The following is a 288,358-nucleotide window of genomic DNA, read 5'->3' as shown; positions in this document are numbered from 1 at the left end:
AACTTAGAGTCACTGTGCCATGCTCACCTTCGTGAGGAGTTACGACGTTGACAAAAGCCCTAGCTGACCATTTGCTGCATAGAGACCAAGTTGTGCCAAACCATATGTAAAGTCAGCGCACGTTGTATAAACCTGTTGCCTTCACGGTCATACTTCAGACACCTCCAAATTAGCGCTAAACAGCTGTCCAAGTGAATCTTGACGTTAGCTGCGCCAATGTAGCATGTAGACCAATAGAAAATCATTTTCAAGACGTAAACTTTACATGCAGGTGCAGTACATGTGGGTGTACACACAACCAGACGGTACAGCACTCTGTTGTTGGGGCTGTCCGATGTACAGGACACTGGTGGGGTTGCGAAGAGTGCTGTGCCACTTTCTTCTGTTGCTAGTGACATCTTGAGTTACTTCTTTTAGTTGCGCTGTTAGAAAATTCTGCTTCTTTCTTCTTCATGTTACTGTACCATCTCCCAGGGCAGTGAGTACGTTTCCAACTCTCGCTCGTCGCCAAAAATATGTTGTACTTTCACATGAAGTAGACACTGTCAGCCATGTAAGATCTTCAGTACCTTTATTCCAGTTGTACAGCAAGTTGGTTCACAGGTACATCAAACAGGTAGAACAAGTAACTGGATAAGGTAAGTAGGGTAGCCCAGTGATCAGTCCTTGGTACAATGTCACAGCAAACACCTTTGATGTATCAAACCCCCTTGGTAGTATCTAACCCCACCAGGAGCAGCCTGCCTGCTGCTCAGCCCATCTGTAACTGTCATCAGTCACCCAGTCAGACTCCCAACGTTCTATGCATCACAGCATTCTCAACATTCTACTCCAAACACTCGCTGTGGCTGAACAGCAGGAGAACTGGGAAACTGCAAGATATTAAAATACTATGCAGGGCATAACAAGGTGTCTGTGAAACAAGTCCTGTCACCATGTACATTGAATAGTGGTGAAAACATGTCAGAAGATTTTCCACATACCAACAAAATACATAGCTGCAAGGTGTCCCATTGTATTTTGATACCTTCAGTTAATCCTGGCTTTTTACCCTACCGTATTTTACTGCTGAGGTTATTGAGTCTACAGCTAAAGTATTAATAGTTACATTTCAAGTACCCAGAATACAATGAAACGTCTATTAGAAGTTCAAAACTGACTTTGAGTGAGACATTTGCCTTGTGGACACTTGGCAGCCATGACTCTCCACGCAACAGCAGCACCATCTTAATGTAGCCAGGCAAAGTGCAGAAAAGCACTTTGCTTTTGCACTTTGCATCACGCAATATGGTGAATATGTTGACCACCCCTATAAAACATTCAGTAAGGGGTAGGTGAATGACCCCCCAACTGTGTCCAGGAATTGTTATTAAAACATTTAAATATAGTACTCTTACTTTTTTAATCCATTAATAGCCCTATAAAAAGAGTACGGACATAGTTTGAGAGGTAAGGTAATGAGATGTGAGAGAGGGTCATGAGATGTGAGAGTGAGGGAGAGTGCAATACACATAATTTCCATGCTTACCTAACATAAGTCCACTGTACACACTGCCAAAGGAAAGACACTACATACCCTGCATTACCTCTCCTTTAAATTCATTATGTGCGTTATAAAAATCAATCCAAAAAACATGCTTTATAAACGCTGGAAAAACACAGTCTTTGTTTATTTTGGGGGTAGCCAGCTGAATAAACAAATACATTGATATGAAAAGATTTGGAAAACACAGAAAAAAACAGCACTGAAATCCAGAAAAATAAACACTGAAAACCGGACAGCCTACACATCTGTACTTCAGTATGCAGATGATGTGATTATTCTGGTAACAGCCTTTACAACGCGGGATGAGCTACGCATGTAGTATCCCCGCAAGTAGAGCCACGCTTGTATGCCTTAATAACGTATATGCGTGGTTAAGGCAGTGTGTGGTCTAGATGTGAGGATTGGGGGGCACATCTAGAAGAAGGATCGAGAGAGGACGTGGTCTGGTAAGTGGGGCTGGGGCTGAATTTTGGGGAGGAGGGTCATTTTTACGGAAGATGTAGTTTTTGGGGCTCAGGGGAGTTTGGTTTGTAGGGCAGGTGGCTGGATTTTAGGGCGCAGGGCAGGAGGGGTTGGGTAGATTTCAGGAGTGGGGGTCAGTTTTTAGGTCTCAGGGCTGGACGGGGAAAAAGGCAGTTTTCAGGGCTGGGGGTAGTTTTACAGCTGCTGGGATGGAGGGCTGGGTCAGGGAAGTTTTTAGGACGTGGGGGTGAGTTTTAGGTCTCAGAGCGAGGGAGGGACAGTTTTCAGTTCTGGGGCAGTTTTAGGGCTCAAGGGTGGGTCTGGGTAGATTTTAGTACATGGGGACTGGTTTAAGGGCTCAGGGCAGGGGAGGACTAGGGTGCGATCTTTACCATGCATATCCCCTTACCAATCATGCGTTTACCATGAAATTGCATGGTAAAGGCATACATTGTTAAGACACATTCGTTGTTGGGGCAGTGTGGTAGAGGCACGCATGCTTTAGCCATGCGTGCTTCTATCATGCAACCTGGTGTGGAATCCAGCAAAATAAGCAGTCAGCTAAACCTTCATTACAAAAACAACATACTTACTGTTAATGTCAAGGAGGCAAAGGTTATGGTTTTTGAAAAATCTAAAAATAAATCCCATCGGTCCTGGATGGTTGGGCAGTTAGAAATTGGACACACGTTTAAATATAATTACCTAGGAGTATTGTTTACCGCAAACGTAAAGGTCAGCTCGCAATTGCAGCATCTGATGAGGACAGCCACAGTCATCATATTTGCACTCAATAAACTTAATAACAATCTACACAGCCCCATGGCTGAAACAACTATAAAAGCAGTGCAAGTAAAGTTATTGTCAACCATCTCCTATGGTCACCAAGCCTATCCCTGGAAATATTCCATTGCTCTGGATCAGCTTCAGTGCAAAGCCTATAAAATAATTTTTAATCTACCAAACTACACTTTACAATCATTGCTGTGACTCAAGTTTGGCTTGAGTAGGCAAGACCTAGAGTGCAAGGCGTTATTTAATAAGTATTACAACTCACTTGCTGCAGCCAACTCCAGAACCTTAAAGAAAGCCCTGCAGGAGTGTTTTAGTGCGCCAACCAACCCCATGGCAACTAATTTAATAAGCGGTCAATTTCTTAAATATCATCCTGGGACAGTAACTCCAATGTCTGTTTCACATCAAGCCATTAAATTGATCCTTAAAAAGCATGTGCTGCCCTTGTCAAGAAAAGCTGACTTGGTGAAGATTCACAGTGCATCCTATGGACATCTAAATGCTCATTCTTATGATATGACAAAGATGCAGCCCTACTTAAAACAGGAATTAAGTAGAAACTGCATACTAGATTAATGGTCCTGCCGAGGTCTGAGAATAGGTCTAACTGGTTAAACCGCCACAGCCCACTGATCTGCAGGTCCTGCGACTGGAGGAAAGAGACTGCGCTCCATCTCCTCTGTTGTTGTCCAGGATTTCTAACTGCACGCCGCACTTTGCTGAAGCCAATGTTTTTAACTCAGGGGATTTTAACCTGCCAAGAAGCCTGGGCTATTGTCTAAGTACCAACAGGCCGACGGACAGGGGACCCGATTTAGATATTGGCGGACAGGTTACTCCGTCTCAACGGTGACGGATATCCCGTCCGCCGCAATCTAAATCCCATAGGACATTATAGGATTTATATTTCGGTGGATGGGATATCCGTCCCCGTTTTGACGGAGTAACCCGTCTGCCGTAATCTAAATCCCATAGGATATTATACGATTTATATTTCGGTGGATGGGATATCCGTCTCCGTTGTGACGGAGTAACCCGTCCGCCATTATCTAATCAGGCCCTTGGTGCAGTTTTGCAGGTTTGTAAATATTTTGTATACCCCCAAAAATAAACTGGAAAATAGGGTGTAATAATGAGCTACTTGTATACATTTTCATGCTATGATCTTTACTAAGATCCCTTTTTCCCTTCTGATTTTAAACATACTTGGCTTTTAAATGTATCTTTTAATGTCGACATTTAAAAAAATATATGGTTTGCACTGTATATAACTGTGTTTTTACCCTGTTACTATTGTGCCGACATTTTGTAATTGACATAGTAAAGATGAGCACTAGGCTAGTCTACACTTTCTAAAGCAACGAATATGCACATATATAAGTAGAGAAGAGGTATAATGGCGCAATGGGAATGTTTGCCTGGAGATTCATAAAAGACACACGTGCAGTTTTACGTTGATAGCCGGATGCATCCACTTCTTCTTACCATGACAACCAGTGACGTGGTGCAGCGCTGTGTTACCAGGGTGATGACATCAAATGATGCACATACAATGATAAATAGATCTGGGGGGTTAAGAGTCCCTCCATTACGCACTTACAATAAGAGAGCGTGGATGTTTCTGCAGTGCACTCTGCAGAACACAGATATCACTCCCATGACCCGAGTGCGCCGTTGTGTTCCTAAATGTCACTGGCTCTGCCCTGAAGATCGAAAAGCAGGCGGCAGCAGGAACGAATCCGTCATATCTTATTCTAGAGTTTAACCCGTTCATCGTGTCAAACATCAACACTCTTATTTCTACTGGAAAGTGCATCCTAACACGCATCAAAAACACGCAGTGTCCTCTCAGAATCCGACCTCTGGACCATCAGTGAGACCGACCGCATTTTATCCAGATCTGCACCTCACTTGGAAGTGTCCTGAGAAGACACTACTAGAGGCGGCTTTGGGCCAATGCCGAAGCAATGGCTCCTGGTGGCGGCTTGTTGTCAGGGGAGGGAGTGATCTGCACATGTAATGTTCCATTTGTTTCAGCAGAAGGGAGGGAGCAGTTGGAAGGAAAGCTATGCTTTAATAGCCAAGTAAGCAGGATAGACATCTTCATAAGGCGAGGCAAGTCAGAGGCCTACACGCACAACCATTAGGTGGCACCAAATCACAAGGCAACAGCTTCTTTTCACTAGTGGATGGGGAGCGCTTAGCAGCACAATAACATTTGAAAGCCTGGAACAGTGAAAATCCTTGCATACCATTACTTCCCTTTTTTGAGATGCCTCACAAAAGATATACTTGTTCACCTTAAGGATTAAGAGGATTCAAGGCAGCTCGCACCCTCGAGGGTGAAATGAATTTCTCTCGGTGTTTGTTTGTTTGTGAAGTATTGATGTCTATGCATTCTGAGGATGTTTTGGTATGGTTGGCTGTATGGCCCTTGATGTGTACACTGATATAATTACAACCTGAGGTAAGGAACAGGAGAATGACGACTGAACTTTTGGTAGGCAGTGTTCAGAACCTTGAATAGTTCTGCAAGCATGTCTCTGAGATAGATTTATATGTCTGGGTGTTTCCCTTCAAGCCACCTTCTCTAGTCTATTTTATATTTTCACAGTTGCTGCCTCACATTTTCTCATTGCTTAGACGTGTATCCATTTCAGTCCAAGCAGACACATCAGTGACTAGTGAATAGAGAAATATTCCGTCCACCCTACAACTTCTTTGGCAAGGAGGTGACAAGTGAGGAGCAGACATTTATTGCCATTGTTCATTATTTTTTTTCTTTTTGGGGGAACCCACCCAAACCCCAGCCCTGAACCCTAAAATTAACTTTACCTCCCTTTACTACTGCCCACCCCAAACCCTAATATTACCCTTACTTCCCTTTTACCACTGCACACCCTAAAACCCTAAAATTACCCTTATCCATCTTTAATACTACCCCACCCTAAAACCCCAAAATGTCCCTTACCTCCCTTTACCACTACCCAACCTCAAAAACTAAATTTACCCTTACATCCCTTTACCACTGCCCAACCTCAAAAATTAAATTTACCCTTACCTCCCTTTTTCACTACCCACCCCATAACTCTAAAATTACCCTTACCTCCCTTTATCACTTCCTCCCGCGAAACCCTAAAATTACCTTTACTTCCCTTTACCACTGACCATCCCTAAACCTTAAAACGATCCCTACCTCCGTTTACCACGACTCACAACTCTTAAAACCAGCTCTATCCTACAACTTCTTCGACAAGCAGGTGGAAGGAAAGGAGCAGGATTTTATTGACATTGCTTCGCTTGCACTAAAGAGAAATTCAAGTTCCTGTTTTTGAATGCTATGTGTAGCACATTGAAACGAGTTTACAGTGGAGACCCAGCTGCAGATGTCATTGTATTGCCACAAAGGATGGCGGGAGTGGACGACTGAACGCGGAATCTTCCATTTGAGTATGAGGTTGAGAGCTGAAGGACAACACAAAGCCTTGCAGGCTTCTTGACTGAGTACCAACATTCTGTGACCAAAAAATTCCACAAGACTATTGTGCCGACAATAACATCACAAGAAGTCACATGACATCAAACCGGATCCAGATCAGAGAGAGTGAGCACGTGGCTTCTGACCAAGATGACATCACTAAACAGAAATCACATGCCGCAAGAGAGCTTTGATGAGTGTGGCCAGCTTTAGTGTTCGCGCCGCTGGTTCAACTCCTGAATTGTTAGACGGCGACCTCAGAGGAGCCCGGAAAGGGGTCCTGACTACCCTGAGACCCACCCTCGAAGTATCGTAGCCGGGCACTGGCGGGAGATTCCCCAGGGGGAGGAATCTCGCAACTAGGATCGTACTTCTGGCACCACACGACACAGAGTGACCACACTGGGTATTCTCAGAAAACAAGCTTTATCAAATAGGTATCACTGCAAATATGTACAAGGTGAGCACGGGCTCAAGAGTCTCGGAAAGGTAGGGGGTAGCGGGACAGTCTCTGGTAACGGTTCAAAGCAGGGACGTATCCGGCGCACAGCTCACAATCCTCGAGCTGGGGGATACGTGGTCGGAGTCGGGGTCCGGCGGGACCGTGAGAGTCTGGGGGAGCCGCGAGTCACTCAGCGGGCTCAGGTACTGGTTCGGAGGTCTTACGATCTTCAAGGAGCCGCGAGTCACTCAGCAGGGCTCAGGTACAAGTTCGGAGGTGTTACGATCTTCAGGGAGCCGCGAGTCACTCAGCAGGGCTCAGGTACAAGTTCGGAGGTCTTACGATCTTCAGGGAGCCGCGAGTCACTCAGCAGGGCTCAGGTACAAGTTCGGAGGTCTTACGATCTTCAGGGAGCCGCGAGTCACTCAGCAGGGCTCAGGTAGGTTCAAGTTCCAGGAGCCGCGACCACGTCGGCAGGCTCTCGTTGTTCCAGCGTCGAATCTCCCGGACAGTCTCAGAGCACCCCTTGTTATAGGTCGACCCCTCTTTGATGTCCGGAGTCTGTGCAGGCAGGGGTCTTGTCACCTGGGGGCCGCTTGTCGGGGTTTCCTGCTATTGTCCTTTGATCCTTTCAGGGCCGGGTCGGGAGGAGTCCCAGACACCCAGCAGGCACGGAGCCAGCCCGCAGGGAGGCCGGAGGGCCGATCGAAACCCATCGTCCCAGGGGAGTTCAGAGGTGCGATAGAAACTGCTCCTCCCTCTCTCATCCCCTGGAAGCATGGTGTCCTCCAGCCGGAGTGGCGCCTCGAGGCCCGGGTCTCGCTGGGGCCGGGCGGCCATCTTGTTGCATGGAGTGGGCACGCGGGCCCGGGGTGGCCGAAAGGAGAGAGGCCATGGACGGGGATGTCCGGGGTTGGTGCGGGTGTCCTGGTGGGAAGGGTCGGCTGGGCCGTGTGCTTGGGCTGCAGGTACCAGGTTTCGGTGGTGCGGGGGCACGGAGGGCCATTCTACGAGGCCGGGTCCAACACGCGTCCCCCCCAGCTGAAAGCTGGAGAGAACTGCCCATCACCTTGGGGGGTTCTCTTCGCTGAGGCGGAAGAACCGGGAGAGGCCGTCAGCGTTGGCGTGGTCCGTCCCAGGGCGGTGTTCGACGGTGAAGTCCATTCCCTGGAGGGAGATTGACCACCGCAGTAGCTTGGGGTTTTCTCCTCGCATCTGCATGAGCCATCGCAAGGGCCGATGGTCAGTTTGGACTCTGAAATGAGTGCCGAACAGGTAGGGTCGTAGTTTTTTGAGTGCCCAGACCACGGCAAAGGCTTCGCGCTCAATGGTGCTCCACCTCTGTTCTCGGGGCAGCAGCCGCCGACTGAGGAAGGCGACGGGCTGGTCTAGGCCTTGATCATTCACTTGGGACAGGACGGCCCCAATGCCATGCTCGGAGGCATCGGTCTGGACTATGAACGCCTTGGTGTAGTCGGGAGCCTGGAGGACGGGGGCAGTGCACATGGCCTTTTTTAGAGCATCGAAAGCTTCCTGGCAGGCAGCCGTCCACTGCACCTTCTTTGGCTGTGTTTTAGACGTGAGTTCAGTGAGAGGGCCGACCAGGCTGCCATACCCCCGAATGAATCGGCGGTAGTAGCCCGTGAGTCCCAGAAAGGCTCGGACCTCCGTTTGGGTGATGGGTGGTTCCCATGCCAGGATGGCGTCGATCTTTGGCTGTAGAGGGGCGACCTGGCCACTCCCGACTTGGTGCCCCAGGTAGACTACGGATCCTTGCCCGATCTGGCACTTGCTGGCTTTTACGGTGAGGCCTGCCTGGCGCAGGGCGGTTAGCACTCTCCGGAGGTGCTGGAGGTGCTCACTCCACTCTGAACTGAAGACAGCGATGTCGTCCAGATAGGCCGCGCTGAACTGTTCTAGCCCGGCCAGGACCCTATTCACCAGTCTCTGGAAAGTGGCCGGGGCATTTTTCATCCCGAAGGGCATCACGCGGAAGCGGTAGTGCCCATCGGGGGTGGAGAAAGCAGACCGCTCCTTGGCCCCTTCGGTGAGCGCAATCTGCCAGTATCCGCAGGTGAGGTCGAAAGTGCTGAGGAACCGGGCGGCCCCTAGTCGGTCAATGAGTTCGTCGGCTCGTGGAATGGGGTGGGCATCGGCTCGGGTAATGTCATTGAGCCCCCGGTAATCCACGCAGAACCGGAGCTCGGGGGCGACACCGGGGGCCGCTGCCTTCGGAACCAGGACCACGGGGCTGGCCCAGGGACTGTCAGAGGGCTCGATCACCCCCAGGGTCAACATCTTCGAGACTTCAGCTTGAATGCAGGACCGGACCCGGTCAGGAACCCGGTAGGCTCGGTGTCTCACCGGCGGGCTGTCCCCGGTGTCCACATCGTGAACACACCAGTTGGTGACCCGGGGGGTCAGGGAGAAGAGGTCGGAAAATTGTCTGAGGAGCTGGCGGCAGTCCGCTTGTTGCGGGGCAGTGAGGGCTGGGGAGAGGTTCACTCCCTCCACGGAGCCATCCTGCTCCTTGACACACAGGAGGTCCGGGAGGGGATCCGACTCATCTTCGGCCCCGTCATCGGTGGCCAGCAGGAGGCTCAGTTCTGTCCGCACGAAGTGAACTTGAGGCGGTTCACGTGCAGGACCCGGAGGGGATCCCGAGGCGACTGGACGTCCACCAAGTAGGTGACTTGACTCTTCCTCTCAACCACTTTGTAGGGCCCAGTCCATCGGTCCTGGAGGGCGCCAGGCTTCACGGGGGCCATGACCCACACCTGCTGGCCCGGCTGGAACTCGACCAGAGTAGCATTCTGGTCGTACCAGCGCTTCATTTCTTCTTGACTCGCCTCCAGGTTGGCCTCGGCCAGTTCTCGGAACCTCCTGGTCTGGTTCCGGAGGGCCAGGACATATTGGAACACATCTCGGGGGGTGGTCTGGGGTGCTGCCTCCCACCCTTCCTTAACCAAACTGAGGGGACCTCGGACGGGGTGTCCATAGAGTAATTCAAACGGGCTGAACCCTAAGGACTTCTGGGGGACCTCCCGGTAAGCGAACAAGAGGCAGGGGAGCAGGACGTCCCACTTACGCCGGAGGGGCTCTTCTAGGCCAGCGATCATCCCTTTCAAAGTCCTATTAAACCTCTCGACTAGGCCGTTCCCTTGGGGATGGTACGGGGTGGTGAACTTATAGGACACCCCACATTGTTGCCACAGGGACGTCATATACCTTGATATAAAATTAGTGCAGCGATCGCTCACGACCTCGCGGGGGAAACCCACCCTGGAAAAGATCCCCATCAGGGCCCGGCCCACCACGGGGGCCGTAATGGTGCGTAGGGGAATAGCCTCCGGATAGCGGGTGGCGTGGTCTACTAGGACCAAGATGAAACGGTGACCTTGGGAGGTGGGGGGGTCCAGTGGCCCCACGATGTCGATTCCGACTCGTTCGAAGGGGGTACTGACGACCGTGAAGGGTTGGAGGGGAGCCTTGCGCTTCCCCCCACTCTTCCCACTGGCCTGGCACGTGGGGCAGGACTTGCAGTGTGCCTCTACCGCTGCTTTCATCTTAGGCCAATAAAAATGGGTCACGAGACGGCTGTAGGTCTTGTCCTGACCCAGGTGGCCGGCGAGGGGGACGTCGTGGGCTAAGCCCAGGAGGAAATCTCGGAAGCGGAGGGGTACCACCAGTACCCGTCCGGATCCCAGCTCCACCGACTTCTGCTCACTATACAGGATGTTATTCTCCCAATAGATTCGGTGCGTTCCGGTCTGGTCACCTGCGGCTTGGCCCTCGGCCTGGCGCCGCAGCCCGACCAGGGAAGGACAGGTGGCTTGCTCCCGGCAAAATTCTTCCCGGGTGGGCCCGCCCTCGTGGCGCCAATGGGCCATCTCGGGTAGATCCCCCAACTCAGGGACCGGGGCGGGGTCGGATGGTGCAGGTTCGTCGCTGGCGACGGACCCTTCTGATGGGGGAACGGGAGGACCCTCGGCGGGGACGGTACTGGTTTCTTCGACCGGGGTGCTCTCGACTTCTCTCCGGGGAGTGAGTCGGGCTGTCATAGATCGGGTGGTGGCACACACCCACTCGGGGAGTCCCATCATTCCTAGGTGGGCCTTGCGCTCTACGTGCTTCCAGGGAGAACTCTCCAGGTCGTTCCCTAGGAGGCAGTCGACCGGCTGGGAGGTTCTTACGGCCACCTTGAGTTTACCTATCACCCCTCCCCACTCAAATGGCACCAGGGCTACTTGACACATACTTTCCCTATTGTCTGCGGATATTACGGGGCAAAAGACATTGGGGAGGAACTGCTACTCGGGGACTAGGTGCCTGAGGACACCGGTGATACTGGCCCCGGTGTCCCGCAGGGCCTCTACCTGGTGGCCATTGATCTTGACGAGCTGCCCATATTTCTGTGTGTTGGAGGGTAGGAGGCTACCAGGGATCATTTCCCTATCTCCCAGGGATACTAGGGCCATCGCGGCGGGTTCCCACTCCTCTGCTTCCTCAACCTCCTCCCCCAGGGCTACGTTGGCTATCTGTCTCGCAGGGGGGACTTGGGTGGCCATGGGACACTCTGGGTCATTGGCGTAGTGCCCGGGTTTCTGGCAACGGAAGCATGTGACGGTCACCCGGTGTCCCCGTCTCCCAGGGGGCCCGGTCACTGGTGGGGGGGGCGCCGGGAAAGGTGGAGGTGGTGTCTTCGGGGGGCTAGGCTGGGACTCTCTCGGCCCTCCCTGGTTCCCTCCCCCTCTCTGGCGGGGTGGTCCCTGACTGGTTCGGGGGTACTCTCCTACCATGCCCCGGGAGACCCGGGTGTTGGTCCAGCGGTCGGCCTCCACAGCCAGCTTCCGGGGATCTGTGAGCTTGCTATCCAGCAGATGTTGACGTAGCTCTATGAAGCAGTTCGCAGCCAGATGTTCCCATAACATGAGATCAGTGAGTTCGGCAAGGGTGGTGACTTTGCTGCCCTTGACCCACCCATCGAAGGCCCGACTAAAAAAGTTTACATACTCCACCCAGGTGGTGCCCGGGATCTTCCTGCAGTCCCGGAACCGTTGGCGGTACATTTCTGGGGTGAGGCCGTATCTTGTGAGGAGAGCCTCTTTCATGTGGCTGTAGGAGGTCTGCAGGGAGAGGGGTAGGTCGAGCAGGGTGTCCCTTCCTTCGCTCAGAAACCGCCCCCACAACCCCGCCCCCCAGTCCTTCTGTGGGATCCGATGGGAGGTCATGGCGACCTCGTAGGCCCGAAACCATTGCTGAATGTCATCGTTTTTATAATATTCCTTGACCACATCCTTGGGGATGTGGACCTTCTGTTCCGCTGGGGGGGCCGTCTCTCAGTTTCCCGAGGCCCTCCCGTCCTCATTTCGGGCCTTGAGCTCGAGTTCCTTTAAGCTGCGTTCGTGCTCCAGTTGGAGCTTCCTTCCTTCGTGCTCCCGTTGGAGCTTCTTTTCTTCCAGTTCGCCTTGTACGCGCATTTGCTCTACCGCTAGCTTTTTCTCCGCTAACTTCAATTCGCCCTCGATTTTGAGCTTGGCTAACTCGAGTTCATGACTGCGGCTTCTCTCTCTGTCCGCGAGTTCTTCCGGGGATAGGCCCCCGTCTGGTACGATGCCTCGCACCTGATTGTCGCTGCTTTCACTTGGAGGGGGTTCGGCTTCGTCGGGGCGCTCCCCCGTGCCTTCCGGGCGGGAGGCCCCGGTCTCCACCCAAGTTTTCAGTGCTTTCTGCAAGTCTTCCTTAGTGTTGAGGCCAGTGGTAGCGATTTTAAGTTCTTTGCAAAATTGCTTTAGCTCTTTGTGTGTGTATTCTTCTAGATGCTCCACCTGGAACACTCTGTTGGCGTTGGTTTCTGCGGAGCTCATGGCGCTTCCTTCTGCCATCTTTGTTGGTCGTGCGTCCGTTGTTCACTGTACGATCTCTAGGTGATGGGCCCGAATCCCGTCGCTTGCCACCAATGTTAGACGGCGACCTCAGAGGAGCCCGGAAAGGGGTCCTGACTACCCTGAGACCCACCCTCGAAGTATCGTAGCCGGGCACTGGCGGGAGATTCCCCAGGGGGAGGAATCTCGCAACTAGGATCGTACTTCTGGCACCACACGACACAGAGTGACCACACTGGGTATTCTCAGAAAACAAGCTTTATCAAATAGGTATCACTGCAAATATGTACAAGGTGAGCACGGGCTCAAGAGTCTCGGAAAGGTAGGGGGTAGCGGGACAGTCTCTGGTAACGGTTCAAAGCAGTGACGTATCCGGTGCACAGCTCACAATCCTCGAGCTGGGGGATACGTGGTCGGAGTCGGGGTCCGGCGGGACCGTGAGAGTCTGGGGGAGCCGCGAGTCACTCAGCGGGCTCAGGTACTGGTTCGGAGGTCTTACGATCTTCAAGGAGCCGCGAGTCACTCAGCAGGGCTCAGGTACAAGTTCGGAGGTGTTACGATCTTCAGGGAGCCGCGAGTCACTCAGCAGGGCTCAGGTACAAGTTCGGAGGTCTTACGATCTTCAGGGAGCCGCGAGTCACTCAGCAGGGCTCAGGTACAAGTTCGGAGGTCTTACGATCTTCAGGGAGCCGCGAGTCACTCAGCAGGGCTCAGGTAGGTTCAAGTTCCAGGAGCCGCGACCACGTCGGCAGGCTCTCGTTGTTCCAGCGTCGAATCTCCCGGACAGTCTCAGAGCACCCCTTGTTATAGGTCGACCCCTCTTTGATGTCCGGAGTCTGTGCAGGCAGGGGTCTTGTCACCTTGGGGCCGCTTGTCGGGGTTTCCTGCTATTGTCTTTTGATCCTTTCAGGGCCGGGTCGGGAGGAGTCCCAGACACCCAGCAGGCACGGAGCCAGCCCGCAGGGAGGCCGGAGGGCCGATCGAAACCCATCGTCCCAGGGGAGTTCAGAGGTGCGATAGAAACTGCTCCTCCCTCTCTCATCCCCTGGAAGCGTGGTGTCCTCCAGCCGGAGTGGCGCCTCGAGGCCCGGGTCGCGCTGGGGCCGGGCGGCCATCTTGTTGCATGGAGTGGGCACGCGGGCCCGGGGTGGCCGAAAGGAGAGAGGCCATGGACGGGGATGTCCGGGGTTGGTGCGGGTGTCCTGGTGGGAAGGGTCGGCTGGGCCGTGTGCTTGGGCTGCAGGTACCAGGTTTCGGTGGTGCGGGGGCACGGAGGGCCATTCTACGAGGCCGGGTCCAACATGAATCAACTGCAAGATTGGGAAATCTGTCTTTGTATTGAAAACATCTTGGGGAAAAAATCTGCAAAGGGTTGGATTTGAAATCCAAAATATTTTTCCGTCTGTATTTTTCAAAGGCTGGTCACGGGAACATTCTAAAATAACAAAATAAAATCCTAGTCTTTACACCAGGGCTCGAGTCGGGGTACCACGCGGGTGGACGGCGTCCCCCCACTTATTTTACCAGGTTTTTCCGGGTGGACGCCGTCCCCCCTGCCCAAAAGCTGGACAGCATTGTGTGAGCAGAGAGCCCGGGTGGGAGGGAAGTTTCCCGTAAATTACCAAAGATATGCTAATATTTGTAATTGGAGACTTTAAGAGGCACCGGTGGTGTGTGCAGGCTGGAGTGATTGGGAGGCGGAGCGAGCAGGCGTTGGCGGTTAACGCTTGGAATGTGTGTCCTTCTGTATCTTGTGCACTTTTGAGCACTTCGTTGTGCAACTGGGGCACCCCCTCGGGGGAGTGGGGGGGAGGGGGGGTTGCAAAGGACATCGAGGAACAGACCAGGGGTAGCAGTGCTGTGAAATGCCCCGTCATCTAAAGGCATATGAATACTCATGAGATTCCTGTTGTGACGTCACTTCCGGTGACAGCGTCCCCCCACTTCTTTTCATGAGATTGCTGTTGTGACGTCACTTCCGGTGACAGCGTCCCCCCACTTCTTTTCATGAGATTGCTGTTGTTACGTCACTTCCGGTGACAGCGTCCCCCCACTTCTTTTCATGAGATTCCTGTTGTGACGTCACTTCCGGTGACAGCGTCCCCCCACTTCTTTTTTTAGGACTTGTGCCCTGCTTTACACGGCATAGAAAAACTGGTTTAAAGAAAAAACAGTCTTTGCTTGCAGCTGAAAAGAGCTCACGGTACAGACTCAGAAGACAACAGTATCTGATCTAATCACAGGAGCAGCAATTAACAAGCTGTAGAAACGTGTTGCAAAATCAACAGGTGGTAGAATATTTAAAAACACAGTAGCCTAAATCCTAAATTCTTAAATCCGTAGGGATGGCAAATATATTTTAAAATAATAAACTCTACAGGGCAGTTCACAAACATGCACCTGGGCATTTGAGAAAGTCAGAAAGTCTGTGACCAAGGTGCAGAGTTCCTGGCCTTGCACATCTGAATTCACTCTCAGGACTTGTGAGCCAGCGAGAAGGCCATGCTGCAACCTCATAGCTGCCAAGGTTTCAGATTGGTTATGCGTCACATTTTCATAATTTCAATCTAAATATGAGTGACATTCAACAACGATGAGTGACACTTTCTCGCAAGCAGAGTCAAGCAATGAAGACAAGGGAAACATATAAATATCAGAAATTACACCCATCTGAGCAACGACAAATGCAAAGCACCAGAAATGGAAGGGCACTCACCGACATGACACACAGGGAGTCTGTCCAGGCTCTCCACGTGGGACCAGACTGTAACCAAGCTGAAACAGAATGTGAGTGAGGCCAAAGGCACATGGATCTCAGCTGTCTCAGCCTCCTAATAAATTATGATAATTACTAGCCACGATATACTAACTCGGTCTGGGGACTAGGAGCGTGGCTGCCGCACTGGGCAAGGCTCAGGAGACTGCGAGGCTGCACATTCACCTCGGGACTGACTCAGTATACCTGCCTCTTCTGCCCTTGCCAAGGCAGGCTGATGTGCACCTCTCCTTTAATGGGTGGGGTACAGAAGAGCCGTCGGGGGTGTCCAATAGGGCAGAGTTCCCAAGCTAATCAAAGTTCCTACACTTTTTAAAAATTCATTTTGACCTCCAAAAGTTACCTAATGGTACTCTGCACATTGAAGCATAACATCTAGCCTTTTCTTGGGATGACACATTTCAAAACGATGGGAATGGGGGCGTGGCTGATGCGCCGCCCAAGATGGCCGCACAGAGAGTTCTCTCCGACGCACCGAGACGCACGTCGGAACATTTCCAGCGCTTCCCATGAAGTTTACCGCCTACAAATACTCGCATCATGCGTCGGAATATTCATTGCCTCTGGTGAGCTCTCTTCCGACTCCCAACGCGTCGCATTTGATGACTTTCCAGCGCTTTATGTATAGCCTCACAACGGCTGCCATTTTGTATGCCCGCGAGTCAATTCAATGTCTGGAATTTAATGCCTCATAGGAATGCCTTTCACACGCTGGCTCCTCTACTGTTTCCTTGGACTTCCTGCTGTATTTTTATTATTAATTGCCACATAATAAAAGGGAAATCGTTTCACTGTTCTGCTTTCAGCCTGATGTATATGTAAGGCTCTATTTGTTTCCTCATAATGGCTGCCACCACAGTTGCTGGATTCCCTGAAGTCCTATATATGGGCACATTCTCTATGCTGGTATTACCATTTGTGCCTCTGCCCTTACATTACTAATGTTTTCAGGGCTCTCTGTGTCACTGTTGCTGTGCGCTCATTTTTTCATTGTGCTGGATGCTTTTTTATTGCGATAGATGCTTTGACTGCCTGTTACATTGTATTTTTCCGCTTCTATCACTTATTTACCTGCTCCACACGGACAATTGTGACCGTTCTTGAGAGGATTATTTTTGGTACCAATTGCCTCATTCATCATAAAGGTCCTTGCTTATCCTACTAACTGAAGATCTTATTCTCTATGGTCAAATTGCGTCATCCGAAGTTCGTTTTTATACCATCGACGAGTGCTCCTACGTCAACATCTTCTCTCTCCTCTACTTCAGGTTCTCCTCCTAATACAAGCCAAATGGCGGGAGCTGCTCCTAATCGTTCTTCCTCCACGCAGCCCACTTCAAGCAAACCTTCTCCACCTACTGCGTCAACTAAACGCCTGAAACATGACCCGCCATCTCCAGACAAAACACCATCTCCCATCTCCATGGAACTACTTTTAGAGGAGATTCGTGCTTTACGCCCGTTTGTAGAGGAGACCAATAACAAAATGCAGTTTCTTGAGGAGAAATGGTCATCAATGGATAGCAGAGTGACGTCTGTAGAGCAGCAAGTTTCAGACCTACCAGTTAATTCTCAACTCATCTCCTCTTTGGAAAAATCGGTCCTTGCTCTTCAGCAGCACACTGAGGACTTAGATAACAGGAATAGGAGGAATAATCTACGCATTTATGGTCTACCGGAGTCTCTGGAAGGTGACGACCCTGTGACGTTCTTTTCCTCTTTTCTACCGAAACTTCTAGACAGGCCAGCTACCACTTCTCTCAACATCCAAAGGGCGCACCGTTCATCTACCTCAACTAAACCACGTGGTGTCATCATTCTCTTCCTGAGGTTCACAGATCTTCTTTCAGTTCTCTCCGCAGCTAGATCTAAGCATCAAGTTTCTTGGTTGGGTCAGAGAGTGTTTCTGTCTCAAGATGTTTCCAATGCTACAAGAAAATAATTCCTAAATCTCCGTGCTCCTTTACGTTCTATTGGTGCTAGATATGGTTTATTTCACCCATGTATTTTCAAAGTTACTCATCAGAACCAAACATGGACTTTTCTAGATCCAGCAGAACTTAAGAACTTTATTCATATTCAAACTAACAGTAGCATGGATACTTCCACTTCTCCTTGTGGTTGGTTGCTTAATTTTCTTCTTCCTTACAGGTCTTTTTTAAGGACTATTTTGCATCTATTTTTATCTGTTATGTACCTGTTATATTGTGCTTCTTGCCTTTTGTTGTTCCTTTAAACAGATTTACTATGGTTCTTTTCATTGTATACTTCTTCTTTTATGTTTGTTCTCCCTGACATCTTAGTCTTTTCCAGACCTTGTGTATTTCTTTAAGTTGCTTGTTGGTTGATTTGTTTTATATATCCTTATATATTTCCCTGTTGTTAACTGTTTTTTGTATTGATTTATACAGATCGGTCGATTTACTTACCTTCTACCCATGTGCCTCCCCTTCTGCGTCTTCGTCCTGGTGCGGTTGGACTCCCAACTCTCGGGAGGCTCGTCTTGTTGAGTGTCGCCATTGTCCCATTATCCTCCCTTATGTCCCTCTCAGGTATGTTATATTCAGTCGTCCTTTTTGGATATGTACTGTCTTTTCTTCTATTTCTTTCCTCTTTTCCTTCCCCTCTTTTCCTTTTCTTTCCTCTTTACTTATTGGTCAAATTCATCTTTCCTTGGTTTGTCTTTCTCTCCTATTTTTCTCTCCTCCTTCTCTTTTTCTAATTTTTCGGCTTTAAAGTACATATAAGCATTTTTGTACTTTTTATCTCTATTGATTTTATATTATTTGTAAATTCAAAGTTGTTTCTTGGAATGTAAAAGGTTTTATTAATCTCATTAAACGGCAGAGAGTTCTTTCCCATTTAGCCTCCTATAATACTGATATAGTTCTTTTGCAAGAAACCCACCTTACTAAAATGTAATCCCTTAAGTTAAAGAGGAGTTGGGTAGGTACAGTCTTATTTTCACCTTCCAACAACAAAAAGAATGGAGTTGCCATTTTATGTCACAAAAAATTAAAATGTAATGTTTTGTCACAAGAAAAGGACACTGATGGTCGATGTATACTAACTAAATTGCTAATTAATTCTATTCCTTTAACTGTTTTTAATGTGTATGGTCCTACGCAACCGGATTGCTCTTTCTTGCCTTTAATCACAAAAAATGTATTCAACATAAAGATGAATTCTTTATTTTAGGAGGAGACTGTAACCAGATTGTTGATCCATTCCTTGATCGTAAATCCACAGTTCGCTTCATACCTCACAAATCTCACAAACAATTTCTTGACACTATATTGCAATCACGTTTTATTGACTCTTGGCGACTCTCCCATCCTGATACTTTGGACTACTCTTTTTTCTCTCCTCCTCACTCATCTTTTTCTCGTCTTGACTAAATGTTTCTTTCTCAACCACTAGCTCAAAACTTATTGTCTTCTTCTATCGAACCCATAGTTATTTCATACCATGCTCCTATCGTAAAGGATCTTGACTTGCTTCCACCATACCCCAAGCCCTCCCGTTGGCGCTTCAATAGCGAACTTCTTACCGATCCCAATTTCTCTTCCTCTTTTCGTTCCTTTACTAGGGAATTCTTTCTATTTAATTGCGACCATATTACCCCTCCTTATATCCTCGGGGATTCCTTTAAGGCCACTGCAAGAGGAATCATTATTGATTTTGTCTCTAGGAAAAAGAAGCAATATCTTCAAAAACGGAAAACCTCCCTAGCACATATAAAATCTTTGGAGCATAAATTTTATACCTCTTCAGATAAATTTATGTTACCAGATCTTTTGCGAGCAAAATTAGAATTTATTACATTTACTACTGATAATGCATCTTCAATTCTTCTTCGTAGCAGTGCTCGTTATTATGGAGGCCGCAATAAATCAGGGAAACTCTTAGCTAATTATCTTAAATCTCGTAAAGAACGTACTCTTATAGAATCTATTTACTCTTCTGAAAACACTCCTACATAAGGATAAGGAAATACTTGACCAATTTCAATTGTTTTATCAACAACTCTATACCCCAGAATCTCCTCCTACTCCTTCTCTTATTCAGAATTATTTTGAGAAACTTCCTAAACCTCCTAATTCTCATCTCGATTTTCTGGACCTTGAACTTGACCTCTCATTACACAAACTTTCCATAGCTTTGACATCCCTTACTAAATGTAAAACGCCCAGTCCTGATGGTTTCCCTGTTGAATTTTATTTACACTTTTCTGATCTTTTATTGCCCAAACTTTTGACCCTTTTTCAGTCATTTTATTCATCTGGTAAGGCGGAAGGCACTTTTCAGGATCTCTTGGATGTCTGGGAAGTCTTATCCCGAAAGATGGTCGTGACCCCCCGTTATGTAAAAATTATCGTCCGATCTCTTTAGTTAACGTGGACTATAAATTATTTGCTAAATTATTTGCGTTGCGCTTAGATCCCTTTATGCCCCATCTCATTGGCAAGGAGCAATGTGGCTTTGTTAAAGGTAGGCTTACATCTGATAACTCTCACCTTTTTCTTAATGTTTTAAATAAAGCTTCATCTCTTTCAATTCCTTTAGCCGCTATCTCTGTTGATGCGGAAAAGGCTTTTGACAGGGTTGATTGGCCTTTTTTGTTTGCTTCATTACGTTGGCATGGCTTTGGTCACAAATTCATATCCCTTATCTCTCTGTTATATTCTGCACCCAAGGCCTCGGTGCTTGTAAACGGTCAGCTATCTTCGCTCTTTGCTCTTCGGCGGGGCGTTCGTCAGGGCTGTCCTTTATCCCCACTTCTTTTTGTCCTGGCTCTTGAACCATTTTTATCCTCAATTCGTAGCAATACTTTTATTTCTGTTTTTCCTTATAGTAATAATCAACTGAAACTTTCTGCATATACAGACGATATTCTCTTGTTTATTTCTGATCCAGAAGTATCTGTTCCCCCTTTATTATCTGAATTCAATTCATTCTCCCTGGTCTCAGGATATAAGATTAATTCAGATAAGACTGAAATCCTTCCTCTCACCAAAACCTGTCTTCCTCATCTTTTCTCCTCTACTGGCTTTGCTTGGAATAGCTCAAAGATTTAATATCTAGGTATTTGGTTCTCTAACTCTGTTTCTTCTTCAATTAAATTAAATATGTCCGCAGTTTTATCCAGAATTGAACAATTGTTCTCCGCCTGGAATCCTCTTTTTCTTTCCTGGTGGGGTCGATTAGACTCAATTAATTCTAATTTATATCTATTCCATGTTACCTGTTCATGTTCCTGCACTCTATTTTAAACGTATCGATTCATCCCTTTTGAAATTTCTCTGGAAAAATAAAAAATCTAGAGACTCTTGCAACTCTTGCAACTCTTCGTAAACCCAAACCTAATGGTGGAGTTAACTTTCCGGATTTCCATCTCTACCATAAGTCCTTTTCTTTACGTCAAGCCTCGAGATGGCTCTCATCAAGTCCTTTCCCCTTTTACTCCTCTTTGGCTCCTCATTGAACAAACATTATTATTGCCGTTTTTCTTCGGTGCAGTGGTACGCTTCTCTGCCAAGACTCCCAATTCCTCATTTCCCTTATTCAAACATACTTCTTCTCTTTTAAGACCCTTGTTTCACCCTACTTCCATTACACATGACTCCTTTTTGAATACCCCCATTTGGTATAATTCACTTATCCTTTTAAACAATAGGCCCATCTTTTGGAACTCTTGGAGATTAAGGGGTGTCATGTGGGTTAACCAACTCTTTGATGGATCATTACCTTACTCCTTTCCCCAATTTCAACTCTTATTTCACTGTCCCCGATCTTTTTTGCAGAAATGTACTACTCTCATGGCAATAATTCTTGACCGTTATTATTCTCTTCCCTCTTTATCATCATTAGTACCTCCATCTCCTCGTCTTAGAATTCTCACTACCCTCCCTAAAGCATCTCCTATCTATAAATATTTCGCCTCTCCTAATCCAGATCGCACCAAAACTAAAGTGGAGCTTTCCTGGGAAGCGGATTTTGGTTGTACTTGGTCTGCAGCAGCAGTCCCCACGCCCCATAAGGAATTCAAACGTGACCTTACATCTGCAGGGCCAGTGAAATTATGACCCCGCAAGGCTGTCAAATTATAGTTAAGCACTCCCAAGGCCGGAACATTTGTTATACAGCCTGGGAGTGCATTGACCTTCAGCGGTTGGTCCCATGGTAGCATGTTTTCTGGCCTAAAGTGGTTAAAGAAAAACACAGACCTATGTTATATTGTTTATTATGCTCTAATGCTTTATTTACATGCATATTGCTAACTGATATGTCAAAAAGATGGTACTTGGTCTTTATATGTGGTAACTTTTATAAAGCCAATAGGCCTGCCCTATTTAAAGTGGCACCCACCTGTAGTCTGATGTGCTAACTGGTATAGGTTGTGGGTACTGTGATTTTTAGAGGTCAAATGTGATGACATCAAAGGTATTTGCACCAACCTTACGTTTATTTGTAAAGTGTGCGTAATAAATGTACTTTTCCTTTTCTAAAGAAAAAGCACAGACTGAGAAATCATTTATAGAGTATTATTATTGATGTGACAGCGCATGAGGATTACTAGTCCACACCACCTCCTCTGAGAAGGTCTTGCACTGCTCTGCTTTGATACCCTGAGGGAAAAATTGTGGACCTATTATTTACGGAGGTCTCACTTACTGCACAAATAATAGCCTGGCTTCCTTACAATCACATTATGTGAAAGACAAGCATTGATGCAGGATGATTTCACTCAAACAATGCATAATCAAGTGTAGCTTGCCAAACCCTCCCATTCATAACAATATGCTGAATCATTTATTTGTTAATACTCTTTAGTGCAAGCGTGTGGGGTCTCTATGTCTCTGCCTTCTCCATTGAAGTGATACACAATATAGGTCAGTTTTTAAATCTTTACTGACAGCTCAGCAAAGGAATGAAAGAAAGGATAGGGATGGGAGACATCTTGTTCTTTCACAAAGAACAGCTGTGCATCATTAAAAATCAAATGCTCTTGAGACACATTGCTCCACGTGGTAGTGCCATAATACTCTGCAGTTCTCTTCCTTCGATGATGATGTACCAAAGTCGTAGGACGACACATGAAGTGTTCATGTAGAGTTGATATATTAATTCCAAGAATTTCCAAAACAGGGCATGCAAGGTAATGCCTAGGCAGAAGCCTCCCCAGTTCAGTGGCATCTGGGCTTACAGTAGTTCTTCACACTGCCAATAATAGTCTATGAGGCTAGTGGTGACCCCCTGCATGTCAGCATTATCTATTGTGGCCCTACAATTGGTATTGCATCCTACATTAATGGTGTCATTTCTTTTGAAACACAAAGAAACAGATGCTAGTCTCATGACTGTCTGATGACTCACTGTACTATCTATGCAAGTGTAACGCGCAACGTTGTTGTCCCATATTTGAGTACACTTTTTCCCTGCATCCTGACTAACATCAGTACCATTCCATAAAGACATGACCCTACAGGAGAATTCAATACTAAAATGCCATTGATAATGGGCAAAAACTGATCCAGTGACTCTAAATCCGGGCCTATGAACACAATCTGGGTGTAAAGGATTTACTAAGTAACTATCACACTCCGTGGGCGGGCATGTTACTCCTAAAAACCCTAAATCTAAAATCACCTGAATCCAATCTACAGTGGTACGACGACCTGCCTTCTTCATGCGTCATATCTCATCCTTAATGTCCTGTCTATCTGTAAGAATATATAAAACTTCTGCTGAAGAGTCATATTTTTGGGGAATTGACTAGAAAACTTGCTACTTTAACATGTGTTAATTGCATTTGGCCCTTAAGAGCTGTGCTTGGGGGTACTTCTTTAGTTGAATGTAGCCTATCTGATCCTGTAGCAAGAGGAATTAGTGGGCAGACAAAACATGATTCATTGGTACGTTCTTAACCTATGTCTGACATATGGTAAAACCACACATCATCTGATAATCTAGTTTGAACATTATGGGACACATTAGCATGAATAGATTAAGCGCGGTGGATTCTGTTAGTAGGTTGTGAGGTTAGAGCTAGAAGATATGTTGCTATAAAAGAGCAACAATAGAAAAGATAGTATTAAGAAAAAAAACGAGAAAGGAAAACAAAAATACGTACTTTTGTGCCGTTCATCCCAAAAATTTCACAAGGGCAAAGGTAGGGGTGGGCATTTTTACAATGACAATCTTCTTCCCCCATCTTGTTACAAATGCATTGTCTATGATGCTTGATGTGATGTTGGATTCAGATGAATATCGGTGAGGTGGAATCAGTGTTACCCACAATCTACCTTGAGGGTAGTGAGGGTCACCATGGTCACCGTGAATGGTCTGTCGAATCTGGGCTCTCTCCATTTATGGACAAAATTGCATACAAAAACCTCTTTACCTTTGTGCACAATAGGAAAGTCAACCTCAGTGGTGGCACACTTCTCCTTCCCTTTGGTTACCTTTTTAGAAATGAAATTTGCAACCTTCATTAATTCATAAAGATAAACTCGTATTTCATCATTTAGGATTTCTGCTGAACTTTCTCCCTGTACATTACTTCTAGCGTCAGGCACTTTCACATTCATTGGTCTCTCTGTCACTATCTGATGTGGTGTCAGGTGATGATCAAAACCAGGCGTGTTTCTAAGGGAAAAGAGTGCCAGTGGTAGGCAATACAAAACAACCACTTCATGTGCAATGTGGCACATAGCTTGCTGATCTTATTCTTTAGCAGTCCATTCAGGCACTCAACAATGTCATTGCTTTGGGAATGGTAAACCGAGGATACTATGGGGCCGATTCCAATCATGGAAAAAGGCTGTACGAATAGTTGTATGGAGCGTTTTCTCCGTACGACTCGTACCAGGTAAACTCATTCTACAACCTAGGAAGTACAATTCGTACAGAAAGCCTTTTTCTGTACGAATCGTACAAAAGACCATACAGCAAAAAAATACCCACGATTCCGATCCGGAAATGCTTGTACGCGACGTCCGCACGTATTTCAGCAGCGTTTTCCGGCCCAGCAAGTACGATTCCTACCGACGTCACTACGTACCTCGCTGTGACTACGGGAGCGAAAAACTAACGGGAAAGCAGAACCCAACGCCACGGAGCCCCGGTACGTGACGTACAGCCATGAAGCCCATCGTACGTGTCATCCCGGTCCTCTTGGCCTACGACCTGGTGCACCGCACCCGCCGCACAGGCCGCACAAGGTGAGAACAACATGCGTGGGTACGGTGCGTACCACACGTACCCCTAGGTCGCCATGACAACAGTGGTAGGGACTGTACCCATGCATGAATACGTGGGTACTGTGCGCACCCCTACGGCCCCATGAGTCCTCAGGTACGGTGCGTACCATATGTACCCCTACGGCACCATGCCAACAGTGGTACGGACCGTACCCATGCATGAATACGTGGTTACGGTGCATACCCCTACGGCCCCATGAGTACTCAGGTACGGACCGTACCCATGCATGAATGCGTGGGTACGGTGCATACCCCTATGGCCCATGAGTCCTCAGGTACGGACCGTACCCACGCATGAATGCTTGGGTACGATGCGTACCCCTACGGCCCCATGAGTACTCAGGTACGGACGGTACCCACGCATGAATACGTGGGTACGGTGCGCACCCCCACGGCCCCATGAGTCCTCAGGTACGGACCGTGCCCACGCATGAATGTGTGGGTACGGTGCGTACCCCTACGGCCCCATGAGTACTCAGGTACGGACCGTACCCAAGCATGAATGCGTGGGTACGGTGCGTTCCCCCACGGCCACATGATTAATCAGGTACGGACCCTACCCACCCATACCACACGTACCCCGTTACGGCAGCAGGAAATGTTGGATACGAGGCGTACACACGCAAGGAATGTGGCCATAGAGGACTGGGCCAGCATGTCACCTACAAATTGTTGTGTGTGTAGGTCCTGGCCAGCAGTGTACAGCTCCAAGGGGGTGCGTGGGTGTGTGCAGAGGCCTCCCAGCAGTGCCCAGACACATGAGGGGTGGGTGCAGTGGCCTCCCAGCAGTGCCCAGACATATGAGGGGTGGGTGCATATCACTCCCAGCAGTGCCCAGACAAATGAGGGGTGGGTGCAGAGGACTCCCAGCAGTGCCCAGGCATATGAGGGGTGGGTGCATATCACTACCATCAGTGCCCAGAGAGGGGTGGGTGCAGTGGCCTCCCAGCAGTGCCCAGACATATGAGGGGTGGGTGCAGAGGACTCCCAGCAGTGCCCAGACACATGAGGGGTGGGTGCAGAGGACCCCCAGCAGTGCCCAGACACATGAGGGGTGGATGCAGAGGACTTCCAGCAGTGCACAGACATATGAGGAGTGGGTGCATATCACTACCAGCAGTGCCCAGACACATGAGGGGTGGGTGCAGAGGACTCCCAGCAGTGCCCAGACACATGAGGGGTGGGTGAAGAGGACTCCCAGCAGTGCTCAGACATATGAGGGGTGGGTGCATATCACTACCATCAGTGCCCAGACACATGAGGGGTGGGTGCAGAGGACTCCCAGCAGTGCCCAGACACATGAGGGGTGGGTGCAGAGGACTCCCAGCAGTGCCCAGACATATGCGGGTGGGTGCATATCACTACCAGCAGTGCCCAGACACATGAGGGGTGGGTGCAGAGGACTCCCAGCAGTGTCCAGACATATGAGGGGTGGGTGCATATCACTACCATCAGTGCCCAGACATATGATGGTTGGGTGCAGTGGCCTCCCAGCAGTGCCCAGACATATGAGGGGTGGGTGCAGAGGACTCCCAGCAGTGCCCAGACAAATGAGGGGTGGGTGCAGAGGACTCCCAGCAGTGCCTAGACAAATGAGGGGTGGGTGCAGAGGACTCCCAGCAGTGCCCAGACACATGAGGGGCGGGTGCAGAGGACTCCCAGCAGTGCCAAGACAAATGAGGGGTGGGTTCAGAGGACTCCCAGCAGTGCAGAGACAAATGAGGGGTGGGTGCAGAGGACTCCCAGCAGTGCCCAGACACATGAGGGGTGGGTGCAGAGGACTCCCAGCAGTGCCCAGACAAATGAGGGGTGGGTGCAGAGCATTCCCAGCAGTGCATAGACATATGAGGGGTGGGTGCATATCACTACCAGCAGTGCCCAGACATATGAGGGGTGGGTGCAGAGGACTCCCAGCAGTGCCCAGACACATGAGGGGTGGGTGCAGAGGACTCCCAGCAGTGCCCAGACACATGAGGGGTGGGTGCAGAGGACTTCCAGCAGTGCACAGACATATGAGGGGTGGGTGCATATCACTACCAGCAGTGCCCAGACACATGAGGGGTGGGTGCAGAGGAATCCCAGCAGTGCCCAGACACATGAGGGGTGGGTGCAGAGGACTCCCAGCAGTGCCCAGACATATGAGGGGTGGGTGCATATCACTACCAGCAGTGCCCAGACAAATGAGGGGTGGGTGCAGAGGACTCCCAGCAGTGCCCAGACATATGAGGGCTGGGTGCATATCACTACCATCAGTGCCCAGACATATGAGGGGTGGGTGCAGTGGCCTCCCAGCAGTGCCCAGACATATGAGGGGTGGGTGCAGAGGACTCCCAGCAGTGCCCAGACACACGAGGGGTGGGTGCAGAGGACTCCCAGCAGTGCCCAGACACATGAGGGGTGGGTGCAGAGAACTTCTAGCAGTGCACAGACATATGAGGGGTGGGTGCATATCACTACCAGCAGTGCCCAAACACATGAGGGGTGGGTGCAGTGGACTCACAGCAGTGCCCAGACACATGAGGGGTGGGTGCAGAGGACTCCCAGCAGTGCCCAGACACATGAGGGGTGGGTGCAGAGGACTCCCAGCAGTGCTTAGACACATGAGGGGTGGGTGCAGAGGACTTCCAGCAGTGCACAGACATATGAGGGGAGGGTGCATATCACTACCAGCAGTGCCCAGACACATGAGGGGTGGGTGCAGAGGACTCCCAGCAGTGCCCAGACACATGAGGGGTGGGTGCAGAGGACTCCCAGCAGTGCCCAGACATATGAGCGGTGGGTGCATATCACTACCAGCAGTGCCCAGACACATGAGGGGTGGGTGCAGAGGACTCCCAGCAGTGCCCAGACACATGAGGGGTGGGTGCAGTGGCCTCCCAGCAGTGCCCAGACATATGAGGGGTGGGTGCATATCACTCCCAGCAGTGCCCAGACATATGATGGGTGGGTGCAGTGACCTCCCAGCAGTGCCCAGACATATGAGGGGTGGGTGCAGAGGACTCCCAGCAGTGCCCAGACAAATGAGGGGTGGGTGCAGAGGACTCCCAGCAGTGCCCATACACATGAGGGGTGGGTGCAGAGGACTCCCAGCAGTGCCCAGACAAATGAGGGGTGGGTGCAGAGGACACCCAGCAGTGCACAGACAAATGAGGGGTGGGTGCAGAGGACTCCCAGCAGTGCCCAGACAAATGAGGGATGGGTGCAGAGGATTCCCAGCAGTGCATAGTCATATGAGGGGTGGGTGCATATCACTACCAGCAGTGCCCAGACATATGAGGGGTGGGTGCAGAGGACTCCCAGCAGTGCCCAGACACATGAGGGGTGGGTGCAGAGGACTCCCAGCAGTGCCCAGACACATGAGGGGTGGGTGCAGAGGACTTCCAGCAGTGCACAGACATATGAGGGGTGGGTGCATATCACTACCAGCAGTGCCCAGACACATGAGGGGTGGGTGCAGAGGACTCCCAGCAGTGCCCAGACACATGAGGGGTGGGTTCAGAGGACTCCCAGCAGTGCCCAGACATATGAGGGGTGGGTGCATATCACTACCAGCAGTGCCCAGACACATGAGGGGTGGGTGCAGAGGACTCCCAGCAGTGCCCAGACACATAAGGGGTGGGTGCAGAGGACTCCCAGCAGTGCCCAGACATATGAGGAGTGGGTGCATATCACTACCAGCAGTGCCCAGACACATGAGGGGTGGGTGCAGAGGACTCCCAGCAGTGCCCAGACACATGAGGGGTGGGTGCAGTGGCCTCCCAGCAGTGCCCAGACATATGAGGGGTGGGTGAATATCACTCCCAGCAGTGCCCAGACAAATGAGGGGTGGGTGCAGAGGACTCCCAGCAGTGCCCAGACATATGAGGGCTGGGTGCATATCACTACCATCAGTGCCCAGACATATGAGGGGTGGGTGCAGTGGCCTCCCAGCAGTGCCCAGACATAAGAGGGGTGGGTGCAGAGGACTCCCAGCAGTGCCCAGACACATGAGGGGTGGGTGCAGAGGACTCTCAGCAGCGCCCAGACACATGAGGGGTGGGTGCAGAGAACTTCTAGCAGTGCACAGACATATGAGGAGTGGGTGCATATCGCTACCAGCAGTGCCCAGACACATGAGGGGTGGGTGCAGAGGACTTCCAGCAGTGCCCAGACACATGAGGGGTGGGTGCAGAGGACTCCCAGCAGTGCCCAGACACATGAGGGGTGGGTGCAGAGGACTCCCAGCAGTGCTTAGACACATGAGGGGTGGGTGCAGAGGACTCCCAGCAGTGCTTAGACACATGAGGGGTGGGTGCAGAGGACTTCCAGCAGTGCACAGACATATGAGGGGAGGGTGCATATCATTACCAGCAGTGCCCAGACACATGAGGGGTGGGTGAAGAGGACTCCCAGCAGTGCCCAGACAGATGAGGGGTGGGTGCAGAGGACTCCCAGCAGTGCCCAGACATATGAGGGGTGGGTGCAAATCACTACCAGCAGTGCCCAGACACATGAGGGGTGGGTGCAGAGGACTCCCAGCAGTACCCAGACACATGAGGGGTGGGTGCAGAGGACTCCCAGCAGTGCCCAGACATATGAGCGGTGGGTGCATATCACTACCAGCAGTGCCCAGACACATGAGGGGTGGGTGCAGAGGGCTCCCAGCAGTGCCCAGACACATGAGGGTTGGGTGCATATCACTACCATCAGTGCCCAGACATATGAGGGGTGGGTGCAGTGGCCTCCCAGCAGTGCCCAGACATATGAGGGGTGGGTGCAGAGGACTCCCAGCAGTGCCCAGACACATGAGGGGTGGGTGCAGAGGACTCCCAGCAGTGCCCAGACACATGAGGGGTGGGTGCAGAGGACTTCCAGCAGTGCACAGACATATGAGGGGTGGGTGCAAATCACTACCAGCAGTGCCCAGACACATGAGGGGTGGGTGCAGAGGACTCCCAGCAGTGCCCAGACACATGGGGGGTGGGTGCAGAGGACTCCCAGCAGTGCCCAGACATATGAGGGGTGGGTGCATATCACTGCCAGCAGTGCCCAGACAAATGAGGGGTGGGTGCAGAGGACTCCCAGCAGTGCCCAGACATATGAGGGGTGGGTGCATATCACTACCAGCAGTGCCCAGACACATGAGGGGTGGGTGCAGAGGACACCCAGCAGTGCCCAGACATATGAGGGGTGGCTGCATATCACTACCATCAGTGCCCAGACATATGAGGGGTGGGTGCAGAGGACTCCCAGCAGTGCCCAGACATATGAGGGGTGGGTGCAAGGACTCCCAGCAGTGCCCAGACAAATGAGGGGTGGGTGCAGAGGACTCCCACCAGTGCCCAGACATATGAGGGGTGGGTGCATATCACTACCATCAGTGCCCAGACATATGAGGGGTGGGTGCAGAGGACTCCCAGCAGTGCCCAGACATATGAGGGGTGGGTGCATATCACTACCATCAGTGCCCAGACATATGAGGGGTGGGTGCAGAGGACTCCCAGCAGTGTCCCACTCCCAGGAGGATGGATGTAATTCACACAGTGCATGACACACCACATGTGGGTGTGAGGACATACAACACATGTATACCCACCCCTGGCGGATGCCCCACAATACACACCCGGATTTAATGCCAACAGAATGTATAGTCATGGAAATGCATACTAAAATAAGTTAGCCAAGGGGAACACACACTGTCACGCACATCACAGGAGTGATAGGAATGTCCAGGTGCTGGTCCAGCCACCCAGATGATGTCTCTCATGTAAGCAATAGGGTTCACTGCGACTAGACACAATGCCCACAATTGTGAGTCAGGTTGGCAAATACCCTGCATCACACGTGCTATTTGTGTGTTAGGCCGTGATTACATACATGCATAGTGCTGAAAAGGGGTAATTGGTCCCTGATGCCATTCCTACATACACAAAACACAAGTACAGTGACTGGCAAGGATGGCACAGACGAGTTAGCAGGAGACATTGGTGAGCATGCATGGCCATTGTTGAAGGGATCCGTCACCAACAAAGGATATGTTGACATAGGTCAGCACAACAATTGTGCAATTGTTTGCAGTGAACATGTCAGGTGCCACAGAGGAAGGATCACTTCCTGGAACAATGTCTCACAATCCAAAGGAACACACACTACCAATTAATATTTTCACAGACATTGAGATGGCACACAGATACCATGGTCCACCTCATGACCATCATACTAAAACATTTCTCAGAACCCTAACACATTACCAGAACACCAACTTCATGGGCCTCATCACCAACATCAAGTACCTGAAATGCAATAGTGTGGAAACTAAAAGAAAAGGCTTTATTCAGCACACAAAAAAAATAACTTGTAATAAAACACTATTTACAAAGGCCAGTGGCCAGTCCATAGTTCGAGTCCAAGGGTGGACGTATGCCAGTCTGTCCACCCCTACCTTGCCTGCAAAAAGTCACCTCAAAGGTTGTCGACCGGGGGGGGGGCATCATCACTGGGAGTACCAGGCACCGCAGGGACAGGAGTGGGTTGGGTAGGTGTGGTGGGTGCAGGGCTGGACGTATCCACCACAGGGGGTGGTGCAGCGCCAAAGGATGGTGGTGAGCAGCTCGCTGCACACTGCAGCCAGGGCGTCCAGAGGAACCCCTGCACCGGAACGAACACCAGGGCCAACGGAGGGGGGGGGTGTCCGAGGAATCTCGGGGGAGGTGGTGGACATGGGGGGGGACTCAACTTCCCTGGCCGGAGACTTCCTCAACCGCTAGCGGGGTGGTGTCACAGTGAGGCTGAGGGACAGACAAGCCATGAAGGTCTCTTTGGGTGACCTTTTGCCAGGGGAGCTAAGGGGAGTGGATTTGGAGGAAGTGGGTCCTGAGGACTGGTGTGCCTGCATGCTAGATGTTGCACAGGGCAGTGCACACAAAAGTACATTGACACTGTCATTGAAGAAGCTGGCACCTTTTCGGAGGAGCCACTGTTAGAAATAGATTGTGTTGCAGAAAGTACATATACATGGGCCCACGGAGGTCTGGACGTCTTGACACTCGTTAGTTTGTATCACCGACAACTAATGAGTCTCACAAAATCTAGACCACCGTGGGCACATGTATATGGAGAATCTGTGACAACATTTATTTATAACAGTGGCTTCATAGAAAATGTGCCAGCTCATTCCATGACAGTGTCAATGTAGTTTTGTGTGCACTGCCATGTGTGACATATTGCATGCAGGCACATTAGTGTTCTTAACACAAATCAACTAATTTCCACATGTGTAACATGAACAACTGTTGACAAGTGCTGTGAGTGCCAAGGTAAAAATCATGAAGAGTAACAACTTGAATCATGTCAGTTGTCACCAGGCCATCCGTCACCTGATTACACAGTTGGCTACACATACCTGTCATCTGGAGTGGCACCCATGTCCACACCCAGGACAATGTATAAGCTAATGGGTCTGCAATTGGGTGGTAAAAAGGGCCAGATGTACTGTGGGGACACCCTCATGGCAAGCCTGAATGTACACACAGATGTCAGCACACACAGTCCAAACTGCGTTGCATCTGAACCACACAAGTGCCAAAAATGTATGAGCAGGATTCTTGTTGGTAAAAAAATGACATAGGCTGCAAAGCAGGTACATTGAGCACTGGCCAGCGTCACAGGGGCACTGCCCAGTGTATTTTAGTACAGGCAATTCTCCCACACAAGTCAGACCTGCCACGGAAAAATCAGAGTTGCACATGTATGCCTCTCCCGCACCCCCCTCCCCCAATACTTGAGTCTATGTGATTTATACAGATCAAGAAGTGACACCTCTTATTCAGGGTTACAACAACTGTGCTTGCAAAATTGCTTCTTTGACACCACATCACCTCGTGGGGCTGACAACACATATTTGTGTCTAACAACCATCAACAGATTGTTGTGAATAGCCACACAGGCACTGCCCAGTGTGAGTATGCACAAGCAAAATGTTGTATCCCTGTCCAGTGGACACATGTAGCACACATTAACCAAATCAAAGTAGGGCAGGGAACAATGCACACACAGAGAATGTGCACAGTGTTGGATGACACACATCATTAGGAGGCCAGGGTGTCTCAGGGGACTGTAGTGGGCACACTGCTCCATGGTTCTGGACTGAGATGACTCTACCATGTACAACCGTCATGGCACTATGCATATCTCACACTCATGCACATCATGTCTGAGGCCACAACATTGCACATGCATGCTGCAAGCGTGTCCAGTTGAAAGCTCACACTCCTATGTTGATAATCTGCATCAGTGACAACAGCAATGGACCCCCTACATAGTGAACAGGTCATGGCACAGGCAAGGCACCGACACAAGTCACAGACCACCCTCCCACATGATGCAGAAAGCAATGTGCTGGCACCCTAGATGACCATGTGCAAATGTGATTACACACACACCAGGGGACACATGTAAAGGAGAGGAAGGGATGAAAAATATCCCCAGGTGACATTTTGAAAGATAAAATGCACTGCACATATGAACTCTGGGAGTGTATTCATGCAAAATAGCACTTCCTAAAGCTGGCAAAACATAACACAACAAAAAGCCATGTACCTACCCCCTCCTTGCTGCAGCTCCTCCTGTAACTGCCTATTGAGGTCAGGGAAGACCACTGCCAGGACACGTTTCATGAGGTGGGTCAGGTGTCGGCGCACGCCGTGGCGGCGAGGTGGAGAGAGCTTGAGCTGGACCCGGACGATCTGCCGGGTCCAGCACCGGATGTCCTGCCACCTCTTGCGGATCTGGGCCAGCTGCCGATCACGCCCCCCGCAGTCCTCACGGCCCTGACGACGTTGGTCCAGATGACCCCCTTCTCGTAGGCAGTTACCTGTCAGGATGACAAAGTGACACAACATCAATACACCTGCTCCATGTCCCAGAAACACACATCAGAACATCTTTGAAATGTTGAATAGGGCATAGGATTCAGACAGGAATAGCCTCAATCACAACATGCAAGTGGCCTGTGTGCAAGCGCCAATGCCGTACATGGCATTGAAAGTCTACAGGTGGCATGAGGGGTGCAAAACACTCAATGAACATGCCACACACTGTGCAGCACATGCAACAGCAGACTGATGGCCAGCACGTGCAATGCAGTCACATGTCCCACTCCACTGACGCACCCTCAGCAGACTAGACAGACACACACAGCCACTGATCACTGGCCTCTCATTGACTACAGCGGATACAACCCTCACTCTGCACATGTGCCATTTGACAGGGGGGAGTCACAGGTGTCTTGCCAGCTCTGTAAGTCAGACACAAAGCACGGCTCACTTGTCACATCAGATGGTTAGATCAATAGCCTTCAACATGCAGCTGTGGTGCAACACTTCACATAGACACTCACCCACATGACAAGGAACATTCACACACGTCAATGTCCATGAGGTCGTACACGTCATTTGGACACTCTCACCACAGGTGCACCCAACTCATACACATGTGTGGGTACAGTCACCTGTCACACCGGGGGGACCACTGAATCACCTCAGGACAACATGAATAAAAGCCCCCAAGGATTAGCCAGGCTGAATGTCTCATGCACAATGCAGTGAAAGTCACTGTAAGCACCATGCAAGCGAGGAGTGCACACAGGAACTACATGATGCACTGCATGAGTGACATAAGCATGGCCCCCCCGGGACACACTCTGAACAACATTGCATGTCAGTCCCACCTGGACACAATATTGACTGTCACACAACAGGTGCATAGGCAAAGGTAGTGGACTCAGAACTCACCTGCTCCCCTGGTCTCCCAAACAGGCTGGTGTACTGTGGGAGGAGGACGTCCAGCAGGGCCTCATTCTCCTCCAGGGTGAATGGCTGGGCCCTCTCCACAGCACGAGACATGGTCCAGGGAACCACAGACAGCAGCAATATTGTCGACAGGAAAGTTGTGCAGGCAAGTGCCCTCTCATGGCTTCTGGCTGCCTTATATCTGTCTTGCTGAGGGGCATTCATTTTGAGGAGTACATAGTGATTGATCTGAATCATTCGCATCTTACGTTTACTCCAATCCCTTTAAACATACACCAGTGACAGCATTAGCATCGTTCAAATTTAGAGCATCATGTCAAGTCAACAACCACTTTGCAACAATGTATTTAGTGGCCAACTGACTTTTCCAGGACACCTGCTGGAAAAATTTGAAGAGAAAACTCGGTATCCATGGCAACCTGCATGCATTTAGGGCCTAATACCTGTCCATTATGTGTCCCCTATGTAAAATTGAAAGCCACACACAGGTACGGTGTGTTTCACGCGTACCCCTACGGCACCAGTTGCACAGTGCGTTTGACACGTACGTGTAGGCACTTTTAGTACACGTACGTGTACGCAACAGTTGTACACGTACGTGTACTACCAGTGCCTACACGTACGTATACTACCAGTGCCTACACTTTCGAGTACAACTAGTACGTACACGTACTTGTACAGGTACGTGTATGCCATGGTAGTACACGTACGTGTAGGCACTGGTAGTACACGTACGCGTACGCAACAGTTGTACACGTACATGTACTAGCAGTGCCTACACGTACGTATAATACCAGTGCCTACACTTTCGAGTACAACTAGTACGTACATGTACTTGTACAGGTACGTGTACGCCATGGTAGTACACGTACGTGTAGGCACTGGTAGTACATGTATGTGTATGCAACAGTTGTACACGTACGTGTACTACCATTGCCTACACGTACGTATACTACCAGTGCCTACACTTTCGAGTACAACTAGTACGTACACGTACTTGCACAGGTACGTGTACGCCATGGTAGTACACGTACGTGTAGGCACTGGTAGTACACGTACGTGTACGCAACAGTTGTACATGTACGTGTACTACCAGTGCCAACACGTACGAGTACTACCAGTGCCTACACGTACGTGTACTACCATGGCGTACACGTACGTGTACAAGTATGTGTACGCACTAGTTGTACTCGTACGTGTAGGCACTGGTAGTACACATACGTGTACAACTGTTGCGTACACATATGTATACTACCAGTGCCTATATGTACGTGTACTACCAGTGCCTACACGTACGTGTACTACCATGGTGTACACGTACGTGTACAAGTACGTGTATGCACTAGTTGTATTCGTACGTGTAGGCTCTGGTAGTACACGTATGTGTAAAACTGTTGCGTACACGTACCTATACTACCAGTACCTACACGTACGTGTACTACCATGGTGTACACGTACCTGTACAAGTACGTGTATGCACTAGTTGTACTCATACGTGTAGGCACTGGTAGTATACGTACGTGTACGCAACAGTTGTACACGTATGTGTACTACCAGTGCCTACACATACGTGTACTACCAAGGCCTACATGTACGAGTGCAACTAGTGCATACACGTACTTGTACAGGTACGTGTACGGCATGGTAGTACACGTACGTGTAGGCACTGGTAGTACACGTACGTATAGGCACTGGTAGTATACGTACGTGTACACAACAGTTGTACACATACGTGTACTACCAGTGCCTACATGTACGAGTACAACTAGTGTGTACATGTACTTGTACAGGTACGTGTACGCCATGGTAGTACACGTACGTGTAGGCACTGGTAGTACACGTACATGTAGGCACTGGTACTATACGTACGTGTACGCAACAGTTGTACACGTACTACCAGTGCCAACACGTACATGTTCTACCAGTGCCTACACGTACGAGTGCAACTAGTGCGTACACGTAATTGTACAGGTACGTGTACGCATAGTAGTACACGTACATGTAGGCACTGGTAGTACACGTAAGTGTAGGCACTGGTAGTACATGTACATGTACAACTGTAGTGTACACGTACGTGTACGCTACAGTTGTACACATACGTTTACTACCATGGTGTACACGTACTTGTACACGTACGTGTACAAGTACGTGTACGCCATGGTAGTACACGTATGTGTAGGCACTGGTAGTAGACGTATGTGTAGGCACTGGTAGTACACATACATGTAGGCACTGGTAGTACACGTACGTGTACAACTGTAGCGTACACGTACGTGTACTACCAGTGCCTACACGTACGAGTACAACTAGTGCGTACACGTACGTGTACAAGTACGTCTACTACCATGGTGTACACGTACGGGTACGCATTTCACACGCTTACAATGGTGATACAGCCGTACACATTCCAGGAATGGAGGTCTACGAGTTGCACATGGATTTCCATCAAGTACTTGTCATTGCATACTTTCTGGTGCAGGCCCTAGGTGTGTTAGCCAGTGATCTTGCACAGGTCCTTCCATCTCGTAGCACAATTGATGTGTTCTGACCTGTGGATACATGTCATGTGTGATGGGGCACGATGTGCCACACATCACCTTGACACGTGCCACATGTGTGTCTGTAGTCCAACTGTGTCATGCATAGCAACGGTGGGTGGCACAGTCATCAACACCCGCACCTGTCTCCTGATGCCAGGGACAGGGACACTTTATGAACTGACCTGTCACGATCTGCGTGCCCCTTTGGGACTATGTCGGCTGTGTGTCTTGTGTTCACATGAGCTTCATGTCAGTGTCCCGTCAACGGCATCTGCTGTTGGTGCATCCAACAGGGGTCTGTGTGGAGATGGGCATGTAACACATCTACGCACACCATGCCACATGTGGATTCCCAAGGCTGTAGGGTCTGTGTGCATGGGACATCATATTTTTGCTGTCATACATGTGTTGGTTGTCTCAATGGCTGTGTCTTTGTGTTGTCACGTGTACCCCTTCATCGCACTGTGTTTGACATGTACATTTGACATTCCATGTGACCTATGCGTGTGCCTTGCAGTCAGCTATCTGGATGAGATGACATCCTTCAAATGCAGCTATGTGGTTGTGTGTCACTCCGGTGATATCTGTGGCTCTTCACTCAGACTGGCCCCCAAATCTTTTCAGGGCATGTCATGTAGACTTGACAATCAACAGGTGTATCATGCATTTTGTAGGAGTGCCAGCAAGCTGCCATCTGTGTCCTGGATGTATTGCACCCACCCGACTCCATAGTTAGCTGATGTGTATTAGCAGTGTAGCATGTGCTATGTTCATTGACATTGATGTTTGCCGACTCTCAATCTTCATTCCTCAAAACTATGTTTTGCAGGGCACCACCTGTCCCAAGAATAATGCCAGACTTGGGTGCCAAGATGGAACGTGCCTGCATCCGCCGTTACAGATTCACTCAACAGTTGATTGAGGACCTGACAAACAGGCTGGCACCACACCTCCAAACGCAACACAGGTATCCTACTGCGCTGACCCCCAAGATGAAGGTGATGGCAGCCTTACATTTTTTTGCAACAGGTACATTTCAATTGACCATAGCTGATGTGGGTGGGATGTCCCAGACTATGTTCAGCCGTGTCCTGCGTGATGTTCTAGCAGCCATGTTGGAGCACCTTGATTAATTCATCAAATTTCCGACTCCAGAGGGGTTGAGGGATGTCAAGGGGGATTTCTATGCCCTGGGTGGGATGCCCCATGTCATTGGGTCCATTGATGGTACACATGTGGCTTTTGTACCACCACAGGCACAGGAACAAGCCTATCGCAACCGCAAACATTACCACTCGATAAATGCCCTTGTGGTGTGTCTTGCTAACATGCTGATTTCCCATGTCTCTGCACATTTTCCAGGATCAGCACACGATGCCTACATCATGAGGCGTAGCAGGGTGCCACAAATGATGCTGCGGCTGCACAACGAACGAGCATGTCTTGTTGGTGGGTATAGTCTTTTTGTCCTATGTGTTGCGGTATCTTTGTCTCTTACGGCATCTCGTGACCCACTTATTTACATGATGCTTCCATGTAGGGGACTCTGGCTATCCCAAAATGCCATAGCAGATGACACCTCTCCGCAACCCAAGAACAGCTGCAGATCACCGGTACAACGATGCACACGGCCAGACCAGGCGAGTGATTGAGAGGACGTTTGGACTCCTGAAGAGCTGATTCCGGTGCCTGGACAAGATAGGCGGGTCCCTCCCTTATGCCCCGGAGAAGGTCTGCAAAATCTTCATTGTGTGCTGCATGCTGCACAACATGGCAGTTGAGAAGGCAGTTCCACTCATCCTTGATCCGAATGAGCAGGAACATCCACCCGTGGAGGATCAAGGGCTTGGTCACGAGGCTAGTGATGATGAGGAGGAGGGGGATGATATCCGGAGTCAGCTCATACGCAACTTCTTCTCATAATGGTGAGTCACTGGCTATGAGTGTGCAAGCTTGTAGCGTTGAGTGGCATGTGTTGCAATGTGTGTGTCCAGCTGACTGAATGCACAGTGACTTGGATGTGTGCTCTGATGTGTCACTCGAGTGATGATGTCATGCAACACAGTTTTGCAGAGAGACTTGATTGGCAATTTACATGTGTCCAACATTGTTGCTGTTTTGTACACTTCCATGTGTGCGTTGAGAATCTATTTTTGGTGACTTCTCGTGTGTCCATCATTCCCAGGTATTTGGCACTTGTTGTCTGGTCGTGTCATCGTTGTCCTCCTGCTATTCCTCGTGAGGATTGCAACGTGGGCTGAATCAGCGTTCCATGCACGGACATGTGGAAATGTCAGTTTGGGTAAGTATTGCAGCAAGGCTTTTTTGTGTGATACAGGTTGGGAATGTGTGGTGACTGCTTCTGTGCATGTTGTGGTACCATGCATACATGTCTTCTCACCATGGAGCATATGACATGTAGCATCACTCCCATGACGTGATAGTCAGCCTTCTTGACAGTCATCTGTTGTGGAATATGGCGTCTGATGAAGGCTTCAATGTGTGTGTACCTTGGCTCTGAAACATTGCAGATGCTACGGGTGGACTTAGTGGGGGACATCACAACAACATGCTCTATGGGGAATTGCAGCCTCTCAGTGTGCAGCAGGATGTGTTTGGCTCATCCCCTCACCTTGTGTGCCAGTTCATTGGGATTGACATCATCCGTGTTGTGAAGGGGGTGTCCAGCGTATGTCCCACATGTTCTATCAACTGACCTGTGAGTATGTTAATATGGAGGCATTTCCCTTTGTGTGTGTATGTGGAATAAAGATGTTCAGCACAATCCAAAGTGCCTCATCTCGGTCACTGCAGATCTCTTACCAGTTTGCATGCGTCATCTTTGGGTGAATTGACAAAGATTGAGCATATGAGTGTATGTGTACTTTGGCAACATGCATGCAGTGCTTCATGGCTAATGATCTCTATTGTGCATGACGTGCCTGGTTGTGTATGTATTTGTGCAGGTTGCTGCCCACAACAGGACGTGAATGCCTGCTGATGGTGTGTCTCCTTTGCGCATCTCCGCATTTTGTTGCCTGACACAGTGGCTGTCATTTATGGTGATTGATCATACACTTTCTGGGAGTGACCTATGAGTGAGCTGACACTCCTTCCTTGACAGACACCTGTTGCACTGTGCCTTGCAGACCTCCTTGTCTTTGTGTGTTGCTTTTTGCATGATTTCGAACCCCTTCCGCCTGCTGCTGCCTCACCTGCGGCCCGCCACTCCGAGTGCCCTGATTCTGCAACCTCCACGCCTCAGAAATGCTCAGCCCTTCCACCTCCACCCATTTGTAATGCAGCCAGCAGCTTGTCTGTGCCACTGTAGCCCCAGCGCCGTGCCAAAGGCCGGACCGTCTGCGCCTGCAACATGCACAGTGCACAACCTTCTAGTCTTTGCATGACCCACATCACACAACAGGCTCATGCTGCAGCCAATCTCCAGGCAATTTCCTTGTAACAATCATCCTCCTGCCATCAGGCAACCCCTAGGCACAGACACAACACCTTTGCATGCTGAGTGTGCTACTCCAACTGCCTACACAGCGCTGCCCAGCCTACCAGACCCTGTCATTCCAACCAGGTTATGTGCCTCCTACTCCACACCCGCTCCATCCACCAGCACGACATTGGACTCTGTTACCTCCTAAACACTACAGCCCCACACATCACCTTCATGACAGTAACCTGGACAAAAGCATCCTCAGCACATGACGTCTTCATTGCCATCTCAGACGGATCCAAGATCACCCGCAGGGACGCCAACACCACTCCCAGGGGCTGAATTGGTAATTATTGACAAGTACACCCTCAGAGTCACAAGTCCGGGTTCGCAGCAACTCCCTAGCAACCCTCGGAGTATCACTCATCTACAGATCTGCAGGCCTACTTCCACAATTCCGCTAAGCCATCACCACGTACATCTGCACGCAGGCACTCAACTCCACAGGCTACATGTGGCTGGGTGCCAGTAACTTCTTGCTGGAGGGGACACACACCACCATCCATCATTGGTCCAACAACATTCTCCAACAAGCAACACAGTGCCACTCACCCTGCTACCGATCCCTCAAAGATGCCGGATGTAAGTCGCCACAGACAAGCTGTGTGGGACACTCAAAACAACACCACCGCCACACCCTGCAAACTCACACACTGGATCAGCAACAGATCCATCAATCTTGCCACATTGATGGACTTTCTTGTGAAGCACAACAACAGTTAAGGCACCTGGGACAAGGCAGACCTACTGGACTCCTACAGACCAAGCCGGACTCTTGTGCAAACCTTGCAACACAAAGAGACATAATTTTCCTTACAGCCCTGTAAAACACCACACACAGCCATCACCATATCATCAGCAAGGCCAAGTGGAGATCCTTCAGATAGTGCCGAGACACCCAAGCACACAACATCAAGGAGCTCATCAGCATTGTGAGTGAACTGACAGCAGATCTCCATCCAGGACACCCCACCCTTGCAAGGCAGATCACATCCCTTGCTACTTTGTACCACTGCAAGCTCATGGCCATGGACAACTGCCTTGGCACACAGAGGCAGACAGCACTATTTTCCGCTGGACAAACCCCCCTCAGGTCATGGACTCCCGTCAGCAGCAAGTACACAACCAGGATCATGTGCACCATCCACTCTGGCTCTCCATCACGCCCCTTCCCACACAACATCTCAACCACATCATTCGCCATCATTGAAGCCCACGTCCTGCGCGTCATGAATGTCTCCTTTGAGTTAGCCACATTCCATGGGTGCAGGGGGCATGCAGAGCCCCAGGCCCTTCTTAAACAACGGACGGCAGTACCGCAGGATCTCCTGGTACATCAGCCTACTTCCCTACCCAGCAAATGTCACCAGGAAGACACTCAACTAGCAACTGACCAATTTCCTACATGCAACCAGCTCCAGCCAACTGGCACCAGACAGTTTTACACAGTAATCACACCACTGCAACCGTCATCATTGCCAACACCAACGACTACTTTGCCCTGCTCAACAATGGTGAGGCCACCACTCTTGACCTCTCAACGCCATTCTACACCATGTGCTACCACACTGTCAGTTCACACATCTCCAACACTGGTATCCAGAGGAGGGCTCAGGATTCACTCAGGAAGTAGCTCACCAGCAAGGCCCAGGGAGTCTGCCTCCACCCTGCAACATGTAGTACACTGGGGTCATCTGGCGCAAGCCACAGGGCTCTTCTCTCAGTGTGATGATCTTCAATGTCTCCATGACCCCCCTCTCCACCATCACATGCACACACAGCCTCATCATCATCTTGTATGCCATTGACACCCAGCTGCTCCTCAAACTCACCAAAGAGTCAGCCATTGCCAAATCCAAACTTCAAGAAGGCATGAGATCCGTTGATGAACCAGCCATCTGAGGCTGGACTTTGACGGGACAGAGGTCATCATCTGAGGATTGTCCCCTTACGTCTGGGTCAACTCCTTGTGCCCCACAGGTCTGTGCACCGCACCAGCACCCAGTGGCCATGCAGGCAAGCTGGTGCTCATCATGGACCCATCGCTCACAATTAACATGCAACTCACCAACATCTTTACCTCATGCTGCAACACCCTCCACATGCTGCTGATGGCCGCCAGATAAATCCACTCCAAGACAAGACAGACCGTCCCCCTGGTCCAGGACACCAGCCGGCTCAAATACAGCACCAGCCTCTTCAGAGGACAACAGCAAACATTCAGGAGAACTTATCCACATCCAGGGTGCATCCGCACACCTCATCCGCAACATCCCCTGCCCCAGCCACATCACTGTCCACCTGAGAGAGGTACAATGGCTCACTGTGTGCTGCAGGATCACCTTCAGACTCCTCAACCACACACAGGAGGCACTCCCAGACCCGAACCCACCTTGGACGTGTGTCATCCAACACCCCGTTGGCCCTACTCCATGCAGCTCACCTTGCCCTGGCCACCATTCATCACATCCACATAACCTCTGCATGCAGGAGATGGTTCTCTCACCTCGCAAAACAGACCTGGTACTCCCTTCCCGGGCACATCAACATGACCCATGACCTCTACACCTTCATGTAACTCTACCAAATTGGTCTGTCAGAGCAATATAGCAAGCCCCCCCTCAGCAGCTTGAGGCCATCACGGGTGAGTGTTAGGCTCCATGTCTGCATTTTGTGATACATTGTGAGCCATGTGTGTCCTCGACCAGACTCAGATCCAAGTGTAATATATCCCCACACGTAGGTTGTGGACTCATGCTAAATGACTGCAATATGAAAATTCAAGTATTAAATATTTAATTTCGAGCTCTGGGGCGGGATTTGTGCACAGAAAATTGGGGAAATGCAGGGACCATAGAATCCAAAGTTCCCAGGGGGCGATGGGATCCTGGGCATTTGAAGTCATCAGAGTCAAGCCAACAGTGTTTGACATCATTGGTCAGACTGTGACCAGCAAGTCCATGTGGCAGATGATGTCAGTCAATGGGGTGATGCTGTCGCACATGAAGGCGAAGGTGACCTGGGAGATGTGGATGGCCCGCTGCCTCTCACGGTCTTTTCCGTGGACGACCAACCTTCCGCCGGGGACCCTCAGATGCAGGCCTTGACGATGTTTGGGATGCTCCGTCGGACGAATCCTCCTCCTCCTCCCTCCCTGTGGCTGGTGCTGATCTGCGCCTGGTGTCACAGGGAGGGTTGCCCATGTTGTCGGCGATCCGACGGAGTGAATGGCTTATGTCCCTTTGCAACGCCAGGAGCTCAGCCAGTCTTGCCTCCATCCGTCCTTGGTGTTGTTGTTGACAGGCGTGTTGCTCGGCATGCTGATTTTTGATCTCTGTGAGGGTCCCCACTACCTGGCTGATCTCCCTGGTGTCACGCCGGTATGCCTCCATGATGTTGCGGATATGTGACATACCGGTCCCTTCAGCTGGCTGGTCAGGTTCTCGCCTCCGCCTGCCCCCACTCCCGCCACCCCTGCCCACACGAGTCGGGACTGCTGTTGTGGGCACATCGGGTCGACGGGACCCCTGAGGGATGGCAGTGGCGGTGTTGTCTGCCTCCTCCTGGGTGCCTGCCGCACCTTGTCCCTCCTGGTCAGACTGGCTTCTGGGTGTCTCCTGTGATGTGGCAGGAATGGGGGTGGTGGTTGGCACAGATGTTCCTGAAGCAGGTGCTGCATGGGCTTGTACACCAGAGGGTCCAGGTCGGTCGGGGTCATCCGCGGAGTGTTGAGAGGCGTCGCTGCTGGTGGGATCTGGTTCCTCCCAAGCCTGTGACTGTGATTCTTCCCCCCCATTGTTGGGGGATGTTCATCACATTGCCCTGTGTGTCATAGAGAGACAATTTTAAAGATGTTTGTGTTACATGTCCATTGTGGCAGTGGGTAAATCCATTGCCTGTCCTGGTGGTGTGTGCTTGTGTAAGGGGTGTGTGTGACAGGGCCTGCTGGTGGGTGTAGTGTGATTTGGCCCTGGGGCTCCCAGGTGATGTATCTGTCCCCCCATGGAGCATGCTGCCATGACAGTGAGTGTGAGTTCCTGTCCTAGATATCTGACCTTGTTGTGTTGGTGTTTGTGTTTGCACTGGTCACAGGAGGCCCTTGTGCTGCCTACACCAGGGCCAAGTGTGAGCTATCTTGTCAGTACTTTCCCAATCCCTGTGCATTGCGCATGGTGCATGGGTATGTACCTGAGCCATATGGGATGAGAGCAATTGTGTCTGATTTGGAATTCAAACATGCGTTTTGGTGCACCCACCCTCCCAGCATACGGGACATCCATTCTTGAGTTGGTGCTTCGTGTAGCATGGGACATGGCATGGCCTTGCTTTCTCCATGGGGCATACATATGTTATTGGCATTCGCGTTGTTTGTGACTGTGGTGCTGGCGGGTGAGGGTTTGGGTGTAGTTGCGTGCATTAGGTGTAGTTGGGGTGTGGATGCCATTACCCCCATGTTACATAAGTGGTTTGTGTACTCACCAGGCTCTGGAGGTCCTTGGAGTCCATGTACTCCCACCGGCGGAAGCATGGCCATCAACTTCTCCTCCCAGGGATGGTAATGTACTGGTCTGCAGGGCGCGCCACCTCCAGTGATGTTGGTCTGGGTGTGCTCTTCATTCATTTTTCTCTTGACCGCCCTCTGCAGATGTCCAGCTCCTCCCTTGTGAACTTTGGATTCTTGTCGGTGGGCATGGTGTGGGGTGAGGGTGTGGATGGTTGTGGGTGTGTGGGTCTGAATGTGACGGTGTGGGTGTGAATGTGGAGAGGGGGTATGTGTGAAGGGGTGTGTGTGTAGGTGTATATGTTAAGGTGGATGGGTGCAGTGGTTTGTGTGTGCTCTGTAGCAGTGGTGAGTCTATTGCAAAGGCTCATGGTTTGTGTGTGTGGTCCCTTTTTATTGGTCCATTTGTGGGTGGGGCTCATTTTGAATTTTTGGTGGGTGTGTTATAAGGGGTGGTTGTGAGGTTGCCCCTCTGTTTGCCTGTTTGGATGTGTCCAGGTCAGTCCTTTTCATTTCTTCTGCAGTGTAGACGTGTTTTGTGGTGTTGTGCGAGTCGAATAGGCCATCCTTGTGCTGTTTTACAGTGTCCCTGTTTCAGTACGCTACAGGGGTACGAGTCGTACGGCCACACACCCCCATGCGTTGTGTATGTACGGCGCGTACATGGACATTGCCATGTACGGTGCGTACACCCCATTGCTTCTGTACGGTGCGGGTTCGTAGACCACCATCGCGTATGTACAGTGTGTACCCGCAACATTGTGTACCCGCAACATCCACCGTACATACGTAATGTTGGGGGTACGCACCGTACATTCGCAATGGGGGTACGGTGCGTACCTACGAGGGGGGGTACGGTGCGTACCTACGCGGGGGGGTACACACCGTACATTCGCACTGGGGTACGGTGTGTACCTACGCGGGGGGTATGCACCGTACATTCGCACTGGGGATACGGTGCGTACCTACGTGCGGGGGGTATGCACCGTACATTCGCACTGGGGGTACGGTGCGTACCTACGCGCGGGGGGTACGCACCGTACATTCACGCTGGGGGTACGGTGCGTACAAACTTCGCTTCATAGCGGCCAAAGTCATTCCCCGTGTACGGGATGTTTTCCGTACGAATCGTAAATTGTAACGCCGGTCCGAATCGTACTAGTTCGGTCGGACTTCATTTTTACGATTTGTACGGAGAAGTGTCTGGGTCCTTCTCGTACTAATTTTCCAGGTACGATTCGTACGGATTGGGCCAATCCGTATGTACTTTTTCGCGTACGGATCGTACTTCACGGGTCGGACGTGACTTGTGCGATTCGTACGGAAAAATATACGGATACGAGTCGTACGGGAAAAAAAAATACAGGATCGGAATCGACCCCTTTATGTTAAGTCCAAGTTCAAAAACTTTATTCAAATACCAATGGCATCCATAAAAGTGCAAAAGTACATACAGTAAAATACATGTTATAAATGCATACATAATAAAACAAATCTTAAAATGATCAACTAAAATTCTGTCTCTCATCAATGAAATAACAGGCAGTACGTTAAACATTACAGCAAATCTACTCAGTGTTCATAGACCTGTGAGCATGTAATGCTGCTCTCAGAAATGCTCCCACATTGATAATCACTTCATAATCCATGAGTTGGAAGAGTATATCTAGGGCTTCTCGGAGATTACTAATATGGTGCTTTTTTATGAGGGGGAGCAAAAAGTGTCTTGAGTACATAGCATAATATCCACAAAAAAAGGTAAAATGAAACATTGTTTGACCAGAGTTACCATCACAGATGCATGGTAAGGATTCATGGTTGGTGTTAAAGCCCAATAGGAAGCATAACATATATTTCAGTGTGAGTGCCCTGTACCGGAACAGTAAACTCAGTTCACAGAGCTCTGTTGGTCTGGTCATGTATCCCGCAATCTGGCCTATGGGTGCAGAGTTCATATAAGCTGTCACACTCATCTTCTGCCTCTCTATGAGCGTTCTTTCAGTGTCAGCTAAGTCATATAGGGCTTGGCGTAATTTGTTTTATTTACATTATGGTGCATCTCCGCATCCATAAACACCTCTTGAAAAGTAACTGAGCGCAGGATAGATTCCACACTCACAATCCAGGGGATCTCAGAGCCTTTGTCACAGATAAGACAGTCCTTAATAATATCTCTGGTGAGGATCGCCTCCTCCTTGTTTTTCCATACAGCCAGCCTTAATAAGAGTGGTCGGTCTCTAATGTAATCTTCTAGGTATGGGATGCCCAGTTCTCTATGAAAAAATTAAGTGGGAGTAAGACATGGATGCCATTAAAACCCTTCTGCATAACGTATCCTCTTCAGATTGGATGATATTACATTTATGGATACCATAAACTTTGGCCCCGTACGTTGCAGTGGGTATGCATTGTGCTTTATAAATTTGCAGTAGGAGTAGAAGGGAGTCCCCTCCTCTGGGCTGGGGAAGGCTAAATAGCATACCAATAGCCTTTGTGAGTTTTGTCCTGCAATGAGTTATGTATGCTGTCCAAGATCCAGTGGCAGCAAATGTTAAACCCAGGTAATAGAAAGTGCTAGTGAAATTTGAGGTATTGCCTATCAAAAAGGTAGACAAACGCCATTTCTTAGGGCTGCAGGCCATGATGTAAGATTTCGTAAAATTGGTCTGCAGGACAAGTGTTGCCATAAAATCTACAAATACATGAATTGAAAGGTCCATGTACAAAAGTGAAGGTAGTGTGGAGCCATTCATTTTAGGGACATCTAGGGGGCCGATTCCGATCCTGGAGAAACCGTGTACGAACCGTCGGACGGAGCATTTTCTCCGTCCGACTCGTACCCGGTTAAAAAACATTACAAAAATGCAAGTACGATTCGTATGGAAACACTATTTCCGTACGACTTGTACAAAACACCGACCGACGAAAATATACATACAAATGTGATCCGGGAAAGCGCCGACGTGACGTCGGGACGCATTCAGGCTGCGTTTCATGAACCAGGAAGTACGATCCGTACCGACGTCACCCCGCACGGATTATATTTTCCGGCTGCCAAAAACTGCCGGGAAATCAGGACGACGCGCACAAGGAGCACCTGTACGCGACGGACAGCCATGGACCCGAACGTGTCATCCCAGCCCTCATAGCAGTCCACCTGCTCTACAGGAACCGCCGCAGACGCCGCAGAAGGTCAGAACAACACCCAGGGGCAAAGGGGGGTGCAGGGGCAGGACACATAACCCCCACCCAAGTCACAAATCATACATGCCCTGGATATACCTGACCTTCAGGGCCTGGTCACTTCGAGGGGGTGGGGGCGTGTCCAGCAACGCATGCGTCCGCCACAACGGAAGTGGATGTTGACGCGAACCGGCAACACAACAATTCTGGTATGTACCGTACCCACGCCTTAAGAGCGTGGGTACGGGTCATACCACGCCCACCCCTACGTCACCCCAACAATGGCGGTACGGCCCGTACCCACGCTCTGAAGGCCTGGGTACGGTGCGTACCCCTACGGCACCCCATTGGGGGTCCGCACCGTACCCAGGCCTTAAGAGCGTGGGTACGGGCCGTACCGCCATTGTTGGAGTGACATAGGGGTACGCATGGTACGACCCGTACCCATGCTCTGAAGGCCTGGGTATGGTGCGTACCCCTACGGCACCCCATAGGGGGTCCGCACCGTACCCAGGCCTTAAGAGCGTGGGTACGGGCCGTACCGCCATTCTTGGAGTGACATAGGGGTACGCGTGGTACGACCCATACCCATGCTCAGAAGGCCTGGGTACGATGCGGACCCCTACGGCACCCCAACAATGGGGGTACGCACCGTACCCACGTTCCAAAGGCATGGGTACGGGCCGTACCCAGGCCTGCAGAGCATGGGTACGGGTATGTACGGAGCGTACCCCCACCCGTGTATGTATGGAGCGTACCCACACCCCACCAGTGTATGTTCGGAGCGTACCCCCACCCGTGTATGTCCCGAGCGTACATGGCCAGACATAGGAGGGGTGGGTGCAGAGTCCTCCCAGCAGTGCCCAGACACAGGAGGGGTGGGTGCAGAGTCCTCCCAGCAGTGCCGAGACATAGGAGGGGTGGGTGCAGAGTCCTCCCAGCAGTGCCCAGACACAGGAGGGGTGGGTGCCTATCACTCCCAGCAGTGCCCAGACATTGGAGGGGTGGGTGCAGAGTCCCCCCAGCAGTGCCCAGACATAGGAGGGGTGGGTGCAGAGTCTCCCCAGCAGTGCCCAGACATAGGAGGGGTGGGTGCCTATCACTCCCAGCAGTGCCCAGACATAAGAGGGGTGGGTGCCTATCACTCCCAGCAGTGCCGAGACACAGGAGGGGTGGGTGCCTATCACTCCCAGCAGTGCCCAGACATAGGAGGGGTGGGTGCAGAGTCCCCCCAGCAGTGCCCAGACATAGGAGGGGTGGGTGCAGAGTCCCCCCAGCAGTGCCCAGACATAGGAGGGGTGGGTGCCTATCACTCCCAGCAGTGCCCAGACACAGCAGGGGTGGGTGCCTATCACTCCCAGCAGTGCCCAGACACAGGAGGGGTGGGTGCCTATCACTCCCAGCAGTGCCCAGACACAGGAGGGGTGGGTGCAGAGTCCTCCCAGCAGTGCCCAGACATAGGAGGGGTGGGTGCAGAGTCCACCCAGCAGTGCCCAGACATAGGAGGGGTGGGTGCAGAGTCCTCCCAGCAGTGCCCAGACACAGGAGGGGTGGGTGCCTATCACTCCCAGCAGTGCCCAGACATAAGATGGGTGGGTGCAGAGTCCCCCCAGCAGTGCCCAGACATAGGAGGGGTGGGTGCAGAGTCCCCCCAGCAGTGCTCAGACATAGGAGGGGTGGGTGCCTATCACTCCCAGCAGTGCCCAGACATAGGAGGGGTGGGTGCAGAGTCCCCCCAGCAGTGCCCAGACATAGGAGGGGTGGGTGCAGAGTCCCCCCAGCAGTGCCCAGACATAGGAGGGGTGGGCACAGAGTCCCCCCAGCAGTGCCCAGACACAGGAGGGGTGGGTGCCTATCACTCCCAGCAGTGCCCAGACACAGGAGGGGTGGGTGCCTATCACTCCCAGCAGTGCCCAGACACAAGAGGGGTGGGTGCAGAGTCCTCCCAGCAGTGCCCAGACATAGGAGGGGTGGGTGCAGAGTCCCCCAGCAGTGCCCAGACATAGGAGGGGTGGTGCAGAGTCCTCCCAGCAGTGCGCAGACACAGGAGGGGTGGGTGCCTATCACTCCCGGCAGTGCCCAGACATAGGAGGGGTGGGTGCAGAGTCCCCCCAGCAGTGCCGAGACACAGGAGGGGTGGGTGCCTATCACTCCCAGCAGTGCCCAGACATAGGAGGTGTGGGTGCAGAGTCCCCCCAGCAGTGCCCTGATATAGAAGGGGGGGGTGCAGAGTCCCCCCCAGCAGTGCCCAGACATAGGAGGGGTGGGTGCCTATCACTCCCAGCAGTGCCCAGACATAGGATGGGTGGGTGCAGACTCTCCCCAGCAGTGCCCAGACATAGGAGGGGTGGGTGCAGAGTCCCCCCAGCAGTGCCCAGACATAGGAGGGGTGGGTGCCTATCACTCCCAGCAGTGCCCAGACACAGGAGGGGTGGGTGCCTATCACTCCCAGCAGTGCCCAGACACAGGAGGGGTGGGTGCCTATCACTCCCAGCAGTGCCCAGAGACAGGAGGGGTGGGTGCAGAGTCCTCCCAGCAGTGCCCAGACGTAGGAGGGGTGGGTGCAGAGTCCACCCAGCAGTGCCCAGACATAGGAGGGGTGGGTGTAGAGTCCTCCCAGCAGTGCCCAGACACAGGAGGGGTGGGTGCCTATCACTCCCAGCAGTGCCCAGACATAGGAGGGGTGGGTGCAGAGTCCCCCCAGCAGTGCCCATGGAAAGAAAAGGGTGCAGTACCCACAGATACAATGCCCACAATTGTCAGTCAGGTGCTCACAGACCCTGCAGAACACGTAACACATGTGTGCGAGGCTGGGGGTACACACATGCATAGTGTGTAAAAGGGAACATGTCCACATGAAGTCATGTCAATATACTCCATACACAAGTACAGTGACCACCAAGGATGCCACTAATGATGCAGGTGGAGACATTGCCCAGCATGCATGGGCAAAGTTGAACGGATCCGTCACACATCAAGGAAATGTAGACACAGCTCAGCACAACATTTAGGAAACACCCTGCAGGGAAGATGTCAGGGTCCACAGAGGAAGGAACACACCTTGGGACAATGTCACCATGCAGTAAGAGCTTACATGAACAAAGATATTTCGCAAATACCTTGTGATGGCACACAGATACCAGGGTCCACCCCATGAGCAGCACACCACTACATTTGCCAGACACCTAACACATTATCCCCACCCCAAACATGGAGCAGCACCACCAACAGCAATACCAGAAAAGCAGTAGTGTTCAAAGGAAAAAAAACATTGCTTTATTCAGCTTGAAAAAAAATTGGTTAATTAAAGTTCAATATTTACAAGGCCCATAGGGCAGTCCATAGTCCAATTCCTGGTGGGGGACACATAGGGACGCGTGTCCCCTAGCTTGCCTGCACAGTTCATTCCTCCTTTGCTTCTACAGGGAGGGGGCATCAAGTGGGGGGAAGGACCAGGCACCGCAGGGACAGAAGGGGCAATGGTAGGTGTTGTGGGTGCAGGGACGGAGGACTCCACCACAGGGGGTGGGGCAGCGCCAAAGGTGGTGGTGAGAATGGCGCTGCACATGGTTGCAAGGTCCCCCAGCGTCTCCCCTGCACCCGAAGGAACCACAGGCCCCAAGGAGGGGGGGGGGGGGGTCGGAGGGATGGGTTGCAGCGCTACTGGGGGAGGGTGTGGACATGGGGGGGGGACTCAACTACCCTGACCGGGGACTCCTTTGACCGCTTGCGGGGTGGTGTCACACTGGGGCTCAGGGACAGAGCGGCCATGAAGGAATCTTTGTGGGAATCTTGGCCAGGAGAGCTGAGGGGAGTGGATTTGGAGGGAGTGGGTTGTGAGGAATGTGGACTCCCACTGTGGCTGCGTGTCTTCTGTTTGCCCCCCGACCCAGTGGGTGTGCCTACTTCACCCTGTGTGTGCGTGACAGGAGGTGTGCGCTTGGCCTTCCCTGGTGGTGTGGTGCCTGTGTCTGGTGGGGTGCGTGCATGGGTACATCTGAATGTGCTTGGGACAGGCATGGGAGTGGGAAGTGTGGATGGTGCAGACCTACTGCTGCAGTCAGTGTCGAGCCTATGGACCTCAGCAACTGGCGTTGGTCAGACTGCGCAGCTGAGATGCCCTCCATGTATGCCTCCATCTGGGTGAGAACTCGGGTGTGGCCATGGAGGACATTAAGCATCGCAGTCTGACTAACCTGCAACTGGCGCAGGATGTCCACAGACTCGGCATTCACGGCAGCAGTGGAGACAGGGGCAGGGAGTGCGGTGCCTGGCAAGAAGGAGACACCTGGTGACCTAGCACGCCGGGAAGGGACCCGAGCAAGTGGGAGGCCGGTGATGGGAATGGAGGGGGCGGGTAGAGATGGAGTGCTGCTTTCAGCTGTGGAAGCAGCCTCCGCCCCCTCTGGGAGCTCAGCCTCGGACCCGTCAGCATCATAGTCGGTGGTGGGACTGGACAGGTCCTCCGCCTTACTCCCCTCGGCCTCCGTGCCACTCGATGCGCCAGACAAGACAGCACAGCTGGCACTGGTGCTCGCTTCCTCCTCACGGTCCGTGCCAGTGTCTCCCTCGGAGTCCCCCGACGATGCTGTGGGCAAGGTGAAGAGACAGGAAATAATCAGACACCTGTATACATATGTCACATGAGTGAAATCTACATAGGTCACAGTGCATAGCCTGAAAAGCAACATGAGTAACATCTACAATACAAGGTACATATGTAGGCCCTGCAACACACAGTTGGTTGACCCACCATGCCACTGAGAAACAATGGAGAGCATGACACAACAGCAAATTACTTGATATCAAATTGGACAGAGGAGCCAGGCTCTGGGGACAATCGTGCACAGCATCTGCACCACACAGCGTTGCCAAAAAAGGGATGAGCAGGAACCATGTCTATTAACTTTTTGCACATGCTGCAAAGCTAATACATTAAAACATGCCCAACATGACTGGGTCACTGCACCTTGAGTGTATGTCCAGACAAACATCACACACAGGCCAGACCTAGCAAGGAGACTTCAGATTTTGACATGTAGGCCTTGCCCGCACAAACCACCCCCTACCTGAGACAATGTGATTGAGACAAAGGAAGTACTTACACCTCTTACTCTGGGATAAAAACACATGGCCTGCACTAAATCCTGATTGTACACAAACTACCCCTGGTGCGCCTGTCCACATATATCATTGACAATCAACCATCATCAGATTGTCGTACCAAGACACACAGGCACTGCCCACTGTGAGTATGCACAAGCAAAATTGGGTCACACTGTACAGTGGACACATGTAGCACAGTTTACGTAAATACAGATGAGGCCAGGGTACAATGCCACAGAGCCCAACCTATGCCGAAGACACAGAGAATGTCCACATTGTTGGATGACACACATGATACCTAGGAAAAGGTGCCCCAGGGCACGGTAGTGGCCACACTTCTCCATGGTCCTGGATGGATATGACTGCAACTGAAGCAACCGTCCCTGCACTATGCATTACTCCCACTCATGCACATCATGTCAGAGGGCACAACATTGGACATGCATGCTGTAAGGCAGTACACTTTTAAGACACACTCCTATGTCGGGACTCACCATCAGTGCCAACTGACATGGACCCCACAATGACTGAACTGGCCAGGGCACAGGCAAGGTCCCAAAACCTGTTACACACCACCCCCACACATGATGCTGCAAGCATTGGGCACTTGGATTAACTGCCAGCCTAGATAATCTTGTGCAAGAGTGACTACACACAGACCAGGGAACACATGGCAAGGAGGGGAAGGGAGGAAGAACAGCACCGGTTTACTTTGAGGAACAGGTTATGCACTGCACATTTAAACCCTGGCAGTGTATCCATGCAACTGCGCACTTCCAAAAGCTAGTGACACACAACAAACACACATGTACCTACCCCCTTCCTGCTGCTGCTTCTCCCGTAAGCGCCTATCCAAGTCGGGGAAGACCACCGCCAGCACACGCTTATGGATGTGGGTCAGACGCTGGCGCCCACGGTTCTTGTGGCTCTCAGGTGAGTCCCCCAGCCGGACCCGTGTGATCCTCCTCGTTCAGCACCCGATATCCTGCTAGCGTTTCCTCACCTGGGCTAGGCGCCGCTTCTGACCCTCCGTCTTCCTCACGACACTGACGGCTTGCTTCCATATCTCCCCCTTGGCATGGACGCCTACCTGTGAGGATGCAAAAGTGAGAATACTTTAATACACCTGAACAATGACACAGAGACACACATATTAATAATTTGTCTTGTTTGAACAGGCCATGGTATGTAGGCAACTCATTGCACATTTGTCATAGGGACATTATCCTCTGGGGAAGGCCAAATGCACTATGTGGCATTGAAAGTACACAGGTGGCATGAGGGGTGCCACACAATCAATGATCCTGGATCTCACTGTGCATCACAAGCTACACCAGGATTATGTACAGCACCTCAAAGCAGTCACATGCCCCAGCCCACTGACGCAACCTCAGCAGAGCACACAGACACACACAGGCACAGGACAATCACCTACCATTGACAACTGCGGGTACAAACCTCACTTTGCCCATGTGCCACTAGACTAGGGGGTGTCACAGGTGTGGGGCTGGCTCAGCACGGCAGTCACACAGCACTGCTCCCTGCTCACATCAGATGGGCAGGGTATATCCATCCCTCATGCAGCTGGTGTGCAACACTCCCCATATGCACTCACCCACATGACAGGGGACTTACACACACACACCAATGTCCAGGGGATGAACACATCATTTGGACACTCACAGCACAGATACACTAAACAAACACACATCTATGGGTACTGTCACCTGTCACACTGGGGGGACCACAGAATCACATCAGGAATGTAGAAACAACATTCCCAGGAGGAGTAGCCAGGCAGAATGTGGCATGCACCATGCATTGATTGTCACAGTAAGCACTATGCAAGTGAGGAGTGCACACAGGAACTACAGCATGCTCTGCATGGGAGACATGAGGCCTTCCCCACCCTGGGACCCACTCTAAACAACATTGCATGTCTGTCACACATGGACACAATGCCAGAAGTCACAGTCACAAAAAAGGGGCACAGTCTAAGCTAGTGGAGTCAGCACTCACCTGCTCCCCTGGTCGACCATACAGCATGGTGTACTTTGGGAGGATCACATCCACCAACGCCATATTCTCCTCCATGGTGAATGGCTGGGCCCTCTCCACAGACCTGGACATGGTGCCAGAGGAATCATGAGCAGTAGCAGTGTTGTGGAATGAAAGGATGTGCAGGCAAGTGCTCTCTCATGGCACCTGGCTGCCTTATATCTGCCTTGCTGGCCTGTTTCATTTACAGGAGTACAGAGTGATTGGTCAGTCACATTAGCATCCTACGTTTCCTCCAATCCCTTTAAACCTACCCCAGTGAGTGGCTTTGCATGGTTTAAAAATTGAGTATGATGTCAAGTCAACAACCACTTTGCAACAAAGTATATTGTTTGCAACCGACTTCTGCTGGCCACCTGATGCAAAAATTCAAACTTTAAACTCGGTCTCCATGACAACCAGCATGCATTTAGGCCCTTATACTTGTCCCTCATGTGTCCCCTATGTTATTTCAATATTTACACACAGGTACGGTGCGTTCCACGGCCCTAGGGCACCCCAAATGCTGTGTACGGTCCCTATCACTATGGGAGTGCTCGCGTATGCATACGCCAGCACTCCCATAGTGATAGGGACCCTACACACGCGTGTACGGTCCGTATTACTATGGCGTACGCATACGCCAGCACTCCCATAGTGATAGGGAGCCTACACACGCGTTTACGGTCTGTATTACTATGGCGTACGCATACGCCAGCACTCCCATAGTGATAGGGAGCCTACACACGCGTGTACGGTCCGTATTACTATGGCGTACGCATACGCCAGCACTCCCATAGTGATAGGGACCGTACACACGCGTGTACGGTCTGTATTACTATGGCGTACGCATACGCCAGCACTCCCATAGTGATAGGGAGCCTACACACACGTGTACGGTCCGTATTACTATGGCGTACACATATGCCAGCACTCCCATAGTGATAGGGACCCTACACACGCGTGTATGGTCCGTATTACTATGGCGTACGCATACGCCAGCCCTCCCATATTGATAGGGACCCTACACACGCGTTTACGGTCCGTATCACTATGGCATACGCATACGCCAGCACTCCCATTGTGATAGGGACCCTACACATGCCCTCAGAGCGTATGTACGGTGCGTTTCACACCTGACAGTGGTGACAGGCGGCACACAGACAGGAATAGAGCTGTCATACTTGGCCAAGGCTGGACATCAAGGCATTGTCTGTGCAGTACTACATGTATCGGGCACAGGTGTGTCAGGCTGTGCTGTGGCACATTACTCCTGAGGTGTGAAGCAAATAAATGTATGATGTGCTGTGTACACATGTCATGTGTGATGGTGCACTATGTGCCACACATCCCCTTCACTCCTTTGACATGTGTCCATGTAGTACAGACTTGTTGAGCCATGCGTCACTGGCATGGCACAGTCACCGACACCCGCAACTGTCCCCTGATGCCAGGTACACGGAATATTACACCTGACATGTGAATGCCCGCGTTGCACGCTGTAACTATGTCATGTGTGTGTCATGTGTTCCCATAGGTTTGCTGCAGGTGTTTGGTCAAATGCATCTGCAGTTCCTGCAACCAACATGTGTCTGTGTGTAGATGGGCATGGCACACTGTTACGCACACCAGCCCACATGTGTAATCCGACGTAAGGTGTGTATGTATGCATCGACACGGAGTTTCAAAACAAGGACATATCTGCATACTCTCAATGTATGTGTGATCAGTCTTGACATGTACTCCTTCATGGCAAGGTGTGTGGTCTGTCCTTTTTCTATGACATGTGATCTGTGCATCTAGTGTTCCACAACCTGTCTGTACGATAAACATTCTTCTTCTGCACATATGTGGATGTCTGTAACTCCTGTGATGCGTCTGCCTGTTCACTTACACTGGCCCACAGCTAGTTTCATGGCATGGCATATTGAGGTTGAGAATCGACGTTTGTAGCTGGCTCTTGGTAGGAGTGTCACCTGCCTGGCATGCGTGTCCAGGGCATATTGCACAGACCTGACTCTGTATGTAGCATATGTGTATTGCCTGTTGAACATGTGCTCAGTACATTGACATTGGTGGTGTACTGTACTCACTCTTCATTGTCCCTTCAAATTTACTGCAGGGCTCCGCCTCTCCCTCGACCAATTCCGGACTTGGCTGACCTGAGGGAACATGACTGTATACGCCACTACCGCTTCCCCGGACAGTTGATTGAGACCTTGACGACATGGCTGGCACCACACCTTCAACCGCTACACAGGTATCCTACTGCACTGACACCCAAGATGAAGGTGATGGCAGCTCTACATTTCTTTGCCACGGGTACCTTTCAATATACCATTGCTCATGTTGGTGGCATGTCCCAAACCATGTTCAGCCGTGTTCTGCATGATTTTTTAGAGGCCATGTTGGATCACCTGGATGAGTTCATTAAATTCCCAACTCCTGAGCAGTTGACAGGTGTCAAGCATGAGTTCTATGCCCTGGGAGGGATGCCCCATGTCATTGGGTCCATAGATGGAACACATGTGGCTTTGGTACCACCACAGGCACAGGAGGTAGCGTATAGGAACCGCAAGCATTACCACTCCATTAATGCCCTTGTGGTGTGTCTTGCCAACATGGTGATTTCACATGTCTGTGCTCGTTTTCCAGGATCAGCACACGATGCCTACATCATGAGGCGTAGCAGGGTGCCTGAAATGATGCTGCAGCTGCGCAACGAACGAGCATGTATTGTTGGTGGGTATACTCTGGCAGTCCTGTATTTAGCGTCATCTTCCTGTCTTACTGCTTCTCCTGACCCACTCTTGTCCATGATGTTTCCATGTAGGGGACGCTGGCTATCCCAACATGCCATGGCTGATCACGCCTCTCCGCAACCCCAGCACAGCTGCCGAGCACCGCTACAATGTTTGGCCTCCTAAAGAGCCGATTCCGTTGCCTCCACAAGACCGGCGGCGCACTCCCATATGCACCGGTGAAGGTCTGCAAGATCTTCCTCGTGTGCTGCATGCTGCACAACATGGCAGTGGAGAAAGCTGTGCCACTCATCCTGGATCCGGTAGAGCAGGACCATCCACCCGTGGAGGATGAAGGGCTTGGTGACGAGGCAAGTGATGTGGAGGAGGAGGGGGCAGTAGAGGACATCCGGAGTCGGCTCATACGTGACTTCTTTGCTTAGTGGTGAGTTCCAGTGTCTGAGTGTGCATGCATTGGGCCGTGTGTGGCATGTGTTGCAATGTGTGTGTCCATCTGCATGTCTGCCAAGTGAGTCAGAGGTGTGTTTGGATGTGTCATTCGAGTGATGGTGCAATAGAAGAATGTTTTTCCAGAGTCATCATTGTCACCTAGCATGTTGACAACCTTATACGTGTCGAGTACATGCACATGCATGCGGATGTGCTTCTTTTGGCTGACTTCTGGTGTGTCTCTCATCCACAGGTACTTGCGCATGCTGTCTGCTGGTGGCATTGTTGTGCTCCTGCTATTCCTCATGAACACAGCAACATGTGCTGAATCAGCGTTACATGCACGGACAAGTTGGAAAATCTCCTTAGGGTAAGGGATGCAGCACGGCTTTTTGGGTGTGGTATTTGTTTTGAATGTGTGTGCACTGCTCCTGTTCATGTTTGGTTACTTTGCATACATGTAGAATCACCATGGGCACATGACATGGAGCTGAATTCACCTGAATTGATGGTCAGACTTGGTGACAGTCATCTGTAATGGGATTGTGGATTGTGATGAAGCCATCCATGTGTGTAACACTGCCCTCGGAAACATACGGGTTGCACCGGGTTGACATGGTGTGTGAATTCCCCATTAGAGGCTCAATGGTGTATAGCAGCCTCTCCATGAGCAGCAGGGGGTGTTTAGCTGTAACTCGTCACTTGTGTGCCAGTTCTATGGATTTCCAGCATCTGTGGTGCAAAGGGGGGTGCCAGTGTCGGTCCCACATGTTCATCCACATGACCTGTGTATGTGTTGACAGAGTTGCATTAGCATTCTGACACACATGACTAATAAAGGTGTCCCTCTGCCTCCAAGGTGCCTCATCTCTGTCAATGGTGGTCTGTTGCCACTGTGCATGCGGCATGTCTGGCATAGTTATCAGAGATAGTGCATATGAGTCTATGTGTAGAGTAGCAAGATGCAAGCTGTTTGTCAGGGATTAGAATCTGTATTGTGCATGATGTCCATGGCTGTGTAGGTATTGTGGCATGTCAGTCTCCACGACGGCCACTGTGCTGCATGTGCATCCATTGTGTGTGTGTGTGCCATGTTGAACCAGACATTCCTTCCTTGACATACACCTTTTGCATAGTTCCTTCCTGAGATCCTTGTCTTTGTGTGCAACTTGTGGCATTGTTTTCTTGACATGGCGCTTGCTGCTGCAGGCCCTGCAGCAAGGGCACCCAGTGTCCACGCAAACAAGCTGGTGTTCATCATGGATTGCTTGCTGACATGTGCTATGCTGATCAGCAGCATCTGTGCCTCATGCTGCAGCACACTCTGCATTATGCACAAGATCCCCAGTTCCATACACCTCAAGGCAAGAGAGACCATCCCCCAGGTCAACTACAACATCCGTGTCTAATCCTACCCTGCACTCTACGGACATGTGCGTTACAACTCCCATGATACTTGTCCACATCCAGGGTGCATCTGCACAGCTCTGCTTCTACATCCGGCGACCAAGCCACATCAACGTCCAACAGAGATGGGGGGAATGGATCACTGCCAGCTGCAGGATGACCTTCTCAATCCACGCACACACTCAGGATGCAGCCCACAACCCCAACACAACCTTGTGGCACTGTGATCCAAGACCCCATTGTGCCATCTCCATGCATCCAACCTTGGCCGGCCCACCATTCTCCACATCCACCTGACTCAAGCATGCAGGACATGGTTCTGCCACCTGTCTACACATACCTGGGAGTAGCACCCCAGGACACTCCACATGATCCCTGACCTCTGTGCATGACTGTTGCTCTTCTAAATAGGTCTGTAGGCACAGTTGTGCGGGCACCCCCTCAGCTGGTTGGGCCCATCACGGGTGAGTATGGTGCTCCATGTCTGTATTGGATGATACATTGTGACCCATGTGTGTCCTGTGCCAGACTCAGACCCCAGGGTATGGATGGTTGGAGTTACTTCTCAAATCAGGCATGGTTTGACTTTACAACACACACATGTAGTGGAATAATGCAAAATGACGGCATCATCTCGTGATTGTGATGATTTTTATTTGTGGTGGGGTACGTGTTTGGGGGAATGACAAGAGGTGCTTGGCGGGAGTGTAGAATCCAAAGTTCACTGGGGGAGTTGGTATCCTTGCCATTGGAAGTCATCAGAGTCTATGCCACAGTCTTTGTCAACATTGGTCAGACGGTGACCAGCAAGTCCATGTGCCAGAGAATGTCATGTGATGATGTGCTGCTGTTGGGCCAGAGGGCCAGGTGCCAGGCCAGGTGACCTGGGAGATGGTGATGTTCCGCTGACTCTCACGGTCTTTTGCGTGGACGACCCACCTTCCTGCGGGGACCCTCAGAAGCAGGCCGTGACGATGCTTGTGATGCTCCGTCGGATGAATCCTCCTCCTCCTGATCCCTCCCTGTGGCTGGTGATGTTCTTCGCCTGGTGGCACAGGGAGGGTTGCCCATGTTTTCGGCAATCCGACGGAGTACACGGGTCATGTCCGTTTGCACCGCTACGAGCTCAGCCTGTCTTGCCTCCATCCGTCCTTGGTGTCGCTGTTGACAGGCATATTGCTCGGCCTGCAGGGTCTTCATCTCCTCGAGGGTCCCCTTGATGTCTGTGAGGGTAGACGCAACCTGGCCCATGCCCCTGGTGTCACGCCGGTATGTGCCCAGGATGTTGCTGACGTGTGACATTACCGGTTCCTAAGCCAACTGGTCAGGTTCGCGCCTCCGCCGTCCTCCACTCCCACCACCCCTGCCCACTTGCGCCTGGCCTGCCATTGTGGGCACATCGGGTCTCCGGGACCCCTGAGGGATGGCATTTGCGGTGTCGCCTGCCTCCTCCTGGGTGCCCGGCGAACCTTGTCCCTCCTGGTGAGCCTGGCTGTGTTGTCGTGTGCGGGCAGGGCTCCTGGGTGTCTCCTGGGATGTGGCAGGAATGGGGGTGGTGGTTGGCACAGTTGTACCTGACGCAGGTGCTGCAGGTGGTTGGACACGAGAGGGGCCAGGTTGGTCTGGGTCATCCACGGAGTGGTGAGAGTCGTCGCTGCCGGTGGGGTCCTCTTCACGCAGAGCCTGGTCCTGTGAGTCTTCCCCCCCAGTGTTGGGGGGAGATCGACGTCGTTGACCTGTGTGTGAGAGAGACAATGTTAATTGTGTTACGTGCGACATCCATGTTTCATTCATTTTTGAGTTGGCACAGTTCCTCTGGGTAGTTGGATATGTCTTGCATTCCTCTCACAGTGCACTTGTGCATGGGTATGTCCCTTGGCCACAGCTTTCGACACTTTACCTATGTGTGACACAATCTTAGTTGATGCATCTTTTTGGAACGTAGTCAGCAGTGTAGTGAGCGGGCGTAGCGAGCCATGCAGAGCCGCCTTACGTGTTGCACTGTACGTGGCCAAATGGTGTTTTTTCCATGCTATTTGAGAATGCAGGTAGGTAACTTAAGCATTTGTGACAGTGGGTGGGTATACTGGGTGTAAGGTTAGGTTTGTGCCTGCAGCACGGATGTACTCGTGCACAGATTGACACATGGCCCAGTGTTTATCAAAGGAAAAAGGGGGAGTCAAGGCACTGCCAAACCTTGTCTACATGCACACAGTCTACCTGCTGACGAGCTGACATGGCCACACCACCCAAGGGTGATTTGGTCTCCCTCTGTCTCCCTTTCTCTCTCCCTCTGTCAGCCTCCTCCCTCTGTCCGTCTCCCTCTGTCTCCCTTTCTCCCTCCCTCTGTCACCCTCCTCCCTCTGTCCGTCTCCCTCTGTCTCCCTTTCTCCCTCCCTCTGTCACCCTCCTCCCTCTGTCCGTCTCCCTCTGTCTCCCTTTCTCCCTCCCTCTGTCACCCTCCTCCCTCCCTCTGTCTGTCTCCCTGTGTCCCCCTCTGTCTCCCTCCCTCTCTCTCCCCCTCTCCCTCCCTCTCTCCCTCCCTCTGTGTGTCACCCTCTGTCACCTCAGCCCAGCTTCCTGGGCACACACAGTTTGCAGGTCTTTCAAAGGCCATTGGCTTGTTCATGTGGGTTTGTTTCTAATCTCCGGGCACCCATTGGGCGGAGTGTCTGAGTCTGTGCTGCTGCTGTGGCGGTGTGTGCTGACACTCTTTCAGAGTGATGCGTCTTCATTAGCTGCTGTTATGTGCAAATTGTGCCTTCATACCCATGTCATCCTGCTACGCGGCCACCATTTGCAGGCAACATAGTACTGTGTGGGGATTCACTGTTTGTATGGCTGTGCCCTAGGCCATATGGGCTGAGGGCATTGTTGTGTGCTTCTGAGTTGCTCAATGTTAGTTTTGAGGCCCACCCTCCCGGCATCGGGGACATCCTGTCTTGTGTTGGTGTTTTGTGTGGCCTGTGACTTGGCATGGCCTTGCTTGGTGCATGGGGCATGGAGGCGCTAGTGGCATGTGTGTGTTTTTGGAGTGTGGTTGTGTCCGGTGCTGGCATTGGGGGGGTTGCGTGCATGATTGGGATTTTGGTTGTGTATGGCGTTCCCCCCATGTGAGGTGAGTTGTTTGTGTACTCACCAGGGTCTTGGACTCCTTCTAGTCCGTGTACTCCCACCGGCGGCAGCGTAGCCATCACCTTCTCCTCCCAGGGATGGTATTGTACCCGTCTGCGGGGCGGCCCTCCTCTAGTGATGTTCCCCTGGTAGTGATCGTCCGTCATTTTGCGGCGGACCGTCCTCCGCAGATTGTACCACCTGGCTTGGCACTCATGCCTGGTCCTTCTGGTGGCCCCAACAGCATTCACAGAATTGACAATCCTCTGCCACATGGCTGATTTTTCGGATATGCTGGTCTGTCTGACCAATGTTCCAAAGAGCTGTGGCTCGACTCTGATGATTTCGTCGACAAGGATCTCCAGCTCATCCTTTGTGAACTTTGGATTCTTGTTAGTGGGCATGGTGTGGGGTGTGGGTGTGGATGGTTGTGGGGGTGTGGGTGTGGATGGTTGTGGGTGTGTGAGTGTGGTTGTGAAGGTGTGTGTGAATGTGATGAGGGGGTGTTTGTGATGGTGATTGTGTGAAGGAGTGCAAGTGTAAGGTCTATTGATGGATGTAGTATGGTGCAGTGCGTTGTCTCTGTGGTCTGGCAGTAGTGGATCTGTTGCAAAGGATCATGGTTTGTGTGTGTTGGGCCTTTTTATTGGTCCATTTGTGGGTGTGTCTGTGTTTGAACTTTGGGTGGGTGTGTTATAAGGAGTGGTTGTGTTTTGGGCCTCTGTTTAGCTGTTTGGCAGTTGCAGGTCAGTGTATAGGATGTATTTGGGCTTGTTGGACATGTTTTGTGGTGTTGTGTGAATCGAATTGACTCTCCTTGTGTTGTTTTGCTTTGTCCTGGTTTAGTACGAGTGTTTTTGGCGTCTGTACGGTGCGTACATGGGCCATGTTGTTGTACAGTGCTGACCTTTGCTATGGCTTAGTACGACTCGTACATGTGTGATGTTGGGTGAGGGTGCTGGTGTAGGGGCCTGGGGTAGGGTGCGTACAGACACGGGCAGGGTGTTGGTCCGCACTGTCCATAGGTGGTGGTGTTTCGCACCGTACATACAGGGGGGCTGGGTGTACGCTCCATACATACATCGGTGGGGGTACGCTCCGTACATACACGGGTGGGGGTACGCTCTGTACATACACGGGTGGGGGTATGCTCCATACATACACGGGTGGGGGTACGCTCCGTACATACACGGGTGGGGGTACGCTCCGTACATACACTGGTGGGGTGTGGGTACGCTCCATTCATACACGGGTGGGGGTACGCTCCGTACATACACGGGTGGGGGTACGCTTCGTACATACATGGGTGGGGGTACGCTCCGTACATACACGGGTAGGGGTACGCTCCGTACATACACTGGTGGGGTGTTGGTACGCTCCATACATACACAGGTGGGGGTACGCTCCGTACACACACTGGTGGGGGTTTGGCACGTACATCCGCGGCCGGGGGGGCGTTTGGCGCGTACTTACGAGGGGCGTTCGGCGCGTACATTCGAGGGCTGGGGGTGTTCTGCGTGTACATACGGGGTCTGGGGTGGGGTGTTCGGCGCGTATGCGGGCACATGTCTCCATGGTTGCTATAGGAGTTCGGTCCGTATGGTGTTTTTTCCATACGGTTGTAAAATCGGAAGGACGGGACGGATCGTACTTGCGCGGTCGGACTTCATTTTTCCGATTCGTACGTTAAATCGTCCGGGGATGTGTCGGACACATTTTGCGACCCGAGGACATGTGGGGAAATTTTCCCAATGCGATTCGTATGGACTTTTTCCCATACAAATCATACTTGGCAGTTTGTACGCTACTTGTACGATTCGTACGGACAAAAATCCGGATACGATTCATACGGGGAAACTTTTTCCAGGATCGGAATCGGCACCCTGGTGTGATGTTTGTTAAAAAAAGATGAAGGTTATTGATATATAGGATAAATAAAAGTGGTGCCAAAATACATCCTTGTCTAACTCCACGAAAGACACCTATGTCTGAGGTAACCTTCCCATCTGTGTGTTTTCCGACCCTGTCCCTCATATACATGTGCAAATTTGCGATAAAGTGCACTAGTGTCTCGTCCATCCCCTGCAGAAGAAGAGTTCACTACAGCTTTGTGCGATTAATCCAATCAAACACTGAGGTAAAATCCATAAAAGCGAATATTGGGGAGATTGTTTCGCAATGGTGTATTTTCCAATAATGAGGAGCAGGTTTAGGCATTATTCAATCGTTCTAACTCGGTTCCTAAAACCATTTTGGCACGGATACCGAATGGACTTCTCCACACTCCACTTTCTTATTCTGTTATAGAGAACCCTCCCAAGTATCTGTATCGTGGTGTCAATCAAAGAGATGGGTCTATAGCAGCTAGGCTGTGAGCAGCCCCCCCTTTTTTTAAAATGGCACAATGATAGAGGTGGTCAAAGAACTGGGTAATGGAGAGTGAGTCAGACTATTAAAAACATTCACCAATAAAGGTGCCCAAAACTCACGGCTATACTTAATACGATCAGTTGGGATGCCACCCGGGCTGGGGGCCTTGCCACCCAAACTCTACCTGATAGCGTCTTCCACCTCGCTCAAGGTTACTTAGAATCACAACAGGGTGTGCTCTGTAAAAGGGGTACTCGCGGCCTGCGTTGCAGAATATCTTTGAGTGAAATAGGCTTCCTAGGCATCACTTGCAATATGGCAAGTTATTGGAGTAGCTGTATTACTCACACACTTCATTTCAGACACTGCCCTCCAATATGAGAGTCCATTCCTTGTGGCTGCTGACAGCACTAGGGAATCCCATTAATGTAGAAGTACTTCCCTCTTTCTTCTAAGAGTAGCCTCTTTATGCTGTTTTCGTCTGCTGCCACTTCTAGGGGTTCCTAGGGGTGGCTATGAGTGCTTTGCGCAATTGACGATTGGCCGCAGAGCATTCAAGGTTAAACCAACTGAGCTTAATGACAGGTCTTGCTGATGGGCATAATAGCTGTTGGACTTGGCCCTTCTGGCCGGTTCACCCCGAAACTTTTTGCTTAATATTGTGACTTGGTTTAGTGATTTTATTGACTTCGGCGCACTTTACCGCTGTGTCCCAGGGTAAAGTGCGTGCGTGTTGTGAGGTTGGCCTGCCCTCCCATAGGAATGCATGGGGGAATGTATGTGTCCCGGTAGTTCCTGATGCGTGGGGTGTGCAGGCCCGTGTTTGGTATGTGCGGACTCGTGTGAGTGAATGCTGCGCGTTGATGTGTGCGGCGTGCATGTACCTGGTGTGGAAGTGCCACTTCTAGAAGTGGGCACTTCAGTGTGCAGTCTGAAATGTGTGGCTTGTCTGGCGATTGGCTGGTGAGGTCAGGTGACGGACTAGGGAATTCCCCAGAGTCAGGAGGAGTCACCCAGTGGTGAATGGGGAGTTAGCATGTTGATGGCTGGGGAGGAGTGTACCTGGGTCCTGAATAGGACAGGGCTTCCCCCACACAATGCTGGCGCCGGCCCCTGTGGTGCGTCTAATGACCCTAGCCCTGCCAGTGAATAGGGAGAGGGGCTGAGCAAAACAAAGTGCTCAGGAACCTGCTGGAACTGGTTCGCCCCTTCCCTGCACCTTAGACAAAGCCTTGTACTGTATAAAAAGGGGCTGTGTCCCCTTACATGGTGTTCTCTTCCAGGATCCACTTGAGGGGGGGCCTGCTGCTGCTGGGCGCCAGGAGAGACCGCCACTGGGGACTGCCTCCCTGCTGGCTGGCTCTGGGCCCAGCCTTTGCCCCCTGCTCTCTGAAGGACCTTTTTTGTTGCTGAACACTGCTTGTAGCGCCTGGGAGCGCTTTCTGGACTTTATAGCGCTGGGCGCGCTGTTTTCCTGGACTGGCTGTCTCTCAGAGCCTGGGAGCGCTTTTAGGATCCTTGGTAGCGCTGCGAGCGCTGGCTCACCTTGTAGCGCTGTGAAGCGCTTTGATTCAGCTTGCGGGTGCCCACCCCGCTTATTTGCTTATGATTGCGGCGGGTGCCTACCCCGCCGAGGATTGCATTCACGGAGGGAGCCCACCCCTCTAATCACCGAGATCACTGCTGCAGCCCGGTTCGTGACCGGAAGTCAGGCAAGCCTGGGGGCGTGCCGCGGGACGGAAGCCTCGTTTTGAAGACAGGAAGCGGACGGGAGCCTACCCCGCGCTCCTGTGCAGCGAAGATCCAGGCGGGAGCCTACCCCGCGCTGGACGGAGGAAAGGAGTGCGAGAGGAGCTGGTGCGGAGGGGGCGCGAGGCACATTGTCGGTGCCTGCCCCTCCGCGTGACTAGAAGCCCCGGCGTGGAGAGCGGAGACGACGCGGGAGTCCCCGAGCAGCCCGGTGAGTGTGTAGCAGGGCTGGGGGACTCCGCGCATGTGCTGGGGGTGCGGGGGCAGTGATCGAGCCCCGGGAGGCTCCAAAAGTTGCCACAGCATGTCTCGAGCCCCGTGAGGCTCTAGGGGGGCATTGTGTGTAAAGAGTCCCCCGGGGGGGACTCCAACGAACGGAGGCATTGTGGTGACTCGAGTCCCTGAGAGGGACTCCAACGAAGAGCGCAGTGAACGCTCCGACCTCGGGGGCATGTTGGTTCAGAGCCGTGAAGGCTCCCGGGGCATTGTTGTTTGAGCCCAGTGAGGCTCCAACGTTGTGCAGAGCTACGAGGGCTCTAGAGGGCATATCTTTAATGAACAGAGCCCAGAGAGGGTTCCAGAGGCACGCAGAGTGCCTGAAGTTCGTTTTCCAGCTGCCCAGCACTTAGTGGGCAGCTGCCACGTTTAGGTGGGGGACCATTCTTGTTTTAGTCTGCGCAGCTGGCGCAGCTTGACTGAACGCAGGGCGTCCTAGCCCCTTCCAGGCCAGTCGGCCCAGGGACTGCCACAGGTGGTGGCTCATGTGGAGTCTTGCGCAATTGTTCCTACTTGCACCTCTGAATGTGTGTTGATGCATCATGTGCCATTGCTTTTACACCTCTGAATGTTTTATGCATCATGTGTGTTCCTTCCGTGCACCTCTGAATGTGTTTTGATGCGTCATGTGCCATTGCTCTACACCTCTGAATGTTTTAGGCATCATGTGTAACGTTCTATTACCCCTACAGGTATTGTGATACGTAGGTGGTTGTTGCTTTCTCCTAGTACAGGTGGTGCTAGTGAGGTTCTAGTTCCCTGCGTGACAGTCTCCTAAAGTAGTTAGGGTTACGTAGGTGGTACTTCCCCGATACCAGTAAGTACTGGTTGTGTGCTATACATATTATTTTTGTGCTACAGTGATTTTATATATTTTATGTGCTAAATATCTAAAAAGTGCTAATTCCTGACAGTGGTCCAGGTGGCCCTGTCTTGTACATAATCCCTTGTAAATTCTGCCCGTGCCTGTTGGCACCTTGTAAAGTGTGTGTTTTTATCTAATGTGTTGTGTATAATACAAAGGTTATTTTTATAGAATACCTTGTGTGGAGTTTCCTTTGTGGTGGGCCTTGGGTGTTGTTGCTGGGTGCGCGCGCAAACGCCTTACACATCGCCTCAGAGATAAGCCTGACTGCTCGTGCCAAGCTACCAAGGGGGTGAGCAGGGGTTATCTTTGGCGTGTAACTTCCTTGCCCTGACTAGAGTGGTGGTTTCTGCCTGACTTTGGCGCAAGCCTTAGCCAACCAGAAATCCCCAGGTCTAACATTGGTGTTCAGCGGCGGGATTTGGACTTGCGTTTGCGCTGTACCGCAGCAGCGACTGGCTACACCACAAAACTCTGCATTAGATAAATCACATTTTAGGGATTATTGTTTTTGAAGTTCCTTTATTTCCCCTGAAGGTATCATTGTGTAATTGTGTCCAGTACATTTGTCCCCCGCCCTGCGCCCAGAGTTTGGTACCTGTGTCACGTGGTGGTCAGGTTGAGGGATCAGGGGTGGTAGAAACTGCCTTACCAGTCCGAGGGGAGGGTTGTGTGTGGATGGTGTGGGGGGCACTAGACAGTGAGTGTGAGTTCTCCAGGATAGAGAGCTCACTGAAACCTTTTGTGAATTGTGTACTCCTGTGTAGCTCCGACCCCCAGGTTCCTTGTGTTGAACTCTTCTCAGGAACGTCCGCCAAAATGGAGCCTGCTTTTAACTTCTGTAGTCTGTTTAGGTACAGTAGGTTGGAGCTGGTAAGGTTCTGTGAGGAGAGGGACATAGAGGTGGGTGAGTCAGATACCCAGTCCAAACTGAGGGACAACCTGATCCTATGGCAAAAGGATGAGTGGGAGCGAGAGCGCAGTGAGGAAGATAGGGCCCGGGCCGCATGCCGAGAGGGTGGTGGGTCTGAGGGGAGCCCTGAGGAATCTGAAGAGGAGGAAGGTTACCTGACAGGGACGCCAGTAGAGAGTGAAGACCCCATAGATAGGGAGTCCCTTGCTGGGTCCAGTGTCAGGAGCAGCACCCCATCCCTTTCCCTGTCCCCAGAGGAGTGGGTAGATAGGAGGGAAGAGAGGGAGCATCAGCTGGCCATGGAGAAGCTCAGGTTAGAGCATGCCTGGGGGATGGCGCAGCTGACTATGGCAGAGAAAAAGCTGGAGACCGAGAGGGTCTTAGCGGAGGAGAGGATGGCGGAGGCTGAGAGGGCCTTCGCCAGGGAGAGATTAGCTCTAGAGGGTAAGTTGTCCCCAGAGCGCAGTGGTAGTTTTCTGGGCTCCCCAGGGAGGGTTGAGTCCAGTGGTGGCAGCAATAGAGAGACCAGTGCAGAGAGTCCCATTCCCAGTTCCCCCAGTATGGTACCTAGTTCCCGGGAGGAGGAATGTAGGTTGAAGTTCAGGGGCAGGAAAAAGCTGCCTCACCAGTCTTGGGAGAAGTTTGTGGAGGAATGCGAGGATGCACTGTTTGATTGGGTATGGGGTAGCACGAAGGAGGATTTTGAAAAACTGTATGATCTGCTCGTCAGAGAGCAGCTATCCAGTAGTTTTTATCCCGAGTTGCGCCAACACCTGTTAGCATGGGGGCACACTGATCCATGGGAGCTGGCAGCGGAAGCAGACCGATGGGAACAGGCCCCCAGTTATGATGAGGAATGGGATAGTTCTTCCCACACTAGTGACTCAAGTTGTGGTTCAGGTACCTTCCAGCCCAGCGTGGTGGAAGAGGCTCCGTGTAGCCCAGCTAGGTCCCAGGGTAGCGAGGAGGGTGTAGGGGCTTACGGCCTGGCTCAGTGGAGCGGGAGTAAGTGGGTGACCGAGGGTCCCCAGACGTACGAAACCCTGCCTCAGGACTTGGGTGGTTTCAGGAGGGAACACCAAGTTGGGGACCTAGGCTGTCCTGTTAGCCCATTTGAGGAGGATCACCTAGTGAGTAGAGGACCTGGAGCGCCTGTAAGCAGGGCTCCTGTGGTTCTAGAGTCTGGCAGTACCGCTCCAGTAGGGAGGGTACAGGAGTCCAGCGTGAGGAGTGGTTGGGGGATGAGTTTCCCAGTGGATGCACCAGTGGACCAGGGACTAGCCAGTTGGGCTAGAGCTCCTTGGGGGGACCCGGGTGGCGCCACTTCTGTTCTGGGGGATCTTCGCGCACTGTCAGGTGGACAGGGGACGGGAGATCTGCGCCAGGCAGACAGTCACACGACACATGGGTCATGTGTCAGCCTCAGGGGGATGGCGTGTAAGTCCCCAGAAGTCCTGGAGTGCCAGGCAATTATTCCACCGAAGGTTTTAGACCGGAGGTTGGAAGGCCAGGTTCAGGAGCAGCCTGACCTGAAGGGTCTGACTACTGTAACCAGTGTCCTGACCGGTTCTTCTTCCAGAGGGACCGCCCCAGTTGGTAGGGAGCAGGACTCTGGAAGGGGGTGCAGAGGGTGGGAGAGCCCACCTCTGACCCCGGTGCAACCTGAGAGGTTAAACCCTAGGTTGGTAGACCAGTTCTCAGGGAGGGGTCCTGAGCTGGTTGGTGAGGTATGTTACGAGGGTGCCTCTCAGAGGAGGAGAGGGCGGAACCCTAGGAGAAGAGGTAGGGGGAGGAGAGCCTCACCCGTGACGTTTGGTCAGCCTGAGGGTACGGACCCTAGGCTGGAGGATCAGTGGCAGTTTAGAACTGCCCTGATGAGGGGTAGAGTGGAGAATGGCTGCTATGTGCCAGGGGTTACTACCCCCCACTCTGTGGTTAGGCAAGGACCAGTGGCACCTGGGTGGCCTAGGGCCTGGTCTTGGCCGCGGACAGCTTGGGAGTACCAGTGGGGTAGCCCAGTTGGTCCGGAGAGTGGTTGGAGAAGAAACCCCATGGGTTCACCGTGGCGTAGAACAGGAGGGTGTCCCGGCAGTGGCGGGCCCGCGTCCGTGTTCTATCGCCCCAAGCAGGGAAGTCCATCACGGTGGTGATTGGTCTACCCTGCGTTTTGGCTGGAAGGGGGTTGTGTTGGACTTGGCCCTTCTGGCCGGTTCACCCCGAAACTTTTTGCTTAATATTGTGACTTGGTTTAGTGATTTTATTGCTTCGGCGCACTTTACCGCTGTGTCCCAGGGTAAAGTGCGTGCGTGTTGTGAGGTTGGCCTGCCCTCCCATAGGAATGCATGGGGGAATGTATGTGTCCCGGTAGTTCCTGATGCGTGGGGTGTGCAGGCCCGTGTTTGGTATGTGCGGACTCGTGTGAGTGAATGCTGCGCGTTGATGTGTGCGGCGTGCATGTACCTGGTGTGGAAGTGCCACTTCTAGAAGTGGGCACTTCAGTGTGCAGTCTGAAATGTGTGGCTTGTCTGGCGATTGGCTGGTGAGGTCAGGTGACGGACTAGGGAATTCCCCAGAGTCAGGAGGAGTCACCCAGTGGTGAATGGGGAGTTAGCATGTTGATGGCTGGGGAGGAGTGTACCTGGGTCCTGAATAGGACAGGGCTTCCCCCACACAATGCTGGCGCCGGCCCCTGTGGTGCGTCTAATGACCCTAGCCCTGCCAGTGAATAGGGAGAGGGGCTGAGCAAAACAAAGTGCTCAGGAACCTGCTGGAACTGGTTCGCCCCTTCCCTGCACCTTAGACAAAGCCTTGTACTGTATAAAAAGGGGCTGTGTCCCCTTACATGGTGTTCTCTTCCAGGATCCACTTGAGGGGGGGCCTGCTGCTGCTGGGCGCCAGGAGAGACCGCCACTGGGGACTGCCTCCCTGCTGGAGGGCCCTGTGAGCTGGCTCTGGGCCCAGCCTTTGCCCCCTGCTCTCTGAAGGACCTTATTTGTTGCTGAACACTGCTTGTAGCGCCTGGGAGCGCTTTCTGGACTTTATAGCGCTGGGCGCGCTGTTTTCCTGGACTGGCTGTCTCTCAGAGCCTGGGAGCGCTTTTAGGATCCTTGGTAGCGCTGCGAGCGCTGGCTCACCTTGTAGCGCTGTGAAGCGCTTTGATTCAGCTTGCGGGTGCCCACCCCGCTTATTTGCTTATGATTGCGGCGGGTGCCTACCCCGCCGAGGATTGCATTCACGGAGGGAGCCCACCCCTCTAATCACCGAGATCACCGCTGCAGCCCGGTTCGTGACCGGAAGTCAGGCAAGCCTGGGGGCGTGCCGCGGGACGGAAGCCTCGTTTTAAAGACAGGAAGCGGACGGGAGCCTACCCCGCGCTCCTGTGCAGCGAAGATCCAGGCGGGAGCCTACCCCGCGCTGGACGGAGGAAAGGAGTGCGAGAGGAGCTGGTGCGGAGGGGGCGCGAGGCACATTGTCGGTGCCTGCCCCTCCGCGTGACTAGAAGCCCCGGCGTGGAGAGCGGAGACGACGCGGGAGTCCCCGAGCAGCCCGGTGAGTGTGTAGCAGGGCTGGGGGACTCCGCGCATGTGCTGGGGGTGCGGGGGCAGTGATCGAGCCCCGGGAGGCTCCAAAAGTTGCCACAGCATGTCTCGAGCCCCGTGAGGCTCTAGGGGGGCATTGTGTGTAAAGAGTCCCCCGGGGGGGACTCCAACGAACGGAGGCATTGTGGTGACTCGAGTCCCTGAGAGGGACTCCAACGAAGAGCGCAGTGAACGCTCCGACCTCGGGGGCATGTTGGTTCAGAGCCGTGAAGGCTCCTGGGGCATTGTTGTTTGAGCCCAGTGAGGCTCCAATGTTGTGCAGAGCTACGAGGGCTCTAGAGGGCATATCTTTAATGAACAGAGCCCAGAGAGGGTTCCAGAGGCACGCAGAGTGCCTGAAGTTCGTTTTCCAGCTGCCCAGCACTTAGTGGGCAGCTGCCACGTTTAGGTGGGGGACCATTCTTGTTTTAGTCTGCGCAGCTGGCGCAGCTTGACTGAACGCAGGGCGTCCTAGCCCCTTCCAGGCCAGTCGGCCCAGGGACTGCCACAGGTGGTGGCTCATGTGGAGTCTTGCGCAATTGTTCCTACTTGCACCTCTGAATGTGTGTTGATGCATCATGTGCCATTGCTTTTACACCTCTGAATGTTTTATGCATCATGTGTGTTCCTTCCGTGCACCTCTGAATGTGTTTTGATGCGTCATGTGCCATTGCTCTACACCTCTGAATGTTTTAGGCATCATGTGTAACGTTCTATTACCCCTACAGGTATTGTGATACGTAGGTGGTTGTTGCTTTCTCCTAGTACAGGTGGTGCTAGTGAGGTTCTAGTTCCCTGCGTGACAGTCTCCTAAAGTAGTTAGGGTTACGTAGGTGGTACTTCCCCGATACCAGTAAGTACTGGTTGTGTGCTATACATATTATTTTTGTGCTACAGTGATTTTATATATTTTATGTGCTAAATATCTAAAAAGTGCTAATTCCTGACAGTGGTCCAGGTGGCCCTGTCTTGTACATAATCCCTTGTAAATTCTGCCCGTGCCTGTTGGCACCTTGTAAAGTGTGTGTTTTTATCTAATGTGTTGTGTATAATACAAAGGTTATTTTTATAGAATACCTTGTGTGGAGTTTCCTTTGTGGTGGGCCTTGGGTGTTGTTGCTGGGTGCGCGCGCAAACGCCTTACACATCGCCTCAGAGATAAGCCTGACTGCTCGTGCCAAGCTACCAAGGGGGTGAGCAGGGGTTATCTTTGGCGTGTAACTTCCTTGCCCTGACTAGAGTGGTGGTTTCTGCCTGACTTTGGCGCAAGCCTTAGCCAACCAGAAATCCCCAGGTCTAACAATAGCTAATTTCTAACATTCGTAAAAACAGGGTAAAAGCTTGGACCTCTTCGGATTCTGAACCATTATCTGTGAAACAGGTTGCAACCAAGTTAGGGTTCTGATTAATGACAATAGGTTCCCTTATTAAATATCGATGTCATAAATATAGACATACACAAATATCGATACAAAAATATAGAATACAAACATATAGACTCCCTATACTTAAACAGGTAAGTACAATAATAGTGCATCAAAAACATCGAAGTAAAAAAAAGTAGATGTAAAAAATATCAACTTAAAAATATTTATAACTTAAATAAAATATATTAAATAATCTTAATATTTTTAACAAAATAAATTACATTTAATATATATTTTAACTAAATATAACAAATAAGCTTAATTTAAAAAATATAAACACACAAATATAAAAATGTATACATATACATATATTTACTTAAATATATTTTATCTTTATTTAATTTATAAACTTTTAAATTATATACAAATTAAATATATACATATATCAATCATTAAAAATAAAATAAAACATTCTATAATTAATTAAAACAAACTATTAAAAGAAAAAGAAAACATACATTTTGCAAAACAATAAATACAACAGTAGGGAAAATGTTGGATTGTGGAGGGGTAAAAATTTGTATTTCCACTCCAGTGAGTGCAACAGCAGGGAAAGTGTTGGGTAGTGGAGGGGTAAAAATTAGTATTCCCACTCCAGTGAGTGCAACAGCAGGGAAAGTGTTGGATAGCGGAGGGGAAACAATTACTATTCCCACTCCAGTGAGTGCAACAGCAGGGAACGTGTTGGATAGCGGAGGGGTAAAAATTACTATTCTCACTCCAGTGAGTGCAACAGCAGGGAAAGTGTTGGATAGCGGAGGAGTAAAAATTACTATTTCGACTCCAGTGAGTGCAACAGCAGGGAAAGTGTTGGATAGCGGAGGGGTACAAATTACTATTCCCACTCTAGTGAGTGCAACAGCAGGGAAAGTGTTGGATAGTGGAGGGGTACAAATTACTATTCCCACTCCAGTGAGTGCAACAGCAGGGAAAGTGTTGGATAGTGGAGGGGTAAAAATTACTATTCCAACTCCAGAGAGTGCAACAGTAGAGAAAGTGTTGGATAGCGTAGGGGTAAAAATTACTATTCCCACTCCAGAGACTGCAACATTAAGGAAAGTGTTGGATAGCGTAGGGGTAAAAATTACTATTCCAACTCCAGAGAGTGCAACAGTAGGGAAAGTGTTGGATAGCGTAGGGGTAAAAATTACTATTCCCACTCCAGAGACTGCAACAGTAGGGAAAGTGTTGGATAGCGTAGGGGTAAAAATTACTATTCCAACTCCAGAGAGTGCAACAGTAGGGAAAGTGTTGGATAGCGAAGGGGTAAAAATTACTATTCCCACTCCAGAGAGTGCAACAGTAGAGAAAGGGTTAAATAGCGTAGGGGTAAAAATTACTATTCCAACTCCAGAGAGTGCAACAGTAGGGAAAGTGTTGGCTAGCGTAAGGGTCAAAATTACTATTCCAACTCCAAAGAGTGCAACAGTAGGGAAAGTGTTGGATAGCGTAGGGGTAAATATTACTATTCCAACTCCAGAGAGTGCAACTGTAGAGAAAGTGTTGGATAGCCTAGGGAAAGAAATTACCATTCCCACTCCAGAGAGCGCAACAGTAGGGAATGTGTTGGATAGCGTAGGGGTAAACATTACTATTCCAACGCTAGAGAGTGCAACAGTAGGGAAAGTGTTGGATAGCGTAGGGGTAAAAATTACTATTCCCACTCCAGAGAGTGCAACAGTAGGGAAAGTGTTGGATAGCGTACGGGTAAAAAGTACTATTCCAACTCCACAGAGTGCAACAGTAGGGAAAGTGTTGGATAACGTAAGGGTCAAAATTGTTATTCCAACTCCAGAGAGTGCAACAGTATGGAAAGTGTTGGATAGCGTAGGGATAAAAATTACTATTCCAACTCCAGAGAGTGCAACAGTAGGGAAAGTGTTGGATAGCGTAAAAGTTAAAAATAACATACTTATAAATAAAATAATTATTTAAAATAATTAGTGATTTAATTATTAAATAACTCAAAATTATTTACAAATACCAATAAATAATTATTACAAACATAACTACCAATGAATAATTAATTAACAATAAATTAATAATAAATACCAATAAAAAATAATTAATCAATATTAATTAACAAATAATAAATATTAAACAATAAAATATTTTTCATAACCAAAAACATATGAATTATTAAAAAGTAATTACCAATTAAAACATATTGAACAATTAAAAATAAATTATACCAGAAAATAATAATTATGAAACATTAATTACCAATTAGAAAATATTGAACTATTAAATATTTTTTATACCCCAAAATAATAATTATAAAACATTAATTACCAATTAATAATTACTTATCATTATATTAATTAGAAATATCAATACATAATATTTAATCATATTTAATTCACAATTAATTATTAATCGACAACAAATTATTTTTCATAACCAAAATATTATAATTTAAAATATTTACCAATTAATAATTAATGTCCAATTAATTAAGCATCAATACCCAACAACAAATTCAATAATTACTTAATTAGATTTCAATTACTTCCAACACTATTCCCCTATAAACGCACGACACACTCCAATAATAAAATAATACACTTAACATAATTATCAATTAATCAATTAAGAAAAATTAATTACCAATTAATACTTAATTAACAATAATATAATTATCAATACCAATACATGAAAATAAATTATTACTTAATTACAATTAAATTACTTCCCACCCTATTCCCCTATAAACCCACAACCCGCTACAGAACTTAAACGCAAAAATTAATTAAAATTAATTTATAATTCCTAAAAATGTATAATTAATTTCATATAATTAAATTACTTCCCACCCTATTCCCCTATAAACCCACAACCTGCTACAGTACTAAAACACAAAATTGACTTAAAAAACCATTATTAACATATAAAAATTGTATACATATATTTTAAAACCAGTAGAACACTTAACAAAAAACATATAACACATGCAAATTAAATACATAATAAAATACATAACAATGATATAAATATCGATATTAGTAACATCAATATTAGTAACATCAATATAAAAATACTTACCTTAGGGTCGATATTCTGTCCATAGATATTATTGACATCGATATTCTGTCCCTTCAATATTTAAAACTCGATTAGTGTAGGTAGATATTTTATTTTTGATATTTTGACTGCTCACCGCACCCTGGATGTGGACAAGTTCTCCTGCAGTTTTGTTGTTGTCCCTCCGTACAGGGCGTTGCTCTAGTTGACCCGGCTGGTGTCGTGGACCTGGGGGATGGTCTGTCTTGCCTTGGAGTGGATCTATCTGTGGATCATTTGCAGCATGCGGAGGGTGTTGCAGCATGAGGTACAGATGGTGTTGAGTTGCATGGTAATTGTGAGCGATGAGTCCATGATGAACACCAGCTTGCGTGCGTGGCCACTGGGTGCTGGTGCGGTGCCCAGGCCGGTGGGACACAAGGAGTTGACCCAGCCGTAAAGGGACAATCCTCAGATGATGACCTCAGTCCTGTCCAAGTCCAGCCTCAGGTGGCTGATGTTCAGCCATTCGTCAACGGATCTCATGCCTTCTTGAAGGTTGGATCTGGCAATGGCTGGGTTTTTGGTGAGGGTGAGGAGCAGCTGGGTGTCAATGGCATACGGGATGAGGATGAGGACGTGTGCGCATGTGATGGTGGAGAGGGGGGTCATGGAGACATTGAAGATCGTCAAGCTGAGAGATGAGCCCTGGGGCATGGGCCAGATGACCCCAGTGTACCACATGCGGAAGGGTGGAGGCCGACTCCCTGGGCCTTGCTGGTGAGCTACTTGTTGATTTAATCCTGGGCCCTCCTCTGGATACCAGTGTTGGAGATGTGTGAGCTGACAGTGTGGTAGCACATGGTGTACAATGCCGTTGAGAAGTCAAGGGGGGTGGTCTCACCATTGTTGAGCAGGGCAAAGTTGTCGTTGGTGGTGGCAATTATGACGGTTGCAGTGGTGTGATTACTGTGGAAGATGGTCTGGTGCCGGTTGCCTGGAGCTGTTTGCGTGGAGGAAGTTTGTCAGTTTCTCGTTGAGTGTCTTCCTGATGACATTTGCTGGGTAGGGACGCAGGGTGATGTTCCAGGAGTTCCTGCGGTACTGCCGTCCGTTGTTTAAGAAGGGCCTGGGACTCTGCATGCCTCCAGCTCCCATGGAATGTTGCAAACTCAAAGGAGACATCAAGGATGGGGAATGATGTGGTTGAGATGTTGTGTGGGAAGGGGCCCAATGGAGAGCCAGAGTGGATGGGGCACATGAGCCAGGTGGTGTATTTGCTGCTGACAGGAGTCCAGAACCTGAGGAGGGTTTGTCCCGCGGATAATAGTGCTGTCTTCTTCTGTGTGCCAAGGCTGTCCTGTATGTCCATGAGCTTGCAGTGGTAGAAATTTGCAAGGGATTTGATCTGTCTTGCAATGGTGGGGTGTCTTTTGGATGGAGAGCTGCTGTCAGTCCACTCACAATGCTGATGAGCTCCTTTATGTCGTGTGTTGTGGTGCCTCGGCCCTATCTGAACGATATCCACTTGTCCTTGCTGATGATATGGTGATGGCTGTGTGTGGCCTTTTCCAGGGCTGTAAGGTAACTGATGGTTCTTTGTGTTGCAAGGTTTGCACAAGAGTCCGGCTAGATTTGTATGAGTCCAGTAGGTCTGCCTTGTACCAGGTGGCTTAACTGTTGTTGTGCTTCACAGGAAAGTCTGTCAATGTGGCAAGATTGTTGGATCAGTTGCTGATCCAATGTGTGAGGTTGCAGGGTGTGGCGGGGGTGTTGGTTCGAGTGTCCCACACAGCTTGTCTGTGGTGACTTACATCAATCATCTTTGGGGGATCGGTAGTGGGGTGTGGGGCAGTGTGTTGCTTGTCGGAGACGTGGATGCAAATGTTGATGGACCAATGCCAATGATGGATGGTGGTGTGGTTCTCCTCCAGCAAGAAGTTACTGGCCCCCAGCCACATGTAGCCTGTGGAGGTGAGGGCATGCGTGCAGATGTACGTGTTGATGGCTTTGGGGATTTGTGGATGTGGGCCTGGAGATCTGTAGATGAGAGTTACTCTGAGGGTTGCCAGGGGGTTGGTGCAAAACCGGATTTGTGACTCTGAGGGTGTACTTGTGAATAAATTTCAAGTTGTCCGCCGGGATTGTTGGTGCCGTCCTTGCGGGTGATCTTGTATCCGTCAGAGATGGCAATGAAGAAGTTGTGTGCTGAGGATGCTTTTATCCAGGTTACTGTCATGAAGGTGATGTGTGGGGCTGTTGTGTTGAGGAGGTAACAGAGTCCAATGGCGTGCTGGTGGACGGAGCGGGTGTGGAGGCACATGACCTGGTTGTCCTGACAGGGTCTGGTAGGTGGGGCAGCACTGTGTAGGCAGTTGGAGTTGCACACTCAGCATGCAAAGGTGTCGTGTGTGCGCTTAGGGGTTGCCTGATAGCAGGCGGTTGCTTGTCTGGTGGACATTGCTTGGAGGGATGGCTGCAGCATGAGCCTGTTGTGTGACGTGGGTCATGCAAGGACCAGAGGGTCGTGCACTGTGCACGTTGCAGGCGCAGACGGTCCTGCCTTTGGAACGGCTTTGGCGCAACAGTGGCACAGACAAGATGCTGGCTGCATTGAGAATGGGTGGAGGGGGAAGGGAGGAGCATTTTGGAGGCGTGTGGGTTGCAGAATCAGGGCACTCGGTGGGGCAGTGCTGCAGGTGAGGCAGCAGCAGGCGGAAGGGGTAAGAAACTAGGCAAAAAGTAGCACACAAAGACAAGGAGGTCAGAAAGGCACAGTGCAACAGGTGTATGTAAAGGAAGGAGTGTCAGGTTACTCATGGGTCACACCGAGAAAATATATGAACAATCAACAAAAATGACGGCCACAGGATCAGGCAACAAAATGCGGAGCTGCGCACAGGAGACACACCGTCAGCAGGCGTTGACGTCCCGTTGTGGGGAGCAACCTGCAAAAATACATACACAACCAGGTACTTCATGCACAATAGAGATTATTAGCCATGAAGAAATGCATGCATGTTGCCAAAGTACACATACACTCATATGCTCAATCTTTGACAATTATGCCATAGATGACGCATGCAAACTGGCAAGAGATCTGCAGTGACAGAGATGAGGCACTTTGGATTGTGCTGAACACCTTATTGCACAAACTCACACAAAGGGAAGTGCATCCATATGAACAGACTCACAGGTCAGTTGACAGAACATGTGGGACATACGCTGGACCCCCCCTTCACATCACGGATGTTGCGAATCCCAATGAACTGGCACACAAGTTAAGGGGATGAGCCAAACACATCCTGCTGCACACGGAGAGGCTGCAAATCACCATAGAGCCTGTTGTTGTGATGTCTCACACTATGTCCACCCGTAGCATCAGCAATGTTTCAGAGGCAAGGTTTACGCACATTGATGCCTTCAGCAGACTCCACACTCCACTACAGATGACTGTCAAGAAGGGTGACTGTCATGTCATGGGAGTGATGCTACATGTTATATGCTCCATGGTGAGAAGACATGTATGTATGGTACCACAACATGCACAGAGGCAGTCCCCACACATTCCCACCACCAAAAAGCCTTGCTGCAATCCTTACCCAAACTGACATTTCCACATGTCCGTGCATGGAACGCTGATTCAGCACACGTTGCAATCCTCATGAGGAATAGCAGGAGGATAAAGATGACACGAGCAGACAACAGGCGCAAAAACCTGGGAATGACAGACACACAAGAAGTCACCTAAAACAAATCTCGCCGCACACATGGTCAGTTACGAAACATGAACAATGTTGAACACATGCAAATTTCAGAGAAAGTCTCTCCGCAAAACTGTGTGGCATGACATCATCACTCGAGTGACACATCAGTACACACATCAAAGTCACTTTGCATTCAGTCAGCTGGACACACACATTGCAACACATGCCACTCACTGCTACAAGCTTGCACACTCATACCCAGTGACTCACCATTATGAGAAGAAGTTGCGTATGAGCTGACTCCGGATATCATCCTCCTCCTCCTCATCACTTGCCTCGTGACCAAGCCCTGGATCCTCCACGGGTGGATGTTGCTGCTCATCAGGATCAAGGATGAGTGGCACTGCCTTCTCAACTGCCAAGTTGTGCAGCATGCAGCACACAATGAAGATTTTGCACATCTTCTCCGGTGCATATGGGAGGGACCCGCCTGTCTTGTCAAGACACCGGAATCGGCTCTTCAGGAGGCCAAACGTCCTCTCAATCACTCGCCTAGTCTGCCCATGTGCATTGTTGTACCTGTGATCTGCAGCTGTTCTTGGGTTGCGGAGAGGTGTCATTAGCCATGGCATGTTGGGATATCCAGAGTCCCCTACATGGAAACATCATGTAAATAATTGGGTCAGGAGATGCCGTAAGAGCCAAAGATACCGCAACACAAAGGACCAACAGAGTATACCCACCAACAAGACATGCTCGTTCATTGTGCAGCCGCAGCATCATTTGTGGCACCCTGCTACGCCTCATGATGTAGGCATCTTGTGCTGATCCTGGAAAACGTGCACAGACATGGGAAATCAGCATGTTAGCAAGACAAACCACAAGGGCATTTATTGAGTGGTAATGTTTACGGTTGCGATAGGCCTGCTCCTGTGCCTGTGGTGGTACCAAAGCCACATGTGTCCCATCAATGGACCCAATGACATGGGGCATCCCTCCCAGGGCATAGAAATCACCCTTCACATCTGTCAACTCCTCAGGAGTAGGAAATTTGATGAATACATCAAGGTGCTCCAACATGGCTGCCAAAACATCACGCAGGACACGGCCGAACATTGTCTGTGACATCCCACCAACATCAGCTATGGTCAATTGAAACGTACCTGTGGCAAAAAAATGTAGGGCTGCCATCACCTTCATCTTTGGGGTCAGCGCAGTAGGATACCTGTGTCGGGGTTGGAGGTGTGGTGCCAGCTTGTCGGTCAAGTCCTCAATCAACTGTTGAATGAATCTGTAATGTCGGATGCAGGCACGTTCCCTCATGGCAGCCAAGTCTGGCATTGTTCTTGGGACAGGCGGTGCCCTGCACGACATTGTTAGGAATAATGAAGATTGAGAGTCTGCCAACATCAATGTCAATGAACATAGCACATGCTAAACTGCTACTAAACATCAGGTAACTATGGAGTCTGGCGTGTGCAATACATCGAGGACACATATGCCAGCTTGCTGGCACTCCTGCGAACAGCCAGATACACCTGTTGATTGTCAAGTCTACATGACATGCCCTGAAATGATCTGGGGGCAAGTCTGAGTGAACAGCCTGTGATATCACCGGAGTGACACACATCCACATAGCAGCATTGGAAGGATGTCATCTCATCCAGACAGTTGACTGCAAGGCACACACACAGGTCACATGGAATGTCAAATGTACATATGAAACACATTGCGATGAAGGGGTACACGTGTCAACAATTAAACACAGCCATTGAGATGACGCAGACATGTATGCCTGGGAAAATATGATGTCCAATGCACACAGACCCTACAGCCGTGGGAATCCACATGTGGCATGGTGTGCGTAGATGTGTGCCATGCACATCTCCACACAGACCCATGTTGGATGCACCAACAGCAGATGCAGTTGACGGAACACTAACAGCAAGCTCATGGGAACACATGACACACACCTGACATAGTCACATAGGGGCACGCTGATCGTGACATGTCAGTTGATAGAGTGTCCCTGTCCCTGGCATTAGGAGACAGGTGCGGGTGGTGATGACTGTGCCATTCCACTCCTGCTGTGCATGACACAGCTGGACTACAGACACACATGTGGCAAGTGTCATGGTGATGTGTGCCACATAGTGCCCCATCACACATGACATGTGTCCACAGGTCATCACACATCAATTGTGCAACTAGATGAGTGGACCTGTGCAACATCACTGGCTGACACACCTAGGGCCTGCACATGAAAGTATGCAATGACAAGTACTTGATGGACATCCTTGTGCGACTCGTAGCCCTCCATTCCTGCCGTGTGTACGCCTCGTATCACTATTGTACTGGTGCCGTACGGGTACGTGTGAAACGCACCATACCCACACATTCATTGCGTGTGTACGGTCCATATCACTATTGTAGTGGTGCCGTAGGGGTACGTGTGAAACGCACCGTACCCACGCATTTATTGCGTGTGTATGGTCCGTATCACTATTGTAGTGGTGCCGTAGGGGTACGTGTGAAAAACACCATACCCACACATTCATTGCGTGTGTACGGTCCGTATCACTGTTGTAGTGGTGCCGTATGGGTACGTGTGAATCGCACCGTACACCCGCATTCATTGCGAGTGTACTGTTCGTATCACTGTTCTACTGGTGCCATAGGGGTACGTGTGAAACGCACCGTACACCCGCAGTCATTGTGTGTGTACGGTCCGTATCACTATTGTAGTGGTGCCGTAGTGGTACGTGTGAAATGCACCGTACCCACGCGTTCATTGCGTGTGTACGGTCCGTATCACTATTGTAGTGGTGCCGTACGGGTACGTGTGGAACACACCGTACACCTGCATTCATTTCATGTGTACGGTCCGTATCACTGTTCTACTGGTGCCATAGGGGTACGTGTGAAACGCACCGTACCCACATATTGATTGCATGTGTACTATCTGTATCACTATTGTAGTGGTGCCGTACGGGTAAGTGTGAAACGCACCGTACACCCGCATTCATTGCGTGTGTACGGTCCGTATCACTGTTGTACTGGTGCCGTAGGGGTACCTGTGAAACACATCGTACACCCGCATTCATTGCGTGTGTACGGTCCGTATCACTGTTCCAGTGGTGCCGTGTGAAACGCACCGTACATGTGTGTGGATTTCAAAATTACATAGGGGACACATAGGGGACAAGTATTAGGCCCAAAATGCATGCTGGTTGTCATGGATACAGAGTTTTCATTTGCAATGTGTCCATCGGGTGTCCTGGAACAGTCAGTTGGCCAAATAATACAATGTTGCAAAGTGGTTGTTGACTTGACATGATGCTCAAAATTTGAACGATGCGAATGCGTGTCATTGGTGTATGTTTAAAGTGATTGGAGTAAACGTATAATGCGAATGAGTCTGACCAATCACTCTGTACTCCTCTAAATGAATGCCCATCAGCAAGACAGATATAAGGCAGCCAGAACCCATGAGAGGGCACGTGCCTGCCCAACTTTCCAGTCGACCACACTGCTGCTGTCTCTGCTTTCTCTGGACCATGTCGCGTACTGTGGAGAAGGCCCAGCCATTCACCCTAGAGGAGAATGAGGCATTGCTGGACGTCCTCCTCCCACAGTACCCCAAGCTGTATGGGAGACCAGGGGAGCAGGTGAGTGCTGACTCCACTACCTTTCCCTATGCACCTGTTGTGTGACTGTCACTTCTGGCATTGTGTCCAGGTGTGACAGACATGCACAGTTGTTTAGAGTGGGTCCTGGGGGGGAAATGCTTATGTCTCTCATGCAGAGCATGAGGTAGTTCCTGTGTGCACTCCTCACTTGCATTGTGCTTACTGTGACATTCACAGCATGGGGCATGACACATTCAGCCTAGCAAATCCTTGGTGGCTTTTTTTCCTATTGTCAGTGGTCCCCCCCGGTGTGACAGGTGACTGTACCCACAGATGTGTATGAGTTGAGTGAACCTGTGGTGAGAGTGTCCAAATGATGTGTACGACCTCATGGACATTGATGTGTGTGAATGTTCCTTGTCATGTGGGTGAGTGTCTATGTGAAGTGTTGCACCACAGCTGCATGGAGGAGGAAACAGCTCTACCCATCTGATGTGAAAAGTAAGCCGTGCTGTGTGTCTGACTTGCAGAGCTAGCACGACACCTCGGCGCCTACCACAGGTCCGAAAACGGTGGCAGGAAATCCGGTGCCGGACCCGGCGGATCGCCCGGGTCCAGCTGGGGCTCGACACTCCTCGCCCCCACGGCGGGCGCTGACGCCTGACCTCCCACATGACCCATGTCCTGGCGGTGGTCTTCCCTGACCTCGATAGGCAGTTACAGGAGAGACTGCAGCAACGAGGGGGTAGGTACATGGCTGTATGTTGTGTTATGTGTCACCAGCTTTTGGAAGTGCTCTGTAGCCTGGATACACTCCCAGAGTTTATATGTGCAGTGCATGTTCTGTTCCCCAATGTCACCTGGTGCTCTTTTTCATCCCTTCCCCTCCCTGACATGGTCTGTGTGTAATCATATTTGCACATGGTCATCTAGGGTGCCAGAAAATCAAAGTGCACATTGCTTTCCGCATCATGTGGGATGGTAGTCTGTGACATGTGTTGGTACCTTGCCTGTGCCATGACCTGTTCACTATGTTGGGGGTCCATATTTGTTGCCACTGATGATGAGTCTCAACATAGGAGTGTGAGGTTTCAACTGAACACCCTTGCAGCATGCATGACCAATGTTGTGGCCTCAGACATGATGTGCATGAGTGGGAGATATGCATAGTGCCATGACGGTTGCTCATGGTACAGTCAGCTCATTCCAGGAACACGGAGCAGTGTGCCCACTACAATCCCCTGAGACACCCTGGCCTCCTAATCATGTGTGTCATCCAACACTGTGCACATTCTCTGTGGGTTCAGCATAGGTCTGCCTCTGTGGCATTGTTCCATGGCCTAGTTAGTATATTTCCAATGTGTGCTACATGTGTCCCCTAGGCAGGGATACACGATTTGGCTTGTGCATACTCACACTGGGCAGTGCCTGTGTGGCTATTCACAACAATCTGTTGATGGTTGTTTGTGACAAATATGTGTTGCCAGCCCCATGAGGTGATGTTGTGTCAATTTAGCAATTGTTGCTGCACAGTTTTTGAAACCCTGATTAAGAGGTGTCACTTCTTGATCTGTATCAATCACATTGACTCAGGTATGGGGGGGTTGTGCGGAAGAGGCCTACATGGGCACCCCTGATTTCTCCTTGCCAGGTCTGACCTGTGTGTGAGAATTGGCTGTAGAAAGAATCACCGTGCAGTGCCCCTGTGATGGTGACCTGTGCTTAATGTTCGTGCTTTGCAGTCTGTGTAATTTTTTTTAACAACATGAATACTGCTCATAAATTATTGGCACATGTGTGTGGTTTAGATGCAACGCAGTTTGGTCTTTGTGTGCTGACATCTTTGTGGTCATTCTGGCTTGCCATGAGGGTGTCTCCACAGTACAGCTATGTTTTTTTACAATACAGTTGCAGGCCCATTAGCTTATGCATTGTCCTGGGTTTGGACATGTGTGCCACTCTACATGACAGGCAGTGGGTCATATGTGTAGCCAACTGTGTCATCAGGTAACGGATGTGACAACTGACATAATTCAAGTTGTTAGTCAAAAATGTTTGTACCTTGGCACTCACAGCACTTGTCGACAGTTCTTCATGTTTTAAATGTGGTAATTTGATGATTTGTGTTAAGAACACTAATGTGCCTACATGAAAGATGTCTCCCAAGGAAGTGCACACCAAACAACATTTCCACTTTCATGGAACACGCTGGCACCTTTTCAAAGAAGCCACTGTTAGAATTAAATGGTGTTGCAGATTCTCCGTATACATGTTCCCACAGTGGTCTTGATTTTGTGAAACTCCTTTGTTGTTGGTGATACAAACTAACGTGTGTCAAGATATCAAGACCTTCGTGGGCCCATGTATATGTACTTTCTGCAACACCATTTATTTCTAACAGTGGCTTCTTTGAAAAAGGTGCCAGCTTCTTCAATGACAGTGTAAATGTAGTTTTGTGTGAACTTCCTTGGGAGACATCGTTTATGCAGGCACATGAGTGTTCTTTTCACGAAATGGCGAATTGCCACATTCAATACATGTCGATTGTGTAAAGTATTGTGAGTCCCAAGGTAACAACATTTTTCCGTTTTGTGTTCCACAGTACTTACAGGTCTCTGAGTGTGGTGACACCTTGAGTAGTGAGGTGTGTTAGTTTACGTTGTGTGCACCACTACTGTTTCTTTCAGGGTAAACAAGAGGTGGCATGACTTCATTGTATTGCTGTGCTCACCTGTTCACAGACACTAGCTTCTCAGTGTATTTCTCATTCAAGTTGTGGCCTGGTGTGTTCTTTTATTCCTTGTGTCCAAGTGGCATAGTGGGTCTACCAACTGGGCAGTACAGGGCTTAAAAATGTGCGGAGTAATCTAGCTGTTACTCATGATGCATTGCCTGATATGCACTGTGACCTATTGTTTTTGTGCTCATGTGTCAGATGTATACAGGTGACTGATGCATTTCTGTTTCTTCTCCTTGCCCACAGCATCATCATCGGAAACCGAAGGAGACACCTGCACGGACCTGGAGGAGGGACCCAGCGACAGTGCCACCAGTGCTGTAGAGTCAGAAGGAGGCAGTGGCACGTAGGGCGAGGGGAGTCAGTCCGAGGATCTGTCTGGCGGCGATACCAGCTACGACGCTGACGGGTCCGACGCTGACCTCCTCGAGGAGGCGGAGGATGCAACACCACCTGGCAGCATCCCCACATCTGTCCCCGCCTCCTCCGTTACCATCTCCGCCCTCCCAGTTGCTCCCGTCCCTTCTGTCCGTGCAGAGGCCCACCATGTCTCCTTCGGACGAGGCACCGCACCCCCTGCCCCTGTCACCCCTGCTGCCCTCAGTGAAGAGTCTGTGGACATACTGCGGCAGTTGCAGGTTGGGCAGTCATCGGTGCTGAATGTCCTCTATGGCCACACTAAACCGCTGACACAGATGGTGTCGTTCATGGAGGGCATGTCAGCAACAATGTCTGACCAACGCAGGATTCTGCGGTCCATGGACTCTTCCCTGATGGCAGCAGTTAGTCTCCTGCAGCGCTCTGTCCCCCCCTACCCCGGACCCATCCACACTTCCCTCTCCCATACCTGTCCAACGCACACCCAGACACTCACGATCACGCACCCCACCAGACACAGGTAGCACACCCCCAAGTAAGGCAAAGCGCACACCTCCTGGCACGCACACTCATGGGGATGTAGGCACACCCACAGGGTCTGGGGACAGACGACATACACGCAGCCACAGTCACAGTCCGCAGTCCTCACAACCCTGTCCCTCTAAAACCCCTCCCCTTGGCTCCCCTGAGAAACGGTCACCCAAGGAGCTCTTTCTGAGTGTGCTGGACCTCGCCCCCGCTGAGCCACCACCCCACAAGCGGGCGAGGAAGACCACGGACATAGGAGTTGAGTCCCCCACCACATCAACCCCCTCCCCCAGGAGCGCTGCACCCCATCCCTCGCCCACCACACCCTCCCTTGACCTAGGGGAATCCTCAGGTGCAGGGGTTCGGATGGAGTTACTGGCAGCGGTGTGCAGCGCCGAGCTCGCCTCCACCTTCGGCGCTGCCCCACCCCCTGTGGTGGAGATGTCCACCCCTGCACCCACCACACCTACCCTTCCCCCTCCTGTCCCTGCGGTGCCTGGTACTGCCACAGATGATGCCCCCCCGTCCGACGAACCTGGAGGTCCATTTGTGCAAGCAAGCTAGGGGTAGACGCGGTCCCCTACGTCCCCCCTTGGACTTTCCGTATGGACTGGCCATTTGCCTCTGTAAATAGTCTATTTTTGGTAATTATTTTTTTGTGCTGAATAAAGCCTTTATTTTTACTTTCAACACTATTGCATTTCAGATACTTGATGTTGGTGCTGAGGCTCCTGGAGTTGGTGTTCTGGTAATGTGTTAGGGTTCTGAGAAATGTTTTTGTATGATGGTCATGAGGTGGACCATGGTATCTGTGTGCCATCACATTGTCTCTGCAAAGAATCATTGGTAGTGTGTGTTCATTTTGTTTTGAGACATTGTCCCAAGGAGTGTTCCTTCCTCTGTGGCACCTGACATCTTCCCTGCAAACAGTTGCACTATTGTTGTGCTGACGTGTGTCAACATTTCCTTTGTTGGTGACGGATCCCTTCAACAATGGCCATCCCTGCTTACCGATGTCTCCTGCTGAATCGTCTGTGCCATCCTTGCTAGTCACTGTACTTGTGTTTTGAGTATGTCGAAATGCCTTCAGGGACATATTCACCCTTTTCAGCACTATGCATGTATGTAATCACAGCCTACCACACAAATGGTACTTGTTATTTGGGCACCTGACTCACAATTGTGGGCATTGTATCTAGGGGACTTCCACCCTATTCCTTCCATGAGAGACAACATCTTGGGGGCTGGACCAGCACCTGGACATTCCTATCAGTCCTGGGATGTGCGTGACAGTGTGTGTTCCCTTTGGCTATCTTAGTTTTGTAGGCAATTACTTGACTATACAGTCTTGTGGCATGATATCAGGGTGTGTATTGTGCTGCATCTGCCATGGGTGGGTATGCATGTGTTACTTGTCCTCACACCCACATGTGGTGTGTCATGCAGTGGGTAAAAGACATCCATCCTCCTGGGAGTGGGACACTGCTGTCAGTGATGTGTTGTTATGGCACTGTCATCATAGTCCAAAGTTAGGGATGAGTACATACCACCATGTAGGTGTGGTCATCTGATAATGATGTACACCCCCCCCCATATCTATGTCCACTGCTGGGAGTCCTCTGCACCCACCCCCATGTCTCTGTCCACTTGTGGGAGTAATCTGCACCCACACCTCATATTGCATGCCACTGCTGGTTGTCATATGCACCCACCCCATGTCTCTGTCCACTGCTGGGAGTCCTCTGCACCCACCCCCATGTCTCTGTCCACTGCTGGGAGTTCTCTGCACCCACCCCTCATATTGCATGCTACTGCTGGTAGTCATATGCACCCACCACATGTCACTGTCCACTGCTGGTAGTCATATGCACCCACCCCCATGTCTCTGTCCACTGCTGAGAGTCCTCTGAACCCACCCGTATCTCTGTCCACTGCTGGGAGTCCTCTGCACCCACCCACATGTCTCTGTCCACTGCTGGGAGTCCTCTGAACCCACCCCCATGTCTCTGTCCACTGCTGGGAGTCCTCTGCACCCACCCCTCATATTGCATGCCACTGCTGGTAGTCATATGCACCCACCCCATGTCTCTGTCCACTGCTGGTAGTACTATGCACCCACCCCCATGACTCTGTCCACTGCTGGGAGTCATATGCACCCACCCCCATGTCTCTGTCCACTGCAGGGAGTCATATGCACCCACCCCCATGTCTCTGTCCACTGCTGGGAGTCCTCTGCACCCACCCCCATGTCTCTGTCCACTGCCGGGAGTCCTCTGCACCCACCCCCATGTCTCTGTCCACTGCTGGTAGTTCTCTGTACCCATCCCCATGTCTCTGTCCACTGCTGGGAGTACTCTGCACCCACCCCTCATATTGCATGCCACTGCTGGTAGTCATATGCACCCACCCCCATGTTTCTGTCCACTGCTGGTTGTCATATGCACCCACCCCCATGTCTCTTCCCACTGCTGGGAGTCCTCTGCACCCACCCCCATGTCTCTGTCCACTGCTGGTAGTCATATGCACCCACCCCATGTCTCTGTCCACTGCTGGTTGTCATATGCACCCACCCCCATGTCTCTGTCCACTGCTGGGAGTCATATGCACCCACCCCCATGTCTCTGTCCACTGCTGGGAGTCCTCTGCACCCACCCCCATGTCTCTGTCCACTGCTGGGAGTCCTCTGTACCCATCCCCATGTCTCTGTCCACTGCTGGGAGTACTCTGCACCCACCCCTCATATTGCATGCCTCTGCTGGTAGTCATATGCACCCACCCCCATGTTTCTGTCCACTGCTGGTTGTCATATGCACCCACCCCATTGTCTCTGTCCACTGCTGGGAGTCCTCTGCACCCACCCCCATGTCTCTGTCCACTGCTGGTAGTCATATGCACCCACCCCATGTCTCTGTCCACTGCTGGTTGTCATATGCACCCACCCCCATGTCTCTGCCCACTGCTGGGAGTCATATGCACCCACCCCCACGTCTCTGTCCACTGCTGGGAGTACTCTGCACCCACCCCTCATATTGCATGCCACTGCTGGTAGTCATATGCACCCACCCCCATGTCTCTGTCCACTGCTGGTTGTCATATGCACCCACCCGCATGTCTCTGTCCACTGCTGGTTGTCATATGCACCCACCCCCATGTCTCTGTCCACTGCTGGTAGTCATATGCACCCACCCCCATGTCTCTGTCCACTGCTGGGAGTCCTCTGCACCCACCCCCATGTCTCTGTCCACTGCTGGGAGTCATATGCACCCACCCCCATGTCTCTGTCCACTGCTGGGAGTCATATGCACCCACCCCCATGTGTCTGTCCACTGCTGGGAGTACTCTGCACCCTCCCCTCATATTGCATGCCACTGCTGGTAGTCATATGCACCCACCCACATGTCTCTGTCCACTGCTGGTAGTCCTCTGCACCCACCCCCATGTCTCTGTCCACTGCTGGGAGTCATATGCACCCACCCCCATGTCTCTGTCCACTGCTGGGAGTCATATGCACCCACCCCCATGTCTCTGTCCACTGCTGGGAGTCATATGCACCCACCCCCATGTATCTGCCCACTGCTGGGAGTCCTCTGCACCCACCCCATGTCTCTGTCCACTGCTGGTTGTCATATGCACCCACCCCCATGTCTCTGTCCACTGCTGGGAGTCCTCTGCACCCACCCCCATGTCTCTGTCCACTGCTGGTAGTCATATGCACCCACCCCCATGTCTCTATCCACTGCTGGTTGTCATATGCACCCACCCCCATGTCTCTGTCCACTGCTGGGAGTCCTCTGCACCCACCCCCATGTCTCTGTCCACTGCTGGGAGTCCTCTGTACCCACCCCATGCCTCTGTCCACTGCTGGGAGTTATATGCACCCACCCCCATGTCTCTGTCCACTGCTGGGAGTCATATGCACCCACCCCGCATATTGCATGCCACTGCTGGTAGTCATATGCACCCACACTCATGTCTATGTCCACTGCTGGTAGTCATATGCACCCACCCCCATGTCTCTGTCCACTGCTGGGAGTCCTCTGCACCCCCCCATGTCTCTGTCCACTGCTGGTAGTCATATGCACCCACCCCCATGTCTCTGTCCACTGCTGGGAGTCCTCTGCACCCACCCCCATGTCTCTGTCCACTGCTGGGAATCATATGCACCCACCCCCATGTATCTGTCCACTGCTGGGAGTACTCTGCACCCACCCCTCATATTGCATGCCATTGCTGGTAGTCATATGCACCCACCCCCATGTCTCTGTCCACTGCTGGTTGTCATATGCACCCACCCCCATGTCTCTGTCCACTGCTGGAAGTCCTCTGCACCCACCCCCATGTCTCTGTCCACTGCTGGGAGTCCTCTGCACCCACCCCTCATATTGCATGCCACTGCTGGTAGTCATATGCACCCACCCCCTTTTCTCTGTCCACTGCTGGTAGTCATATGCACCCACCCCCATGTCTCTGTCCACTGCTGGTAGTCCTCTGCACCCACCCCCATGTCTCTGTCCACTGCTAGGAGTCCTCTGCACCCACCCCCATGTGTCTGTCCACTGCTGGGAGTCCTCTGCACCCACCCCTCATATTGCATGCCACTGCTGGTTGTCATATGCACCCACCCCCATGTCTCTGTCCACTGCTGGTTGTCATATGCACCCACCCCCATGTCTCTGTCCACTGCTGGTTGTCATATGCACCCACCCCCATGTCTCTGTCCACTGCTGGGAGTCATATGCACCCACCCCCATGTCTCTGTCCACTGCTGGGAGTCCTTTGCACCCACCCCCATGTCTCTGTCCACTGCTGGGAGTCATATGCACCCACCCCCATGTCTCTGTCCACTGCTGGGAGTCATATGCACCCACCCCCATCTATCTGTCCACTGCTGGGAGTCCTCTGCACCCACCCCCATGTCTCTGTCCACTGCTGGGAGTACTCTGCACCCACCCCCATGTCTCTGTCCACTGCTGGGAGTCATATGCACCCACCCCCATGTCTCTGTCCACTGCTGGGAGTCATATGCACCCACCCCCATGTATCTGTCCACTGCTGGGAGACCTCTGCACCCACCCCCATGTCTCTGTCCACTGCTGGGAGTCCTCTGCACCCACCCCCATGTCTCTGTCCACTGCTGGTAGTCATATGCACCCACCCCATGTCTCTGTCCACTGCTGGTTGTCATATGCACCCGCCCCCATGTCTCTGTCCACTGCTGGGAGTCCTCTGCACCCACCCCCATGTCTCTGTCCACTGCTGGCAGTCATATGCACCCACCCCCATGTCTCTATCCACTGCTGGTTGTCATATGCACCCACCCCCATGTCTCTGTCCACTGCTGGGAGTCATATGCACCCACCCCCATGTCTCTGTCCACTGCTGGGAGTCCTCTGCACCCACCCCATGCCTCTGTCCACTGCTGGGAGTCATATGCACCCACCCCCATGTCTCTGTCCACTGCTGGGAGTCATATGCACCCACCCGCATATTGCATGCCACTGCTGGTAGTCATATGCACCCACCCCCATGTCTATGTCCAATGCTGGTTGTCATATGCACCCACCCCCATGTCTCTGTCCACTGCTGGGAGTCCTCTGCACCCCCCCCATGTCTCTGTCCACTGCTGGTAGTCATATGCACCCACCCCCATGTCTCTGTCCACTGCTGGGAGTCCTCTGCACCCACCCCCATGTCTCTGTCCACTGCTGGGAATCATATGCACCCACCCCCATGTATCTGTCCACTGCTGGGAGTACTCTGCACCCACCCCTCATATTGCATGCCACTGCTGGTAGTCATATGCACCCACCCCCATGTCTCGGTCCACTGCTGGTTGTCATATGCACCCACCCCCATGTCGCTGTCCACTGCTGGGAGTCCTCTGCACCCACCCCCATGTTTCTGTCCACTGCTGGGAGTCCTCTGCACCCACCCCTCATATTGCATGCCACTGCTGGTAGTCATATGCACCCACCCCCTTTTCTCTGTCCACTGCTGGTAGTCATATGCACCCACCCCCATGTCTCTGTCCACTGCTGGTAGTCCTCTGCACCCACCCCCATGTCTCTGTCCACTGCTAGGAGTCCTCTGCACCCACCCCCATGTCTCTGTCCACTGCTGGGAGTCCTCTGCACCCACCCCTCATATTGCATGCCACTGCTGGTTGTCATATGGCATATGGGCGTAACTCCTGAGGCTTGAGCCGGGAGTCTATCGCTTTTGCGCTAGCTGAATAACTTGAGCATTGGAGGGGGTGTAAAGTGTTTGTTACTGTATTTTTATGTGCTCTTAACCATTTTTATAATTGTGTTGTGTGATCTCATTGTGCTCCTTTAGAAATACCTGTTTTGATCGCTCACCAAGCGGCTACATTGCTCTGAGCTTACTTGCATTTCTTTAGTGGTTGGCTCTTCCCCCGCTCCCGCTCCCCGGTGCCTTCTCCATCCACCCGACCGCCATCTTGGGGGTAGCGCAGGGAGCAGTCTAGTGTCTGCTTCCCTGACGCTACTAAAGTGGGGCATGGTGCGAACGCGCAGCGGCGTAACTCCTGAGGCTTGAGCCGGGAGTCTATCGCTTTTGCGCTAGCTGAATAACTTGAGCATTGGAGGGGGTGTAAAGTGTTTGTTACTGTATTTTTATGTGCTCTTAACCATTTTTATAATTGTGTTGTGTGATCTCATTGTGCTCCTTTAGAAATACCTGTTTTGATCGCTCACCAAGCGGCTACATTGCTCTGAGCTAACTTGCATTTCTTTAGTGGTTGGCTCTTCCCCCGCTCCCGCTCCCCGGTGCCTTCTCCATCCACCCGACCGCCATCTTGGGGGTAGCGCAGGGAGCAGTCTAGTGTCTGCTTCCCTTACGCTACTAAAGTGGGGCATGGTGCGAACGCGCAGCGGCGTAACTCCTGAGGCTTGAGCCGGGAGTCTATCGCTTTTGCGCTAGCTGAATAACTTGAGCATTGGAGGGGGTGTAAAGTGTTTGTTACTGTATTTTTATGTGCTCTTAACCATTTTTATAATTGTGTTGTGTGATCTCATTGTGCTCCTTTAGAAATACCTGTTTTGATCGCTCACCAAGCGGCTACATTGCTCTGAGCTTACTTGCATTTCTTTAGTGGTTGGCTCTTCCCCCGCTCCCGCTCCCCGGTGCCTTCTCCATCCACCCGACCGCCATCTTGGGGGTAGCGCAGGGAGCAGTCTAGTGTCTGCTTCCCTGACGCTACTAAAGTGGGGCATGGTGCGAACACGCAGCGGACGCGCGCAGCGGGCGCGCCGGCGGCGCGCCGAAGGCGCGCCAAAGGCAAGCCCGTCTGCGCCCTGACGGGACCCAGGGCCACCCCACTTTCCTCTGGTTCTTCGACCCCTAAACTCACGTACTCATGTTCTGCTTTGTATAGCCTCCAAGTGCCTCTAGGGCCTCATTGCTCTCGTTTATGCTGTAACGATGTCCCTCTGGTCTGCTCCGCCTGCACCCTAGCTCTCACATCACTCCCCTCGGAGTGGTGCATCGCCTCTGCCTCCTTTCGGAAAGCTACTCCCTCTTCAGTGACATCACACTCCGATCCGGCTTCCGATCTTAGTTTTCTTAACCTAAATTGTCGATCCTTGCCCAAACACAAAAGGGACATATTTGATCTTCTTACATTATCTAGTCCGTCAGCTCTGTTTCTAACTGAGACCTGGCTTAATGACAGCTCCGGCCCTGATATCGCTACTGCTCTCCCCGATGAATACACGTTTGTGGGACGTAATCGAACATCTGGGGTAGGTGGCGGCATCGCTATCATTAACAAGAGGTGTTATTCCTGTAAATGGGAAGATCTGGACATCCCCAATTGTGAAGCTGGCAGTTTTAAACTGTCACTATCCCCTAATTTCACTCTGTCTGGCGTCCTCGTGTATCGTCCACCTGGTGCGGCCGCCACTTGGGCAGCCTCCCTTCCTGAGCTCATTGCTCCCTTTCTGTTGGAAGCTACCAATTTTATGTTGTTAGGTGACCTTAATATCCATTTTAATGATACTGTTGGACAGGCCACACGAAGGGCTTGCTCCCTCCCCGCACGACAGGGCCCGAGCTCTGGCCCACCAGGCATAATCCACGAAAAGCACCTGTACCCCGTCTCCCGACGGATCTTCTGCCCTCGGACCTCTACTCATCACGGGGCCCAGCCCCACCGGCTCCCCCGGCCGGTTCAAGCCGCCATCTTGGGCCCTGCACCACGAGGCCGCGTGGCCTCGCCCCGACCCTAACCCCGGGCCTGGCCGGCCCCGACATCCCGGCACCACCATCCACCCGGGAGGTGAGCGGACCACTTGGCAGGTCAATGGGAGGACGAAGTGTCAAGAGCTCTTCCCCCGCCAGGTGCCGATCGCCCCCAGCTCCCCCAGGCGCTGGCTCCAACCCCCTGCTGGGTGTCTGGACACCTTCATCCCGGGCCCTCCGACCTCCAAGTGCGAGGGTCCGGACATCAAAGGGCGCCTGCCCTATAACTGGGGCAACTCCGGAGCAGGAAGGCAGTTGTATCCTGGAGTCGAGAGACACCGAGAGAACTCAGCCTTGACGGACTACTGGCGCTGCCGTAGCCCGCTCTTGTGAACCATCGTCCCGCCTGCTGGCGCTGCCGCGGCCTTCTACAACATCCATCCTCGTCGGGACCTGCTGGCGCTGCCGCGGCCCGTTGTAACGACCATCCTCACCGGGACCTGCTGGCGCTGCCGCGGACCGTACATCGACCATCTTTCCGGGACCTGCTGGCGCTGCCGCGGCCCGTTGTAACGACCATCCTTACCGGGACCTGCTGGCGCTGCCGCGGACCGTACATCGACCATCTTTCCGGGACCTGCTGGCGCTGCCGCGGCCCGTACCAACTGAGCTCGAGGATTGTGAGCTAATCATCATCTCATCCAAACTACCTGACTGGTAGACAGACTGTCCCGCTACCCCTTACCCTGCTTTGAGAGACTTGAATCGAGGGGACCCCTGAGTCCAGACCTCCTTGTACCATTCAGCCGTACCTTAAGAAGTGCTTATAAAGAACACTGAACCTTATCCGTGTGTGGTATCGGTCTGTGGGGGGGAAGTTACTTGTCTGTACGATCGCTGGAGACGGCTCTCCCCGGAGACCTCTCCTCCTGACCCCGGCCGACCCTCCCGGTCCGTCTATCCTTTCTAACATTGGTGGCCAGCGGTGCGATCCGAATCAACGCGTAATCGTACAGAGAGTAGCTCACCCCACGACAACAACACGATGTCAGCCAAAGATAGCAACTCCACCGAGAAATTCCAAATGGATAAATTAGAAGAATACAACCACCGCGAACTGAGACAATTCTGCATAGAACTTGGCATTGCTACCACCGGCCTGAGTACCAAAGATGATCTAAAGCACGCCCTAGAGTCGTGGACAGAAACTGGGGTCGCCGGACCCTCCGACCAAAGCAGCATCACACCAGAGGGGAACGCCACGACTCCCGAGGAGCGGGGAACGGGCCTCTCGCAGGAGGAGATCCGAGAAAGAGAAAGAACCAGATTGCACGAGTTGGAAATGGCACGACTCAAGATGGATGGGGAACTCAAGTTAGCTGAACAGAAACTCAACCTCGAGCACATGCGGCTCCGAGATGAACGAGAAGAGAAGCAGAGACAGAGAGAGCTGGAGGAGAAAAAAATAACGCTCGAGCACGAGCGCAAACTGGCGGAAATAGAACTTCGGAAACAGAATAAAGAACTGGGGGTGCCTGAGCGACCACACACCCCGGGGCCAATCGAGAAAAAAGTCCACATCCCCAAGGATGTTGTCCGCGAGTATGTCCGAGAAGACGACATACAACAGTGGTTTAAAGCCTACGAGATCGCCATGACCTCCCACCGGATCGACCGGAGTGATTGGGGAGCCGGACTCTGGGGGAGGTTTATCAACGAGGGGCGCGATGCCCTACTGCAGCTCCCAGATCACCAAATGTCGTCCTACGACCACATGAAGGCTGCCCTCCTCACCCGCTACGGCCTCACACCCGAGATGTACCGCCAGAGGTTCAGAGATTGCACCCGGATCCCAGGTACAACTTGGGTAGAATACGTGAACTATTTCAGCCGTGCCTTCGAGGGTTGGATAAAGGGGAGCCAGGTCACCACCTACGAACAACTCTTTAACCTGATGGTATGGGAGCACCTGTCGAACAACTGCTTCGTCGAGCTCAGGCAGCACCTCCTCGACAGCAAGCTGACTGACCCCCGGCAGCTCGCCGCTGAAGCTGACCGATGGGAAAGCACCCGAGTGGGCCGGAGGGGGCCACACGAACAGAACAGAAACAACCAAGGCCAGCACCGTCCTCGGGGAGGAGGAGGGGGCCAGGGGCGAGGGAGAGACGCCTTGCCCGCAACACCCGTGGCCAGCACCCCGGCTCCGGCCGGTCGGGGCAACCCCCCGTGGCGTCCTGGGGTCCGAGCCAACGTCACGTGCCACCGATGCCAGCGAGTCGGCCACTACGCCAATGACCCGAGCTGCCCGCAGAACCAAACACCCAAGCCCCGCCAGGTAGCTGCCGCCGCCCTGGGGGAAGAGCGATCATTGGAGGAACCAGAGGAGTATGAGCCGGCCCAGCAAGAGTGGGAACCGGCCGCCATGGTCCTGGCGTGCGTAGGGGGAAGAGACATGGTCCCGCGGGCTCCCCTACCCGCTAACACCAGGAAATACGGTCAGTGGGTGACCATTAATGGACAGCGAGCCGAGGCCTTGCGTGACACAGGCGCCAGTGTGACGGCTGTCCGCTGTCACCTGGTGAAGCCCGAGCAGATCCTGCCGAACATTCTCTGCCCCGTCCGCTCGGCAGACAACTCTGAAAGTATGTGTCAAATGGCCTGCGTTCCATTCGAATGGGGAGGGGTCTCCGGCCTGTTGAAGGTGACGGTCCGGGACGATGCCCCCGTGGACTGCCTCCTGGGGAATGACCTCGAGAGTTCCCCGTGGGCCACCGTTGAGAGAAGAGAGCACCTGGGGATGCTGGGCCTCCCGGACTGGGCCTGCATAACCACCCGGTCCATGGCCGCCCGTGCCGTCCCTCGTTCAGAAGAACCAGAATGGCCAGCACCTCCGCCCCCAGTCGCCCCAGTAGAAGACAACGACGAGGCCAGCCTCCCAGACCCGACGGCCGAAGGGGACGCGCAACCCCAGGACCTTCCTGAACTGGCTCAGTGGCGTCAAGAGGGGGGGCCCACCCAAGCACAGTTCCGCCAGGAACAAAAGACCTGTCCCTCCCTCGAGGGACTCCGCCAACAAGCCAGCGCCCAGAACACAGGGGACTCCACCGGAACTCACTGGGTCTACTGGGATAACGACCTGCTATACAGCGAGCAAAGAATCGCCGAGCTGGGGGCCGGTCGAGTACTGGTGGTACCTCTCCGCTTCAGAGACTTTCTGCTCAACCTGGCCCACGATGTCCCCCTGGCTGGACACCTGGGCCAAGATAAAACGTACAGCCGCCTAGTGACCCACTTTTTCTGGCCGAAGATGAGGAACGACGTCCTGAACCACTGCCGATCTTGCCCCACATGCCAAGCCAGCGGGAAGAGTGGTCGGAAGCTGAAAGCCCCTCTGCAACCCTTCCCTGTGGTCACCACCCCGTTCGAGAGGGTGGGGATAGACATCGTGGGGCCTCTGGACCCCCGCACGGCACAAGGACACAGGTTCATCTTAGTACTGGTGGACCATGCCACCCGCTACCCCGAGGCGGTGCCCCTACGGACCGTGACAGCTCCGGTGGTTGGCCGGGCCCTAATGGGGATCTTCTCCCGGGTAGGCTTCCCCCGAGAAGTCGTCAGCGACCGAGGCACGAACTTTATATCCAAATACATGAAGTCCCTCTGGCAACAATGCGGGGTCACCTACAGATTCACGACCCCCTATCACCCCCAAGGGAACGGACTAGTGGAGCGTTTTAACCGCACCCTCAAGGGGATGATTGGGGGATTGGAAGAGCCCCTCCGTCGCCAGTGGGATGTACTACTCCCGTGCCTCCTCTTCGCCTACCGCGAAGTTCCCCAGAAGTCCCTCGGTTTTAGCCCTTTCAAACTCCTGTACGGGCACCCTGTGCGAGGGCCCCTCAGCCTAATAAAAGAAGGTTGGGAGATGGCCCCCCTAAAGACCCCTCCGGACGTCTTCAAATACCTCCTGGCCCTACGCAATCAGACCCGGCGCTTCAGAGAGATGGCCAAGGCGAACCTCGAGGCCAGCCAGGAGGACATGAAGAAGTGGTATGATCACAATGCCTCCTCCGTTGAGTTCGAGCCTGGACAACAAGTATGGGTGATGTCCCCCACCGAACCATGTGCCTTGCAAGATAAGTGGACGGGGCCCTTCAAAGTGGTCGAGCGCAAAAGCCCCGTCACTTACCTCATCGACCTGGGGACCTCCCGGAACCCCCTTCGGGTCCTCCACACCAACCGACTCAAACCACACTTTGTGCGCTCAGAACTCAGCCTCCTGATGGCTACGGACAGTGGGGCAGAGGAAGACTCCGAACCCCTCCCGGATCTTCTGAAGACTCAGGAGAATGACGGCTCCGTGGACGGGGTCCGGCTCTCTGACGCCCTCACTTCGGAGCAACGCCAGGGCTGCCGGAACCACCTGCTGCAGTTCGCTACCCTGTTCTCCCTCACCCCCGGGGTCACCCCTTGGTGTTTGCACGACGTAGACACCGGGGACAGTCCCCCTGTCCGACACCGGGCCTACCGCGTACCAGATCGGGTACGGGCCTGCATACAGGAGGAGGTGGCCAAGATGCTCACAATCGGGGTCATCGAGCCCTCGGACAGTCCCTGGGCCAGTCCGGTTGTATTGGTTCCCAAAGCCGCTGCCCCCGGCACCGCACCTGAACTGAGATTCTGCGTCGACTACCGGGGCTTGAACGCTGTCACCCGGACCGACGCTCATCCGATCCCCCGAGCAGACGAGCTGATCGACCGGCTGGGGGCCGCCCGCTACCTCAGTATCTTCGACCTAACAGCGGGCTACTGGCAGATCGGCCTCACACCCAGGGCTCAGGAACGGTCAGCCTTCTCTACCCCCGATGGCCACTACCAATTCAAGGTCATGCCCTTCGGCATGAAGAATGCCCCCGCCACGTTTCAACGCCTCGTGAACCAGGTCTTGGCGGGGCTCGAAGAGTTCAGCGCTGCCTACCTGGACGATATCGCTGTATACAGCCGCCACTGGCCCGACCACCTCCGTCACCTCCAAGAGGTCCTAAAGGCCCTCCAGCGGGCCGGCCTCACGATTAAGGCCGGCAAGTGCCAAATTGGCCAAGGGTCTGTGACCTACCTTGGGCACCAAGTGGGAAGCGGGCTGGTGGCCCCGCTACAACTTAAGATTGCTGCCATCCAGTCCTGGCAGCCCCCCGTCACCCAGACCGAGGTCCGAGCCTTCTTGGGGCTCACCGGCTACTACCGGCGGTTCGTGAAGGACTACGGCAGCATCGTGGGGCCCCTCACGGGTCTCACGTCCAAGAACCAACCGAAGCGGATTAACTGGACCCCCGATTGTCAAGCGGCCTTCGAGAAGCTGAAGGCCGCCCTGTGCACCGCCCCTGTGCTCCAGGCCCCCGATTACGGTCGGGAATTCGTGGTACAGACCGACGCCTCCGACCACGGCATCGGAGCCGTCCTTTCTCAGTTAAACCCCGAAGGTCATGACCAGCCGGTGGCCTTCATCAGTCGACGTCTCCTGGCCCGAGAACAGCGCTGGAGCACCATCGAGAGGGAGGCCTTCGCAGTGGTGTGGGCCCTCAAAAAGCTCCGGCCCTATCTCTTCGGTACCCACTTCCGGGTACAAACCGACCATCGACCCCTGCAGTGGCTGATGCAGATGCGGGGGGAGAACCCAAAACTCTTGCGCTGGTCCATTTCCCTGCAGGGAATGGACTTCACTGTGGAGCACCGACCAGGCCAAGACCACGCCAACGCGGATGGCCTGTCCCGCTTTTTCCGCCTCGACGAAGAGAGTCCCCAAGGAGATGGGTGACTCTCCCCGCCTTCAGCTGGGGGGGACGCATGTTGGACAGGCCACACGAAGGGCTTGCTCCCTCCCCGCACGACAGGGCCCGAGCTCCGGCCCACCAGGCATAATCCACGAAAAGCACCTGTACCCCGTCTCCCGACGGATCTTCTGCCCTCGGACCTCTACTCATCACGGGGCCCAGCCCCACCGGCTCCCCCGGCCGGTTCAAGCCGCCATCTTGGGCCCTGCACCACGAGGCCGCGTGGCCTCGCCCCGACCCTAACCCCGGGCCTGGCCGGCCCCGACATCCCGGCACCACCATCCACCCGGGAGGTGAGCGGACCACTTGGCAGGTCAATGGGAGGACGAAGTGTCAAGAGCTCTTCCCCCGCCAGGTGCCGATCGCCCCCAGCTCCCCCAGGCGCTGGCTCCAACCCCCTGCTGGGTGTCTGGACACCTTCATCCCGGGCCCTCCGACCTCCAAGTGCGAGGGTCCGGACATCAAAGGGCGCCTGCCCTATAACTGGGGCAACTCCGGAGCAGGAAGGCAGTTGTATCCTGGAGTCGAGAGACACCGAGAGAACTCAGCCTTGACGGACTACTGGCGCTGCCGTAGCCTGCTCTTGTGAACCATCGTCCCGCCTGCTGGCGCTGCCGCGGCCTTCTACAACATCCATCCTCGTCGGGACCTGCTGGCGCTGCCGCGGCCCGTTGTAACGACCATCCTCACCGGGACCTGCTGGCGCTGCCGCGGACCGTACATCGACCATCTTTCCGGGACCTGCTGGCGCTGCCGCGGCCCGTTGTAACGACCATCCTTACCGGGACCTGCTGGCGCTGCCGCGGACCGTACATCGACCATCTTTCCGGGACCTGCTGGCGCTGCCGCGGCCCGTACCAACTGAGCTCGAGGATTGTGAGCTAATCATCATCTCATCCAAACTACCTGACTGGTAGACAGACTGTCCCGCTACCCCTTACCCTGCTTTGAGAGACTTGAATCGAGGGGACCCCTGAGTCCAGACCTCCTTGTACCATTCAACCGTACCTTAAGAAGTGCTTATAAAGAACACTGAACCTTATCCGTGTGTGGTATCGGTCTGTGGGGGGGAAGTTACTTGTCTGTACGATCGCTGGAGACGGCTCTCCCCGGAGACCTCTCCTCCTGACCCCGGCCGACCCTCCCGGTCCGTCTATCCTTTCTAACAGATACCCTATGTTCTATTAGCACACACCTGATACAGGACCTTGCGGCTATTAACTTAAGTCTGCTTAACACTGGCCCAACTCACAAAGGTGGTAATCTCCTTGATCCAATTTTCACCAATTTGGACACTGTAAACTGTTTACCCTCTAGGCCTATTATTTGGTCAGACCATTTTATTGTAGAGTTTTGTATTAAAATAGCGGGTGCTACTTGCCTTCCCAACAATACTCATCCCTCTAGAATCCGTAGGAACTGGCAAAAACTTAATTTGGAGCACCTTAATAACTCCCTCTTAAAGACCATGCCTCAACTTCTTAACATCCCCACAGATGATGTTATGACAATTAGCACCTGGCTTACGTCTGCGCTCGACCTCTGCCTCCCAGCACGCAAATGTAAGCAACATTTTTTGCACCCCCCTGCCCCCTGGTTTAACGACCAATTAAAAATGGAAAAGTCCCGCTGCAAAAGACTGGAGCGCATTTGGAGATCTAACTACTCTCCTGCAGATAAAGAAAATTATAAAACTGCACTCCACAAATATCACGCCCTTTGTAAATCTACTAGGGCTGATCATGTCAACAACACTATATTGAAAGCCCAGAACCGCCCTAAAGCTCTTTTTAGGGCAGTCCAGGAACTATCAGGTATGGCCTGCGCTCCTAAAGCTCCCTGTTTGGATAGCACTCAATGCAATTCCTTGGCCGACTTTTTTATGCAGAAAATTGATAACATCTACGCGGGTTTTGGAGCCCCACGATCTGCCCCACCTGCATCCAGCCCGCCCTCACAGAACTATGACCAACCTCTTCTTCTGGATGATCCGGTTCAGTCATCAATCCCCCTCCTAGATAAGTGGGACCCCATTTCTATGCCCGTTTTCCAGAATTTGCTGGCGGAGATCAAATCTGGTTCTCCTCTAGATCCCATGCCCCCACAGATCTTCTGTTCTCTAGCCCCTGCTTCATTTGACTGTATTTTGACTCTTCTGAATGCTTCTCTCACCAAAGCTATTGTCCCTAACGTCTGGAAACATGCGATGGTCGCTCCTCTTTTGAAAAAAGCTAACGCAGACCCCAATAATCCTACCTAACTTCCGACCGATCTCCTTACTTCCCGGCCTCTCGAAGGTGCTAGAGAAGCACGTTAATCGTCAGCTAACTACCCATATTGAGTCGGCGAACGTTCTCCACTTCTCCCAATCTGGTTTTCGGACGGGCTTTTCCACTGAGTCCACCCTCCTGGGAGTTACGGAAACAATCAGACGTCAGGTGGATGGAGGAGAGACGGTGGCACTCATCCTCTTGGATTTGAGTGCCGCTTTTGACACCGTCTCTCATACCATCCTCCTTTCTGCCCTGAGGTCTGTTGGAATTTCTGGCTCCGCACTTGCGTGGATCTCTAATTTTCTCTCGGACCGCACTTTTCAGGTTTTTTCTCCTTCCTCGGTGTCTTCTGTTCATAATATTCCGCACGGTGTCCCCCAGGGCTCTATTCTTAGTCCTCTGTTTTTCAATCTTTACATTAGACCTCTTGCTTTTCTTGCTGTACAGTCTGGACTATCTATTTTTTCGTATGCAGATGATACTCAAATCATCTTCTCTCTCTCTGCCAACCAACACTCCCCCTGTTCCTCTCTTAGTTTAGGGCTCACGAACATTGCCAATTGGATGACGACCAACAAATTGAAGCTGAATGGAGATAAAACGGAGCTGCTCCTGTTTGGGCCTGACTCCGCTCTCTGGGGCCCTCAACATTGGCCTCAGCAAATGGGTCCTTTGCCGGTCCCGGTAACCACAGCTCGCAATCTCGGGGTCCTCTTTGATAATCAGCTATCCATGAGACAACACGTGATTAAAGTCGCAGCCACCTGTACTACTATTATCAGGTGGCTGAGGAAGATCACGTGGATGCTTCCTCAAGACACCCAGAAGCTTGTGGTCCAGGCCTTAGATACATCTCGGCTGGACTACGGTAATGTCTTACTTCTGGGTGCCTGCAAAGAGGTCTCCCGGAAACTCCAATTGGTACAAAACATGGCTGCCCGACTACTGTGCAATTTACCCAGATCTGCATCTGTTTCCTCTGCTCTGCGCAGCCTGCATTGGCTACGCATAGAATCTAGATCTAAATTTAAAGCTCTATGCTTTATGCATCGCATTAAAGCAGGTAAATCTCCTCATTACCTATCCACTTTAGTTCACCAATACTGTCCCTCGCGTACTCTCAGATCTTCCTCTCAGTGCAGATTCGCTGTTCCTGGTTTTAAACGCACCAGAATTGGTGGGCGCTCTTTTTCGTATCTGGCGCCCTCACTCTGGAATTCGCTTCCTATCCCTTTGCGTTCTGAAATGTGCTATCTTAAGTTCCGCAAAGGAGTGAAAACTTGGTTGTTCTCCTTATAACTCTCTCTTTGTATCCTCGCCTGCTCTTCATTGCTATGCTCCAGCGCCGGGAAACCTACGGGTAGCTGTGCGCTTAATAAATCTATATATAATAATAATAATAATAATAATAATAATAATATGCACCCACCCCCATGTCTCTGTCCACTGCAGGTTGTCATATGCACCCACCCCCATGTCTCTGTCCACTGCTGGTTGTCATATGCACCCACCCCCATGTCTCTGTCCACTGCTGGGAGTCATATGCACCCACCCCCATGTCTCTGTCCACTGCTGGGAGTCCTTTGCACCCACCCCCATGTCTCTGTCCACTGCTGGTAATCATATGCACCCACCCCCATGTCTCTGTCCACTGCTGGTTGTCATATGCACCCACCCCCATGTCTCTGTACACTGCTGGTTGTCATATGCACCCACCCCCATGTCTCTGTCCACTGCTGGGAGTCCTCTGCACCCACCCCCATGTCTCTGTCCACTGCCAGGAGACCTCTGCACCCACCCCCATGTGTCTGTCCACTGCTGGGAGTCCTCTGCACCCACCCCTCATATTGCATGCCACTGCTGGTTGTCATATGCACCCACCCCCATGTCTCTGTCCACTGCTGGTTGTCATATGCACCCACCCCCATGTCTCTGTCCACTGCTGGTTGTCATATGCACCCACCCCCATGTCTCTGTCCACTGCTGGGAGTCATATGCACCCACCCCCATGTCTCTGTCCACTGCTGGGAGTCCTTTGCACCCACCCCCATGTCTCTGTCCACTGCTGGGAGTCATATGCACCCACCCCCATGTCTCTGTCCACTGCTGGGAGTCATATGCACCCACCCCCATGTCTCTGTCCACTGCTGGGAGTCATATGCACGCACCCCCATGTATCTGTCCACTGCTGGGAGTCCTCTGCACCCACCCCCATGTCACTGTCCACTGCTGGGAGTACTCTGCACCCACCCCTCATATTGCATGCCACTGCTGGTAGTCATATGCACCCACCCACATGTCTCTGTCCACTGCTGGTAGTCCTCTGCACCCACCCCCATGTCTCTGTCCACTGCTGGGAGTCATATGCACCCACCCCCATGTCTCTGTCCACTGCTGGGAGTCATGTGCACCCACCCCCATGTATCTGTCCACTGCTGGGAGTCCTCTGCACCCACCCCCATGTCTCTGTCCACTGCTGGGAGTCCTCTGCACCCACCCCCATGTCTCTGTCCACTGCTGGTTGTCATATGCACCCACCCCATGTCTCTGTCCACTGCTGGTTGTCATATGCACCCACCCCCATGTCTCTGTCCACTGCTGGGAGTCCTCTGCACCCACCCCCATGTCTCTGTCCACTGCTGGTAGTCATATGCACCCACCCCCATGTCTCTATCCACTGCTGGTTGTCATATGCACCCACCCCCATGTCTCTGTCCACTGCTGGGAGTCATATGCACCCACCCCCATGTCTCTGTCCACTGCTGGGAGTCCTCTGCACCCACCCCATGCCTCTGTCCACTGCTGGGAGTCATATGTACCCACCCCCATGTCTCTGTCCACTGCTGGGAGTCATATGCACCCACCCCGCATATTGCATGCCACTGCTGGTAGTCATATGCACCCACCCCCATGTCTATGTCCACTGCTGGTTGTCATATGCACCCACCCCCATGTCTCTGTACACTGCTGGGAGTCCTCTGCACCCCCCCATGTCTCTGTCTACTGCTGGTAGTCATATGCACCCACCCCCATGTCTCTGTCCACTGCTGGGAGTCCTCTGCACCCACCCCCATGTCTCTGTCCACTGCTGGGAATCATATGCACCCACCCCCATGTATCTGTCCACTGCTGGGAGTACTCTGCACCCACCCCTCATATTGCATGCCACTGCTGGTAGTCATATGCACCCACCCCCATGTCTCTGTCCACTGCTGGTTGTCATATGCACCCACCCCCATGTCTCTGTCCACTGCTGGTAGTCCTCTGCACCCACCCCCATGTCTCTGTCCACTGCTGGGAGTCCTCTGCACCCACCCCTCATATTGCATGCCACTGCTGGTAGTCATATGCACCCACCCCCTTTTCTCTGTCCACTGCTGGTAGTCATATGCACCCACCCCATGTCTCTGTCCACTGCTGGTAGTCCTCTGCACCCACCCCCATGTCTCTGTCCACTGCTAGGAGTGCTCTGCACCCACCCCCATGTCTCTGTCCACTGCTGGGAGTCCTCTGCACCCACCCCTCATATTGCATGCCACTGCTGGTTGTCATATGCACCCACCCCCATGTCTCTGTCCATTGCTGGTTGTCATATGCACCCACCCCCATGTCTCTGTCCACTGCTGGGAGTCATATGCACCCACCCCCATGTCTATGTCCACTGCTGGGAGTCATATGCACCCACCCCCATGTCTCTGTCCACTGCTGGGAGTCATATGCACGCACCCCCATGTATCTGTCCACTGCTGGGAGTCCTCTGCACCCACCCCCATGTCTCTGTCCACTGCTGGGAGTACTCTGCACCCACCCCTCATATTGCATGCCACTGCTGGTAGTCATATGCACCCACCCACATGTCTCTGTCCACTGCTGGTAGTCCTCTGCACCCACCCCCATGTCTCTGTCCACTGCTGGGAGTCATATGCACCCACCCCCATGTCTCTGTCCACTGCTGGGAGTCATATGCACCCACCCCCATGTCTCTGTCCACTGCTGGGAGTCATATGCACCCACCCCCATGTATCTGTCCACTGCTGGGAGTCCTCTGCACCCACCCCCATGTCTCTGTCCACTGCTGGGAGTCCTCTGCACCCACCCCCATGTCTCTGTCCACTGCTGGTTGTCATATGCACCCACCCCATGTCTCTGTCCACTGCTGGTTGTCATATGCACCCACCCCCATGTCTCTGTCCACTGCTGGGAGTCCTCTGCACCCACCCCCATGTCTCTGTCCACTGCTGGTAGTCATATGCACCCACCCCCATGTCTCTATCCACTGCTGGTTGTCATATGCACCCACCCCCATGTCTCTGTCCACTGCTGGGAGTCATATGCACCCACCCCCATGTTTCTGTCCACTGCTGGGAGTCCTCTGCACCCACCCCATGCCTCTGTCCACTGCTGGGAGTCATATGTACCCACCCCCATGTCTCTGTCCACTGCTGGGAGTCATATGCACCCACCCCGCATATTGCATGCCACTGCTGGTAGTCATATGCACCCACCCCCATGTCTATGTCCACTGCTGGTTGTCATATGCACCCACCCCCATGTCTCTGTACACTGCTGGGAGTCCTCTGCACCCCCCCCATGTCTCTGTCTACTGCTGGTAGTCATATGCACCCACCCCCATGTCTCTGTCCACTGCTGGGAGTCCTCTGCACCCACCCCCATGTCTCTGTCCACTGCTGGGAATCATATGCACCCACCCCCATGTATCTGTCCACTGCTGGGAGTACTCTGCACCCTCCCCTCATATTGCATGCCACTGCTGGTAGTCATATGCACCCACCCCCATGTCTCTGTCCACTGCTGGTTGTCATATGCACCCACCCCCATGTCTCTGTCCACTGCTGGTAGTCCTCTGCACCCACCCCCATGTCTCTGTCCACTGCTGGGAGTCCTCTGCACCCACCCCTCATATTGCATGCCACTGCTGGTAGTCATATGCACCCACCCCCTTTTCTCTGTCCACTGCTGGTAGTCATATGCACCCACCCCATGTCTCTGTCCACTGCTGGTAGTCCTCTGCACCCACCCCCATGTCTCTGTCCACTGCTAGGAGTCCTCTGCACCCACCCCCATGTCTCTGTCCACTGCTGGGAGTCCTCTGCACCCACCCCTCATATTGCATGCCACTGCTGGTTGTCATATGCACCCACCCCCATGTCTCTGTCCACTGCTGGGAGTCATATGCACCCACCCCCATGTCTCTGTCCACTGCTGGGAGTCCTTTGCACCCACCCCCATGTCTCTGTCCACTGCTGGTAATCATATGCACCCACCCCCATGTCTCTGTCCACTGCTGGTTGTCATATGCACCCACCCCCATGTCTCTGTCCACTGCTGGTTGTCATATGCACCCACCCCCATGTCTCTGTCCACTGCTGGTTGTCATATGCACCCACCTTCATGTCTCTGTCCACTGCTGGGAGTCATATGCACCCACCCCCATGTCTCTGTCCACTGCTGGGAGTCCTTTGCACCCACCCCCATGTCCCTGTCCACTGCTGGTAATCATATGCACCCACCCCCATGTCTCTGTCCACTGCTGGTTGTCATATGCACCCACCCCCATGTCTCTGTCCACTGCTGGTAGTCCTCTGCACCCACCCCCATGTCTCTGTCCACTGCTGGGAGTCCTCTGCACCCACCCCTCATATTGCATGCCACTGCTGGTAGTCATATGCACCCACCCCCTTTTCTCTGTCCACTGCTGGTAGTCATATGCACCCACCCCATGTCTCTGTCCACTGCTGGTAGTCCTCTGCACCCACCCCCATGTCTCTGTCCACTGCTAGGAGTCCTCTGCACCCACCCCCATGTCTCTGTCCACTGCTGGGAGTCCTCTGCACCCACCCCTCATATTGCATGCCACTGCTGGTTGTCATATGCACCCACCCCCATGTCTCTGTCCACTGCTGGGAGTCATATGCACCCACCCCCATGTCTCTGTCCACTGCTGGGAGTCCTTTGCACCCACCCCCATGTCTCTGTCCACTGCTGGTAATCATATGCACCCACCCCCATGTCTCTGTCCACTGCTGGTTGTCATATGCACCCACCCCCATGTCTCTGTCCACTGCTGGTTGTCATATGCACCCACCCCCATGTCTCTGTCCACTGCTGGTTGTCATATGCACCCACCTTCATGTCTCTGTCCACTGCTGGGAGTCATATGCACCCACCCCCATGTCTCTGTCCACTGCTGGGAGTCCTTTGCACCCACCCCCATGTCCCTGTCCACTGCTGGTAATCATATGCACCCACCCCCATGTCTCTGTCCACTGCTGGTTGTTATATGCACCCACCCCCATGTCTCTGTCCACTGCTGGGAGTCCTCTGCACCCACCCCCATATGTCTGGACACTGCTGGTATTCATCTGCACGCACCCCCATATGTTTGTACACTGCTGGTATTCATCTGCAGCCACCCCCATATGGCTGGACACTGCAGGTATTCATCTACAGCCACCCCATATGGCTGGCCACTGCTGGGAATCCTCTGCACCCACCCCCACCCCCTTGGAGCAGTACACTGCTGGCCTGGACCTACACACACACCAATATGATGGTAACATGCAGGGCCAGACCGTAACCCCACATTCGTGGCGTGTGTACACCTTGTATCACTATTGTACTGGTGCCGTAGGGGTACATGTGAAACGCACCGTACCCACGCATTCATTGCGTGTGTACGGTCCGTATCACTATTGTACTGGTGCCGTAGGGGTACGTGTGAAACGCACCGTACCCACGCATTCATTGCGTGTGTACGGTCCGTATCACTATTGTACTGGTGCCGTAGGGGTACATGTGAAACGCACCGTACCCACGCATTCATTGTGTGTGTACGGTCTGTATCACTATTGTACTGGTGCTGTAGGGGTACGTGTGAAACGCACCGTACCCACGCATTCATTGCATGTGTACGGTTCGTATCACTATTGTACTGGTGCCGTAGGGGTACGTGTGCAATGCACCGCACACGTCTACTTCCGTTGTTGCGGTACGCAGGGGTTGCTGACCACGCCCACCAAGTGACCAGACCCTGGTGGTAATGTATGGGCTCCATATTATAGGTTTGGCTTTGGGTATGGGGTATGTTTCCTGCCCCTCACCCCCACCCTGGCCCCTGGGTGTTGTTCTCACCTTCTGCGGCGTGTGCGTCGGGTCGTAGGCTAGGAGGACTGGGATGACACGTACGATGGGGTTCATGGCATGTACGTTGCGTACTGGGGCTCCGTTGTGTAGCAGTTCGCGTAGGACTCTGCTTTTCCGGCTGTGTTTGGCTCCCGTAAAAAAAGAGCCGTACGGAGTGACGTAGGGACGAATTGTACTTGCTGGGCCGGAAACCGCTGCCTGAATACGTCCGGACGTCGCGTACAAGCTGTTCCGGATAAGAGTTGTAGTTTTTTTTGACCCGTACGGGCTTTTGTACGAAACATACGGAAATAGGCTTTCTGTACGAATTGTACTTCCTAGGTTGTACGGAAAGTTTACCGGGTACGAGTCGTACGGAGAAAAAGCTCCGTACAACCATTCGTACAGCCTTTTTCCAGGATTGGAATCGGCCCCTCTGTGTGCCTCTGCCTTCTTGTTGATTGACTGTCTGGTTTTGGAGTGACAGAGGCTGGGCATGTGTATTCAATGTATACAGCCACTGGGGGGTTGCCTGGCCCTTTCTGGATGACTCAGAGCTGAGCTGAATAGACCTTGGCTACATTTAAAGTAGTAGAGGAGTTTTCCTTGCACCTGAATAGGGCCTGTCTCCACCTCATGTGGTCATACTGCACCAGTGAGGACAGAACTGGTTTGGACTGGGCTCAGAGACAGTTGCACAAAATAAAACAAAGACAAAATGGGGTATAAGTAGTGGACCTTAAACCCCAGATCTTTAGGTCACTTCTGGACTCAAGAGGAACCTTTGCCAAGGAGAAGAGCGGGGGAACTATGAGGAGGAGTACTGCCCCTTTGCAGTGTGCTGTGTGGGGTTGGCTTGCAGTTGCTGATTCAGACAAGAAAAGGACAAAGACTGGACCTTTGCTGAGAAACCTGCTTGAAGAAGAATCTCCAAGAGCTTGTGTGTGCTGGCCCCCTGTTCTGAAGTCTCAGGGACACAAAGACTTCACCCGCCAGATCCCCTGAAATCTACTGCTGAGAGTTCTGACTTGCCAGGAGGTGCCTTTTCCAGTTTTGGGCCTCTGGAGGTTGTTACTGCTGTTGGGAGCTGGAAGAAACTGAAGAAACTAAGAAAACTGGCGCATCACCCTTCTCGCAACTGTTTTTCTGATGCAGCACTGCCGTGCGGGAAGAAACTCCAAGCACCACCGCCGTGCCGCTGCAGGGATGACACAGCTCCTGCCCGCAACTGCAAGAGCCGATGCTCGTGGGATTGCAGCTGGAGAAACCCACGCAGCACCGTCATCATATGGATCACTAACGCATCCCAGATTTCCACACATCGCACCTGTGCGGCAAGTTTTTCCTGATGTATCACCCGCAGACCAGAACCGTCTTGGAATTGACACATCACTTCCCCCTACAGTCCGGATTTGACGCATCACTTATCCTGCGTGCAGCAGAATAGTCGCATCGCCTCCAAAAGGACTCAGGAACTGACCCAACCCTTTGTTTCTCAACGCTTCCGTTCTCTGAAGATGTTTGGCCTTGTGAATTTTGACGTATCTACAGGTACTTTGTGTAAAATCATGCATCCACAGTTTCCTATGGACCAAGGTGCCTGAAACCTTTTAAAAGTCATATTCTTATTAAAAGTGTGTAGAATTTTTGTCGATTTGGTCTTGTGTTGGTTTAGGTAAAGATATCTTATTTTTCTAAACTGCTGTGGTGTCCATTTGTGGTGTTACCCCTGTATTACTGTGTGTTTTGAGTACAAATACTTTACACATTGCCTTTGGGATAAGCCTGTCTGCTTTTGCCAAGCTACAAAGTGGGTGAGTAGAGGCTATCTAATGTGTGTATCCCCCTTACCCTGACTAGAAGCGAGGGTTCCTATTTGGACAAAGGTACCCACCTCTGCTAATTAGAGACCCCCAGTTCTAATACTATGTTATCCAGGTTTCCTGTAACATAAGGACATCCTACTGCCTTATAAAGGTTAGCCATTTGGGTATCATGATTTTAGACTGGAGGCCAGCCATGTTCGGCTCAAAATTCTCTGAGCTGAACCTTCCACACATGAAATATTACCAGGAAGTGTAACAATGGGACATTGTGACAATTTCACAGGTAGGGGAGTTTAATTACTTTGCTGTCTGCAGATATGTAACCCAGGCAGTCTAACCCTTCAAGGTCGCTTAAAGGAGAAAACATATTAAGTGCAGGGTTGGAGCCAGGCTTGATGTAATTTGAGAATTTGCATGGAGCCCCTGATGCGATAGGTTTATAAAAATAGCCCAGCGGGAGTGAACAGATTTTATTATCAATATTACCGATTACTTCCTGAATTCCAAACAAATTTCTGGGGTCTCTGAAAGTGCACAACAATGCAGTGCCCTTCGATGTCCTTCGGCGGCGAGCGAGCCACCCAGCTCACCCTATGCACCATTGTTATCTCGTTAAGATGCAGACAAGCCAATCTGCACTCTTGTTGCATAACTCTGTCAACAATTGTGTTTGGGATTCCTTGAGTGTGGGACTGCCAAGACCAGAACATAGGGTAAAGTTGCAGGGGGAAAATCCAGTTGAATTTTATTAGCAGAAAGATGGGTGCTCGATTGATTACCGACAGTAGTGCCATTCCCCAGTAACTTGGATTCGCTCATGGCCATAGAACCCTCTCGAGGGGGGTGGCGCAATACCCCAGATGTGCCCAGTCTGTTAATGTCCTTTGGTTTCTCCTGGTTGCCTTTAGTTCATGTGGTGCTACTATTTTCCAGGTGTTGGCTTGAAACAGTCACCCTGTTATTCGCCGTAGAGTTGGCAAAGGGTGTAGGCACAGGCTGGTCATTCTCAAAAGTAGTTAATTTTTTAATGATATTAGTCATAGTACTTTCAATGTGACTTAGTTGGACCTTGATTGGTTTCAACTTATCCTGTAGGAGGACACTGAAGTGGGTGCAGTTATTATACTCGGGCCCTCGGCTAGGATCAGAGTCGGGAGGCTAGTGTCACGAGCTTTCGATTGCAACGCGGCACTAGACAGGGTTACCCCCTGCCTGCACTTCTTTTTGGTATGGCAGTGGGACCCCTAGTGGTAAGCCTGTAAACGGAGATGGAGGCCTTTGGGATCACGCTGAGGGAGACTACTCATGTGGTGTCCATGTATGTGGACGACACATTGGTGTACCTCCGAAACCCGGTTCGGGCGATACCGAAGCTCCTCGATGTTCTTGTAAGATTTGGACACATGTCAGGACTGCGGATTAACTCAGGGAAGTCGAAATTGATTCCGATGGGTAGACTGGCTTCGCTTCCAGATGAGGGATTGCCGGAGGTGGGACTCCCATGGGCACGATCCACGCCGAGATATTTAGGAGTTAGACTAGCGGATAAGGCAAAGAAATACCTAGCGCTCAACATAGGGAAAATCATTGAGGGGCTGCGTGGTTTGGTTCGCTTTTGGCGTGAGCTTTCTATGTCCCTTATGGGGAGAATAGCCCTGTCTAAAATGGTTGTCTTACCCAGATGCCTCTATGCAATGCAGCACTCTTTTTTTAAGATCACCAACACTTTTTTGTAACGATGGACAGGCTCCTAACTGACTTACTGTGGAGGCCTAAGCGTAGATGGGTAAGCCTGGACACCCTTCAGAGAACCTGGAAAATCGGGGGACTGGAAGTTCCTTGTTTGGAATTTTATTATGTGGCTTCGCAGTTACAGCATGTGGTACATTGGCTAGACGACGATGAGAACTGGGAAAAGGCCCTGCTGGCGGGGCCCTTCAGGAGTGTAACACTTCCTCCCTTATTAATGATGGGAGCACAGATTCCACCAACGAGTTCATATATCATTCGGCATGTGGCGGAGATCTGGGAGCTTGTTGTCCGGAGGGTGCTAAAAAGGGCCCCCTATGCCCCGGACATGCGCCTGTGTGCGGTCCGACCCTTTCACCAGATATCTGCTTCCATGTCTGTGCACAGATGGCGGGAGGGGGATTCCTGACCATGGGGGACCTATATAGCAATAAACAGTACATCTCACGTGAGCAGGTGGTACAGGCCTTTACGCTGGGACCAGGACAGTTCCTGCAGTATGGGAAAATCGCCTAGGTGGCTAGGGAATTGTGGCCAATGTTCCTTGAAGAACCCCCTGTTTCTAATGTGTTACGGACTATGATATTGATGGCTAAAGGGCGCAGATTGATGTCGCACCTATACCGAGCATTCTGAGACGACAGGGTAGCCCAGACGCTGCCAATCCAGGCAAAATGCGAGACAATGACAGAGGACCCCATAACAGAGAGAGATTGGACAAAAATCCATTAAAGGGTTAAGCAGGTGAGCTCAAATGTCAGGTTCAAGCTGATTCAGTTTAACTATGTACACCAGATGTATCTTATCCCCAAGATGTTACACAGAATATACCCGGAGCGATCGAGGCAATGTCCCAGATGTGGGGGGCCGGAGGCTATATTTATTCATATGGTCCTGCCCAGAGCTTCAATTATACTGGACAGATGTCTTGACTGCGCTACGAGGAACTACGGGGTAGGACATATTATGAGAGATTCGGGTGGTGCTGCTTGGGTTGCTTCCCCGACCTAAAAACAAAAATCTTAGTAGGAAGTTCATCCTTTTGGTACTGGTGTTAGCGAAGCATCAGATAGCTATTTCCTGGCTAAGTTACATACCACCCAACATGACGCAATGAGTACGGGACATGAAGGAGTGGGTGACGGCTGAGTTGATCCGGTTGCAACAGATAAGACACAATGAAAAACTAGAAGATGATGTTAGGACGTGGAGGGGAATGCTGAATAAGATAAAAAAAGGGGGATGGACGATGAGCCACGGGTGGAGGTCACCGGGAATGTACAGCCGGGTAATGAACTAGGGGGCAACTAAATGAAAGGGGATTCACTCATTGTGGGCATAATGGATAGCGCATTGGTATGAATAATTGGCTAGGAGACACATGCCAGACATGGGGGGGGTATGGTTTAGTTGTGGGTGGGGGGAGAAAGATGTTTGGTTTATTTGATATAGGAATGTTTTCGAACACAATGAAAACTTGACCTCAAGAAGTAAGGTCTGAGGAAACAAGGACTGCTGCGATAGAGAACGCAAGGATAGGACTAAATTCCTAACTGTTGACCTAACACATACGCATGGATTGTATCTAATGCAGTTAATCTTTTGGTTATGGATATGTAACAAGTCTTATCGTATAATCTCTGAGACTTTCAAAGTTGGTTTGTCATAATTGTTGCAAATGCCAATTAAGATATATTAAAAAAAAAAATCCTTTAGGAAGGCACATATTTATTCACACAAGGTATCATGGTAGGGTGGAGTCATCTTAGCGAGGGAAGATGTCTGCTTGGACTGAGTGTGTGGTTGTTTAAGACGCCATGAGGAGAGTTGGCCCTGCCATGTGGAATTAGGTCTTCTGGCCCCAGCGTATGAGTTTGCAACAACCTTTTTTCTTTTAACCATGGGATTGGGTAATAATGGAGTACTGGCAGAACCCTGAGAGGCTAATTACCCTTCCATTCCATTGTCAGCCAAGTCCTGTTGGACGGGGGGAATCGGTAGACCCCACAATACCAGAACTTGTTGCAGCGTTGCTCAGAAAAGGGTTACCCACACACACCCCATCATCAGGGCTACAGTCTAAAGACAGTCTGAGCTCTGGCAGTGTGATCTCCTGTGAGATTATGTCCATGGCCCTTTCGAACATACTGTCAATAGTTGTGGTAGAGCAGGGAAAGTCAGTCGTGCCCGCTGAAGCCCGCCAGGCTTGCATTTGCCAATGGTGGTAACAAATAGCACTTACCAAAAAGACAGTCAATGGTGACTCAAGGTCAAAAGAAAGTGAGCCCAGGCCACGTCCTGTGCATGTCCTGCACTGCGGGACTTGGCAACGCGCTTTGTAGTGCTGCAGCTGGTGGAACACAGGTAAGCCCATTCAACAGTACCGCCTCCTGGGGCCCTGTGCACTCTGGATGGTGAAGTGCAGAGCAGTGTGGCAAGAATCAGGAATCTAAAGCAGCCGGCATTGCGGGACCGGGAGATGTGCTTTGTAACGCTGCAGCTGGTGGAACATAGGTGAGCCCACTCAAAAGGACCGCCTCCTAGGGCCCTGTGCACTCTGGAAGGTGAAGTGCAGAGAAATGCAGCAAGAATCAGGAATCCAGAGCAGACCGCTTTGGGGATGGTAAATAGAGGATAGTTTATATTTAGGGCTCCCGGTTTTCCGTATTTACGGATTTCTACATATAAATACAGACGGAAATCTATATTTCCTTTGTCTGTATTTATATTTAGAAACGGCAAAATACTAGAAAATGTTGCCACACTGCTGTGCTCGAATCCAGCCATGCCCCCTTCCTGCTGCTGGAATTTCCATCCCAGGCACACAGCCGCACCCGAGTACTTCACAGGTCTTTTTAAAGACCATTTGCTTGTTAACGAGGCTTTATTGTTCTTTCACCCCAGGATTTCACACGGCAGCGTGAGTGCTTCGGACCGACATAGCTGTGCATGCAATTCACGCTCAGAACCAGGCGTCTAAAGAGAGGAGGAGGAGACAGAAGAAAGGTGCCACTTTAATGATTGTCCAGATCACCATGGTTTCATTGTATAGCCGGGAGTTTGGTAGAAGGGGCATAGCTGCAGGGTGCTTGGTTTCACGGCCAGGTGTGAGGCGATAAGAAGGCCAGCGGTACAATCTGAAACCTCGGCAGCTATTAGCAGAGAAGGAGCTGACGCTCCCCTCCCGGGTTTTGAAAACAGGTTTTGGCAGCAGAGAGCTCCCAAGCGACATGCCACGTCCTTAAATGATATATATAAGTCTTTTGCAGGCATATTTGCGATTGTCCAGATGCATTATAGGAGGGGTAGTTCTGACACGGACACATACATTTGTTAGGTAACTGGCTTCCATGAAAGTAGAATGCTTATTGGGGTTCGAATTAGTGTTTGCTGCACTTTCATCTGGCTTTGTAAGTCATTATAGCTGCATCGGCAGAGCGCTTTTCATTTCAGAAATGCATTCCAGGTCTGAGGGGAGACAGAGGTGCTTTTCACTTTTATGACGATATAACTGCAGCGTGTTTTAAATGTCAAATAGTTTGTTAAAGACTTTATATTTTTATAAATGTTAAATATACAGGCGACATATTTAGAGTGTTTGGCGTCTCATGTGTAATTTATGAGGTTTCTCAATTAGGCTGGCAACATATAGATGTTTTGGTTTTTTCATGTTTAAACTCTTCACCCACACAACATTTATTCATGTGTCTATGTATATTTTGTATGTGCATTGCGCAGCATTTAATCCATTACCATAGCACTTGTGAAATGTAGAGGGTTTGAAGTGAGACACGTAGTAGGTTGTTTATGTTTACTAATGCCTTAAGTGGGAGTGACTATTTAATGTGACAATGACGTGGCGTGTAGCTTGGGATCTATCTATCTGTCTGTCTATCTACACACAAACACACCACCACCAATATAGGTAACCTTACGTACTTTCTGTGTGAAAACCGTAGACACTTGAAGGCAGATTTCTACCTAGTTTTAGATGGAAATACAGAAGAGCTGGCACATGTTTGCTCCTGATAAGTGCTTGTACTCTATCCTAAAGTGTTTTTATAGCAAAACTGAGAAGCACAGGTACTCTCCTTTTGAAATTACTCAGTACCGGACCATTTATAGCACTGCTAAAGCCACAACAAATCACTAGTTTAAGTGAGCGCATGTGTGCATTGTTAATTTAAATAAATGTGGGAAAATACTAGCTGTAGCGTCGTTTTTTACTTACGGCAAAAATAAATGTGGATAAATACAGAAAAAATGCCCAAAAAATAAATATGGATAAATACAGACGGAAATGGCAAAAGAATAAATACCATAAAACCGGGAGCCCTATTTATATTGTATCCCTAACATTATCGTAGATATGTAAAGATCGCATTAACAAAGTGTGTGCCGTTGTCAAATCTTAACCCTTCTGGAATTCCCCAGCCTGGAATCACCACCTCATGAATCAGAAAGGTAGCAGCTGACTTAGCATCACAATGGACACATGGTCCTGCTTTAATCCATCGGGAAAAAGGACAAACTACAACTATAAGATACTGAAAGTTTTTACACTTATCTAGCATGTCTACAAAAACAATAAGGAGAGCTTTAAAAGGACCTTTTGGTCATGGAATAGTATAATTTATGACTTTCAATGTGGGGTTGGGAGAAAATTGTTGGCAGACTGAACAATTGTGAAGGCACATGGTAAGCATGTCATGCAAATTGGGAACAAACCAGTCTTGTTGTATTTACATAGACAAATTATCCCTTGAGACGTGAGCTGGTAAATGCAACTGATCAAGAGCTATCATAAGTAAATCTTGAGGTATCACTGGCCTACCTGTGGAAATTCTTCTTTATATTAGGTGATCCCCTGATTTGGAGCATTCTCTATCCTCCTATCTCTGTTTCCTGTGGGGTGGAGCAGCGTCTTACAATTCTCAAAGATGTAAACACCCTGTCTCAGCATAATGAGGTATGACTTTGTTTGTGGTGGGATTAGATTCAGATTCAGTCGGTGAGGCAGTCTGAGCTACCAGAACAGGGACATATTGTGAAGCTGATGACACAGGCGCGGGTGTGCACCCAGCTGCATCTTTAGCTGCCCAATCTGCTAATGCATTACCCAGAGACATAAAATCATGTTCATCGGTATGTGCTGCGCATTGCACAACTGCAACTGCCTGTGGGAATGATAGTGCCTCTATTAGAGCCTTAGGAGATTCCTATGCATAACAGGACTTCCGTCCGATTTGAGGAAACCTCCCCTACTCCATCTCATAATGCTGGAATGTACAGAGGTAGTCACATAAGCTGAATCTGAATAAATTGTGATGACTTTTCCTGCTCCATGCTTAATAGCCACTGTCAAGGCTATTAATTCTGCTGCTTGCACAGTATAGTGTGCTGGTAGTGTTAACTGGTCTACTATGTAGAGTGTATCTAAACAATCACGCTTTTGTGCTCTAACTACTGCTGCACCTTTGTGTCTTTCTCCTGTATCCTGGTCAATAGTGGGAGAACCATAAAAACAAATATACAATGCTACCTGGTATAGGATCATCTGTTGCTTGACTAGATTTATTAGGAATGTAATTTGCAGAGTCTTATATAGAATGAGCAAAGAATGTTGTAGGATTCACTGTATGACACTTCACAACCTTCAAAGATGGTAGTGACAGTATTACCTTTGTGTAGTCAGAGTAGTCTTAGCCTTCTGATGATAGCAAACACTGCATGCACTGCATAGAGCGTTAAAGGTGCCCCCATAACAATATAGGTGCTCTTTTGTACTGCGAAAGTTGCAGTGGCCAGAGCTTGCTCACAAGGATAATGTCTTCTCATCACTGAATCCAACAGACCACTAAAATATGCAATGGGTTTCTGTCCCAAAGGATATTTATGTGTAAGGATGTCTGTCATCACTTGACCTTTGCAATGGCAAAATGGATAAAACCTCTTGGTATAATCAGGAGTTCCCAAAACTGGAGCATTTGTAATTTCAGTGTTCAATTTCTGAAAAGTCTCCCTCATATCTGGTGTCCATGTTATCTTGTGAAACCTGTAAGACTACAACTGTGTTTTTTTGAATCGTCATCAAACACTTGACCATCCAGTATTTCTCTAACCATTTTACCTGGCTCAATGAATATAACACATGCCAATAAAACATAGTTATGGTCACTGGATATCAGAGAGCCATAGGTTGGTGTTACCTTTAAGGCCTCTATTTGCAATATTAACTCAGTTTCAGGCATCCAAGAATCTTGCCCTTGTTGCCGGAAAAGGAATTCTTTATGTAACTGCACCTCCTTTCCCAGTAACTCTGGTGTCTCTACTATGATTGTATACACTGCTGTGGTAAATGCCACCACATCAGCAGCAGGTCATGCTCTGATTTGATCTCCAGTAGAGGAATATACTGTTATTTCCATAATCATGGAAGGTGAAATTCTAGGGGTAGAACAAACCATGGTACCATCAGACTCAAAATGAATGGTCATATTTAACTTGGCATAAGATCTCTCCCTAACACCTTAGCTGGGACAGCTGGAGAAAACAAAAACCAGCCATCAATGTATCTCCCACCTACTTCTATCACTACTGGTTTAGTAAATGGAACCCTCATTACTTCGCCAGAGAATCATCCTTGTGTGACCATTGATTTGTTAGAAATTGGAAGGCCTCCCTCTCTAATACAAGATTGAGTTGCACCTGTAGCTATGAGTAATGCATATCTTTTGTTATTGATAGTTACCGTCACTGTGAGCTCCTTATCTTGCCTGTGCATCACTGACAATACTAGACACATGGAAATACTTTGTGGGCACCCTCATTGTGTACATCCTCCCACATAATTTGTCTGGAAAGAATTTACTCCTCTCACAATTACTCTTCCCTGTCCACTTTGAGGTGAAGTCACCATTGGGGGTGCCTGATAACTTTGCTGTGGCAGCATTTGTTGTGCATAAGGCATTACTGACTGCTGCACATTTTGTGGTGGTGTTTGCGGCACATATACTATTTGTGGGTTTGACTGTGACTATACTGCTGTATTCCCTGGGTGATTGTACACTCCATTTCATTCATCTCTTAGTTCTGCAATCTCTGATAAAATGTCCAGATCTGAGATAGTAATGACATACTGTATCCATCCTTTGGGGACCTATCCTGCCTCTTTCTATTCCTCCTCGTCCTCCTCTTCAACTTCCTTGTGCCCTTGCATTATCCTGCTGTTGTGGGTACTGTTGTTGAGTAGTCCCTAGGACCGATTGACAGACATGGCTGTCATCTGAGTGGTGGCTGCTACTACAGCTCCTTCTGTTGCTCATTTGTTAGCCAACCTTTGCTGCACTAACATTGCTGCTGCTTTCTGTGTCACTTCCTGCTTGTTTCTCTCTTTCTCCTGCTTTTTCTTACAAACATGAATTATATGTGCCTGCATCTCTGTCCACCGCTTGGCTTCCAATGCCACTATGTTATCAAGATTATCCTGTACATCAGAGGGTAACCCTTTCTTTACTACGTTGTAAAATAACACTGTATTTCCTCCTGTTATTTCCAAACCTAACCTACTTCTTGGGTCCATTTTTGTTTCATTCTACTGAGAAACTAAGCTGGGTCCTCATTTGGCTGCATTGCTTGAGCCATGAGGGACCCAATACTGGCCTGTCAGGATAAAGTTTCCTCAGCTGATCCCAAACTACTGTCCTAACTCAGTTAAATGGAGATACATCATGTCTACTTCCAGTGAGGGTAACATTTCCCACTCCAGCTTTCTGAAAAGCAGTGCCCGTTTAGTCTCCTCTACGAGAGCTAAGCAAACTCTTTATGTCTCCTACTGCCAAGGAGATGCCTGCAGTTTGCTTTTCAAAAGCTCTAATCCATTTCCCTGCTCCCTCTGTAAGCAGTGGTAACAATTTCTTATGAGTCTCTTTGTCTATCCGTGGCCAAGGAACATAATGGGGTGCCCCAGGTCCTTTGCATATCAGGGGCATCTGACATACTGGACTGGCAGAATGTTGGGTATTGTGCTACTTGGCATATGTTTGCTACATGCGCAAATATTTCCACATGTAGGGATAACTCCAGACTAGATCTCCCTCACCATAAAGAGTGCAATACTCAGCATTTGCCATGTTACATGGATCAAAGGACCCTTCTTTTGGCCATGGACTCGTCTGTGGAGCTAACCCTTTAGTCCATTCTGCCAAATGATCCACATATTGCACAACACTGTGCCAACTATTCTCTCCTTCAGCAACTATCCTGCTAGGGGAAAGATTTGTGTTGTGCAAAACTGATTGAACATCATTGGCCTATCATGTAGTGTCAATCCTCCTATAGCCTCACAAGATCCCATCTTGAGGTCTGGCTGGCCATGTGTTCCTTGAAACTGCAACTGCCCAAGCGCTGTTGCTCATGGTTTCTCAGCTTTAGAGAGCATATCCTGCTCTCCTTCTCTAGTGTCAATGTGATTAGGCAATCTCCTTGCACCCTTTGTGTGATCTAAATCGATAAGGGGTCTTTCTTGAGTTCTAATATCATAGGTGGAGTGCCTAGCCTTTGGGCAGTTAAGTATTTCACCCATGTTATCTGAACGCCTATATATGGACTCTACTCTATTTGACATCCTCCCCAAACTTCACTGAGCTTGTCCTGAAAGGTTATCACAATATCCTTCTCTCCTCACATCTCTCCCATTTTTCCTACCCTCGCTTTGTAACAACCCTTCCTGAACACCCTTTGGTGGAACCTTTATGTTCCCTTTCTCCTTTTGCCATGGTGATAGATTATGTTCAGTCCTATCTGTTTCTTGGGATACTGGCCATCGCCCCATATTAGCAGCCCTATCCACATAGTCACTCCATCTAGAATCATCTGCATCCCTTCGCTGTGGGGTAGACATTCGTTCTCTAACTACCCTTCCTGTTTTGTCTCTTTTCTGTAATAAATGTGATGTGACTGGCCATCACTGTCTCCTGGACTCTGTTCTCCATTTCTATCCTCCTGAGAGAGGCTGAATCTAAATGCAGGGTGAACTGCACTTTTAGTTGACCTGAAAACTGAGAGTCACAAACCTTTACTTGCCGTCTGGGAGTGCTCGTATGTCTTGGCTTTGATATTTGTGGGGCGACATTAGGGAGTTCTTTTGGGGATTGTGAAGGGGTCTCAGCATCAGGGTTCTCATATCCCACTGCGGCTTCTTGTCCCTTGGGAGAAGTACTCATAGGGTCATATGGAGGTGGGGGAGTGAACGTGGTACTAGGGGTATCAACTTAGGGGTATCAACTTAGGCTTCTCACAAAAGACTCACCATAAAGCTAAGGTGACTTCTCAGTTCTTTAGTTTGGCTCCTGCACATTTACTTTTAAGATGCATAACAATATGTTCTAATATTTTATCATCAAATGTCCCTTCCTTTGGCCAGGGATATGCATATTTCTGAGTGGTTTTAAACCATTCTAAACAATAAATTTGCAATTTCATCTGGCCATTTGGAAAGGTAATTTGCATATGCGCTTGGGGAGTTTCCATATTGTCTCGCATTTCTAACAACTCTTCCAATTTACATTTTTATCCGTCTGGTCAATATTAATTTTTCTTTAAAAATGTCACACTAGTCCCGATAAACAAGATAGTCTGTCAATGTGTTCCAAACAATCATATATAAAACATTATGCATCACAATTACATTATGCAACAGCAACATAACTCTGTGGCCACACTGTCATTCACTCACATGCATTCACCATCAACATTTTAAAAACACTTCAACTACTTTTAAATGTGAATCACTATTGTTCTACTCTATATGGTAAATGCAGTCAGAAAACATTGGCCACTTCCCTCAGTGCTACAAACCATGTGCCTCAAAGACCATGGAATGAATTCTGGACATTAGGTCCACATGGCAATTCAAGTGTTCAGATAGTACCTGGAGGTAAAGTTTAGCAACATCAGCTTTTCAGCTGTCCCCTATGTCAAATATTGGAACACATATTGGCAAGCCAACTTCAAATCACCCACATTAACCACTTCCAACTTTATAGTTGGATAGACACGTTAACTGACTATATAGTGCCTTCAACCTATCTCTCTTATATCCTTATATCTACAGCTGTATTTACCATGGCCAAAAGAGACATGTCATACAATATATACAAAAACATGGAATATAGTCCACATTTTCCCCACCTTAAAGAATCCTATCTGTTCCCCGTTAATAGGCAGAACTTTTGAGAACACAGTGTTTGCTCACCTCATCAAAGGCAGTGCTCCATTGGCAGCAGTCAGTTGAGGTCAAAAGGAACCCCTAGGATGGCTTGCCAAATGATGCAGGGAAACTTTTAAAAGAAGAAGAGACAGACTCCTCTTGGCAATATAAAAACATTTATTTACTGTATTGACAGGGGAAGCAACCATCTTCACACCAGTAAACAGCCAGTCTTAATTTGCTGCTTCACAGGCAACTATTTTTATACACAGTTAAACAATGCTAGTTACGAAAGTTCAAACAATGAATTACAAGGCAGTTACACATTGGTACACATTACTTATGGAAAATCATCAGGTCACCTATTACCCTAGACTTTACCCTAATTCTTTACACATCCTTTATTACAGTTCTAACAATGCTAAACAAACTAAGTATTCTTCTACTTTTAAATGCATGTGTATTTGGGTTGAATGCATTATTATTTGTGGGTGTGCTCTATCTTTGTGCTCTTATCAGATTCCATGTGTTCTTGGCTAATTCAATCTCCTGCTCCCATTGTCTAATCATCTTCCAATCTATTGAAAACACAGAACACATGCCGGTGTGCCTGTGTGCTAAGGCCATACTTTCCTTCCAGTTTGTCAACATGGGTTTCCTTTAACTATGACCTTACAGGTCATGCACTCTGTTCTCTAGTAAACTTTTCACCTCTTTTTTCATCAGCGTAAGTTTTTGGCCTGCACTGCTCTATCACCATGTATAGCTGTGTAACAGTCGATGCTGTTGTCTGCTGTTGCACCATGTTTTTATATTTGCATAAAATGAATAAAACCAATAAACAGAGGTTTGTTGTGAACTTGAAGGAGTTGTAGCTGGGGGGTTTGGGGTAGCTGGCAATGGTGCTGGCTGCTGCTGCTGAGACTGCGATCCAACAGCCCTCTGTAGAGGTTGAAGGCTTCACTTCAGAATACCTGCCCGGGCTTCAAATTTGCTGTTCTTCTTTTATACCAGTTGTTTTACTGATGATCCAAGTCTCGTAAAGTAAGACATTCATTTCAGTAAAGGGAGTGAAAGTGGCCAGTTCTTTGTTTTGTCATGGATGCAGTATTGTGGCACAGATGTAATCATTGGAGCCTTTGATTAGTGTTCAATCTAAGGATTACGCTATCCGCCAAAGAAGTTGCTTCTTCATTGACACTAGTCAATGTTTGTTCCACCTTTTTCAGCTATAGCAGATGCAACAATTATAGTGCTTGGCTCATGGTACTGTCTCCCTTGCTGACTTCCCATGTCATAATCTCAAAAGCATAGCAACATTTGTATCAAGCACTCCCCTAACCCCCATTTGTCCACCACCATTGTCATGGCTTTGGTCGTTGCATCCCCTCTCCTATGAATAACATATTCGTGGATAGACTTGTAGTGCTCAAACAAGCGTTCCAGCATGTAGTAGGTTGAGTTCCCATGTGTTGGCACGTCTTCTACAAGGGCTTTTCCAGGTGCTTTATTAGCACACTGAAGGATCCTCAACTGCCTCTGGCATTTAAATGAATAATGGAAATGAGTGCATATTCTTTGGCAGTTGACCAGTATGTTGCTGCCTACCTCTTCTTTTTGAGAAAGTTCTGCACAATTAGATTGATGCATTGCACTAACCACAGGACTTTGAAATATCCCCTATCAGCCATGGCATTTAGTATGTTACTGCTTATTGTCAGTGACAACAAATCCAATTGTGTCATTTGTAGATCTTTGTATTAAACGTGTGAAAGATGTTGGTAGCAGTATGGGATTTCTCAATAGTGAACATCACAACGGTTGCATACTGCCAAATCTGATAAAAAAACATCCTTCACAGTGAGACCAGCAGCTACCCTTTACCTAACCTCCTATAAAGCGACCCAGTGTGCAGTGATGCACATGTAATCAATTGCTTGACAACTGGTCTGCATGACCATTGTGAGGCGGATGGACTAAACAGTGCTCTGCTTCATAGCATTTCCAACCAATGGCAGCACTTCATGATGCAGCACTGGCACAGTCACTCTGGCAAAATAGCTGCAGCTTGGAACCTCCCATTTTGGGCAGAGAGCCTCCACAAATTCCAGGAAGCCCACTTCTTCCACAAAAGTAAAAGGAAGGAGGTCAAGCGCTAACATTTTAGCCAGCTTCCCATTGGAGAAAGTGGCTTTTTCGTAATTCTGGTGGTACAGTGACTCCTTGGTTAACATAGCATTATAGCAGGCTGTTTTTCTTGTGATACTACTGCCACAAGTAAACAACGGGTACTAGCAGAAGGTTGGGGTACTTTGGCGTGGAAGTTGCTGCATCCCGTTGTGCCTTGTGCCATGTAGATGTTCCTGCAGATGAGGACTGTATATTTTGGAGGCTATAACGGCTGCTTTGCATGATGCTGCTGCTGGCATCCTCTTCTTCTTCTTCCTCCTCACCACCTTCTTTTATCACTTCAGCTGATGGTTCTACCTCTCAATTATCAGCTATGTTTTTAATGTGCACTTGGCACATAATTGTATGATGTTTTATCAAATGGGACAGTTGGTCTCCGGTACCAAAATGCCAACCTGGCTTACTAGGCAACCTTTCTTGTGGCAAACGGAGCATATTGCAGTGTCATACTCATGTGGGTTAAGCGTATAGAAGTCCTAAACTGGGGAGGAGAGCTTTCTTATTGTACCTAAGGCTGAAGAACTGGAGGTAAAGCTAGTTGGTTGTGTTGCTGCTTTGATTTCTGTAGGGTGTGCTGTGACTGCGGGAGAGGTAGAGGTGTTAGCGGCTGCAGGTTTCTGGGGTCTTGCAAATATGGGAGCTGGCAGTGTTAGTGAAAATACATGCCTCTGAGCAGGTTGAATAGAGGTGATTTGTAGCTCCTGTGAACCACTCTCCACATTGATGATCACTGTCTCATTGTCATCATCACCACCACCTTCCTCACTTGCAAGGCTTTTAGGAACTTTCCTTTTCGCTTATCTCTTGGACTTGCCTGGGGTCCAATCTATGTCCAGATCATCAGAAGCCCCCAACTTGGAGATTATGAGGGAGTATTCTTTCTTTTCCTTTCTGGAGATTGTAAAGTTGACAAAGCTGCCACGATTTCAAATTGCTATGTGTGACGGTTTCATAATTTCAGTCCAATTATGAGTGACATTTCAACGACTGTGAATGACTCTCGCAATCACAGTCAAGCAATGAAGACAGGGAAAAACATAAATATCTGAAATTACACCCATTTGAAAAACTCTAAGATCTTAAAACAGCTGCAAAGCACCAGAAATTGAAGGGCACTTACGTGTGAATGTGTGAGGCGACCTGCTTCTAAGCACCTCATGCTACTGACCCCTAGGACTTCCAGTCATCCCTGAGTTCTGGGGCACTCCATGCACCCTACTATTCCTCTCACACTCCTAAGGGGACAACCAGGCTGCAGGCACAGAGAGCAGGTGCAGCCTCGTGCTACAAGTGTAAATGTGTGAGGCACTTTACTTCTAGGCACCTTACACAACTGACCCCTGGTACCACAGCCCTCCTGAGTTCTGAGGTGCTCTCTCTGCCCTACCATGCCTCTCACAACTCTAAGTGGTCACCCAGGCTGCAGACACACTTGTAGAACTTATGTAGGGTCATGCTACATGTGTGCAGCGCTCTACTTCTTAAACACACCCGGGACCTCCAGCCCTCTTAGGGATTTGGGGCGCTATCTCTGCCCTAACATGCCTCTCACACTTGAAAGGGGACATCCAGGCTGCAGTCACAGAGAGCAAGTGACAGATGAGCTGCCTAAGTTAACAATTAAGAGAGTCAACACAGCTGGACGCCGCCGCAGAGAGGCGTCCAAGTGGCACTAAGCAGCTGAGGCACACAGGTCACTCACAGCTTGCAGCATTATTAAAATAATTACCCCATGATCTAGTGACACCAAAAATAATTGCACAGATCACACCACAGCACGGCTCCTACAGAGACCTACACAATACTCTTCTGATGACGCTACTAGGTGCTCAAAGTAATTTGATGTAACACTGTCGACCGGTCAGTCACCATTGACCTGAGCCACCAGCGCCACCTAATTAAAACACAATGCTGTGCGACTTAAACCTATGTCACGGAGGCTGAGGGCTCGGGACTCCTGAAGAGTATTGTGTAACTAACACTGCAGGAGCCAGAGAGATTTGTATAGAATATGCAAAGCGAGGGGCACTGGTTGAGACTGCTGTAAATGCAGAGTTCAATTAAACTCATTTCTGTGCTACTGTTCTCAGTGATGGCTTGACAGTGGGGCCATGTTGGGACGCAGGGCTAAGACCATTACAAAGTGTTCTCTGAAGATCCCTGGCCATGGCACGAGAAGAGCCTTATACCCTGTCGCCTGAGGGGAGCAGCACATTCTGTGAACACAGTGTACCATGGCTACCGGGCGGGGACGGAGATGCGTGAGTACTCAGACTCTGAGACCCTGTGTCTTCTCAAGGTACAAGAGGTGAGAGGGGCAAGCGGTGAGTATGTGTGAGACCAGGAGATGTAAGGGCAGGGAGGTTGCAGCGTGACTCGGAGTCTCTCTGCAGCACTGCTGCCAGGCTGAGGCTAGGATTCACCCCTGCGGCAATCATTTCTGTACGCAATGTAGCCCGCCTTAGTCCAGGCTGTCTGTCCCTGCTATGAGTCCTGTCTGACAGTCCAAGGCAGCCGCTGCATAAACCTTACCGGTCAGTGTGTGAGGGATGATTCTGATGATGTCCACTGTACTGTCCCTCAGCCGGGCTCTGCAACATTGAATTCATCGCAGGCTGCGGCAATCATAAGCCAGCATGGGTGGCTCGGCTGCTGCAAGTAGACAGCAACGCTGAGAGAGCCGAGTACTGGTGAGCCCCCACAGCGCCGGCCTTCCTCTCAAACTTCCTGCTGTGCTCTAGCAGCAGGACGTTACATCCCCCCGGCGCCACCACCAGCTGCACAGCGCTGCATAATCATCACATAAAGATACATTGTAGCACTTGAGCCTGCCAGCAGCACCTTAGCTCAGCTGGGAGCACGTGCACGCTGCAGCCACAGGTGGCGCGCTGCCACCTGCCACACACTCGGCTCCTTCCACAGCGCTTCACAGTGACAGCTGACAGACATATGAAAATATTCGTGGCAATGCATTTCAGTGCGGTGATGCGGAGCACCACACTGAAATGTGTTAGTCCAGCGCCTGATGCGTGGTACTTGACAGGACTGAATTGATAGGGGAACAGCAGTATTCTCAACAATAACTTGTTCAGCAAGAACCTCACCCTCCTGTTCTGCTCCTACGTTGAGAAAATCTGTTGCTGACTGCGGCTCCTGCAGTCCACTTTCCTGCAATCATTCAGTTATTCAGTTTGTGGCTGAGACAATTCCATTTCAGATTCATTGCTCTCTAGTTCTGAAGTCACTGCAGTGCTAAGAGACAGGGCCTTAGGTTTTGGTGGAGGTGGAGGTGGTGCAGTTGATTCAGGTATCTCCGCCTCTTTCTGCCCAAAGGAGGGTACAGCAGGTTCATCACGTTTTCTAAAAAAAGATGAGGGCTTAATGTCAGTGGTGGCAACCAGCTTTTTCTCCTCTCTGCTGGCCACTTTCATGGCAGGAACCATTCTTTGGGGCCATCTTCTTAGCACTAGCAGTTAGCACCAAGCAGTAGGAGCAGAATCATTTAGAAGTGGAGAACTCAGGTGTCACTATCAGCTGATTCCTTCACACACTTCTCTTCATATCAGTAAAATGTCTGACATTTTCTGCAGCATGTGCAAGAAAAGCAACAAAAAAAAGTCCGTTAAACATTGGCAATCAGAAGAATCTAGCCAATGTATCACAAGCGAAGTCATCATCATCCTCATCATCTCAAATGCTTAATAATAGAGTTCTTAAATTATGCATAAACTATTCTTTTCACATATAAACTTTACACAGAAAAGGAGCGTTTATGTCCCTCCTGAGCCTTGGGGCCCCTATAGGAGGCCGGGGGTTAAGGGACTGTTAAATAATGGTATTTCTGGTTGGCTAGGGCATGCGCCTAAGCCAGGCAGAAACCTCCACTCTAGTCAGGGCAACCGAGTTACACGCTGAAGATCACCCCTGCTCACCCCCTTGGTAGCTTGGCAGAGCATTCAGGCTTATCCCAGAGGCAATGTATAAAGCGTTTGCCCAACACACACACACGCACCAACATTACACTAGGCACAGCACAATGAAAACTCCACACTAAGGTATGTAAAAAATATATAGCCTTTGTATTATTCAGAAAATGCAGTAGTATCAATGAGTCACAGATTTTATATATTGTGTTCCAAAAATGCATTAGGCTCCATTAATCACATAGGTAAAAGCACGTGCCTTTTGTATCATAAAAAGTGCCCCGATCTGCCACTGATCACATCGGCAAAAACACGTGTCCTTTGTATCATGAAAGGTGTCCCCTGCTGCCACTGATCACATCGGTAAAAACAACTTATTTCTACAAGGGCGTCGTGGCTCAGTCCACAGAACTGAGCGTTACCTGGGCAGTAGTCCTTTGTTCCTGTGCACCTCTGGGCTCTCCAATGCTTGTTGAAGCCCCGGCTAGGAATGTGAACCGCCACCACCTGCGGGGGCTGCTCTGACCTTCTGCGTCACTCCCTCACGCACCTGCCCCTGCCTCGGGCGGCACCATGGCAGCAGGAGGAAGCTTTGAGCGACCCAGAGGAAATAGGAGACACAGGCTCGAGGCTCCTCCGATCCCCGGGATGGAAGGAGTAAAATACTTGTGAGTCGGCGATGCTGAGCGTCGCAGCCGGCTGTGCTGCAGTGCTGCTGTTTCCTCGGCAATGAACTTTGGCCTCGGACTCGGGCCGGAGGCGTTGATCGGGGCAAATTCTTCGGACGGCATCTTCCTCTGAGAGAGTGCATCGATTCTTCAGGGGATATCACACAGGAAGCAAGGCCTGTGGGCAATGAGCTGCAGGCAGGCCCTCAGAGTCCTCCTCCTGCTTAAAGCTTTCGGGCTTCACAGAGGTCAAGGTATACAGAGCGCTGTAGGAGTGCACACACACACAGTGCGATTGGAAGCAAAAGTACTTGGAAACTTTGATGTCCCTGAGTTTCCTATAAAAGGAGGCCAGCACACACAGGCCCTTGGAGACTCCTCCCAAGCAGGGGGGAACACAGCACACAGCAAAGTCCTTTCACTTCCCTTGGCAGAATCAGCTACTACAGGCCAACCCCAGACAGCACACAGCAAAAGGGCAGTACTCCTCCTCCAGTTTCTCCAGCTTTTCTCCTTGGCAAAGGTTCCTCTTGGTTCAGGAAGTAGTCTAAAATTCAGGGGTCAGGGCCCCACCTTTTATTTATTTTTTTAACAAACTTTATTAAGTTTTTCCAGATTTACATACAATCTTCTATAATCACATTAAACCCAATAATCTCATAGTAGCACATCGTCGTGCGCACTGCTAGTACATACATGGTCGAGTCGCCAGTACAACATTAAAAGGTGCATAGCACTTTAACATTAACACATTACTGTGTATACAGTTTCCAACATTAGGTATTCCAGTCCGCATCTTTAACTCACATTGTGAGGTTCCAAATAATCCTAAAACAACTACCCTGGATCCCTCCCTCCACCCCCCACCCACAGTTATCTAACTGGGAGCATCATAGATATCCGCCTACCAGTCAAAGTAATGCAGTGCCATTTTGCAAAAGCGACCTGCACGAGACCCAGGACATGCACCACAATACAACACAACCAGACATGCTCAGGTATATTTTATGATCAGCATCTACCTCCCCCACACAGTTCTCCAGCCACAACCGCAAACATGCCACTTCTACCGGCGTTGATTCTTCCCAGCTTTTAAACGCCTCACACAGCACATCCACCGCCATCGCTCTTGGGGGCATATTCACAAGGACTTATCTCTGATTTATCTCCACCTAAATACATCAAAAGTGGAGATAGAGTTAACACCCCATTCACAAGCTGGTGCAAACTGTAGACATCGCCAGTATACCCGCGATAACTACCCAAAATTTATCTCCACGGTGGACATGCCCAACTAACCCTAATGAGATGCAGAGTAGGCGTTCCCGTGCAAAAACACACGAAAAAAACACAACACCACTTTCACAACGAACTGCCAGATCCGCGATGCGAGTCAAACTACGTGATAAGCCGCAGTAGCCGCAGGTATTTAACACCTTCCTTTTGCCGGTGTTAAGCAGGACGACTACCTGCAGCACGAAAGGGAGCCCAGCCAAGAGCCACACCGGAAGACCCACAGATGCCATGGAGACAATGATCATGCAACGCGGATACCCATGAGGGCCACAACACCCACCGCAACCATCCCAGGACCGCCACCACCCCCAGGACCCATCCCGCCCCCCCCGGGAACACTGCAGAGGCAGCATACACAAGTGTGGGGGCTCGTGGGAGGGAGGAGCAGCTGTGTGGCAACATAACACACAGTGAGGCCGCTCATGTGCCCCGTGCTGGGCATATCATCCATGATTCCCAAGCTCGCAGACATCCCACCACACACACGACCGGCCTCTGTCCATCTCCTGTATGCCTGCATATGGTGAAGTCACTGTAGAGATGAAAGGTCCTTTGTCTGAACTATCAGGCGGTAGCACATCTGCAGCTCCGAGCAGGAACTTGCATGTGGGCAGCACCCCCTGACAGATATGACTGCATTTGTTTGTGACTCCCACACTACCCACTGCCTGACGTGAGACCAATTTGAACACATCCCACACGCAGACGTCCTTGGTCGTAGTTACTGTGCATGAAATGGCCTTCACACGTACGCCCATTCCACCACAGGCCTGCACCCGTTGCACACAGACACTGCTCGTTGCACTGAGCTGTGCCATTTCATCCACAGGACTGGTGCTGGGCAAGCCTGTGCCACTTCAAGCAGAGCCACCGATGCAATGGCAGACCATCCCGGACACATGCTCGACTCCAGTCACGTGGACCTGTACCGTGCACGTCTGCTGCTTGTACTGGGGGCACTGCCGTTGGCAGTGCTGCGGATCAGTTACCGGCTGAGCTTCCGCCTTGCGGACGTCACCTGTGTTCAGCCTTTGTTGCATTGTCGCTCGTGCACATTCGAGTGGTCCATGGATGTCTGCCTCTCCAACGTGAAGGTAGCTGACCTGGATTACTACGTGTGTGTGCGCCCCCTGTTGGTCCACGACCAGGAGTGTCACCGTGATGCCCGTTTATGGCATGCATGGATGTTTGGCATGCAGGTTGGAAACTGGACCTGGGAGATTGCACGAGTCGTCATGTACAGTGAGCACATTGAGCCACTACCCGATTGGGCTTTGGTGCACATTGGGTCCAGTGGTTGGAGTCAGCCCATCTGTCCGGGTCAGCTGATGGATTACGTCGACGATTGCCAGATGTGGTGGACAACGATCGCTCATTGGATATGTTGGCCTACGCAGCTGCACTCGCGTTCATGGATGAGTGACAAGGTACCTGCACCCACAACTGGATGTGACCCATTGCACGTGTCCTGACGCCTGGTTGCGTGAATCTGGTCACATGTCCCAAGACGACAGTGGACAAGGCTGCATTGGCCTGGACTCATGTTCCCACCGCGGACAATCAACGCGGGTTGGCACTGACTTGTGTTGATGATGGACTCCCCCGACGTGGACATGGGCGCTTTCCTACGTTCCTCATTCAGACATGCTGCTGCATTGGTCTGCATTTCGTGGCACTTCTCTTGGCCATACTGACACGCACTTGTTTCCTCACTTTCACTTGTCTCTAACTGTGTTGTGTCTTGATTTGTATGCGAATGTGTGTATCACGGACTCTCTGGCTCCCTGCCATACGTGCATTGCTACCCCATCAGGACTGTGGGTTTGGACTTGTGCGTTATCATGTCCCTGCTTTGTGCTTAGCCAGATGCGTATGGCCGTTACCGGCCACAGGCGGGTGTACTTGTGTCCTGTGTTAGGTTGTGCAGATGGTGGTTGTACCACATTGTGTTCGATGTTGGGGTGCTCTGCTTCTTATGTGTGTGTGAGATGTCCCTTCAGCTCTGATTTGGCTCACCCTTCGCCCTTTCAGGAAGTGGGGTTTTCACTTCTGTGCTTGTTCAGTGGTGTGATTTTGCCGGGTTGTGTGACTTGTGCTCCTGGTTGGTGTTGTTACTCTTGAGCATGGTTTGTCTGCAGTTGTGCTGTGCTTACTTGTGCAAGTGTGCCATTGTGCCCATCTTCCCCCATCCCCCCAGTCCCTGCTTGTTCCTCTTCCTGTTGCTGTTGTGTCTGTTGTTTTGGGCAGTTTGCGGTCCCCGAGTCCTGCCACCATCTCCAGACTGATGTGATGGAAACCATTTCCTCCATGTCATCCAACTCCTGGTGTGGCGCTGGACTCCCACCTCCGGTGTGCATTGCTACCTTCTTGTTGTTGGCGTGTTTCTGCTTGTTTGTGCCTTTCACATAATTCCGGATGTTCTGGGTTTCTTCCATTATCCTTCTCCGCTCTCAGGCTGCATTCACCTTGTCCAAGATGGCCTGCCATGTGCAATGTTTTGTTGCCAATGGGGCTTGTGGGGTTGTCTGCTGGCTCGGGTTGCCTCCATTGTGCTTGACTATTGTTTTCTTTGTGGTTTGTCTTTTTTTTCAGGCTTTAGTTGTGTTTATTCCCACCTTCCGTGTTTATCGCGGGCCTGGCGGTGCTTATCCCCGCCTTCCTCATCGCGAATGGGCCCATTGCATATCTCCGTCGAGGTGGTTGTATCGCCGACATTATCCGCCGTTTGGGCAGACTATCGCATGGTACCGCCTTGTTGTGAATTCCACGTTGACACTGGATTATTTTCCCGCAATAGGCTGCGATGTGTAAAGTTGCGTTAACATTGTTTGTGATGTTTAGCACACGTTCTTGTGAATATACCCCTTAGCATTTTCCTTAATCCCCTCTGCTCATCCCTACGTATCGCAGCACTTTCAGCAAGACTCCACTTAATCATTTCTTCCCTCCAGGACTCTAGGTTAGGCGGCCTGGCTGCCTTCCACCGACTGGTAATATACCTCTTTGTCAGTGTGAGCGCAAGATTGGCAAAGCACGGTTGTACCTCATATCCCTTGGGTTGGCGGTATAACCTCAGCAAACAGCTCTTTGCTGTATTCCAAGTATTCTCCCCTACAGTGTTAGTAAGTGTGTGCGCAATCTGTGCCCGATAGTGTGTGAGCGCTGGGCATGACCACAGCATATGCACCCACCTCCACACATCTCGGGCAATTTGAGGGGGCGGCAGGAAACATCTTGTGGAGTTTATGCAGAGTAAGGTACGCTCTCTGTATGATCAAAAATTGGATAAATGTGAACCATGCATTGCGGGACACTATCTCATTCCAGTATCCTTGTCCATTCTTTGCCCGTCAGATCCTCTATTACATCTGCCTCCCATTAACCCGCAACGCCCCTGGTGGAGATACTACTGGCCCTCTTATGTCTGCATAAAGCCATTTCTTTAGATGCCTACCATTTCCCACTAAATGAAGCATGTGCACTAGTTCATTCACAGGCGGGTCCTGTCCATGTGGGGCCCAGAGTTGTTTCACCCAGTGAGATAATCCCGCATGCAAGGGGAATAGAGTGTCCGTCAGGCCATTAGCATTTATAAAGTCAGTGTGCGACAACAATGTGCCCTCTTGAAATAGCGTTCCCACCGTTGCTGTCCCCTCCACCACCCATTCTGCTATCTGTCCCTGCATGACTACTCCTGATGGGATAGGCAGTCCTACAAAAGGGATATTTGGTGCATAGGGTATGCATGGACGAATTTATTTTTGGGCATAATTCCAATATTTCAATTCTATTTGCATTATCTATTGGGTGCACGCTATATAATTTCGCATGCAATTTGCCTTGCGATAAGATTCTGGGCGTGTATCAAATTTCCTGTAGGTTGCGACCCGCAAGCCAGAAGGAAAGCCATTGCAACTGGCTCGCCATACAATAGGCCGTGAAATCAGGGGCTCCCAACCCTCCAGCAGTGGTCGGTGGTTGTAATTTCTTGAGCGACACACTCCTTCTACCCATGCTGCACACTAGTTCTATCAGTAGGGAATCCAGAAGCTTGAATATATTTGCAGGGAGAAATATCAGGATTGTCGTGAAATAGTACAGCACTCTAGGCAGCACTCTTTGCAGGGCCCCACCTTTTAAGCAGCAAAATCCTTTGTTCTCTGATGGCAGAGAAGCCCTGTGCCCAGCCAGAACCAATTCTGTTCCCTCAGTATAGCTGCCCGGCAGGTGGCGGAGGAAGCATTGTCCTTGACAGACCAGGCTCATTCAGGTGCCAAAGGAATCTCCTCCCCCTACTCTAAATGCAGCCTAGGTCTATTCAGCCCAGCCCTGACTCATCAGACTCTCTGAAGCCACGGCCTATCCCCAGCCCCTGCCACTTCAAAACCAAACAGTCAATACACATCCTAGCAGAGGCACACTGGATGGCTAAGCAAGAAAATACCTACTTTCTAAAAGTGGTAGATTCAAACACAGAATATAAAAATCATCTTTACTAAAAGACGCATCTTTAGATTCTGAGTTCCGGCATACTAAACTTTATTTTCCTATCTGGTCCCAATGGGAAGTTATATTTATAAGATTTTATAAATTAACTCCCAGGCTTTTCTATAGGCCAGATAACGAAATTGGCAGTATTTCACTATCAGGACATGCCACACACATCAGGGCATGTCCTACTTTTCACATACACTGCTCCCTGCCCACAGGGGTACCTTGGGCCTACCCTAGGGGTGCCTCACATGTAAGAAAAGGGAAGGGTAGGGCCTGGCAAGGGGGTGCACTTGGCCAGGTCAATATGGCAGTTAACAAACTGTGCACAGGCACTGCAGTGGCAGGCCTGAGGCATCTTTCCAGGGCTACTCATGTGGGTGGCACGATCAGTGCTGCAGCCCCACTAGTAGCATTTGATTTACCAGCCCTAGCACACTTAGTTCACTTTACTAGGGACCTACTAGTAAACCAAATATGCCAATCATGGATAACCAATCATAATAACAATTAACACAGGGAGCACGTGCACTTTGAAACTGATCAGCAGTGCCAAAGTGCCCAAAGCATCTAAGCCAGCAAAAACAAAATCCAGCACAGCATCAAAAATACATGAGGTAGAGGCAAAAAGTCAGGATACACCATGCCTAGGATGCCCGGTCTAACAGGGACAAAATATAATAATTACATTAAATAATTGCTCGTGCCTCACCAGGGCTCATGTGTACTCTATGGGAAGCAGGAGGAGGCAGCTGAAAAATGAATGAAAATAACAACACTGTATTATATTCAGTCACAAGCACAAATAAATATTTCAGGAAAAAAGAAAAAAAAAGGAACAAAAATGTCATAGGCCTCTTCTATCATTGTTCCTAGAATATGGCTTTTAAAAGTGGGATAAAGGGATTGAAACACACAAGAGCTGCACAAAATGGTGGAAGCTAGCTCATTTACCACATGTCCACTGAAGAAGGAGACATGGAAGACAAAAACAAACTGGTCACTGAACACACACACACACACACTGACTGGCTCCATAAAGTAGTGGCCACCACATGACCAGCAAAGAATGAAGCATAGAGAACAAAGACAAAATGGCCATCGTGACCACACACACACAGGTACACACACTGGCTACACAAAATGACAACTGCTGCATGGCCAGCAAAGAAGAGGCATGGATATCAAAGAACACTTGGTAGCCTAAGGCATTACACGCACATTGGCTACACAAAATGGGCACCTCCTCGTGGTCAGCAAAGAAAGAGGCATGGAGAACAAAGAAGAAAGTTGCCCTGTCCTGCCTACACCACCTTTCACTCCTCAGAAGAAAATCATCATGTAGCATTGCAGGGAAAGGATTTCAAAGATATTATCAGCAACAGGCCCATGCAGACAAAAAATAAAATAACCTAATATTTGCATTTAATCAACAGACATCCACAACCCCCTAAATGTTTTTAAAAGCATAAAGCACAGCAGCAGTGAGAATGTGAAACATACATCAAAAATACACCCAAGGCCTTGTTCAGGGCAGAGACTAGGCCCCAAATAGTAAAACAACATCACAGTAAAATGGCAAATAAACCAGTATAACATTCAAACAACCCACACAAGAAAATGGAGAAAAAGTATATTTAACCCCAGGCCTCCACCATCAAAAAAGTGCAAACATTTCCCTTTAAAAAAGTTAATCCGCCATGCCCCCCCTTTTCCAGCCCCAACCCCAGTCCATCCACCAACAAAGATACAAAATGAAAAAAATCTCCAAAAGAACCAAGAAATTAAAGTGCATGCTCTTCTTCAAACAACAAACTTTTTCCAAAGTGATCATTGAACATGCTTGATTTCTCCCTAAACGTTAAAATTGGAATGGCGTGGGTACAGCAGGGATTGCAGACAAAGAGAGAGAGTGATGCTTTACCTCCATAATCCAAATCCGAATCCAGAGTGACAAGGGGCTGGACAAAGCAGAGGGAGGAGTCTTCAGGACTTGAAGTTGCTACTGTATGTACAGTCACCTCCCAGTCTATATACCACTTCTTTCCTGTTTGAAAAGAAAGTGCATTTCATTCTAAAAAAATACCCTAACAGGCTGTTCAGGTAAAATATCAACTAGAAAACGCATTTCGAGTGGATTTTCTGGCCGCTCGTGTAATATATCTACTTGAAATGCCGACCGGCAACCACAAGTGTTAAAGCACTGCTGTTCATATTCAGAACTACTACTGAATGTTTTGATCAGGTTCACCAAAAAAGGTACACGAGTGTTCACACTCTTGCGTTGTTTCAGTACTTCTTGAGGTTGTGGCAACATGGCATTACAAACAGTAATTCTGCATCACAAGAGTCACACTGAATTACTAAATTCTTTACATTTCTCTGAAGTAATTACAATTAGCACCAGGCCTTACTTGTTTCTCCTATATTCTTTGTGCATTTCCCTACAGCTGCTGTACCCAAATTCTTCACAGGAGTTGTGCCAGGGGCGACTCTCGTTATTTGAGGGATTCACTGAGACCTGCGCATGCCACTTCACTAGCATTACCACAAACACTGATTTTGTGTAAATGAACATGCAAGTGCACAAGATAATTTGTGCTCACACAGTGCATTTTGCGTATCCTCCCATTTGCTTTATGAATTACTGCATATGCAAAATGTGATTTCCGCAGGCTCAGAAAATAAATTATTAATAAATGCTGCACGCTTTTTTCAATTCTTTGCTTTGGTCAATTCCTCTTTTGAGAAATATAGCCATAGCTAATCTTTTTAATCTAACGTCTAAAATAAAAAATGTACTGTAAGCATTTGATCTAATGCAAACATGAAAGAATGGGCTTCTAACAGAGAGTCATATATTACTTAAGGATTGTTATTAATGTATATCATAGGAAATTGTTTTGAAGCACATTTTTCAGTATAAATGGGCCTCGGTTAAAATTGCCTTATTGAGGCTCCAGTCACATGAAATGTTTAGTGCCCCTCTGCTCTCCTCTATTGTAACTGAGGGCCATTTTCTTCTTATATGCACTCTAAGCCGGCACATCAGTGAATCATTCTAAGCCTTGGAAAAGAAATATCTGCCATTAAATAATATAAGCGCAATAGAGTCTTTCCTGGGAGTGAGGAATTGTTGAACAATAATGGCTTTCTCAATCATGCTCTGAAAGTTAAATAAAATATTGTTCACACTCGAGAAATCCGACAACAAATAGTGACATTATATAATCAAAATATATATTTTTGAAACATACAACTGAAAAAAGTGCATTTATGCACTAATGTGCATTGTATTTGTTGCAGGTACTACCAGAAATGGTGACATATATTCCTTAATTGGTGGATTTGCATGTCATGATACATTGTGGATGAAAAACTGTAAACCTACCCTTTGTGAACGGTATGTACTTTTCACATGGCACGGTTCTCTGTTCAGATGTTGGCCTGTTTCTGTCCTGTCCTTTTGTGCCTAGAGGCATGAGGACCTATTCACCAAAGCTTTAAGGGTATGTAAACTAGTATTATTGTATGCTCTCACAAATGCTTTTCACTCACCTCTGGCCAGAGATCTACTCACGTCTGCCTTATCTCTTATGTGCGGAGACTCTGCATATGAATGCCTACATTCTTCGGGTGAATGTAGGAGGGGCAAGGGAGGGTGGCTGAAAAAAGGGAAATATGAACCACTAAAAGAGTGAAGTAAAGGAAAATCAGGGGTGTGTGGGGCAGACCGGGGCAGAGGCAAAAACTAAAACACTCAGAAAAGAGTAAGGCACTTGCTGGTGATCAAAGTTACACTCACATCTACTCCATTAGAACTATTAACCAGGCTCAAATCTACAACAGCAAGTCATGGAGTAAATTACACAGCACACATGACCCCTTGCAGGTACTGTAAGGCACTCTCATAAATAAAAATCAGTGGAGGCAGGCAATTACAGCACCGCCACAACGGGAAATCGGGGGAAATCGGAAAATAAAGGGAAAATATTTTGTGTGTCTAAAAGGTGTTACTTCTTTAAAAATGTAAAATATTTTCTTGAAAAAAATTAAACAGACACACAACAGTGAACATAGCTACAGTTGGAGGAGAACACATATTCATTCACATACAACACACCTTCTACTGTAAGAAGGGAGAGTGAGCAATCAGGACTGCACAACACCCATCAGCAGGTGAAACTCATTACAGCATCACTGACTGGCCACATAAGAATGCTAGCCAGAGCGCAAACCATTTTCCATGATGTCTGTAAATACCTGTGCTGCCTTGGCCCTCATTTTGAGGAACAATTACTTGAGGAGTAGAGAGAGGATTTACAGATGAAGGTTTTTGGGATGTACACAGAAGCAGTAATTGCTAGATACAACTTCTCTCCAGTTTTCATCCTTGACATGATTGCAGACTGGGTGCAGGAACTCATTTCACCCACAGCCCACTCCCAGGCCATCCCTACACATGTTAAAATACTGGCTTCACTCCATTCCCTGGCCGCTGGCTGGGTCTTTACAGGATGTCACTGGGGACACTACCGGCGTCTCACAGGCAGGCCAATCAGTATGCTTATGACAGGCACTCAGATGCATCACCAACCAAGTGTACACCCATTTACTCTCATGCCATAGTCAGTGACAGAAAAGCAATGGATGACAAAATAATTCTATGTCATTGCCACGTCTCGAATATTAGGCGCCATTGATTGCACCTATAAGACATGTCAGTAACCCTGCCAGGGAAAACACAATTTTTAAAACAGACACAATTGGCACTCGTACAATATGCAAGTGTCTGTGATGCCTGATGCTCCTTCCTTCCCTTGGTGTACACACAACAGCTCCACTTCCATACAGTCTGCTCTTGCACATCAGTGGAATGCTAGGGATTTAGAAAGGTGTCTCTAACTCACACTGGGATTGCATGTATATTTCACAAACACAGTCATTCATAACTTGACCACATCACAATAGACACACATAACACTAACATTGAATGCATACATGTATAGAATGTCTGCTACATTCTCAAAATAACATCACAACAAGCACACAGTCTCAACAGAGGTAAAATAGAGCATACACAAATCTATGCAAGTCATTTTACTGTGCACATTCGGCATGCTCAAGTCGTGCTTCAGGTGTATTTTCCATGCAGAAGGGTGCCTCACTGCTGCCCAGAAGTAGTATGCCTGCATGACCCGCAACATTGCCATGTGATGTAGACCTGATCTGTGGCCCATCCAGGTTCATGGGGTGGGAAAGAGAATAGAGCTCATAGACAGACTTGTGGGCTCACATTTTATCTGAGCTAATAGTTTGATTACTGCATCACAGTGGTTAGACAGTATTGAGTCACTAATGCACTATGTCATCATCCACATATGAATCTCACGAGGAGGGACAGGGGCTTAGGAGGCCCAGCATACAGGCCCCAACCAATAATGCAAAACAAAGGAGTATGCTGCTCCTATCGGGGGATGAAAGGAAAACAGGGAGAGGGGGGACAGGAGTGGAGTCCAGGCGCTAAATAGAGAGTGCGTAGTAGCACTGGGAGTGCTCCAATAAGGAGCAAGGGCCCTCACACACCCAAAGGGGTGTCATGCTTCATCATAGGGCAGCTCCTCGTTGGACCGGCGCTGAAAGGCCCAATGGGCCCCACAGGGGGTCTCTCTGCTGGAGTTCTTTTCTGGTTACCACTGTGGAGCTAGGTGTCATGAGGGAGCTTGTGTGTCCTGAGTAGAAGTGAAAGAAAGTGCTTGTGATCTAAACATAGCTACAAGAGACTCCAAGTGCAATTTTATTCTCTGGGTTCTTGTGCTATGTGTTAAAAAAAATGACTGTTAAGTCGAGGACTGAAGGGGGTAGATTATAACCGCTTCGGTCTAGTGAAATGTGTGTGGTGTGTTGGTGGTCGACATGTTTCATGCCCTATAGTGTCCAAATGGATCTCAGCATTTCTTCAGGACCTAAGATACATCTACTACTCATCAGGGAAGGCTATTACTAGGTGTTGCAAAAGTGTCACTTCCCCTGTAGTCTAGCTTCAAAAGGTAATCCCAAAAGTGTAAAAGCGTGAGAGGTTAAAATTGGTCTAACTTCTTGTGGACATACACCTCATTAGAGGAATCTGATTGCCCGAACCGTGGATTGCCAGGGTAATCGCTAATTAAGTGATGAAGGAAACGTCACTAAAGTATCCTGTGTGTGCAGGACCTACCCGCATCTGGCTCACACGTCATTCACTTATCCACCCAACTATTCCATATTACAACTATATTAATAGTTCATACATACTTTTGATTTCCACTCACATAATTACACCCCACTTGTAGTGTTCCGACAATAACACATAACACATGCAGGAGTACAGCTGCACATCTTCATATTCACATGGTTCTACTAGTATATCTTAAAAAGTTGTGACCTCAAAAAGTTGTTTAGAAGTACCACTAGGGAGTCTTTTATAACCCTTGACATGATTTGACTTTTATATTCTATGTATATCTAGGTACGTGTTTCCACCTCCACTATATATTTAAAGGACTACTGCAGAGCAACCACAATAAATAGGATATGGCATACAGGAAGAAGGCATATGCCATTCCTGTGCCATCCAAGGACCACCACCCAATTCTCCTCCATCTTGCATCTCCCATTGGTCTACAAAATCCCAACTAGCTGAGGACTGAGAAGAGAGCCTCCAGTTTCTCTCGGAAGGAACTGCATATCACTGGGGAAAGACTCCTCTGAAAAATCCTCAGTGTCAGCACTACTGGGGATCTGAGACACAGCTGAGCAATGCAGCTTGGAATGAAATCTGGCAGGACATTGCCACATGCTGCAGGGCACGGGTTCAGGCCCTAAGATCCAGGAAGTGCCACACTGGGAGCACCTCAGACACTAGGCAAAACTGAAGTTCTCTTATCCTCATATGTAGAATCCTAGGCTTTCCGTCCTGCATAGGAAACTTCCAGGAACAGCATGGCTGACCGTCCACGCTCAGCTGGGGGCCCACGAGCAGCAGCAAGGTGGTTAGTCTTACAATATAAAAAAGTAAAATTTGATCTGTGGCTCAAAACTTTCATAGCGTTATGCCTCATATTTAAAATATTTTAGTATGTCAATTTTGTCAGTATTATATGTTGTTGTCTGAAATGTATAGTTGAAATATTGTTATAATTGAAAATATTTGTAATTTATACTATCATTTAGAGTGTTTTAAGAATCTATTAAATATTTTTACTCTTTTGTGTAATGTTTGAACACTGGAAATTCTTTTCATCTGTCTTTTTGTAAAAAGTAACATTGTCATGGCCTTAAATGTTTCAATGTATGACTTATTAATGTTAAATACACATAACACATATAGGTAATTCTATCATGTCAGACATGCATCATATTGCCCACCATGTGAAAAACACGTCTTTGACATTTTTTCAAAGTTACACCCATAAAATGGTCACTATTATTTAAATATATATACAATGTACACATAAGAAGCCACCTACCTGGATCCCAGGTGATTCAAATGGGGCGGCGACACTGGTTCCCAAATCCCCTCGGTGTACAGAAGGAGACCCTGCTATGGTGACAAATCCCAGGGGTAAAGGGGTTGGGATGGAGAGAGTGTGTGGAGTCAAAAGATGCTGTGGCTCTTCTACTCAACTGCAACACTGCAGCAGGCATTCACACCAGTCTGATGAATGGTAATGGCAGATATGTCATTTATAAACAAACAACTAATAGGGCTTTTGTCTAGTATTAGCTATATTTTAAGGTATAACCTCATGAAAGCTTTTTATATCTCAACCAAGAAGGATACAGATACCGAACTCAGTGCAAAGGGCTGATGTCCATATCATATCAGCATCAGAAATGACATGAAATAGATCCGGTGGCTGACAGTAATGAGCATCGGTAAGAGGCAAAGTATCCCAGATACCCCATGGACATTCTGCTCCAAGTGCGAAAATAAGCAAACATGGAGCTGCTCTGGTTGAGAAGCCTAAAAAATTAATGTTGGGGAACTCATAAAGGTCTTGAACGTTGCAGTTCTTCTCCATTAGCACATTTGTTCTCCTTACATGCAACTTGAGGGTTTTCCTGAAAGGAATGTCAATATTTCACCAGACTATATGCGTTAGGAAGAAATTGTGGCTTGCCTTCTGATGGCTAGAAGGCTAGTAAGTGAGAAAGGCTTCTTGCAGACACTCATAGATGTTTGCTCTTCCAAATGGTGAGGCACATCCTACCATCTATCTCCTCTTGCACATGCATGTTGCTTAGATCCTATACAGCTCCGAGAATATTCTGTTAAGCCACGGCCACAGAGCTTTTCCCGGCTTGTGGAGAGAGTACTGGCTGGAATGGAGGAGAGGGGAAAGGAGGGGGATACACAATGATCTTGCCATCTTGGAGGTGCTCACTTCCCCAAACGCTGCACTTGCTGCATCCTTTCTAAGTGAATTAGAGACTCTTTCACACGGGAATGGCAGCACCCCAAAGTAATTCTAAGACAAGAGAGTGGCCAAGAAGAAACTGTCAACAAAAAGACCATAAAACAGCCATAGCTATTGGGAATTATTTAGAGTAATACTACAGCTAGACAGCGGAAAAGGACAATGGTCTAGAACAACATTAAACAAGTAATACATCAACAGCACAATACTGAGGACATGCCTACATAGGTCACCAGATGTGCTTTGAGCTGTTTGAGTGGCTCTCATGTCACAGGGGCGCTGACTGTCTCTCCGCCTGTTCCGACTGGTTTCCCACAGCCGCAGCTACTAATAGCAGCTCTCTTCTGCTTGTCAGCCTTGTCAAAGCCTTGCGTACCTCCAGTTCCCGTGGCTTCTGGCCCAACTCTTGGAGAGAACTTTGCCCACTCCTGAGAACAAAATACAGGTCTGCTGTGCTTGGTGTTGCCAGAGTGTGGTGCAGTTGGATGCTGGCTCCATGCAATGAATCGCCAGTGGTAGTGCTGGACTCCTCCTGAAGGTAGACCATGCACACCTGGCCGGGGAGGGGAACTTTATGTTTTGGAGGTGCTGATGAACAGAGCGGCAGCTTCCATGCACTATGCTATTGCGAGTCTTCTAGCTGTTATGGGAATCGATTATCCCAAAATATTTAAAATCTTTGGGTTTCCATAAACACCAAAATTCATGTGGTTATAAACGTGTGTATATAAATGTGCATGCGTGTTTATGGAGCACAGATCTAGCTTGCACTGTAGCTGCTGGTGCAAGTACACACTAAGCAGGAGCCAGAATAACCTGCTTGAGGCTGGTAACTATTAGAGAATCATTAAGGTGCCCAAGGTCAAAATGTGACATTTCAAAACATCTTATAATTTCAATATTGAGGTGAGTAAAAAAAATGTGAATCAGCAAATAAACATCTATGGTTAATAGTATGTACACTAATAAATAACTTTTCCCTTTCTCATCTGTTCAATGTTCAGCTGAAGGACTGCTATTTACGCAGTGGAGTTGCCATGTTTATGTGGTTATGAGCAAAAGCTCAGAATCAGTGACTGAATAAAACCGAATGATTGTTGTAACTGAGAGTGAACAAACCTGAACTCGATGCTCACAAGAACCAAGCTATTAAGCAGTTAAACAGTTTCTGTTTATTGATTTCCTTGCTTGTGTCTGTATTTATGTATGCAATCATTTATTTATGGGTATTTTTATTTACGGTGTTTTTGAAATGCACCCCAGGCAACCGTTCCAGCACGGTCAAGCTTTCCTTTTATCAGAACCAAAGCACCCACACTCTGCAGGAAACAAACAACCACTTACGCGGTGCTGTCGAAGCAGAGACAGATCCGCGAAATGCCAGCGCCCCGGAGCTGTAATCCGTGGAATCAGACCCGGCTTGTAGTGCCTGAAATTAATCCTTGTAAAAGTCCACAGCTCTAACCCACAGCCACTCTACCACTTATTAGCAAAGTCAGACGAGCGGCTCCTCCCTGCTCTGCATAGGCTGATGAGCTCATGCTGCACGTGCTACGTATGGTTCACCAGCTGTACAAAAGGCAGCATCAAGCTGTTGCCATAGTGACAGCCGAGCCGTCTGCACCGCTGGGGCACCGCAAAAAAGACTCCGCCATCAATCTTCAGCCGAGCTCTGTGGGAAAGTGCATTTTTATTTTTAGATATAATATACTACTTTGGAATGCTGAGGCTTCTAGTAAGGGCTAAAAAAAGATAAAGCAAACAGTTCAATAACACTGCAAAGCGGGCCTCGAAAAAGCTGCTGCAAATAAAAGAGGCGTTTTTCGGACTAAATGAAATGGTGATAAAAGGCCCCGTGCTTTTCATGTTTGTCTGTGACAGCGGGGCGGCCTACAAAGGCTTGTTATAGTGAGATGGCAGTCACTTTAAAATATACCTTTGTGGACTATTTCGCCTCGTATTGACCAATCCTAGTTTGCCGGCTTTTATTTTATTAGGTACAGTGTTTTTTCGAGAATTTCTTTCATACAAATATTAATTACACAATGTCTCATAGAATATTTAGGTGACTAAGTTACCGAGGAGACTCTATTATATGGAATGTAGTTTATGGAATGTAATGATGAAGGGATTAGAACTCCAGAGTCAGTTGGTGCTGATCCGCTGGGGGCTCTTCACACCTGTAACCTGTATCCTGTTGCTTTACTTTATTGACAATAAATCTCTGTTGGAAATCTGTCTGCTGCCAGGATCTTCATCTTGACAAATTCAGCTATTTTTATTAGGTACAGTTTGTTTTGGAATTTCTTTCATAAAAAATATTAATATAGTATTCTCTTTTTTTTATTATTTTCTTCAAAAACTTTCTGTTTCCAATTATTATATACAAACCCAAAATGTAACTATTATAAAACATAAGTGTACCTGTGTGGTTTTAGAGGTCATGCCTACCAGACAGCTCAAGCTGTTTAGTTGCAAGAAACCTATTGTGGGCTTACCAAGCATTTACAGGGGTTTACACCTCACCCCGTTGCTTTTCATTGGTTGGCTTTGATGTCACTGTCATTTGCTTTCTTCCTATTCAGTGGGGTTTCTTGTCACATCTTGTCCGTTTCGAGTTCGTCTCCAGGAGCAATCTTACTCTAACAATTTAGAGGACAGGGTTATTTAGGCCTTGGACGCCCGGATATATACTGTGGGTAATATCCCGCAGATCACACTCATTCACATTTCACGTTTCATTTGGTCCTGAGGAAGCGCCACGGATCCGGCGGGACCATAGGGGCGCGAAACATGTCAACCAAATTGTAGTTACCTTTGGGACATTGAACCCACCAAGGTGACACCTAACCTACGGGTTTTTTAACCTGTCAAGGGTGCCACCACCTTTTGTATTGTATTGTATTGTAGGCGGTTTTGTATAGCGCGCAGTTACCCTCGGGCATCCCAGCGCTTGATCAGTCATACCCTAACCAGGAACAAGAAGGCACATCAAAGAGGGAACAGATAGGTTTTCAGCAGTTTCCGGAAGCGCAGGGTGCCTGTTTCTGAACGCAACTCGAGCGGGAGCGCATTCCAGAGGGTAGCGATATGCACGGCGAATCTTCTGCCACCAGTGCGGGCCTTACACACCCTGGGGACCTTGAGAAGGGATTTCTGGTCCGAACGCAGGGGTCTAGAAGCTTTATAGGGTACCACTAATTTAGATAGAATAGGGGGGCCTTTGCCCTGCAGGATTTTATGGGCAATACAGAGGGACTTAAACTTAACTCTCTCTCGTACTGGGAGCCAATGCAAAATCTTCAAGGCTGGTCTGGCTGACTGCCTCCTAGGAGCATTGGTTAGTACCCTGGCGCGGCATTTTGCACTTGTTGGAGCTTGTTCAGCGTGGCTTCAGGGGCACCAAGGAAGATCGCATTACAGTAATCTAACCTAGATGTAATCAGGCCCTGAATAAGTAGCTTCCTGGAAGTAGGGGGGAGAAGGGGCAGGACCTTACGGGCAGAGCGAAGAAGCCCAAAACAGATCCCTGCCGTCTTCTTTGCCTGCGTCTTGAAGGTAAGGTCCTGCTCCAACCCGACTCCCAAGCTCTTGATCTCCTGTTTGGAGCAGGGGAGATCTCCCAGGCAGCTAGGCCAGCTGGACAGAGGGAGAGGGGGAGCCTTGTGCCCCAGAAGCATAATATCAGTTTTAGATCCGTTGAGTTTCAACGCTGAGTCGCACATCCAGGTGTATACATGAGACAGGCATTGATGCAAAACCTCCGGATTCTTCATCAATTGGGAGAGAGCCACCACCAATTGCGTGTCATCAGCATAGCTGACGATTTTTATCCCGAAAGGTGCAACCACATCCTCCAGGGGAGACATATACACATTAAATAAAGTGGGACTCAAGGAGGAGCCCTGTGGGACCCCACACTGGAGGGGGATAGGAGAAGACCGCGCACTACCTTCCCATACCTGATAAGTACGGCCAGTAAGAAAGGAGCGCAGCCACTGCAACACAACACCTCTTACTCCCACGTTGGAAAATCGTTGGATCAGTACTTGATGGTTAACAGTATCGAAGGCAGCGCTAAGATCCGGGAGGATCACTGCCACTGACCCCCCCGAATCCAGCATGCTTCTGGCTTCGTCCACAACTGCTAGGAGGGCGGTGTCCGTGCCGTGGCCTGGGCGGAAGCCGGTTTGGGTTTCTCGAAGCAGCCCGTTGGACTCCAGAAAGCTGGAAAGTTGATAGTTAACCAGCCTTTCTGCGATCTTACCAAGTCCCGGCAGAAGAGAAATAGGCCTGAAATTAGCCAAGTCCGAGGGATCCAGACTAGGCTTTTTCAGGAGGGCCTTCACCACAGCCCTTTTCCAACCTGGAGGAACCACCCCTTGAGTAAGGGAAAGATTGATGAGGTTCGTGATAGGGGCCGTGATCACAGAGGCAACTTGTTTGAGGAATCTCATTGGAGCAGGGTCGTCTGGCGAGCCGCTCTTCATCGAGCTGAGTTCCCTTGTCACTTCCATCTCAGTTATCGGGTCAAAAGAGTCGAATAGAACGTGAGTGCCTTTTCCTTGATCTGCTACATAAGTATTCTGTGTGGCCCGAGGTAGCAGAGAAAGAATATTCTCGATTTTGAGATGGAAGTAGTCCGCGAGTTCCCTGCACTTTTCCGCGGGATTGTCGTGGATGACTGGCGGCTCGGGGATCTTGAGAAGCTCCTTAATCACTCTGAATGTCTCTCTAGAAGAGTTAGAGGCGCTAGTAATTTTTTCCTCAAAAAATTTGGCCTTGGCAGCGCGAAGGGCTTTCTTATATGACCTCATGGCTACCCGATAGTTCTCTCGACTGGCCGCCTCCCAATCCCTTCTCCATGTCCTCTCCAGCTTCTTACAGCATCTCCTAAGGGTGCGTAGTTCAGCGGTGTACCAAGGGGCCGAACCCGTTCTGCTCCGACTCTTAGCAACTCTCTTTTTTGGCAAGATGGAATCAAGAGAGTTGGTAAGCCATTGATCAAAGGCCAGGTCAGCCATGGAGGGATCATCGGCCAGGGGAGGGAAGGAGCTCTGTAGCTGCGCTGTCCAGCTTTCAAATGAAAGTTTAGACCAAGCCCTTTCCAAAGAATAAACTCCAGGGGACGGGTTGGCCTTGGTGTCACATTGCATGGAAAAAGGTATCAAAAAGTGGTCTGACCATGGCAGGGGGCAGGCCGGTAGGACTTCTACATGCGGGATATTAGAAAAGATCGGGTCGAGAAGATGACCTTTTATGTGAGAGGCTCCCTGATTGCTAAGGGTCAGATTATAAGCCTTCAAGTCCGAACCCAAGTCAGTGGCTGTAAAGTCGGAAGGATCATTAAAATGAAGGTTTAAATCCCCCAGTACCATGAAATTGGAGGTAGAAGTGGCCATCTGCATAACGGTTTCCAAAAGAGAGTTAGTAAAGAACCCCGAAGGACCTGGGGGGCGATATATTAGCAGACCCGATGCTGTCGTGGTAGGGGAAATCCGTAAAGAGAACTGGCAGCTTTCACAGTCCTGAATCTCACTGTTAGAGGCCCTGCATACAAACACATCTCTATAGATGATGGCTATGCCTCCCCCTCGACCAGAGGGTCGATCAAGATTGTAAATGAGAAAGCCTGGGGGGAGGGCACATACCACGCCCGCCCCTGAATTGGGTGTGATCCATGTTTCAGTTAAGAACAGGATGTGTAGATCGTGGTCTTGTATCAGGAGATTAATCTCTACTGCATGACATGGCAGCGAACGACAGTTAAGCAGGGCCATTGCCAGTGTAGGCTTGCCCCTGTCCGCTTGTGTAGTGTTGCAGGTCGAGCAGACAGTGAAGGGGTCGACCCCCTTATGCACGTACTTACATGCAGCACTTTTCGGGGCGCGCAGTGACAGCATTTCCTCCCGGGAGTAGAACAGACGAATGTCTGCGGTAGGGAGCGAGGGTCCTCGCCCTCGGCCCGTCCTGGCGCGGACGGGCGCAGACGGGCTTGCCTCTGGCGCGCCTCTGGCGCGCCATCGGCGCGCCCGCTGCGCGCGCGCGCTGCGCGCTTGCATTGGCCTGATACAAATAGTCTCCTCCAGGGACCCAATCAAAGATGGCGACCAATGATAGGCACCGGGACAAAGGGGAGGAGTCTCGCAAGGCGAGTGAATGGCTTCGAGTTTTAAGGTGCAAGTAAGAGGGCAGAACGATTATTAAAAATATTCTTTGAGCAACCCTTAGACATTTTTAGAACTCACGTTGCACACACCACTGCACCACAGTTGTTGTTAGGACCCATACCACACACCCGCATGCACCATACGGCGTTTTGTCTCAAAAGATCTCCGCCAAAGTGACCCTTCGGGGGACCCGTGGGGCATTGCAGCGCTGGCCTGACGAGGAGCAAAACGCCCGATGATGAAGCATGACACCTCCCGGGGTGTGTGAGAGCAACAAGAGACAAGCTCTGCTTTTTCCTTCGACACTTGGGTCTCTTTTAGCCTAGGACCCTCTTTTTATACCTTTTTTTCTCCTTCCTACTCTAATGGAACAGTGTCTCCTTATTTGATTGACATAGTTGATACACGGAGCACAGGCACTGGACCACAACAAGATCCTGGTTCCCCCCCCTCTTCTCTAGATAGATGTATAGCACCGCTCTGCTTCACACCGCAGCCCTGACACCTGCCGACGACAGCGCTCCTGACTTCAAACTCACGGAGTTCGACCTGCAACACGTGTGACTTCAAGGGCCTGACGACTCTTGCACCGATGTCCGGAGCCAACACCGCTACTCCAGAGCTCACCGCAAGTTCCGACGCCCTGCATCTCCAAAGGTACTGTTTTACAGGTCTCTCCGACACCATAGCTGGCCCGTGACACCGTGACCAACCGGAACTGTTGGATTTCTTTGCTCACAACACCGTGATAGCCCTGGATGGAGCAATGGACTGCAGGGAACTGTATATAAAGTCTATTTTTGCTTTGTTCGTATTTTCATCACTGTACATCTTTTTTTTATTTACACAGATAACTATTGGATATTTTTCTAAAACGGGTGTGGTGTGAATTTGTAATGTTTTCACTGTATTACTGCTAGTTATGTGCAAATGCTTTACATACTGCCTCTGGGATAAGCTCGTGCCAAGCTACCAGGGGGGTGAGCAGGGGTCATTTTAGACTTGTAATCCCCTTACCTTGACTAGAGTGGCGGATTCTGCCTGGTTTAGGTGCATACTCTAGCCAACCAGAAAACTAATTTCTAACAAAACCGATAATCAATATATGCATGCATTAGTCATTATGAATTTCAAATCAATCAAAGTAATAAAAGTAAGAGGACGGACTAGCATGAAGTAAAATCAGTTCTACCATAAAGAGAGAACCCTACTTTGCTCTAAGCTGTCTCAAAAGCCGACAAAGCATGACTGAACTGTAACCTACTCTACACCAGCTAAAATCACACAGGTCAAACATTCACTACACATACACATAGTTCCCATAAAATGATCCATTCAGGCTAGAAAGTATAGATAGTCTTAAACTCATTAGTTTCTCAGGATCCTCCACAATTCATGTTCTCTAAGTGCCCTTCAAACTTATATTCGTGTTCAACAAATGAGATACAGTGGGCAAGCCTGTACCCTGCAGGTGTACTGTTGCAACCAATTCAGGCACTCTATGGGTATCACCTAAATGACAATATTTCAATTGGGAAAGAAAGCTAAGGCACATCATGTTTGCTAATTTAAACTTTAGCTACGCCAAGAATTAAAATGCTCCATCGCGAAGCAAGATGACAACCTACTTCAGCCATTTTAAACACAGGCTTACATTAGCTATGGTCACTTTAAATGTAAATAATTCATGGTCAATAGCATTTTTTCGTGTTTACATGTTAATGTTGATAAAATGCAAAAACAATTACCATGAAAAAATCCTTTCAGTACAGAGAATTGATAACTACCAAGAATACATGGCAGAGGCTATTTGAATACAATGTCTGAAAAGGTTAAGCCGCACTCACTAAAAATGGCAGTTTCTGTCATACAAACATGGAAGAAGGGCATTTGGATCTCGAGCTCAAAGAGGCACAGAGGTGGTAATAATTGTCTTAAATTGGTCAAACAATAAGTCTAGATTATGCTCAAGCTCCATTCTGCCGTGATATTGCTAGAAAGTATGAGAGTTGTCAACGCATGGCAATCGAATATGAGATTCCCATATAAAGGTTGGGACGGTGATATCATGGTTTTATTTCCCTTTATAAACTAAATTGTTCACATGTAACAAAACCTCCTTGAATCCACAAATCTATAGGCTCTAGAGATATCTACCCATATAAATGTCAGTGTAATTAGGTCGAGCCCACGTGAACATGTGCTAGTGCATGCACTCTCGCTTGTGAGACTTTTGTTTTCAATAAATGTCTTGGATCCTGCCGATTATTTACTATTTGTTGGCTTCAGTGTCACTCTAATTTGCACTTCCTCCTAATTGGCCGGTACAGCCGAAGCGCCACTTCTGTTCCTTAATGTGGAGCCTGACCCAAGCACAGATTGATCTCACTCAATCAGTGCCCTTCGCTACTCGCGCTGTGATGGAGGTACCATTTTTTCATCGTACCTCCCATTCCTCCTGCCTTCGTTGCCAATGCTTGTATTTTTTGCATTTGCGCTACATCAATTTTTTGTTGTTTTATTTTTGGTGATTCCCAGCTGCCGCCGCTCATCCAGCTTTGCCATTTCTTGGTTTTATTTACTTAATTGGCTCATTTGGAAAGATCAAAAAAGGTCGCTACAAGATCGTCCATCTTGGAATAAAGCCATGGAATATCTAATTGTGAGAGATCTGTTAGAAAAAAAGTAAAGTATAAATGTATCACAGTTTTTCCATTTCTATATAATCTAGTCGAATACTTAGTTTACATAATTGCATATATTTGGGATATTTTTTATATTATTATCAAAAAAATATTCTGCATAAAAACTGAAACGTATTAAAGAATATGGCTAGCAATAACAAAACTATCGAGTTTACAGTGCTTGTGTAATAAAATACTTTGCTTTCAGTGTTTTCCTAACAACTGAAAGGCGAGAACAACACAAGGTGCTCTTCTTTAAATCAGGACCTCCTTTGTTCTCATACTGCAGTCTTGGTTTATTTGTGGCTACATGCTAGCTCAATTTTGGTTCACAGCCTACTAGACAGAGTAGCTGTCTGGTTTGCTAAAGACATCTTGGAGACATTCAGAAAGTTGACCTAGGAATGCATTCCGCCCGTTGCTTACCATTGACTTTGTGGTTCGTATCTCAAATTTTCTGGCTTTCTATTTTCTGGCTTTATTTGCTTAAGCTGTCCAGCTCGAGTCCATCCCTCCTATTGCCCAAACCTTGTTTACTGTATTCTTCCACGAACTCGCTTTCTGTAACAAGGCTTGTAACTCTTTCTCTTATCTTGTCACATTTGCTGTGAATTCAAAGACAGAGGTCAAATAACAGGCTGTGTCTTCCAGGGAGCTTGGAGTTTCTTTTTCTTTTTCTGACTTCAGTAAGTGAGAGGATTAATGTGACAATCATGCTGGCTACTGGGATTCTGCTTGAGAAAAGCTACACATGTGTTCTTTTTTTCTAGCACACAACAACATTGAAATGTCTGTTGTTAGATTTGGGGGTCTCTAGTTTGCATAGGTAGGTACCTGTGACAAATAGGGGCCCTTGCGTCTAGTCAGGGTGAGGGGCTACACTCCTAAAATAACCCCTGCTCACCCCCTTGGCAGCTTGGCACGAGCAGGCAGGCTCATCTCAGAGGCAGTGTGTAAAGCATTTGTGAACACATACAGTAATACAGTGACAACACTACAAAGGGACACCACACAGGTTTTATTATAAAAATAAGTATTTTTATATAGACTTAACACAAGACTAGACAACAAAAATCCACAATACTGTATTCAAAAATAGTCTCTTAAATGTTATAAAATAGCTCAGTTCTCTCAAGTTGTAAATGCGACACTTTACTCTCAATGTACCTTAGATGCGTAGCGCAAAGAAAACAAAAGGGTTGCAGGGAAGGTGATGCGTCGGTTCCTTACACGCAGGGGAGTGGATGGGTCGGTTCCTTACTTCTGCGCAGGGGAGTTGATGCTCGCTTCCTTACTGTGTGGGGAGTTGATGCGTCGGTTTCTTACTGCTCTCCGGTGCGATGCGACATGCTGGCACCTTGATGCGATACTCTTCTCCGGTGCGATGTGACAAAATGGCGTCTTGGTTGCGATGCGACAACGTTGGTGTGATGCGACACGCCCGACAGCCGTGCGGTGTCTCGATAATCTTTGCGGCCGCGACAGGCCCTGCGACACGCTTCTCCGGGGATGCGACGATAACCTCTGTGGCAGCGTCCCGCTTCTCCGGCGATGCGCCACGCTTCAGCAATCCAATGATGACAGCAGCAACGGTGGCTCGCTTCCTCGGCGATGCGATGATAGCGGCTGCGGTGGCGACACGCTTCTCGTTGTTGCGTCGCGCTTCCAGTTCCCAGCGACACACAGTCTCTCAGAAGGCCCAGCACAACAGCAGGCACTTCAGTTCCCAGCAAGGGAATTCAGGGGGGAGCTGGTTGGTGAAGTCTGGTATCCCTGAGGCTTCAGGCAGGAGGCAAGCTCTAGTTCAAGCCCTTGGATATTCTTCTTAAAGTTGATAGAAAGCACACTCAGTCCTTTTCTCCTCTCTTTGGCAATGAAGCAACCTCTGCAGGCCAACCCCCAAACACACAGCACAGGGGTAGTCTCCGCCTTCAGCTTTCTGGTTCTTCTCCTCAGCAAAGGTTCTTCTTGATTCCCATGAGTGATCTAAAGTTCTTGGGTCTGGGTCCCAATATTTATACTCCTTTTCCCTTTGTTCTCTGAAGGCAGAGAGGCCTTTGCCTAGTCCAAACCAGTTCTGGTCAGTCCTGGAGCACTTTGTTGACATGTCTCCTTCTTTCCTTTCACAGTGCAGGGCAGGGACATCAGACACACCACAAGAGGTGGAGCCAGCATTGTAGAGAGAAGGCCCAGCCCTATTCAGGTCTCTCTGCTCACCACTGGGCTGACCCACCCTGTCTCCTGGAATCCCCCAGCCCTGTCACTCAAACTCCAGACAAGGAATACACAACCTAGCAGAGGCAGGTTCGGATGGTTAGACAAGAAAATGCCTACTTTCTAAAAGTGGCATTTTCAAACGCAGAATCTTAAAACCAACTTCACTAAAAGATGTATTTTATCATTCTGAGTTCAGGCATACTAAACTCGAATTTCTACCATGTTCCCTGAGTCAGTTAGGATTATAAAATGTAATAACCAAACTGCCCATTCTGGCCTATGGAGAACAGGTAGCCTTGCAATAGTGAAAAACGAAAATGGCTGTAATTCACTATTAGGACATGCCACTCACACCGTGGCATGTCCTACCTTTTACCTACAATGCACCCTGCCCTTGGGCCTACCATAGGGGCAACTAATATGTATAAAAGGGAAGGTTTAGGCCTAGTGGGTGCATTTGCCCAGTCAGCATGGCAGTACCAGACTGCACACAGGCTCTGCAATGGCAGTCCTGAGACACACTTTACAAGCTGCTCCGGTGGGTGGCACAATCAGTGCTGCAAGCCCACCAGCAGCATTGGTTACAAGCCCTGGGCACACGCAGTGCACTGTACTAGGGTCTGACAAGTAAACCAATCAAGCCAATAATGGAGTCACTAATCCGTACATTAATTTACCATAGTGAGCACTTGCACTGTGGCACTGAACAGCAGTGGCACAGTGCCCAAAGCATCTATAACCAGCAAAAACACATGAGGCAACAGCTAAAAATGGAAGGGAGACCCACGCCAATGGTGCCAGGTCTAACATCTGTTATATGAACTGTGCTGATGATCAAATCAATACATTGGGTGATATTTCCACACATTATCATTTGTGCCCTGTATACTTTTATCATTAAAACTGTGAGTGCAAATGTAATGGTCATTTCAATTGAGGATGTGTTGTCTGTAATGGCAGTATGCTACCATACCATGCATACTCCACGTTACCCCACTCCATTCTACTCTGCATCACTCCATGCCACGGCACTCTACTTTGTACCTCTCCACACTACGCCACTCCTTTTCATACTGCATCACTGTACTCTTCTCTGAACCACTCCACTCTATTGTCCTCTGCTCTACACCACTCCACCCTACTCTATGCCAAGGAACTCTACCCCACACTAGTCTTCTATACACCACTCTACTCTATGCCACCTACTCTGCAACACTGCGCTCTAAGCCACTGCACTCTACACCAATGCACTCTACAACACTTTGCTCAAAACCAATGCACTCTATGCCAATCTACTCTGCACCAAATCCCTCTACACCACTATACTCTATGCCACTGCACTCTATGTTTCTCTATTCTACTCTGTGTCACTGCCCCATTGTTCTACTCTACACCACTGATCTCTACTTTACTCTACACCAATGCACTCTATGCCACTCTACACCATTGCACTGTATGGCACTCTGCTCTGCGGCACTGCACTCTCTGCCACTGAGCTCTCTGCTACTGAAAACAACTCTGCACCGTTCTATGCCCCTCTTAAGCACTCTACGCCAATGCACTCTATGTCACTCTAATCTACTGTTCACCACTGTACTCTGACACTGCTCTCTACGCCACTTCACTCTGTGCCTCTCTACTCTACTCTGCATCATTCTACTCTATGCCTGTGCACTCTACCCCTCTCTGCTATGCACCACAACACTCTTCACCATCGCTCTCTACACCACTTCATGCTACTCCACTCTGCAACACTGCACTCTAAGCCAATGCACTCTATGCCACTACTCTATGCCACGCCACTCTATTCTGCACCACTGCACTCTATGCCACTTCACTCTACTCTGAAACAACCTATGCTACACCACTGTACTCTATGCCACTGCACTTTTGCCAGTCTACTTCACTCTGCACCACTCCACTCTACACCACTGCAATCAATACTGCACCACTCTACTTGATGCCACTCTACTCTATGCCACTGCGCTCTACGCCACTGCTCTATGCAACTGCACATTATCCTGCACCACTAGACTCTACCCTGCGCCACTCCACTCCACTTAACTCTGAAACAATTAACTCTATGCCACTGCACTCTATGCCACCGTGCTCTATGCCACTCTTTGCCATGTCACTTTACACCACTGCACTCTATGATGTGCCACTCCATGCCACTGCACTCTATGCTATGCCACTTTACTCTAAACCACTCCACTCTACTCCATTTCACCCTACACCACTTTACTCAAAACCCAATGCACCATACACCATGGTACCTAGTCCAACCACTTTGCACTACTGCACTTTACGCCACTATACTCTATAACTTTCTACTCAATGCCACTGCACTCTACAGCACTGCACACTATGTCACTCTACACCATTGTCCTCTACATCACTGAACTCTTTGCCACTCTATTCTACTCTGCACCACTGTAATCTACGTCACTGCTCTATGTACCACTCTACTCTGCGCCACTCTATGCCATGGCACTGCACTCTACGGCACCCTACTCTGAATTACTGCACTCTAAACCAATGCACTCTATGCCACTCTATTGCACTCTATGTCACTCACTATGCCAATGCAATATACACCACTCTACTCTGCTTCACTCTACTCTTATGCGCCTGCACTCTATGTTGCATCACTCCACTCTACTCTGCAACACTCCATTCTCTGTCACTTCTCTCTACATCACTCTACTCTACTACACTGCTCTCTCTGCCACTAAAGTCTACACAACTTTACTCTGCATCGCTCCACTTTATGCCATTGTATTATATAACAATCCACTCTAAACCACTCTTATTTACTCTGTACCACTGCACTCTACTACACTCTACTCTATACCACTGCACTCTACGTTGCTTCACTCTACTCTGAAACAATCTACTCTATGCCACTGCAGTTTACACCTCTCTATTCTACTCCGCGCCAATCAACTCAATGCCACTGCACACTACGCCACTCAATTTTATACTGCTGCACTCTATGCCAGTGCACTCTACACCAATGCTCTCTACACCACTTTACTCAAAACCAATACACTCTACACCACTGCACTCTATTCCAATCTACTCTGCACCACAGCACTGTATGCCACAATACTCTACTCTATGACACTGCACTCTACGCCACTCTACATCATTGCACTCTGGCACTTTACTCTGCACCACTATATGCCCCTACACTCTACACCAATGCACTCTACACCACTCTACTCTCCACTACTGCACTCTACAACTCTGCAGCACTGCACTCTCTGCCACTGAAATCTATGCCACTCTATTCTATGCCACTCTACTCTGAGCTACTTTACTCTATGCCACTGCACTCTACTCTGCACCACTCTACTGCACTCTATGCTTATCCACTCCATATTACTCTAATCTACTGTGCCCGACTACCCTCTTTGACACTACACTACTCCACTCTAGGCTACTCCACTCTGCACCACTCCACTCTGCAACATTGCACTCTATGCCAATGCACACTACGCCAGTACTCTATACCAATCCATTCTACCCTGCTCCACTCCAATCAACCCTGCACGACTCCACTCTTCACCACTTCACTCTAATCTGAAAAAGTCTTCTCTATGCCACTGCACTCTGCACCACTCTACTCCACTCTGCACCATTATACTCCACTCTACAGCACTCCACTCTTCCCCAATGCAATCAATGCTGTGCCACCCTACTTTAACCCACTATGCTCTATGCCACTGCACTCTACCCTGCACCACTATACTCTACCCTACACCACTCCTCTCTACTCAGAAACAATCTACTATATGCCAATGTACTCTATCCCCTGCACTCTATGCCACTCTACTCCACTCTACGCCACTGCAGTCTACACTATGCCACTGTCCTCTAAACCACTGCACTCTATGCCACTGCACCTACATCAACTACTTTGCACCACTGCACTTTATGCCACTATACAACATTCTACTCTATGCCACTGCACTCTACACCACTGCATGCTATGTCACTCTATACCACTGTACTCTACACCACTCTATGACACTCTATGCCACTCCACTCTACTCAATTCTGACACTGTGCTCCACTGTACGACACTCAACTGCATGCCCTTCCACTCTACGACACTCTACTGCCTCCACAACATTGTATGCTACTCCATGACACTCCACTTCACTCCTCTTGTCTCCATGCCACTCCACTCTGCACCACTCAATGATACTAAATGATACTCCACTCTACGATACCCTACTCAACTCTGACACGGTGCTCCACTTTATGCCACTCAACTGTATGCCTATCCACTCTATGACACTCTACTGCCTCCAGGACACTGTACTCTACTCCATGACACTCCACTTCATTCCTCCACACCACTCCACTCTACACCACTCCATTACACTCTATGCCACTCCGCTCCATGGCACTCTGCTCAACTCTGACACTGTGCTCTACTCTACACCACTAAACGACATGCCCTTCCACTCTATGACACTCTACTGCCTCCACGACACTGTACACTCTCCATGACACTCCACTTCATTTCTCCACACCACTCCACTCTACACCACTCCATGACACTCTATGCCACTCCTCTCTATGACACTCTACTCAACTCTGGCATTGTGCTCTACTCAACGCCACTAAACGATAGGCCCTTCCACTCTACGACACTCTACTGCCTTCACAACACTGTATCTACTCCATGATACTCCACTTCATTCCTCCAGGCCACTCCACTCCATACCACTCCACGACACTCTATGCCACTCCGCTCCATGGCACTCTACTCAACTCTGACACTGTGCTGCACGCTACACCACTCAATTTTATGCCCTTCCACTCTACGACCCTCTACTGCCACCACAACACTGTATGCTACTCTGACACTTCACTCTTCTCCACGCCACTCAACTCTACTGCACGCCACTCCATGCTGCTCTATTCCACTCTGTAGCATTCCACTCTACTCCACTTTACCACACTCCACTCTATGCCACTTTTCTTTACGCTACTAACGTTTTGCCATGCTGAACAGCAGCCATGCTGGTGTACAACATTGCTAAAATATATTGGCAAAGCCAATTGCTCTTGCATAGGCGAGACCTATTGTCTTTGCCAATGTTTGTCAATGTTCCGGCATCATCTCTCCACTAGACCCTGTTTACTTCCTTTACCTCCGCGTCCCGTCTGGCTGGCTCTCAGGTCCCATCCCTCAGCGTCCCGTCTGGCTGGCTCTCAGGTCCCATCCCTGCGCCGCGTGCGTTGTTAGCAATGCTTGCTTGTGGTCTGCTCCCAGGGTGAGTGAATGCACCGTGATACATATTTATTTGCTTTTCCAAGCGGGCGAACAAGTACTTTTGAGCACTGACTGACCCTATAAACTTTCTTTCCTTTCTTGATTTTTTTCCAAATGTTCCTTCGAGTCTCCCTCAGTCACGCACAACTTGCCCCTTTATTATTCATATTTATGGAAACTAAGACGAAGTTCAAAAAAAGTTTCGGTATAGTAAGATGCTGCAACAGCTACTGGAAAGCAATCAGGGCCTCACGTCCCCCAAGACTATTAGCATGCAGACAGCCATACCTGCACCTCAGGGTGTCCAGGTGCCTGTCAAAATCCGCACCGACATGTTCTTCTTCAGCCTCGCGCCAAACGCTGAAGGAATGCATAGAGCTCCCTGTCAGCGAATGCCAATGTCACAAGTCTGGCGCGAACCCTCGGCTGCGCGAGCCCCACTGCATGATGCAAAAGACTAAGAAATCACACTATCGTCCCTGCTCTTCGAGGTGCAGTGCGCACATATTAAGAGTATGTTGCTTATATTGTGCACACTGTGGTCTAAATTATCTAGGCGTCCGTCAGCGTCTATGCCTGGATTTCTTATTGGATAACACAGCTGAGCACAAAGATCATTTTAGAAGAGCAAGGAGGTAATTAACTCGATGAACATAACGTCATGTATAATAGGTTTTTTTTGTAGCATTTCGGTGGTTACGACGTTTTTATTAAAAATGGTTTTCCGCAAAGTTAAAAGAATACTTCCATTGAACGGTAAAATCGCTATAAGTACTGCACGCGCACCTTTAAGGAAACTGACACTGAAGAACCCGTCACAGTTGGTAATGCTTGTGTAAATTGAACCCGTTTGCTGTTGGCTTATGTAACTGTTGTGTTACTGTTTGACCAAATATGTGTTTTTTTGAAGTGTCAATTAATCATACTATATATTATCTTTACAGGTTGCTTACAGGAATGCTTCAGTGCCTCCACTACCTTTTAGTGGATTGGTGTCCATAAATCTTATAGCATCTGGTCTTCATTTCAGCTACTGATTATATAGTATGCGCACAACATGACATTCCCCCTTCACCATTTCCAACCTTTTTCTACCCCGCTATGCCCAATAACTCTCCGAGTCAGAGCATGTTGTCCAGGGCGTAGCCCTTTATTCACATCAAACCAGGTAATTCATCACAGACCAATAGGAGAAAACCATTCTAGTTGGATATATAGATTATTCACAGCATCATCATGCTTTAGCTGCATCAACCTGTCAAAGGCATTAAGTAAATCAGGCACAACATTACTTAATCTTCGGTTTTGGCCGTACACTTTAGCGGCAGCAACATGTCAACAGTAGTAAGAACATTAGGCACAACATTTCACCAGCACTTGAGCTTGGCCTTACAATTGAACTTGTCCGGCTTGTCCCGCCAAGCTCTCTACTCAGCTGCGCACATTGCGCCGGCAGGCCCCAATGCGCGACAGCTAACAGTTGCATTACTTGAAATCCAGGGCACCGCATAACGCACCGGCCCACCGGGGTGCCTAAACACAGTCAGCCTCCCAAAGGTTCTACTCAGTCCATACATTGCAGGTTAGTGCAGTAAGGTCCAGGACCACCGGCAGGTCAGTCCTCCTTTTCTGGCTACCCTCTGCATATGTGGATCCTACCCCCTCTAGGGGTCCATCCAGTTGCTGAACTTCCCTTGTTGTGCATTCCTCTTTGTTGTTAACTGTCAGTGCTCCGCCGCTCCACGAAGCCTCGTTCTTCTGCCAGGTCAGTGGGTGGTCGACGATGCACCTCTGCAGCTTGCCCGAGGTCTGAGGGGACAAAGAGGCCGACTACTCGAGGGCGCGGCCTTAAATAACTCCCTGCGCGCCCTGATGACGTCACGTCTATACTCATGATACACCCCCTTCTTACCCAACCCGGGCTCAGTCACGTGGCGCAACTAACGGCGCCCTCCCCTATGCACAGGGGGTGCCTGTTTATAGTATGCACACATGACATTCCCCTTCACCATTTCCAACCTTTTTCCACACCGCTATGCCCAATAACTCTCCAAGTCAGAGCATGTTGTCCAGGGCGTAGCCTTTTATTCACATCAAACCATGTAATTCATCACGACCAATGGGAGGAAACCATCCTATTTGGATATATACATTATTCACAGCATCATCATGCTTTAGCCGCATCAACCTGTCAAAGGCATTAAGTAAATCAGGAATGACATTACTTGAACTTCGGTTTTGGCTGGACAATTTAGCGGCAGCAACTTGTCAACGGTAGTAAGAACATTGGGCACAACATTTCACCAGCACTTGAGCTTGGCCTTACAATGGAACTTGACCGACTCATCCCGCCAAGTTCTCCCCTCAGTTGCGCACATTGCGCCGGCAGGCCCCAATGCGCGACAGCTAACAGTTGCATTACTTGAAATCCAGGGCACCGCATAACGCACAACATTTCACCAGCACTTGAGCTTGGCCTTACAATTGAACTTGACCGACTCGTCCCGCCAAGCTCTCCACTCAGCTGGGCACATTGCGCCGGCAGGCCCTAAAGCGCGACAGCAAACAGATGCATTACTTGAAATCCAGGGCACCGCATAACGCACTGGCCCACCGGGGTACCTGAACACAGGCAGCCTCCCAAAGGTTCTACTCAGTCCATACATTGCGGGTTAGTGCAGTAAGGTTCAGGACCACCGGCAGGTCTGTCCTCCTTTTCTGCCTACCCTCTGCATAACTGGATCCTACCCTCTCCTGGGGTCCATCCAGTTGCTGAACTTCCCTTGTTGTGCATCCCACTTTGTTGTTAACTGTCAGTGCTCCGCCACAGGGTGAGAAGCTACCCGGCGTACTCACCCTCCCTCCCTCGGCGCTGACAGTGCTCCCTAATCACCACCAGTATAATATGGTTAAAGAGCTTATGTGCATTTCCTGAGAGATGCACCCCCTCTTTGCGGAACTGGCCCCTTACATCGACTAGAGCAAGTTGTGCCAACTTGTACCTGTTGTGGTGCCAGCCATGATTTCTATAATGAAATGGGTCCACTGTACCGATTTTATTATTGCCTGAATAACTCCCTGCGCGCCCTGATGACGTTACATCTATCCTCATGATACACCCCCTACTTACCCAACCCGGGCTCAGTCACGTGACGCAACTAAGGGTGCCCCTCTTCTATGTGCGGGGGCGCCTGTTCAGGACCGTCCTATTTATGCAGCTCATAAATTCAATTTGGAGGGCCTGAAGAGGCTCTTCCTGCAGCAGCTCTTAGATGTAGGTGTCGGGATTACAACTGTATCAGTTTTCTCAGCTGGTTGAGACGCCTCAGAAACTCGTTCTGCTACATCGTGATACCAAAACTATCGTTCTGAGCTGTGGTCACCCAAAGAGTTAAATTTAAGTCTCCAGTCTCTGTAAACTCTGCATCACAATGCTCCAATCTGCATGCAGCATGGGCTCAAATACACCACCCTGTTTTTCAGGTTTGTTAATTTGCTCCTATACTTTAATTGGCGTGAATTCTGTCCTTTTGTTTGTTTTCAGCTCCTCCAGTATAGTTGATAACAAGGAGCTTACTTTATCAATGCTTGGTGAGCAATGGCAAATGGCAGGGACACTCTTGGATTCTGTTAATTAATTGTAACTTAAATTAGAAACTCTATTATCAATGGAGGCTACAGAGGTTACAAGATTTTGCAGTCCGTCGACCTGCGTGTCCAGTTTATCGGATTGCCAGTTGAAGGCCACTATGGTTGCCTCTGATGAATGACAAAGACATGCGGCTAAGGTATCTGTTAAAGTAGTTGGATGTCCATTGGAACTCTTGCTTTAAACCCTGTTTCAATATTGAATCCCCTGACACTCTCCTGTCTGCTAGTAGGCAATTCAAATTCTCAGTACTCACAAAGGCGCCCCTGCAGTACCTTTGAAGTAGCACATGTTAATACCGCCAAGTCACCTCATTTGCCATATGATATAACTGCGGTTACAATAGTCCATTTCTCTGTGCTGGCTCATGGGTGTCACCTTTATTAATCCAAGTTAAGAATTATTTAATTGCCTCTGGAAAATGGGGGCAATTCAGTCCCCTATCTGTCTCCGATGTGGTGCAGACGAGGGGCTGTTCTTACACACGGTGTGGAGTTGCAGAGCACTGCAGCTCTTTTGGTCGGGTGTGTTGTCTTGCATGTGGCGTATACTAGCATGGGATGTCCCGACAGATCCTAAATTGGCGCTCTTACACAGTACAGAAGACATAGGGGGGAACAGGTATAAAAGACACCTTTTGTTTTGAGTCTCACATTGGCTAAACGGGACATTGCACAACACTGGAAGGATACGTCCCCGCCCTGTATAACCAATTGGAAAAAGGCCATGACAGGCTCTTGGGGTGGGTGTTCTACAGTACTCAGGGACTTTTCCATTTTGCATTCCGATTGTATTTTGCTTGCTGGGCTCTGCCTTTGAGGTACGTTGAAAACTCAATAAAATCTGTTGTTAAAAAAAAGAATGATTTAATTGGAACAGTGCACTTCATCCACGCCTGAGAATAAAAAGTAGGGGTGGGCGGAATTTGCGTAGTCGCGCTACGCAAAGCTTCGCGAAACGTTAAAAAATCTCCGCGAGCACGCAGAGTTCCGCGAACATGTGCAATTGCTTGTTCCTCCCGTTCGCAATGCTTTTTTCCTGTTCGCGTACGCTGTTTGCTTGCTCTGGGGGAAATATCTCGCAAACATGCATTTTGAAAGCGCGAACAAGCAAAAAATTCCGCGAACCCGCAGATCGTGTAATTTTTGGCAGTTCTGCGTTCTCCGCGGAACGCAAAATTACCCAAATTCCTCAAATTCCGCGAGCGGAACAGAATTTACCGCACAGGCCTAATGAACAGTAGCAGAAAATTCTGCACAACGTTTTAAGTGGCTGGATGTGCTGCATTTACAGCCTAGTCTAGTCTCCTAAGTCACCTGAAAGGGACACTAGGTATTTTGGTAAACTTGTAATAAGAAATGTGGAAGAGCATTTTTAGAAAAAACACAAAATAATATAGTTAAACTAGATGTGTAACATTAACGTGCAGATTTAAAAGAACATAAACGTGTTTAAAATGTGTAAATTGTAGGAAGTAGTTATACTTACTCGTACTAGACCTCACTTTTTTTAGTGTATGTGTACAAAAAGGGGCAGCCCAGTAACACTGGAACCTGGGTAATCTAGTAATAAAGGAAAACAGTGGTTCCTAAAGAGGGAAAGTATGAACCTTTACTTCCTTGGAAAGAGCAATTTTGACCATCAAGAGATTGTTCCATTTCTCAATTTGACAGTTTCTTAAAATTTTTAGCAAATAGAAAAAATCTTTTCAGTTTTATACTTCAATCAATTTTTAAGTAAGAAGGTGATCCCAAACGGTGCAATGACATAGTGCTAGCTAGTGAAAATAAGTGAATATAAACTGCATTGGTGCTATACAATTTATGTACATAAAATGAGTGATCCAGGATGCATAAGTGGTTGGTACACACTCTGAGAAAGAGGGAAATGCTCCCGAATCCAAATAAAAACAGTACACTATTATTGTGGCAAGTCAACGTATAGACCCTAAGTATTCAATTTAGACAGGGTCATCATCAGGACGCAGGCTTGGGAAGCACCTCCCCAATGTGTAGGAGATATTTTCTAAACACTATTGACGCATGGGAAGCTTTAGAGTGAAACTGACACATGAGACAAATCTGGTCGGGCTAGGATTGTAGCCCAATCTATGTAATGTGGTACCAATTAAAGCATCTATGCCGCTATGTGGCATTCCTGGTTGAAGCAGTGTGGTATGTGGAGCATGAATCTCCACGGAGAGTGTCTTCAACTAGAGAATAGAACCAAGGCAACCTGTGGCAAATGGTTGCCTTTAGGCGCTGTATTGTGATGTCCTTGACTGTAGAACCTCTGTTAGGCTTTTAGTTTGAATTTCAACAATAATTCCTCTAACCACAACAATCGCAAGGCTGCAATGTCAATCGTTTCAAATCAAATGAAAAACAATGGTCTGCACGTCCGATTCCTGTGCAGTGGGATAAAACATACATACAATGTTTAATTCTTGACCTTTCAATGATCATGTTTTTGATTAAATAAATGATTCACATAACTTTGCAAAATGTAATTACTTATACAAAAAAGGTTTGAAAGATTTGTTAAGAATTTATCGTTTAGTAGAATTAAAAAAAATAATCACACACAAAATGCAGCTCATAAATTGAACTTCACCTCTTTTAACATACTTGTTTTACTTCCAAGGGATGAAGTTGGGCTAATGATATTCTCTTGTTACAGCAGATGTTTCGATTTCTATGTAATTCATTGTTAGCCAACATGCAATTTGATTTATTAGAAGGTTAGCCATGTGGGAAAAGAGGTCTTGAATGTGAAAAGGCCTCATGTGTAGTTTAGAGTGACAACAAAATTGCATACCTATAGATTAGTATTTGTAGAGCAGTGTATTTGTATGAGAAGATGGCGAATGATCCTTTCCCCAGGAGAGCCCCGAAACCTGATTGGACGAGAGCAGGAGAAGATGCAACATGAAACAATATAATTTTTGACTATTTATAATTGTACATGTTCCCAGAGATGACCGATGATTTTTACCCAGACATTCTGCCCAGACCCTATTTCTAATTGCAGTTACTACTGTTACTGCACTTTTACTCTGCCTCATTTCCTTATTGCTTTGAGACTCTACTCAGTTTTATGGGAAGTTCTACTTTGATAAATTATTGACTATTTGAATAAAATTCACAGCTTTATGCTGATCTCACTCTCTTTCGAATGTAAACTTTGTATGTGTTCTTTCTGACTGTTCCCATTGGGCACAGGGTCCTAGGATGCTTGTTCTCACTCCAGGGATGACCTGGCCTAGCAGTTTGGGCTGGACTGTTCCCATTGGGCACAGGGTCAAGACTGATTTGCATATGGCTGGGTCCAAACTAGAATGGCATGGTGAGCAAAAAAACGATGGATTTAGGCCCAGATCTCTGTACTGGGGTGAAAGTATGACATTGTTCTGCATTCTGTCCATCAACAGTTCTTTTTGCATTTGTCACCCCGAGTGGGATGGGTATGCTCAGACGTGAGTCCCGTGCTCTCCATGCCCCTGGAATCAAGCTATCCTGGCTGAAGAAGAGTGAAACCCCGGAACCGGTCCTAGGATGCTTGTTTCCAGTCCAGGGAGGACCTGGCTTGGCAGTTCGGGCTGGACTGTTCCCATTGGGCACAGGGTCAACACTGATTTGCATATGGCTGGGCCCAAACTAGAATGGCATGGTGAGCAAAAAAACGATGGATTTAGGTCCGGATCTCTGTACTGGGGTAAATGTATGACATTGTTCTGCATTCTGTCCATCAACAGTTCTTTTTGCATTTGTCACCCCGAGTGGGACGGGCATGCTCAGACGTGAGTCCCGTGCTCTCCATGCCACTGGAATCAAGCTATCCTGGCTGAAGAGGGGTGAAACCCCGAAACCGGTCCTAGGAAGCTTGTTTCCAGTCCAGGGAGGACCTGGCCTGGCAGTTCGGGCTGGACTGTTCCCAATGGGTACAGGGTCAAGACTGATTTGCATATGGCTGGGTCCAAACTAGAATGGCATGGTGAGCAAAAAAACGATGGATTTAGGTCCAGATCTCTGTACTGGGGTGAATGTATGACATTGTTCTGCATTCTGTCCATCAACAGTTCTTTTTGCATTTGTCACCCCGAGTGGGATGGGTATGCTCAGACGTGAGTCCCGTGTTCTCCATGCCCCTGGAATCAAGCTATCCTGGCTGAAGAAGAGTGAAACCCCGGAACCGGTCCTAGGATGCTTGTTTCCAGTCCAGGGAGGACCTGGCTTGGCAGTTCGGGCTGGACTGTTCCCATTGGGCACAGGGTCAACACTGATTTGCATACATCTGGGCCCAAACTAGAATGGCATGGTGAGCAAAAAAACGATGGATTTAGGTCCGGATCTCTGTACTGGGGTAAATGTATGACATTGTTCTGCATTCTGTCCATCAACAGTTCTTTTTGCATTTGTCACCCCGAGTGGGACGGGCATGCTCAGACGTGAGTCCCGTGCTCTCCATGCCACTGGAATCAAGCTATCCTGGCTGAAGAGGGGTGAAACCCCGAAACCGGTCCTAGGAAGCTTGTTTCCAGTCCAGGGAGGACCTGGCCTGGCAGTTCGGGCTGGACTGTTCCCAATGGGTACAGGGTCAAGACTGATTTGCATATGGCTGGGTCCAAACTAGAATGGCATGGTGAGCAAAAAAACGATGGATTTAGGTCCAGATCTCTGTACTGGGGTGAATGTATGACATTGTTCTGCATTCTGTCCATCAACAGTTCTTTTTGCATTTGTCACCCCGAGTGGGACGGGTACGCTCAGACGTGAGTCCCGTGCTCTCCAGGCCACTGGAATCAAGCTATCCTGGCTGAAGAGGTGTGAAACCCCGAAACTGGTCCTAGGATGCTTGTTTCCAGTCCAGGGAGGACCTGGCCTGGCAGTTCGGGCAGGACTATTCCCATTGGGCACAGGGTCATGTTTGATTTGCATATGGCTAGGTCCAAACTAGAATGGCATGGTGAGCAAAGAAACAAATAGATTTAGGCACAGATCTCTGTACTGGGGTGAATGTATGACATTGGTCTGCATTCTGTCCATCAACAGTTCTTTTTGCATTTGTCACCCCGAGTGGGACGGGTATGCTCAGAAGTGAGTCCCGTGCTCTCCATGCCACTGGAATCAAGCTATCCTGGCTGAAGAGGGGTTAAACCCCGAAACCGGTCCTAGGATGCTTGTTTCCAGTCCAGGGAGGACCTGGACTGGCAGTTCGGGCTGGACTGTTCCCATTGGTCACAGGGTCAAGACTGATTTGCAAATGGCTGGGTCCAAACTAGAATGGCATGGTGAGCAAAAAAAGGATGGATTTAGGCTCAGATCTCTGTACTGGGGTGAATGTATGACATTGTTCTGCATTCTATCCATCAACAGTTCTTTTTGCATTTGTCACCCCGAGTGGGACAGGTATGCTCAGAAGTGAGTCCCGTGCTCTCCATGCCACTGGAATCAAGCTATCCTAGCTGAAGAGGGGTGAAACCCCGAAACCGGTCCTAGGATGCTTGTTTCCAGTCCAGGGAGGACCTGGCCTGGCAGTTCAGGCTGGACTGTTCCCGTTGGGCACAGGATCAAGACTGATTCGCATATGGCTGGGCCCAAACTAGAATGGCATGGTGAGAAAAGAAACAATGGATTTAGGCCCAGATCTCTGTACTGGGGTGAATGTATGGCATTGTTCTGCATTCTGTCCATCAACAGTTCTTTTTGCATTTGTCACCCCGAGTGGGACGGGTATGCTCAGAAGTGAGTTCTTGCTCTCCATGCCACTGGAATCAATCTATCCTGGCTGAACAGGGGTGAAACCCCGAAACCGGTCCTAGGATGCTTGTTTCCAGTCCAGGGAGGACCTGGCCTGGCAGTTCGGGCTGGACTGTTCCCATTGGGCACAGGGTCAAGACTGATTTGCATATGGCTGGGTCCAAACTACAATGGCATGGAGGGTAAAAAACACAATAGATTTAGGCCCAGATCTCTGTACTGGGGTGAATGTATGACATTGTTCTGCATTCTGTCCATCAACAGTTCTTTTTGCATGTGTTCTTTCTGACTCCTTTTCCATCCCATTCTTAGAATAGTGATTCTTCCTTTATGGAACACGTTTTATGCATTTTGTTGAAACATGGAATTATTAATTTCAGTAAATGATTGACTATTGAAATTAATACGAATAAAACCTATGATTTTAAATAAAGGTGATTTACTAGGTGATCATAAATCAGGAAATGGCTGAGTTCATAACCGCCCATGATTACTAGACCCTTCATGAAATGGATTTTGCAGCAGTCACAGCACTGAGTCGGCATTGGTTGCCGCTACAGAGTCTATACGCTGCCCGGTGGATCAGGGATATGCTGCAATTTTGGTAATGTTGGATCTGTCAGTGGCATTTGATACAATATCCCCATCACACCTAGTGCAAAGACTGCATCAGGCAGGAGTGAAGGATGCAGCTCTGGATCTCTTAGAGTCCTTTTTGACCAATAGGACTCAGATAGTCAGCTGTGGCAAGTTCAGAGCTGGACTGTTCCAGCTTCCCTGCGAGGTCCTGCAGTGGTCCTCCCTCAGTCATATTCATTTTTACATGTATGTGGTCCCCATAGCTAGATTGGTGAGGTCTTTAGGCTTCCGTGTGTTGTCCTATGCAGACGACAGGCAAATCATTGTTTCTTTAACTGATGATTTGGCCGGGATAGCTGAAAAGTTTATACTCTGCATGTTCGGTGTCAGTACTTGTATGAAAGAAAATTATCTGAAATTAAATGCAGGCAAGCCAGAGATACTGGTCTTTGGAGCACAGCAATCAGTGTGTTCTGAAATCTGGTGGCATGAAATGTGTTGCCCATTACCTACCCCAGGGGCTTAAAACCTAAGAGTCATTTTGGAAAACTTTCTCACCTTTGACACACAGGTCAATAGAATTGTAAGCTCCTGCTGTTACAGCATTAAAATCCTGATAATAATTTCCCCACTCATTCTGGCGGAGCTCAGAGTAGCAGTGGTCATTGCTCTAATAACATTGCCCCTTGTTTATTGCAATGCCTTATATTTAAACATCAACGTGTCCTCACTCAACAAACTGCAGGTCAGTCAGAATGTGGCTGCTCGACTGGTTTTCAATGATCTAAAACAACTCTCAGTAAGTGAAGGCATGAGCTCTGTGAGAGGCTGGCCTGGTATATGATGTCCACTAATGTAAGTGGACACCTTGCACCCGTCCAGACAACCCTATGGTGATTTACGAGGTCTTAGACAACCTTTGAAAGCTCTCTAAGTGGTAACTGTGGAGAGCAGCCTTCAGGCTTAGTCCAGAAAGAGTGTAAAGCAGCTTGTTTTACCAGAATGCAATCTTATAGTATAGATTAAGTGAAAAGAACCACACCAAGTATTTATAAAAATATGTATTCATTATATAATATTCTCTAGAATGTTCAAGTATCTCCAACACGGAGATAAACACAATGCACACCATACTTTAGCAAAGAAATACAGTAAATAGCACAAAAGACACAGTGGCCCCATGGGAGGACCGAACCATATACTAGGAAAGTGGTATAAGAACCACGACTTGAGTCAGGACAATGTCGAGAGGACGTAGAATTGCTGGGGACCCACAGAACCACCCAAGGTAACCCCAAGGGGACCCCACGGAGAGCGTGTGCAGTGTGGGAACAGACCGCGGGCTCCATACAAGTCTATGTGCAACTCGCGGTTGGATTTTTAAAGGTTAAGGACTCTTCCAAGTGGACCCTGAAGAAACCTCATGGAAAAGAGAAGGTTAGCGAGCCATCCCACCCGTGGATACCCTAGTACCCATGTTACCTACACCAGGGAAGCCAGGTGCATACGTGTGAAGTGGTGTCGGAAACCACAGTCGAACCCAATGGAGGACTTCAGGAAAGTGCAGCTGCTGGAAGAGGAGAAAGTGTCCATGGGAATCCAAACATGGATTCTTGAAGAGGAGTACCTGAAAGCAGAGGGGATAAAGTCGGGCTCTCCTTTGGACCCCTGCCCTTATTTTGTGTTCTCCAAGATTGCACTCACACTTTGCCCCTTGGTCACTCAACTTTTTAACAAATCTCTCAAAACTGCCATATTTCCTAATGTCTGGAAGCTTGCAGCTGTGATCCCTCTCCTGAAGAAAGCGGGTTCCGATATTGCCAACCCTGAGATCTATAGACCCATTTCTCAGCTCCCATATCTTTCTAAAGACCTAGAAAAATTGGTCAATGTCCAATTGACCAAATACTTAGAAACTAATTTTCTCCTAGATCCTACCCAGACAGGCTTTAGAACTAACAACAGCACTGAGGCCACGTTGCTGGCAGTTTCGGACAGTATTAGGTCCTCCATAGATCAAGGAGGATCAGTGGCACTAATACTGCTCGACCTGTCAGCAGCATTTGATACGGTCTCCCATCAATGTCTGTTGAACATACTTCGCCACAAAGGAGTGCAGTCCAATGCTCTGAATTGGTTGCATTCCTTCTTGAGTAACCGCACCCAGACTGTACATATGGGCCAATCTCATTCCAGCTCTACCTCCATTGACTGCGGGGTCCCTGCGGGGTCCCTCAGGGCGCATCGCTGAGCCCCACCCTCTTCAATGTTTATATGTCATCTTTGGCTGACATTGGAAGGAAGTGGGGCATCGGCATGTGCTCATATGCGGACGACACGCAGTTAGTGGTGGCCCTAAACGAAAAACCTGAAATTATTAAAACTAAATTACAAGGCTGCCTTGCGGAAATGGCTCAATGGATGCACTCTCACTGCCTGAAGCTAAATGCTGGACAATCGGAGATTCTCTTATTCGGGGGAGCCAAGCGAATCTGGGACGCCACGTGGTGGCCTCCCACGTTGGGCTTGGCCCCTACCCCCAAACAACACGCTAGGAATCTGGGAATTATCATGGATGATGAGCTATCCATGAAAGATCATGTGCGATCCCTTTGTGGCAAGGGTTTCGCCATCTTGAAACTCCTAGTGAGGCTATTTCCATGGATACCATTAAACTGCAGACGCTCAGTCACCCAAGCCTTAATGGTCAGTCGTCTTGATTACGGGAATGCACTATTTGTAGGGATGAATGAACACCTTTTTTCTCGCCAACAGGTACTGCAAAATGCGGCCGCCAAACTGATTTGCGATAAAGGCAAGTTAGACTCGGCATCAGAATGCCTGAAAACCCTTCACTGGCTCCCTGTGCACCAGAGGGCCGCATTCAAACTTCTCTGCCATGCCCACAGAGCCCTGCACAGGACAGGTCCCATCATGCTCCAGGACAAAATGGAATTCTACGTACCTACCAGGAACCTACGCTCCACTCAATCAGCATTAGCAAGGACTAAACGCATATATAAAGCCAGAACTGGCGGCCGCTCCTTTTCTTACTTAGCGGCCAAGAGATGGAACGAGCTTCCAGATGATCTCAGACACACCACCAATAACCTCCTGTTCCGTAAAAAGCTGAAAACGCACCTTTTTCCCTCTTCCTACTAATATCCTTCTGTTATAGCTATCAGCTGTGTCCATCTGGCTTAAGTGCCGTGATATCCCTCGGGATGAGTGATGCGCTCTACAAATACCATAAATAACTAAATAAAGTCTATGTCACCCGGGAGTGACCAGGAGACTTGGAAGACGAATGCCCTCTGATGTCGGGTGCTTCAGGAAAGATGACGGTGACCTTGACTCTACAGCTGTGAGTACCAGGAGACGCTGAGGAAGACCAGGTCCCACATACAAGTGGTCCCATGAAGGATGTCGAGTGCTGAGGGGTCGGTGTCTGGAGGGAACACCAACAAGCCTTGGCAAAGGCAACCCATGCAGGAAGTCAAGAAGGTGCACTGCTGGGACTAGCAAGGCCCAGGAGACTCACCACAAGTAGTGGAGTCAGGGCAGGCCCCAAGCCATCAGGGGAGCCAAAGGAAAACAAAGGTGACCCTCAAATGGACCCACAGGCCATAGGCACAGGAGTCGCGAGAGGACCTCGAGCAGCTCACCAAAAGGAGCAGGCCACGGTGCCCACGAGGCGGTGTGGCTGAAGATCTTGGTTGTGGTGGAAGAGACTGCCAGAGGTTGGGGCTACTTGGAGCCCAATGCACTTGTTGTAAAGTTGCCAACAAGCATTTGCAAAGGTATGCTTGCACAGGGGTTCGGTTAAGGCAGCCCCCCAAGGGATTCTGGCCTCAAACTCGGTGAGAGGACAGTTAGGCCTTGAGGGACATAGGAAACCACCACCTGTGCTGTTGAACCCTTCGTAGTCCGCAGGAGCTGGGGATCACCAGACCGGTCAGCAGTGTTGAGGTGCCTGCGAATGCAGGGAAGTGACCCATTCACCTCCAGGGAGATTCCTTCAGGTGTCTTTGATACTCCACAGGTCCTGCCCAGATTCTGTATGATGCACAGGCACAGACGATGCAGCAGACTGAAAGGGTGACAAAGTCACGCCCAAACGAAGTCCAGCGAAGTTCCTGAGTGCCCAGACATTAGAAGTGCAGTGGTTTCAGTTCTGAATCTTATCACACGACAAATCTAGGGACCTACACCCTAGGGAAAGGGTTATGAAGATTCAGAGGACCCTCCCAGAGGAGGGTCTGGACAGGGGGAGGTTACTCCCATGTCCTTTGTCCAGTTTTGCACCAGAGCGGGAGCCTGCGGCTCCCAGAACTGGTTTGAACTGGACTATGCACAGGGACACCAAACATGCCCCTCATGCAGACTTTCAGGCACTGGCAAGCGCACCCACCCAGTCCCAATACATTAAATCCTGTCTAGGAGGTGGTCACACCTCCCTGTGACAGGATGTCTATTTTTCCACCTTCCTATGCTCTAGCTTGGCTCAGCAGCAGGAAGGCAGAAATGTATCTCTGGTTGGCAGCAACCATTTTGTGCTGTCCGGGACTAGAAGGTTGGCACCAAGAACATTGAGAGCCTAATGGAGAGCTTTTGCAGTGATTGGATTGATACCCCCACACTGTTTACGATGTGAGGGTATTATTCCAATATGTTTAATATCAAACAAGATAGGATTCGTTGCAGCCATTTTCAAGATGTCATTGCGTAATTACTTGGTGCCCCTCTATATAGTATATGGCTGCTTCACTGACAACCCGGGAGAATGGACTCCGTAGGCTGCAGGGATTTCCTGCTCATGCAGGGGCACCCTCTCACTTAGAACCAAGCACCCTACCTTCAGGATTGCAAAGGCCTGCTATGGGGGTGACTTACAGGTTTTAAGTGCAGTGACACTTAGATATAGTAAACCTATATCTTTAGTAAGTGGTGTATGCACCAACTTACATAGGCTGCAATGGCAGGCCTGTAGTTCCATTTTGAATGGTCTCTCATGGGTGGCATAATACATGCTTCGGCCCATGGGAAACCTCTGGGGTACCTATGCCCTGGGTACCATATACTAGGGTCTGAAAAGGGTACCCCAGTATCCAACCTGGGATGTACCTAAGTACTGAACACAAACATTTAGGGAGAGAGCAGATAGACTGGGGCCCTGATTAGCAGGATCCCAGTCAGACTAGACAAAACAGCATCCCATCAAGCAAAAAGTGGGGGTCACCGTAAGAAGCAGATCCTACTTTCCTACAAACTCCCTTCACTGGGTTCCTGTTAGAGAGTGTGTGACATTCAAGGCACTCTGTATGTATTTCTAGCTCTCCATCATCAAGGGTCTGTGCCTCTGGAAACAGCTTTTCACTGGTATACCCCAAAAAAGACATTTTAGATCATCTTCCCTTAGGAAGGTGACCATTTCAAGATTTTGGATATTAGACTGATTTCCCGGTGGGCAATATTTCATTTGTTTGTGTGAAAACTATTTTTGTGTGAAAAGTTGGAAAAGGTAAAAACCAACCTTAATATTCAGATTGCTGGGTTGCCTTTTGTTTTCTTTAGAGGAGCAGACAACATTTTTGTTTATTTATGGTTGTTAGAAGTTCTAGAATTGTGTATACAAGAGAAATTGTAAAGGAGGGTGAACTGCTGCAAGAAGTAAGATCAGCACATTTTATGGCACTGTAGGCTAATTCAGGAATATTGGCGTAAGATACACGAAATCATGAGTGACACTCTAGAAATCGAGATCCAACCAGAAGCTCCCAGATGCCTCCTTAATATTTGGGAACCGACAGACCTCAACAATTACGCCATGCAATGGGTCACACTCGGCTGCATGATAGCCAAAAGAAATATCGCACAGCTCTGGGGGGCTTCACGTACACCCAAAATTGCGGACTGGAAAACAGACCTTGATTGGTGCATGCAGCGGGAGAAATCTGTATATATTGCTCTGGGCTGCCCCCGTATATGGTCCAAGGTATGGGCCCCTTGGAACGTATATCGTGGTAATATATGTACCCCCCCGATTGCTAGATGAAGATGTCTCCCTCACCGTGTAATTCCTACCTCATACACCTAATGTATACTGAAGAACCTTTGTTTTGCTGCCACCTTTGCTATGATTTTGTGATACTATGCCATGTTGTCGAATCAGTTTTAATAAAAAGATTTACAAAAAAAAAAGAAGTAAGATCATACGCCATAGAGTGCTGCGCTGACATTGGGTGGATGGTGTGCTGCAATGCTGCGATTGGTTGCTTATCACACAAGTGTGCCACACTGTGATAGGACAGTTGTTGTGTGAGTATCACATTGAAATTGGTTAACAATACTTTAAGAATTGACACTGTGATAGGACCAGAGAGAGAGATCCGACATTTATGAAATATAATCAAAACACTGAATTTTTAACTGAATTACAAAACCAATTATTGTTGAACTTTGCGAAAATCATGAGATTTCTTAATGGAATTAAGGGGCAAATTCACAAGGAAGTGGCGGAGAGAGGCGTTCGCCTTCTTGGCTTAGCGCCTCTCTCCGCCACTTCGGAAAAGCAAGGCTGCACCATATTCACAAGGACATGGTGCAGCCTTGTTTTTCCCCTGCGATGGCGCTAAGTTTGACAACTTAGCGCCAATGCAGGCACCCTTGCACCAGAGTGCAAGGGTGTCTGCAAGCAGGGAGGTTTGTTTATGTACAGGACGGTGTCCCTTCCTGCACATAAACAAACCTAAAATGCCAGTTTGTAACTTACATGTGTGCCGCTTCAGGCAGCACACATGTAAGTTACAAAACGGCATTTTTAAAAAAAGGTTTGTTTATGTACGGGAAGGGACACCTTCCTGTGCATAAACAAACCATGGCATTTTGCATTTTCCATATGTGCTGCACAAGGCAGCACACATGGAAAATGCAAAAACGAGGGGAAATAAAGCATTTCTCCTCGTATCGCCAACTTAAGACCAGGGTTTTCCTGGTCTGAAGTTTGGCGTTAGCTCCTATTACACTGCCCTTGTGAATAGGGGGCAGCGTAAATATCAATGGGTGTTGCGGTGGAACACCCACAACACCCACTGCACGCCGCTTTCACGCTAAACACAGCGCAAAAGGAGGCCTATTCACAAGGCAGCGTTAAGCCACGCTAAGTGGCTTAAAGCTGCCTTGTGAATAAGGCAAGGCCCCTATCGCCACCACAACGTCACTGAAAGTGCCTGAATGCTTCCATGGAACAAATTTTGCTTAAAGGCTTTCCTAGACCTGAGAGAAAGTCTCTGACATGCCCTTGCACTAGGAACGCCTGGAGTCAGATCATGGGACTCATTTCAATAATGAGGTCCTGAGGATGTTATCTGCAGCATTACAAACGTCTGTGTTTCTACATCATTGACATGGCCAGATGCTTTACCTCTGGTGTTAATGAGTATCTGAAGTATCCCTGACAGAAAGACTGGGTTATCCCTTCATGAGATCTTGATAGGGCGTGCGATGAGACTGCCTACTGTACCTGCAAATGCACTTATGAGCATTACAGATGGCAAGATACTTGATAACTGCAAAGGATTGTCTGATGTTGTGCGTTCTGTTTCTCACCAGGTTGAAGATGCCACACTAGATCCGCATCAAGAACAGTGCCATGACATCAATCCAGGGGATTGTGTCATAATCAAAAAGCACGTTCAGAAGACTTGTCTAGAACCGAGATGGAAAGGCCACTTTCAGGTGATTTTAATCATAATCACTGCTATTAAGTGTGCTGGAGTACAAAAATGGGTGCATGCCTCACACACTCGAAGAGTCGGAAATCCATACAAAGAAACAGTGTTCTTCGAGGCTGAACGTAGACCGCTGGTGACTGCATCACAGCAAGTTGAATGACTGCAAGAAGCAGTATCACAAAAATCATTTCAACAAGGAGAAGCAAGGGGTGAAGATTTACAGCCACTTGCACAAAACCAAGTTCCTGTTATTTCGCAAAGTGGCATTAAAATCACTGATAAAGAAGAGGCCAAACCTCAACTTGAGAAAGCAGTTGAGACAGTATCAGAATGAATAAAGGATCTGGGTGAAGGAGCAAGCGCTGAAACAAGAAGAGTCAATCGCAATGCTGCGTGTCAAAGGAGACTGAGAAAAGGTGTGTCAGTTGATCGAATACCACTGACTATCACTGAGGAGACAGAGTCAAGTAGTGCAAGTGACACAAAGGAGGATCAACAAAGACTGAGGAGATCGAAAAGAGCCAGAGTAGCTTGTCGAAGGTATTCTGTACCTGAGTGGACTTACTACGTACATCAAGTGCAGAATGTATCAGTGGGTGAATTGTGTGACTTGAAACCTGAACTATTTGAAACCCCATGACGTCCCTCCAAAACAAAGAATTGGATAAAGCTGTTCGCAACATTTTTTGAAAAGAAAACAAAAGTTTGAAAAGACATTTGAGACAATATTGATTGGGAAAAAAGAGTAAAAAGCTATAACAAAATATTATTTTTTTGTTTTAAGAAGATTCACGTAGGCCCAGGGCTGCAGTAGAAGAGTAGGGAAAACATTTAAAAAGAACACGATTTAGGATTAAGGCTGTATATGCAAAGATTTCTGATAACAAAGAAACAGTGTAAAAGAGACTGCTTAAAGAAAACAAGCTGTTTAAGAAATTGTTTGAGAACATTCTGAACTAAACTGCTGGCTTATTGCTGTACATTTTTGGTTAAACAATCTAACTACAGACAAACATGTGCTGCCTTAAAAATAGATGCAAGATTATTACGGGTATCACCTTTGTGTAGCAGTATAAGTCATTATGATAGCATTAGTAGGGTTTTATTTCACACCCAATAAAGACATAAGGTCTACACATGCACCTACGACACTTAAACACACATCAGATGACGAGCAATTGAAGGCATCATTTGCAAACTACAAAAGAGAGGATTGCTCAACTAACGTTTATTCTAGATTAGTGGAAGAATGCATATGCAGAGACTGCTATGTATTAGTTGGAAACATAGCTATTAGATCTATGGTTTTGCAAAATGTCTTAGCATTAGACATTTTGCTTGCAGAAAAAGGAAGCATCTGGAACATGCTGAAAGTTCAGCATTGCTATTCTTATATTCCAGTCCAAAGTAAGAAAATACAAGAATTTGCAAAGAGCATTTCAAATTTAAAATATAAATATGCAAACTTTGGAAAAGGAATTAAAACAATTGCAAATTTGTTTGCCACGGCAGGAGGAGGAATTCTGAAAGCTATGTTTATGTCAATATTAATAATAGGGCTTTACTTATTTTCCTTGTTTGCTTTAATCAAGAGTTGTAGATATTGAATTAACAAAAGAAAGAGCAGGGAAAATGAGTGAAAGACTAGACAGAGAAATAACATTAAATGATTGCGTTAATGAAGAATACAGAAAATCAAAACAATTTAAAAGTTTCAAAAGAAAGAGAGAAGGAACAACTGAAAATGAGAGTGTGCTCTAAACAAAACCACATGTGAAAGCATGATAGGTAAGATAACCATCAAGAGGGGGGTTGTAATGGTGTTTTTATTAAAATGCAGAATAATATAGTTAAAATATATGTGCAACATTAACGTGCAGATTTAAAAGAATCTAAAAATCTGTTTAAAATTTGTATATTGTGGGAAGTAGTTGTACTTATTCATACTAGGCCTCAAAAATGTTCAAAGCAGCATTGCGCAACAAGAACTGTGACAAGATGTGCTGAAGCATGCATAAAATGTTACATTCTTGACCTTTCAATTATCATTTTTTTGTATTAAATAAATGTATCACATAACTTTGCAAAATACTTCTACTTATACAAAGAAGGTTTAAAATACTTATTTAGAATTTAATATTTAGTAGAAGTATGAAGAACAATCACACACAAAAATGTAGCACATAAACTGAATTTGATTTCTTTTAACATACTTGTTGTACTTCCAAAGAAAGATATTGTGCTAATAATTCTCTCTCGTTACGGCAGGTGTTTAGATTTCTATGTAGCTCATTGTTATCTAACATACAGTTTGCTTTTTTAGAAGGTTAGAGATGTAGTATAATTCGTGGGAAAAGATGTCTTGAAATTGAAAAGGCCTCATGTTTAGTTTAGAGTGACAACAAAGTATCAGTGTGAGAAGAAGAGGAGTGATCCAGGAGAGCCCTGAAAACTGGTTGGATGAAAGGAGAAGAAGATGCAACATGAAATGCAACATCATTTTTGACTGTTTAGAACAGTACGTGTTTCTAGAGTAGACCAACGATTTTTACCCTGACATTCTGCCCAGACCCTATTGCTGAATATAGTTGCTACTGCACATTTACTCTGCCTAATTTCCTTATTGCTTTGAGACTCTACTGAGTTTTGTGAACCTGTCTGTATCGGAAGTTCTACTTAGATCGATTATTGACTTTTTAAAGACAATTTTGAGCTTTAGGCTTGATCTCACTCTCATTTGAACTTGAACCCGTTAAGGGTTCTTTCTGACACCCTTTCTGCCCATTCTTAGAATAGGGATTTTTCCTATATAGAGCATGCTTTATGCATTGTATTGAAACTTTGAATTAACCACTTTCATTAAATTTTGGAAATGATTGATTATTGAAACTAATACAAATAAAACATATGATTTTGAATAAAGATGATTTACTAAACTTTGAAAAATAAAACTCTTTAATACTTTAATTAAATCTTATTATTAACTGAACTTAAGGTAGAGATTGTGCTTATTATTTATGTGATGATTTGCTCCTGATCTTTTAAAATATAGCATCCCAGGTCCACCAACCGACTGGAATGAGAACAACGGGGATCAGCCCTGTGTAAGATGGTAAACCAAATGTATTTAAATTGATTCCAGCTCCAACAAAGGCTTCCAGGAGTTACATTTCTTGGGGGCTCTCAGGGTGGTGAAAGGCAGTGGGACTGTCTCCAGCCATCAAGCCTAACAGCCTTATGGCACAGCGACAACACATTATTCACGCAAAGCACCAGCCATCAGTGCACAAATAAAAAATGCACACATCTTTCTAGAACTGGACTCCAATGAGCATTCTCACTCAGCTAGTGACTCCCATTCTAATTAGCTCTGCAGTGCCACATTGTAGTCTCTCTGTGGGGATGGACCTTTGGCGATTGAAGTAAGACTTAATGCATTAAATTTCATTTGTGCAGTCAGTAGCAGCCTCCAATATGCAGCTCAACTTCACACCATTCAAATGAACAGACATCTTTTTAGGGCGTGCATCTTTTCAAGAGCTGTCCTCCAATGAGTTTTCCCACTCAGCTGCTGACTCCTCTTACTGCATTCCAGCTGCTCAGTGGAATTGACTTACGGGGATCAATGCAGTTAGAATTGTTTAAGGTGCACCTGTGCACTCAAAAACAGCCTCTGATGTACATCTCGCCTATCAGCTATCTAGCTCTCGTTCATGCTCATAGATTTGATGGAGAAGGTTTAGAGTAAAATGTTGCTTCATCAGATTATGGCATGGGTAGAGAAATGTAGTCACCCTGTAACTGGTGCAATCATGATTTTGCAAGGGACTTTCTACTACTGAATACACATTTTATTCATATATCTTGAATCATAACTATGCAGTATTGCGGAATGTGTTTTTAGTGAGGTGAACGTTGTGTACTATAGGAACATTGCTCCAGCTGTGAGGAGTGGTCTGTTGGGATTTCCTGATGTGATATGCCCTTCATGCCTTTCCTGTGCCCAAGCAAATGACAGCTGAGGGGGAACTGCTTTCTATAGGGAATATTAGACATAATTCCTCCACCTTTTTAGGCCTTGCACACAACTGCCACATGGGAATGCTGAAAAAACACAAGGGAACCCAATATGCAATTGGTCAGGGACCTTGGGTACGTTTGTAATTTCTAAAGACAGCGGTCCCTAGACAATCAGAATATTAAGGGAGGTCGAAATTGGGTATTAGTGTCATAGCTGTATCACTAATACCCCATTTAGACCTCCCTCAACCTTCTCGCCCTCTTCCAATATGGTTCCAGGAGAAATCCTGACCTTTGAGAAACTGGTCCTTAACAATGTGACACGGTTGGAAAACCAAAGGGCATTTGTACCTTACAACATATCACTTGATGAAAAAAAAAAGGCACTCTCTGCTTTAAAAATGAACCCAACCAATCCGACCAAATAGATACAGAAACTCATTGTCCAAGTCACCAATGAGGGTTTAGAAGCAGGATTCCTCAGCAAGAAAGAACATCTATTCTTGAATACCAAATCATCGAGAACACCTGTGATATATACTCTTCCTAAACTTCATAAAAATCTAGACAAACCACCTGGCAGACCTATAGTTTGAGGGTGTGGGTCTATTCTGGAACCTTTGGGCCAGTACATCGATCACTTTATCAAAGACTTTGTACCAGAGACAGAATGCTACATACGCAACAGTATGGCCATGATAAACCTAATAGAGGAATACCCTTTTGACTCTGCATCTGACACACTGTGTCCGTTAGATGTAGAGTCACTTTTCACCATTATTCCCCAAATTGACTCCATGCTCGTTATTGAACGAGTGTTGAACAGACGTCACTTTGCCACTGGATTCAAGCAAGCCTGGCTGAAGACGGCAGAAATGCCAGAAACCGGTCCTAGGAAGCTTGTTTCCGGTCCAGGGAAGACATGGCTTGGCAGTTTGGGCTGGACCGTTCCCATGAGGCACAGGGTCAGACTGATTTGCATATGGCCATGTCTGAACTGGGGTGGCAGAGTGGGCTATAGAACGGTGGTGGATTAAACCCAGATCAGTTGACTGGGGGTGAGTGCTTGCAATGTTCAACACTCAGTCCATCATTTCCTTTGGTTTTGCTTTGTTCGCCATAAGTTGGCAGGGTATGCTCAGACGTGAGTCCCTTGCTCACTTTGCCACTGGATTCAAGCAAGCCTGGCTGAAGACGACTGAAATGCCAGAAAACGGTCCTAGGAAGCTTGTTTCCGGTCCAGGGAAGACATGGCTTGGCAGTTCGGGCTGGACTGTTCCCATGAGGCACAGGGTCAGACTGATTTGCATATGGCCATGTCTGAACTGGGGTGGCAGAGTGGGCTAAAGAACGGTGGTGGATTAAACCAAGATCAGTTGACTGGTGGTGAGTGCTTGCAATGTTCAACACTCCGTCCATCATTTTCTTTGGTTTTGCTTTGTTCGCCGAACAGACGTCCACGCCCACATGCAGTCTAACTATTTTTATGCTGCAGCTCCTAGAGATCTGTCTCACTAAAAACTTCTTCCTTTTTAATGATCATTACAATGGACAAGTCAGAGGTACATCTATGGGAGCAGTATTTGCTCCAAACTTAGCGATCCTGTACATGGATGATCTAGAGACAGGGCGCATTTTCACACCTACAAACCCCTTCCACAGTGGCATCGCCCTGTGGAAGCGGTATATAGATGACATATTCATGATTTGGCATGATTCCCATGACTCCATGGAGTCATTCCTCCACTGGCTGAACAATAATTGTGGCGGACTGACTTTTACTCTTTCATACAACAAACAGACTAATCCATTCCTTGACTTAAACATCCAACATCAAGAGGGACAACTGATAACAAGCCTATTCAGAAAACCCACGGAGCATAACACGCTGCTCAGATACGACAGCCACCACACCCGTGCCCTCAGGGATTCACTCCCCTATTCCCTGTTCCTTCGTATCAGGAGAAACTGTTACCGGAAAGTAGATTACTTTAATGAAGCACAGATCCTAAGTGACAAACTCTGCACTCGAGGTTACCCTCGAAGACTAATTCGTAGTTCCCTCAAGAGGACTTGGTATTGTCCCAGAGACGTGCTCTTAGAGCCCAAAACAAAAAATACACAGAACCGGCTGGTCTGTGTAACAACCTTTTCACCGGCATCACATGCCATAAGAAAAAGTGTCATTAAACACTGGAAAGTACTCAATGCTGGAGTTCTTAGTCCCAAACGCCCCTTGTTTGCCTTTCGAAAGGCCAAAAACATTAAAGACCACCTGGTTCATGCAGCACTACACCCCACGGATGCTAAAGGCACCTTGAATGATCTCTGGGGACTACCACACCTTACTGGCCATGCAAAATGTGGGGAATGTATTGTATGCGAGACCACAATAGAGGGTAAAGACTTTGTATATGACAAAATAAAGTTTGAAAGGAAACCTTTCTCAAATTGTAAACACCTGCAATGTTATATGCGCAATTTTGTGTCCATGTAACAAGATATATATTGGCCAGACGACACAGAAAGCACGTATTATGATCTGTCAGCACCGCAGCAGAATACACTGCAATACTCCAAATGCACCACTGGTAGATCACTTCAACGCGACTGGACACATTGAAAAAGACATAAAATGGACAATCATCAATGTTATTAAACCTCCCCCAAGGAGTGCTGATATCCACCAGCTGCTCAACAAAGAGGAATTAAAATAGATACTGAAAACTGGCAGTATCCATAATGGCTTGAACCGCCTCGAGGACTGGACTTCTTTACTTTGATTGTTTCTTGCTCCCCACAGAAATAAGGATCTCACTTGATTGTCAAATGTTCTTTATTTATAATGTACAAAAATTACAGCAATAACTGCTATATGTACACAGGCATGACAACTCAAAATGTCCTGATGATGATCCCACTATCTATTTAAGGGATCGAAACGCCGTCGACACTATGTACGCCATATGCATATGCTATATTGTGATGCCAAATATGTAATGGTGTTTTCACGTTATTAGGTCTAATATATCCTCAAACCTTTATGCAGACACATCCCCCTTGCCGACACTATGTACGCCATATGCGCATACCAAATTGAGGTGCCAAATATGTAATGGTGTTTTCACGTTATTAGGTCTGATATATCCTCAAACTTTTATGCAGACACGTCCCCCTTGCCTGAACTCTTCCCTAAATGTTGTTTGTTTGTTTATGTCAGTAGGACGCAGGTTGTGTCCCACTTGGATTCTTCTCTTACTTTATGTCATACATTTATTGTATATTAAAAATCTGTCCGGCTGGACAAAGAATATACCACTGATTGAGACTATATTTATTAACAATATTCTGATTGTCTAGGGACCGCTGTCTTTAGAAATTACATGGGAATGCAGCTGATTTCCCTGCTGGCTCCCATGATTGAATGGCGGTGGTATACCGGTAAAAGTAGCATCTACTTTCACCAAAACATCTACTTCTTGCATGCAACAGGATCCCAGGAATAGTATGGGGTATGGAACCTGCCCAGGACACCATTCCACTGGCATAGGTTAAGATTTCTCATGCCTGTCATCAGGGCTGGACTGGGAACGCAAACCGGCCCTGGCAGTTGAGTTGGATAGGCTGCAGGGGCGGCGGGGGAGGGAGGGGAAGGGGGTGCGCGTGGAAAACACTTTAGCTGCTTTTGTTACAAGGGGCCGATATAGCAACTATGATGCAAAACTGGCCCCCGGTAACAAACAAATATGTCCCCCAGGGGTCCAAGACCGGCCCCCACCTTGGTGGCCCACCGGATAAACCCCTGATGCCCGCTACAGCCAGTCTGGCCCTGTCTGTCACTATCCACTGCTTGTGGGAGGGAGTGGAAGGGTCTTCTAATAATGTGGGCAGAGTCTCCTGGAGAAACACTCTGAGAAGAGAAAAGAATAGGGTTTGAAACATCAGTCTGTCATATTGTGGAAGAAAAAAAGAAAGGGTTTGAGGGGAGGGCTACCTTGAGGCCTTTTCCTATAGAAAGGCTTGCCTCCAGCCTCTGCACTGGAAGCTCCAGAACTGTCCAGGAATTATATGACTTTCTTCTCTACAGGCATGGAGTGACTCTTAAGGTGTGAGAGGGAGGGACATATTCTGGAAGGAGGGGCAAATTATTTTTCTCCACAGACCAGGTCGAATCTTGGTGCCATCCAAGAATATTGTCAGGGCATCAAAAAGCAGCAGGAGCCAAAGTAAACTTGTTACATTGTTAAAAACCTCCTGTGGAAAAAGGGAATTCTGGAAACCCCTAGTCTACATAGAAATCTGACTAAGAACTAGCATGTAATGCTGCAATGTGGACAGGATGACTTCCAAAGGTATCTTATGTTTCTGGCAAAAAAGATCATTGGATCTGAACCAAATGATTATGAATGTCTTCTTGTTATATGTGTCATTTGACATGGTCCGTTATGAGCTAATGTGGCTTTCAACTCTGGAAATTATGCCAATGTCACCTTTTGCTAAAATGGCTGGTGTACATTCCTGAGCATTCCTATGTGGATAGCTGGATGATTCTAACAACACTCTGCCCACCGGGTCCAGGCAGAGATGCTGAGAGTGTACAAAGTGCTCTCATCGACTCCCAACTGTTTCCAAGGGTTATTTCAGTTCTTTGATGCCTGATTCCAAACAGACTTAGGTGCTGTGTTTCTTCCCTAAGCCCATGTCATCAAATTTCAAAGTCATAAGAGGCTCCTACTGCAGAGTGGCAGCTTCCCTGCACAACATTAGTTATGCTTTCAGGGAGACATTGTAATTGGTTTGGCATCCACTCCCAACCTTCAGTACTAATGGTGGCTACCTAGTCTGGATGTGTGGCTTGTTGTTCCTCTCTTTCACATAGCTACAATGTTAGTGATTCAGTGGCTTTATTACATCTTGGTTTTATGCCCCGCCACATTCTCTGTGAATCTATCTGTTCTCAATCTGATTACTCCTCATTCTCTGTCCTGGTTGTTCCACTGGTACCTCTGCTTCCTATCATCATCATTATGGATGATTCAGGACTTGGTTGGGGGACTGTTATGGGGAACATCTTCACCCACAGTCGATGGTCTCAGAGATATATCACCTGGGCTTGAAACTAGAAGGACATTTTCCTAAACCATTTTTTCTTTTAGTTCAGGATTAGAAGGTGGTTGTCCAGACTACTGATACATTCTCCAAACCTTATATTAACCATCAGAGTGGGACTTGTTCTAGTTCCCTGTCTAAAGTGGCAAATATGATTTGTTCTTAGGCAGAGATTCACTTGCTGCAGTCCAGGCGGTTCATATCCGGGGAGTGGACAATGTTTGGGCTAATTCCCTGAAACAGAGTTTATTGTTTCCAGAAGATTTTTGTGGTCTTGTGCAAAGTCTTTTTAGTTACTTATCTAGATCTCTTTGCTTTGAGAACAATCCATTGCTTTGTCTATTCTGTAGTCAGAACCGGACGCCATGGACACAGAGAGTTGATGCACTTCTGTGCCCTTGGTGTCCGTGTCTCACCTAGGCCTTTCGACCCTTTCCTCCCATTCCTCAAATTCTAACTATAATTCGGAGGAAGCAAACAGAACATGCTTATAGTGCCTCTGTGAAAGCAATAAAGGTGAAAGCTATGGCATCTGTTGATTGACAGGGAATAAGCCTTTCCTATACCACCTTGCCTCCTCAGTTTTCCAGTTCTTTGACTGATGCCCTTCAACAGACTTCAACTTCAGCTTTTAGGTTGAGAGGTTGAGGTTCCCACTAATAGACTTCTCATGAGAATTGGTGACTGAAGTTAAAGCCTCTCATCTGCGTGCCAGCCTAAATTCTGTGGTCATCATTGGTCCTTGTTTAATGCGTAATGTGTCAATTGAATGGGGGAGTTCATCCTTTAGTTAGAGATTATTTCCTTACACTTCAGTTGCTTCAAGTGGGGTTCAAGATAGTTAGACCTTTCTTTTTCCTCTCTTCTTATTCAATAGACAGCCATTCTGGCTTTTTGTGAAATCTGAGGTGGTAAGAGGGATATGGAATATTTGGTTGCCCATCATTTGATGAGTTACTCTTAGATCCATCCTTATATCAAGTCTCCATCTCTTGTCTGAGATCTTCTACTGGAATTGGGGACTTCCAAGCTTCTCCCTTTGAAACCTTGAATTCCTGTTCTCTCCAGTTGCTATCCTTTAAGGTTTTAATCCTAATTGCCCTTACTTCAGCCCATAGACAAGGTGAGTTGGGCTCCTTGGTTTACGGTGCATCCTATCTCTGGGGCTTTTCAGACTGCTTGATTCTTTGGTGTGGCTTGGGGTTTATTCTCAATGTCTGTTCTTCTTTTCATTGCTCTTAGAAAATTGTGCCATCTGTTTTATTTTCAGATTGTACTAACCTTACTGAGATTTAGCTACATTCCTTAAATGCTAACTATGCAGTGGCCATTTACGTTGCTTCTACCACAGCCTTTTTGCATTGTGGTTCTTTATTTACTGTTTAGGTCTCCTTGATATTATCATAAACCTTGCATTCCAACTCTTAGTCATAAGCTGAGAGCTGTCATTTCCGTCACTGATGACCTCTTTAACCTCCCCTTTGTGGGTGGTCTGTCAGTCCACTAGAGGCTCGGTCGCTTCCTTGGCAGGAGTATGGCTGCGCACTTGCAGGATATCTATGCTGCTGCTACCTAGGCATGTCCTTCCACTTTTATTTCCCAATTCCACTGGAGGTGGATTCAGGTGGGAAGGGGGCCCTTTGGTTCAAGGGTACTGTATTTCATTCTGCTGGATGAAGAGCCATATGTTTATTCTTCTGTTAATTAAAGTTTGCATGTGTATTGACCTAATTTTGTCCTAGTTGTTTGTGTTTTTAGACAGCAAACACGTTTTATTGGGTCTAGCCGGGTGTGGTGGCTTAGTGGACTAATGCATTCACTGCAGGGGCCTGTGTTCGAATTTATGGTCACAGATTCAAATCCCGGTGGGTCCACTCAGCCTTTCATCCATCTGAGGTCGATAAAATGAGTACCATTGAGTTGAGTAACAATAAACATCTGTTATTCAGTGCCTTGAGACCAACGGGTGATCAGTGCGCTTTACAAATACACGTGTTAAGTTATCTCACTCCATAGGAGATGAGATAAGGAGGTGATGCCTCAATTACTTACTGGTAGTCCAAGTACTAGGTTTGATTCCTCGCCTCGACTCAGCATTAACTGAATCCCCGCAAATTTGCCTGAGATGAAAAAAAGTCTCTGGCATTTGGTAAACGTTCTTATGTTCGTGGGCAAGGTTCGGACTATCTAAAACTGCCAAAAATAATGTCAGTTCTGCCTTTCACCCATGCTCTAATTTCCATTTCTAAGAATTAAGAACAAAGCCATAAACTTTGATGGAATATACACATCTGGTGGCTGAATTGCACAGCATGAAACTGGAAAATACGGGTGCAATCCCAAGCTTCTCAGCTAAACCAAATTAGGTGATTTTAGGCAAATACTTTATTTCACCGAATCTCTTGTTCATTATCACACATGAGAACACCTACAAATATGTGAGTTCAAGATATGTGCTGTACAAAAACCTCTTGTTTTTTTAAATTTAATAGCCTGTTATGTTGCTCTATCTAATAAGAATTTAGGAAACATACATGGTACACATGACAACTAATTTGTCTCTTAGTTCACTATTTGCATTGTCATCAGGGCAGAGGCATAATATTTCTCAGTTCATGTTTAAAAAAATCTCACTTTTAATCAATACTTTATCTACATGCAGAGACATAATCTAATGTTTTAAGGAGAAAGGTGCCCCTCTGTTCATGAAATACACTTTTTTTTCATTTCAAATGCACCTTATCTTAATCTACCTTAGTTTCTGTTGCATGGTTTACAAGGCTTGGATAGCGCACAGTTTCTTAGAGCCATGGCCGATCCTTGTCTCAGCTCTCCCTATTAATTTGTTGGCTCTTCCACCTCTACCGGTAAGTATTCAAGGCATTCATACTGATCAGCAACGAACAAATTCTACATTTCATCCACGTTCAGCTTTTACATGTTGCATTACCCCATGTACCCCCCTCAAGGTTACCAGTCACCAAGACTAGTAAAGCATGGAGTCAAGCACCTGAAAGATATTACTTCACTGCAGATGAATGCAGTCATCGCGTTTCTTTACTTGCACTTAAAGTCAGGCTAGACGTCAATCTAGAACAGAAAGCTCCCATGGACATGTCCCTTTGCAGAGAATTTTCAACCTAATTTGTGTTACTTAATCTAAAAAAAATGCAAAACATGCTAAACTCTCAGCACTGTCCATTCAATATGAAGGTCTGCATACATGCTGGCAGACAGAAGCTGTCGAGTCCTCCTTCTGAGGGAATACAGAGATTCATTTGTAAAAGTAGAAGTGCAGGGGCCCAATGCTTAGCTCAGAAGCCCAATGTATGTATGTCGGCGGCCCGAATACCAATGCTTGTAGTCTTAATTCCACCTCATGCCTCTTTAATCCACCACCAGACATTCCTTGCCCATTTACTTCACTCTTGCAGGTTCCCGGTTTCTCGCTTTGTCAAGATTTTCCATCTTTCTCTTCCTCCTTCCTTCCTCCCTGTGCGTTTCTCATTCTCCAGTCAGTCTGATGAGGACTAATATAGGCCGGCTCCCAAAAGTAAGCCCCACCTCCAATCACTGAATCAAATTAATTACTGGTGAAAGCTGAGGAGAGTGCAACTTGTGTGAAATTTTTTATCCAACTGTAAAGACTAAACAAAATTTGGAACATATACTAAGAAAGCCTATGAAGAAATCTAAGTGTTTAAAACAAAATGGCTACAATGGCTGGAATGCAATAGGTGGCAAACAGAAATGGACCTACGCTAAAGCATGTCTACCGGAGGAAGGCTCCCACCTGAACTATTCTTGCTCAGCCCCTGAGTCTGAGTGTAATTGTCCCTTTAGTTCTTTTAAAAAAATGTAATTTCTTGGTAACTAGTTATGGCCCTAGGGAAACGTCCCTGGGAGAAGTTTGACCACAAGGTAACTGCAACATGTGCTTTATGCTTTTGTGCTCGATTTTCAAATACGTAAACGAATTGTATTCGCCCAATAACTTGGTAATTCTAAATCGCGCTCCTCTTGATGGGCCTTGGCATTGGGAGAGTCCACATGCTGTTGTTTCCATTCAAATGAGCATATTTTAGCACCTCACAATGTCACTGGGCACATATTTTCAGCTTTGACAAATAGGAGTCATTCATCCCCTCCTGTCTCCCCTGTCATTAAAGGAGCTGGAGAATGGTGCCAGCAGACGGCAGGCATGTTTGCACGGGAGCACTGAATCCACAGACGGCAGGCATGTTTGCAGTCCAATGTCAAGGACTTCTCTCTTACCCTTGTCAGCATGTAGGCCAAATTAAACATCTGTTTCATAGTGCGAGCCGAGATAAATGATCATTATTATCCTGTCTGATGAACAGAGCGTTCACCGCCAGGCTCCTTCCAAACACACACGGCAGACTCGGCCACTGGCACCAGAAGATGTGCAACAACCTGTCCTTTCAGAGTCCTTTAAAAAGACTAACCTAGACCAGGGCTTCTCCCCACGGAAAGAGCCACTTCGTAGGGTATCGCCTGAGTGAATGAATGAATAGAATGCATAGACCGCTGCTCTTACTCTAGAGAGTGTTTTTGTGCATTAGTGAATTGGAAGCAATTGCTTACATGTCTATTTAAATGGGAATCAAATTTGGAACTCCTTAACTAGAAGACAGCTCAGTGGGTCTTTGCTCCTGCTTTGAAATTTCTGTGTGGACGGCTTGTTTCAGATATTTCACTGCTTTAAGTTCTGACAAAATCTGTAAAACGAGCACCACTGGTTTGAGTAATAAAATAATTCTTTATTTACAGCGCTGCAAAGTATCAAGAGAGTAGCAGCTAGCGCTACATAATATCAGATTTGCATGTGAAATATGCCTTCGGGGGCCACAGGGCACTCTAGCAAGGCATAGCAGTCTGAAATAACTCAGATGGAAGGCATAGGTGCAGGAGAGAGGGGATTCTGCTTTGTAATTAAGCAATGCCAGTGCCACATATGTCACAGCTTTAATGCTCTGTGACAAACTGAAGCATAACCAGGAGAACGATGGCATGTGCTTCACTACTAATTTGCCGAGGTTTTGCATGTGGCAGAAAAGATGCAAAACAATTTGTTCCAATTCTGTCTAGAGCTAACCTTTATAAAGTAGACTCCACGGCATCACATCCTTGCAAATTTATTTAGGTGAATCTATAATGTCGATTTGCATGGGCCTGAAGCAAGCACATTAAAACAAGCCATTAAATCGTGGTGCTGCTGCAAACTTTTACAAGGTCTCTCTATTGGTCATATTTTATCTCATATTCCAAATAAAGAGAAAGAGGCTTCATGAATATCCCTTGTCAGTTCCTAGCCCAGTCTCTTCATAAGGTAAAACTATTGTCCCTCAGTAAGGTCACATCACTTGTCTCTCACACCTACTTTAATTCTCCCCTTGTTCACGATTTTTATTAGTGTTTCTTCTGAAATGAAATGACCGCTAGTGCCTTTCATTTTTCTTTATCCTAACTACTATGATACAACTTGGTTTAATTTCACATTTTCCAGCTGAGAGGGCACATTATTGGACATCATTCTCAGATTACACTCCAAACACAATGCATGCCACAAATCAAACTGCCGTGCCTCAGATCCATATCCAATCCTTTCCAAATCGAATTTGCCCTTTTAATTTGTGCATTTTAGAGAAATACAATGCCTTAGTTTAGCACTCTTCACAGAGACCACTTCTTCAAACAAGCAATGGCAAAGCCCACAGGGTTGGCATGCATTTTGAGCTCGGTAAAAATGTTTTTCGAAACCTTTAAAAAGCTGCTGCTGCAGTGAAAAAAGAAAAGATTGCTTTCTCTATACAATGCATCAACGAGTTTCATGCTCCATGACTCAGTGTACTTTTGAGATGCAACGTAGTGCATCATTGTTGGGCCACGAAAGTCCCTTGCATGGAAAACAGGCATGCACCCCTACCGTGAGTGCCTGACTGTATGAGAAACTGGTATCCAGACTTTTTTTGGTCCTAGTGGTTTGCTAATCTAGAATGTGAGCAGAAGGTAAGCCCAGTTCCTGGGCTACTGCCCATATCCCAGGCTGGAACACAAAGTCAAAGAGGCAGAGTACCATATTTTGGGAACCTTTAGTAGGACCAGTGCTTCTTCTCTGTGTCAGAGAGAATGCAGTCAACCAAACTCGATTGTGTACCTTAACTTCCACCTCGACAACCCCAGCGACCCCAACTCCACCACCCTCCTGGACAACCTCGCCAACATTGGACTGAAACAGCTCGTAACCACGTTCACCCACAAGGCAGGACATACCCTTGACCCCATCTTCGCCGGAGTCAACACCCACTTCAGCCCCCCCACACAACCCCTATGGATGGACCACCACTGTGTTCACTTCCACATTGACAAACCCACGCCACCCAAACCTGCACCATGCCCTCCACGAAGGAAGTGGAGCAAAGTCACGGAGGAGCAGCTCAACTCCACCCTCAACCACGACACCCCCGCCACCTCGACCGACGTAAACCTTGCAGCCTAAAAGCTCCACAGATGTATCTCCAACTGCGCAGACAAGCTCGCACCCCTAGGTAAATCCGACAGACACCGCCCCAGAAAGACCACCTGGTTCACTACGACCTCCAAGAATACAGATGCAACTGCAGACATCTCAAGAAGAACTGGAGGAACAGCAAAACATCGGAAGATCGCACCACCTACAAGGACGCCATGACAGAATACCACCAACGCATAACATCCACCAAAAGGACCTTCATCCAGAACAGGATCCTCGCCAACTCCAAGAAACTCTTCAGCGTCATCCAGGAATTCACCAAGCCGCCCAGCAAAACCACGGACATCACCCCCTACCAGGACCTCTGCAGCAAGCTCGGCTGCTACTTCCATCTGAGAGTCGAGGGCCTCTACTACCATTTCAATGACCAGACTTCTGAATCCGAAACAACTTCCGCCGCCAGCAACGCCAGCCAGCCCACCATCTCCTCCTGGACCCCAGTCACCACCGAAGACATTACCTCAACCATGAAAGGCATCCATGCAGGAGCCCCCATGGACCCCTGGTCATCTTCCACCGAGCTGCCACCGCCATCCCTCCAGAACTACGATGCACCATCAATGCCACTTTCAAGACCGGCATGTTTCCAGACGACTGAAAACGTGCAGAAGTCAGACCCCTGCTCAAGAAGCCCTCAGCAGACCCACGGATCTCAAGAACTACCGACCCATCTCCCTCCTCCTCTTCGCGGCCAATGTCACAGAGAAGACTGTCAAAGCCCAGCTAACAAAATACATCGAAGAAAACTCCATCCTCGACCCTTCCCAATCCGGATTCCGCAGCAACCACAGCACTGAGACCGCACCCTCCTCGACCAAGGATATACGGCAGCCCTAATCCTACTGGACCTCTCTGCAGCGTTCAACACTGTCTCCCACCGCAAAGTCACCATCAGACTCCACGACGCTGGCATTCAGGGAACCGCCCTTGAATGGATCCACTCCTTCCTCACCGGCAGAACCCAACGAATCAGACTGCCACCTTTCCTCTCAGAACCCTCCGAAATTAAGTGGGGAGTACCCCAAGGATCGTCACTCAGCCCCACGCTCTTCAACATCTACATGGCCCCCATCGTCACCATCGTCAGACAGCACGGACTCAGCATTGTATCCTACGCCGACGACACCCAGCTCAACCTCTCCCTCACCAAGGACCCCATCACCACCAGACTCAGTTTCCAGGAAGGTATAAAGGACGTCGCATCCTGGATGGGCAGCAGCTGCCTGAAACTCAACTCGGAAAAGACAGAGGTCCTCGTCCTCGGATCCTCCCCCTCTGCAAGGGACAACACCTGGTGGCCCACCGCCCTCGGCAGCCCTACCACCCCCACGGACCACACCCGAAACCTCAGCATCGTACTCAACTCCTCCCTCTCCATGACCCGACAGATTAACGCCGTCACCTTGAGCTGCTTCAACACCCTCCGCATCCTCCGGAAGACCTTCAAATGGATCCCCCCTGAATCAAGAAAGGCCATCACCCACACACTCATAACCAGCAGACTGGACTACGGAAACGCCTTCTACTATACGCCGGGAACAACAAGTCTCTGTCCACAAATCCCAGACCCGACAGAACACCGCAGCAGGTCTGGTCCTCGGCTTCCCTCGACATGAACACATCACCTGACATCTGCGGAACCTCCACTGGCTCCCCGTCGAGAAGAGAGTTACCTTCAAAATAGTCACCCATGCCTACAAATGCCTTCACCACACCGGACCCCAAAACCTCAACAAGAGAATTTCCTTCCTCGTACCCGAGAGAAACCTCCAATCCGCCGACCTCGCCCTCGCTGAAACCCTGTGCATGCACAGAGCCAGAACAGGTGGGAGATCTTTCTCCCACATTGCAGCCAAGACCTGGAACGAGCTCCCGATCAACATCAGACACAACCCCATCCAAACCTTTTCAGGAAGACTCTCAAGACCTGGCTCTTTGACTGAGCGGCGCTGCCCCCCCCCACCCCTCCCCCCACCCCCCCTCTCCAGTGTCTTGAGACCCTCACGTGTGAGTAGCATGCTTACAATTCCCCTGATTGATTGATTGATTGTGTAGTTACACTGTTTTGTGACCCCCCAGAACCTAGCACTAAAATCCCATGTGCAAGTTAAGTGCATGTGTGGGCAGTGAATGTGTAGCACATATATGGTATTAGTACTCTGTGTGTGGTTAGAGTCTGAGTATTGGGGCTATTGGGATCCATTTTGAATGCCCCTGATTTATCATGGCACCAGATGGCGGATGAGGAAAGCTTCCCCAGACAGTGAAAGTGTATTAAAGTAGCTAGAGGTGCTACCAGTCAACCAACTCACTGCGTGACCCTGAGGCACTTTTATTATTATTTTATATTTTATATTTTTTATTTTTGGGTCCATACGCCACGCACACCCTCGAGACACACTCATGTGTTCCCCCCTTCTAAATCGTCGATACGGAGACTCTTACTCCTTGACATTTCTAGACCATTCAAACATGGCCGCCATCCACAACTTCGTGAAACACAGTCCCGCCTCTGTTTCCACGACACTCGCAGCTGTTCCGGGTTGAACACCCAATCAACTTTGGACATAAATAGTGCCTCCAAAACCGTGTCAACTACCGGCGATCCTGGAGGCACGTAGGTGTTCAGAGCAGAATACCCGGGGCGTGAGTAAGTACCTGTTTGCAGCCACTTTATTAGTCCTGTTTGAATTATCCTTACTCTGCCCAGTTAGCCCAACTGGCCTGGTTTACTATTTGTTTGTTTGTGTTATCTCTACTCTACCAAGATTAGCCTTACTGGCGTTTTTAACAATTTCCCGCTCCCCTTGAAGTGTTTATTGTAAAACTACGCTGGTTGTCTTTTTTAGCTGGCGCCCTCCGCCCCAGCCGATCCTTATCCGGTATAGCCTGGACCCATTAAACATTGGGTAGGTTTACCAGTTTGTCTATAAACAGTATATTGCCACACCACCACTATGTAGAATAGTCGTGATCACGGGATTCTGCTGAATAATTTCACCGGCTCCGTTATCCTCACTCACCAGATAGACCTCTAGACATGTCGTTAATAAGCTATCACACTCGACACAAAGTCAATTTTCAGATACCGATCCTATCATACCTCAATCTGAAACCCTGCATGACTCACCATGTACTAGGGCAGACCACGAGGCATGTCGTCAAGAAGTAGTCTCACTGGTCACTAGTCAACTTTGAGACACCAGCTCAACGGATGCAGTTATGCCCCCTGATACCCTGCATGAACTTTACACTGTGGAGCTGTCTACTATGCATGTGTCCCGCACTGATTTATCTTGCGTGACCCGTATACCGACAGAGTTGATAGAACCACTAGTCTTTCTTGCACCCGCCCCCCTCCCCTGGCATGTGGCACAACCATGATGCGAGTATTTCTCCGCACCGACTCGTTTTGATACCAGGGACATGTATTACGCCCCCTGGAGATGTTGTTGACCACTTCATTTTGCCTCCCCTTTTTTGTCTCCCTGTCCCCTTTTTCTCCTCCCTTTCCTTTTAGGTTCGCTCATAGGGACTCGAATAAAACGTGATCCCTATACTATGGACATATAGGATACATTCTGACCTATATCAAATTTTGTTACCACTTTCCTTTTGGTCCTGACGAAGCGCTACGGATCCGTTAGGGACCGCTGGGAAGCGCGAAACATGTTGACCACCCACCTCACGTTCTCACTCTCACTCTAACTTTATCACATACGGGTCGAGAGTAACAGAACTATCTACCTTTCCCCTACCTTTTTAGAGTGCTATTTAGGCACCACTCCCCGTTAGATTTTAACCAGACCCGCAGGACCCATTAATAAACCGTTTGGGGTTCCTACAGGTCTTTTTAGCCTCACCACACCACCCACCATCCCCACACACCCGCACGCACAACTACGGCTACTCCAGTAAAAAGATCTCCGACAGAGAGCCCTCCTGAAGGGCCCGTGAGGGACTGCAGCGCCACCCCCACGAGGAGCAACGCCCGATGATGATGCTTTGCACCCGCAAGGGTGTGTGAGGGCACTTGGAAATCCACCCAGGAGTATCTGGCCTACACGTTAGACATCACCGCGAACCTTCACAATCACCATTATTTTCCCAACCCCCCAGCAGTTCACCACTTTGGGACTGCCCACCATAGGAACTGGTACCATTTTGTGTATTCAGTGAAAGTGTATTGCCTGCATTCTTGTGGCTGTAGGCTGGAGACCCAGACACTGAGGTGAGCAAGGATGTAGCCAGGGCTTCCCTTAGAAATTCGATGAGGGCCTTATTAGGAAAAGACCGCTGATTAGTTCTTCCTTTGCGCTGCAATCTGGTAGATGGTAGGGATAAGGGTTGAGACTACAGTTTCTGTTGTTCAATGTGAGGACGTTTCTAAGCAGGGAATGCTCTTTTGTATGTCTCTGCTGCTTCAGGAGGATTTTGATGATAGCCAGATACAGAGATGTCACAGTTCTTTGTGGCTATGTTTTGAATACGCCTGCTTGGAGCTAGCGTCGCTACCTGCTGTGAGAGCCATCACTTTGTTTAACACCTGTGTCTGAGGTGGAGCCAGAAAGTGGAGTCTGTCTTTTCCTGCAGGAGGAGAGACTGCCCAGAAGGAGAAGCCCAGTATGTTCCAGTGTGGAAAGCACCCAGAGAAAGTGAACTGCTATAGAGAGCAAAGCCAGGAGTGATCTGTACTGTGAGGGGGTCCCCAGGTCTCTATGAGCAGTTCCTGTGTGAGCTGTGCCAAGAATGTGTTACTTTGAAGTGTTTTTACATCACTTAGTGATGGAACATTCAGTGATGTGAGGATCTGGATTGTGTGGCATCTGCCGGAGAGTAAATCCATTAATGGCTGCCCTGGGGAGTTTGCCTAATAAACTTCATGTATTATGGAATTAGTGCATGTGTATTTCTTGGATTACTACAACTGTGTCAACCGGCATTCCACTATGAGTCTCAAAGTCTGGTGCTGCTGCTGCCGATGTTGGTGGGAGGCATTACAGTGGTGCCAAAATGAAATGCTCTGAACAGCTCAAAAGACTCAATTACCAAAGACACACTACTGTGGGCGACTCAATCCGAAGGCTGCAATTTATGATTTATGTACCTTAGCACCTGTCACCACCTAGCCAAGGAAGCTGCAACTGCTGAAGATGAGTGCTTCTGCCCAGGCTGAAACATCAACTCCATCCAGAAATCCCTGATCCCAGTACGTGATTTGTTCAAATATGGGTGCTAGGTCCTAAGGTACTTCATAAGAGTCCACTGCCGCTGGCACCACCCTTAGCTCCTGTCACTGCTGCAGATTGCCAGTGCCAGCATTAGCTTTCTAATTTTAGGCATCAGCTCAGTCAGTATAGATGGCATAGATGTGCTAGCTTTATCATATTTTTAAAAGTAAGTTGATCTGTTTAATGTGCTTCTAGTGTGCTCTGCTAAAAAACAAATAGGGTGGAGAGCACCACCATGTTGTAGACTGATTGATGAATGCAGGTGTTTAGAAATAGGTGCCTGTGCAAAGCATCGACAAACTCCAGCACAAATTAAGCACTGCCTGTTCCAAAGCGAGGCGAAGCGAAGCTACCACTGCAAGCTCAGTTACATCAACTGCCCCATTAGCAATGCTAACTAGAAGGTAAAAGCAGGACTTAGCCTACCACCGGTACAAGTGACTAGAGCATGCAGATGAGTCTGCAGCACGGACTTATGACTTTTTGCGAAGTTCACACAAAAGGTAAAAAGACAGTAAACTAAAGGGCACATTTACAACAGAATGGAGAAGCGTGGCGGTAAGCAAACATTGCTTACGCACACTTCTCCATTCTGAAAACGCAGGGATGCACCATATTCACAAGATTGAGGTGCACCTCTGTGTTTCCTCTAGTGTTGGCGATAAGTTCAGCAGCCTAGCGGCAACGCAGGCACACTTGCACCATAGCGCATTGGGGGAAATGATTGTTTATGTGCAGGAAGATCTCCCTTCTGGCACATAAACAATCATTCATGGCATTTTGCAACTTCTATTTATGCTGCTTAATGCAGCACACATAGAAGTTGCAAAACATATATATATATTTTTTGGATTGTTTATGTGCAGGAAGGGTCATCTTCCTGCACATAAACAATCAACTGCAATTTGCTGTTTCTATGTGTGCTTCACATGGCAGCACACGTGGAAACAGCAAAAATGAGGAGAAGTAAATCATTTCTCCTCGTTTCGCCTGTTTAAGACCAGGTTTTCCCTGGTCTTAATTTTGTGGCTGCCTCCTATTTACGCCACCTTTGTAAATAGGGGGCAGCGTCAAAATCAATGAGTGTTGCGATGGAACGCCGACCCCAACACCCATTGCCCTCTCCTTTCACGCAAAGTACAGCGTGAAAGGGTGCCTTATTTACAAGACAGCGTTAAGCCACGTTAAGTCGCTTAACTCTGCCTTGTAAATAAGGCAAAGCACCTATCGCCACCACAACGTCACTAAAACTGACGTTGTGGTGGCAATAGGAGTTTGTAAATATGCCCCTAAGTGGCATATTTGATTAGTGGGGTATTTGAAGTAATTTTCACCTGTGCCTAAGCAATAAATATGCCCACAGTATATTGGGGACTGTAGTCATTAAATAGCTCCTATAGAGGGGAGACAATACTTGAATGGGGTGTAGAGTCTTACTGGATAACACAACTAAGATTACAACCCTGAAATAGTATTCCTATTGAACTGCGTAGTATTTAGTTAATAGACGAAAATACTTTTTTAACTAAAAGATGAACACTGTGCTTGACATTGAGCTGTGTGTTTGTTGTTTGACTGTTGAGACCTGCGCTGTTGTCCTCCACACTACCTCCCTGAGACCCTTGGACTGCTCACCCTTTCTCCACTGGGAGGTAAGGTAAAAATGTTTTGCACTTGTTCCAGTTTGCAGAGCATAGCAGGATGGATCGCAGGATACCAGTGGCAAATTACCTCAACCACCGCATTTGGGGCCCAGTAGCCCCGGTCTGCCATGTGGCTATCCAAACGGGGACCGGCACTCATGCATTGACATGCTAGCACTTCATATGAAGTAGAGTGGTACAACAAACAGCCAATCGCATGCACAGTAAGAGAAATATGTCTCTGGTCGAAGCCTAACCCCCCAAATGTACAGGCCCTGACTGAGAACACAAAGCAGCCATGGCAATTTTATCTGACCGGCCACGGAGAGGGAGGAGGAGGGAGGAAGTTGGACGAGGGTGCAAATGTGAAGCACTGCTGCTGAACTAAACCAGCCCCCAGCTCTGCTGCTTTTGTTACTGGGGGCCGATATTGCAGCACCGCTCCAAAACCAGCCCCCATCCTTTCAGCCTCCCGGGGAAATGGCTGATGCCCCTATGGCCAATCTGGCACTGCTCATGTATATTTTAAAGAATTCAAACACAAAAATGGACAGGGGGCCACAGAGCACTGATGCAGCACCAGTTTAGACAATTGAACCAATATTTTACCAAAAACATATATATTGTTTTTGTGTGCAAATTCCAAATGCACCCCCCGCCCGAGGTGCTTCCTTAAACAGGAACAACAAAGAAAACCGTAAATTGCACCACTTTTCTTAACAAATATGTAAGAAATCCCGAATATCCACCACATCCACTAGGACCAATTTGTATGAAAAAAGGTCATTACCCCATCACTGTGATCACAAGGTTATTGTACTAGGTGGATAATACCCATCCACACGTGTTTGCTTACACTGGTACTGACACGTTGGCTACTTCCTTTACGGTTACCATACCAGACCATCATGGGATTTTCTTGTACTATTTTAAAGAATTGATAGCAATAGGTAAGCAGACAGCTGTGCAGTCAAGCCACACCTAAAAATCTCCGGTTCTATTTAATTCTATATGTGGGATGAAATGTACAGCAATCTCTGAAGGGAACTGTCCTCACCAGCAGGTTTGTGCTTGGGGTGTTATGTCTGTCGAATGGGCATTCTGCCCAGGTGTGGGTACATTGATCAAGGAAGGTGCCATGTCTCCCCATTCTGCCATCCAGCCGCAGAGCCAAGCTGAGCTGTTCCTATTTCTATTGTTGTTTTCAGGGGCTCTGGGAGCTGCCCTCAGCGCCACCTCTGCAACTGTCTCAAGCACAAGGTCTGGGAAGTCTGCCCTCACATCAAGGACAAAAAAATCTTAAAGGTTTACTTGAAGAACAAAATCATATTAATAGATAACTTTTGTAGCATCGACAATTCTATTTTCACATAACAGCCCATGAAAAAAGACCCCTGTGATGCGAACAGCCTTGAAGAAATTGGGGTAAAACAATATGTGCTATTTACTTACTTTATTTATGAAGACTGAATGTTCAACGAAAACATCATCTACCAAGCCTACTTCTTAAAATATACGGTAACAAAGAATTTCATTAAAAATATTGCTTTCTTAAAATAACATACATAACCCAAGTTGGCGCGTTGGGCATTTCCTTATTCAGCTTTACACTGTGCGCTCTTCTTGCCAGAGGATGCCTAAAATATTCAGTTATTTATTTGCAGATTTATCACAGATTCTCCCCTCGAGCGACGTGCATCAAGACGGCCAGACCGTGCATGCAAAGCCTGGCGCGTGCCAGGCCTGACACACCTCTCCCGGAATGGAAATATTCGTGCTTGTCATGTGTTCCGCTCAGCTGAAATACTGAGACGTAGAGCGGAAAGACAAGGGGGGACGGCAGGAGTCACGCAGTTCAGACGGAAACCTGTCCACATTGACATGCGCTGACTGTCTGTCTGTCACTGAGTGACAGGAAGAGGCGGACCTTCCGTGCAACTGAGAGGCAGCTCCCTTTTTACAAGGCGGCAAAGCAACAACAACATTTTTTTTTTACTATTGTGAGCATTGCAAATACATCAGTTTGCCAAACCAAAATTTGACTAATGTTTTTTGCACTTCGCGTATGTCGACTAAAGCAAGCCATGGAGGGTCAATGCAGGTGGCCTGGAAAGTGACCCCGAGCTTCGGCTATCACTGATTCAGGGGCACTCAAAATACTAATACTAGGCACAGAACATATTTCCCTGCTCTGTATCTCTTTTGCAATGAACCGACATGTGATAAAATTGCAAGTAAATTAAACATACAGCAGTAATGGTATATCAACGCAGTTATGCGACGCCTGGGATTTACATACTCGCTAATGGGTCTAGGGTTGAAATATGAACTCACACAGCTGCCTTGAGTAAATACATAATGTTTTCTTGTACCATTTTCCTCAATCTTTTTAAGTCTAGCCAGAGGCAGCTTTAGCTTGCGCCTGAGCTCAACTGATAGCAGAAGATTATAAAATAGGGCGAGATTACAGAGGGTTGCTTCCAGTGTTAATCTGCCCAGTTATACATTTTGCATTTTTTGTGTGGTTGGTAAGTATGTATAATAGTAGTCTGTCTTCGCCCTCCACTGTCAATGCTGGTGCTCCCTCACATCCCCCACCCCTGATAAACTCCGCTCACGGCCATTCTTCGCCAGTAAGGGTCCAAGGTTGGTGTGCACGTCATCAGCTGCTAAGGGCCAGCTTGACCTGGCACTAATCAAAGGATAGCCGTACCAATAAAAACACACCGATAGCAGCATGCTCAGTACAATAGAGCAATCACTAATTTCTACCCAAACTTGGCAGGGGCCACAGCTCAGTTGCTGTAGCATTGCAGAAAAGAACGTCTTCCTAGCTCAAGGTGACTGAATGAGGCGCTGCCCTTTTTGTGACCGATTATAGGTTACAGTCTCAAATAAATTTTCAGGTAGCATGAAATGGAGATTTTCATCCAGTAATAATATCGGAGTTTTTTAAACAAAGAGCACAGAATCGACATATTTTCTTTTACAAATTATTATAAGCATGTACTTTATAATTATATATATGCATATATTACCTACTAGCGGTCGCCAGTAGGTAGTTAGGACCTAGTTTCCATAGGAAGAGTGTTTTTTCATTTGCCAATAACTGTGGCCTCTTTTAAAGAATCCTCACGAAATGTTCAAAATTAATTTGCCACTCACTTGAGCTGCTGTCTTGAAAATTTCGGGGGGATCCGTCAAGCGGGGGCAGAGAGAAAAGGGAGGGTCCCAGAACGTGTTTCCCCATGTTAATCTCCATAGGAAACTTTAGACGTTGCTAAAGACTGAACTGCTGAATGGAATTACACCAAATTTAGCAGAAAGGTAGCTGTTGGTCCAGAAAGTGACCTATTTGTTTAATGGTGTAAATCCGTTCATTAGTTATTAAAATATTAAGAAAAATACAAATTGTATATCTAGGGGACCCGGAGGATCCTCCCAATTTTGTGCTAAGATCTGATTGGCTGCCAACACTTAAAACAAGGAAGTGGTGGCAGCCATCTTGTGACTCCGTTGAATTGAGACACAGAAAAAACATTAAAGAAAAAAGAAAAGGGGGCAGGGTAGAAACACTCTGACTTCCTATGCCTCTTGGAGGGCGGGCACAGGGATCCTGCAGGTCCAATAAAGCATTAAAAAAATCATTTTCAGGCTGGGTTTCGTTGGATCTGCAAATCCTGCCGAAAATGTAAAAAACCGAAGCGCGGGCTAACGTGCTTTGTTTCTAATTGGCCCGAGTGTGCCAGATCTCAGGGCATGTCCAAAATATGTAGTAAGGGGGAACATGGAGACCCCTCCTGGAAGTCCTAAAGTCCCGGGGACCACCACCTCCCCGGGCATTGTGCACTACCTTGAGTCCTCTTGTGTCTCAATCTGACCTCCATTTTCCATAAAATGTTTAACCATTATTTCCTTAGTTCCCATATTCCTCAAATCTTGTTATTTCTCAAGTTTATTAAAAATATATTGTGTAAAAACAACGGTATATGAACCCATAATATAAAATGTGACCATATGCACTCTAATATTTATCAGGTTTCAATTCAGCGTTGCTATTCTTAATCTCTTACCATTCAATGCCTGTTACGCATTTTCACTAATCCCCATATCGCCCACATAACCCAATAAAGTGCTATCCTCAATTCCAAGTATTGTACTTACATTGCAATAAAATGCTATTTATAAAGTGTTAATACTTTAATTTGGGTTGGGAAGTTCTTCAAGTATGGAAATAACTCTTGTAAAGTGACTAGTGCTAAAGGGTCTAGGTGCTCTGTCCTCCAATGTTACATGTTCTTCTTGCTGTCTATGATTATTTCATTTTTTTTTTTACTCTTCTTCTTTCCATTTAATCTATTGCACATAACAATTTTATCTTTCATAAAGTGCGAATGTCATCCTATTAATAAGGTGTACAATGTTTAAAATGTTCCTTCCATTCAATGATTTTTATCGAATAAAGTCATCCACAAAGCAAAATAATTTAACCCTCAATAAGGTGCGAGTGCTATTCCAAGGCAATCATTTCACCCGTTATTTAAAACTCTTAAAGAGTCTCCTTACTCGACTCCATAAAATTTCATGGGATATTTTTTGGGACTTAAAATACATCTCCTTCTGTAAACATTTTTGTTCATATGAAAAATTAATTCAGCGGTAATTACGGGCACAAAGATTAATAACATTTCATATCAAGTTTCCCAACATATAGTCCTCGTCCAAATTTCTACTCATCGTTGTAATCTCCTGATGTGGTGAAACGTCTTGATATATATATTTACTCAAAAAAATAAAGGTTAACATAATGCTACAGTTCAATGAAAATTTCAGTGACAACGTAACATTTAAAAGAACAAAACAATACTGAAATTCACCAGTTACAATTATCTCAAGTAACGCTATCTAGTGCCCAAAAGTAACTTATTATAACTTGCACCCCGCCATGCACAGTCTTGTCATTAATATTGTAATTTCAGATGTTGCAATCATGATATCAATGATGTTGTAGATCCTATCATGCGTGATATAATATGTAGGGTAATTAGCAGTGCATAGTAAGGGTGTGAGTTATATTTACATTAGGGCACAAGTTATAGTTACTTGAGAATACTATGACTGGGGAATTTCAGTGTTTTTTTAGTTTAAAATGTTATGCTGTCATTGAAATTTTCACCTAACTGTAACGTCACTTTAACCTTCATTTTTTCAGTGAATTCCTAAGGTTTATTTCAATTTAAAGTAAAATATAATGACAATTCCAAACTATAACGTCACTTTAACCCTTGTTTTTTCAGTGAATTTGTAAGTTTAAAAAAACATAAAGTAATATTTTTTTACCATTTGTAAAGCCAATCCCATGCCGCGCATAGGCTTTGGCCTTAAGTGACATGGCAATGGCTGCAGGGCCAGGCCTGTGGCCAGGCCCTGCATCCAATCCCCATGGACAGGCAAGCCCTCGCAGGGCAGGGCCTGTAGGCCAGGTCGTGCATACAACCCCCACGGATAGGCAAGCCCCCGCAGCGCATGCCTGGCCTGTACCAGTCCTTGAATCCAACCCCCCTGGGCAGCCGACCTCCCGTGGCACTTGGCCTTTGGCCTGCATGGTGTGGGGTTGATAGCAGGGCCTGGCCGCGGGTGTCCAACCCTCCCTCGCAGGCAAGCAACCATACGACGCACATGGGGTTGGGAGAAAGGCCTAGCCACACAAGGGCATTCACCCTACCCCCAGCGAATGCTCTATAATCAAATGTATATTTTAGCAATTCCCACAATGCAATGCTTGCTAACAGTGGTTATTATAAACATGTTTAATACATTTTAATTTAAGATAAAATCAACATGTCTGTTAGTCTTTCTTTTAACATAGTTTTTATGATTGTATTTTGTGGGCTGAAAAATGTTTACAAAAGACTCAGAAATATTTTTTCTTTCTTTTCTAACATGTCTCTGGGTCTTTCTTTTAACATTTTTCAGCCCACAAAACATAATCATAAAAACAACCATAGGAGTGCCTTGCATTCCAGCTGAAGAGTAGAGTTCTCGAGCTAAGAGTCTTTTTTGAAAAATATGGTAAGTTCTCCTGGGAGTGTAGATTTAATGACTCAAGAGACTTACTTTTTATGTTGCTGTGGGGTGCTGCACTCCCTGCTGCCCCCCCCCATAACATTAACCCCTGTCCCTTCTAGGGATATCACAAAGCTACAAAATATGTAAATAGCCCTAGTAGGGCATTCTGGGTGCTTCTTTAAGGAACAGTGAATTATTAATGAGCAGCTTCTGCTGATCATTTATTATTCTATTTTTTCTTATTTTTGTAATATTTTTGTGGGTGTTTTAATACACACCCGGGACACTCACATGTTTAATTTCAGTTGGAAATTAGCTAAAAAGTATTTAGGGCCCAGCAGCCTCCTCCTGTCATTGGAAATACCTAATTTTTGGCAGGCATACACTCCAATGGGGGTTAAGCCTTTTATACCCCAGTTTTGACATAAGTTAAAAGTGAAGCAGTAGTGTCTTCCCTTTCAATATTAGGTCATAGTCGCATCAGTTTTTATGTGACATTCACTTTTTATTTGAAGGTAAGTATATTTGATGTGCAATAAAGGTTTTGAAAACAGCCAACACATGTTTTGCCCCCTCAGGCTGACATGCCTGGAGCTTCGCAAGGCTTTGAGAAAAAGAAAGTAAGTCCCTTCACGTCTTCAGCCTGTTAGTAGTTTTGATTCTGTATACATCTATATGCTTGGGTTAATTCCCTCTCCAGTGTTAATGGTGAGGCCACGCCATTAATTTCAGCCCTTGGACCCCCTGCATCCCCAGCCAACTCCCCAAATAGCATACATTGTGTGCACCTGCTGGAGCTGGCATGTTTTTTATTAAATGGGTGCCCCTGTGCCCACCAAAGGCACCCACAGTTCTGTTTTTGGTGGGGCCATGGGGTGAGCACCAAAGCCCAAGTCGCTTCCTCTGCTGGGAGCCTGTCATTTTTCCATTTTTAGGTGGGTGTGCCCCGGTGCCCATCCGGGGCACCCCCAATGAAGGGGTTATTGGAGGCTATCGGACAGGGGCCCAAAGGCCCCTTCAGCCCCAGTAAGCTACTCAGCCAGCACGAGTGCTGGCAGGCGTGAGCACCTTTTGTTTGCTCCTGCAGTTGAAGTTCCCTGCCTTTGAGAGTGCGGGCAGGGTAGTCCCACATTCACCTGGGCAGGGAACCACTGAGTCTTGGGGGAGGGGTCTCCCGGTACACTGTATAGTATCGAACCCCAGGGGATGGGGTCCCTGGGCCTGATATTGGCTCAGGGAGGGAGAAACGCAGGCCCCTCCCTTTACAAAATACATTCAGCCATTGGAAGGGTCCTCGGGCCTGAACAGGCTCGGGGAGGGGTGGCTTACTCCCCTTCCCTTAAAATGTATATCGACCCTGGGAGATGGGGTCTCCAGAGCCCGAGGATGCTCGGGAGGGTCGGCTGCACAGCCCCTCTTTACTTTTATTATAATTTTGTCCCATGGGATGAGGTCTTTGTGGCCTTGCTAAGGTTTTGAGAGGGGTGCTGCGTGCCCCAATACCCTTTACTTGAAGGTCATCCTCGAGCAATGGGAGTCCATGGGGTCTCCTAGAGGCTCAGGGGAGCTGGCGCCCCTCTCCCATAAATAAGCAAATGCACGAAGAAATATATATATTTCCTAAGGATCTTAATAACAGTTTACGGTGTGCTGTAAATGCCTATGTTCTTTGTGACAAAAATAAACTGGTAGAAGTAGGTCTGTCATAGAAGACTGCTGTCCAGCCTTATTACAAGCAAGATGGTGGCACGCACGTTTGGAACGCATGTATACGCTGGACTTTGCACACCATTGACATCAGGAAAGACGTTATAAGAGGCCGTTGGAACGGTTGCAGTGCACCACAAGTAAAGCTCATATATTTTTGACAACCATGTACGGCCTGTAATTAGAGAACATTTGGCACTCGTTGAGGGGGCTACCTTTCATATAAATAACTGAAAAGTACATGCTGGACAACATTGATGTGGGCAGGATTCCAACGCCAGTCGGTCAATAAAGTTGCACGCCAAATGGTTCAAGTGTGTCAGAGGTCATCGCCAATTTTGTAAAGAATTTCCACACATCGGTTTCCTTGAATCGCCTTTATTTGTTAGGTTGAGAATCTCCAACACAAAAGGAGGATGACAAAGCAAACATGAACAGCGAGTCTGCCTCTGACAGTTCTCTCTGCATTTAAGCTTAACTGTCCTTTTCACAACATTCCAGAACCCCCAGATGACTGCATCATAATGCAGGTGATGTTATCTCAGTATGGTGTCCTGTAAGAGACATCCTCCCACAGGTACACCAGGCCACTTAGCATTCCATCACAACAGTGCTGCCAGCTCCCTCACATCCATGGTGTAATTCAGAGCGAGGGAGTTAGGGGGCGGTGTCAGGTATTGGGAGAGGTGCTCTGGAGGCAGATCCCCAAGAGGCGCATAATGGAGATGTTGATCGTGTTCTGCTGACCTCAGAGTGTTGGAGCTCAGTTTCAAGGTCTCCCACGGAGCCGTGATCCTCCTCCTGCAGTTAGGTTGGAGACTATGGACACCAGCAGCACTCTACTTCTACCATGGCTCCACCATCTCCCTGACTTCGGGGCATATTATCAAGACAGGCGATAAAATTATCGGCGCTTTAGCGGCAGAAAACTGCCGCTAAAACAGCGATAATGGGCTTGATAATATGCTCTGTGGAATTCCAATTGAAGCCCATGTTAGATGTGAAGGACATCTAACCTGAGCTTCAATTGGAATTCCATAGAGCATTTTATCAAGCCCATTATCTCCGCTTTAGCGGCAGTTTTCTGCCGCTAAAGCAGGGATAATTTCATTGCCTGTCTTGATAATATGCCCCCTAATTTGTCTCTTGTCATTAGAGCACAGTCATTCCCAGTTAAGGGTGATCTAGTCAAAATAGGGAGGAGGAGACCTGTGCGCTGAGCAACAGGCACAACAGTCTCTCTTCTCCTGGACACACGTCACCAGGGAGAATTGCATTTATTTCTGTTTGACTTCCCAATCCCAGCAATGACTGGTCTTCTCCTAATGCAGGCACTTCTCTTATCTCGCAATTGTTATAAATGTAATCCGCACTCGATTAGCCATTAGCCTGTGATCTCATGGGTCTGGGTTAATGCTTTATTTATGTTAAAGAAATCCTTTTCTTGGCGTGGTAGACACGTTTCACGATGGTTTATACTGAGTTTCCTTTATCTCCCAACAACTCCACCCTCCTATCTAGTATTCTATGATAGCCAGGCCAGTCAGAAAGTCGGGCAGGGAAAACATTTTGGCCAGGCTTCTCACGGAATTACACTTTACACTGTGTCACTTGCTTTTGGAAATGCTTGCTTGTGCAATGTTTGAGAATGGAAGTACGAGGTACCAGCTAATAGTCGCTCAAGCCGATGCTATTGCTATTAACACAGTGTTGTGAGACTCGTACTGAGTATGAGATCAGTGGCGAAAGCAGACTCAAATCAATTTCACACACGCCAGGTGCCCAGTGTAAAGTCAAACGCATTAAAAAATGGTCCTTTATAAAGTTGTATTCATTAACAGCTCCACTTGCAGCAAAATGTCCTGCTTCGTCGCAGCAATTGTCTGATGACAGCACCATCATTCCAAACTGGAATGCACACCATGGCAGTATGGCACGAGCACCTATAAACATAATGCATCTTCCATCTTTATAAAAAAAAAACAATATATGTAAATACTAAATAGACTACATAGTAAAAATAAACTATAAAAACTTTCGGCAGACATTCACAAGATGGGAGGCATCTGAACTGTGTCCCAGCAGAAGGTGCATTACTGCACATGACCAGCCGCGGCCCGTGGAGGGAGTTCGGAGTTCGGAGGGAATTTCGTAGCGCGCGCTGCATCAAATGCGATACAGCGCGCGCTACGAAAATCGTTTTATTTATTTAATTGTTTACTTACCTGCAATTATCCATATTCCGGTTTTTAGAACACCCCACCCTGCCCCTCCCCGCCCCGCCTTACCGCCCCACGGAACTCCCTCCACGGGCCGCGGCTGCACATGACTACAGTTGCCAGAGTAAAGTTGGCATAGGGTAGAAGAAGGCAGTATGGGCACCAGCCGCTGTGACAGAAAGCGCTGGTAGGTACAGTGCCAGGTGCTATCCATACACAGTGTCATGCAGATCCACTTGTCAGTCTAATACATGTTCAGCAAACAGATACCTAGGGAAAGAGGTACACACAGTGCTCTATGAGGTGGACTATGTAAGGTGAGCACACAGCAGCCCTTAAAAAATAGCAGTGGAATATTGGAACCCACGTGTATCCCTACTGTGGTGCAGTAGGGACTGGATGACCAGGAGCTGCCTAAAATTGCATTGAAACAAAACAGAACTGATTTTCCTGGGAAATAAGTCTGTCCCCAGAAACATCATTAGCTGGCCACCAGAACTAGGCAGTCCCCCTATTCATAAAAATTCCATAAAAAGCCTGGGAATGTGGCTAGACCACAGTCTTTCGATGGAGATACAAGCCAAAACACTGGCAGCCACGGTTTTTGGATACTCAGCATGATTCAGAAGATTTTACCTTTTATGCCGGAGCAGACCCGGAGAACCGTCTGGACTAGGGCAACTCCCTCTATTTGGGCTCCCCAAATATGTAGGGAACAGACTACAGGTGGTTCAAAACGCCGCTGCCAGGATACTCCACAGCATTCCCAGACAAGACTCAGCGAAAGCCGTACTGAACGTACTGCACTGGCTCCCGATCCAAGCCAAGATCAAATTTAAATCTCTATGTATAGCCAACAAAGCCATGAACAACAAGGGTCCAACCCTACTGTGAACTCTTGTCACTCCATATGTTCCTGGTAGGTCTCTGAGATACTCCTTAGGTCTACTCATGAAGTTGACAAGAATAAAGAGCTCTAGATGGGGGGGAAGATCTTTTTCACACTTGGCTCTCAGTCTGTGGAACTCCTTATCCAAAGAAATGCGACTGTTAAGAGATGCACTAATTTTTAGGAAAAATATAAAAAACATTGCTCTTTCTCCGATAACTCCCTTTCTCCCAGACAGCACCTTCTCCTCAGCGCTAGGAAGGCTTTGTGTAGCAATGCGCTCTATAAATCCATAAAGATAAACATATGTCCTTCCCTAGCCAAACTGTGATAGATAGCAATCATGAGGTAGAGGAGCACAGTGACTGGCTGCCAGTAGCGGCTACTACTAAGCATGGGTGGTGAGGCAGAGGGGGGATGCGAGGGGGGAGCGGAGTGGGGAATAAAACAAAAATAAACAGACTTACCTGGGTGCTGCCGGGTGCTGCTGCCTCTGCTCTGTCTCCTCTGTGCCACAACAGGAAGCTCCGGGCCTCCCAGAATCCCCTGTCCACTCACAACGCTGCCTTAAGCAGCATTGTGATTGGTCTGAGCACCGTGGATCAGCTCCCAGACAGGGGCTTGGAGGCTTTACATGTTCCCCCCAGGCGGTGTAATGCAGCCTGGTGGGAAAGTTGCAAAGTGCGCAACACGTTTGAGCGGCCCTCTTTGCCCGGTAAAACTGGCATGCGCACTTAAGAGTGTGCTTTACACCCCTCCCATGCCCCTGCACTGGCCAGCTCGGCCCACCCACCCCGTCCGCACCCGAGCAGGAAGGAAAACTAAAACGATGATAACATTAGTTATTATCATTTTAGTTTTCCTTTTTATACTGCTCGCAGAGCAGTGGGGGCGACGCTCCTCCTCCTTAGCGGGGGAGCCGCCCCTTCTGGCTGGTCTCTTCTGCGGCCTTTGTACGGAGTATTAGAGTAACTGCATGACTGTTTAAGTAACTGTGGGACATGGTGTTATTGTCAAACCATCACCCTGACACCAGTACTGCCTGACAGACTCACAGACAAAATCAATGCTTGGGCCATGGCTGTCCTTCTTCGTCTTCTGGGATAGACCAGAAAGCCAGGAATATTTTAATTTAGAGACTGCCCTTATTACCATGTTGTAAAAGTCCCAGGGGCATATTATCAAGAACGGCGTTAAAATTATCGCCGCTTTAGCGGCGATAACGGGCTTGATAATATGCCTTAGAGAATTCCAATAGAAGCCCAGGTTTGTGGTCCTTCACACCAGAAACTGGGCTTCTATTGGAAATCTCAAGGGCATATTATCAAGCCCATTATAGCCACCTTAGCAGCAGTTTCCTGCCGCTAAAGCGGCGATAATTTTAACGCCGTTCTTGATAATATGCCCCCCTGTCTCCACTAATAAATGCCGTGCCTCCTATCATCAACAACCAAAACAAAGCAACTACTGCCCAGTGCCCTATTTTCCAATATCACTTAGCTGTGTTCTTACTTTTTACCTTGATCTTTGAATTTTTAGAAGCAAAAACATAAGCGCCGCAGAACCCAAGATTCTGTTCCTAAAAAATTCTGGACTGCTTGGTGGACACTGAATAACTGCAATACCATGTAAAAAAAGAAAAAAAAATCTCCTTTTTATGCTTTTATATAGCGCTTGCTACTCCTTGTCAACGGTAGTAAGTGCTATAAATATTCAATTACATACAATCAGGGCCACTGAAATTAATGTGACAGGGGAGGGCAAATTTTATGTCAGGGTTAAGTAAATTATGCAAAAAGAAAAGGGAAATTATGCGGTGTATTGTGGCTGATATTGTGACACTATTTCTTCGTTATTTTGGCATTTTTACACTTATTAACACTAGTTACATCTCATCAGTACACTAGTATAACACCAAAATAAAGCAATAAGCAACATATAGGTGACAAATTAAGCTTTGCAAAGGATCTTCAACTGCCCAGTAACACTTGTTGCTGCATATTTAGTAACTTTTTGAACTGTTTGTGCTAGAATTTGTTTTTTAAACCTGTAGATTATGCAGAAGAAGATGGATTATGTGGCAATTACAGTAAATCCACAGTTATGCAAAAAACGCCATGCCTGCACAATCACATAATTCCAGTAGCCCTGCATACAATATTATTTGTCATTTGTACCTTCTTTGCTTGTCAGGTTGGGAACAGGGCAGAGATCGCCTTTCAAGTGCAAATAATGCCTCTGTTATCATAGTGTTAATGGGTGATCATTGTCTCTCCTTTAAAACAATGAGGAATGCTAAAGCACAGGCTGTGCACAGTGAAAACCCCCACCATGGGATCTGTGAACTAGCATTTAATGAATTACTGGTGGCCTCCACCCTTCCTTTGAAGACACTTTCCAGCAGCAGGAGAAGCTGAACATGTTTCTCTTAAAAAAGAAAATGTTTCCCCCAAAACTGGCTGCCCAGGAAAGGACCTGAGACCCATGAATCTGAGCCCGGGCTGAAGCCCCTTTAGCCCAGTGGGTGTTGCAGGCCTTCCTGAGAGGCCACTCTTTTCTTATCAGCTCAGTGCCACAATATGTCTGTCAGTGCAGACATCTTGTGGCCCAAAGGACTGTACACTCTCATTCCATGGTGGGGGTCTCTTTAATTCTTGGAACCACCCTCTCCAGATATGAGCCCTGTTAAATGCTGTCCATAGGGCAGGTACACAACACTCCCAGTCCGAGCCTGAAATCCTTCACTCATAAGGTTGCCCACTGCAGATCTTTTAAGCCCATTTTGTTTGTGAGTAGGTATCCTTCATATTCCTACAAAAATTCAGCATGGATAGTTCAGGCTTTCAAGGAATTTTATTGCTTAGTTATGTTTCCACAATGGAGTTCGGAGGTCCTGCATCTTTTCTTGCCACCAACTTGGCCACGCCAAACATAAAACAAATTGGGAAAGCCAATAGGTCTCGTCTATGCAAGAGCTGTTGGCCATAACAATATGTTTTAGCCATGCTGCACACCAGCGTATCTGCTGTTCAGTATGGCTAAAGTTTAGTGGGGTAATGGTGTAAAGTGGCATAGAGTGTTGCAGAGCAGAGTATAATGGTGTAGAGTGAAGTGGTGCAAAGTAGTTGGTGTAGAGTTAGTTGGCAGAAAGTGCATTGGTTTTGAGTAAATGGGTGGTGAGTGCATTGGTATGAGTGCAGTGGTTTAGAGTAGAGTGGCATGGAGAGCAGTGGTGTAGAGTAGAGTGATGCAGAGTAGAGTAGCGCAGCATAGATTTCAGTGGCCTAGAGTGAAGTGGCATAGAGTGAAGTGGTATAGAGTGGAGTGGTGTAGTGTGGCGTGGCGTTGCGAGGAGTGGCATAGAGTAGAGTACAGTGACATAGACTGCAGTGACATAGAGTGCAGTGGTGTAGAGTGGATTGGTTCAGAGAAGAGTGAAGTGGCATAGAGTGCAGTTGTGCAGAGTGGAGTGACATGGAGCACAATTGTGTAAAGTGTCATAGCATGCAGTGGTGTGGGGTGTAGTGGTGCAGAGTATAGTGGCATTGAGTTCAGTGGCAGAGAGTGCAGCCTTACAGAGCAGTAGAGATTGTAGAACGTAGTGGCACAGAGTACAGTGGTGCAGAGTAGAGTGGTGCAGAGAACAGTGGCCTAGAGTATAGTGGTGCAGAGCAGAATAGAGTGGCATAAATTGCAGTCACAGAGCACAATGGTGTAGAGTAGCATACAGTGTTGCAGAGTAGAGTATAACGGCGTAGAGTGCAGTGATGCAGAATAGTTAGTGTAGAGTCCAGTGGCATAAAGTGCATTTTTGAGTAAAGTGGTGTTGAGTGCATTGGAGTAAAATGCTCTGGTTTAGAGTAGAATGGCATAGAGCACAGTATATTCTGAAATATCTGCACAGTTTATTTACAGACATTTAAATTTTGATGTGTGCTAGATAACAGTAATAACATTGTACAGCTTTCCTCGAACACATCCCCAGTAGCCAGCATGATTGTCACATAAGTCCCCTCACTTTGAAGTCAGAGAGAGAAAAGTAAACACCCATGCTCCTTGGAAGACAGAGCCTGAGATTTGTTTTTTTCTCTTTGAGTGCACAGAAAATGTGACAAGATAGGAGAAAGATTTAAAGGGTTATTTACAGAAATCGAGCACTGGTGTAGGAATACAGTAAATAAGGTTGGGCAATTGAAGGGACAAACTCAAGCTAGACAGCCTAAAACAAATAAAGCCAGCAAATAGAAAGAAAGCAAAGGTGAGTTACAAACCACAAAGCAAATCGGAAGCAATGGGCAGAATGCATTCCAATGGAAGCTTACCTAAAGTCCCCAAGATGTCGTTCTCAAACCAGACAGCATAGTAACTATACAAAAGCTATTCGCTTTATCAAGCCCTGCTTTTAATGAAACAATTGCTCTCTTTTGGTTCAGAGGAAGGAAGTAGGTGGTTTGATCTTCCTTCAGTTACCTGGGTTATATTATGGAGTTAATTTATGGCAACTACGTAGTGCCAGTGTATGGTGATTGACAGAACATAAAGCGCAAGACCATGCACAGCTTTTTACATGGTCCTCCAGCCGACTTCAGACAGCTAACACCGGTGAAAGGAGGTCCAGCCTCTATGTGTATTGACTCGCTGACTCTCTGAAGACTGTACCAGCACAATGACAACTGAGTATCCACTGTAATGGTGGTTTACTCAGAAATCATACCGGAACTGACTGCAGCATGGAAAGGAAATAAAAACAGCTGCTTGGGCGCAAGACTCATTAATGTGAGAGGTGCACTAAATTATAGCATAAAATGTAATTGTCACACTGTAGTATAGCTTTTTGGACACGTTCATCATCTTAAAAGACAGGCCTGTCGAAGTATTAAAATGGAATAAGCAATGTGTGAATTGGAATATATGAGAGTGGTTCGCCCCTATGGCAAATTAACTGTTTTCTAGATATAGATTTCGGTACTTTCTTATTAAAAGTATTGCATTCCAGTTTCCAAGGGCCATCAAGCAATGGCAAAGCTGATATGTTTCGCCTTTGAGACCTAGTGGCTTTGTCAGTGCTTCTTGGCACTATGATGTGGCCGGTACTGATGGCCGCGTCATTTTGTAGATGTGTGCATGCATCATCAGGTAAGTACATGCATGCATCACTATGCACATACACATGTTTTTATTTACCAATGCCATCTGAGCATCAAATAAATACATTAATTGAAGCAGCGTTAAAGTGCTGTTTTTAAGCAGAGGAGCTGGCAGCAATGTTTTACCTGGTTTCCAATAAAAAACACAATATTTGAAAATAGTGCTGTGGGGTGTTTGGGGTAATGAAAGAGCGTATGGGGAAATGTTAAGGGGAATAAAACAAAAACAAAGCCGGGCAGGAGAGGAGGTGACTAGCAGCACTTGAGTGAGAGGACAACACGGAGGGCAGGAAGAGAAGCACACGAGGAAGAGAGCAACAAGAAGGCGAGAGAAAAAGTCATGAGTGAAAGAACAACATGGAGTGTGTGGGCAAGCAGAAGCACAAGAGAGAGAGCGAGCAGCACACATGGGACAGAGCATCATAGAGTGCTAGGGAGGGGGTGAAGCACCAAAGGGACACAGCTGGAAAACATATGCATTCTAATAGAGTGCTTAACTAAAAGAAAAAGTAGTTCCCTAACACTGAACAGAGGAAGGATACAAGTCAATCCATCAAAATGATTTTAAAAATGGTTTGCTCCAGGGGAGAGACACACACAAGAAAGAGGATTAAGCCAAGCAAACAAATAAGAGGCAAGCAAATTAGAATGACAATAAGTCCACTGACAGTTCTTGCTAAGCCCACAATACTTCTTTCAGGTAATCAATTACACAGTGGCCCCGGTCACCTTAAATCCACAACAGCAACAGTCTCTTGTAGCAACTATATGACCCAACCCCTAACTGACGGCGACCCCCAATACTTATGTGTGTCAGAACCACAACTGCTCTGATTGGTCAGATTTATCAGAAAATTGTATTTACATTTACACAGGAGCACGCTGACCTGCTGATGTCACACTAACACGGTTTTCGGGTTGTCGTGGTAAAAAAGCAACAACGAAATCCTACAATTCACCACAGTGCCACTCCAATAAGGAGCACAGGCAAGGACTCAGAACATTAGCAAGGTACACACTTCACAGGCTAAGAAGCATGTTACTTCATGTAAAAATTGCTTTACCTCCTAACTAAATCAACGTCTTCCTTCCAGCCCTGATACAGTTTGCCAATAAAACGTGTACTGGTTCCCACCAAATTTTAGGTCTACACTGATTAGGCACACTCCCAGTAGGGTCTTCAAGTTTCCTTAGGCTATAGTTATTTCTAGAGCTCAAATTCAAGTTGCATATTTGTATTTCAGTCAAAACTGTCATGTGGTTACACTAGGCCCGGTTAAGAAATGCAATTTTACATGCTCACGTTCTTAAGTTGCCTTATCTCTGTAAACACAATAATATTTGACACACATTTAATTGCGTGCACTTGCAGGATAATATTCTTCAAACTCAGTTTTGCTTATACTACCACTTTGTAGGCACCCTTTATCAAAACACCTTGAGCATTCTGTACCAGGGCTAAGTTCATCGCACAAGATGTTGTCATTTGTTTTGGCCACACGGTGAAAGAGCTATCACAATAGAATAAACAGTAGTGGCCTGACTGGGGCTTCAGCATGGTAATATTGGTAATGTTATTATATATACAACATCAAGCCTTTGTTTAGACAGAGGAGCATTTCACTGTCAGTGAGAGGTCGATCCATGTCGGAATTCTAGCTCAGCTGATTACTGTTTACCTCATATGAGGGATGCTGTCCGGCTCTACACCTAGATGGACGGCTTGATGACACTTACCCACAGGTAACTGGGAGTTAGATCACCCTACAGGGATTTGGCGGATTCACTCACCCTAGACATGATAACTTAGGATGTGCTAGGTAGGAGCACAATATATTACTGTACTTGTATGCAAGCATATATTCTCTATAATAAGCAAAATGGTTGAACTTTTTATCTTTTTCACAATTCTCACCTTCTGTTTCCTTCTATTGATTATTGCAGCGCAAGTATTTAACTCAAGAATCACAATGCTTCAATAAATTCTGTGACGCCTTACTGTGTATGTCTTTGGGTATGCATAAGTAACTAAGCAAAATGGTTCTAGATCTGTTACTATGATTTCCTTGGGGAGTCAGGGTTGACATGCTCTAAGGTTGCACATCCATTTGTTACCCTGCAAGGTTAGGGGTACAGATAGTGCACTGTGAGCTAGCAAGACTCAGGCCAACATAGTCGGCCAGTGTGTGTTGAATCAGTCTCACACTGTGCTGATCGTTATGTTGTCCAACAAATGCACAGTTTTACTTGGGAAAGTATAAGCCATACGACACAAAAGTCCACCTTGAAAACATTCCTTGAGGCTCTCAAGGTACGTACTTCACATACTGGGTGACCACAATTAAATTGGCTTGACCATTAAACTACTGGCACCAATTTTATTTTTATCACATTAGAATATCGTTTATGCCCACCACAGGTTCATTCCGTGCATAGCCATTGTGAAGAAAGTCCTTTTTAGGTCTCGGCTAGCGATGGCTGCGCTTGCGCAGTCTCGCTCGCGAGAGATAATGACTTGGGAGAAGAGGGGCTTGAACCCGCCCCTCTTCTACCCTGTTCTCCATTGGCTGGCCTAGTAAATGCTGGCCAGCCATTGGAGAAGAGGTCCCGTCACTCCAATCATGCCCCGTCCTTTTCGGATCGGGGGGCGTGTTTTTTGCGAAAAGTCTCAGGGAGGAGACAACAGCAAAACACGCCCCCGAATCCGAAAAGGGCGCTGCGTTTCTCCGAGGCAGTTCTTCTCTGCCTCGGAGAAAGGCGGTGGTGTGCCTGTTGCTCTGCCTTGTTTTTTTTTAGGGCCAAACCTCGCGTTCTCTGCTATCTTCGCTTCGACTCGTGACTGTAGCGAGTAGTTCGAGAGCGCTCGCAAGATTCACGCGAGCGAAGCCAGAAGCGAATCAGATAGACGTTAAGTATATTTTATAAGTGGCTAGACAAGTGTGGTGAACTTTGATTGGTTGGGCAGTCTCGTCCTGTGATTGGTTGTAAGACTTCTTGGAACTGCAAGTTGTTTATTGCCTTTGAGGTGTTGGACAGTTCCCTGGCTTGGAATTGGCAGGGGCGGTGATCGCATGCCTGTTATAAATGGTTCTTTTGGGTTCTGGTGAATACCGATATCCCTGACAGTGTTTTTAGCTACTGCAGGTCTCGCCGTCTTCCTTTAGAGGGGTCCACAGAGATTAACACCAGTGTAGGCAGTCAGAGAGAACAGGCCCCCATGCTAGTTAACCTCCGACCAGGACAGTTCTGGGGCAGTTGGGAGAACTCGCGTAAGAGACGCTGTCTGAGGCCAGCAGAAACTCTGATTGGTCACCTACAAGTTAGCCCCGCCTTACCGACAGTCTGATTTGTTTATGCAGCGCAATTCTCATCCGAGAGCCACCCGGACTCTTCCGCATCACTTCCCATGGTCCCTCCCTGCCGCTGCTCCTGATCACTGCTGCTTCAAGCCCGGCATAGGCCCCCTCCCCAAGCTCGTAGTTGCCGCTGTGTGCCTCCCCAGTACGTAGATCCCAGGCCCGTCTTCTGTGGTCCTCGCCTCACAGTCTCTCTTTCGTAAGGCCTACTTTGCCTGTTTCCGCTGCTTTTGCGGTGAGTGCAAATATCTGTCTGGTATCCTCTATCCAGATACAGTTCAGTTACTTGCTGCGGCACTGTGGTTTGCAATTGATATTTTGTGTGCTTTTGCAAAGTTGTGTGTCCGTTTAATCATTTCGAAACGGGGCAAACAAATAACAAATCTTATTTGCGGTGGGTTTCCTGTATAGACTTTTTTTATTGACTGAATACCTTTAAGATGACTCTGGTCATCTGGTTTCCAGTGTTGGCTTGTATTTAACCGTCAGAATTCAAGGCGAAGTCCTGTTCACTTCAGTTGAACTGCATGCATTCCAATATGTTGGAAAAGATAAGTAAAGTTGGAAGGGAACATTGAGGGAACTTAATTTAACAATTAACTTGTTTGTAAGTAGATGAACATATAAGCGTTGTAAGCGACAAGAAGATAAATTGTTTCACTGTCACATGCTCCGCAGTTGCGGTCTTTGATGCGTTAAGCAAACGTCCGCTTCGTTCAGGTTTTGTTTTCCTCCCAATAAGCTCATTAGTGGTAGCCTGAGCTTTTCTTTGTTACGGGCTAATAAATGGAGTATTATCGTTAAGTGACTTTCTGCACATAAATGCTTGTAACTTTGTATTCTTATCAATGTTATTATTGTTTTTCCTTTGTCAGCCATTATAATTTTGCTAATCTCGTCACAGGTGCTGGAAGGTTTGTGGAAGCCTCTGTGTGTGTGTGTGGCTCTGTGTGTGTGTGGCTCTGTGTGTGTGTGTGGCTCTGTGTGTGTGTGTGGCTCTGTGTGTGTGTGTGTGGGAGGCTCTGTGTGTGTGTGTGTGTGAGGCTCTGTGTGTGTGTGTGTGGGAGGCTCTGTGTGTGTGTGTGTGTGGGAGGCTCTGTGTGTGTGTGTGTGGGAGGCTCTGTGTGTGTTTGTGTGTGGGAGGCTCTGTGTGTGTGTGTGTGTGGGAGGCTCTGTGTGTGTGTGTGTGTGTGTGGGAGGCTCTGTGTGTGTGTGTGGGAGGCTCTGTGTGTGTGTGTGTGTGTGTGAGGCTCTGTGTGTGTGTGTGTGTGTGGCTCCGTGTGTGTGGGAGGCTCTGTGTGTGTGTGTGGCTCTGTGTGGGGGTAACTGTGTAGGTTGCTCTATGTGAGTGGCTCTGTATGTGTGGGTGGCTCTGTGTGGGTGGCTCTGTGTGGGTGGCTCTGTGTGTGTGGCTCTGTGTGTGGGTGCAAATGCAATAGGTCTCGCATTGGAGAGTGATTAAGCTATTGACATTGTAAATAACAATGCTGTTTCTTTAAATGTTTTAAAAACAAAAACATACAAGAATGTCATGAGCAATGCCAACAGCTCTAACTTTAACAATGCCGAGACCATTGCATTGTAAATGCTTGTTCTTACTAGATGTGGCAAAACATTCTACTAACTCATACCTTCCATCCCCTCCAGGTCTATGAAAGCAAGTCCCCATCCCTCAGAGATCTTGTGATTGAAAATGGTTGAAATGCTGTCCTTGGCAAGCTGGTGTAATTATTATTGTTTAGGCAAGCATCTGATACGACAATGAAAGGATGAAAACAAGAAAAATGCCGCCACTTAATCATGGTTGCGGTTTGCTAGCAATAACACATTTTTTTTTAAAGTATATAATAAAAATGGGGAAAATATGGGTGCTTCCTAGTAGGCAGATGAACTTAGAACAGGTATAGAAATCTTTTAAAGTTGTAATTCACATGATAGGAACACGTGATTCTTATTGGTGCTAAAAAAAAGGTGTGAGGTGACTTTGAATTACTGTAAGCTGAAGAACTAGTTTTCACACTTACAGATGATTAAACAATCAAAAAAGGATAAAGAAAAGAAAGAAAACTAAAGTATTGGCCTACCAGCCCTGGCACTGAAGTGCACCAATTTTTAAGGAGATATGTACAATTTATCAGAAAATATATGGAAGGGATCCAGTGGCTAAAGTGGGCTGACCCATTTCCAAACGCTGTATGCTGTGGTGAGCGGAAGCAAAATGCGAATGACAGTTGAAGCAACCAATGAATGAAGAGGCTGACTCAAGGCCCCTTTATCTATTTTTATATGTTTGTATTTATAGTTTTTTTCTTTATGTGAGGCTGGCAAAAGAACTAGAGCTGTATCTGAAGGTAAGAATAAAAACACAGACTTCATACTCCCACGGCTGCTGCCTTCTCTGATGTTGTCTTCTCTCCATTGCTGCTTGGGGTGAGCACATTTGTATATCATTGTACTAACTAATTTATACAGTAATTACCATGCTGGCTACCTCACCCCCACCACAACCCTTCATTTACATCTCCGCATTAAAACAAATCTACTATATGACCTTCTTTCCACCGGCTCTTTTACAGACCCACTCGATCAATTATTAATAAGTCCCATTTTCCGCTGGATTGGTTTTTCTAATGACAATCAGGCTAGGAGATTACTGTTTCTCTCAGTAGGTATATGCAATATGCCGCCAATCTTTTGGTTCATATACTAAACCCCAACCATAATGTTTTACAAACATCTTTCTGCTACCGTCGGTCGATGTTTAATTAACTAAAAATCTTTTTTTCTTCACCTTTTCCCCAAATGGGTTCTCTGAGCTGCATTATTTTGTCGAAATATACTATTAATATCTCATGTTAGCTGCCCTCCTCTTGCTTTTAGTTGTCAACGACGGCGCACCCGAATCCACATCTTTAGTTGCATGTTTATGTACCTTGCGGTGCCAATTTTACACCTTAAAATCCACATTAAAAATCAAAAGACTTACATGTGCATCTTGGTCCTAGATTTTTTCTGATCCCTGCGATGACGTCTAGAAACCTAACAATGAGCTCTCATTTTTTCAAATCATTTCTCATCGTCTGACACATCTTATGTGTATCTTCAGGTCTCCATACATGCTCTTCTGGCCTTGGGGCGCGCTCTTTCACCCTCTCGTCCTGTTATATTCGTCTGTACACCAGCAGGTGCATGAACATATTGAAATGAACCAGTCTTAACTGTTCTCATCTCATCATGTCCTTTAGTTATGACCTCCCAGCGTACATGTGCCCAAACTGATCCTCTCAGGCATCCTTAAAAGAATACTCACACAGTTCTTGCAGGTGCACGCATGCGTTTCAAGCAGTAAAATACCGCTCGTGACATTGCTAGCCAGTCTTTTCCTTTCTTTTTATTTATTTACTCATTTATTTATGTATTCATGTACTTTGCTTTTGGAGCACTGATCAAGCCCTAGGCAACAGTTAAACACTGTAGGTATCAAAATGAACTCACGGAAGACACACGGAGCATCTCAGTGGAGAGAGACAGGTGGACGAAGAAGTTCAGTTTGAGTGATCCCGACTTCTGCTAGGCCTTTTGGCAGTACTTAATTTGAGCCGATGGTTTTTTCATGAGCACCAGTGAGCAATAGTTATATGTTTTATTATTAATAATAATAATAATAATAATATCTTGCCTAGAATCACAGGATGTAGAGTCACCAAAACACGAACCTGGGGGTCGATTAGGATGGCAGTCGGAAAAGCATTCCGACCGCGTGGTAGCGGAAATTAACCATCCGCATGTACCGCGGGAAAACCGGCGGTCAGATTAGGATGAACCGCCAGAAAAATCCGACCGCAGCGGACGGATTCCAAGAAAGTCCGCCGGGACTGTCCGAAGCAGGTGAAAATCCGTCTGCGGCGGTCGGATTTGATGCGGAAAGACCCAAAACCGCTGCACAGCCAGCGGGTTGACCGCATGTGAAATTAGGATACGATTGCGGTGACAGCGGAACAATCAGTTGTTTCTGACTGCCGCGATCGCAACAATTGGTGAATGGGAGAGCCGGCGGAAGGTCGCTCCGGAAGAGCAATGGCGGTCAAAAGCTGCCACACAACAAGGCTACCACGTGTTGCAATTAATCTGGCCCAGCCTCAAAAAACACCTAGCACACCCCAATAACACATCCCCGGGGCAACTAAAAAATACAAATCCCAGGTCAACCCACACAACACGCCTGACATGAATACTCCTTTTTGACCCACGCACATAGCTGAGTATAAAACCAGCCCCTTCCCTGACCAGAATCCTTTGCACAACTCCACAACTGAAGGGCCCAACCCCACAGCAAAAAAAGGAGAGGCAAATCTGCACACATCACACCCTTACAACCACACACACACCACAAACATCACCACCTTCACAACTGCACTTTACACACATTTGAACATCACACACCATGTCACAGAAGAAAATGCCCACATTCACTGACAATGCGTTGTCAGTGATGGTAGATGAGGTAATCAGAGTCGAACCACATTTGTTTGGAAGCATGGCCCAACAGACACCATTAGCCGCAAAAAATCAAATGTGGGCAAGGATAGTCAACAAGGTCAATGCAATAGGGAACACCTCGCGCACCCAGAAGGAGATCAGGAAGAGGTTAAATGACCTCAAGACCAGGGTGAAAGAGCATGCCAACAAGAACCATGAGCTGGCTCAAAGGACTGGCGGTGGCCCTCCCATTCCACCACGAACATTCACCGAATGGGAGGAGAAGGTGCTTGCCATACTGCATAACATAACAGGTGTATTTGTAAAGCGCACGTTCACCCCAGCAATGGGGCATCTTGGCGCTGAAATAACAGATGTATATTGTTACCCAACTCAATGGTACTCATTTTATCGACCTCAAATGGATGAAAGGCTGAGTGGACCCGCCAGGATTTGAACCTGTGACCATGAGGTCGAACACAGGGCCCTGCAGTGGATGCATTAGTCCACTGAGCCACCAGACCCAGCTCAGAGAGTCTCACAGTAATACGTGGGGGAGTGGAGGCTGGCTGGTAAGTACCAACAAATGTCTCCCATTACACTGCTATGTACTGTCTAGCACAACTAGAAAGCTACACTTCCTAGACCTAAATGCACTTACGTACAACACACTCTTCCCAACACATGTCTCACTTATCTACCATTTCCTTCCTCTGATTCGCCTCAAAGGTAGCTAGCAATATTTCCATGAGGGTATGTCTACAGGTAGCCAGCACTACAACTCCCACCAGGTACCCTTTTTCCACAGCTGAGCAGGATGGAACACTCCCCCCACCCAAGAGCCATGTGTAACCTATTCCCTTCCTCTGCTCCACTTCACAGGGAGGTAGCTTTCTCAACAGGGAGGGGGGTGTGTACAGGCAGCCAGCACTCCTACTCCCACCAGGCACACTCGTCCCTCAGCTGAGCAGGATGGAACACTTCCCCCACCCAAGAGCCATGTGTAACCTATTCCCTTCCTCTGCTCCACTTCACAGGGAGGTAGCCTTCTCAACAGGGAGGGGGGTGTACAGGCAGCCAGCACTCCAACTCCCACCAGGCCCCCTTGTCCCACAGCTCAGCAGGATGGAACACTCCCCACACCCACAATCATGTGGCAGACATTGCATTAGTCTCTTTAAACTTACAGATAGGTAGACATCTTAACAGGGAGGGGTGTTTGTGGGTGGGAAGCCAGCACTCCAACTCCCACCAGGCCCCCTTGTCCCACAGCTCAGCAGGATGGAACACTCCCCACACCCACAACCATGTGACAGACATTGCATTGCTCTCTTCAAACTTACAGGTAGGTGGCCATCTTAACAGGGAGGGGTGTTTGTGGGTGGGAAGCCAGCACTCCAATTCCCACCAGGCCCCCTTGTCCCACAGCTCAGCAGGATGGAACACTCCCCACACCCACAACCATGTGGCAGCAATTTTGCTCAACTGTGTCACAGAACAAGTAGGAAGACCATGCATGCACCCTGCCATTCCTCTCAAAAATCATGGAGCCATATGACCACAACAGCCCTCACATGTCACTCAACTTTGCATAGATCCAAAAGCCACTTCCAATGTGCAGACAGATAAGTGTACGTAACAGTCACTGAAAACAAACTTTGACTCACCAAGACACATTTCGAAGAAATTCAGGGCCCAATCATACACAGCACTGAATGCTATGTGTAAGTGCCATGGTGTCAGAGCATGAAGGTCCATATGAACACAAAACATGCATGGTCAGTTGCTAAAAGAAAGTAAAGTACATGATATGCCAAAGGTATGCATACGATTACAATGGCTAGTTCTTGCTCAGATGAAATGTCTTCCATGCAGAGGAAACCAAAAATACCCATAACATACAGTTGATGTGCTGAAAGTCGTTAGAGGATGACATGTCCTTGTAATCACACAATATGTACGTGGAACATGGTATCTATTTACATGTCACACCATGGACAAGTAATGTAGGTACCTCCACATCATGTCATGATGCGCAATACCTTTCAGCCACACAAAGTGATATCAATGTAAACTGTGTGGGGTAACACATGGAACATCCAAACGTCTAACACCAAGCTTGTGGGGTGCACTTCAATGACCATTTCACCTCTGTTCCACAGGAGATCTACAAGCAACTGCTGCAGAAGACAACACCGACCTGCAGAGCCAGTCTCCCCCACCCCCGGACATGGGCTTTCGGATGCAGACTCCCTACATTTCTCGGATGAGGAGCAAGAACCTGGCCCATCCGGACTGTCAGGGTGCACTACGTCCCACGCCCCCACTGTCCCAACCACCACCACCTCAGGAACAACAACAGCGCTGACCGCTGCTGCAACAACCTGTGCAGCCTCAACCACCACCACCATCACCACCAGTGCTGCCTACAACAGTCTCCCTGCCTCAGTGATTACCAACACCACCACACAATCAGAGGAGGGCAGGGAGAGTCTGTAGGTGGGTTGAGTGGCAATACCACAGGTCCGGGACAGCAGGGCAGGTGGGAGGGCAACTGGGAGACAAATTTGAGAGGACACTGGGACCGAAGCCCTGGCCAACATCGCCAGAGTCCTTGGGGCATACGAGCAAACATAGGGACACATGGGCCAGGTTATGGAAGAAGTGCGTGAGCTCTGCCTGCTGCTGAGGTCCATGGACACACGTATGGGCCAAATTGTGGACCTCATGGGCTAGCCCGTGGGTGTTCTGAGGGACAGTCATGCGGCCCAAAGGACAGCTCAACCCCCCTCCAGTGGCCCGCAGGATGATACTCCCACCACCTCAGCTGCAGCCACAGAGAGCGGTGAGTTGCAACAGGATGACTTCTCAGACACCGCTGAGCCTGCAGCAGTGGCCTCCCATGGAAAACGCAAAAGGGGCCATCCGAGAAACACCAGGGGAGGATCACGTGGCAAAGCACCATCCAAACGCCAGTCGCAGAGCCAGCCGCGATGGAATCTCTGTTCCCCTTGCCATTGACTTTGTTGACTATCCTTACCCACACTGCCATGTTGATGGCAGGTGTCTGTTGGGCTGTGTCGCTACATCAATGTGGTGACTACTCTATTGTCTCAATTACCATCACTGACATTTCATTAATTCACTTAGAACCATTTTGTAAAACATCACGTGTCTGTCACAAATACTCATTGTAAATAAACCCTCTTTACACACCTATGTCTTTGTGTCAGCTCCATGTTTATCACAGTATGCATAATGTTGACTCTGATTCCAATGTACCAGAAGCTCTGCTTGTGACGAGGCATTGAGAGGCTGAAGGGACCTAGAAAGACACACGAGAAGGACATTTACTTGTCAGGTGATGTCACCACAGCCAGTACACAACACCAGTTATCAAGGTACACAAATCAGCACACATTACAATAAGAAACAATATCAACATAGACATCATGTGGCTGGTCATAACTAAGCTGTGCCACGAACATCAGCCATCAGCACAGAGCCAACAGGCAGCAGTCAAAAAACTCTTCTAGGCCTTGTCACTACCATCAAAGACAGCGGACAATGTCACTGTTGTACAATGGCACTCACACTCAAGGGATGTAGTTGTTGATGAGCTGTTGATGCAGGTTGACACCTTCCTCCTCTCCACTATTGTCGTCAGTGGACATGTGTGGGTTTGCAGGGGGGTATCTGCTGCTCATCATCGTCCAGAAGCAGGGGGATCTCTTTGCGCAAGGCCAGGTTGTGGAGCATGCAGCATGCAACTATGATCTGACACACCTTTTGGGGAGAGTAGAGTAGTGCACCTCCGCTCTTGTCCAGACACAGAAATGTAGACTTCAGAAGACCAAAACTATGCTCCACCACACGATGTGTCCTCCCATGTGCATCATTGTAGCGGACTTCACCCGCGGTCCTGGTATTCCTCAGTGGGATCAGCAACCAAGGCCAGTTGGGATATGCAGGTGTGAGATACACAGACCAATTTTGTAATATAGGAGCTGAGGACAGCATGTCGCACATACAGCACACTACTTGACTCTGCGTACTCACCAACAATCCTTGTACACTCCCGATGCAGATTTGCCATCAGCTGTGGTGCGATGCTGTTACGCAGTATGTAGGAGTCATGTGCTGATCCTGGAAATCAGGCACAGACATGGGAGATAATCATATCCGCTTGACATACCACTTGCACATTAATAGAATAGAAATGCTTCCTGTTCCAGTATATGTGCTCATGTGCCTGTGGTAGAACCAGGCCAACATGTGTGCAGTCAATGGCGCCCACACCATTAGGGATGTGGGCAAAGTCATAAAAATCACCATTCACAGCTGCCAATTCATGTCTCCTGGGAAAATGGATGTAGCGGTCCTTGTATGTCATCATTGCAGACAGGACATCACTTAGCACCATGCTGAACATTGGTTGAGACATCCCATCTGCGCTGGCCACCGTGTACTGGAACAAGCCAGTTGCAAAGAAATGCAGGGCTGCCATCACCTTACATGTTGGTGTCAAAACAGTCGGATAGGTTCTGCGAGGCCTCAGATGGGGCTCCAACTGACCACATAGGTCTTGAAGGGTAGGTCGATCCAAATGGAATTTACGTATGATGTCCTCATCCTCCATGTCCACCAGCAATGTGAATGGACGATGCACATTTGGTTGTCTCCTACATAAAATAAAAGTGGACACATGTAATTAAATTTCCCTATGAGATGTGTCCAACATCTTACGTCTTGACTGACACAGAGCCAACAATGACGGGACTGAAGCAATAGCTTACAGCACAAGTCACATGCAGAGACACCTTGATCTCAAGTAGTTGTACACGTGTTCAGTATGTACATACTGAGTACCCGCAAAACAGATTCAGACTATGTGAATGTAAAATGATACATTCCGACATCTTGTGTCACCAGCCCTGAGAGTAGTTGACACAGCACATGTTTGAAACAGCAACACTGCTGGCTTCTGCGTAGCTGCTGTACCTGCCACACCTTCTTTGCGTGAGTCGGACAGAGCACACATTAACAACACAATGAGCACAGTGTGATTATAAAGATCAACTATCAACATGAGTTCAGCAATCTACACAGTGAAAAAGTCACATTATGTAGTTAGTCCATCATTACTGTGGGTTGTTTAGCCATCTCACACATTGACATGTTCACAAATTTGAGAGCCCATAACACAACAGATCTGTGTACATGCACACAAATATCAAATGTGACATGTGAGGGAGTACATGCCAATGCATGTAATCCTGTGCACTGACATGGCATGAGTAGTCATCAGTGAGTTCAATGTCACACTAGCATTGAATTTAACAATCTGGTGGCATGATTCATTGTATGTGTCTACTGTTCAAGGATGAGAACTGGCCATTGCCATTGCTATAGCATGATGTGTCCATAGCGTGCACCACCACCGCAATCACGGTCATTGGCACCTATTGAAAAATTCCAATTCGCGGTAGCAACAGCCTGGGCCCCGCAGTGTTACACCGCCAATGCCCATGCCCTTTTAGCCAATGGAAACCTCAATTGCGGTAGTGATTTACACATTTGAAACCCGCGGTAGGTGTGCTCCGCTATCGCGGGCCCGGTCATTGGGTACAATTGAAAGATGCACGATTACGGTAGCGACCGCCTGGCCCCCATGATGTGACACCGCCAATGTCCATGCCCTGTCAGCCAATGGGAACAGCGATCGCGGTAGTGAAATACACATTTGAAACCATGGTAGACGTGCTCCACTACCGCGGTCCCGGTCATTGGGTACAATTGAAAGATGCACGATTACGGTAGTGACCGCCTGGCCCCCACGATGTGACACCGCCAATGCCCATGCCCTGTCAGCCAATGGGAACAGCGATCGCGGTAGTGAAATACACATTTGAAAATCGCGGTAGGCGTGCACCACCACCGTGGTCCCGGTCATTGGTTACATTTGGAAAAAACTGACCTGGAACACCAATTGTAGCAGCTGAGTACCACTGAAACAACCCCAGGGGGCTATATATGTCTGTGAGAGAGCCACACATTTCCACCGCATTGAGACACTGCTGCCTGCCATTCTTCATCCCCAACTGCTGCTGTTCCTGTCTCCTGGACCCAGTGATGGTGAGAACTGAGAAGATCAGGGCCCATCCCTTCACCACAGAGGAGCTGGAGGTCCTGGTGGACGAGGTGCTTTCACAGTATGGGAGGCCATATGGTGCTCCAGATGTACTGGTAAGTGTTTCTGAGTGAAAGTTTGAGAGTGCCGAGAGTGCTCACATGATGTTGCTCTGCTGTAGTATGTGCCTGTGAGTGCAAGTCAATGTGCATGCATCCTCCTTTTTTCATATACCATGCTCCATACTTGGCCTAGTAAATATTACACTTGAGTATTTGGGGAGGATGGCAACATGTACATTTCTACATCCCTTCTTCAGCAAGAAAAATACAAACGTTGGTCTGAGACTGGGTAATGTAAATGTGTGATACACTGCCTAGCATGCTGACTGGGGTGTGTAGCCTTATTTCCACAGATCCATGGCTGCATTTAAGGATGGGAGGGACATGCAGTGTTTTTGCAGCCATACAATAACACTGCTGGTTTGGACAGTTGAAGTCAGGAAAAACATTGCCTGTGCTATTTGATGTCATAGTCCATGAGGTTTTTACATGTTCATTTGTGACATTACAAATGTATTTCGTCCAGAGGGTACTGAAGAATTTGTGTACATTTTTCATATTGCCAACATGAATATGTGTGCATTATACACAAGATTCAAATGCCTGAGTGTAACACTCTTGGTGGTAATTCACCTATGACACATCAGATAAATGTAATTCGGAGTTATCATCCTTCCATTGTTTTCATTATGTGTTCTTTCTCACATGTGTAGGCACTGTTTGCCCTCTCATATTGTACATGCATATGAATTTTTAACCTCAGAGTCACCCTGGCCTGCACAGAAGGTGCCAAATTTTATAGGGACCCATCAGTAAATGGAGTGAAACATATGTGTTGTCCACAACCCTATTTCTCAATGAGCTATCTTAGGCCTGAGGATTGCACAAGACAGGCCTACACCTTGTGAGAAGAGTGTGAGAATGTAAAATCATGTCCCTAAATGTGACCTCCATGTCACAGGTAGTCATTCACTGGCCAAGGACATTGAGGGGTGTATAGTGTTGGACACAGTGAGTCTGCCCTGACACATGATTTCCAATGTATTGTATGTATTGCTCACTCACATACTGCATCACAGATGAGGGCCTTCTTCACATTGGTTTCTGTGCTGGAACTCTGCATGTGTATGAGATGGCCAGGTACTGTGCCCATCATCATACATGTATACATTTCTATGATATTATTTGATGCAAATGATTTACGAGTCATGCTGTATGGACTCTGCTCAACATGTATGTATTTGTGTGCTATGTTTTGTCATGCTCCTGTACTGACACACAGTGGTACATAACACAGTGTCACTGAAACTTCCTCTTCTTGTCTCCCATGCCTGCAGCTTAAAGTCCACCAGCGTAGGGCCATATGGAGGGCTATTGCATGCAAGGTACAGGCTCTGGGTGTCTCCAACCGACAGCACACACACTGTCACAAGAGGTGGGATGACATCTGCCGGCTGAACAAATGGCAGAGATGATGATGGGGATGCTTCCTCGGACTGGAAGGTTGGTGCGCAGAAGCATGACACCACTAATGGCCCGCTTCTTGGCAGTGACACAGCAAGAGCTGGATGGATGTTTGAGGGCCCATCAGCAGCAAGTTGGGGGTGATTATTCTGCGAAGGGTAAATTTGGGTGTGAGCGACTGCATGTGACTGCATGTATCCCAACCCTGAGCCAGTGCGGAGCTCAGTGATGTTTCTAGTGTGATGCAATGGCTTGTAAGTGGCCTCTGTGTTGAGTGTAGCTGTCATGCATTTTCGCTACATGACCTTTCTCATGTGTTTAATACAATGGCCCTTGTCATTGCAAGATGAGATTTGGCCTTCTGACATCTGCTGCATACTGAGTGTCATAGACATCACAGGGCAATGAACAGCAGTGTGCATCATCTAAGTGTGCTTTTGTAGATGTGTGTAGTGCTTAACCTGGAAATTGTGAGAACTACACATCTGACACTAATGTGCAACTGTTGTTGTGCTTCAAAGCACAACTTGGTGGATATCAGTAACTCATGGCCATTGCAAAAGGACATTTGGGTGTCAGTATCTGTGTTGTTCCCTTAAAGTGACTCCATATGTGACAGAGACAACATGTTGAGATGTATATCTATCTCACCTACAGACACGTAGGTATGCTTACAGAAATTAGTATGTTAGGTTACAAGGAGGCACGGGCCAGCTATTTGGCTGTGTCAACGTCACATGGGTCATTAATGTCAACTATGCATGTTTCCATGCATCATCTGAGGATTGCATAAAGGTTGCACATGCAGACTGCACATGGTGGTGGGCAACATGGGGGTATCATTTTCTAGTTTTGTACTTTGTTTGCATATGATGTTTGTGTGTATGGCACTATACTGAACCTACGTCTCTATCTATTGCAGCATCTACAGAGGGCACGGAAGAACAGGGGATGGACACCAGTGGTGAAGCTTCTGGCATGACTGCTACACATGAGCTCACTGACACTGATGTGGCCAGCGCCTCGGAGGGGGACAGGAGTGCCCTGGAAGAATCACGCCGGGAAACACCAACCTCAACATCATCTGACTCCAGCGGTGACTCCTCGATGTTGGCGGGCACAGGGAGTTTGAAATCTGCCTCTTTTTCCACCACACATCGTTCAGTGCCCACTCTCCCAGCTGCTACCACTAGTTCTGTCTATGCCCGCAGCACCAGGCCGGGTAGAGTATCCTTCCCCCTAGGCACCACTGCCCCTGTCTCCCCTGCTGCCCTCAGTGTGGAGGCGGTCAACCTTTTGTGCCAGCTGTGTGTGGGTCAGGCTGCTCTCCTGAATGCCTTCCAGGATCATGACAAGAAGTTGTCACAGGTAGTTACCTTCATGGAGGGCATTCATTCTGATGTGGGTGGGCTACACAGAACTGTCCAGTATTTGTCCTCTGCAGTGATGGCAGCCATTCAGCTGTCACAGGCTCCCAGTCCAGCTCCAGTCCCTTCAGCAACCACTCTGCCAGTGGTACCACCTGACGAGAGTGCCCACATGCCACAGCCCTCAGGTGTCAAGTCCTCCACATGCAGCATACAACAGCAGCACTCCAAGCAGCCCAGAGCAGAGACAACATCCCCAAAACACAAAACAGGCACACAGGAGCGCAAAGGCAAAAGCCCTTCACGTGACACTCACGGGCATCAGGCCTAGAAGCAGGCCTCAACCTCACATTCATCCAAATCACCCCCATCCAAGGGCACTCCCATACCCACACCTGCTCCCAAAGACAAACAAACAGTTGCCCTGTCTGCTGTGAACCTGGTGCCTGCAAAAACTCAGCACAAACACTTCTCTAAGGCAGATTCACCCACAATGTCAACTCCGACCCACACCCCTGTGAAGCTGGGACAAGAGAGCAAAGTGTGGGGTTTACCTGGATAACAGGGGATGGAGGGGAAAAGGCAAGGACACCCCAAGCGTACCACCAGATCCAGCACAGGGAGAGCCACCTGCACCTGATACACCTTTGATGGAGAGTGAGGCTGTTGTACCCACCCCACTTCCCACTCCTGCCAAGACAATTGTTGGGTATTGAATCCCCAAAAAGTTGAGAACCAGCCCTCAACATACACCCTCACACACTGTGTCTCACTGCAGCATGTCTCCGCCTCCTTGTGCCACCATGCCACCCGGTCCAAGCAGCCCTCAGGCTCCCACATCCACAGATGCTTCTACCTCTGCTGGTGTCAGTCCTCCAACTGGCACCGACAATCAGCCACCTTCCAGTTCAACTTACAGCCAAATCTGAGGCAAAGTCCCCCTCCCAACCCCATCTCTCCCACAGCGGTGCCTGGACTGCCCATGTGTATCCCCGGAGCTGGAGTGATTCCAATGGCAGTGGACGGTGTTACCCATTCTCTGTGCAGTTTCTCATGCACACATGTACATACTTTGAACTTGTTCTGGCCAATGGCGTTGCTGTTTGTCACTTTGGATGCCCATTCCCTGTACAGTTTCTCATGCACACATGTACATACTTTGAACTTGTTCTGGCCAATTGCGTTGCTGTTTGTCACTTTGGATGCCCATTCCCTGTGCAGTTTCTCATGCACACATGTACATACTTTGAACTTGTTCTGGCCAATGGCCTTGCTGTTTGTCACTTTGGATGCCCATTCCCTGTGCAGTTTCTCATGCACACATGTACATACTTTGAACTTGTTCTGGCCAATGGCCTTGCTGTTTGTCACTTTGGATGCCCATTCCCTGTGCAGTTTCTCATGCACACATGTACATACTTTGAATTTGTACTGGCCAATGGCCTTGCTGTTTTGTACTTTTGATGCCTATCTGGATCTCCTGTAATAAAGACAGTTACTCCTGTTGTCTGCTTTGTCAATGTCCTTGTTAAATAAAATGTTTTATGTATGGGTATGGTTGCATGTGACACATGCTCTGTATGCCACGTTAACATTGCCAATTGCTTGTTTTAATTTTTCAGAGTTTGCCAGAGGTGGCAGGCACTTTTGTTCTTGCTGACTCTGAGGCGTGAGGGTGCAATGATGGTAGTTTGTGATGATCTACTGTTATCCTAATCATTCTATGGTCAGGTGTGCTAAATTGTACACTTCATGTTAGTATGCCATACCACAACAGAGGTGGCCAGGGTCCATCATATCTGTGTGATCATTCTTGATGTGTGAAAAGCAGTGTTGATGTGTAGTCATCTTGTGTAGGCCTGTCTTCATAGTCACATGGGTACATTTGAATATGTGAGCTTGAGTATTCATACAGTGTGAATGGGCTGTCATTGTCAGTAGTGTTGATGTGTGTGTGCCCCTGCAATGCCAAGTACACACATGTATGATCCAGGTAATGAGTGCCTGTTTGTTATAATTGTCAGCCATGTGCTTCAGACTGTGGGCACATGTAGGAGTTGTAGGTTGGGCACTGTGCAGTGTGTTGGTGTGTCCTTGCACCCCTGAGGGACACCTACTTGTTGTCGCTGCCAGTGGTGAGTATGCAGAGTGTGTGACTGCCAAGTCTGTGTTGTGTTTTGTTGATCAGCCATGTGTCTTGTTTCTGTTTGTGCTCACTGTGCAGACCTGCTCAGCCACACTGACATTATTTGTGAGTTTTTTCATGCATTGCTGTTGCTTGACCCATTTTTGGCTCCAGTATGGCATGTGGTATGTGGAGTCATACCATCCCCTATACATGCTTCTGATGCCTACACATTGTGAGTTACTCCTCTATGTGTTTGTGGACTGTACACTCCTCACCTGTCCACTACTGAAATACACACCACTTAAATCTCATGTCTTCCACCCTATGCCTTGCCAGTGTGTGAGTCTCCCCACCACCTCATAGTGTGACACTATGCTGTGTAAGGATGATCTGTGTACAGGACCAATGTGCCACTCAGGGCAGTTTTACAATTAGTTTTAGGATAATTTCTTCTACTGGTTTGCAGTCATGGTTGCTCATGTGCAGTGCATGTGTTTGAGCATCACAGTCCTCTAGTCATGTTGTTTGCATCTGGGTTTCCATGAGATGTGCATCTGTGGGTGAAGGCTAAGGTGTATGTTTGTTTGCTGAGGTCCTGCTACCCTTCCTGGGTGTGATGTTATGTTTGTGCTGCGATGATTTGTGTTGTGGGAGTTCATGGTATGACACTCAGATATGTGTGCTACTGGTTTTGTAGTTGTGCACATACTGCTTGGTGTGCATGCAGTGCTGTCAGTGTATGTTGCCTTGTACTTGCTTGGTGTGCATCCCCCTTATGTCCAGCTGAGTTTGCTATGTGATGGAATGGTATGTGCCTCTGTTGTGTTGTTCTTGTGGGTATATGCAGTGTTTGGCCTGTGTTGGCTCTTTCTGCTGACAGGTGCAATGTGTGTGTTGTTCTATTTGCATGACATTGTGTGTGAGTAGTTTGTGCATTGTGATACATTCATATGTGTGTTGCATGTGTAGTGTGCATTTCTTGTGTGTATGTCACATGCTGCAATGTGGATTCATGTTTATGAACTTGTTTTGAGTGCACACTAGGGGTTTGTCCTCCTATTTTGGGCCTGTCACTTGTCAGGATTGTGCATGTGCATGCTTGTGGTACACTATGACACCATGTTCACTTGATGACTGGTGTGGTGTGTATGTGTGTGTTAGCTGATTTGTCCCCTTGATCCCAGTTATTTTTATGATTGTTTTTTGAGGAGGGAATTCTTGTTTGTGTTGGGGTATGGTGTCTGTGCATTTGTCCAGAGTGACAATGTTGTGTATTCCTGTTTTGTCTAGGGTCACATTGCCTTTCCACTGTTTGGCTGCACATGCCTAGGCTTCTTAGACTTCTGTGGATGTTGTTTGTGAGATCTGTGTTTGGATATTGGTTTTGTGTCAGCATTGGTTCAGGCATCCCTGAGTGTGAGTCTTATATTTGTGCATGCACCACAGGGAGTGTGATTGGTTCTCAGTGAACTCACAGGACATCATTTGCACCATTATGTGTGTTTCGCACATGTGTTGAGTGTTGCAGGTGTGAGGTGGGTAGGTGAGGGGCATGTGTGAAGGCCCTACTTGTGTTTGACAGTCAAGGAGTGTTACAATGAGCCATGTGTTTTGTGCTGATGAAATACACATGTCAAGTAAGTTGACACAAATATGTGGCTGGTCACTGTATGACTTCTGACACTTCCTATCATTCCTGCCTACACATAGCTTGACTTGATGTATCCCTGAGTTGTTGCACAGAGGTCACTTTGGTTTAATTTCCCTCACTGTGCCACCCATGTCTGATTTGAGGGCCTAAGGGTGGTGTGATATGTTCCTCCTCTTGCATGTGATGTTGCTCCATGGCTTTCCAGCACTGTCAATTTCACTTTTTGCTAGCCCATTTATTGTCCTCCATTGCTGCTGACCTATGGTATGAGTATGTGGCAGAGTGTCAGTGTGGAGTCTTTCTGTGGGTTTTAACAGGCAGTGTGAACAGTTCAGTGGATGTTCATATGCAGTGTGAGTCTTTATTTTGTAATCATACTCTGTTAGATTCACATGAGTGGAAGGTAGGTGTAAGGAGGAGGGTTGTCCAGCTCCTTAGCTTCTGTGTAGGGTGTTCTTCTTCACCCCCACCTTCCCAGTCAATCTCCCTTGTCCTTTGATGTATGAGGTTCAAGGTCTGGCTACACCTGGCTGATTAATTGTGCACAGCATGTGCCCAAATGGGCGTGTGATGCGTACTGTGGCAAGGGTGAGGATGGAGCCCAGTGAATATGGGCGGACTGCCCATGCCTGGCGCAGGCCCTGATAACTACATTGTGTGCAGGTTTTCCCTCTTCTTCACCGCTGTGGTGACTTTCCCGAGAGATTGCAGTGATTTTGAGGTTGATGGGTGACCTGGATGCGGCGATATGGGTTTCTTTCAGGTAGGACATGTGTGAGTACACCGGGGGATATGTTCCTGCCTGATGTGGACAGGAACCATATGTCAGCACAGAAGTTGTTTGTTGTGGTTGTATGCGGAGTTGTGTTTTTGCGTACCTGAGGAGTTGTCCGCGGCGATGTCTTATTTGCTGGTAGTGGATGAGGTAAAGCAGCGGAAAGGCTTGAAGAGCTGGATCCATAGCAGTCAGGACCGCATGGAGGGCACCGGGAGTCGAGTTTCGCTCTCCGCAGTAGTGCTTCCGCCGCCTCCGGGTGGCTGAATTCTCGGCTGCGGTGTGACGGGCTGTTTGCGGCATCGTGATTTGTACGGCAGACGGGACGTCATTCCGCACTGTGGTGTTTCTCTAATGGCTCCCTCCACCGCAGTTGCAGACGGATATTTCTGGCAGTTCACGTAACTCCGCAGTGGACAGAAAATGGGCTATGTTTGCCCATCGTGATATGGCGGACGCGAGGACCGCCGATGGAGTGCGGAAAGGACATTTTGCGCCACCGTTAGAACCGTGGATGTGCCTCCGTCCGCCATCCTAATGAGCCCCCTGGTTCTGCATCTCAGAAATCGGCAGCTCTGAGCATTACGTAACATTCTCTCCCTATTTTCAATGTTAGTATTGGTTCTGTCTTAGGCGGCCGTGCAAGCTGCCTCCTAACGAGAGCCCCAGCACTTTTTTCTTTTTTTTTTTTACAAATTAACCACTGCTTTTTGGTATGTTGTGGAACTAGTGCTGGTAGAGAGAGAGGAACAGATCTATGAGTGGGCGCTATGCTGTCAGTTTTTCTCTGGCCCGTGCTTATGCTAGCAGCAGCACAGAGGGTGATAGTTCAAGGGAGGAGAGTCTGGTTAAATTCAGCACGTAGGAGCTGTTCCCATTATCAATGTGCGACGTATGAGAGCTCATTCAGTTGATGTCAGGCACAACTATCAACCTAGGTTGCACAGCTGGCAGCTTTGGTAATCAAATGTGAGTATGCTGCTTGTATAGCCACTACAACTAGCTACGCAAAAGGGGAGGAAGAAGAAGAAAGCAAAGAGGGCAGTGGAAAGGGAAGAGTGTTATAACCAAGAGAGGACAGAACACAATGCCATGAATGCAACTGAACACAGTTTTTAGACAATTTCAAAAGACTACAGAGAAGTGATTAAGAGAAGGTGCAGAGAGGGCATGAAGGGCACAGAAGATGCTTCCAATGCTCAACTAAACCCATTTTGAGTAACTATAGAGGATGCTCTTTTGAGGTTACCTGTCCAACCTCAGAGCTGTGAGGTTGATCTGATAAGCAGACCTCTGCCGTAATGTTTCAAACAACTCAGCTGCCGTACTACTGAAGAAACCATAAAGTGAATCCAAGACCAGAGCTCTCTCTCCCATCTCCCTCACACATCCATTACTGATTTCTCTGAAAGTTCTCATTTCATTTGCTGTAGGATCTACTAATTCTGCCATTTTGCTTTACGTTCTGCCTGCTCTATTTGTGCACTCATCTCACTCACTATTTACATGATGGTTGACAAGTTGGATTCCTAAGCACACATAGCGATACATATAGTCATTTCTGGAGTCTTGAAGGCCACATTGTGCTGTAACTATTTACCGCCTTTGTGGATGAATTTGGATGGGGGCATCCTGATGTATCAAGTTTAAAGACAGACAGAGAAAAATTTGAACCTGGCATCATGAGGCATGGTCATGCAACAATCTGTCTGGGCTTCCTTGGCCACTCGCCTCTTGGCTTATCAGTGTCGTCTGAAAGTATTCCTCAGTCAATTGTAACCTGACTACTTAGAGCGCAGAAATAATTTCAATATCCCTTAATCATTCCTCTCTTCACTGGTCTCTTAGATCTGTTCTCAGATATGTCAGTTTCTAACGGGCTTTTGATGCTTAGAAGGAAATGTTAGTTTGGATAAGCCACCAGCAGAGATACGCGGTGAGGAATAATAAGACTTAAAGTCGTGTAACAAACTTCTTGCACAGGAATTGCCTTACTTTGCTTGAATGCTATTAAATACGATCTTCTTGTGTTGCCTTCATGATCTTACATTTTCATATTCTGAGTCATGTTAGTATTTTTCGCTCAGTTAGAGCGTCCAGTTTGTGTTGCCCAACAATTTTTTCAGCTGCTTTACGCACCAGTATATTCACCCCAGTGTACCAAAGAAACATAAAAAAAGAGTTATATTGATCCCTTCTGTGTACCAAAGATTACGCTCACTAAAATGCACTCTACTGTTTATGCTCTCATAATATTTTTTTAAAATGCTATGAAAGATAGTGATGGAATCACCATATGGTTTGATATCTCTATGGTTGATCACTTGAGTTTGGTCCTCTACAGGATGAGTTGCATAGTATTCATGAGCTAGTTCTAATGTCCCATTCATTCTCATGTGATCTTCCTCTGTTACCTCTATTAACACTGCTACTTCCACCATAGTTAATTCCCTCTTCTTTGTGATGTTTATAGAGCCTAATAAAGAAAAAGCAATCCCCTGGGCACAACACACCACCACTAAATACCAACGCTATCCATACCCTACTTACCATTTACACCTAAACCTTATACGGCATGCCATTTGTTAAACGTGGCATCTTTTGCCATGTTTCTCCTGTCATTTTGCTTTCTAAACTCCGGGTTTTTGGTGGTTTAGTGTCTCTGCACACTATCTCACTGATGTTCAGTGTTAAAGTGCGAGTGCTCTTATAGTAAATTGTATTATGGATTGGTGTTTTCATGATTGGCATATCGGATTTACTGGTAAGTCCCTGGTAAAGTACACTGAGAGTGCCAGGGCCTGTAAATCAAATACTGCTAGTGGGCCTGCAGCACAGATTGTGCCACCCACACAAGCGGCCTCACAAAAGGGTTCTCAGACCTGCCACTGCAGTGTCTGCATGCAGTTTGTACTGCCAAGTCAACTTGGCAAGTACACCCACTTGCCAAGCCTTATCCTTCCCTTTTATTACATGTGAGTCACCACTAAGGGAGGCCCAAGGTACACCCTGCCCAAGGTACAGTGTATTTGAAAAGTAGGACAAGTCCTGGTATGTGTGACATGTCCTGATGGTGAACTACAGTGTAAATCATTTTTCACTGTTGAGAGACTAGCTGTCCCATAGGATAGAATGTGGAATACTCTGTAACCTTTTTCGAGTATATCTTCCCATTGGGACAAGATAGAGAAATGGAGTTCAGTATGCCTGAACTCAGAATGTAGAAATGCATCTTTTAGAAAAGATGATTTTTATGTTCTGTGTTTGAAAATACCACTTTTAGAAGGTAGGTATTTTCTTGCTTAGCCATCTTGTGTGCATCTGTGGGTTGTGGATTGATTGTCTGGCTTTGGAGTGACAGGGGCTGCGGATATGCATTCTCTTCAGACAGCCACTGGGGGAGGCGATGTGTTCCTGCCTTTCCTGGATGAGTAAGGGCTGGGCTGAATAGACCTGGCTGGGCTGCATTTAGAGTAGTAGGAGGAGATTTCCTTGCATTTGAATGGGCCTGATCTGCCTTGGACAATGCTGTCTCCACCTCCTGCTGGGAAGCTCAACCAGAGAGGACCAAACTGGTTTGGACTAAGCACAGGCACTCTCTGCCCAAGAGAACAAAGAGAAATGCAGTATAAATATTGGGGCCCAGACCCCAGAACTTTAGAACTCGCTTGGACCAAGGAACCTGCCAAGAAGAAGAGCTGGAAGAACTACCAGGAGGAGTATGTCCCATTTGCTGGGTTGGCCTGCAGTAGCTGCTTCTGCCTTGGGCAGTGAAAGGACTGGACTGAACTTTCTTTACTTGTTGCTGAGTATCTCCAATGGCTTGGAATAGAGCTTGCCTCCTGATCACAAAGTCTCAGGGACAGCATAGACGTCATCTACCTCTGGGTGCCGCCTCTGGAATCGCGGTTTCAGTTGCCACAGAGGGCAGAAATCAGCTGACACCTTCATGGGCAGCGTTGCGGACTCCTTGTCCTGAAGGCACCTCAGAGGGCACCACCGCACTTCAACTGCCGCCGCCAATGAGCCACTGCTTGCACCGCGACCTGTGGGCACTGCACCACCTTGCTTCACTCTGCTGCCCTGGTCTCACCAACAACATCGCTGCCCAGCTCCCACGACACCCGTAACTGCACCATGGGTCAGGGGCACCGCTCATAAGTTACACAGCACACCGCCACGTCCTGCACTGCAGTCTGGGCCGACCGACGCCAGCTCCCATCAACTGGCACTGTCGCTTGCACCGTGACCTGTCAGCACCGCTACGAGCACTGCCTCACTCCGCACCGCAGCCTTGGTCTCACTGACACCGCTGGATGACCGTCACTGAGCCATTGCCTGCACTGCGAGTTGAGGGCACTGCACGCCCCACCTCTATGCTTCACACCGCAACCGCAACGGGTGCCATGATCGGCCGGAACTGTTGAATTCTGTTTTCAGCACTGCAATAGCACCGGATGAAGCTAACGACTTCAAGGAACTGCATTTTTAAGTCATACTTGCAAAGTGCCTATTTTTGATTACTGTATGTTGGTCTTTCATTGTTTTGGTCTTGTTTGCACAGAAATATATTGGTTATTTTTCTAAAACTGGTGTGGTGTCCTTTTGTATTGTTTTCAGTGTATTACTGTTGGTTATGTGCAAAAGCTTCACACACTGCCTCTGAGATAAGCTTGACTGCTTCTGCCAAGCCACCAGTTGCATGAACAGGGGTTATATTAGGAGTGTATCCCCCTAATCCTGACTAGAAGTAAGGGCCTCTATTTAGAAAAAGGTGCAAACCATTGCCAACTAGAGACCCCCATTTCTAACACCACTTATACTGCCAATGTAGTTTATCCATCAAGACTAGTAGAAGGTCAATGAAATCACCAACAAGTCCACACGGATTGACTTTCTTATGAGATACTTCTAGTCTGCCATGTGCTGCTTCACCTGCCTCAAGTCAGTAGCTCAGCTAAACAGAAAAGATGCTACTCCTCCACAGTATACTTAATATGTCATGTTGACATGAAAGTGCTTATTAATCTGCCAATGTTGCAAAGCCTGTAATCACTGCCTGCTTTCCTCTCTTTTTCTAAGGCTTTTTCAGTCTGTACAGAGCTCACAACCTTAGCTCATAGCTTCAGGAAGGACAGTGTTTATCTACATGCATCCTAATTTGCATTTAGAAAACTAGAAATACACATAGGAAAGGAATCTATAGAGGAGTGCCAGCATGATGTCTACTGTAATGTTTGCTAGGATAACTGGTTCTTAGTTTCCACTTAAACTGGGCTCATTTGCAGGTGTGTGCCATCTTTATGGCATACACCAGCAAATGAGGATAGCCATTTAGTGCATTAATCGTCATCTAACTGCACTCTTAACACACAAACAGATCATTCTTTCAAGCTTTGAATCCACCACCCTATTGGCCATTGATCCATCAGGGACCAGAACGTCTCACTCCCCTCCTTAATGTAATTTACGCTCTGGCTCCAACTTTTTACTTTCATCGCTTACGGTCCGGCCCATAACTACTGGAGGGTAATCATTTAGAGTTTGTAGCCCCAGATTGTGGACCTCCACCTCAATCTCCTTAAAGCTGATAGAGAATTACCCCCTGTTCATGGAAAAGGTCAAGACTTAAGTACTCAATCAGGAAGGGCTTTAACCCAGAGCCCTTTACCTAGTCCTATTGCTGGTATTCTGTGCAAAGCTCCTAGAGACCCCTTGGGAGGAATACCTGTGCTCAAGAGATATGTTTTTACTGCCCCAGAGGCCACCCCAAGAGTCTGGGCATTGTGAAAGACAACCAACTGTCCATGAACGTCCAGATCAAGGCAGTCACACTGAAGTGCTTTGGCCTACTGAAATCCATTAGGAGGTCACTCCTCTTCTGTCACCCAAAGCGGCTATTGCAGCAGTAATTGTGTCCTACTTGGAGTATGCAAATTCCCTGTATTGCGATCTCCCTGCAACTTCTTTACACAAACTACAAATCATTCAAAATGCGGCAGTGAGGATAATCTGTAAACTGCATGGACATGCGCATAGCTCTCCTGCCTAATGAAGATTCTCTGGCTCCCCGTTAACCAGGGACCTCTTTTTAAAATGGCCTATATAATTCACACAACCATTCATGACCAGGCTCCAGCCTGTGTAGCAAACAAAAGTAAGACATATCCTATTCAAGCTCTCAGATCCTCACTTGTCATCCATTTTAGGGTCCCTTGCTTCAAATGACAGAGAGAGTTGGCAGGAGCCTGCCTGTCCCTGGGCCCCATCTTGCAAACTCTCTCCCTTCAGTGGCCAGGCTGGAAGCTCACTTTCTGAGGTTCAGGCAGATTTCAAAGGCCTGGCTGTTCAAGCACGCTTTTTCATTAGCCTGATCCCTCTCTACTTTCTCTCCAGGGTGTCACAGTGCCAAGAAACCCGTGGGTGTACATGTGCTCTATATGTTTTCACAACATAATATAACATGTTTTTATATAGCTAGCTATTGTGTTATGTCATGTGTGAGCTCGCATTGCCCGAGTCGCATTTCATGAACTTTAGGTTTTTAGGTGGACACCTCTACTGGTAAAGGATAACCAAAACACGTGTTTCTTTTTGGAATATTAGTGTCTCTCTCCAAACAATGGTACTTTCTTTCCATGAGGGCGTGCGCACTCACGCCCAGAACTGCACCCCCTCTGTGTCGCCATACTCCGTTCACATGACTTCGCTGTGCTTTACTCTATTATGGTCCGATCATCAAATACGATAATGTTGCATTACTGATTGCAGACCCGGGCAATTTGTTAATCCAATAATTTATTTCGTTATTGAATACTTTCTAAAGCGTGAACTACCCTCGAGGGCATTTCAGCACTTTGCAAAGGACATTGTAGTAATTGAACCCAACCCGTTCTTGAACAGACTGCATTTAATAGGTGGCGATAATAAGGCACAAGCTTAGCTCAGGCCGAAGGCCCGGCTTTCACCCGGCTCTTGTCCCAAGGGCACTGGCGAGCCACAATAGAGCAGTGCAGCATCCCAGTGCTGTTCCCGCCCGACTGCAGCTTTTTCAGCTAAACACGGGACAAATAAATCTGAAATGGCGCGTTCCTGCTTGAACGTTTTTCGTGACTTCAAAAGTCTTGAGCAGTAGAGCACCCCCCCTCCCCCCCCCCCTGTGGGATGTCTGAGCCTCTTTTCATAATATATGCACCTGATTTCATTGACTTAACTGTTACGTCAAGGGAAATGTCTTAAGTAATGGGACGCTTGTGATGTTAAAAGAAAAATAGAGTGAATGCCTAGTCTTCATTTTGTACTTTTTCTAGAAGGACATTGTGTGCCACTTTGACTTAAAATGCTATATTTGTATTTTTGAAAAGGGGTCGTAATTTAGCTTCTCAAAGAATTAAAAAGCATTATCTTCATGTGTAAAATGGAAGTCAATAGGAGATATCCATTCAGACCCCAATTCACGAAGAGCCTCTGCACTCGTGGCAGTGGCTCTGCAGTCGTGACAGGATCTCCGCACTTGTGGCAGTGGCTCAGCAATCATGGCAGCATCTCTGCACCCGAGGCGGGATCACCCCAATGAGAAACTGCACTGCAAAGATCACGCTACGAGTGCAGAGATCCTGCCTTGGCTGCGAAGCCTCCACCACGTGTGTGGGGCCTATTTGTAGGGTAGCAGTAGGGGTGGGCAGAGCTCACGGAGCTTCACTCCGTGGAAGTCTGCGGAGTTACATGAAACCCAGAGAGATTCACTACAATTTAGCACCAGTAGCACAAGCAGTGCTAGAAAATCAGTGGGAATGCCACCATGCGGTGTGCAAGAGCGCACTGCCATTTGAGTTGATTTTGCTGCAGCTCGAGTAGAAAATTTACTGGAGTGGCAGCAAATCTACTCGAGAAGCAGCCCTCTAACTACGACCACCCGCGTTTGAAAATTGCACTAAGGGATGGCTAAATCTCGCTCGCGCTCACTAGTGCACAATTCTGGAGGCTTGCAGGCAAAAATTCCAGCACGCGGCATTTGGCAGAATTTGGATATAAGAATAACGGGGAGTGACCAAATTCTGACAACTCCACGGGTGGAATGAAATATTCCACTAATCCATGGTAAATTGCAAATCACAAATTGTTTAATGATTGTTTATGTGCTGGAAGGTACAACTTCCTGCACATAGACAAATATTTATGTCAATTTGCTGTTTTGGTGTGCTGCACAATACAGCACACATAGAAACAGCAAACGCTCTCAGGTATGGTGGGTTAGTGGACTAATGCAGAGGCCCGTATCTGACCTCACAGTCACTGGTTCAAATCTCAGTGGGTCCACTCAGGCTCTCATCCTTTCTGAAGTCAATAAAATGAGTACTACTGAGTTGGGTAACAATAAACATCTGTTATTCAGCTCCAAGTTGCCCCTTTGGGGGTGAATGTGCACTTTACAAATACACGTTATGTTAAAAACCTAAGAGAAATTAACAATTTTTCCTCATTTCACCATGTTAAGACCAGGTTTTCACTGGTCTTAATTTTGGCTCTGCCTCCAATTTACGCCACCCTTGTAAATAGGGGGCAGCATCTAAATCAATGGGTGTTGCTGCAGAACACCCACCACAACACCCATTGCCCACCCCTTTCACGCTACGTGTAGCACGAAAAGGGGCCTTATTTACAAGGGGGCATTAAGCCATAATAAGTGGCTTAACGCCATCTTGTAAATAAGGCAAATGGATTATCGCCACAGGAACGTGGCAAAAAGTGACGTTCCTGTGGCAATAGTGTCTTATCTTTTTGAATTATTCCATTGTCAATGTAAGATATTGGGTTGTTGGTTGACTGGGGTGTGAACCCTGGTCAAGCAGCGACCACAATCATTGTCGGTGAGGCACAAGCCAACCCTAAATTAACCTGTGCTCAACCCTCTGGTAGCTTGGCACAGAGCAGTCAGGCTTAATTCAGAGGCAATGTGTAAAGTATTTGTCCATCACTTCAAACAGTAATAAAGTGTAAATTCCACACAAAAAGGATCCCACACAAAGTTAGAGAAATAGAACTTTCTATAATAAATAAAACAACAAAAATCCAATCAGTGTAACCCGAGATATGTAATTTTAAAGATTTCAGTGAAAATGGTGTATAAAAGCACAAAGCACCAATTGTGGATATCTGATTGCAATGGACCGGGACAAAGCCACAAGTCCAGGTTGACCGTGATGGAGAGTGGCCGGCTACAGGGACCCGGACAGGCTCGCTTAACAGAATACCTTAAATTGGGGTTTGCGAAGCCTTATGAGACACTGCGCAGCTGAAGCGAAGCGTCGATCCAGGGATGCGGCAAGGCTACAATGCGAGGGCCTGCAAAATTGTTGAGGTTTCTGTCAATGGGGCATGCGGTGCGAAGTCCTATGTTGATGATGTGGCAGCAGTCGGAGATGCATCGGTTCTGAGAAGCTGCGAGGCTGAGATGCGGAGTCTGTCATTGCTGTCAAGGCTGCCGCCAACAAGGGATGCAAGGGCCTGTGCTGAGGATGCGTTAAACAGTGGCGATTCCGATGGGCACTGCACTTCCTCTGCAGCGCAACACTCCTTTCACATGACTTTTCGCTTTGCTTTAATCTATAATGGATCATCAAATACGATAATGTTGCATTACTGACTGCAGACCTGGGCAATTTATTAATCCTATAATTTATTTCGTTATTGAATATTTTCTAAAGCGTGAACTACCCCTGAGGGCATTTCAGCACTTTGCAAAGGACATTGTAGAAATTGAAACCATTCAGTTCTTAAAAAGAATGTGTATTTAATAGGTGGCGATAATAAGGCACGAGCTAAGCTCGGGCTGAATGCCCGTCTTCCACTCGGCTCTTGTCCCAAGGGCACTGGCGAGCCACAATAGAGCTGTGCAGCATCCCAAACAGAGCTGTTTCCCTCCCGACTGCAGCTTTTTCAACATGAGTACTGCTAAACATTGGACAGAAAAGCACATATAATAAATCTGAAACAGCACGTTCCTGCTTGAACGTTTTTCGGCAGACAAAAGTCTTGAGCATTGGACAACCACTTCTCTGGGATGTCTGAGGCCTCTTTTCATAATATATGTAACTGCTATCATACTAATATGTCAGGGGTAATTGTAAAGATGATGAAAACGCTGATAAGATGAAGGGATAAGTTTTATTTATAAGTAACCCTGGGCGTAGTGGGCGTAGTGGGGCTACGTGGAGCATCGCGTAGTGTGGCCAAATTTACGCACACTGGCGCACTCCGCGTAGCCCCACTACGCACCGCCCGCCTCACGCCAGCCCTGATTTCTCGCGAGAAATGCGCATGCGCGGGCGTCCGCCCATGCGCATTTGTGAGGAAGAAGTTGCCGCTGAACCAGGAAGAGGGAGCCCCGGGACACCGCACCTCAGGTAAGGCATTTTCTTACTTTAAAATACTTTAAATTATTTTAAAATGAGGGCGGGCGGGAGGCGGTAGGCAGGCAGCTCTGCTCCGCCGCGCCGCGTAGTGCTGCCTGCTACGCCTACTTCATGGACCATGAAGCAGGCAGCACTACGTACACTCCGTGGGCGGAGTGAAGCACTTCGCCCACCCTTATTTATAAGTACAATAAAAGCCCTGCTCCGCACCCTTTAACGCAAACACCCAACATTCCAATAATACATCACCTATTAACAGAATGGTGGCCTAACTATAATTCCAAACAATGGCATACTTAATATTCAATGCAACATGTCTTTTTGTTTTGTTTTTTAAACTACAAATGCGCAAAGGCATGTTTAAAGTTTATAAGCAGTATAACATGAAAGAGAAGAAAATAACAATAATAACACATTTCTGAATAGAAGCAAGACAAGAGGAACAAGGAAAAAACCCAAATATTGTTACTGTAAAATGTGATCCTCTAACTTCTTTGGTATTTTAACAACCCTTTTTGTTAGAACAGGAGAGCCGTCCTTTTCAAACACAAATTCCACAGGACCAGAAGAACTGATGGACACTGAGCCATCCCTTTCAAACACAGATTCCTCCGGACTGGAAATATTGATGGACACATCTTGCTTTGAAGAAACAATTGTTTGATGGTGATTCACATCTGAATTGGCCAACCCTGGAAAACAGGCAACTCCAGACTCTCTCCTAGCTGCAGCTTTTGCAAAAAATCACTCAACACACCCCTTTCCAAAGCACAAGCAAAACATTATTCATCAGAATCCAAAACTTTGAACATTTTTTCTTGACCAGGTTTTAAGACCACTATAGAACTTTTGTTCCACCAACCTCTTTTATGTAGAAGCACTGCACTACCTGACACCTTAACAACTTTAACCGGCGCATCACTCAATTGCTCTCTGACTTTGCCGACAATATGCCCTTAATTCTTGTGAACAACGGGGCTAAAATCAGGAGATAAAAAGGTACGACTTTTCCTCTCTCTCATCAACAAATAAGGAGATTCTCCTGTGGAAATATGGATTTTTCTGGTCAGTTATGTCCCCTATCTTGGACCCCAACGGTTCTATGTGCATGTTACAAGTACATGTGTGCTCCCTCCAGTTCCAGTTATGAAGACGCAAACACATGTGCGTCCACCGTCAACATGTCCTCTGTCAGATCCGCCATGAATAGGCCGGATATTCCATTCCTAAGTATGAAAAGCCACCGGCTTTATATGGTTCACTTATGCCATTTTACAGTCCAGGCAAGTAGGCCCTGATTCTGTCATCAAACTCTTCTTGCCTTCTGCCTCTGAAAGCTCCAGTCTGAGCCTGCATCTTTGACCATGAACTTTGTCTCATTCTCTGCGCGGCTCACGAAGCCTGACATCAGCCTATTCTCTGCCAAGAACTATATTTCACCTTCGAGTTATCTGCTTCCCCCTCAGCCGATGCATTCCTGCCTAGTAGTTTAAGTAAACATTCTTCCAGCTACCGAGCAAAGGGCCCGGCTTCTCTGTCCTCATGCAAGTAACTCATAGCCCTGTTACCATGGAATATTTCTACCCCCTCGCATTTAGTGTAGACACTTAGACGCTTGTACACGCACGCACAGTCAGTATAGAATAGATTCTGTCCGAGAGTCCTTCTTTTGTGGATAACATAGTTCTTTAAACATAGGATGTTAGATATGATTTGGGATTAGGTTGACTTGACCCCCCAGACTTTTCGTCTCCACATGTAGAGCTAAATGTCAAGTCCCCTTCACCCCCTAGTTGCACGTCAATCATACGTCATGCTGCCTGCGCGCGCATCTATGCCAAGTATTATCTTATAGATCCACCTATATGTGACATCATAACCAATTATGTTCCTTTTTACTCCTTATTACACCCATTTTTGGTTACGCATATAAATCGTCATTTTCCTTATCAATTGTTACGCCTACTGCATTCGCTTCATTGTAATGTATGTACTATAAAAGTCATTTCTTGTCAATAATGTATGTACTTCACTTCCTGAACCTCCGTGGTGATGGAACTTGGAGCAACCGATTATAATCGTTCATTGGAATAAAGCCCATTCCGAACCTCTAATACCACGGATTCTGCCTCTCATTTTACTGAGCTATTTTAGTATGTTTCTGTATCAAATTAAGTCCAGGTAAAGGAATTTTATTTACCACATGAATGGCGCCCGAATAGGGACCGGCTTCTCTGTCCTCATGCAAGTAACTCATAGCCCTGTTACCATGGAATATTTCTACCCCCTCGCATTTAGTGTAGACACTTAGACGCTTGTACACGCACGCACAGTCAGTATAGAATAGATTCTGTCCGAGAGTCCTTCTTTTGTGGATAACATAGTTCTTTAAACATAGGATGTTAGATATGATTTGGGATTAGGTTGACTTGACCCCCCAGACTTTTCGTCTCCACATGTAGAGCTAAATGTCAAGTCCCCTTCACCCCCTAGTTGCACGTCAATCATACGTCATGCTGCCTGCGCGCGCATCTATGCCAAGTATTATCTTATAGATCCACCTATATGTGACATCATAACCAATTATGTTCCTTTTTACTCCTTATTACACCCATTTTTGGTTACGCAGATAAATCGTCATTTTCCTTATCAATTGTTACGCCTACTGCATTCGCTTCATTGTAATGTATGTACTATAAAAGTCATTTCTTGTCAATAATGTATGTACTTCACTTCCTGAACCTCCGTGGTGATGGAACTTGGAGCAACCGATTATAATCGTTCATTGGAATAAAGCCCATTCCGAACCTCTAATACCACGGATTCTGCCTCTCATTTTACTGAGCTATTTTAGTATGTTTCTGTATCAAATTAAGTCCAGGTAAAGGAATTTTATTTACCACATGAATGGCGCCCGAACAGGGACACTTTCTCATCTCGCGCGCCGGCGGTGAGTTGCAGGCCCGGTCTCCTGCCACAGCTGGACGGACAATAACGCGTACCAGCAGGATTTCCTGTAGCTCCCTCCGGTCAAGCGGGGGCGACTGAGACTGCGATCAACACCCAGACGAGGCGGTGAGAAGTGCGAAGTATCCCGACCAGAGCCTAGCTGAGAGAGCAAGATCCGAGGTATACAGAGGCCCACCAGTTCGAAGTCGAGTCCAGTTTCCGACGAGTCGAGTCGAGTCCAGTCCGGTGCAAGTTCAAGTTTCCGAGGCCTTCCGTTTCCGAAGCTACCCGGTGAGTACCATTACTGGGGAGGCATTTCTGACGTGCACATAGGTTGTGCCGGTCAAGACGGGTTTGGGTACACAAATCCGGTCTGCACTGTTTTAGCAGTGTATCTGTACTGTTTAGCAGTATATCAAGTATTTCCGAAGTATCTAGTTATTGTCAAGAATTAAGCTTGGTGATTAGTTATGCAGACGATCATCATTGTTGTTTCAGTTAAAGGTTTAATGTTTAATGTTTAATGTGTTTAAAAACGTCCTGCATATTGTGGTATGAATGGTTGTTCATTATTGTGCTTTTGTATTAAGTGTGTTCAAAGATTAAGTATCGGACCAGTTGCCAATATGCCGTTCTTTTCGAAACTAAGACAGATCACTACAAGAAAAGGGGTACTCGAAGAAGCCGTTCCTATTCCTCCTAGGGATACTCCAGGGCACTTCATGTATCACAAACATGGCTTAGACGCTATATTATTTCTTGATTTATGGGTAGACTACACCAAGGGATTACCAGAAAGTCAGAGGTGGCCCGCAGCGGGAACCTGGGATGCGGAGTGCATCATGAAAGTCGAGGAAGAGTTATGGAAAAGGAAGGTCAGACAGTCACAGAAAGACGCCGTTGAGTTATGGCGTAAAGAATCTCATAGACGCACAGAAAAAGCACGTAGACAGGAAGAAAAGAATAAAGAGAGTTCAAATAAAGTTCGAGAGAATCCATTAATTGAGGAAGGTATCCGAGTGAAATCAGAACAAGTAGATAGGCAAAGAAATGCCCTTATGAATGGTATGTATCCCCTTCTGGCCGAAGGATTACCTAAGGCTACTCCAGAAATACCGAAAGACTTGCCACCCCCATTGTTCCCAATAAAGGTACATCCTAAGGGGCATCCTAGAACCGCAGAAGATGTTTTTCTTTCCTCATATTTAGATGACGCAGCTCCCGAGTATGCTAATTCCGCCCCACACAGACCACCTATCAGGGAGGTTCAACGCCAAGATCCGGTACCCGTATCTCTACAGCAACGAGTTCCGGCAAGCACATCTGTTTCTACATCTGTTCCCACAGCTACTTCTATAGCTGTGTCCACACCTATAGTTGCTGTGTCACGTTCAACGAATCCTTTCACACCCGACACCCCAGATGGGGCTACGGGAGGTGCTACCAATATTTTTTCTACGCCACCCAGAATAAATAAACTTACTTTTCAAGAGTCAGCACATTCACGTACACCCAAACTCATAAATGCCCGTACGCTTAAGGAACTTCTTATAGATTGCAGATATGACCCTGTGCCCGGAAAAGAGGACGAAATGACCCTAGCATCATTGCGTATCAGACGAGCCGCAGTGTACTTAGGGAAGTTACCAGGAATGACTGCGCATCTGGATAAAATATACCATTTTGTCCAAACAGGGCGAGATCCAGAATGTATTAACAGAGCTATGGAATACCAGAAAGTGGAGATACAGGGGGAACTGTTGCGTTTCCTTATAAATTGTGTGATCAGAAATGAAGACCGACCGGGGGTAGACCCGGAAGCAATGCAAATTCTTACCAGATGGAGCCAGAATATATCGGAAGGTAGACATGATAAACAAAATTGTATAATAGCCATGTGCCGAAAGATCCGTAAAGAAATAGAACGCCTACACGAAGAAAGATTAGCGGTAGATGAGTTCGAACAAAACGAGGAGGAAGGATCAGGACTGCCCGTGGGACAGTCGGACACCATAGCCTATGTAGGTAGAGGAAGATCTTGTAATAGTAATAGATGTCTTACTGACTCGATACGTCCGATATGTCCAGATAATAACAGGAATTTCCAAATACCTATAATTAATATAAGGTCTAACGAGCATTCGTTCCAAACCGCCGACAAACTACTCCGAGAACGTAGGGGTTATCATTTCCTCGATTCTATGGATGAACAAGATTTAGCTAGGGCAGCTGTCCATTGGGTTGACAGTCCCGGAAAATATAGTGATGATACAGTAGCACACACGTTTTTGAATCTCACCCCAGATGAACAGAGGTTAGTTGGGATTTATATGATTCAACAACTCATTATACTATATCGGAGTCAGCGTTCGGACCCTGGTCCCTTACCTGACATATTGACTGAATTGCTTATGAATAAATGGAGAGGTGCAGGTACTAAATTAATTAAAGAAATTCTAGAATCAAGAAAGCAGTATATTCTTTTTGTATGTTCAGACCATGTCTCATTGCCCGTCAAGGAAAGAACCACGTATCACATGGATAGACAGAATCCCTTACGAGAAGTGCACCCAATAAAAGGCGAGGACAACGAGTTTAAACGCGTATTTGTATATACGCCCATATCGAAAATAGAATTGTTACAAATGAAGAAAGTGGTACCCAGTCATGACAAAGACCCAGCGGGTTTTCACCGAGAAATTAAAGACATGTTACTCATGGGAGAGTATACCTATCCCGACATTATGACAATACTGAAGGTATTGATGCCTGCTGGCATTTACGAAAAACTCAAGGAAAAAGAGTGGGAGGTAGGAGACCAAAAGATAGAATGGTCAGTGTTAGAAGCGGAAGAAAAGGCCCGAACTGCAGGAGCAGGACTTGGGGATAAAACTAAAGCACTACCAAGTTTACTAGTACAGGTACTGCCACGTTTATTAACTACGAAAAAGGAAGACTGGGGTACAATTTCAGCCTGTAAACAGAAGCAAGATGAAGACACTAGTGATTACTATGCCCGATTTGAAAAATGTTTTGGTATAAATAGTGGCATAAAAGCAAGTAGCGAATCATACCCACATCTGTTTGTAACAAAGTTAGTGGAAAATGCCCTGCCCCAAGTAAAGAATAGAGTATTAAAATTCGAGAGTACCTGGCAAGGTAACACTCCATCACAAATGTTACAAATGTTACAGTACCATCACAATAGAATTAGAGAGGAACAAGAACATGAACACAGACGCATGAAAGACACGAAAATGAAAATGCTAGTTTCCCAGACAGTTCCAGCTGAAGGACATAAAAAGGGTATGACACATTCCGATTCAGCAGGACCTGTAAAAGGGACATGCAATTATTGCAAAAAGCCAGGTCATTACGTACACGATTGTCCAGTTTTGAAACATAATATCAGCATAGGTAAAACACAAGAAAGACTACGGCCACCTAGACAGGATCCGAATGAACAAGGAGCTCCGCAGCATGCACAGTCCATGCCAGCCGCACAACAGCCAATACAGTTTGTGCCAGCTGCACCACCGTTGCCTGTTGCTGCCACACAGACAACAACACGACAAATGTATCAGACCGCACAGTATGAATATCCTGAGTACCAGCGTTACGCATGAAAAAGCCTAGAGAGGGAAGTTGACTTGCCCCTTATCGAGATCCCTGTAGATCAAGAAGGACCTTATGTACATAGTGAATTATTAGGCCAAGATAGAAAATTTTTACTTGATACAGGGGCAAGTCGAACAACTATAAAACGTAGTGAAGTTCCAGGGGCACCCCTCTCAGGCTCACAGAATATTTCCCTTGGTTTTTCAGGAAAACCTATTGTTAATGAAGTGTCACAGCCTCTCCCACTTACGATAGGACCTTTGACCCGAACTACCGATTTATTGCTTACTAAATCATGTCCAGAAAATCTATTAGGAATAAAAACGCTGAAAGCTCTAGGAGCCATAATATGTTGTTCTCCGGAAGGAGTGAGGTTGTTTTTACGTGATTTTAAAGGTCATTATGTGTCTAGAGACATGGATCCCCGACTGCAGACTTTACCTACACATCTATGGGCACAAGGCCCTACTGATGTTGGTTGCATGAATATTACACCATATCGAGTCACATTAAAGGCAGGAGTGGTGCTACCACGAATGCGACAATACAAGTTACCACCAGATGCTGTAGTGGCTTTACTGCAAATCATTGACGAGCTCATTGCCCAAGGAGTGGTTGTAGAAACCGACTCCAATATATGTAATTCACCAATAATTCCGATTCTTAAACGAACAGATCCAAAGGCCCCGCCAGTATATCGATTGGTTATTGATCTGCGCGAATTAAACAAATGCATTGTGCCACAATTTCCTGTGGTCCCAGATATCTCGTCATTACTGACAGCTATTGATTCCGAAGCGACATTCTTTACTGTAATCGATCTCAAGAATGCCTTTTTCAGCGTCCCAATAGATCCGGAAAGTCAATATTTATTCGGATTTAGTTTAAATGGACGTAGCTTTAAATTCTCACGCGCACCTCAAGGATTTACAGAAAGCCCCAGCATCTATAGCCAAGCACTGAAACGAGAACTAGATAGTATCCACATGCCAGTTAACACTGCTCTGCTTCAATACGTCGATGATCTGTTGATCACCGCGAGAAGTGAACCGGAATGTGAAAAAGCATCACTGACAGTTTTACAATTTCTAGCCGAAAAGGGGCACAAGGTGTCCCCTTCTAAGCTGCAATTCTGTGTCCAGCGAGTTATTTATCTTGGACACTCGCTGTCCAAGGAGGGAAGGCAGCTTACACCAGACCGCATTCAGTTAATAGCTAACATGCAAATACCCAAGACACAAAAGGAGGTGCGGGCTTTCATAGGCCTCACTTCATACTGTAGACAGTGGATCCCGCAATACGCATTTCTAGCAAAACCACTCATTCAGTTGACAACACAGGAGGCAGCCACATCGACTGTTCTCCCTTGGACCCAGGAACATACACAAGCTTTTGAAAGCTTAAAGAAAGCTTTATGTCAAGCACCTGTTTTAGCAACACCATGTTACAGAAAACAGTTTACACTCTTTGTTACAGAACGCGAAGGTACTGCCTTGTCAGTACTCACACAGGAACAAGCAGGAGCACACAAACCATGTGCTTATTTTTCTAGCACATTAGATCCAGTAGCTCAGGCTCTGCCTGCGTGCCTGAAATCAGTGGCAGCGACAGCATTAGCAATCAGACAAAGCGATGCCATAGTGTTAGGACATCCATTGACAGTTCAAGTACCACATGCAGTAGAGGTTCTTGTAAACAGAACGCAAACACAACACTTGACTATAGCACGACTTACAGGGTACGAACTTACATTGTTTCAGCCACATATAGAAATCAGACGCTGTAACACATTGAATCCTGCCACACTTTTGCCAGTAACCGGAACAGACCCACTAGCCCATGACTGTATTGAAGTTATTACTATAACGACAAAACCCAGACAAGACTTAACCGATGTCCCATTGTCAGATCCAGACCTGACATTGTATGTAGATGGTTCATGTATGAGAACAAGTACAGGAGAGTTAGTGGCCGCTTACGCAGTCACAACAGATACTGAAGTCATTGAAACTAATCGTATAAATATTTTGTCAGCTCAAGCCGCAGAGCTCATCGCTCTGACACAAGCCTGTATTCAAGCCACGAATAAAAAAGTCAACATATACACTGATTCACGTTATGCATTCGGAGTTGTACATGACTTCGGCGTGCTGTGGCGAGAGAGAGGTTATTTAACTTCCCACGGTGCCCACATTCAGCACGGACCCCTCATTCATGCCTTATTAGATGCAATACATCTACCTACTGCAATATCAATTATGAAATGTAAGGCTCATACGAAGGTTACTGATATCATTTCTCAAGGCAATGATCTAGCCGACAGAACAGCTAAACAGACTGCTCAAACCCAAACATCCGACATGACAAAGACAATAGTCCCGATGCCGACACATTGTATGACAGTTAAAGATCCTACTCTTGACGTAATTGACATACAGACACATGCTACACCAGACGAAATAAAGAAATGGACTGAATTAGGAGGGATCCAAACGGACCAAGGATGGATGATGAAGGAAAAGTCTGTGTGGTTCCTTCCTGATTCAATGGTCCAAGTTATAATTAACACTACACATAGTCCAGCACATCTCGGAGAAAAAGCTATGCTAGACAGCATTCAACACATTTGGTTCAATAAACATTTGCGAGCAGCAGCCAAACAAAAGGTCCGTACCTGTATGATCTGTTGTCAGTTTAACCCAGGAAAAAGCGTTCCCGTAGAACAGGGTGGATTTCATCCTCCTAATCACCCTTTTGAAGTCCTCCAGATGGATTATATCCAGATGGAACGATGTCGAGGATTCAAATATGTTCTCGTAGTTGTCTGCGCTCTGTCCCGTTGGACGGAGGCATACCCGGTTTCAGATTACACTGCCCCGACTACTGCCAAACAGTTGGTTCGAGAATTCTTCCCACGATACGGTTTACCACGTGTTGTCTACTCAGATAACGGCCAGCCGTTCTCATCCGAATTGATGAAACATGTTTCACTTTTGTTAGGTTATCAGTGGAAATTCCACTGTGTCCGACACCCCGAGGCAGCAGGTCTCGTAGAAAGACATAATCAGATACTGAAAATCAGATTGTCCAAAATATGCAGAGAGAAAGGTGTCGACTGGATAGTCGCGTTACCAGTTGCACTCTTTTACATGAGAATGGTAGCACACTCTCGAACAGGGCTATCCCCGTATGAGGTGATCTTTGGCAGACCACCAAATATGTGGGGGACGCCTATACCACGCAAAATAACTGATGTTGACTGTAATATGCTGACAGATTACTTGGCTTCCTTGATGTCTGCACTACAATCTTGTCGTTCACAGGTAGCTGCAGCCTTTCCCGACAACACTGAGGTGAAACCCCATGACGTAGTTCCGGGTGATCTCGTATTTGTGAGAAATTTCGACCGAAAGACTCAGCTGGAGCCCAGGTGGAAGACACCCAAGTTGGTTCTGCTCACTACAAGGACAGCCGTGAAGATCGAGGGCCGCAAGGGCTGGATTCATTCAAGTCATATCAAGAAATTTCATGGACTATCCTCGGATATAGACATTGTGCCCTGCACTCCCTCACAGACTGATTCAAAACTTCCTTTGGTTGAAAAGACTAAAACCGAACTCTATAAAGTAAAATTGAGGCCTAGAACGTCAGACAATTTGATTGTTTAAGTCCTCTCCAAGGTGAAGCGGTTGAATTTGTCTCTGACATGTATCCTCTAGACCTGAATCATGGACAGTCGCGGAAAATGTTGAAACGACAGGCGTATTGTAAATCACTGCGTAGCCATTGCATAGTGACATTAATAATCTTGTTTTCCTTAAGTCTTTTAATAATTACTGCAAGTATATTGTTGCACATATATTACCCTATTGCCAGAAACGTTTACAATGTTACCGCAGAACATTCTTTTAGTGACCTACCGCCGCATGAATTGTCTTATAGACTTGCGCTGCGCAATAACACTTTCATTAGTATGTTACATCATTCCCATCAGACTAGTAATGCCACCAATTGTTGGGTGTGTGGTCGGCTCCCTCCCTATCAGAATTATGAAGGAGTCCTGCCATTCTTTCCACACCCATTTACACATAATGGCTCCTGTGGAGCATGGTTTAGTTTAATCAATTCCATAGACTCAGACACAGCAGTTTACCAAGACCAGTGGGTATGGGGAAATCTGAACCTAGTTTTACTCAAAGTCTGCTACCCTGACAAGGAGGGTCGCCCCAAAAGAACAGGAACTGATCTAGAAAATGAAGTATATGGATTAGGTAATTTTACACCTAATCTCATGGTTCTAAATGTCGTATCTGAAGTTGAACTAGTCTTACCCACCATGTCAGTATTCCCAGCGAAAGGTGAATTGTGTGTAAGAAAAGTTGGTTCCATACATATGGGCCATAGTAAATGCACTACTACAGTAGAATTCAGTGATCAAGGCAAATCTTCATTTAGAGCTTATCGCCACTCCTACTTTATATGTGGTCAGACCGCATATATGCGTCTACCTCTAGATTGGGATGGTACCTGCTACATTGCATTCCTTTTGCCACCTGTTTTCCTAGCTCCTCCTGATTATTACAGAAATATTCATTTAGTACACAACAGAGAGCGGAGAGATCTCCCAATTGTCGATTACACTGAAACAGCATGGGAAAAATACACAGATTTCAATAAAGGCATCTTTCCCTATATAGGTACTGTTACTAATAGTAAGCTGATACGTAGATTAACTAGAACCCTTGAAGCAGTAGTGAATGAAACTATTTCCGCCTTAGGCAATTTAACAGAAGAGCAATCTGCTATGCGGATTGTTGTGCTTCAAAATCGTCTTGTCCTTGACGTCATCCTGGCTGATAGGGGCGGAGCTTGTAGGGTCATCGGATCAAGCTGCTGCGTATTCATACCAGAAAATTCGCCATCTGTATATAAAGCTATAACTCGCCTTCACAAGATTGTAAGCCAGATACACCAGAACCCAGGCACCTGGACTTGGTCCGGTTGGTTTTGGAGTGTGATATCAGCCTGGGGATGGAGAGTTCTATCATTCCTAGGTATTGGCCTTCTCATACTATTCAGTTGCTGTCTATGTCTACAATGTGGACCAGCGATCTGTGGTCTGTGTGCCACATCGTGTATTCCACCACCAAGATCTCATTCGTCACGGAAGAAGAAAGAAGAACAAATGATGTTATATGAACAGATCAATGGATTAATGAAGATTGATATCTCTTGACGGGCAAGTAGGGGACAAGGAGGGAATGTGGAAATATGGATTTTTCTGGTCAGTTATGTCCCCTATCTTGGACCCCAACGGTTCTATGTGCATGTTACAAGTACATGTATGCTCCCTCCAGTTCCAGTTATGAAGACGCAAACACATGTGCGTCCACCGTCAACATGTCCTCTGTCAGATCCGCCATGAATAGGCCGGATATTCCATTCCTAAGTATGAAAAGCCACCGGCTTTATATGGTTCACTTATGCCATTTTACAGTCCAGGCAAGTAGGCCCTGATTCTGTCATCAAACTCTTCTTGCCTTCTGCCTCTGAAAGCTCCAGTCTGAGCCTGCATCTGTGACCATGAACTTTGTCTCATTCTCTGCGCGGCTCACGAAGCCTGACATCAGCCTATTCTCTGCCAAGAACTATATTTCACCTTCGAGTTATCTGCTTCCCCCTCAGCCGATGCATTCCTGCCTAGTAGTTTAAGTAAACATTCTTCCAGCTACCGAGCAAAGGGCCCGGCTTCTCTGTCCTCATGCAAGTAACTCATAGCCCTGTTACCATGGAATATTTCTACCCCCTCGCATTTAGTGTAGACACTTAGACGCTTGTACACGCACGCACAGTCAGTATAGAATAGATTCTGTCCGAGAGTCCTTCTTTTGTGGATAACATAGTTCTTTAAACATAGGATGTTAGATATGATTTGGGATTAGGTTGACTTGACCCCCCAGACTTTTCGTCTCCACATGTAGAGCTAAATGTCAAGTCCCCTTCACCCCCTAGTTGCACGTCAATCATACGTCATGCTGCCTGCGCGCGCATCTATGCCAAGTATTATCTTATAGATCCACCTATATGTGACATCATAACCAATTATGTTCCTTTTTACTCCTTATTACACCCATTTTTGGTTACGCAGATAAATCGTCATTTTCCTTATCAATTGTTACGCCTACTGCATTCGCTTCATTGTAATGTATGTACTATAAAAGTCATTTCTTGTCAATAATGTATGTACTTCACTTCCTGAACCTCCGTGGTGATGGAACTTGGAGCAACCGATTATAATCGTTCATTGGAATAAAGCCCATTCCGAACCTCTAATACCACGGATTCTGCCTCTCATTTTACTGAGCTATTTTAGTATGTTTCTGTATCAAATTAAGTCCAGGTAAAGGAATTTTATTTACCACACTCCAGTCACTGAATGAGGTGTGGTGTGATAACTCCACAGTTTTTCTTTTAGAAAGTTAAACACATCCCTATTACTTTCAAGAGCAGCCTGTATACTTTCTCTAATGAACCTGTTTGTCCTTTCCACCTGACCATTGGCTTAGGGACAATATAGAGGAGGTCTTTAAGCACAAATACCACATTTCTTGAGAAATTGCAACATCTTGGATGTCACAAACTGAACTCCATTGTAACTTGGGAAAACCTTCAGTTTGGAAAACCCCTTACAAAAATGTAATAACTTCTTCTGTATTAGGATTTTACACAAAAGCATGATAAATCCATTTAGAGAAATTGTCAATAAGCACTATCAAGAATCTGTGTTGTCTGCCTAGTACCTCATAAGGTCCTGAAAAATCAATAGATACTTTTTCCCAGGGTCTTCGTGGACCAATCTGTAAATTAACAGGTTCACAAGACACTTTCCAATGTTTGTCTGACTGCACACAAACTACACAAGCATCCACATACCTTTCCACATTTGCATCCATTCCTGGCCACCAATAATATTGCTCAAGTGACATTTTAGTGCCAAATACACCAGGATGACCATAATGCGCCAACTCAATAAGTTTATTCCTAAGACCCACAGGAGGAACAAACAGATCATGTCTTACAAGTATGTCATTTTTAATACTAAACTCACTATACACCTGAGCATAACTTTGAAGCCCTAAATTTGGATTTCTAATGGGTGGCCAACCCTTAATAACATATTGTTTGACTCTAGCCAACAGTTTATCTTCTTTAGAAAATTGTATCCAGTCCATTTCTGAAATCTTGCCACTACCATTGTGTAATACATCCACCAGGGCAACTACACATTCATGCTGATCAACAACAGTTTCCTCACTAACAATTTTAGATGACAACCTTGGTAAACAATCGGTTATAACATTTTTCCCACCAGAAACATGCTGTATCTCAAAATTGAATTCTTGTAGGCTGGCAATGAGACGTAGAAGCCTTACCTGACCTCACAACATCCACCATGTAGACTAACGCTTATGATCAGTGACCAACACAAAAGGTTTCCCCCACAAAAAGTTGTTAAATTTCTCCACAGCCCAAACACAAGCCATCGCTTAATTTTCAATAGTGGTGTACTTTAGTTCTGCTCCTCTTAATGCTGTGGATATAAAGGAGATCACTCTTTCTCTGCCAGTTACAAACTGACTAAATACTGCTTCCAAATCTATAGAACTGGCATCAACTCTCACAAAAGACTTACCACTAGGATCAAAAGTTTTGAGAGTAGGGGGATAAGTATTTTGACCTTCTCAGAAGCTTCATCTTGTTCTTTCGTTCAAATAAAAGCAACTCCTTTCCTCAGGAGTTGTCTTAAATGCCCCACAACAATGGCATGACCTTGTACAAACCTTGCCCAAGCCCCAAAAAAGACCTCAAAGAATCCTTATCATAAGGTTTGAACGCATTGTTCAATGCACTGACCTTTAACCCCTTCAGTGCCCATGACGAGCTGGACTCGTCATGGGCTGCGGTGGCGCTGTGCCCATGACGAGTCCAGCTCGTCATGAACTCCGCCCGCTAATAAAAAGCGCGGCACTGGGCGGGGAAAGGGGCGGGCATGCAAGGGGTTAAGTCTGCTTTTGGGGAAATGCCGTTACTTGAAATTTGATGTCCTAAATAGTCCTGAATAGTCAATTTCCTTAACAAAATACTTGCACTTTTCTCTACTAACTGTCATACATTTGGTTTCAAGAGTAGTAAGCACAGTAGTAAGCACAGCATCCAATAATTTATCATGCTCCTCATAGGATATCATCCTGAAAAACCTGTACCCCCATTAGGTCCTGAAACAACACATCCACAAGCTTCTGAAAAACACTGGCCACTGCAGCTAGCCCAAACGGCATCCTCAAAAATCTATACACCCCAAAAGGAGTAACAAAAGCTGTCAAATATGAGGTCGATAAATATTTAGCATCCCTGACAGCCACCAGTAACTCTTGTATTCTAGGTACAGGATAAATGTCAATAACATTATTTTTATTCAATGACCTCAAGTCCACACACAGCTGCAAAGCTCCATTTTTCTTAAGTGCAATAACAATTGCAGAAACCCATTCAGAACTGTCAGTGGGTTCAAAAATGCCCTTTGCACACATGATATCAAGGTGTGCTTTAAGCTTTTGACAAACCCCTAACGGTACCATGCGTACTTTGTGCTGAACAAGTATGACACCCCTTTTCAGCTTGATGTGATGAGAAATACCCTTCATCTGGCCCACTTAAGCAGTAAGCACAGCATTGTGCTTTGCTATGATGTCATCTATCCTTGGATTCTGAACTTCAATTGGTTCACAGAAATATCTCACAACTTGATGGGACAATTAGTGCCAGGGCACAGCATTACCCCCAGTTTGCCTTAATCATACCAACCCACAATGTTTTTTCCATTAACTGCATTATACGTTTTAGTTAATATGTTACTCTTCAAAATATCCCAACATTTCGATGTCAAAATGACCAAATGCCTTAGGATTGACATCCATTCTCTTCAAATGCACGTTTCCACTTTTCCTTAAAGGTAACCTCAGATACAATGGTGATAGGGAATCCTGAGTCTGCCATTATCTCCAACCTAACTTGCCCAATATGTGCCTCTCCTAACGGTGCTTTATATCCCACACCTGCCACATTCACATGAAAACATACTTCTGGGTCATACAATGTGAGAATTAAATTCTCCAACTTGTCATTCACCTCACTAACTACATTAATGCTTACATTTGTCCCACTCTTCATACCACTGCACACACTCTAGGAATGTCCACATTTATTACATCTTTTGCACTTTTTCCTAGCAGCAGGACATTCTGTAGTGTTGGCAAGATGTAATTTGGATCTACATCTGTAACAACTACGCTTGCTAGCTTTGGTTCCATTAGGTTTAACATTTTTTCCCCATCAGAACCGCACATAGAGGACTTTACCATTAATGTGTTCTGAACTTAAAACCTTGGATGACTGAATAGCTCTCTCTATCCCTTTGGCTATATCTAACATTTCAGCTAATGTGGAATTACGACAGTCCAACAATCTTTCCTGGATTTTCTTGGACTCACAATTAAACACATATTGGTCTCCTATACAAATATTCACATTGGAACCCAACTCACAATTGGCTGCACGTATTCCCAGTGCTGCTACATATTATTCAACTGATTCTTCCTCAAATTGCTTCCTTTTGTGGAAAGCATGCCACTCTATCACCACATTTGGTTAGTCAGTAAGTTGTTTTTCTAATCTTGCAACAGCTTCCATAAAGATTTCAATTGCCGCTGACCCTAAATAAGTGAATAATAACACCCTCTTCCTTTCAGCACAAAACATTTTGCCATCAATAGCAATCAAGTAGTTTTCAAAAGTATTGGACCGTTTCTTCGAAATTAGTACAGGTTTCCCCCGCACTGGCAGAAATATAGATGGTTGGTTACCAGATGAAGATAGAATATAATTCACTAGATAACAGAAAAGAAAAATATGCAAAGCGTAACCAATTACCGAGCTAAAACTGCATAGTACAATTTAAATTGGAATTACGAAAACATAAGTAAGAAAAAATATATATAAGATGTGTGTATCACTGTTGGACTTGGCCCTTTTTGCAGGGTCATCCCTGAACTTTTTGCCTTCCTCCTGGTACTTTTTCTGACCTGGTGTTGGTGCTTTTAGGACTCTGGGCACTTTATCACTGCTGTCCAGTGTTAAAGGGCATGTGCTCTCTATGGTAAACGTGGTAAGATTGGGCTACACCTGTTTGGCATATTTAATTTAAATGTCAGTCCCTTGTACAGTATATCCAGTGCCACTAAATTAAATGCTACTGGTGGGCTTCAAGCGCTGCTTGCGCCACCCACCAAAGTAGCCTTTCAAACCTGTCTCAGGCCTCTGCCATTGCAGGACCTGCACATGCAGTTTACTGCCGCTGTGACATGGCACATAAAGTGGTTGCCACATCTGTGACTCTCGTTTTACTACATATCAGTCACTCCTAAGGTAGGCCCTAGCTAGCTTTGGGCAGGGTGCGGTGTAGGTAAAAGGTAGGACATGTGCCTTAACTGTGTGGCATGTCCTGTAATGACAAACAGCCTATTTGGTTTCTCACTACTATGAGACTGCCCTCTCATAGGAATGCATGGAGTATTCCCTGAGATATGTTGCAGTGGTAATTCCTGATAGGAGAGGAGTAGCGTGATCAAGTTTGGTATGTTTGGAATAGTGGTGATAAATGCTGCACACTGGTGTTCGCAGATTTATTATTACTACTTTAGAAATGCCTCTTTTAGAAGTGGGCATTTCTGGGTGCTATGTATCTTTGTGCCTTCCTGTTGTGTATTGCATGTCTGGCTCTGGATGGCAGGGGCTGGGGAGGTGCAGTGGCTCCTGGGGGGCTGGGTGAGTCAGCTCTAGGCTGAATAGGCCGATCTGCATTTGGAGTACTGGGAGGAGTAAAACCTGTCCCTGAATAGGACTGTGCCTGCCTTACACAAGGCTGGCTCTGCCCCCCTGTGGTGTGTCTGTGTCCAGAGCCTACAATGACAAAGGAGGTTGTTGTGCACTTTAAAGATGTTTTAAGTGTCCTCCCCAGAACTGGTTTGGACTGGGCTTAGGCCTGTGCCAGGAGGAAGAACAAAGACACATGTAGTATAAATATTAACCCCATGTTTGGGGGACCTGTTGAGCTGTGTGCTTACTTGGGACTTGTGGCCAGCAGGCTGCCGGACTGCCAGGAGGAACCGCCACTGGGGACTGACCTGCTGCACTGCTTGGCAGCTGAAGGGTCTGCTGTTCTGTCTAAGAGACCCCAGTGTGCTGGCCTGTCTGTGCACGTCCTGGAGAGAAGCGCTGCCCGCTCCCTGCTGGTGTCTCGAAGTGTGAGACAGGCAGGGTGCGGCATGTTTTGCTTATTGTCTTGGACCTGGGCCTGATGCGCTCTCTGTGGAGTAGTTGGGAGCACTTGTAAGCACAGTCCCTTTCTTCTGTAGCGGAGAGGAAGCGGCGTGGAAAGCACCCCAGGATTGCTGTGCCCTGGGGGTTTGGAGTCCTGACGGGGGCTCGTGAGGCATGAATGTCCGGCAGGCGCAGGTCAAGAAGTCGCGCCATTTCCTAAGAATCGACGGAGACCTCACTCCGTTATTACCCGCGTGCCGGAAGTCTGGCAGAGACTCAGCCTGCCTGTGGGCGATGTCCATGCAGCAAAAGCAGACGCCGAGGGCAGGACGTGCCTCTCACCGTAAGCCAGGCCGTTGCCTGGTTGTGGGAGAAGTGTTTAGCGCGCGGTCCACGTGGCTGAAGAGGCGCCGATGTCTTCGGTCTGGAAGTCCACGGCAGTCTGGGAGGTCCTGAAGGATCCCGGACGTGCCGCAAGGTTGTGACAGCAGTCTTGTTGTTGCTCAACTCCGAGGGAAGCAGCACTCCCCAGCGACCGCAAGCTACAAAGAAGCAAGGTGAGTAGTCGAGTCGGTGTCCCCACAGGAGGCCAGGGTAGCAGCTGCCCCGGATGGTAGTGGGCAACTGCCGGAGTGACCCTTGACCCCACAGCCCTACTTTTTGGTGCAAAGGCCTTATTGAAGGTCTTGGGCGCACGGGGTGAACCTCGACGGAGGCTCCCGAGCCTTGGTGGAGGAAGGGTCCTCCAAAGAACTACTTTGCAGTCCAGTTAGAGAGCGCAGAGGTGCTGGGACTGCCATTTGGGGGCCAGTGGGCTCTCTGGGCAAGTAGGCATAAGGTTTTATGCTTTTATGGTGATGTGTGCCTAATATGCTATACTAGGCAATCCTGTGATGATGGTGGTTACGATAAGTTCACTTCCTCTGATGATTTATGCATAATGTGTTGTGCTAAGTGCACTCTGGCCAGTAAATACTGATTGCTTTGCTAACTGTGCATTGTGATTTTTTGACAGTCACCCGATTAGCCCTGTAAGTGTATATAATCCATGTAAAGTAATACCTAGTGCCAGGTGGCACAGTGTATATATGTGATTACATTCTAATGTGTTTTATTAGTAATACAAAAGCTTATTTTCATATAACATTGTGTGGAGCTTTTTTTGTGGTGTGCCTAGTGTGTCGCCTCTGGGATAAGCCTGACTGCTCATGCCAAGCTACCAAGGGGGTGAGCATGGTTTATCTTCAGCGTGTAATTCCCTTGTCGTGACTACAGTGGTGGTTTCTGACTGGCTTAGGCGAGTGCCCTAGCCAACCAGAAATCCCATTTCTAACAATCACCAATTAAAAATGTAGATACACCAAGAGAAGAATTGCAAACCAGAAACACAGTGTATTTAAGCTGATCCAGGTGTGCATATCACTGACATATGATGCCCAGAATGAACCTCCAATGTAATGGATGCACTCGAAATGATCAAATTGTGTGCATCACTGACACAGATACACACGCTGAAATGAGTGTACGCAACACTGTAACAACTTGAAGAAAGGTTTATCCTTAAATACTGACATGCCTGTGCAGACTAATTAGTGTGTATATCACTGATACACTTAACAATGCAACAAGTACAAATGGCAAAAGGAAGGCAGAGTTAAAGAAAATTTCGATTTGGCCCGAACGAATATGGCCGTCACGTCGTGCGTCGTGAGTGTGATGATCTTTTGCAGCTGATCGGCCTTGATGATCCAACACGTGACGAAGGACGCAGGATAATCAACGTTAATCCTGTGACGCGCAGTCAGAGCCTCTCGCAAACAGCCACAACAGCGCGAGCAACTCAAACAGGATATTGCGCGCCTTAAATGATTGCAGCGTGTGAAGCACCAACGGCTGACAAAATCACAGAATAAAAGTAAGAAACAGTATCTTTTTGATCTCTAATGGAGTATTAGAGTATGCCGTGACATGTGCTCCATCTGAAACAGTTCTTCAAAACTGGAGCGCTGAAATTTAGAAATAAACCATACTATACATTACCAATACTCGTCTCCATTGTAAAGATGATGAAAATGCCAATAAGATAAAGAAATAGGTTTTATTTATAAGTACAATAAAAACCCACTGGTGAGGAACAACAGAGCGAGTCCACTTCCAGCCTGCTCCTCAACGTTTAACTCAAACACCCAACATTCCAAGGAAACATCACCAAGTAACAGAATGGTGACCTAACTATAATTCCAAACAATGTCATACTTACTATTCCATGCAACAGAAATATCTTAAGTAATGGGAAGCTGGTAATGTTAAAATAAAAATAGAGTGAATGCCTGGTCTTAATTTTGTACTTTTTCTAGAAAGACATTGTGTGTCACTTTGACTTCAGTCAGTCAGTCAGTCATAATCACTTTATTCAGTTAATTAAAACCATAAAAGTATGCTACAAAAATATTATAAAAACAACAATAAAACGTATACAAAATTAATTCAGGATATTTTTATACACCATAAAATATCAAAATAGAATCATTCCCATCTTTATAATATGAAAAATGAACCTTGTGCCAATTCCTTTAGAAATGAATCTTACGTACAAAAAACATCCAGATAAACAATCATTTCATTACAGTTATAAAACAGCTAAAATATATCAAATCATAAGGTCCCTTCTTTTTCTTTCCCTGACCGCCGCAACTAAGAAAATAGCAATAATAAAACTTTCCCATGTATTATTCAACATTTGTAGATATACTAACTTAGGCTTTACCCTTTAGGATAGGAACTAAAAAAAAGTTTGCAAATATGGAGATAAGGGTCACAGAACATAGTAAAGTGCAAAGTGTCTTGTGTAGATCTTTCGCCTTTCGCCACCCCTGGGGTTTTGCCAAGAAAAGATGCAAGTAGGTAAATCTAAATCTTGTTAAAAGTAAGCGGTGGTAGGGCTTTGTTATTTCATTTAAATAGGGTTCTATCACTGGGTTTGTTTTCAGGAGTAAGTAGGCTTGTACTGTTGGTTTCATTAACTTTCAGGCCTCTCTTTCTATTTGCATCATACATAAGAAGTGTTTTTTGAATCACAATAAATCCTTCTTCAACAGCTTGTTTGGAAAATCAAATAACTTTGGCGCCATAATTTCTAGGGATAAACAATCCCGGACAATCTCACAATTCAGCTCTAATTCTAGGTTAGTCCAGATCATCATCTATCTCAGTAGCGATGCCACTCCAATCAGATCTGACGCAAACCAATACCTAATTCTTGATGAATGACATAGGAAGGAGTTGATTGCGGGACTGAAAGCAAATTTCTCAGAAACTTAGGGGCATATCAGCAATAAATTGCGATAATGATCGCAAAGTGCTCGTATCGCTGTTCTTCCTATCGCCGGCTATCGCTGGATTTCTTTGCCGAGTTAGCGTGATATTACCAACGCGTTTCCCAAAGGCGATAAGAAATCCAGCGATAGGGGCAAAAAGCGCCAATATCGCGTGAAAAACAGCGATAACTTGTGAGCGCTAACGATGAGCTTGTAAATATGGGAGTGTGGATTTAACCTGCCAATCCACCTCCCATACACTAATATGCCCCTACATGGTTAAGTCAGGTTTTGAGGAGACGTAAGGATCCGGCGATACCCGCGGTTAGCAGGAGTTTCAATATCGCCTCGCAAATCTTGTTGATACAGCACTGTTGTGTTAGCGCTTTCTTACATGTTGTAACTTCGACGGCACGCCCACTTTGCATATCATTAGCGATGTTCATCGCTGGAATCAGATGTGATGCAAAAACGGCTGCTCACATGTGTTAATGCATGTTAGCGCCGCATTGTAAATATGGAGATGAAATTATCGCCGCTTTTTTGGCTTTTAAAGCCAAAAAGCGGCGAATTGACCCTTGATAATATGCCCCACATTCTCTACTATTTGAAGTTCCTTAGCCCAAATTTCAGACCCATAATTAGAGATAGCAGTACATTTGGCTCTGTATATGTTTAACGTGGCTTGAACCGGCGTGGCTCCTAACCTACATGCAAAATCAAGAACCGCTACTGTTGATCTTGCCATACCGTTTCTTTTTTCTTTCTTTTGCGGTGCCTATGTGCCCCTTTCATCAAACAATACTCCTAGGTACAAAAATGTGGTCACCCTTGATATTTCATTTCCTTCACAGAGATACGTTTTAAGGTTTTTGGGTGTAAGGTTCATAATCATAGTATGAGATTTAGAAAAATTAACCCTTAAATCCAACGCCCTTATAAAATCTGCAAAGGAACTTGGGAGACACTGGAGCCCAACTGCTGTTCGTTACAATAAAACTGCATCATCTGCATATTAGAGCGCAGGAATTAACCGGTCCCCCACTCGAGGGATATCTTTACAGACTGTACACAAAAACAAGTCTAGATTATTTTTTTTTTTATAACTTTATTTTGTGCAGGCATGAAAAGATTACAGATGTGGCACGTCCATACCATCATGTCAAACTTACATCTTGTTATTAGTTCACAGCCGTTATGCCCATAACCCCGAGGCCGGGCAGCAACACCTAGGTATTCCAATAGTGTGCAAATGTTTCCAATGTTACGCGTTCCACATGGAACCCCACGATCCTGCTTTTTGTCTATTTTCTCCCACAACACCCCCCCCCCCTTCCCCCACTACCCCCTACAGAACTAATAGCACGTCCCCCTCCAGGGTTGACAGATAGCTCCCAAGTTCATCCAACTATGTGTCACCAGTCCACCGGTTTCATTCGTGCATAGTGCATTAGTGCTTGTCCCCCCTCCCATAACACAATATAGCATCTCGCATGTACGGAATCTCTAAATGAATCACTGTCACTGTCTTGTACGGGTACTCATCGTTATCAGGTGGTCCCTCCCGCCCATCCCCGCCATCTACCCCTCTATGTGTGTCCTCCTATGTGTCCCACCTCTAGGCCATGGTATTGTCTCCATTTGCTCCATATCTTTCGGAATTTTTTTGGACAGCCTCTAGCTTTGTATGTCACTCGTTCTGCTGCCATATAGAGGTCCAGACCTCTCCTCCATTCCTCTATCACTGGCCGCTCCGCCACCCCCCAATATTTCGCAATGTCCCTTTTCGCTACCACCAGCGCCAACACCAGGAAAATGGTATGTGGGCGCGGCAGGTCTACTTCGGTCACCATTCCCAGTAACGCCAGTTTCGGGTCTAGTGTTAGCTCTATTCCCAACACCTCCCCCAATTCTGTGAAGATGTGAGACCAATACGTTTGAATTTTCTCACAGGACCATATAGTGTGATAGAAATCTCCCTGTTCGGTATTGCATCGAAGACACGTGGCGTCTGCTATCCTACCCATCTTGTGGAGACGCCTCCGGTCGAAGTATGTCCTGTGTAATACATTTAATTGGATCAGCCTCAGCCGTGACTTAATGGCGACTTCTCGGGGGTGCATCAGTATCAGCTCCCAGTCTAAGTCCTCTAGCTGCCCTACGTCCGCCTCCCATGTACCTCTGAGTTTCGCCAGATTTCCCAACATGTTGTTTGTGAGGGTTTTATATGTAAGCGACACTGCCTGGTGTACCATCTGCTCCTGTAGGAGTCTCCCTTCCAAAGGTGCATATTCCGGTATGTCCTGTAGGGATATCTGCTGTGCATTCCAGGCATGTACTAACTGCAGGTGCTTGTACCGTTGTGTGTGGTGTAAACCGAACTCCGCCTGCAGCATCGCGAACGTCTTCAGCTCACCTTTACTAATCACGTCCCCAATGGTGGAGATCCCTATGTCATCCCACCTTTGGAAGCCTTTCAGTTTATGGAGTTCCTTGAACCATTTGCAGTGCCACAGTGGTGTCTGACGTGTTGGCCTCCCCTCCCATCCCGTGGATCTAGTAGCTCGGGACCATGCTCTAATCGTAAGCAAAGTCGCTGGCAGGAGCGTTCTCTCCGCCTTTCCCCCATACAGATAGTGAAGTATATTGTGTGCGGATAATTTATGCCTCTCTAATGCATATGTTGGGTGGTCCGCTGGTGCGTGCAGCCAGTCATTAATGGGGGTCAGGTGTTCCGCCCAATAGTATGCCTCCAGGTTCGGTAATGAAATCCCTCCACTATATTGATGTCGCTGGAGTGTCTGGAGCACAATGCGTGGTTGTTTGCCTAGCCATATGAATGACCGCAGGTCTGCGTGTATTCTGGTGATAGTGTTAGTCGGAAGCGGATAGTACTCATTTTGAAGTGCGTAGAGGAATTTGGGTAGGGTAATCATCTTATACATCGCCGCCCTTCCCAGTAGGGTGAGCGGCAACTGTCTCCATCTTGTCATATCCTCTACTGCCTCCTTCAGTATACGTTCCACATTTCTCTGGAACGAGAGCTTTTTGTCCAAGGTGACATATACCCCAAGGTACTGGAACCCCTCAGCGGTGGTGAGTAGACGGTCCGGTAGCGTTACTCCCTGTACTGCTCCCCGTGGCGTATACAAGACTGATTTATGCCAGTTGATGGTATGGCCTGCCATTACCCCAAAGTCTTCCAACTCTCTGAACAACTTCCCTACGGAGACCTCGGGGTTCGTGATATACAACAGCACATCGTCTGCATATAACGAAACCTTTTCCTGAGTATCCCCCGACTCGGTACACCGGAAGCCATGGATCTCTGGGTTCTGTCGAATTTTGGCCGCCAGTATTTCTATAGTAAGAGTGAAAAGGAGAGGGGACAGCGGGCATCCTTGTCTGGTGCCCCGCTCCACCCGGAATTCGCGCGATAAGCACCCATTCACTCGTACCCGCGCCTTCGGCGCCGCGTATAGCAGCCCTATCCATTTCTGAAAGTGTGGGCCAAAGCCAAACCGACGCAACACTGCCATGAGAAAGGGCCAATGTACCGCATCGAACGCTTTTTCCGCGTCCAAGGACAGGAACCAGTGCGGCTCCGTTCTACCTTGTATTTCTTGGAGCCAGTTGTGGGTCCGTCGGAGGTTGAGTTTTGTCGCTCTATCCGGCAACAATCCGGATTGGTCTGTGTGTATAAGGTCTGGGACCACCGTCCGTAGGCGCGCCGCTAGAATTGTGGCCAGTACTTTGACCTCCATATTTAGGAGGGAGATGGGGCGGTACGAGACACAATCCTCCTTCGGCTTGCCCTGTTTGTAGATCGGCACTATGGTTGCTAATGCTAGATCTCGTGGGAGTCTCCCTAGTCCGTATGCTTCAACATATAGAGCCAACAGGTGAGGCGTCAATAGGTCGGCTGTCTTTTTAAAGAATTCCGCCGGGAACCCGTTGGGCCCCGGTGTTTTCCCCGTTTTTAATTTATTGATGGCTGCGGAGATCTCCTCCAGTGTGATTCCCGCCTCCAAAGGGGCGCTGAGTTCCTCATCCAATACTGGGATATCCAGATTTTCCATATAAAGTAAGGCCTCGTCCACTGACCCGAGGTCTCGGCCCCTATAGAAGTTCTCATAGTGAAGTGCGAAGGCTTCTGCTATGCCCCTGTCGGTAGTTTCCAGGCCTCCCCCATCCTTCCTGATTCGTTCCACCCACCTCGCGGCGTGTTCTTTCCTGCTAAGCCAAGCCAGGAGCTTGCCTGACTTGTCGCCTACATCATACAGGCGGTGTAACGTTGCTAGGGCTTGCGTCTTTGCCTCATTAGAGACCAGTTCCCTATACTCCTTCTGTTTGTCTTGCAGTTGCCGCAGTATACCGTCCCCTCGGTTTACAAGGTAGTGTCTTTCTAGGGTCAGGATTTCGAGTTCTAACGCTGTTGCCTCCCTGTGCTGTTTGCTGCGCTCATCCCGTAGTCTCCCTCTAAGTCTATCTCTCATCACAGGCTTCATGGCTTCCCAGAAGATAATGTTAGATTCCACTGAGCCCTTGTTCTCCGCTACATACACTTTTGTGTCTGCCCTCAAACCCCGTACTATTTCAGGGGATTGAATATCCCAGGCTGCCAAGCGCCATTCCGTCTCACGCCTTTCGGTGTTCTTCCCTAAGAGCGCATATAGGGGGGAGTGGTCTGAAATTCCCCTTGCCTTGTACGTGAACTCATCTCCTTCCGACAGGTACTGTCTTGCCACAAAAATATAGTCTAGCCTGGAGAAGGTTTTGTGGGCCCCTGAGTAAAAGGAGAACGTCTCTTGCATCGGGTGTCGCCATCGCCATGCGTCAGTGAGTCCCATGTCCGCCACGTATTTCGCAAGAGCTGTTTGTGTCCCCCCTCTGCGTGTTGCCCCCGAGCGGTCTAATTCTTCCGACATGACGTCATTGAAGTCCCCCTCCCACTATTTGCATCGTATCCGCCGTTTCCAGTAAGATGGACGCTACCTCCCTGAGTGTGCGTGGTTGGAGTTTCGGTGGGGCATATACTGAGATGACTGTAATGCGTTGTCTGTTCCACACTCCCTGTACTCCCACATAGGTACCCTGTGTATCGCTCCATGTGTGCGCTACGGTGAAGGGGTGTGTTTTGTTAATTAGTATTGCGGCTCCCCTGGCGCCTGACGTGTAGCCCGCGTGATTCAAGACTTTGTATCTCCCCCTCGCTATGAATGTACATTTTCCCGCCCTAAGGTGAGTTTCCTGCAGGAGGATGAGGTCCGGGGCGGTCCTCTTTATGTATGAATTCACTAATCCCCTCTTTATTTTGGAGCCCAGACCATTAACATTCCAAGTCATAATGGAGATCCCCTTGTGTATACCGTCTGTGTTTGTTAGTGTACCTGCCATACTGTGTAGGTCTTCTGGAGGTCAATAGGCGACCATAGCGGCTGTGTGTGACAGTGTTGACTCCCATTCCTCAGATTGTGCCTCTTTGTGCTATCCCTTGTCCAACTCCCTCCCCAACTTCCCCAACTTGTTGAAATTCCCCTGTGCCCTCTCCCGCCCCCCACCCCACCTCTCTCCCCTTCCAGACTCGTCCCCATCAAGGTCCAAGCTGTTAGTAGAAGTCGGTCTGTCACCCCCCCCCACTCCCTCCCTCTACCGAACTATGGCCCGCAGGAGCCGCCTATAATGGTCCGTGCTGTCTCCCCCTCGTCGGGCTTGTACCCCCGACAAGGGTATGAACCACTCCTGGGCTCCTGTCCGGACTATGAAAGAACTGTTGTTGCTAACAAGTAAACCGTACCTGAAAACTTGCGTGTCATGGCCGTGTCCCGGCCGACAATCCAATCATCCACTCCTTCCAGGTTCACGAATGTGAGTCTTGTGTTGTCGGTACTGTGCTGCAGTGTTTGTCGGATACGTCCTGTTCCAACAGCCGGATCTCTGTTTTCCAGTGGGTGTAAGGAGCGCTGGCCAGTGTCAGACACCTCGCCCTCCACATCCGAGTCCCTGAGGTGTTCTCCTTCTCCTTCCGAGCATGCCTGGTCCCGTGACCCTTCCTGTGTTCTGTGTGCCGTCCTCGACGTCCCGGGTGATTCCGATCTCCCCCTCCTGGATCCTGCCGATGTGCGTGAATGGTATGGGGTGCCTGTGTATCTCGAGTAAAGTCTCCTGGATCTCCTCCTCTGCTGTTTTGGCGAGCCCCACCGCGCCTTATCCTGTGCCGCCCTCACCAGCTCCTCTCTCCCTGCCGTTTCCCGGCTATTGAAGATCGGTCTCTCCTCCAGCCATTGCCATGCATCCTCCGGATGACTGAAGAAGTGCGCCTTATCCTTGTAGATGAATTTGAGTTTTGCTGGGAAGAGCAGCATATACGTAATGTTCAGTGATCTCAATTTGACTTTCACCGAGTCAAAGGAGTGCCGCTGCTTCTGGACCTCCTGACTATAGTCCGGAAAAATCATTATGTTGGTGTTCTCAACTCGGATTTCGCCCATTTTCCTCGCTTCCCGCAATATTAAGTCTCTGTCAGCGAAGTTTAGGAATCGTGCGATCACTGGCCTGGGTCTCGCGCCCTCCGGAGGTTTCGCCAGGAGCACCCTGTGCGCTCTTTCGATCACAAAGCAGGAAGAAAAACGGGCTCCAGGGAAGGTGTCCGTGAGCCACTTGTGCAGGAAGGATGCCATATTGTTCCCCTCGATTCCCTCTCTAAATCCCACGAATCGGAGGTTGTTCCGTCTCGCCCTATTTTCGGCGTCATCCACCTTCCAGAGCAGCTGTCTGTGCGACGCCTGGAGCTCCGCCATTTCTCTTCGAAGCGTAGTTATCGAGTCCTCAGCCTCTCCAATGCGTGTTTCAGTCTCAGTCACTCTGGCGGAGAGGTTCTTGAAATCTTGGCGCAGGAGTGTGACCTCAGCGCCCACTTCCCCAATTTTGCCCTCCAACGCGGATCGGGATTCCTGGATATCCGATCTCGACGCCTGGATTGCTGCCAGTAACCTGTCCGTGTCAGTGGCCCCCTCTGCTGCCGCGCCTGTGTTGTCTTTGGATGTCCTTGGCGCCGCGAAGAGATCCAGAGTGCCTTGTTTGGGATGCTTGGGTGGGAGGTCCCTCTTCCCCATCCTAACAAGTCTAGATTATTGATGTATAAAGTAAACAATAGGGGAGTTAGAATGCAATCCTGTCTGACTCTTCTTGGGATATGAATACACTATGTATGGTTACCCCTTTGATCGTATCTCACCATAGTAGAGAGGTCCTGTTGTGTCATTGCATTCTCTTTTGTTGTATTCTCTTTAGGAGCGAGGCATGGAATATGGTTACACTCTGCATGCAGGTTCCAGTCCACGACATTCGTTATCGGAGGTCTTGGAGTGGAAGCTGTGTTGCGTGGCTCCTATCTGTCCCTACTTAAAATGCATTAAATACTTTAATAAATCATCCGAAGATGTTCTTGCATCACTACAATTGGCGACGACTGGGATAGACTACGCATTTGAAGAAGCGCTAAGGACTGTTGAGTTCAATTTTTGGGGGGGATTTCTCGGAAACAGTGAATGAAAAGAAGGATATGCGTCAGAGTTAAAAGAACATTTATTCCTTCTATAAGAACTTCAGCAGTGTGAGGACTTCTTCTAACAAGGAAACACTTGGTAAGAATTTTATACCTGTCTGGACCAACAGTGAGAAGGCCATTGGTTGAACTGCAGAGCGGCTGCATTTTTCGAGTGGTGACAGTATTCCACTGTGCAGCGCCTGACGGGTTTGGAAGGAAACGACAAATGACATGTGCAGATCTGGCCGTCACATGTCATCACGTGAGGTTGCGCAACGTGACCTTGCGTGGCGTTCAGATTGTTTGCACTCGGGTTGCCTAGCAACTTTCGGAATTAAGCAGTCAGCTGCAGAGTGCCACAGAAATCACCTCAGTGAAACAGTCAACAGCATTATGGAGCAGGAATTACGCTAAGGGAACAGGTGAGGAAGTCGGGGGCAACTTCTTTTAAGCTTTACAACCTTGCCAGGAGGGGTAATAAGTTGTTGGTACATTTCCTTTGTTTTTTTTCTAAGCCTCTTTACAACCATTAGTAGACTTTTTGTCACAACACAAGGAAGGACATAGAACTAAGGGATATATATCAGGTTGAACATGGCCCAACATAACTTTACTATCAGCCCCCCACATGCATTTTGGGCGGCAGGTCCACAGCCTGCAATGAAGTGGGTGGAATGGAAGGACTACTTTGTGAATTATATCAAGGCTGTGGACGAGGCTGGTAAGATGAAAGCAGAACAGATGAAAAGATTGTTGTTGCATTCATTAGGGCCAGTGGGACTGAAAACAGATACCCGCATGCCAAAGATGGTTACAAGTGGAGGGGTAAATGTTTTTGAGTTGGACTTGAAAGATCTGGACAACTATTTTGCACCTAAAGTTTGCATTGGTGTGGTGCGTTACAAATTTTTTCAAAGGAAGTAAAACAAAGGAGAACTTGTGGATGAATACATCGATGAATTAAAAAAACTAGCTATTGATTGTAAGTTTGGCAGTCTACATGATGATTTTATACGTGATCAATTGGTCATGCATAGTAACAATTCAGCGATCCAAGAACTTCTGTGGATTAATGGGGATGCACCACTGGATGATGTCCTGACTATAGTGCGTAAAACAGAAATGTCCAGGAGATGTGCGACAGAGCTTAAAGATTCAGACAAGGATACTGGCGGTGTCTTTAAAGTACAGAGCATGAGCAAAAGCCAAATCAAGCCGCAAATAAATACTTGGACAGGGAAGAGACCGGATTAGAGGAGATACTATCGTTGCAACAGCAGAGAACATTTGGCATTCAGCAAATTGTGTCCTGGGGTAAAACAAAAATGTAGTATTTATGGGTTAATTGGGCATTTCAGTAAAGTGTGTAGAAGAAAAAAAGGTAAAGGTAATGTTAAATATGTGTGGGAGGAGAACAGTAGTGAAGCCAGTGAAGCGGAAATAGAGAATTCTAAATGGGATTGTGTGAAGAACTTGCAAGGAAATTTTGGGATTAACATCTCTGATGGCTCAATGGAAGGAAAACCAGTGTGTGACATGTCAATTGGGGGAGTACCTGTTAAAATGTATGCAGACTCTGGATCACCATACACTATAGTAAGTGAGGAAATTTGGAAAGGGAAGTATGTAAGCAAAATTGGACAACAGTTGACTTCCACTGATGTTAACTCAGTGAGTTTCACAGGAGAGAAAATCAATATGTTAGGTTTTAGGTGGTTGACATTCTTATTCAAGGGGAGGTCAGCAAGGGGAAAACTCTATGTGGCCAAAGTGGGACCAACAGTTTTGGGTTGGATGGACCAGAAAAAGTTACATATTATCCTAGAACCCAATAACGAGGAGAAAGTCCTCATTGTGGATGAAGGTAGTAGAATGGGAAAGGATTTTCCAAAAGTTTTGGAAAAACAATTAGGTGTGTTAAAGGGGTTCGAATATACCATTGTACTAAAAAAGGACGCTGAACCTAAAGTGCATAAGGCGAGAGGTCTTCCTATCTTAATCAGAGATGAACTGGTAAAAGAATTGGAAGGGCTGATGGAAAAGGATGTGATTGAAGAAGTGGAGAGTTCCGAATGGATTTCTCCGGTGATGGTAGCACGCAAAATTAACGGAAAAATTTGTCTCTGCATTAACTTGCACCATTTGAACAATAACATTGTCATTGAAAGGTTTCCGTTGCCAAAGATCATTGAAATGGTGTAATCTGTTAAGGGAGCGACTTGGTTCTCCACCATTGATCTTTCGGCAGCTTACCACCAGGTGATGCTCACACCGGAGTACAGGAAACTTACAGCCTTTATAGCATCCTATGATTGCTTTCAATTTAAGCGTATGCCATTCGGCCTGGCATCAGCAGCTGCAGTGTTTCAGCAGCTGATGCACAGGCTGTTTGGGAAATGGGTGGAGTGAGATTTTTCCAGGATGACATCCTGGTTTTCGCTAAATCTAAGGAGGATCATGATGGCAAATTGAGAGAAGTGTTAGGAGTGTTGCAGGATGTAGGTTTGACTGTGAAGCTCAGTAAGTGTAAGTTTGCCCAGAGAAGTGTGTCTTACTTGGGACACATAATATGTGAGGATGGTGTGAGGCCCAAAACCTCGTTGGTAAATAATATTGTTGGCATGCCTGCACCAACTAATAAGGATGAAGTAAGATCTTTTTGGGAAATGGCAGAGTATTGTGCAAAGTTTATCTCCAACTTTGCCAGTAAAGTTTTTAACATACATTTGTTACTGAAGAACAATTCAAAATTTGAGTGGACCACAAATAGTGAGACAAAATTTCATCAGATCAAATCTGATTTACAAAGAGTAACAGCTCTAGGTAGTTTTGACCCGGAGTAGGAATGTTATTTGATGACTGATGCTAGCGACAAGGGTCTGGGATCTGTGATGTCACAAAAAAGTGTGGATGGTAAGGAAAGGATCATTCTATTTGCATCTAGGTCGTTGTCACCTACGGAGAGCAGATATCCTATTTTTGAGAGGGAAATGTTGGCTTGTGCTCAGGCATTGGAACATTTCCGTGCTTTCATCTGGGGAAAGTCTATCACTATACGCACTGATCACCGACCATTGGTAAAAACTTTAACTAAGGAAGCCAGTGTGGCAGCGTCAGCAAGGCTGGCGAGGCTTTTGATGAGAATGAAGGAATATGTGTATACATTAGTATTTGTACCTGGAAGAGAAAATGTTGTAGCAGACTGCTTGTCCAGGATGCCAGTTCCAATGGAGGAGTGCGTGGACGACCCATGGGGTAATTTCTTTTAATTGCCTTTATTCAAGATTCTGGGGAAGTCAACAATCAAAAAGACTGAGTGGTTTGAGGAACAATTAAAAGACAAACAATTACAAGACATTTTGCATTATTTGTGTGTAGGATGGCCTTGAAAGGAGGGCGTAACGGATGAGTTGCGACCTTTTTGTGAAGTCACAATGTAGTTATCAGTAGACAGAGATTTGGTGATGAAAGGGGACAGAGTCGTGCCACCGGAAGGTGTGAGTAACAAGGTTTTGCAACTTTGCCATGAAGGGCATTTTGGAGTGGTCAGAACCAAGTCTGTTGTCAAGGGTGTTTTCTGGTGGCCTGGTTTGGACAAGGTGGTAGAGAGATTTGTGAGTGGATGTGAAGTATGTTCTTCGGCTGACAAGTCCTTGAAGACCTTGAGACCACCAATGTCTGAAGGGTTAATTCCGAGGTTACCATGGGAATTTGTCGCTGTGGACATTTTTGGCCCAGTGGGTGAATTACAGGAATATGGTATCGTTGCCGCTGATTTGTTTTCCAAGTTGCCAGTGGTTGAAATTGTGGAGAAGGTAGATACAGATACTCTTGTTCTGTTTTTGGACAAGAGTTTTGTGATGGAAGAGTTGCCGGTCATTCTGTTAAGCGATGATGAAGTGCAGTTTACTTCTAAAAGTGCTACGTCTTATTTTGAAAGGGTTGGAATGAAGCATAAAACCATGTCCCTCTACAACCCAAGTGGAAATGGCACAGTGGAACGCTTTAACCATGCATTAAATACTTTAAGAAATCATCCGAATGTGTCCTTGCATCACTACATATACCCATTTTAGCTTTTGATGTAGGCAAACTTTAAAGAAAAGTCTTCATAGTGCACAAGACCCTGAACTCCCCTGCTCTGGCTCCAGACACATCACAGGGGGGTGGATACGCTTTTGTGCGGGGACAGGCACAGCCCTATTCAGGTGTCAGAGTCAACTCCTCCCCCCACTCTAGCTCAGGAAGGCCTATTAGCCGGGTGATTGGCAATCAGGATATGCAGGGCACACATCAGCTCCCTTGGTGCAACTGTCTAGAGTGAATGCACAAGCAGCCCAACTGTCATCCTGACCCAGACTTATTCAGAGACAGGCAAAGGCACAGAATGGTTAAAGTAAGAAAATGCCAGCTTTCTAAAAGTGCATAAAGAACAAATGGTGGGTAGAATGCAGAACAATGTCATGCATTCACCCTAGCACAGAGATCAGGCCCTAAATCCATCATTTGTTTTGCTCACCATGCCATTCCAGTTTAGAACAAGCCATATGCAAATCAGTCTTGACCCTGTTCCCCATGGGAACAGTCCAGCCCGAACTGCTAGGTCAGGTGCTCTCTGGACTGGAAACATATTTTTTGTAGCATCCTAGGGCCGGTTTCAGGGTTTCACCCCTCATCAGCCAGGCTAGCTTGAATCCAGAGGCATGGAGTGTACGGGACCCACGTCTGGGCATGGGTGAAAATGCAAAAAGAACAATTGATGGACAGAATGCTGAACAATGTCATGCAGTAACCCCAGTACAGAGATCTGGGCCTAAATCCATCGTTTTTTGGCTCACCATGCAATTCCAGTTTAGACCCAGCCATATGCAAATCAGTCTTGACCCTGTTCCCTATGGGAACAGTCGAGCCGGAACTGCCAGGCCAGGTCCTCCCTGGAAATCGGTCCCAGGATGCTTGTTTCCGGTCCAGAGAGGACCTGGCTTGGCAGTTCAGGCTGGACTGTTCCCATGAGGCACAGGGTCAAGACTGATTTGCATATGGCTGGGTCTAAACTGAGGTGGCACGGTGAGCAAACGAACAATCGATTTAACCCAGATCTAATGACTGGGGGTGAATCTTTAATTTGCTCTGCATTACATCCATCATCTGTGTGTCTTTAGCTTTCTTAAAGTGGCATTTTCAGACCTGAAAAACCAACTTGACTAAAAGATGTATTTTTAAATTGTGAGTCCAGAAACACCAAAATCCAATTTTCTATCAGCTCCCAATTGGAAGATACACTTGTAAGATATTACAAGGCTAACCTACGAGAGAGATTGGCCTTGCTGTAGTGAAACATGAAATTGGCAGTATTTCGCTACTAGGACATGTAAAACACAACAGTACATGTCCTACCTTTTAGATTCACTGTACCCTTCCCATGGGGCTACCTTAGGCCTAACTTAGGGATGCCTTACATGTAACAAAAGGGATTGGTTGGGCCTGGCAAATGGGTGCACTTGCCTGGTCGAAATGGCAGTTTACAACTGCACACAAAGACATTGCAGTTGCAGGTATGAGACATGTTTACAGGGCTAATCATGGGGGTGGCACCAGTAGCATTTGACTTACAGGCCCTCGGCACACCCGGTGCACTGTACTAGGGACTCACTAGTAAATCAAAGAGGCCAATCATGGAGAAACTAAATACCATAACATTTTAAACAGAGAGCACTTGCACTTTGGCACTGTTCAGCAGTGGTAAAGTGCCCAGAGTCCTACAGCCAGCAAAAATGAATCCAGCACAGTGTCAAAAACTGGAGGTCAGGGACAAAAAGACAGGGGAAGCCACGCCAAAAGATGCCAGGTCTAACACATCCCCTTCGATGGTAAAGTATCAAACACGAATAATCTGAATGTTTTTTACACAGAGGCAGACTTCCACAGGATTTAACAAATTATTTTCTGTCCATCACATTCCACAACCATCAAATAACGATATGCATCTAAACAAATTTTAATAATTTGAGGAACTCATATTCAAACAAAATCTGAGATGCAGCCTGCTCTCCTTGAACCACGTCAATGACGACGATACCATCAAAACCATGAACACCATCCACTCCGGCTCACCCCTCGATCACTGCCTCACGAAAACAAACGTGGCCCCTTTTAAAGACTCAGAAAGCTACAAAAGTGACCTACATTTGCAAATTGAGGCAGTTTTAAACTTGTAAAGACATGCAGCATAGGTGTTTTGAAAGGTATGGGAGACTGCATGCATTTGTATTTGTTGCAGGCAATGTTTGTAGCCCATCAGATCATAAAGCAGGCTAGCAAACAGCAAAACAACTGGTCTACACACTGACCTGTCAGGTCAGCCCTTCTGACAGTGCCGGATTGCCTTATAGTCCATTTCGACCCTAGTGTATGGTGGTTCCTGGCATTAGGATCTGGTTGTTTCCCACTGTTCTTTCTGGTTCCATTACACTGATGCTGCTTTGCTCTTTTTTTGTTGCTGTGAGGTTTCATGTGCTTTGTGTCCGAAACAGCCGCCGCAACTTCAGGCAATGGATCGACAACTGTGCCAACGCTCCCTGAAAAGGACCTTCTTCAAGGAATGTGTTAAATTAGTAGGCTGCTTAGATGATTCAATATATGTTTATTGGCAATAGCACCACCAACAGGCAAGAGAATGTCAGGTGAGTCTTAAATCAAATCAAAACGAGAATGGTACACAGATGACACGAAACAAATAGTAATGTACAGAGTGCGCTAGTTCCGCAGGGTGTCGTCCGGCAGCACGCCGCAAGCCAAGCCAGACGCCGTCACACCGGATCAAATGAATGCTTCGTAGTCAAACATTCAAATCCTTCCAGTGAGAGCAATCATGTTTCCATACAAAAAAAACACAAAACTACTCACTACCGATGAGGTGACGATCGCGATACCAATGCGAATCCGCTAGTCCATAAAAACGTGTCAGACCAGTTCCTTTGCGAATCCGCTAGTCCATTAGAGGCGTGTCAGACCAGTTCCTTTAAGTCGAACTGACTCGAGACTTGACACGAAGCTTATTCTTCTTGGGTTTGAGTTGGTGGTGCATATATATGTTTCCCGTCATCGCCAGTGTTAAATTAGTAGGCTGCTGAGATGATTAAATATATGTTTATTGGCAATAGCACCACCAGCAGGAAAGATGCTGCTCCTCCAGACTCCTGTCACCAACTGCCGAGCCAAGAGGGTATCACCATGGAGACCAGAATACCGGAGCGAGCAGAAGTTACATCACAACAGTTCTATACATGCAGGAATTACATTACAATCATAACAGAACGCATCAACAACAACGCTCACAACAGCAAAGAGCTCTTCGACATCGTGAAAGAACACGCCAACCCCAGCTCCAGCGCCAACGACATCCCGCCGTCGCAAGACCTCTGCGACTCCCTAGCCATCTTCTTCCACCGCAAGATCGCAGACATCCACGACAGATTCAACCCCCAGACCTACCTGACACCTGCCGACACTTCAGACTCACCGCCTCCCAACCACACCGGCCTCATGCTCTCCTGGAACCACATCAACAACGAGGACACCATCAAAACCATGAACACCATCCACTCCGGCTCACCATCCGACCACTGCCCTCACCCACATCTTCAACAAAGTGAGCTCCATCATCGCACCCCAACTCCAGAAGATCATCAACAGCTCCTTCGAGACCGACACTTTTCCGAAAAGCTGGAAACAAGCCGAGATCAACACCCTACTCAATAATCCCAAGGCGGACCCAAAGGACCTCAAGAACTTCCGGCCCATCTCCCTGCTCTCGTTCCCGGCGAAAGTCATCGAGAAGACTGTCAACAGGCAACTGACCCGCTTCCTCGACGAGAACAACCTCCTGGACTCATCCCAATCTGGATTCCGCAGCAACCACAGCACCAAAACCGCCCTCATCGCCGCCACCAACGACATCAGGGCCCTGGTGGACAACGGTGAAACCGCGGCCCTCATTCTCCTGGACCTCTTGGTTGCCTTCGACACTGTCTACCACCACACCCTATGCACATGCCTCCACGACGCAGGGATCCACGACAAAACCCTAGACTGGATCACCTCCTTCCTCACCGGCAGAACCCAGAGAGTCCGCCTCCCCCCTTTCCAATCCGAAGCCACCAAGATCACCTGCGGCGTACCTCAAGGATCATCCCTCAGCCCGACCCTTTTTAACGTTTACATGGCACCGCTCGCCAACATCGTCCGTTTGCACGACCTCAACATCATCTCAAACGCCGATGACACCCAGCTGATGCTCTCTCTCACCAAGGACCCCGCCACCACCAAAACCAACCTCCACGAAGGAATGAAGGCTGTCGCCAAATGGATGAAGAACAGTCGCCTGAATATGAACACAGACAAAACGGAGGTCCTCATCCTCGGCTCCACCCCATCCGCCCGGGATGAGTCCTGGTGGCCGCCCACGCTGGGAGCTGCCCTAACCCCCACCGACCACGCACATAACCTGGTGTTCATCCTGGACTCATCACTTTCGATTACCCAGCAAGTCAACGCCGTCTCCTTCTCCTGCTTCAACACCCTCCGCATGCTTCGCGAGATCTACAGATGGATC

Source organism: Triturus cristatus, chromosome 4_1, assembly GCF_964204655.1.
Source record: "Triturus cristatus chromosome 4_1, aTriCri1.1, whole genome shotgun sequence".
Lineage (NCBI taxonomy): Eukaryota > Metazoa > Chordata > Amphibia > Caudata > Salamandridae > Triturus > Triturus cristatus.
Note: the sequence above shows the minus strand (reverse complement) of the source record.